The sequence below is a fragment of the Culicoides brevitarsis genome, chromosome 1 (genome assembly GCF_036172545.1).
Source record: "Culicoides brevitarsis isolate CSIRO-B50_1 chromosome 1, AGI_CSIRO_Cbre_v1, whole genome shotgun sequence".
NCBI lineage: Eukaryota > Metazoa > Arthropoda > Insecta > Diptera > Ceratopogonidae > Culicoides > Culicoides brevitarsis.
Genome location: NC_087085.1, coordinates 24,699,993 through 24,949,076, shown reverse-complemented (window position 1 = coordinate 24,949,076; position 249,084 = coordinate 24,699,993). Strand labels below are relative to the sequence as shown.

The 249,084-nt window shown below is 32.1% G+C and overlaps 33 protein-coding genes and 1 long non-coding RNA gene across 47 annotated transcripts; 18 read left to right on the top strand and 16 right to left on the bottom strand.

Annotated features, from left to right (window-relative positions):
• Positions 1-26,545: 26,545 nt before the first annotated feature.
• On the top strand, positions 26,546-28,126 carry LOC134836907 (uncharacterized). The gene is made up of 2 exons (XM_063852187.1): positions 26,546-26,695; positions 26,762-28,126. The coding sequence occupies exons 1-2, from the start codon at positions 26,674-26,676 to the stop codon at positions 28,060-28,062; spliced, it is 1,323 nt and encodes a 440-aa protein (XP_063708257.1). The 5' UTR covers positions 26,546-26,673; the 3' UTR covers positions 28,063-28,126.
• A 149-nt stretch (positions 28,127-28,275) lies between these two features.
• Positions 28,276-28,897, top strand: LOC134837159 (barrier-to-autointegration factor). The gene is made up of 2 exons (XM_063852503.1): positions 28,276-28,523; positions 28,587-28,897. The coding sequence occupies exons 1-2, from the start codon at positions 28,398-28,400 to the stop codon at positions 28,731-28,733; spliced, it is 273 nt and encodes a 90-aa protein (XP_063708573.1). The 5' UTR covers positions 28,276-28,397; the 3' UTR covers positions 28,734-28,897.
• A 1,613-nt stretch (positions 28,898-30,510) lies between these two features.
• Positions 30,511-66,748, top strand: LOC134836720 (uncharacterized). Its single transcript, XM_063851918.1, has 12 exons — positions 30,511-30,564; positions 48,176-48,461; positions 61,607-61,682; positions 61,838-61,921; positions 62,392-62,453; positions 62,550-62,738; positions 62,811-62,876; positions 62,939-63,528; positions 63,589-63,760; positions 63,820-64,032; positions 64,109-64,254; positions 65,088-66,748. Exons 2-12 carry the CDS (start codon positions 48,417-48,419, stop codon positions 66,382-66,384), a joined length of 2,940 nt encoding a protein of 979 aa, XP_063707988.1. The 5' UTR covers positions 30,511-30,564; positions 48,176-48,416; the 3' UTR covers positions 66,385-66,748.
• Positions 43,707-45,628, top strand: LOC134838429 (inactive hydroxysteroid dehydrogenase-like protein 1). The gene is made up of 3 exons (XM_063853959.1): positions 43,707-43,878; positions 43,932-44,249; positions 44,777-45,628. Exons 2-3 carry the CDS (start codon positions 44,063-44,065, stop codon positions 45,562-45,564), a joined length of 975 nt encoding a protein of 324 aa, XP_063710029.1. The 5' UTR covers positions 43,707-43,878; positions 43,932-44,062; the 3' UTR covers positions 45,565-45,628.
• On the bottom strand, positions 53,348-60,041 carry LOC134834748 (aminoacylase-1-like). 5 transcript variants are annotated; one of them, XM_063849530.1, is made up of 7 exons: positions 59,635-59,684; positions 58,885-59,000; positions 58,130-58,302; positions 57,472-58,074; positions 57,266-57,399; positions 57,176-57,207; positions 56,851-57,110 (listed from the first exon to the last, which is right to left on the bottom strand). In XM_063849530.1, the coding sequence occupies exons 2-7, from the start codon at positions 58,967-58,969 to the stop codon at positions 56,938-56,940; spliced, it is 1,200 nt and encodes a 399-aa protein (XP_063705600.1). In that variant the 5' UTR covers positions 58,970-59,000; positions 59,635-59,684; the 3' UTR covers positions 56,851-56,937. The 5 variants fall into 5 exon arrangements, with proteins under 5 accessions (XP_063705591.1, XP_063705582.1, XP_063705608.1 ...); XM_063849546.1 differs by lacking the exon at positions 59,635-59,684 and adding an exon at positions 59,549-59,614; XM_063849521.1 differs by lacking the exons at positions 56,851-57,110; positions 57,176-57,207; positions 57,266-57,399; ... (1 more) ...; positions 58,130-58,302; positions 59,635-59,684 and adding exons at positions 53,348-53,976; positions 54,033-54,450; positions 54,518-54,836; positions 54,887-55,059; positions 59,549-59,597.
• LOC134828064 (aminoacylase-1-like) lies at positions 60,082-61,417 on the bottom strand. Its single transcript, XM_063841015.1, has 3 exons — positions 61,333-61,417; positions 60,782-61,273; positions 60,082-60,728 (listed from the first exon to the last, which is right to left on the bottom strand). The coding sequence occupies exons 1-3, from the start codon at positions 61,415-61,417 to the stop codon at positions 60,103-60,105; spliced, it is 1,203 nt and encodes a 400-aa protein (XP_063697085.1). The 3' UTR covers positions 60,082-60,102.
• Positions 66,749-67,798: 1,050 nt separating the features above from the next.
• On the top strand, positions 67,799-68,407 carry LOC134837494 (histone H3-1-like). The gene has a single exon (XM_063852875.1). It carries the CDS (start codon positions 67,799-67,801, stop codon positions 68,405-68,407), a length of 609 nt encoding a protein of 202 aa, XP_063708945.1.
• Positions 68,408-69,001: 594 nt separating this feature from the next.
• Positions 69,002-72,444, bottom strand: LOC134835638 (ras association domain-containing protein 8). Its single transcript, XM_063850556.1, has 3 exons — positions 72,350-72,444; positions 69,936-71,605; positions 69,002-69,873 (listed from the first exon to the last, which is right to left on the bottom strand). Exons 2-3 carry the CDS (start codon positions 71,554-71,556, stop codon positions 69,773-69,775), a joined length of 1,722 nt encoding a protein of 573 aa, XP_063706626.1. The 5' UTR covers positions 71,557-71,605; positions 72,350-72,444; the 3' UTR covers positions 69,002-69,772.
• A 207-nt stretch (positions 72,445-72,651) lies between these two features.
• On the top strand, positions 72,652-73,474 carry LOC134837191 (D-aminoacyl-tRNA deacylase). The gene is made up of 4 exons (XM_063852556.1): positions 72,652-72,758; positions 72,817-72,907; positions 72,970-73,195; positions 73,259-73,474. Exons 1-4 carry the CDS (start codon positions 72,716-72,718, stop codon positions 73,364-73,366), a joined length of 468 nt encoding a protein of 155 aa, XP_063708626.1. The 5' UTR covers positions 72,652-72,715; the 3' UTR covers positions 73,367-73,474.
• Positions 73,475-73,634: 160 nt separating this feature from the next.
• On the bottom strand, positions 73,635-105,476 carry LOC134837190 (microtubule-associated protein Jupiter). Of its 4 annotated transcripts, none has more exons than XM_063852553.1 (7): positions 105,350-105,476; positions 77,160-77,287; positions 76,928-76,963; positions 76,020-76,322; positions 75,034-75,051; positions 74,610-74,870; positions 73,635-74,489 (listed from the first exon to the last, which is right to left on the bottom strand). In XM_063852553.1, the coding sequence occupies exons 1-7, from the start codon at positions 105,397-105,399 to the stop codon at positions 74,332-74,334; spliced, it is 954 nt and encodes a 317-aa protein (XP_063708623.1). In that variant the 5' UTR covers positions 105,400-105,476; the 3' UTR covers positions 73,635-74,331. The 4 variants fall into 4 exon arrangements, with proteins under 4 accessions (XP_063708623.1, XP_063708622.1, XP_063708625.1 ...); XM_063852552.1 differs by lacking the exon at positions 105,350-105,476 and adding an exon at positions 85,919-86,066; XM_063852555.1 differs by lacking the exons at positions 76,928-76,963; positions 105,350-105,476 and adding an exon at positions 85,919-86,059.
• Positions 105,477-106,273: 797 nt separating this feature from the next.
• LOC134835513 (general vesicular transport factor p115) lies at positions 106,274-108,865 on the bottom strand. The gene is made up of 3 exons (XM_063850395.1): positions 108,753-108,865; positions 106,470-108,689; positions 106,274-106,406 (listed from the first exon to the last, which is right to left on the bottom strand). The coding sequence occupies exons 1-3, from the start codon at positions 108,816-108,818 to the stop codon at positions 106,323-106,325; spliced, it is 2,370 nt and encodes a 789-aa protein (XP_063706465.1). The 5' UTR covers positions 108,819-108,865; the 3' UTR covers positions 106,274-106,322.
• A 66-nt stretch (positions 108,866-108,931) lies between these two features.
• Positions 108,932-110,333, top strand: LOC134834377 (inhibitor of growth protein 1). Its single transcript, XM_063849021.1, has 2 exons — positions 108,932-109,134; positions 109,188-110,333. Exons 1-2 carry the CDS (start codon positions 108,999-109,001, stop codon positions 110,210-110,212), a joined length of 1,161 nt encoding a protein of 386 aa, XP_063705091.1. The 5' UTR covers positions 108,932-108,998; the 3' UTR covers positions 110,213-110,333.
• Positions 110,334-111,747: 1,414 nt separating this feature from the next.
• Positions 111,748-113,709, top strand: LOC134837493 (serpin B4-like). The gene is made up of 6 exons (XM_063852874.1): positions 111,748-111,751; positions 111,828-112,860; positions 112,924-113,191; positions 113,252-113,296; positions 113,356-113,461; positions 113,522-113,709. The coding sequence occupies exons 1-6, from the start codon at positions 111,748-111,750 to the stop codon at positions 113,707-113,709; spliced, it is 1,644 nt and encodes a 547-aa protein (XP_063708944.1).
• A 293-nt stretch (positions 113,710-114,002) lies between these two features.
• On the bottom strand, positions 114,003-115,464 carry LOC134837492 (neuropeptide SIFamide receptor-like). The gene is made up of 7 exons (XM_063852873.1): positions 115,418-115,464; positions 115,297-115,354; positions 115,121-115,244; positions 114,917-115,064; positions 114,437-114,861; positions 114,258-114,373; positions 114,003-114,197 (listed from the first exon to the last, which is right to left on the bottom strand). Exons 1-7 carry the CDS (start codon positions 115,462-115,464, stop codon positions 114,003-114,005), a joined length of 1,113 nt encoding a protein of 370 aa, XP_063708943.1.
• A 3,120-nt stretch (positions 115,465-118,584) lies between these two features.
• LOC134827048 (uncharacterized) lies at positions 118,585-123,312 on the bottom strand. The gene is made up of 6 exons (XM_063839580.1): positions 122,720-123,312; positions 122,499-122,654; positions 119,759-122,440; positions 119,381-119,698; positions 118,788-119,324; positions 118,585-118,721 (listed from the first exon to the last, which is right to left on the bottom strand). The coding sequence occupies exons 1-6, from the start codon at positions 123,270-123,272 to the stop codon at positions 118,672-118,674; spliced, it is 4,296 nt and encodes a 1,431-aa protein (XP_063695650.1). The 5' UTR covers positions 123,273-123,312; the 3' UTR covers positions 118,585-118,671.
• A 183-nt stretch (positions 123,313-123,495) lies between these two features.
• On the top strand, positions 123,496-124,662 carry LOC134826938 (late histone H2A.2.2-like). The gene is made up of 3 exons (XM_063839449.1): positions 123,496-123,628; positions 123,885-124,250; positions 124,305-124,662. The coding sequence occupies exons 1-3, from the start codon at positions 123,601-123,603 to the stop codon at positions 124,370-124,372; spliced, it is 462 nt and encodes a 153-aa protein (XP_063695519.1). The 5' UTR covers positions 123,496-123,600; the 3' UTR covers positions 124,373-124,662.
• Positions 124,663-125,090: 428 nt separating this feature from the next.
• Positions 125,091-150,047, bottom strand: LOC134830250 (spectrin beta chain, non-erythrocytic 5). 6 transcript variants are annotated; one of them, XM_063843865.1, is made up of 15 exons: positions 149,746-150,047; positions 142,630-142,982; positions 141,425-141,541; positions 140,754-141,140; positions 136,202-140,689; positions 135,842-136,138; positions 135,500-135,645; positions 135,352-135,432; positions 133,232-133,346; positions 132,803-133,169; positions 127,100-132,654; positions 126,748-126,916; positions 126,448-126,588; positions 125,975-126,361; positions 125,091-125,642 (listed from the first exon to the last, which is right to left on the bottom strand). In XM_063843865.1, exons 2-15 carry the CDS (start codon positions 142,915-142,917, stop codon positions 125,437-125,439), a joined length of 12,744 nt encoding a protein of 4,247 aa, XP_063699935.1. In that variant the 5' UTR covers positions 142,918-142,982; positions 149,746-150,047; the 3' UTR covers positions 125,091-125,436. The 6 variants fall into 6 exon arrangements, with proteins under 6 accessions (XP_063699935.1, XP_063699775.1, XP_063700019.1 ...); XM_063843705.1 differs by lacking the exon at positions 149,746-150,047 and adding an exon at positions 143,906-144,097; XM_063843949.1 differs by lacking the exon at positions 149,746-150,047 and adding an exon at positions 143,532-143,578.
• LOC134830892 (serine/arginine-rich splicing factor 7) lies at positions 133,472-135,258 on the top strand. Its single transcript, XM_063844541.1, has 5 exons — positions 133,472-133,572; positions 133,743-134,035; positions 134,098-134,193; positions 134,682-134,804; positions 134,865-135,258. The coding sequence occupies exons 1-5, from the start codon at positions 133,570-133,572 to the stop codon at positions 135,025-135,027; spliced, it is 678 nt and encodes a 225-aa protein (XP_063700611.1). The 5' UTR covers positions 133,472-133,569; the 3' UTR covers positions 135,028-135,258.
• A 2,875-nt stretch (positions 150,048-152,922) lies between the features above and the next one.
• On the top strand, positions 152,923-153,711 carry LOC134829398 (neuropeptide-like 4). Its single transcript, XM_063842453.1, has 4 exons — positions 152,923-153,015; positions 153,133-153,238; positions 153,305-153,397; positions 153,468-153,711. Exons 1-4 carry the CDS (start codon positions 152,998-153,000, stop codon positions 153,491-153,493), a joined length of 243 nt encoding a protein of 80 aa, XP_063698523.1. The 5' UTR covers positions 152,923-152,997; the 3' UTR covers positions 153,494-153,711.
• Positions 153,695-155,684, bottom strand: LOC134829387 (putative Dol-P-Glc:Glc(2)Man(9)GlcNAc(2)-PP-Dol alpha-1,2-glucosyltransferase). Its single transcript, XM_063842441.1, has 3 exons — positions 155,139-155,684; positions 154,420-155,079; positions 153,695-154,357 (listed from the first exon to the last, which is right to left on the bottom strand). Exons 1-3 carry the CDS (start codon positions 155,292-155,294, stop codon positions 153,806-153,808), a joined length of 1,368 nt encoding a protein of 455 aa, XP_063698511.1. The 5' UTR covers positions 155,295-155,684; the 3' UTR covers positions 153,695-153,805.
• Positions 155,685-155,835: 151 nt separating this feature from the next.
• Positions 155,836-158,266, bottom strand: LOC134827117 (inactive ubiquitin carboxyl-terminal hydrolase MINDY-4B-like). The gene is made up of 11 exons (XM_063839667.1): positions 158,126-158,266; positions 157,578-157,603; positions 157,457-157,520; positions 157,236-157,395; positions 157,089-157,179; positions 156,924-157,032; positions 156,790-156,860; positions 156,702-156,730; positions 156,392-156,654; positions 156,086-156,330; positions 155,836-156,030 (listed from the first exon to the last, which is right to left on the bottom strand). The coding sequence occupies exons 1-11, from the start codon at positions 158,183-158,185 to the stop codon at positions 155,973-155,975; spliced, it is 1,176 nt and encodes a 391-aa protein (XP_063695737.1). The 5' UTR covers positions 158,186-158,266; the 3' UTR covers positions 155,836-155,972.
• Positions 158,267-159,805: 1,539 nt separating this feature from the next.
• Positions 159,806-163,538, bottom strand: LOC134827031 (eukaryotic translation initiation factor 2-alpha kinase). The gene is made up of 3 exons (XM_063839559.1): positions 163,187-163,538; positions 161,716-163,069; positions 159,806-161,654 (listed from the first exon to the last, which is right to left on the bottom strand). Exons 1-3 carry the CDS (start codon positions 163,366-163,368, stop codon positions 159,948-159,950), a joined length of 3,243 nt encoding a protein of 1,080 aa, XP_063695629.1. The 5' UTR covers positions 163,369-163,538; the 3' UTR covers positions 159,806-159,947.
• A 314-nt stretch (positions 163,539-163,852) lies between these two features.
• On the top strand, positions 163,853-170,988 carry LOC134830641 (dihydropyrimidinase). 2 transcript variants are annotated; one of them, XM_063844306.1, is made up of 9 exons: positions 163,853-163,886; positions 166,282-166,569; positions 168,119-168,404; positions 168,466-168,816; positions 168,872-168,942; positions 169,523-169,746; positions 169,897-170,233; positions 170,296-170,641; positions 170,702-170,988. In XM_063844306.1, exons 2-9 carry the CDS (start codon positions 166,519-166,521, stop codon positions 170,779-170,781), a joined length of 1,746 nt encoding a protein of 581 aa, XP_063700376.1. In that variant the 5' UTR covers positions 163,853-163,886; positions 166,282-166,518; the 3' UTR covers positions 170,782-170,988. The 2 variants fall into 2 exon arrangements, with proteins under 2 accessions (XP_063700376.1, XP_063700297.1); XM_063844227.1 differs by lacking the exon at positions 169,523-169,746 and adding an exon at positions 169,088-169,326.
• Positions 170,989-171,926: 938 nt separating this feature from the next.
• On the top strand, positions 171,927-172,691 carry LOC134831089 (uncharacterized). Its single transcript, XM_063844772.1, has 4 exons — positions 171,927-172,115; positions 172,181-172,285; positions 172,367-172,403; positions 172,483-172,691. Exons 1-4 carry the CDS (start codon positions 171,981-171,983, stop codon positions 172,539-172,541), a joined length of 336 nt encoding a protein of 111 aa, XP_063700842.1. The 5' UTR covers positions 171,927-171,980; the 3' UTR covers positions 172,542-172,691.
• On the bottom strand, positions 172,691-174,052 carry LOC134830991 (group XIIA secretory phospholipase A2). The gene is made up of 4 exons (XM_063844655.1): positions 173,616-174,052; positions 173,448-173,552; positions 173,235-173,367; positions 172,691-173,166 (listed from the first exon to the last, which is right to left on the bottom strand). Exons 1-4 carry the CDS (start codon positions 173,740-173,742, stop codon positions 172,860-172,862), a joined length of 672 nt encoding a protein of 223 aa, XP_063700725.1. The 5' UTR covers positions 173,743-174,052; the 3' UTR covers positions 172,691-172,859.
• A 339-nt stretch (positions 174,053-174,391) lies between these two features.
• Positions 174,392-176,942, top strand: LOC134830799 (RNA-binding protein lark). The gene is made up of 8 exons (XM_063844421.1): positions 174,392-174,530; positions 174,845-174,949; positions 175,089-175,345; positions 175,486-175,661; positions 176,018-176,036; positions 176,095-176,211; positions 176,371-176,585; positions 176,656-176,942. The coding sequence occupies exons 2-8, from the start codon at positions 174,859-174,861 to the stop codon at positions 176,747-176,749; spliced, it is 969 nt and encodes a 322-aa protein (XP_063700491.1). The 5' UTR covers positions 174,392-174,530; positions 174,845-174,858; the 3' UTR covers positions 176,750-176,942.
• A 5,221-nt stretch (positions 176,943-182,163) lies between these two features.
• LOC134828102 (A disintegrin and metalloproteinase with thrombospondin motifs 12) lies at positions 182,164-186,777 on the top strand. The gene is made up of 16 exons (XM_063841067.1): positions 182,164-182,295; positions 182,355-182,514; positions 183,344-183,472; positions 183,537-183,659; positions 183,718-184,025; positions 184,103-184,204; positions 184,293-184,406; positions 184,474-184,620; positions 184,677-184,744; positions 184,804-184,824; positions 184,888-185,278; positions 185,329-185,411; positions 185,469-185,596; positions 185,655-185,905; positions 185,968-186,085; positions 186,144-186,777. The coding sequence occupies exons 2-16, from the start codon at positions 182,383-182,385 to the stop codon at positions 186,699-186,701; spliced, it is 2,673 nt and encodes an 890-aa protein (XP_063697137.1). The 5' UTR covers positions 182,164-182,295; positions 182,355-182,382; the 3' UTR covers positions 186,702-186,777.
• A 76-nt stretch (positions 186,778-186,853) lies between these two features.
• Positions 186,854-193,768, bottom strand: LOC134828101 (myogenesis-regulating glycosidase). Its single transcript, XM_063841066.1, has 8 exons — positions 192,897-193,768; positions 191,250-191,425; positions 190,102-190,270; positions 189,434-189,529; positions 188,880-189,372; positions 188,538-188,766; positions 187,283-188,481; positions 186,854-187,225 (listed from the first exon to the last, which is right to left on the bottom strand). The coding sequence occupies exons 1-8, from the start codon at positions 193,179-193,181 to the stop codon at positions 187,089-187,091; spliced, it is 2,784 nt and encodes a 927-aa protein (XP_063697136.1). The 5' UTR covers positions 193,182-193,768; the 3' UTR covers positions 186,854-187,088.
• A 1,311-nt stretch (positions 193,769-195,079) lies between these two features.
• LOC134836997 (sorting nexin-27) lies at positions 195,080-198,692 on the bottom strand. Its single transcript, XM_063852305.1, has 6 exons — positions 198,518-198,692; positions 198,289-198,409; positions 197,495-197,597; positions 197,359-197,441; positions 196,287-197,301; positions 195,080-196,044 (listed from the first exon to the last, which is right to left on the bottom strand). The coding sequence occupies exons 1-6, from the start codon at positions 198,612-198,614 to the stop codon at positions 195,979-195,981; spliced, it is 1,485 nt and encodes a 494-aa protein (XP_063708375.1). The 5' UTR covers positions 198,615-198,692; the 3' UTR covers positions 195,080-195,978.
• Positions 198,693-198,802: 110 nt separating this feature from the next.
• LOC134838442 (dolichol-phosphate mannosyltransferase subunit 3) lies at positions 198,803-199,410 on the top strand. Its single transcript, XM_063853971.1, has 2 exons — positions 198,803-199,106; positions 199,162-199,410. The coding sequence occupies exons 1-2, from the start codon at positions 198,957-198,959 to the stop codon at positions 199,291-199,293; spliced, it is 282 nt and encodes a 93-aa protein (XP_063710041.1). The 5' UTR covers positions 198,803-198,956; the 3' UTR covers positions 199,294-199,410.
• A 337-nt stretch (positions 199,411-199,747) lies between these two features.
• On the top strand, positions 199,748-202,295 carry LOC134837055 (uncharacterized). The gene is made up of 2 exons (XM_063852368.1): positions 199,748-199,864; positions 200,918-202,295. Exon 2 carries the CDS (start codon positions 200,918-200,920, stop codon positions 202,265-202,267), a length of 1,350 nt encoding a protein of 449 aa, XP_063708438.1. The 5' UTR covers positions 199,748-199,864; the 3' UTR covers positions 202,268-202,295.
• Positions 202,296-202,310: 15 nt separating this feature from the next.
• Positions 202,311-203,259, bottom strand: LOC134837056 (uncharacterized). The gene is made up of 4 exons (XR_010162332.1): positions 203,131-203,259; positions 202,954-203,076; positions 202,520-202,892; positions 202,311-202,444 (listed from the first exon to the last, which is right to left on the bottom strand). It is a non-coding gene; the product is annotated as an uncharacterized LOC134837056 (long non-coding RNA).
• A 308-nt stretch (positions 203,260-203,567) lies between these two features.
• On the top strand, positions 203,568-206,269 carry LOC134837062 (DNA helicase MCM8). The gene is made up of 4 exons (XM_063852373.1): positions 203,568-203,758; positions 203,817-203,939; positions 203,999-205,239; positions 205,296-206,269. Exons 1-4 carry the CDS (start codon positions 203,611-203,613, stop codon positions 206,160-206,162), a joined length of 2,379 nt encoding a protein of 792 aa, XP_063708443.1. The 5' UTR covers positions 203,568-203,610; the 3' UTR covers positions 206,163-206,269.
• A 914-nt stretch (positions 206,270-207,183) lies between these two features.
• LOC134837491 (putative epidermal cell surface receptor) lies at positions 207,184-220,660 on the bottom strand. Its single transcript, XM_063852872.1, has 11 exons — positions 220,601-220,660; positions 216,398-217,491; positions 210,945-211,158; positions 210,159-210,869; positions 209,956-210,096; positions 209,042-209,659; positions 208,154-208,742; positions 207,804-208,094; positions 207,557-207,732; positions 207,258-207,482; positions 207,184-207,191 (listed from the first exon to the last, which is right to left on the bottom strand). The coding sequence occupies exons 1-11, from the start codon at positions 220,605-220,607 to the stop codon at positions 207,184-207,186; spliced, it is 4,074 nt and encodes a 1,357-aa protein (XP_063708942.1). The 5' UTR covers positions 220,608-220,660.
• Positions 220,661-249,084: the final 28,424 nt, after the last annotated feature.

The following is a 249,084-nucleotide window of genomic DNA, read 5'->3' as shown; positions in this document are numbered from 1 at the left end:
TAATGACTGTCAGAGGTCGATTGATTGAGTCCTCAATGACGGTTGATTTTTTTCCAGTCCCGTCCCATCATCAATAAATTTGTTAATAAAACAAACAAAAATTTTCAACCCTTTTCCGAATATTTGATTTCCATTCGAAAGCATTCACCAAATAATCATCGGTAATAACTGTCATCATATTTTAGACGATAATATTTAACGATCATCGATAATCTTTTTCATCCCGCTAGCGTTCGCTCCCAGATGAGACTCGCAGAATCTGTCACTGCATAAATTAAGGTACTTAGAGATGCAAATCATTTGCATAATCGCGTGAAATGGCACGTAATTAAATACGAAATACTCACGGTGAATCCTTTCGTTCATTCATCTCTCGAAAGTCATTCACTTGTACGCACATCCCTTTCAATGCTCGATTCAAACATGAAAGATAATAAATTTTTTTTATTACTCGGATTATGTGTAAGCGCGCTTCATGTTTGATGTTAAAAAAATTATTATTCCACCTCCCAAAAATTATGATTTTTTTTTCACGAATAATTTGTTGCATTGCTCGTGATTAGCATTTTTTGTGTGTTTTCGTATCCTTTAGCGGGATAATTGGTAATAAAAATTGTAATAAAGCCACCCCTTGCATTTATGTGCATCATTATTGCGAAAGAAATACTTCAATGAGTAAAGTCGTGACAATTAACTATTCATGAGTCACATTAAAAAAAAGCAAATTTGCGATCGGATCGATCAATAATTGCATGTTATGTTACGGGATTGCAATATTAATTGAATTACGGTTTAATTTTGCGAATATCCGGACCCCTGTGACTTCTTACATGAAGAAATGTGTAGTTAAGAAATTATTAAAAGGAACCGATAATTACATGGTTTGATTAAATTTTGATTATTATTATTGAATTTTTTTGCAATCTATTATATTATATTTTTTTTATTCATAATTCGAATAAAAGCATGCAAAACATAAATATCCAGCCTCTATGAGACAAAAAATAACGAACAAAAATTCTTCGCTTCATTAATAGAACAAAAAATTTTTTTTCTTACAAAAACACATATGCCTTTCCACTATTTTTTACAAAAAAAAAAAAAATCGAAAAGGGATGTGAATGTAAATATTAAACCAATTAAAATCATCATTTATTTTATTCAAATATTTGTCATATGTGATCATATCATAATATTCAATACCTTTCGTGAAATACAGGAAGAAAATATACATTAAGTGACATGACACGATGGCGTCGTCACCAAAGGTTACAAAAAAAATGTAACTGAATCATAGTAATTTATGAACTTCCCGAAGATCCGTTCGTCGTTGTAGGTAAATAAATTATTATTATTAAAATCATGTGTAAGTACATTCCTGAGTCTCAATTAAAAAAGATGATTTTGTGTAAAATGCATGTTTATTTATGTTTTCGATGATTTTTCATAAAAACATACATAACATAATAATTGTTGTGATTGACTCCCTGAGTACCGTTGTTGCGCTGAATATTCATGACAAAAATGCAACTCATCGAAAGTGAACACAAAAATGTTACAATAAATCACCGGGTGGTGGTGACGATGATGGTGTGATGGTGGCAAATCATTAATAATACTTTTAAACTAGAGCAGCAATTGACAGTTTTTTGAATTATTTTTAAACTTTTCATCATTCATTTATTTTTGTTTCGTGTTAATGCTATAAATAGATTTAAAAATGATAGAAATTTAAACGGCTAATACTCTCTCCATTATTTCCATGCAAAACAAAATACAAACAAACAAAAAAAATATAATAATAATGCGACAATCTATGAAAACAATGACAAAACATCATTTATTTATTTAGAAGCTAAATAAAGCTAAACAAAAACACACAAAACGCTAGATATCATCTTTTTTTCTTCTCCACACAAATATTTTAAAATGCGAGCGAGGTAAGGTAGGTAAGGGTGTATTCAAAACAGAAGCTTATTTAAATCGAGGGACGATATAATGATGATCATTTGCGAGGATCTACACCTTGTTGACTGCAATCGCATTGTGTGTGTGTGTGGAAACATATCAAAACAACAAAAAATATTCAAATCCTGTTGATATCGTAACTAATTATAAGCTTAAAAATTGCTATTCTATTATGGGACATATCATTTCGTTTGTCAAAAAAAAAAAAAATGCGAGGCGAATTTAAATTAATCATTAATAATATAATGATAGTATAATTATCATTAATATTAAAAATACTGGAGGACGGATACCCGTTAAACTTTAAGAGGATTAAAAACATGTAATAATTTTTGTTTTGATTACTTTTTTTTATAAATATATTTTTTTTTTGAATCAAATGATGATGATCCGAAAACCGCTAAAGTGCATTTTTCATCTCCCTCGATTTTTGATTTTCTGCATTATAAAATCGACTGTGGCGGTTGAACATTCTCTATGACGTTCAAATAAAATAAAAATATAAAGGAGATTAGGAAGCTGTAAAAATATCGGAACAATCGCCAGAGGCAGATCTCGGTCAAGCAGATTTTTTTTTATAATTCCTCTAATGTACTAATAAAAATTTATTTGCAAAATTTGTTGATTTTTTATATTTTCTTTCCATGTTGATGATGGCAAAAGTATGTTAAATGGCTGCTCTTTTGTGAAAAAAGTACTCGTAGTGAAGTACTTACTTTTTGAACATATTTTTTTTATTGTAAATATGAATTGTAAAAAGTACACACGACTCTTTCGCTCTTGAAAACCCATCGGAATTGCATTACATGTTACATGATAACAACAACAACAACAACACGAAGAGTTATACGACCACCATCATCATGTTTCGACTTAAATTTCTGTGTATGAATTGAATAATTACGAGTCTTTTGTGTAGGACTTACTTAACCGTAGGTAAGAACAGATGTTTTAGTTTTGTTTGTTCTATATATGTTTTTATTTCGCTTTTTACGTAAATTTTGAATGTTGATGTTTATTATTATGAATGAAATGGACATTGACTTTTAATAATTTTGTATCAGAAAAAAAAGAAAAATCAAATTTTCAACTTTTTTTTTTATTAAAAAAAAAATTATCATTTCAATTACATGTTCATCACACACCCTTGTTATGTTGGTTTTTGTGTATGTGCGAAAAATTGCATGATCGTAAAATATTATTGCCATTTTTTTCGCAAACATACGAAGAAGGCAAAAGAATGTTTTTTTTTCATGTTATTAATTAAGGAAGTAAATCAAAGAGGAATGAAAAAGTAATAAAAATTCAACACATTGTTGATATTGCATTACCGCTAGACTGACTTGTAATTATTATTAAAAAATTTCTTAATATACGTTTTGTTTACACTCCTGATGGTAGTAATTTTTTTCAAAAATATTTTCAAGAGGAAATGGAAGTGAATAAGAGTTTATAAGGGTACTAAAGGGTAGTTGACTTACCTTATAAGTTTTGTATCAACTGACTATTTATTTGTTGTTGTTGTTGTTATTTGCAAATTTTTATCCAAAGTATGTATTTTTTAAAGTTTTAATTTTTCATGAATTTATTTTATTTTAGTTTATTTATTATTTTATTTTTTTTAAATTTTTATAAATTTCACTAAATTTTCTTATGTAAAAAATCCTTGTGATAATTTTTGTTTGTAAATTTGACACTTATAATTTCACTAATATAATCCAGTTATTTGGTTGTATGTTGAAAAAAAAATTAATTTAAAAAAATCACGATCGAACAGAAAAACACGTCCGCTTTGATCGATTTCCTTTTCTCATATGAACTAACATTGCACATGTAAAATGTTAATCAACGACTAAAAAAGTTCGAATGCATTTCCACACATAGCTTAAGTTGTGTGTGTGAGCACGATCGAGTATATCTGTCCCTTTTTCGATCATACGCAACCAGCAGTGATCTTCCTGCCGAAAGAGAGGGAACGAAAATTACCACGTGTTACGATCCATGTGTGAGTGTTAAACTGCGAATGTGTGTGTGTAAAAATTTCAAGGTGTTTATTTTTTTCCTTCCGAATCGAAGAAGAAGACGAAGACAAAGAATAGTAAAAATGCCGGTAAATGTCTATCGTTTACTGTGTGTCGTGTGTGTTTGTGTATGCATGATTGGAGGAATAGATCACTGTATGTACGAGACCTTCTCTTTTCACCTTTTTCTTTTTTCTTCCTACATACCTCTATGGAGCGCTGCAATGTGTGTATTGCAATTTTTGAAGCGCACACACGATATTCTGGTGATTTATTTCTATTTTTACCCTATATTCATGTGAATTTAACACACAATGAGAGCACTTTTCGCCAAAAATTACAACGCACACAGACACACAATTAATGCAACGGCGACGCGATGAATGAACAATAAGAAGACGAAGTTCAGAACAAAAACTACAAGCAAGGATATTTTCCAAGCAATGATCCATAAAAATTATTAAATTTATATTCTTTGCATTTTCTTCTCTGTGAATACTGTTTTTCGGAACAATAGCATGCAATAATCACTTTTTGGTCAAAGCACAGCATGACTTTAACCTTTATTTTATGCAAATTGTCGACATACGTACACAGCAAAATTGTTTATAAAAATAAAATATATAACAAAAGGAGTAAAGGAACTCTTCCTATACACAATGACGAAGACGAGAGACGCGAGTTAATGATCTTCTATTCATCATGCGTTCACAAACTTGCGACACGAAGAAGAAAAAAGAAAAATAGTTTGAGAAATACATAGGAAAACAATATTGTTTAATTGTGCGTTGCAAGGCAAAATGTACGCCTTTAACTCGCTCGCTCAATAGTATAAATTTTTCATTATTAACGCTTGATTGACTTTATAAAAGCGAAGAAATCAACACGATTTGTTTTTGATTTCAATGGTTTTGAATTGAAGGCAAGGAACGTTTTAATTGTTTCTCCGGAAGTTTTTTTGGGAATTTTTTTGGAAACCAGCTTCAACGGATATTTTTATGTCTGAAGTAATTTTTATTAATTAGACTACTCCAAATGAAATAAAACAAAAAAAGTTCGATGCTCCATATAAAAATTCAAAATAACGAAATAAATTAAATAAAAAAGTACAAAAAAATTTCACTTTTGAAAAAATTTAATGTTTAAAAAAATGATTTTTTGGCTTCTTATAATATAAATTTCTTTAAGTATTTTATATTTTTTGAATTTTTTATTTTTAAAATATATTAAAAGTTATTTTTTAAATTTTAAAATTCTATTCCTAATATTTTTAGTATTAAAATTTACTATACATTTTTTTTATTAGAATTGAAATATACATTTTAGACATTTTCCTTTGGTATGTTTATATACTCAAACATTTTGTGCAAAACTATTGAGTTTCATTAAGAACGGTCTAATTTTCTTTTAAAACAAAAAAAAACATTTTTTTTTGTCTTTTTGAAAGACTGCTCCTGCATGTGAAATTATTACCATCTTTTAGAAAATGTTAATTTTTGCACCAATTAGTTCAAATTTCCATAAAATATCTTCAAGATTATTCACACTGTAGAGAAATAATCTAGAGTGACAATAATTTTACACTTCAATGGACCACAAAAAACTACTCTATATACTTGAGTAAAAGGATCACCTTTTCTTATTTCCTTAATTATCTTCTCCGGTGATAAACGTGAAAGTAGGTTCACATATTTCACTCTCATCATCATCTTTTACAAGGACAAACACGAAAAAAAAACAAGAAAATAATTTATGCGCGCAACAGGGTAAGTTGTATTGAAGTTCAAGAGGTGCAATACACGTCTTCTCTCATCAAATACAATTTTTACTTAATTCTCGTTAAAATTATGAATATCTTTAAAAAAAAACTAAGCAAAAAACGTGAATGAGTGAACATCGAATAATCATGGTTAATCTCTTTCAAGTGGCCCTCAGTCCTTTATTCGGTGTGAATAGAGTCCATTTTATTCACCGTAACGTAGAGCGACGTGAGAAATATGCAATCTGCATTTTTATTTGGTTGGCGTTCAAAATTTTACATGCATGACATTGACAAGCAAGCATTCATGCAACAAAAAAGGTGGAAAACCTGATTTTCAAAACATCTTAATCACACACTTATTGTTCGCGTCGCGATTCCTTCGATCCTTAAATTACATGCTCTTTTATTGCTTCCTCATTATTTATTTATTGAAGGAAGACGGGAGAGAAAAAAAAACTTTGAAAAAGAAATAAATTTGGAACACGTTTATCTTGATCTGCCATTCATCACACAATATTTACAGTTATAGTTTAATCTCATTAACAAACATTTAAAAATATATTTATGAAAAAGGACCATTGTCCGTCGTCGTTGTTGCGCCGCCGTATGTGAAAGATGGTGCGACATGATAGGAAAAATTGAATAGAAATCAAAAAAATTAACAAGGCAACTTTTTTTCGCTTCATCGTTGTCAGGAAGATAAATCTATGTAAATATCAAGAAGTCCCTTGTACAACGTCGTCGTCATCGTCGCACTGAATAAACAATTAATTTCTGAAGCAGATCAGGTTTGACGAACTGCCTGACATGCAAAAAGAATGACACATAATGCGAAAAAATGTGTTAATCAAAACCTTCTCACACTGGAAATAAAAATAAATTGATAATCAAAGCATGGCAAGCAAGCAACCAACGACCATCGCGCGTTGTCAGGTAAAGAAACGACGATGTCGTCTGGATTGCATTACATTACACACGCGGCGCGGAGACATTGGCCTTGAAAATTTTCGGGTAAATATTCGCGATCATGTCGCAGACCACGTTGTTTGCCTTGTCTGTTCTGCCAAACACACACACAAAATTTTTCTCCCCTTCCTTTCTTTTTCTTTTTTTTCAGCTTTTGTACGCAACGCAGCTAAGCGAGTGCAGAAGACAACGAGCGAGCACACCAAAACATAACAACAACAACATATATCTTTTCTTCTTATTAACAAGGTACGGTCACAGACAAAAATAATATACAAACACAAACAATAGAGATTAGGTACTATTGAGAGGAAACAGAAGCAAAGCATTTCGATACAAATACTTACAGACGAGGACCGGTTTCCAAAAATTTTGGCAGTGATTTTTTCTTTCCTTCTTTTATTTTTGCTGCGCTTCTAAAAATATTCCGTCATGTTGCACGATGCGATCCATACCTTTTACCAAACATGGCAAAGATGCTCAGCAAAAAACAAACGTATCACTGACTGACTTGTTTTTCGCCAGAAAAAAAATTCGCAAAGTTTCTTGACATTTCATGATGAAACATGCAAATGATGTCCCCTTTTTATTGCAGGAATTTTAATAATTTTTACGACAAAACCAGCACAATATGCGTTTCTAATACAATTTAACTGTATAATTATTGTTTATGTTCAAAAAAATACTTTTTTTATGAAGCTTAGATGATGCGCTCGTGGTGGTCGCGTCGTTGATCCATCGCGAAATTCGTTTTTTTTTCGTGTGACCTATCAATTCGATAATAAATGCATGGTAAAAAAGAGTCATTGCACCCGAACAATGGCAAGCATTTAATTCAGCTCTAAATACCCGTAAACTGTCATGAATTCATCATACGTCCCATCAGAAAAGTGTCAAAAAAGTGTCTATTAATGTGATTAGAATAAAAATGGAATTGAAATGAAAATAAATAAATATGCATTTCCACCCTATTACCTCTGACTCCGTGTCATGTATCGTTTTAGCGAGATGCGCACACGAATAACAATCGAAAAAAAAACGAAAACAAAGTACTTGACGATATTTGTGTAATTTTTATTTCATTTATCAACGAAACATTTAACATGCTATCCCTCGAGTATGTGTGGAGGAACAATAGAGCGAAACTCATTTGACACTTTTTTTTCTCGGTTTGATGTATTAAAAAATTGAAACATTATTGTTTTGTTATCCGGGTGTTAAATGGCAAAAATATTGATGTTTCGATGAATTTGAGGACAATGGAATTAATGGTAGGTATTTTCGTTCGAAGCAAGAGAAATTGCATGGAGTATGGTATTAAAATCATAGTTGCAGCATAAAAGGGTTACCAAAGGGGTTTAAATGACTTTTTGTTCGATTGAAGGATTTGAAATGTAAGCTTGACCCGCACAATTCGATTATGACATTTTGGAAAGGTAACTTTATTATTCTATTAGAAATGAGTGTAATGTGAGTATCGTGTGGACGGATTATTTTTTTTTCTACACTTGCAACAGCGTTGCATGTGCGATGTATTAAATCTTAATGTTTTCTTTTTTTTTATTTCTTATTTATTTCTTAAATATTTCATAAAACTTATAGGCAAAGTAAATACAAATTTTGTTTTGATTTTCGTTCAGATTTCGAAATCTCCAGGATTCTAAATTTTGCAGGAAATTTTTCAAACTTTTATTTCTTTTTTTTTCTTAGAAAAAATGTTCATAATTATTTTGTTAGAAACAGTCAACAGCTACTTCTCTTTTTTTGTGCTTCGTGTTGAAAACTTTTTAACAATATATCTCTTTAAGAACAAACAAAAATAGCTGAAAGCAAAATTCAATGCGCTAAAAAGAAAGATCGAATGGCCGAGAGAAAGATGACAATTGTTCGTCGTAATCTTCGGTGAAATCCGATTTAAGCAGTTTCACGTATTCTTTTCCTATTTTTTTTTTCAAATTTTGTCAAAGAAAAAAATATAACCAGGAAGATTATCAATCCCTTTTTGTGGTCTAGCCTTACAGTTGACAAATTTCTTCACATGTACGTTCAACATGCACTGCAAGGCAAAAAACACACGAACGAAAAAAAATTGAGTAATTGAAATCCATTCAAGTAGAAACAATTTGTAATGAGAATAATTGTCGCATCGTAATCAGCTTACCGTCGTACAAAAAAATTTTGCTCACAAGAAAAATATTTGTTTGATTTAAAATTAAGATGAAAAGAAGAAAAATATTTTGTTTGAAAAGGTGTTTTTGTTTATGCAAGAGAAGGGATACATTATCTAAGTAAATTAGATATTTTTTTGCTAATTTCGGCAACTTGCTAGACAACTTACTGCAAAGTTCGTCCTCAAAAAGAGATTTACGAGACAATACGACAGATAACCGTTAAATAAATTTGTTTGTCGGTCCTCAAGAGACAAACATCTCCTTAAACCACCTAATCCGGACAGTCTTTTTAGGAATCTCGAAACAGGTGTCTTGTCTCTTCTCAATTTTTAATTAATATTTATTTGTTTGTCTAGATTACGGTTTTTCGACTTAACTTTTGTGGAAAAAAAATTTACAGCGAAAAAAACTAATTATTATTTATTGCTTTCCAATTCCAATAAATCGAAGCATGTGCAAATGCAGGTGATACGATCGATGATTGCTGAAAAAATAAATTATGAAAATCGATTGATTATTTAATGGACTTGTTAAATTTATTGAATAACGGATGATTAGCAGCGATATCAAACATTTTATTGAGAGAGAAATATTTAAATTTTAATCATCCCCAGGGCACCTCCTTTGTCATAAAAATTTATCGAATGCAGTACGAGTGCTATTCTAAAGGGAAAAAGATTGTCAACAAATTTTGCATACAACACACATCAGGTAAATGAACGTCAGTAGTCAAAATACAAGAATCGAAAATCAGCTTGATGCATAAATTTTGTTCTGCTTTTGTAAATAAAATAATAAAAAAGATGTTTTTTCAACTTTACCTTTGTCATGGAGAAAAGGCAATACAACACAAAATATGGAAAAGGAAAGGGTTTCGAAAGGATATTTTCTAATTAAAATAGCCTCAGGATATTTTTTTCGTGTATGCATTTATTCAAATATTTTCTTACAACGGTGCGTTACTTACGAGAAATTAAAATTGAAAAAAGGTTATATTAAAATAACAATGTTGGATATCGTTATTGTCACGGAAATCGGAAAGAAAAGTAGCTTTTATTTGCGTCTTTACACAATTAAATCTTTTTATTGGCCGGAGACCGTTATTGCGCGAGTGTTAAATTTATTGGTTAATTTATCGCAGTTTGAATCAATGTCGTTTTTTGGCATTCGCTGTTTGTTGGTTTTAGAATGATTTAAATCGACATTAGTGCCTTGAAGAAAACTTGAGCGCTTTTTAAATAATTTACCTGAAAGTTTCATTTTTTATTTGATTTGATTTGGGTCACTTTTTAAAACAAACATGACCTCAGTCCAGAAATGTTTATTTTCTTTTGATTTTTTTACTTTAAATATTTTCCCATGTTTGAATATTGGACTTTGAAATGAGCAAATAGGGTCATATGGACGGTCAAAATGGCAATTTTTTAAAAAATATTAAAATCTTTTTCGTTAAATTTTATATTTATGGTCTTTATGTTTAATTTTTTAGTTTTAAGTTTATAGTTTTTAAGTCTTTCCAATAGACAGACCGACAACGCGACTTTTTTCTTAATCATGATTGCCACTCAAATACATTTCAAATTCAAAACAAACACAAAAATAATTATGTTCTTCATTCAGGCGTAACGTACTTCACGTACCTATAAACGGGAACACGTCAATTCCCGATTCTGACACTTTTAACGACTTTCTACCGTCGACATCGCGTCACGTGTCACAATATATTGATTGAGATTTTTCTGTTTCAACATTTGATTAAGAGACATCCGTTTGCTTCATCCTCTTTTTAGACAGACCGTAAATTCGGAGAAAGGTTGAATGACGGAAAACCAGTTAGACTTGATTGCAAAAGTTGACCGCACCGCTACCTATTGAAATAATCTCTCCTGCTAACCCTCGCAATATAATGAAAATTTTCATAGCGGTTTCATTATTATCTTGTCCATTTATTACTAAAAATGTCTAAAGTAGCCCGTATATCCATGTGATGAATGACTTTTATCGTATCTCGCAATGAAAGGGATAATAGACGCAAATGACACACACGTGCCCACATTTCTATTATTATTTTAATGCGCTGCAATTCACGTCAGAAATGTACTTTCACCGATTTTTTTTGGCATTGTGTGTGATTTCCTACTGTGAAACGATTTATAATTATAATTACAATGGTTTAGTGCGATCAAAGAAATTTTTGGTCGTGTTGTATTAAAATAATAATAATAAATAAATGTTTTTCATTCAATTTTTCAGGAAAATAGCTCCAGGGAACTTTAAAATGGTGGAACCATTAATTGCTTTCAAAAAATTTACATTCCAACTGATAATTTATTGCATCAGGTAAATATTTTTGGACTAAAATAACAATAAATTAGCCAATAATGAGGCAATTTGCGGACAAAACCCGCATTTCATATCATTTTTTGTTGAATTTTATCATAAATCGGGTCAAAGGCGCTAATAAATGTCCGAAAGACAGTCCGGTAAGTGCATAAATTTCCATCCAAGTGTGAAAATTTATTTTAATTGGATGAAGTTCTCTGCCATTATATTTATTTGCATTTATTTGTTCCCCGAATGTCATCATTTAATCTCTTTTAGTTAAATCTTTCATTCAACGTCGCTTCACATTATGCAATGATGATGATGGTACTCGATCTCATAATTATTTTCAATGTAAATCATTCCGCATCGTCCTCTTGTTTTTCCCTAATTTTGTATTTTTTGCACCAAAAAAAGCAAAAAAAAAGAGATCTAGAGAAATGTATCAATTTTACTTTACCTACAGTTGAATGAACACGGAATGAAATGATGCCAAAAAAAATGCTGCTGGTGCGAGAAAGGACTTAGGGATGTGTCAGGAATCGATTGCACTTAAAATAATAATATGGTTCGATTATAACATCGATCGAATTAATGATATTAATACGGGATAACGTTCACTTGATTGGACACAATGTTTCCCAGGATAGCTTCATTGGATTACCACGACCTCACCAGTTGAGTCACGCTCACGTCCGTTATCGTCGCACCATCGATGAAAAATAATTTATGGTCTCTAATTTAATCGAAAACGCCAAACAAAATTAATTAAACAACATTAATACTAAAAACTAGTAGACGTAGTATCACTTGTTCCGAATTCGACATTCAGTCGACAAAATTATTTGTTGGCACGTTTTCAATTAAAATCATTTATTTAACTGCTGCAGGCAAAATAATGTCAGTTTTTGAAACTGCTCAAATGATTCTCTTCTTTTGCCGCATTTTTGGTAGTGTCCCTTGTCGGATCTCTGGTGAGTTATTTTTTTGTTTTTTAATTCATTTTTAATGAAAATTTGTAGGCAATAAAAATGACTGGAAAATAATATCAAAACCAATCGATTATGTTGGATGTGTCGCAAATATTATTGGCCAATGTTTTACGCTGTATCTCACGACTGTCTACTACGTTCCACTGAGTAAGCCGAGATCGGTGGTGCTGGCTCAAGGAGTGCTTTTCATATATCGAATACAGACGGCCAATGGAATTTACTCAAGTTTATTAGCTATAAGACATGCAAAAAAGTTTGGTATTTTGCTGAAAAATCTGCTGTGGATCGATAAAGAGGTAAGTGAATTTCGATTTTTTTCATAATGAATTAGGCTGTTTCAAATAAATTTCAAAAATGTAGTCCGATGTCCTATTTTAGAATTCAATAAATTAAGTCAGTAGCTACTCAAGTAAAGCTACTCAATTTTCAAATAAAAAAAGTTTAAATTTTGTCCGGAAAACTTAAAATTTTTATCTTTGTTCTCGTCAAAAAAAAATATGAAATTTTCGTTTTTTCAGTTGCAACAATTAGGCGTTTTAGACTACACTCGTAAAGAATATAAATACTTTATTACATTTTGTCTTGTTGGTATCTTTCAATTCTGGTGTTTGTTTATCACGACAATGGCTTTTTTGCAAGGATATGTAGAAAATTATATGCACATAGTTATAGCCCAAGCTTATACTACGATGATTTTGGTGTTTCTAGGCATGTACATTGTTAATACATCCATGATACGAAATCGATTGCAGATTTGTAATGCCACTTTCAAGTAAGTTTGATTTCGTTTTGTCACTTTTTCTTTAGCAATGTTTCTTACAGGGAATATTTCCTCACCACACGTTGCAAAGACCTCCCAACAAAGCACTTCATAAGCAACTTTGAACACCAACGGACAATCCAGCAATTCTCTGATATTTATAGTCGCCTTGTCGATATGATTGTTATTTGTAACGACCGTTTCTCGTATCCGGTAAGCGCCTTATCAAACGTATGTTGTCAGATTTTGCTAATAAATTATATTCCTAGCTTGTCGTTGGAATTCTGTCCTTCGTTTGTTACTACGTTTTTACACCATTTATCATCTACAAAGTGTTTTTGGATACCACGGATGCCACGCAACGAGCTTACGCGAAAGTGAATATAATGTGGACCATTTATTACACCTATTATTTCCTGATAATGATCAGCATTGGCAGCTCTACGACAAACGAAGGACGCAGGACGCAATTTTTGATTTACGAAGCGATGGCACACACAACGGACGCAAATATTTTGGAAAAGTTGGACATGTTCTCATTAGAAATCGAACGACAGCAAGTCGTTGTGGAATGTGAATTCTTTCGCTTTGACTGGGGATTAGTTTTTAAGGTAAATTTATGAATAAGCTTCCAATCAAACATAATTTATGTGACATTCCTTATTGCAGATGGTCGCCACTTCAGTTACGTTCTTCATTGTTTTCATTCAATTTGAAATTGACTCGTAGGCATGCTCGTCATCGAATCAATTGAAATGACAAACATTTTTGCATGCTAAATAAATAATGCACGAAAAATCCGACATTGCTTAAGGGGATGGAATGCTCGTCTCTCATCTTGTCATGATTTGCACAAAATTTGCATTGCAAAAGTTGACAAATTGACGACCCTATCTAATTATTTGCATTTTTATTGAATGTTTTTGTGTGTTATTGAATGGGATGATGCAAAAATGTGTTATTTGAACAAAGTATTTAGGTGCTTTCGTTTGAAGTGTGCTTTTGACGATGAGATGATTCTCTTTTTTTTGTTATCTAAATATATTTATGATGAATAATAATTGAAAATAAACGATTTTTTGTTATTCGCTAATTAATGACAAGCCACTTTTGTGCGATTGTGAACACATTTAACTCAATGAGGAAAATTTCCTCAATTTTCTGAAAACTATTCTAAAGAGCAAGTCGGGAAAAATTGTTAGACGGTTTTTTCAACGGTTCAACCGTTGACTTTTTTCTCATGACTTTCAATAGATTTTCAAATATTTGCATTCGTTCCACCAGCTAATAAACATTACTTTTCATCACCATCACGTCACTCCCAAGACATGTCGCAATTTTTTTTTCTCACATCTTTAATTAACTTCCGATACATTTATTTGGAGCGATTATAATAAAGTTCAACATTTTATTATGATCCCGCAATTCGTTCCACTCAACAATGAGTGACAACATTGGATCAACAGCCTTCACAAATTCTTTCCCAAGATACGAATCAATAATAATAATCGGCAGAGATCAAGTACTTTCACCATAAGTTATCAAAACATATTATTATCAATCCCTTTCACACATATCTCGGCATATATCGTAACATTCACACATGACACCTCATTTCATTTACAATTATGATGCGTATCAAATTAAATGACAACTCTTTGATCTCTTTACGTTCTCGTTTCGATCCTTTTTTATTGTCTTCCAATATTTTCCAATATAGTTTGTGAATCAAAACATGTAATTTGAGTTGGCTGTCACACACATTTCAAAAAAAAAAAGTTCTGAGTGAATAATAATTGTCATTTATTTATTATTATTAACTTTCCAAATCAAAGTTGGATCAACCCTTTTCCTGTAAATGTAAAATTTTATTCTTCTTGCGCTTCTTCGGCATATTTTGACTTGTCACAAAGCGTCGTCAAATAGTTTTTTATTAGATCTAAATATAAGGAAATGCGTGTCTCATCACATTTCATGCATAATTTATAATAAACTAAGAATATTGTTTTCCAAAACGTTTTTTTTATCTATTACCTTGAAGCAAAATGCACCCCATTGACATTGACATGGAAGAAGGAAGAAGAAACAACACAACAACGAGAACAAGGAAGAGACATTGAACAAGATTCCACATCAAGGAAGATCCATCAATTTGACATGAAATTTTTCTTACTTTCGATTTTTTTCCTCTATTCTCGTCCGCATTGTTTGTTATTCATCTTCTATCCGAAAAACATGAGTTCGTCGGGTCTGCAATGCCTACGGAGATTTTTTTATAATAATTCAATCCGACTACGAGAATTACATTGTTCCGTGTTACAAGACGCATATTTTACAATATCATCTCCCTAATCTTATAAAATAACATGACACAAACTTGTAGTTAAAGTTTTGAGTTGTGACGGGAGAAAACAGAAGAGAAAAAGCTGATCAGACAAAAATCACCGATTAACTTCTTCTTTTCTTTTTATTATTTTTTGAAACATGAAAAATTGCACAGATGCATTTTTTTTATTTTGAATGAAGAAGGACAGCACATGTCCTTAGGAGATGAAATAAATGACTCAATTCAATCATGTTTTTGTTAAAGTTGATGCTAAACAATGTTGCATTATTACGTAGTGAAAATATGTTTGGACGAGTTCTTATAACCTTCACCTTGAAGATGTCTCGAGTCAGACGACTTTTGAGTACTGTTGATGGATTGTCAGATACGATTTGTAGAGAGTCTGTGACTTTTTGGCTCGCTCTACATTTATATTGAAATTTTATCCTAAAATTTTTTTCGGAATGAATCAAGCAAATTCACAAAAAAATAATAAGTCTAAAAAATCGACCGTTTAGTAATATTTTAGTTGTTTTTTTAAATTGAGTTTTGCTATTTTAAAATTAATTTCAGAACATCTATATAATATTTATATGGACTCAAAATTTTACAGAAGAAGATATTCTTAATATTTTCAGTGAATTCTGGTAAATTTTCTGTAAAAAATTGTAAATACATATTTATATTTTTTTTAAATATCATATTTTTTGAGCCAATTTCAGTATGAAAAAGCCGTTATTGGATCAAAAGTATTATAATCTATATTACTTTATTATCTTTATTCTAATCGCAGAAAAGCACGTAATTAAACTCTAAATTTATTATGAGAGAAATTTGAGCAACAGTTTTTTCCAATAAATTATCAAATTTTAACCTGTTTCCTCAAAATTTATCAGATCTCTAAAATTTTTATTAAATTAATTTACATGTGCCAGTGTGAATTATGTCCTTAATATGACGACTGTACCACACTATATGACTCTATGTACTTTATAAAAAAAACGGGGGAACGATATTGGTATTTTTCATATCCATTCACGACAATACGATAATGTTTAAGATATGTTTGTAACTAGAGCGGCGATATGTATCTAAAGTTGACAAATATAGTGTGGGAATTGAGTTAATTAGATTAATAAAAGGGTAAAAAAAAACTTTTAATAAACCGTTAGTTAGTCTATAACAATGAATTAGTGGAAATTCTATTCACTTTTGTCTAGCTTCAGTGTCCGATAACGTAACTTACACCAAATTTTACTTAATGAAAGTACAGTGACTAGCAATTTTTTTACGTTTTTGTTGTCTGATCCTGCAGATTTGTGTGACTTTCGAAAAATGAATAAAAAATAAAATTCTCTTTAGTCGAACATTAGTTCGTTTTATCGAATAAAATAGGAGAAAGTCCTGTGATGCAGCGTTTTTTTTAATTCTCATTTTTTAACCGTAACTAACGAAGCGTTGGACTTTTCTCAATTATTTCCAGTCCAGATTTTTTATTGTTTAATTTATTTTTATTTTATTTACCAATTTACATTCGTTGACGTCTCAATTGTCACAAAGTTTTAATTCATTTCAATTAGAGCAGCAACAAAAAGGACCTTTTCTCTCATTATTCATAGTAATACGATTAAAACATAACATTTTCATTGTTTGTTACCTGATGCTTGCTTGCTACTTATTCTCTCTCTCGGAGTGTTGATCATCCTAGATGAGTTGATTAATGACTCGCATATATGTTGGTCCTGTGTTTGTCCCTTTTTTTGTTGATAATGATGGTCACTTTTATTGTGTACGGTACAAAATTTTTAATCTTTAATGCCATTCGGGACACTTTTTGCGTTATTTGATGTGTTCATTTAGTTTTCGGATGAGAGGACAACGTTGACGATATAATGTTGTTGTTGATGTTGACCGAACAACGAACGAACGACGACGACAAGTAAGAAAAGTAATTAATCAATGTTATGGTCTGTACTTTATGGGAAATTTGTAAGGACAAAAGTGTGATTAGAACGATTAGGTAAATTTTTAGGTGTACGAAATTAATACAAATGTGTTCTCTTGATGAGAATTTAAATGATTTAAGGAACGTAAAGCCGAAGAAAAACGTTATTAAGGGAATTTAAATAGTAACAAATTTTTGGAGTATTTTCTCTGTATGTTAGTCTACAATTTAAATAAACAAAAATTCAGTTATTTATTGTTCATTAATACATATATCAATTTTCAAAATATTCACTGAAAAAGAGATAATTAATTAACTAAAATAAAACAAGAAGATAAGTTCATCACATTTATTTTTTTATCTAAGATTCTAATTTTTTATGTGACTTTTATTTTTTAGTTCACCCAAAGCGAAATTTGATGACCCTCATCGAAACGAAGACGATTTCATCACATATTGTCATAATTCTGATTATCTCTTTATCATCCATCCATTTAACGGACAACAATAAGAATCCCTTAACTTTTTCTGTATTATTTTTCTATTTTTTATGCTTCACTAACCACACTATTACCAAACAACGTCACTTTCACGTGTTCCGTCACACAAAAAAAAAAACTCAATCAAATAACTACTTCATTGAATTGACGTGCTTTCCATCATTTTTCTATTGTATTAATGCAGCATAACAAAGTACATTAAAAAAATGAAGACATTCAACACATTTTTCATCATAATTTTCGATGACAATGAGTTTCACTGCGCATAAAAAACATCTTTGACGGAAGAAATGTCTTATTAATACAAAAAAATAGGGAAAGATTGAATAAAAATCGTTATTATTTTTTGAAATATGATGATATTTAGTCAAACTTTCCCTCATAATCGGAAGAAATGCATCAATCGTGGAAGATTCTCCCATCGGTGCACAGACTTTTATTCATTCAACAACATCAACGAGCGAGAAGAATAACAAGACGATGACGAAATTTAATATGTTTTTCATCATTTTCATACTTTTTTCACATGATCGAGCATTAAGTGCCAATCCAATGAAATCTAATAATACTGCAACAGAAAAAAAGAGAGCAATCCACATTCTTCAATATTCATAGTTGCGTCTTTATTCCATTATTTTGCAGAAGAATCGAAGAGAAAAACCCTTTCTAAAATTGTCTAAAAATATTTTTTAACAAAGTTTTTGAGACAAACAAAGGAACAAATGCATCAGAAGTAATTTAATATATTTTTGCATCATCTTTTCAGCGAACTTAATTTTTCATCCCTGCTAATACTTTCATAAAAGCAAAGCAAATTAAGATAACAAATCTGTGAAACTTATAAATATGGATTTTATTGCTGTTAAATGCAAATCAATGCGAGAAATTGCATCTTCTGCATTATTGTTTAAAAAGGATTTTTGCGAAACCCTTTTCTTCCTCATCCTTATTCATAATCGTCTACCTACCTCTTTCATCATGCATGCATGCACACGCAAAAAAAAAATAAAATTTGCAAGGAAGATGATGCATGCAGTCAGTCGCAAAAGGAGTAATATCTGTCAACACCGCCCCTTAATAAATAACCTTGTAAAGTATTATTTTCCTGTTAGGAACGGCATCAAAAATCACTGAGATGTAGATGTTTTATGAGAATTGCATCTTTCTATTATTGACATGTTAACTTCTTGCTATTCAACGTTATTGAGAAAAAAGGTTTGCATGTCATGCAGAAGATATTTTATTTATTTGTATACGCAAAACTGATTAAATCGCAAGTAAGTCTTTCTCTTTGTTGAAATTGTCTCTCATGGATCATTCTCGAGACGAGTGAAAACGAAATCTGCTGTAGGGTCCATAGACACGTAAGGGATGCGGATAGATAAACCATAAACAACTACTTAAAAATATCCAAATCATTGCCAATGCTCCCTGCATGTGTGAAAAATCCATTGCAAATCTTAAGAGGGTCCCGTTCGATGCATCAGAATGTCAGTTGTGATGCAAGTCCATCATATGATTATTCATGTTATTTATTGTAATGACTTTTTTCTTTCCTTTGATTAAAATTTCTTTCTTTTGTCATGTAATGTTTGTCGCTTATGACGACGACGACAAGGGAACGACATCGATATTTCAATTAAATGACCACGTCGTCTTTCATCGAGACTTGTTGCTTGATTATTATCGTCTTACACGGTCACTTAAGTCTCTTTGTCTCAAAAGACTCGATCCAGCAAAAAAAAACGTTGTCGCTCATTGATGCGTACTCAAGGAAATAATTTGTTCATTTTTTTCATTTTGTTATTTTAACATAAAATAACAGTATGTCGCTTAAAAGTGCATTCAAATTATGTTTGGTTAATAAAATTGTGTCATTTGTTAGTAACTTTTTTTTGTTCTAGTTTTTTTTTAATGTTTCAAAATATGAATGACATCAAGTACGATGACGAGGACGACATTCGTGCGCATTGCATTGCAATTAACTGCATAACTTTGGGGTAAAAGTAGATCATACATACCACACACACGATCGTTATTGAACCCCTTTATTGTTTTTACACGTGATGAACATGTTCCATATGGAAATGAAATGATATAAAAAAAAGTATTTGATCTAAATGAAATATTTCAAATGAAAAAAAAACGTAAGAGAAACGATGCGACAGTAATACTAACATTAACGGAACGAACGCAAATATCTTCTGCATCGTTTATTTTGATGGACATAGAGTCGTGCTGTGACAGATATCAACATTTTGTGCGGACAAAATAACATAAAAAAGTGTCAGAAAAGGATTCGTTTTGACCAAAAAGGATGTAAGCGCATTTAGATAAATTTTAATAAAAAAAATAACTATTAGATTTAACTATTTTACAACCTAAAATGATATAAGAAAAATTTCAATATGTGTTTTTAACTTTTTATAAGATAAAAAAATATTTAAAAAAAATAGGATAAAAAAATATTTAATTTTAATTTTATGAAATTATTTGCAAACTTTAAAAAGAAAACTATTTATTATATTTTTATATAATTTTTATTAATTTTTTTTTTTTTTGTTAAATATATTTAAGTTAAGCATTATTAAATATTATTAATCAAGAATGAATCCATAATATGAACAAAGTGTGGAACTTTATGTGGACGGACACATGACTTCCATCGCAGCACCTATTTTTTTGTTTTGCAAAAAAAATGTCCATTAAAACCGTGAACAATGACTACAATAAATAGAAAGTCATGTTGACACAAGTAATGTACCAAATTTGTACTGAGCTGTATGCAAATATCTAATGCACTGACCCTTTCTCTCTTTTGTTAAAAAATATTTTATAAACTAACTGCACATTGCATGTCATTACTTACACCTTATGCCTCCGAATGTTACATGTTGTAAGTATTTATTTAAATATTTTTCTCTCTCTACCTCTGACTGACTGCATTCATATCTGTACAAATATCTATCCTCGAGCGAAAAAGGGTTGAACTCACTTACGGTACCATCGCGTCATTGCCAACGCATATGCAAAACAGTAGCGAGTACAGTCGCTATCAATATTTGGCGATCGCGCTCGTGTCCCATATTGTGTTTGCGGCATCATTCACAGAACAAAAAAAAACATTATTGACAACCAAACCGTGCATTATGCATAATTTTTACTTATTAAAGTATGATGCACATTAAAAAAAAAGAAAATTAGGGTCAAACTAGTTTTTTTGCTCGCTCGCTCGTTGTCGCTCGTACGCGATAAAAGGAGAAATTCCGTTTGTTTTATAACCCGTGGTTATTATTTATTTTGAATAAATAGAAGTTGTAATAACTAAACTATAATTATTGCCAAACAAGTTTTTTTAAACTTCTAAGCATGTCCTTTCGTATGCGTAGAGGATTATTACGATTAAAACTGTTTTAATGGACATCATTCCGTCATTCGTTAATGTCGGTCGTATGGCATAAATAAACAAATAATGCTCATTTTTAGCAATTATAAAGGTAACCCAAACTACGCGTGCCGTTTAATTTGTTTTTTTTTTAACAAAATGGAAACAAATGTCACTCGTTGCCTTTTTTTGTTGGTGTTTGACAATAATAATTAACGGAAATCACAATCAATCCTTGAAAATAAAAAAAAAACATAAACAGGAAGCAATTTTGCGAAAAATTACGGGACATGTGGCAAAAATTAGCTGTGATCACGCGAAATTCATGTTTTTGTCCGTTATCGCGATCGCATATTTGATTATTAAATTAAACAGTAAATGTGTTCTCAAGTGGTGGCATCGACGAGGGCAAACAAATGATTTTATTGCGTTTTGTGAATAGGAATATCCAGTTATGGGATCGTTATAACTTTTGAAAATCGTTGTAAAGTTATAAATATTTATCAATTCGTTCCGATTCACAATAAAAATAAAAATCCCCTCGAATGACGATGACCAACCGGACATTGGATATATTTCTTATATTTGTTTAGTGAACTTGAAAATCCTTTATTACTTATTTTTGGGTTCTGTCGTCTTGCATTGAAAATCCCATGGCATGGCGAATGCGTTGCAAATCTCGGGAATTGTCTTCACGATGCATCGGAAAATATAACAAGAGGTTATGAACCATGTAACCATGTCGTTGTTTGTTGCTTTTGGTTTCCTCCTGAATGGAGAAATGTTCAATAAATTTTACTTTCTTCTTTCCAAAGGATGCGGTCAAACAATGATCCACAGACATAGTTGTGAAAGAAATCTACATTCATGAATTTTTGGTGGAACTAATTTAAATGTCTTCTCTTCTTTTTTCTTTCATTCTATCGGCGAGCTTTCTGGACATCCATTGCGGAAGAACAAAAACTCGACAGCTGAGCGCCATAAAATTTACAACTGACAAAAATTTGGATGAGAATTTTTTTTTTAGAAATTTTTCAATATTTTTTGGTCCATTAACAGCACAGTTTCTCATCGCAGATAAAAGCCTTAATTACGCGATAAATCTCTCAGTTCGATCACCCAAAGGTGACTCAATGATCCGCGAACTCTATCTGCAAAATCTTAAATTTTCGTCTTAGAGGTCATCTCGTATCCCATGCTGTGCTTAATCATTAAAAAACCTAATAAAAAATCAACCACCGAAATACTATTAGGGAGATCTTTTATTAAAATCGCATTAGTGACGCAATCGCAATGCGTTGCATAATATTTGCTTAGATTTCGAATTAAACTAAGAAGAGGGAACTTTATAAATATTCATTTTCTTATGCATTTTTTGTACATTACCGCACTCGCACAGTAAGACCACAAATATTGAATTTTGCTGTTTAATGATCTATGACGATATTAAAAAATGTACAAAGAAAAGTTTCTTCACAACAAAGGTTTTAATCGCATTTAATAGCTTTATTATTAAATTATAAACACATTAATTTTTTATGAGTATCGGAAATATTTTTTTCTCGCTGCATGCTAATTTATTACCCAAAAATATTTATTGATCAAATATTTGTTTAGTTTTGCATAGAACCAAAAAATAAATAAATAAATTTTGCAAAGATTTTCATGCTTTAATTGTGATTTATTTGGATTTAAATCTAATAAAATTTTCTTAGAATTATTTTTTTATTAATTTTTTTTTTCAAATAATAAAAAACGAACCCTTAAAAAAAGTTTATTTATACAACAGAAGCAAATGTTTTATCCAAACAACATCTTAAGAAATCTTTTAAGAAACTTTTCTGACAACTCCAAACAAAGAAAATGAGGAGCAACGAAAAAAATATCATATAGACAATGCCCAAAAGGCACGTGCTTCTGTTGTGTTACTTTCTTCACAACTTTTTTTTCACGCTGTGATTCCTTTTTTATTCCAGAATCCGAGAGATGATGCGACAACGATTACACAATTGTGTAAGTAACGTTTTGTCATCAAATCACTTTTGAAAAGCAAGATGTTCGGATTTCATTTGAAGAGAAATGACGAAAAAAAAATAAGAAAATAAAGCCGTAACAATTATGATTCGTTTAAAATGCATTGGTCAGGCAGATGGTTTGAATTCTCGTATAAAAAAATCATAAATTTGGTTGTTTTTGACGTGTTAATGAATTTTTTTTACAAAAATACCTGAATTTCTGACGAAAGCGCATTTGTAATCATTTTATAGTTAAAAAATATCAAATCTAAATTTTTCTACAAATCGTTTGAAAACTTTCCTCTGATTTTAAATTGTATAGCATAAATAAATCTAAAATGTTTGATCAGAACAGACAGACGGTAAAATATTGTTAAATTTATTTTTTAATACGAATAGAAAAATCTTGTTAAAAAACTACAATCAAATGTCTTGATACATAAAAAGAAATTTATGTTTATTAGTTTTTTTTTGTAGTTCTCTTGTAAAAAAAATGTTCTAAAAATGATTGAAGAGTTTTTTGATCAATACTAAATAACTTTTTAAAGATACCGAATCGTCATAAATGTTGGTTTGTTAAATTTTGAATCGCCAAAGTCATCAAAATTGACTTCTCTATCCATTAAATCATTATAATGTGACAGATTTTGGCATTTGGGAATTTAAATTACGGTTTCTTGTTCCTTCACTAATTTAAATCTTTTGTTGCGACATCCTACACTCTTCAATTGTCACAAAAAACGTAATAAAAGCAAAAATTGCACAATGCGTCGCACTTTTGTAGACCATTTGTTGCATTATTACATCTTTCGTACAACAAAAGTAAAAGTTCTTACACACATAAAAGAGAAGAGGTTATATGCCAAAATTATAAAATGTAGTAATAATAATAAAAGTGTAACAGATGCTCCTCCACACAAAAGAAACGAACTCGAAACGAGAGGAGGAAGAAGAATTGTAACAAAAGTTGACCCAAGAGACCTCCGGAGAATCAAACTAAAATACGATGATAATTAGAAAGAGTAATTAATATTTTTTTCTTTATTCTTTCTCTGCTTGAAATCTTTTTATTTTTATTTGGTTCTCCACCCCTCTTCACGTAACGTGAGATGATTCCAGAAATGTGTGGGAAAACAAACAAAAAACAATGCGCCACTCACTCACGACGTCTCAAAATAGAAAATGTTCTTTGATTAGCTTTATTCAATCCCAATGCATCGATGGACGAAACAAAGAATTATTACAAGATATTTTTATAGAAAGAAAAAAATTCATAATAAACGTCCCCTTTCTCATTTTATTTTTTTACATTGGAAGATTTTTACAGAAATTTGGAATAAGTTTCGATAGAAATTTCGTGTCTCATAAGAGATAGTAAGAGAAGGGAATCATTACATGAAAGACAAACATAGAAACAAAACTAATTGTTGTAATTTTTCAATGTTAGATTCACTGAATTTGTCAACTTAGACAATAGCCGAATGTTTATTTAAGAAATCGGAGTCAAAATTTAGCTTTTTTAGGAAAAATTTTACAATCATATTAACTTTCAACAAATTGAATTTCGATTGAACGGGGTTTGAATGAAAAATGAGAAATTTCAAGGTACTTTCAACACAAAATATACATTCAGAAGATATACTTGAACAAAATTGCATTCAACAGATTGGAATTTAAATTCTATAAAATTTATGAAGTACTTTTAATATATGTAATAATATATCTATTATTATAGTTTTCCAGTAAACCAGTGTTGAGTTATAAATTTTTTTCTCTAGCTTCAAAAAAAGTTGAAAATAAAAAAAAAACTTTATTTACTGTTCATTCTCGCGATGTATGATATGCCGAGATTTTACTTTACTAAACTTAATATTTTTGCGGACGACACAAGTGGCAAGTACCGTTTTTCCTTCCGTGGCATTTTCTCGCGCCCAAAGACATCTTGATGCACTTTTCCAAAAAATTTTAAAATGGAAAATGTAAGTCAATGAGAATAAGACTATATATGCCCTATACACTCGCCGCAGAAACATTTCACAAAATCTCATATTGAAATACAACAACACTATCTTAGAGAAAACTGAGTCTCTGAAACTGCTTGGGGTTTATCTTAACAAGAAACTCATTGTCACTGAGAATACAACGAATTTTCTTAGACACTCAGGTAAAGTTTATCTATCTGAAACCATTGTTGAAACCGCGAAGTAAGTAAACCCGTATTGTCTCTCACAAATAAAGTTGCTCTTTTCAAAACTTATGTCAGATCCGTCATGACGTACGCCATTCCTGTGTGGAACGCGACAAGCAACGCAAACATCCAGAAATTGCAAGTTTTTCAAAATAAGCCTCTGCGTTACTTCCTGAATGCTGTTCAACACCCGACGAGCTTCAGACAAGTAAGAAATGTTGAACTACACAAGACATGTAAACTGGAGACCATTCAAGACTTCATGTTAAGGCTACTATTGAAGTGCTTTCATTGAATGCTGGGACACGAAAACCAACTGGTTAGACGATTGACGAACTTACCTCAACTCTTTCTTCATCAAATTGAGGAGCTATTGTGAAGAAATATTAATGTGTATCTTTTTTTTCTTCTTGTTTATTTAGTTTTTAGTTGTTTTTGGTAGTTGTAATCAAAAAAATTAAAATTGTTGGTAATCAAATTGGATATATTCAAGTACCTCTTTGACATACCCGATCTCACTAAAAATGCATAGAAACCATTTTGATTCGTTCTAGAATTTTAAATTTAGGTTTTTTTTTTGACTTCTTTAGGCCTAACTAATATAAAACCATCAAAAAATCTTATACCATTTTATTTTCGATGAAATGTTGATATCGGGTGATGTGTTAACTAGATAAAATTGATAAAAATTTGCGAGAAAACTCGGAAAATCGGGAAATATTGAAAAATTCAAAAATTTTATTCTTATTTTCTAAAATTTATTTTATAAATTTTGATCAATTTGACTTAATTTGTCAATAATTTTCTATTGTTAATCGAGGCCTTTTAATAGACTCACCCCCATATAGTCGGGAACCGTCGAAATTTAAAGCCCCCCTTAATTACGACGTACTATTTATTTAGTAATAAAATAACCCCCCTCCCCCTTTGTTAAGAAAAATTGTTAAAAGCTAGCTCACGTTTATATGGAAATTTGTGAAAAATTGTACATGTTTACTCAGTAAGTTAAAAAACAGATCAAAAAAGTTTGAAGCGCTTAAATATTACTGACAAATTGAAACAAAAAATCTTAACTATAGAGAATTTATACGACGTCGTATTTTCCTTTTATCCCCCTCCCCCTACGTCGAAATCCATCCCCCCTCAAACTTCCGACGCCGTAAATGGATGGCGCCTTTATACATATTTACTTCGTTTTCTCGCCAACAGATGTCTTAGGGCAAGGTTTTCAATGGCCGGCAACTACTTGTTTATCTCCAGTTTTTAATGATTTTTCGGTGTAAATAGCCAAATATTCAGCCATCCAACTAGTTAGTCATCAAGCTAAAGCCTCCAAGAGTCCTTAAAACATCATGTCATCGTGGTTTTGTGCAGGTAAGCTCGATTAATTGATGGAATTAATTCCTGCTATCCATTATTTTGTTTATTTGTTTTTTTTAGTGCCAGACTGCAAAAACAACTCCTCAAACTCCCATGTCTCGTTCAAACATGACTTTCCACGTGGTGGTTTGATGAAGCAAAAGTGGCTGGAAGCGTGTGGCATCAAAGAAGCGAAGAAAAACACCAAAGTCTGTCGCGACCACTTCCACGAAAGGGACTACACAATATTCTCGCATTCCCCGAATGGAGGTTGTCGATTGCGACCGAATGTGGTGCCGTCCAAAAATATGGGACGAGACCGAGCACTCCGATCATCTCGTGAGTTCACATCGACGCCGAATTCAATGATGACCGACTACAATTACATCAGTGAGGTTTCGTTGGAGGAATTGAAAGAAGCAGCCAGGAATACTTCGATCAAAGTGATGCTCGACAAACGCGAAGCTTTGAATGGAATTCGGAAAAATGGCAGTATCAATGGAGAAGGCGAACCTTGCAAAAAACTAAAGTTGTCCGAAGCGAAAGAGCCCCCAAAACTGCCAACAACATCACAAGCGATAATTTTACTCATGAACTCGGATCCGTACAAATATCTGGGACTGACTCCCGCATCAATTGACTTGGTGGAGACCCTTGCATCGAATATCAGCATTTCCGAAATGAATGTCATCCTCACGTTCCGCAAACTGAAACTGGACGAGGACCTGTCTGTGCTAGAAGACTACTTTAACTTGAAGGACGGCGAGGCAAAGGAACTTTTTTGCTATACGACAAAAACGATTGCGCGATTTATGCAGAGTTTAGTGCAACTTCCATCGAAGTACGTTGTCTTTGAGGACATTCCAGTGAGTGCGCGCCGAAAACTGTGCCAGACACGATTTTATCTCAGTTCCTTCCCCGTTGTCATCGAGAAAACACAAGATTTGTACATCAACGAAGTGACTTTCAATGGTACAAAGCACGTCATCAACTACTTTTTCTTGGTAACGCCCGACGGATGTATCGCCCATGTGTCTCCCGGCTATGGAGGACGATTAACGCCCGAGAAAACCTTACCGGCAATCAAGAGTATCAGGGAATTAATTGAAGATGGCTTCAATATTATCGATCTCGTGCCCGAATTTCAGGAGGACGAAGAGGATCCCGAGAAGAATCTTAATTTTGAGCAAAAATTGGCATTTGAGACCATTAAACGGATGCGCCAATTCACCTTGATCAACAACAAGAAAGCTTTGACTTCGGATTTTGTCAAATTGCTGGACGAAATCGTCATCATTATTGCAGCAATGGTCAATTTACAGTCAGTGAATTACGATGACGATGAACAACCATTTACAAAAGAAGAAAAAATAGAACCATAAGTCTTAATTCATCGATCAAATTCAATTATTTAGTGCGTAAAAATCAAAAGAAATATATAATACAGACGGATAACATTAAATTTAAAATGTAATTAAAGTCGCCCCCCTCTCCCACACCCCCTTAATTGCCGATGCCCCCCTTAATGAATGACGCCTTCATCGATTTCATCAATTTCATTCGTCTCAAAATCCATATGACTTGAATTAGCATGAGGGCAAATTTTGACGTCAACCGCCAATTTCACAACAATCGACCAAAAGTTTCCGAAAAAATCGAATTTTAGTGCATTTAAAGCCCTCTTGACTTCCCGAAAATACTATAAAACCATCCAACAATGTCTAGTACTTCGCAAAAGCATCGTAATTTCGTGGCCGAGCCCATGGGTGAGAAACCAGTCACAGATTTAGCTGGCGTTGGTGACGTTCTCGGCAAAAGACTCGAAGCGGCCGGTTTCGATAAGGTAATTTACATATTCGTACACATGTTTCTTCGGCATATGTAACGTTAATTTTCTATTTCGCAGGCATACACAGTTCTCGGTCAGTATTTGGTGCTGAAAAAAGATGCCGAGCTGTTCAAAGAGTGGATGAAGGACGTGTGTAACGCCAATTCCAAACAAGCTGCTGACTGTTACCAATGTTTGAATGACTGGTGTGAAGAGTTCTTGTAAAAAGTTCTTTCAGTGTTTCGTTTTTACATATAAAAAATACTCCCTTTTTCTGTATATTGGACAGCTTTTAATGTTTATGTCAATCAAAACATATTTAACGCTAAGTAACACACAAATTCATATATAAAAAAATAAAAGATGACTAATTTCATATAAAAATGCAACAGCTATTCGTTTTTTATTCTCTTGGAAAATTTCCTTTAAATCCATTTGTATTCTCAAACAGAAGATTTGTCCTTGAATTATTTTTTGAGGTGTTGACCGAATGTTTCATATCCGAAACACAAATCTTCGTTCTTGATGACTCATGGAATTCAAGCTAAAATCATACTCTGTAAAATTCAAGGTCATAGATTTATGTAAGATTCAAAGGTATAAGACTAGGGTTTTTAGTTGAATAATTATTTTTGTTCCTCAAATCAGCTCAATGCTTTTCATGCACTGAAACCCCAAAACATCCTTCCAAGTTCCTTTCAAGTCGGCATCAGGCTCAACGGTCGAAAAACTTTTCTGGTTTTTGAAAAAAAAATCCCAATGCAAAAGCACTTGTGGCTCTCCCAATGTGTAAAGTCACTCAAAGTCACTCAAAGTAACTCAAACCACTCACGGCACTCAGCCCCAATGCAGAGAAAATAATTTCCGACAAATCCCAGTGCAAAAAAAAGAAACATGCCCCAGGTGTCAAACAACGACTTCTGACCAGCCCTAGGTGACAATCAAATGTCGGTACGTGACCCAGCTCACAGAAAATGGTTTTGTACATTTCCCAGCTCACAGAAAAAAATTCTGTACAAACACTATGCTCACATACGGGTTTCTGTAGCGACGTACAGACATCATCGTACCGTGTATGCGTATAGAAACAGACATCCAGCCTGGAATAATGGAAGTGCTGTTGGAAATCATGGAAGTGCTGTTGGAAATCAGTGAATCGAAAACCGCCAAATGGCAAACGAAGATCAGTCTGTTTTTGCCGTTCACATAGACGTGTTGGTAGTTTTCCTTTTCTGGAGTTTTATTTGAAACTCTGTGTTATCCGACTAATCGTGTGTTAAAAGTTTTATCGAGTGGTAATTGACAAAACGTGAGCAAAAATATAATTGAAATTTTCGATATTTGCACTAAAAATTATTCGATGAGCACTGACAATTTTAGAATAGTGAACTAGTTAGCATCTATCATTCATTGCATGATAGAGAATATGAAGGCATGGTAAAATCATTTTTTGCCGCTTACCAAAAAAAATATCAAGAAAAAAAATCGAACTTAAGAAATACTTTGAAACAAATTCATGTCCAAGAAATAAAAAATCATATTTTTTTAAACCACATTTAATGCTAATGTAATGCTTAACTTTCTTAACTTAGGCCCCTCTGGCTACTAATAATTTCGGTTAACAAAAATCATAAGAAATAAATGCGAGAAGAAATAAATTGCGCACCGCTCTATTGAAGCCTTAAATTATTATTGCTAAATGTTGTTACATTTATTTTTTGTCTTACCTTGTCTTGGACAACATTTAGCACTTGTTCTCTTTAAAAACTGTTTTTTTTTTTTATTTAGGTGGATTACTTCAAAAATAAAGTGAGAGTGAAAGATCGTGATATTTATTAATGACACGTAACATTTGTTAACAATTTTTTACATTATTCAAAGAACTCTTAAAATATATTAAAAACTTAATTGAAAGTAAAAAAAAAATATTTTAAAAACTAAGTGAGAATATTAAAATATAAAAAGTGAAGAAAAACATTAAAGCAAAAATTTGTCAATTTTCAAGACCAACTTGGAAGCAAGGATAATATTGAATTGGATTTATCTACAAAAAAAGGTAAATTTTTAATAATAAAAAATAAGCTAATACTACTAACAAAGAGTGGGATGGGATGTGAATATTTATCAACACCATCATCGCGAAAAATCTGCATAAAAGATAAAATTTGTGCGAGATTTGAATACAAAAGTGAGGTAAAACGATCATCAGCATCTCTTTAATCGCTATAATTATTACACAGCTTCTTACCTATTGATACACAAAGAAACGAGTAAAATGTGTGGCAAAAAAAGATCAAAGATAGAAGGAATGTGTGTAGCTAATGTTTCAAATGAACGACACTTGTTTTTTTTTTGTGGGAGAGTTTTACAGTTATAGAAACCTGTCTTCTGCTTCAACAGCATCGTCTTTAAATAGTAAAAATATGCACACACACAATTGGAATGTAAATAAATTTGAAATGTAATATTTAAAGGTCATGCACCAATAATTTTTCCTCCAACGAATTTGTATCCAAAAAGCCATACAAATGATGAATGAAACCAAATCAATAAATAAAAGTCATGTCGAAAGAATTGATATATGCATTATCGCAAAAGTAAGCGTAATAAATTGTTAAGAAATGTCTCTTGCATGGGCGCCACACACATCCACTATTGACTTGCTTAGAGGCGATGTTTGAAGCTTAGGGGAGATGATTAGCATATGTTCCCCCAATTTATTTAGATTTGATTTAATCTCCGAAGAAAATTAAGTTTTATACATGTCATTTTATTTTTACTTTTCATCCATTCATTGTTATTTGCAGGATGGAATTTGAGTAGGATGGAATGCATCCCCCCAAAAAATGTCACATGTTTTTGAAAGTTCCAACAAAAAAAATGAGCAGTTGAATATTCTGCGGGACATCCAAAAGGCACGAACGACAATAAATGACAAATTTTAAGAGAAAATTTTGGGGTAAAAGTGGCAATTAAGTCGCTTTCGGCGTTTTCATCGTCGATGATTATTAGTCAGTCTTTTTTTTTAATGTTGTTTACTTACCAAGTGTGATGATCTTTTTTTATAAGTGTAACGTACCAAAGTGGCTGGATTAATTTTATACCAACGAAAAAAAAAAATAAAACACACGAAGAAAGATAAGACAAAATGACAAAAAGAATCAAAAAATAACTAATTTTTCCGTAAAGTTACACAATATTCTTTTTTAAAAGGTCAACCTCCGTTCCGGAATGTTGTGTAATTGAGAAAAAATTATTATTATTATTCAAGTTTTGCTACTTGCGTTGCCATTCTATCTCATTCGCTTGCGTCTAAATTCTTTTAAATAGTTGAACTGAAAGAAATTTTAATTGTACTTGCCATTTATCTTGCAAACAGCCTTTAGTACCAAGCGAAATTTCATCATCGAAAGAATGTAATTACGATATCATTGAATGTAAAAGGCATCAAATAACGAAACTTTGGAAAGTAAGCCGTATAAATGCCATTTCTCGCCTCCGACGTGGCTTGCAATGCTTGCGAGTATAAAGTGCGTCAACAAAAGACACGGAGATATCATTTGTCAAACTTTTTAGTAGGTAATAATGAAAATTACTCCATCTACTATTATTTTATGCCTCGTTATGTGTACCTAGTTAGTTAGTTGAAGAGAGAAAAATATGTGGCAAATCCAATTAAAATACCTTTTTAATTAAATTAGCAAGTTATTATTATATTATTATTATGTTACAGACAATTGCTGGAGTAAGCATCGACTTAAATAGAATAAAAAGCAACAAAATTGAAAAAATCATGATAATATGACACCTTGGGGATTTTTTTTTTTTTTTTTTTGCATAATAACTTTTTTAAAGAGGAATCTTTACGTAATATTAGAAACTACTAAGAAATAAATAGAAGGATGTGTAATCGATTATTGAACATGCGGTGATATCATCAGCAAGCCTAAAGCAAGTCGTCATCCAACTAACGATAAACAAATAACTTTTATTTAACTTCTTTTGTCTGAGTGTTGTCTCGAAAGTTCAAATGAAATATTATAAAAGATACAGAGAGAAAAAGTGGAATTCAAAATATTTATACACGAAGATAAAAAAAAATCATCTTCCGATTCGTTACATCATGTTATTCTTAAAAATTTTAACACCACAACTGCTTAGTGTCTTTTTTGTTATCGGATCAATATTTTTTAAACATTTATATTTATTAATGAAGAATAAATAATAAAAATGAAAAAAATCAGCTTGACGAATTGGAGTTCGTAATAAGCGTATTTCACTTTCCTTATGACTTGTTAATCGATTCCAAAACAAAGATTCCTTTCTTTCTCGTTTTGCACTTTAACTAAAATTAAACAATATTTCCATCAAAGAGATTTAAGGTCGGACAAGTTTGGAACAACAATTGTTTTTATCGGGAGCAAATTTTAATTACCTAAAAATTAAATAGAAAGGATTCAGAATTTTTGATGAATTTGAAACAAATTTTCGAGAAAAATTTAAGTGTTTCTCAAATTTTTTCATCTTATTTTTTTCTCCAGATTTTATGAAAATTCTAGGAATTATGGAATCCAGTATCCTGTGAGGGCCGTAAGAGTCCTACCTAAAAACAAAAAAAATTACAAAAATTGACAAAATATGTTTTGGAAAATTATTCACACAAAACTTCTTTGAGCTTAGGACAGACTTTAAATAGAAAAAAAAACTTCAGAAAAAAAATATTCTTTGTCATTCATGTTGACTCTTTTCTTTACACAAACTTGTTTGCTCAAAAATTAGTAAAGAGTCATTTCAAAAGTCACCTTGTAGTATATGTTATTCACATTTGACTCTCGCTCTCACTTTGTTGGGTGTGAGGTGATAAATATAAACAACTTTTAAGCGAGACACAAACCTTTCACATATGTGTATGAATGAATATGATGAATGATGCTCCGAGGCGTTTGAGTTACTAATTATTCACTTGCTCATAATTACATTTTGTGTACTTTTCAAGCAGATTTTGCCTCAAGCTGCAGTACACTTTTGATCATGAAAAAAAAAGTTAACACTTTAAAGCATTACTAAGTTACTCAACTTTTTTTAAATTTATTATCTCACTTTTTATTATAAATAAAGTTAGGTATTATTTTGAAATATAATTGTTAACGTTGTCACTTAATATAACACAATAAGTAGAGCAAAATGTGCATTTCGATTTTCTCCAACAATTATTGTCTAACGCTTTAATGTCTAGCAAATAAATTGTATGCACACAAAAGAAACCACAAAAATCTACGTTTTAGCCAGATTTCATAACGAAACAATGTACAGAAATATTATAAAAAGGTAGTTAATAAAATAAATGGTGATTGTTAGGGCGAGATTAAACACGAACAATTATTATTATTCGTTCGTTCGGTGCATGTTTGAGTACAAATGTATCTAAAATGCAAGTAAATGATTAAATAGTATTCAATTTTGGAAAGAAAACAGGAGAATTATGACAAAAAAAACGAGATAAATATTAAAATAGACAGAAAACTTTCATACGAAATAAAACTGGTTTAATTAAAAATCATAAAAACCGGTTTTTAGAAATATTTTTGTGATTTTTAAGAATTTTTAGTGATACGCAGTTTCATTTACTATTTTACATGTTTATAAACTTGAACATGTTATTTTATTCTATTATTATTTAGCCTAGAACTCAATTTTATCAAGTTTATAAAAGTCGAACACACCCAAGTGTGCCATCAAGGCTTCTGTATCTTTTTTTTCATATTTTATTCCCCGTTTATTGTTTTATGGAAGTCTTCATTCTTGCTTCATGACGGCATGCCGCGGCATAAAGTTCGATTTCATAGAAAAAAAAATACTAAGCAAAAACGAACAAAAGGTGACACAGAAAAAAAGGAAAAATACACATGTTTTTGACTGCCATCAAAAACAGAACCATGAAGATGTGAATTAGACATCAAGGACTCGTATCATCGCCGAGAAACAGCATAATAATAAAATTAATGGAAAAAAGTTGCGCTCCCCTTGCTTGGCTTTTATGTTTTTATTTTTGGCGTTATCTCTCATGGTAAAATTCGTGCGAATTCCTTTTACATTTTTATTTTCATTCCATTTTTATTCTCTCTAGAATTGTGGAAGAAGCAAAAAATTTGTCAACAACGAATGATGTTTGAAAATAAAAACACAACATTTTTATATCTCAGGTGCAAAACAACAACAATGTAACGGCGCGAAACTAAGGTGAACGAATTAAAACACGAGCCAAGTCGCATGTGAAAGTATGAATGAACCAATTTCGTCCATCCATCTCAGTGTTTTTAACATTTTAATTATTGACAAGTTCAAGCGAATAAAATTCAACTGACACACATTTTGATACACAACACACGATAAATAAATAAAAAAAATGAATTTTTATGAATGAAAGTGAATCGTGAAAGATTTTTCCATAAATTAAAACTAATTTGTTAAAAATGTTTGAAAATTAGTGATAAATTTGTGTTTGATTGGGTAAACAATAAAACGATTTCCTACAAATGAAACGAGCATAAAATTATGACTCGATGCGCCCACAAATAAATCCAGTGTCAGTGATAATGATACTTGATAAAATTTCTCTTTTAACGATTTTTACATTTTTTTTCCTTTCTATTTTTGACGCAAGCGTTTTTTTTTATTTTCTTGTTAATAAACGTCACACAGAACTTGTACCTTCGTTTAAGTTCATTCGCTTTGTTTTCTGCTCAGATATTTCCTTATTTTGCAATCGTTTGTTGTGATGTGAAAATGATGTGAATGAAGAGCCATGCGATAATAGCAACAACAACAACAAAGAAAAATATCGAATAATCAATGTTGAATCTGCAACGAAACAAAGCAATAAAATTATTATTGAACACTTGATGCAATAATAATGAATAAAAGAAAACCACGACCGACATGACATCAACAACGACAGCGCACTAAACATGTTTGGTTTGTGTTTATGTTAATAATAAATGAAAGGGAAAATAATTGAAAAGTCCATCAATTGATTGCGTTTGTAAACAAATGAGCAAAATGTATATAAGTTTTATTTTGAGTGAATGCGAATTTCCCAAGGGGGATTTTTTTTATCAAAAGAGCAACTAATAAACCAAAATCAAAATTATTTGCAAAATAAATTCCATTTAAGAGAATTTTCTGTTTATGTTGCAAAAACTTAATTACAACTTTGTCTGCTTCAGTGTCTTTTATGCAGTTAAAAAAGTAATATTCAAGTTCAGAGGCGTTAAATGTTTTTATAGCTTCCCAAATGCTGATTGAAGGTTTTCAATTTACATCCCTGTAACACTCGTTGAAGTCGTTTTAATGTTTTCCATTGTTCTATTCTTATGTTCAAAATTTCCTTCCTCAAATTAAAGTTTTTCATTTTTTCTCTTTTAATTTTTTCCTTGCAGATTATTAAAACAGTAAACAAAATTCCCGCTTGAACAATTTTATTACAAAATTGTTAATGTAAGTAAAAATTTTAATAATTTTCTTCCTTTTACAACTATTGCTTTTTTGTGTTAACTTACAAATTTTCTCACATTTTCCTCACACGACGTGATGAAAACAAGAAATCTACTTTTCACAAACTACTTCCTGTCAAAATTAATTAAATGTTACTTCATTTACGCGTTTTTCAATCGATTTTTGCTGCCGATCGCCGATAAATAGCCTCAAGCGGTATAGTTTTCATTGCACAACATTGTTTTTGCAGCAAATTTTAGTATCTGTGACCCTAAAAAGTCTGAAAATCCACACGGTCCTATCTGGAGGCATTCGCAAGCTTAAGATATCTTATGTTTAAATGAAATATTCAATCAAAAAGTTTTGAAAAATTATGTAAAAATACGATTGATTTGCTAATTCAGTGTGATTTTTCATATATTTTATTAAAGGCACACTTTTTAAATAACCAGCTCGCGATTTAGAGTTGGTACGTGTTTACTGCAACTGAATAACGGCACATGTGGTACATGAGAGGCTTTCGCTATTAATTTTGTCTATACTGCCTTGGGACTTAATTGATGTCTGTTTGTTTGGCAAATTGCACTTTTTTTTAGATGAGGAAATATTGTGGCACGTTGTTGTGGCTAAAAAGAAAATATTTGCTCGATTAACGGTTAAAAGAAACTTTAGCAGATCAATAAAATCCAATTTTATTGTAATTTAAAAAAAAGATAAAAACAAACAAGCTTTCAAAGAGCGAGCGCAAGTCAATGACTTCTTTATGTACCTACAATTTTATAACATTTTACTTTGATATCGTTTTGAGTTGCAATCAGAATGTATCCGACCACTTGTTTTCAAGCAGGTTTACCGCTTTTTTTTTTTGATACATTCGATTTTACCAACCAAGTTGAAGTAGCTAAACGGTAACAGCAACGCCCCGCAAGGTCCAAAGTCATTAATTAAGATAAATGATAAATTTTCTCAATATTAGATTCCGAAGTTAATGTAAATTTATTTAAGATAAATTACCTTTTTTTGATGTATTCCATTTCACTATCGGATACATTTTCAGATACGGAGCATGTAAAAAATGAAAGAAACGAGTCTTACTGCATTTTATCACGCAATAAATGTCCGGATCTAGTTTTTGACATTCATTATCGATTGCAACATGATTGCTGTGAGCGCAACGGTGACATCAGTCGATTTTTAGCGCAACGCGAATCACATATATGATGAAAATCAGGAAGGAGTTGATGATGATGAAATATATATAAAAAAAAATTAAAGCTTAATACGGTTAATATTTATCGTTATCATTATTTTATGACTTTTTTAAGCATGCATTGAACAAAAAAACTTGCAAACGACGACGATATTGATTGAAAATTGAAAGAGAAAGTGATCTTTGTATTTATTTAGTTGTTGTTTTGTTCACATGAGACACGACGACGATGAGGCGAGGTGAGGTAAATTATTGTGCCTTTTAGGTATTTCTTTATTATTTTTTATAAACATTTTTTTTTTAATATTCATAGTAACTTAAAAATAAAAGATGAAAGGAGAAATAAATTAAACAGGTTTGAGATGTATATAATGAGATTCTTCGTGTAATAATAATAATAATGATGATGATATAAAATGCTGCAATATCTAGGTAGTTCCTGTTTTAAAAAGGCTCTAATATTTTTTAAGCAGTACAACGTGCATCGCTTCAAACAGAATTCATCCACAGAATTATAAATTTTTAAATCCTCATTGACTCAGACTTTAAACTGTTTTTGGCATTAAACTCGTCTATAACAAAATCAATGTCGATTATCGTCAATATTTTATATCATTGTCCAGTTATTTTCCAAAAAGAATTACTTTTATTATTATTATTATTGTAACACGCACGCTTTCACTACACAAAAATACCGCGCTATTGCCTGAATAATAATATTATTGCCTGATTGGCATGGATTGTGTGTGGCATCAAAAAAACAACGACATAAAAATATTATCCCGTATTACACCCACAATAACTAGCAATCGTCAGCGGTACTACATATCGTATTCAAATCCACAAAATAACCTGATGCCTTGGATGAACGAGCAAAAATTTAATTTAAATCTTCCCATGTGTGAAAGTGAAAAGAATAAAATGATAAATAATAGCAAATTAGAATACGTGTCGTCGTTCCGCTTCTCTTCTCGTATGTTTTTGTTTCGTACTCCGCGAAAAAAAAAAACGATGTGCAAAAATAATCTGAAAAATTAAAGCTGGAAGGTAAACACACCTCCGGTAGTCAAGAAGGATTCCCTTCTGTTTGTGCTTTGTTTAACTGTTTTATTATTTATGACATTACGTCGTTCACCAACAAAAAAAGGGTATGGCGCATTTTTTTTGCATTACATGCGTGAATGTGGGAGTTAGTTATGCATACATATTATTTGTAAAAAAAATTCTCATAATTTTGTTTCGCTCTCATAAAATATTCTTATTGCCTCATAAAAATTTGATTTATTTCGTACAAATATGTTGGTTATCATCATTTATTTTCAAAAGACACAGAGAATCTGTTTTTGATGTAACATTAAGTGAAATTTAAAGGGATAATAATAATGTATCATGCCGGTGCATCCTTTAACGATCATGACAAATATTTTATTGAATTTCAATTTTGACATATTTTGTGTTAACATAGCTGCTCCAAATGAAAAGTATCAAAATAAAGTCGGATGCCCCATTTAAGAATCCAAACAGCGGTGCAAAATATGTAAGTTAAAAATTCAATCGAAATAAAAAGACTATTTTTTGTGAGTTTTTAAACTTTTTTCAATTTCTCCAACAAAAAGACATTTCAATTTTGCAAAATAAATGTATGACATGAAATCTCTTCTCTTTTGATTAATTTTTTAAAATTTTTTGACATTTATTTTTATGAATGTTTATTAATTTTTAAATGTTCTTTAATGAATTTTCAATTAAGGAACAAATTGCAATAAAAACTTTCCTTTTAAAACAATAAAAATATTAATCGACGATCAAAAAATTATTTTTTTTTTAATCTTTAATTTTATTTTGCTTACCTCACCCGTTTTTAAAAAATTTGGATCTTATTTTTGAGTTCCTTTTGATAAGTTCAAAGTTTTGATCTTTTTTTTTATTAAAAACAAACTAAAAGGAATTTTTATAATTAAAAGAAACAACATTAACACGTTGATATAAAAAATAAAAACATTCTCAGACAAGGAGCAGCAGTCTGGCCATTTAATTTTCTAACTTGACTCCTACTTCTTTCCCTTCTTTCTTCCACTCACAATCATTTATTTATAACTTATTTACGGCCATTTATCATGCACTTGCAAAAAGTAGGTGCGACGCGTTTGTCTGTAACTCTTCACTCCGTGCACCGCATGTTCTTTCCACTAGTTTTGTTCTTTTTCTCCCTTTGACTTCACCAAAAATCTGGCAGGCAGCAAGATAATGTCTATTTTAGCTGTTGTAGCGACGAAAACATTGCAGAGCAAAAAAAATCTTTCATCCTTCTTCGTTTTCTTCTTTGTATTTATTTAAGTTTATATTTAGAGACGCGCATTCTCGTTCAAAAAACCAAAAATAAAAAGCAGCGACAGACAACCATTCTTATGTTGTAATATTTATTTTTAGGGGTTTGTCATTACTTATCATCACAAGGAGGCAAATAAATTACCCAGTTATTTTTTGTGCCCCATGTACACACTTTCGCTTTTTCTGGCCTAATTTCATCTTATTTATGTTCTATTCAAGACACTCAAGGTACGCAGACGAAAAAGGAATGCGAATAATAACAAGCGCAAGAGTCATAAACTTCGTTACGGTTCGTTATAAAAATTTTCGTGCCATCGCCTTGTGCCTTCTTAGCATCGTTGCTAATCCAATTTTATCTCGTGTATTAAAAACTCATCGATATTAGATTCAAATTTATGTACATTTGATGAAAATCATCAAATATACTGCTACGTTGTTAAATAGAGTCGTTAAACGAATGTTTTCGCTTCTGTATGTGAAACACTGTTGGTCCAAATCGACAAAAACTCAGCGGCAAAGAGAGAAACAACTTTCGCCTGACTCGCAATCCAACAAAAACATAAACAAAATCGATGTTAGACTCACTATTACTGCTGTAACTTTGAACATTTTAATCAGTGAACATGCATCAAACTACAGTCTTCCTCGTTTTATTGCTTCTTACTAGTTGGCAAAAACACCAATATCATCATCATCGTGTAAAAACCTGCAAATTGGATAGTTTTGCCCCTTGTGTCTTGTTCAAGTGAACTGAAATCGTGAATGTTAACAGACTTTATTTACTTTTTTCTCTGAAGAAGGTGAAAGTATAAGAGCAATTTTTGCGGTTTTCTTACCATTGAGCCACAATTACCACGAAAAATTGGCTTTCCGCATATAATTCGGCCTAAAATTGCTCGCTTTGAACGAATTTTGTTACTTCGTCATCGTGAAATATCCAATAAATTACTGAGAAAACCGACATAGATCGAATCGACAAATTCTGTCAATGCTTGTTTGCATGACTGTTGTTAAATTGTGGTTCACCTTGACTCGATCAACACTTGAGCTTTTGAAAATGCAAATAAAAAATGCATAAATCTCGTCTAGAGTAGTGTCTCAACATGCATGTTACACGTAAAATAAAACATAAGGACATAAAAATCATTCTGCTAGTAATTGATTTGCCATGAGAGAGAAACAACTTGCTGGAATTCCAATATCTGTTTATTATTAGAGTGGATTTTGATGAATTGTAGAGCACAAAGCAAAGCAATAATAAAATGACGTAATGGAACGAGAATGCAACAAACGCAGAACAAAACAGGTAAACGTTCGTTATTGGTATTTTGAGCGATAATAACTTGAAACATCATTAAATTGCGAAAATGATTAATCACGAGTCTCACATATTTTTGGATAATTGTTTCATATTCGTTTTTTAAAGCATTTTGTTCAAAAGCGTTTATGGACGTGACATTTTTCATCATTCATCAGACACAAAAGAAGCCGCCAGTCGCTTCCATTTATAAAAAAAATGTAAAAAATAGTGTGAATACGAACCATTTTCACTTTTTAACATAACAATTATTAAGAACTTAAAAAGAGATCATTATGGTTGTTATGAGAGATAACGATCGCCGTCATTCATTGACGGTTTTTCATATTTGGAGTGTTCGTTAAATATTTAAAAACCAAAAAGAAAGTTTTTTTGTTTAAATATTTAGACGCGTAAATGCTATTCAAACAAGAACTAAAAGAAAAGATTATGACTGATACAAGTTACAAACTTTTTTTATGAAAACAATGCAACTTGCATGTAAACTTGGTAAAGTGAAAAAAAAATCATTTAAATTCAACAGACGAGAAAATACTTACAAATAGTTTACTTTGTTCGTTTTTTCATCGACTACGTCTTCTTCATCATTGTTGTTGTCTTGTAAATAATAACAAGAATATCATGAGGCATCAATAATACAGTAGAAATTGTGACATAATGCAAAATAGGAACGACGAATTGAGACGAGAAAAAAACACAAATGATTGAGAAACCGAATGTTACTCAATAAAGAAATTAATGTTATGATTGTTGTTGTCAATAAACACCTCCCAGATGATCATTTCAACCGTAAATTAAAAAAAAAACATTTAAATTGATTTTTTTCTCACATGTTGCCTCTTCACCTTCCTCCCCATATATGCGCGCCTTGTTCAATAATGAGCAAACAAACAAAAATAATAATAATAAATAATCGCACAAAAAAAATACGAAAAATATGAAAGTAAGTGTCGCTATTAAAGTGAGTTAAAATAACAATAAATCACATGTGGTAATTTTTTGTCTGTGATTTCGTTTTTTTTTTCAAAGAAGGAATTTAGCAGAAATTTACAAACATTGAAATAACAATCAATGATCATTATTGATGAGAAGTTGATTAATGCTGTAAATGAATGTATTGGATTCCAAACAAACTGAACAAGTTTTGAGCAGCAGAAAATATTTAGTAATGTCAATAAATAACAAAACACTTGTCTGACGGATTGCCATACGGGGGTCAAGTGTTAAGCAGATGAATTGCACAGTAAGTACGTTAAAATTGTGCAATGAAGATGTCTGCAAAGTAACAGAAAAAATTGCGTCATGAACAAAAAATCAATCGGATATCGAGATCTTTTTGTGTTTGAACTAATGAGCATAGGTCGCGCCTTGAAAACCGTGAAATATCTTCTTTCTTTTGTTTCTCAAAAAAAAAAATAGTTGCTTACATTTTAAAATTTCAAAAATTTTTATAACTATAATCCTCAAAGTTCGGTAACTCTCGATAAATATTCATGAATCTGCCAATTATTCTGATTTAAATAGCCTCAGAGTGCAAAAACTATCATTTTGCATCACTTTCATCCTCTTTAGGTGTTAACGAAACTTTCCATGCGTTGTAAATGGACCAAGATAATTTTCGATTAGATAATTGTCTCAATTTCTTAGTTCTGTTAAGACAAAATCTTTTGATAAATCCTTTCAATATTAAGATTTTTTCCTTCCATTACGAAAATTTTTGTTTTATTCCTTCAGGCTTTCAAAACCACACACGAGGACAAACAAATTCTTTGACATTTACACAAGATTTTCCATAAGTTTGCATGCAAGTAACAATTTACCTCACATTATCACGTCACTCAATGCACTCTGCTTCAAAAGTGCACATTCATGCCTTTAGGTTTCCTTCTTGCATACATTTTAATCATTACTTTCCTCACAAAGAGGCATCATGAATGAAGTAACAAAACGGTTTTGTCTTAAGTTACATTGATATTTTGCATATACACCATCATCATCATCATCACTTTTCTTGCATAATAGAGAGTCTCTTAAGAGATGCGAGCAATCGTTGTACATTCCTTACCTGTTTTAATGCAAAATAAACGAAATATTTGCTATGGAAAGTTTAAATAATAAAACATAATAAAATTATTACAAAGTGTTGCTTCATATTATGCATCGCCATTTGTCTCTCATGTATGCTTTATGGCTTCTTCTAGTAAAATTTACGCAAAATTGAGATAAATTGTTATGCGAACCATGCGTCTTTTTGTGGCATGCATATGAAACCTCATCAAAGCAACTCATCATAATGAATTAAATTTTATAACTGAAAAATAAGATGATGACTGTTTGAACGTTTCAACGTCTAATTGTGAGTTAATGTTTATATTTAACTTCATTTATGACAAATTATCACAACGACGTTGTGATTGCTGAACAGTTTGAGAGTAAAGTACCTACTTCTCTCGTTTTTTTCATTATTTTTGTTTGACGTCGCTCTTTTTTTTTACACAAAACAAAATATTTTTATTGCCTCCCGAAACTTCCCTTCGTTTTTGCCTTTGTAGTAGTTTCTCTCAAGTACTGTTCAATTTGATTTGTACATCACACTGAAAAGCTTTCGACTAGGGAGTCCCTACGACTGGTAAGAGAGAAACTACTAGACCTAGGTGATGTATTTTCTCTGTGTAAAATCCACTCATTCGGCTGTTCGTTCATTCATACACCGACTAGAGACTACTGACTGCAATACTCGTGTATTTGTGTAACTTTGCTATTATGTAACGGACGTCAGCATGTTTGGTGTCGATATATGAATTTTATTTACTACTCATTTTATACTTCGTAAGCGGCACGACCACTCTTTAATAAAAAATTGTCTTCATATTTTGTTGTTACATTAAAAATATTGGTGGGGCAATGTGCAACGTACGATGAAAACTCAATTCGTGCTCATTTGTGAAAAAGCTAGCGCAAAGCAAACAGCGGCAACGGAATTCATAGTATTTTCGGGTATCAATGGGGACTACAAAGTAATTATTTTTAATCTAAAAAGATAAGAAAACGTAATTAAGTGTTAATTTAGACAAATAAAGTAGAAAAAATTGATAAAACTACAAGGAAAACAACAAAAAACATTAAAAGTGAAAGGCATACCTGTGATTACATATTAAGCATCGATCAAAAGCATCACATAACAAACGGAGAGAGAGCGAAATGTTGTCCTATATTTTAAATTATGACTTAACAATCCACATCCTAACTGGACTTGGAGTCTATATCCTACTCATTTACCTGTACGAATGTTTCCGATCCCCAATTCAGATTTTTTGTAATCTGGTGAGGCCCCTTTTTCAACCAGAAACGAACAAAACTCTCGCCGAACGATATGGTGAATGGGCTGGTGAGTATCGATAAACACTTAATTGCCCACAATTTACAAGGTTCTAGATCTATACGCATTACACGTTATAGCAAATTAAAAAAAATAAGCACCACATTAGCCTCGAAAAAGGAAATCATACGTGTTTCAAGATCAATATCAAGTAAATTTTCATCAAATAAGTCGAGTTCGACACGTAAACCTAAAGGGGAAAGCTACCTTTGAACCGGTGTTCATTCACTGTACGCATAAAATTTTCATCTTGAGAGATAATTGGTTTTATTTTATTACCTGCTTGTCTTTCCGTGTCATTTTTAACGTTTTTACACATCGAATAATGACCAACCTTGGAAGCAAAATCGATTTCTTGCAAAGAGATCTTGAATGTGGTTCCGGTGTAGGTATGTTTAATAAGCCGTGCGTGCGTTTCAATTAAAAAAAAAAAAAAAAAAAAACGACGTTACACGATGACAGATTTCTTTAACAATGCTTGAGATCTAGAACGACAGAGTTGAATGGAAAATTACCTTTTTTATGTTTTTTTGCAGTCATCACCGGTTGCACAGACGGCATTGGACGTCAATATGCCTTTGAGTTTGCCAGTCGCGGCATTAATATTGTCCTCATTTCCAGAACTGAGAGTAAACTGGTAAAAGTTGCCAATGAGATCGAGGAGAAATACAAAGTCAAGACAAAGTGGATTCAAGCTGACTTGAGTCTGGGTCGTTCAGTGTTCCCGCATCTCAAACGCGAGTTGCAGGGGATACCGGTGGGCATTTTGGTAAACAATGCCGGACGCATGTACGACTATCCACAGCGCTTTGAAGAGGTGAACGAAGATCTGCTGTGGGAAATAATGAATTTGAACATGCTTTCGTTGACGATGCTCACACACTTTCTGCTGATTGACATGAAAAAACGCGGCAAAGGAATAATTGTGAACATTTCGTCGGGCAGTGAGGCACAACCATTGCCATACACGGCAATTTATGGTGCCAGCAAAATATTTGTGAAAAATTTCACGCTAGCGCTGCAACACGAGCTACGGAATCGCGGTATTGACGTGCAACTAATTACGCCGATGTTTGTACGCACAAAAATGAATGAGTACTCGACGACCGTAATGAGTGGCAATGTATTTTGCCCGGACGTCGAGACATACACTCGATCGGCAGTCTTTACGCTGGGCAAGAGTGATAGAACGACCGGATATTGGTCACATGGATTGCAATATGCTGTGAACAAAATGGTACCGGAGTGGGTGAGGACGTGGGGAGGCGCGAAAATGAATCTCCAAATGCGCCGGGAATATGATGCCCAACAAAAAACTCAATAAATGCTAATTTTGATTGCTGGGATTTTTCATTCTTTTGCTAAAAATAAAATAAAATAAATAAATATGTACTCAATTTATTTCAGTTGTATTTTTTTGACACATAAAAAATATTGATTTTTCCCATTTCAACAATTTCTACATTATTCAGACAATATAATTCGATTCATTTATAATATATTACCTTCTATTCATACAACTTTGCCGTTATATACGGAAGATTTTCGCAAGAAGTAGGTCTTCTATACATTCATGAATGACAAACAGGAGGCGCGCCTCAAAAACTTTACATATTTCGTTCAAAACTCAATTCCTGGCAAGGCACACCGAGTTCCTTTTCACACCATTTAATGTGAAAAATTGCAATCCAAACCGATCCTTTGTCAGAGAAATAAGTTTGAAATATGAGAAATTCACGACATGACACCCTCCTTAGTTGTACTAAGTTCTCACTGTCTAGATAAATGTGGAGCGAAATGGTTGAAAGTAAGTAGACACAAAACAAACAGGACAAAAAGTGACATATCATGTCGTATCATTTCCGACGAACTTAATGGAATTTAATGGTGAAACTGCGCCAATTTTGATTGTCGGCAGTAAAACTTTTAACATGACTGAACGTTTTTATCTTTCATTGAGTGAAGAATAACACGGTCCAACGAACTTTCCGACTTGCTTCTGAATTCTGAAACTATTTATTTTTTTCTATGAGTAAAAGAGCCCTTTTGCCCTGTTGAAATTTTTAACTTTGTTTTTAATTGTGATTTAAACATTTAAAAAAGACAATTTAGTCCGAAAAAATGTAAAATTTGACTAAAACCAAAAAAAGGCCCTTTTCACTAAATTTCAAAAATTCGTTGAAGAATATTGAATGTGCTGGAGCCACAAAAAAATTATTTCTACAGACATAGTTTTAGAATTGTTAAAGTTGTAAAATTTGTTGGACTGCATATAATGAGTTTTGCGCTATAAAGAAAAAAATAATCTCAAAATGGGAGTGTGATTGTTCCCAACATTTCTCCATAATCATCCATATTTTTTACACTTTTCGTGAATACTTTCGTTTTATTATGACCTATAAACCACCATTTATAGCATTTTCTCCATTTTTCGTGTATAAATTACGACTGAATTACGATTTCCTTATTAATTATAATATCATAGCTGTATTTTAGTCCTCTACGCTTAAAACGTACCTAAATATAATTTATGAATGGTTAATGGCATAGCACTAATCATGCTGAAAATGGTTTTTAGATGGCTAAAGTCTGGCGCGTGGTTCCTGAGATATTGAGGTTTGAAGTTTCTATGGATTTGTATGAATTTCAGTGCTAGTCAGATATGGAGGTTTGAAATTGACAAACGATACCTTTTTGGAAAGGTAAGAGAAATAGCAATCCTGTTAATAGCTCTATTTATACCGACACACGAACACATGAGAGAATCGCTTTACTTTAATTTATTTAATTAAATATAAAACCGATAAAAGTGTCATTATATTAATTGGATAACTTGTTCCTTGTTTGGAGCGTTTTATCGAAGCTTTAATATGAGCTTCCAAGCTACTCGAATTGTATAATCAATAAATAAACTCATCGCAGCATGAAACTGAAGTAAATAACATGATTCAAATGGGTTTTCTAGGATCATCATAATGTGACTCACGAACTCCGAGTGAACTATTTACACTAGAGTACGAAATTTCCGACAGAGCAAGACATTAAGCGAACAACAACGTTTATTGTTATTAAAGAGAGATGTTTCTGGGTGCGTTTATTGAATTTTTTGTGTCGACATGAAACAGTTACTACAGACAAAAAAACATCTTGCGAAAAAAATACAAAGAGAAGTAGTGGAAAAGTAGGTTATAAAAATATGGTAAAGTCCAGATGGGTCCTTAAAATCGATTTTTTCTCGTGTCTCTTCTGCAACAATAATAGAGAGACAAAACTTTTGTAAATTTACTTGAAATGTCTTCATCATCATGAGCTGCAACTTCCTCGCAAACTTTTTTTTTTACGACACTCAACACGAGGCGAGACAAAAAGAAATGAAAAAGACAATAATTTGTTATCTTTTTGTTCCGCTTAAATTGTATTCAAAACAATTTAATACACAGTTTATTGAAAATGTTTCGAGTTCTTGAATGCGAGAACTTTTTGAAGGGTGTATCGGAGGGAGGATAATGGACTAATGGAATGGATATTATTATATAATGAGACCTATGATCTCTTTTTTCTTTTTTTCATTCAATTTGAATTTTTTACTCGTCTATGAATGGCATTAACCACAAAAGTTTGAGAACTGCTTACTTTTTAAATTACTTTGATTTCAAAAGTTGGACGTCGGTCTTTGAAAATTGTGTAAAAAGATTTTTTTTTCACAAAAAAAAACGTAGAAAAGAATTTCATTTAAATGAATACAAAAATGAATGACTTGAAAGAAATAATATGAATGAAAAATGGGGGTAGCTCGCATTTTCTCAAAAAACAAAAATAATTTTTAACATTTTCCATTGAAAAAATAACAAGAATTTGTAAGTTAACATGCTTAGTATCTCACTATTTTTTTCATTCCTCTTTTATTAAAATTACTATTTTTTATTTTATTACAGATTTGGAAGGAAAAATCAAAAATGTTCTAAAGAAACGTTGTTCAAAAAGAAAAAAAAATAATAAAAACGAGTTTTTATACAAAAATCGATAACACCACAGACGTGAGCTATGATAAAGAAAAATCTTGCGTTTCTCATGCAAAAAGTGAAGAAAGTGATTGTATAACTAGTTCGAAGAAAAGTAATTAAAGTACCATAAGAAACTTGTTATTGTTAAATTAAAGAAATAAAATTGTTAAAAATGGAGCCAGAAGAGATAATAAAATTGGTCGATGGGATTTACAAGGTAAGATTTTATTTTATCACAATTAAAATTGAACAATATTTTAGACTTAAAAGAAATACAGTGGAGAAAACTAACAAGACAAAAATTTTTGTATTTGTCGTTAACGAACACTTTTTATAAATTTTACCAAAATTGAAGCACAAATAAAAGCAAGACGCTAGAATAGAAAGAAGAGCCCATTAGTGAAGATTAAAAGAAAATTATTTTTATCGTCTCTCAAGAGTTGCGTACCTAGAAAAGTGCAAAACATGGAGAAATGCCAAGAAATGTCACAATGAGGGCAAATAAACTTTTCGCAAATTGTGTCAAATTAAATTGCCGACTGCACGGATTTTATTTTCATAAAATGGATAAAAATGTCGATTGAGGCTGAGGCAAACACCGATAAAAAATAATAATTGTACATGCGAGAATAATTGACAGTTGAGCGCATCAACGAAAAAGACACACAAAAAAACGTGATCTTTTTTGTTCCGTTTTTTTTTAACTTTTCATTATTTTATTTATTATTATTTGATATGATCAAATACTGTCAAGACATAATTCAGCCTCTCAAAATGATTGACCTTGAATTAGTACAGAAATAGACATAAAAACGTTGACTTACCTTACTCTAATGAAACAATATTCCGCATGCGGATCAGGAAATTCAATACGATCTTTTTGTCTTAAAAATGCTCGCACGTTTTTTGTAAATATTATAATACATATATATATTTGTTCTGTTTTTATAAAACCTAAAGAAAAAAAAAAATTTTTAAAATCAAAATTTAAAATAAAAATAATTAAATAAATTCTGAAGAATATTTGAAAAAAAATTAATAAAAATAAAATTTAAAATCGTTAAACTCTTCTCATATGATTTTGAATTTTTTTTAAGTTTAAAATTATTTAATTTCTCTGCTCAAACAAGTCTTACAAAACACCACAAGACTTGACACTTTAAAAAATTGCATTCACCTCTCCACTCAACTCTCTTATAGCAATTTTATTTGCTTTAAGGTGCATTTCAAAATATTTTTTTACATGTTTATTGTTGTTGTCCATTACTTTTCCACACAGCCCGTACAGAGTAATAATAATAATAATAAAATAGTTGGTTTACCGCAACATCGAGATTAAATTACTACAAAAAAAAACTTGCTTCTCGTTCACTTGTGTTCCATGCATGGACTTACGTAAAAAACAGCATTCCAGTTAGTGCATTATTGCTTGTCTTATGTCCAGTTCAGCATTTTTCTCACTTGTCAAGCTAATGAAAATACTTTTTTTTTTTTGTATAAACCACATGAAATCTAATGAAATATAAAATTAAACGGCGCATTTAACGTGCATTTCCTAGCAAAAAATTAAACGTTTATGAAAGTCAAGTCAGTTTTATGGTGGAAAGGAATTTGTATCAACCACACCTGTTTAAATCTGGTTTTGAATTCTTGATTATTATTATTGATTAGTCAATAATTACGAGGAAATGCGAAGAAAACAAGAATCGCAGAGGATTACAGTGCAACATAATAACGATTACACACGAAAAAATTAAGTCATTGTCGATGTACGTTGCCTTGAACCGCATAATAGTGGATATCATGTTTATTTTACTTCACCTTGTTGTTGTTGCTGTTAAGATTTATGTCATAAATATTGAGTAGGATGCAAGTAGCAAGCACAAACAAACATGAGAGATAATAAAAATTTATCATTGAACAAGAGATGCGAGACTCAGACGACGATACACATACAAGAAAAGAGGATTTACATACATGAATGAAAATTATTTTTCGTATCATCATCATGATCAAGCTATTATTTCTCCGTCTTCGCTGTTGCCATCAAGGTCCTAGTCGCTCGTTTCACGTGCATTACCAATATTAAAACTTTTTGTACGAAAAAAAACATGCAAATCGGATTCATCGACCTGCTTCACCTCAAAGTTCATGTAAAGGTGTCGTAATTCTCACAAACAAACAAGCTTTAAAAAATTTTTCTCGCAACAGAACTTTTAACAAGGAAAACATACAACACATTTTGCATAATTTGATTAAAGTTTCAACAACTATTTTAAAAATTTTATGCATTGAATTTCTTGGCGAACAATTTTCTATGAAAATTCTGTAGGAAAAAGTTTTTTCTTTGCTAATTTTGCATAATTTGCTGCTCTGCTCGCTTCGACACCTAACATTCTAATCGAATCCAATGAGCACGAGCAGTTGAGATACGAAACATCAAAAACGTGTTAACGATAACATTTACAAGTGTTCTGTTCGTTATCAAGTGGAGCAAAAGTGTTTCTATTTGAGCAATCATGAATAAATTTTTCGGGGGAAAAATACCTTAAAATTTTCCGTCAAAATTCGTTTACAAAGTAAGAGAAAATCAATTTATCATTGAATTAAAGTCGTTTGACAAACTTTTGAGGAGCTTTCTTTGGGAGTATCAAATATCACGTTAATAACTGTGTGGCAGGCACGCAAAAAGGCAAGTGAGTGTATTAAATGTCTAGGCGACAGATATTTATAGAAGATTAGCCAGAGGGGAGTAATTTTTCTTTTTTTTTCTCTCTCTCTTTATGCAATGTAAAAATAGAATAATAAAATAACATGAAAAGCTGAAAAATAGATTCTATATCCGGATGGAACGTGATAAGAACGTTTCTTCTGAAGAGTTGAGAGGACGTGAGACTTATGAGACATGTCGAGAAATGAAGCAGATAACGAAATTGTTCTGTAATATTAATAGGCGATGTGTGAGGTCGAACAAAAAGACAAATATCCCTCACCTAGAGGAATAAAATATCACTCCGGAGGTTGACGAAGCAACATAAATTTTGATGGTTGTGGACAAAAGCGCTTCTTTCTCATAAAAAAATGTATGAAAGTTGACGTTCGATGAGCAACTAAGGATGTTACCACATTTTTAAATACGCTTTTATAACATGATCTGAAAAATTTAAAAACCACGTGACCTAAAAACTGTTTTATGTCCAAAAAACAATTTAAGTCCCAAAGTAAGAACATATTATTTCTTTGAAATGCAGTAAAAAATAAAAAATTTGCGCGGACAGACAAAATATTGTACAACAATAATTTTTTTACAAGAGATTTCTTTCGAAAAATTGCAAGTTGTGTGTTAAGGTGGACAAAAGTTGTTGATAATCCATTACGCAAGTTAGTAAATATTTGCTGAGACAGGCACTTGTTTCGCCAACCAAACAACAAACACAAAACAACTGCAGAAAATAATTCTTTTTATCTTTTCTTCTCTCTCTTGTCTTGCTGTTTATTTATGCAAATATTTATCTACTCTTTCAACCCTTTCAATCTAAACACATCTACCGTTACCACATTTTGCCATTCATTCGCATTCTCATATCCATACGTACTCGCATACAGTAAATACTTACTCAGGTTGTTATTCTTGGGCTTACAACAGATGTTTTGAATTAAATGCATTTGCCAAACACTTGAATCCACTGCCTAGACTTGTTTCGAAGAATGTTGTTGATAATACTCCACACTAGTACTTTTAATAGAAACATGTTTCGCATGAAGCCAAAAATGTTATAAATATACGGAAAAGATTTGTTGCTATTGCTACGAACATTCCATCTTATAAATGCGAAAAAGGAAATTCTGCTTCAAACGAGATAATTTTGCTAAAGAGAGAAATATTTTAAATTTAATTGCAGCTTGATTGCGTTGTTTATTGTTAGCTATTCATATCTTTTTCGAAGCAAGGCACCCATGCTGAGATCATTTTTGACAGATTGTGTGGTTAAAATAGATTATTATGATATGTCAAAAGATTCGTGATTTGCCTGACTTGACAGACACTCCCCTCGGTATGTGGATTGGAAACAAATGACCTGTCGTGTTATCCCCAAAATATTTTGGAATCCCGTTGATTACAATGAATTTCGAAAGGATTAAATTTTATTGGGGAGGATGAATGGAAAAACATGGATGGAAGAGACACGTACTAATCAACTTAATTGTCGACGTCGTCATTGTTGTTGTCTGGGGAGCCGTACAAAGAAGTGGCAATAAATCCAAATGAAAGACAATTTCAAATTTTAAGGTCAACAATTCCCCCGACAAGTACAAGGTTCAAATGTCAATGCTTTGTGGACCTCGCAATTGGTTTTTTTCCTGTTTCTCTCACACTTTTTTCTATATTTATTAAAACCACAAACGCTGTTCGTTGTTGCGACTGAAATTGAACGGGAATATCAAATTTATGGGACTATTTATTTTAAAAACGGTGACAATTTCAATTCCACATAATCTCCATTGAATTTGCCAAATATTTACATTTTATAATTTGACTTTAGCGTGCGTTGTGGTCGTTCTGCAGGTCCCTTTGCGAGTAATTTGTACGTATTTGTTGTTTTTTGTGCGAGTCACTGAGTTCATTTGAGTGTAAGTTTATGCATTTTTGCATTCATAATCATCACGGTGTGCAACACTCATGAGGAAAATAGCAGAAAAAACATTTTGGAAGTTCTTTGACGAAATTTGAGCGCATTTATATAAATTTTATCATTTATCTCAACTTTGAGGCCGAATTGATAAAACTTTATTTTTTCCCTGGATCAAAATTAATTTTATAAAATAAATTATTGATCTTTTCCTGAAATAATTTCCAAGTAATTTTACAAATTAAACGTAATAAAATTTTCTAGTTTGCAAAAACATTAAAATTTGCTCGAAATTTCCCCGGGAACGAAAATTTTAGATTTCTATACATTTTCCACCACGACTTTGAGGCATAACTTTAACCAGAATTTTCATTCGAAAAGAAAATTTAAAACCAAAACACTTCAGAAACAAAATAATAATTGCAACGTATTCATTTACCTCTGACCTATAGCGTTTCGACTTCAAACTAATCCAATTTGCCGTTTTATTTTTATTCATTTTTTTCAATATTTTTTCCTCCTAGGTTATTTTGCTATTTTTTTCAAATGCCAAGTTATTTAATTGATTCTCTCACGATTTGCGTTTATTTGAGTTTCTTTCTATATGAACGACACTCATACTACTTGCAGGCTTGTCCACCATTCATAGAGCAGTATCGTTTGGTTAACCCCTTTGTTAGTGCTCGTCGGTGTAGTTTATTTGAATATGTGAAAATAATTTATTTAAAAGGGATAAACGAAATCCAATTAACTAAAGTAAATACAGACTAAATCAAGCTAGTTTTTTTTTTAACATGACTATTCGAGAGATATGTGTTGAAAAAGTCTGCACTTTGGTTTATTTTTTTTTATTTGGCGTATTTTTGAGTAATTTCTGGTAGACTTATTATTCATTTCTAGGCTGAGGCCAACTTTGGAATGATTTTCTTGTAAATTTCAATGCCTTTTAAATAGGTTTCAGCTTTGATAAATTCATTGTGATCATGCAACAAAACGGGCGTATGATTCATCGGCGAGAATCCAATGGCAGGAACGGATTTTGCACGAATGAAACGACTATCGGTGCCACCAGGGAACACTTGAGTTTTGATAGAAAGACCCCTGTGGAAAGCAAAAATTTTATTTTCGTACAAACTTTTATAAAAATATTAACTTACAATTCATCGATTGCTGATTTAAAGGCATTCCAATAGACATTTGAGTTATCTAAGGAAGTTGGCTCAACAAAATCTTCCTTTTGTTCAAACTCAATGTCGATATTTCCGCCAGCTTCTTCGCACCATTTGTTCAACATGGCTTCAAATTGAGCATGATTGACATCGATGGCCAAACGAATGTCAAAAACGACCGTGAATTGTGGAGGAATGACGTTACTTTGAACCCCACCTTGGAGAATTGTGAGATTAACGGTAGTAACGTCAGCCGTTACAAGATGGCTGTTAGCCTTTAACTTCTCAACTTGCGTTTTGCGATAGTCATCCATGCGATCAATCAATTTACGAGCCTTTTCGCCAGCGGTATTTTCGAGCAACAGTGAGCCATGTCCAGGAGAACCATTAACTTTGAACCAAACGTCTGCAAAAACGACAAAAAAAAAATAAATTTTGTATTGTTCAAAAAGCAAATAAAGAAAAATACTTACGCCAAATCGCTCTTTCGGCATAAAACACTGGATATGTTTCATCAGGCGATGCAATTCCTTCATCTAAGGAAAATCCAATTTTCAATGACCGAAACTCTTCGGTGTCGACAAATTCTTTCATTCCACCAATTCCTCCGGTTTCTTCTTCAGGCACATAACTCAAATGGATCGTTCGTTTTGGAACAAATCCAGACGCTTTCAAAGCTTTTAAAGCACTCAAGTACTGCATACCAACGCATTTCATGTCTTGCGCTCCACGAGCATAAATATTTCCTTCTTCGTCCATTTCCGCACCGAACGGTGGGCGAGTCCAATGTTCCTAAAAAGTTATTTTAAGAAAAGTTTCAAATAAAAAAGTTGAAATTTTACCTCAAAAACTGGAACAACATCCGTGTGCGAGTTCAAGAGAATAGCTGGCAGTTCGGGTTGTGAACCTTGCCAAGTCATAACCAAAATCGGAAATTTTTCTGACACTGGATGGAATGTCTGTGTCGTCAATCCCAAGTCTTCTGCGATCTTTTTGAGGAATTTTATGCATGGTTCTATAAGATTTTTTACAAACATAAAAAAAAATTATCATAATAAGTCGAATAAATTTTATTATTTGACTTTTTCTTGCTTGAGGATTTTGATAAGGAAAGAGGTGAAATAAAAACCAAATGTGCCATTTTTTGACGTTTTTGATCATAAAATTTAATTTTTTACATTTAAAAAATATTAATTTACATTATTTTTAAAATTTATCAACACAAAATTACAAAGAAGTAAAAAATTGATTATTTTTAGTTTTAAAATTTTGAAGCAAGGTATAGCAAGCTCAGTAAATGTTTTATAGTTTTAATGTAAACCAAATTTACCAATCAAAAAATCTGTTTTTTTTTCGTCAAAATCCGAAAATTGTGACAAAAAATCAAATCATTAAATATTTTCGCATAGGTGATTAAGAAATAAATGAAAATGATAAAATGCTTATTTAGCTAATTAAGTGATGTTTTATTAGGATAAATCAACAGTTAGCAAGCTTTTGAATAACTTTTTCGTAAATTTCGATTCCTTTCAAATAGACGTCAGCTTTTATGTACTCATCGTGATCATGTAACAAAATTGGCGTATTTGGCATAGGAGAGAAACCAAAAGCTGGGATATTCTTCTCGCGAATGAAACGTGCGTCAGTTCCAGCCGGACACACCATCACCAACAAATTCAAGTTCCTACGGTATTTTTAAGTATTCAGAAAATATTCTGCCAGAAAGTTATGTAAATCACTTACAACTCGTCACACGCCTCTTTCAAATGTTTCCAAAAAATGTTTGAATCGTCAACGGGAGTTGGTGCCACATAAGGCTCTTTGATCTCGTATTCGATTGTTATGTCTCCACCTGCTTCCGCACACCATCTATTCAACATTTCTTCAAACTCCTCGTGATCAGTGTTAATCGAGAGACGACTATCGAAAACCAAAGTAGCTTGCGATGGAATGACATTGCTTTGAAGACCGCCTTCCATAAGTGTCAAATTAATCGATGTACAATCCGAATATCCAAGAAAAGGATTTTTTTCCAATAAAGTCATTTGAGAATTACGATAGTCATCCACACGATCGAGAAGTTTGCGAATTTTTTCACCAACTGTATTGGGAATCAATAAACTCCCATGTCCAGCAGAACCATTAATAACGAATTTCATGCCTGTTTTGGGTTAAACATGTCTTTATGTGAAATTTCGAACTATATTTATACAAGAAACTTACGCCAACTTGGTCTTTCGGCATAAAATAGCATAATTGCGTCACCCGGATAAGCAGCGCTCTCATCCAAAGCCACACCAACATTCATTTTTTCAAAATATTGTGATTTTACAAAGTCTTTCATTCCACCAGCACCGCCAATTTCCTCTTCCGGTACAAAAGTGACATAAACCGTTCTTTTAGGAACAAATCCAGACGACTTTAGTGCTTTTATTGCAGTCAAGTATTGCATGCCGATACATTTCATATCTTGCGCGCCACGAGCATAAATTTTTCCCTCGTTATCTATTTCGGCAGCAAACGGTGGATGGCTCCAATGCTCCTAAATAGCGATATATGTCAGAAAATTCATAGGAAAGTTTGTTGAAAAAACGTCCTTACTTCGAAAACTGGCACGACATCCGTGTGAGAGTTCAAAAAAATAGTCGGCAAATCGGAATTCGTGCCTTTCCAAGTCATGACAACAATTGGTTTCTTCGGAAAAATGCGAATAACTTCAAAATCGAGGCCGATTTTCGCAGCTAAGCGTTCTAAAAACGTTACACAAGGCTCTGGAAAGTGGGAGGGAACTTAATTGAGTTGCAGGCAAAACATGAATAATTTACCAGATAAAATCTTATATATTTATTAAAACCGACACAAATAGTACAACTGAAATTGTTAATACATTTTTTCAAGCATTTGCCACTTTTGTTATTATATTTTTATATATTTCAATTCCCTTCAAATAAATATCGGCTTTGATAAATTCATCGTGGTCATGCAACAACACGGGTGTGTGATTCATCGGAGAAAATCCGATTGCCGGAATATTTAAAGCTCGAATAAAGCGACTGTCGGTACCACCTGGGAGGGAAAAATAAGAAAATCGACTCAAAATTAGGACATTTTCATGCAGGAAAAGAGTTTACCAGGGAAGACCAAAGGCTTTATAACCAAATTCCTACAATAATAAATAAGTGTTAGTAAACCCCTTAAAGATTTCAAGCAAACATAATTACATTTCATCGGTAGCTTGTTTGAAAGCCATCCAAAAGACGTTGCTCTCGTCGAGTTTTGTGGGCTCAACTCTATTGAGTTTGTGACCGAATTCGATTTCAATATCTCCACCTGCCTCTTCGCACCATTTTCGTATCTATTTAAGATAACACAGACAAAACAATGAGTTTTTTTTCTGATGACATTAGAATCAAAGCGAGATAAAGACCTTATCTTCAAATTCCTTGTGGTCGACGTCAATGGCAATACGAACATCGAATCCAAGTGAAAATTCTGCAGGAATGACATTATTTTGCACACCACCTTTAATTTGCGTGAGATTTACTGTAGTAACATCTCCGACCGTTAAATTTGGATCATTAACCAATTTTTGACATTCCTGATCGCGAAAATCCATCATTTTATCCAGCAACACTCGCAGTTTTTCACCTGGAGTATTTTCTAATAACAAAGACCCGTGGCCCGTGTTACCGCGAATACGAAAAAAGAATCGCCAGACCGATCTCTCAGCATAAAAAACGGGAAAACTTTCGTCCGGCGACGCAATTCCTTCGTCCAGTGAAAATCCAATGTTTAATCTTCGAAAATCCTCAGATTTTACGAATTCTTTCATGCCATCGATGCCACCTAATTCTTCTTCTGCACCGAAACTCAAATGAATTGTTCGCTTAAATGTCACACCTGCACGTTTGAAAGCACGAATAGCTCCCAAATATTGCATTCCAACACATTTCATATCTTGCGCTCCACGTGCAAAGATTTTGCCTTCATTGTCTATCTCGGCAGCGAATGGTGGATGAGTCCATGATTCCTTTTATGAAAGAAATTTAGTATTTTTAAGATTCATGAAAAAATTAGCTTCGGACCTCAAACACTGGCACAACATCCATATGCGAATGCAGTAAAATTGCTGGCAACTCAGGCTCCCTGCCTTTCCATGTCATCACCAAAATTGGCTTTTTTGGATGTGCAGGTCGAAAAACATTCGTCTCGAGTGATAAATCTTTTGCTAATCCCTTTAAGAACTCTATGCATGGCTCTGGAGAACAAATAAAACAAACGTATCTCAGTAATTCTCAGGCTTAGTTGAATGTAAATCATCATGTTTGTTTTCGCAATTTTTTCTTTTTTTTTGCCTTGAATTCAAAACCTTATCGTGTGATGAACTCTCCTCTCCTCTAGCATTTTTTGTTTCGACACATAAACTCAACTCAAGCCCCTCATGCAATTTAGTGCGAAATTTAGAGACATACAGTGAATTAGCATAACATAAACAAACATAACATTCAATTAATTTGCGTGTAAACAATTTTTACTTTCATGCAGCTAAAAAGGGGTGAATATGCCTAAATATTTTAAATGAGCTTGCTTCCTGTTTTGTTTCTCATGAGATGTCAACTTTCGTAATAACATCGAATGAGCCATCTATAAAAATATTTAAATTTTGATCTATTGTTTTTTTTTCCTTTTTTAAACCATGGAAGATAACGAAATCATCTGTTAATGATTGTTAATTCAAGTTTTATATAAAGACGTCTTTTTATTGTCGAGTGTTGCAATGTATTGATAAGCAAACAATGAAAGTGAAAATTTTATGAATTGAAAAAAATTGGCTATTTACCATAATCGATGTTTGGATGCACAGTTGGAATTCGTAAATATTCACGGAAGATTTTGATTTCTTCATTGTTTTCATAATCCGTCATTTTAATTGATAATGATTTTTTTCGTGAATTTCTTTAAAATAATAAAATTTTTTTATTTATTTATTTTTTTTTTCAATTACAAAATTTCACCGAAATCTTTCGATAATGGAAAAAGTGAGAGATCCTGAAAATCTCGTAGATTTCGGACAAAGTCGAGAAAAATTATATTTTAAAAGTATTAGCAAATTAATTTAAATTTTTTTTATGTAATTTTAGATAACTCATAATTAATTTCATTTAGGAAAATGAATTTTTATCTCGGAAAAACCACACTTTTTCCATCTCTTAAAATATATGTTCTTTGAAAGTTATAATTTTAAATTTAATTTTTTTGAAGGACATTATTCTTTTGTTTTAATGATTAATTTTGATATTAATTTTTAAATATTCTAGCTCATTTTGTTCATAAATTTCTTTAAACACAGTCTCATGACACTAATTACGAAAAAATTATTGCACACTTGCAAGTAGTAATTTTCCGTGCTCTACTTGTAAATTAATATAAAAACCGTGTACTTTTACTTTTCTTTATATTGTGTGTGAGGAGAGATAAAAATAGAATGTAAACTTTTGACCCACCTCAACAAAGTATAAGAAACACTAAAGAAATTTAAAAAGAAATTCTGTCCCTCAATGAAAATTAAATAAAAAATTATATTTTACACTTGTAAAAAAGTTTTTTTTTAAGAGTAGATCACGACCCGGAATGTTTCACTGACAAAATGCGAATGATCAATCTCAGTTTATACAGTTTTAAATTGTTTAATCATTTGGACAGAGACTTTGTGTGTGTATTTACGAAAAAAAATTATATAAAATATTTATTCCATGATAGATAAAGGTACACGTATGTCGTTGCTTTATGGTGTTGTTTGATTACTACACAGCCACACCACCAAAGTGTGTCTGAGCTGAACTAAACTGACATCATTGTAAATATTGTTATCATAGTTTTTTTTTTGTTTTGTGTGTAGATTAGCAGCCACATCTGATAAGGTTGTTTTCTCTCTCCAACTCGCTCTCTATTGTTTATATGACATAAGAATATGCTACATCATAATAACAATAGAAGAATCTTGTTGAATTGCGAACTTATGGCTTGTTATGAAGGTGTTCGTGATTAGATAAGCGAATTACTCTACAGATGTTACTTTTTTAATCACGTTCTTCATAATTTGAATGCCTCTGAGGAACGTTTCGGCACCGAGATACTCATTATGGTCATGCAAGCGGATTGCCGTGTGATTAATTGGCGTAAATCCGAGTGCCGGAATGCCCAGAGCTCGAATGTAGCGACTATCTGTGCCGCCAGGAGCAATAACAGGAACAACGCGCAACTTCATCTCGTCAACTGCTGCTTTGAAAGCACACCAATAACGGTTGTCCTCATCGCATTTCGTTGGCGCGACATATTCTCGTTTTTCACCGAACACCAGTTCGACGCCTTCACCTGCTTCTTCGCACCATTTACGAAGTTGCCCTTCCAACTTTTGATGATCAACATCGATTGCGATACGCATGTCGAAAGTTACCGAAAGTTGTGACGGGACAACGTTGGCTTGGAGACCCCCAGAAACCATCGTGAGATTAACTGTAGTAACGTTACTAACCAACATCTCGGGATGCCGTTCCAGACGCTCGATCTCATGCGCACGGAAATTCATCATTTTCGAGATGATAAAGTTGAGTTTCTCGCCAGCCGTGTTTTTATGCAGCAAAGAACCGTGTCCAGGGGTGCCGTTACACTTGAAAGTGACATCTGAAATTAATAGCATTGCAAAAACAATATCAAAAATAATAAAATTTTCGTACACCAAGTACTGCGTTCCGCAAAAAATACAGGAAACCGTTCCTCTGGAGAACAACCTCCTTCGTCCATGGCAAAACCAACTTTTAATCGTTTAAATTCTTCCGTACGAACAAAATCCATCATGCCTTCTTCTCCGCCTTTCTCTTCTTCACAAGAAAACGATAAATAAACAGTTCGCAAGGGTTTAAAGCCTTCTTTTATCAACTCTTTAATTGCGAAGTAGTTTTGAATGCCCAAGCACTTCACATCTTGTGTCCCTCTGGCATAGATATTTCCTTCGTCGTCCATGTGTGCTGCAAATGGTGGATGATCCCATGCTGCTTCATCAACTGGCACAACATCCATGTGTGAATTCAAAAAGATACTTTCCAAATTAGGATCTGTGCCGGGCCAAGCCATCAATAAAATTGGCTTTTTAGGATTTTTTGGATAGCATACTTGAACCGGAAGACCAATATCAGCCGCCAATCGTTTTAAAAAAATGATTGCTGGTTCTAATAAGCAAAATTAGTAATGAAAAAAAATATTTGCTAATAAAATTGTAGAAAAATACCATAATCGATATCTGGATGAACAGTCGGGATCTGTAAATATTCTCGAAATACTTTAATCTCCTCGCGATTTTTTAACTCAGACATTTCAACAAAATCTCTTGTAAACGACAACTGACTAAAAAAATGTCTAAACCATCAAATATAGCCTTAAATTGCCAAATATTGGGTCGATAACAATCTAGATAAGATAAAATATTATTAGCTAACATCCGAACAATACTGGGAGTGACATCTGTGACTAATAGAGATTTCCTGTATTTTTTCCCATTACAGAACATTTTGGAGAAATTTAATCCGGGAGCTCGTCAACTTATTGGCGCTGGAAAAGCATACTTGAAAGCACTACATGGTAAATTTTTTCTTGGCTACTCATAAAACTTTAGCGATAATTACTATTCGCGACATGCAAATGAATTTTAATTTTAATTGATTTTTAATTTTAAATTGCGAACCGACCACGAAATTTCATTACAGTTATTTATATTTGTTATTGAAACTTTACAGGAACTGCCGATGCATCACGTTTATTTAATGAGGCGCTCGCAAAAATTGCAGTCAATGCCCAGCAAGGAGGAACTTCAGATATTGGTAAGTTTCCATTTCACGTATTTGTTCTCGTTTTCATTTCAACAGAAAAGTAAAAATAAATATTCAAGAAACCGCGAAACACGCATTTTGCTTTTATGATCTCTATACGTGACTCGTGTTTTGTTTTTTTGACGAAATGCTTTTTGTTTTGTCTTTATTTTCAAAACTAGTACATCTCGTAATTGACATGGCATTCCAACGTGTGTTTCTTACGATGATGCACGAGACGAATGAATAATGAAGGAAATGCCTTTAAAAAATTAATGTTGACATAATTTCCAGTTGCTAACATTTTTTGGCAATTTTTACAACGGGATCGAATTTTTGTTTTAAAAGGGGATTTTTTCCATCAAATATTTTCCAGACTGATTTATTGCTGTCACATGGCATTTTATTACTACTCACTTAACGAATAAAAAAAAATATTAAATAAAAAAGGTTTAAATTATATTTTTTAAAAATAATTTTAGGTGCCTCCTTGATGAATATTGTTGGTGTTTACAAAGAAATCCAGGATCAACACATGAACATTGTGAGTTTTCTATTTTGAAATTTGCAAATCAAGAAATACCGAAATATTTTTATTTTATTTTTTATTTATTTATTTTTTTTTTTTTTTGAACAATAGTTGAAGGCCTTTTATGTGGATTTATTGGTGCCATTGGAGACAAACTTGGAGAAAGACACAAAAGTTGTGCAATTTGAGCAGAAAAAGTTTTTGCAACAACATAAAGTTCGAGCAGACAGCTACAGCAAAGCGACGGCAACGATGAAGAAACATCGGAAAAAGAAAAATAATACGGAAAAGGAATTAAAAGTATGTTGTTTGTGTTTGGAAAACAATTTATATTTAGCAATTTATTTATTTATGAACGTTTTGTTCTCGTAGAGTATTCAAACAATGGAAGAAGAGAAGCAGAAACTTGATGCATTCTGTGAGCAAAGTTTGAAAAATGTAAACGATTAAAATTTTCAGTATTCTTCTTCTGTTTTCTAATAAACTTATTTTCTCGTTAGGCAATGACACAAGAACGTCGTCGTTACGGCTTCGTACTCGAACGTCAATGCAGCTTGGCCAAACACTGGATGGCCTATCACCAAGCGGGATATCAAGCGATCGAGACATCTGTGGAAAACTGGAATGAAGTAGCAGCAACGCGTGAATTTCTACCCCCAAATATCGATGGCATGTTTGCACGACGTATCCGCGACCAAAACCATCATGGCGGCATGGACGAGGATTCGGAACGTGGTTCAATCGTTTCGGCACTGCGAAAGACCCGCAGCATTGATGCTTCCTGCATGGACATGCGCTCCTTGGGAGATTGCGTGAGCAGTGTCTCGATGCAAATGCCACGTGCAAAATCCGAGTTCAATCTCACATCTTCTCCAAGTGAAGTCGGAAGTTCATGGGATCGGCAGATTGTGAGAGCTTTGTTCGCGTATTTGTCATCGGGCGAGAACCAATTGAGCTTTTTGGAAGGAGACAGAATCGCACTTGTTGGAGATCGTGCAAAAGGATGGCAATTTGGTGAAAATTTAAGAACGCAGAAATTTGGATGGTTCCCCATTGCATATACAACAGAAAATGAAATAGAAGAAAATGAGTAAGAAACAGTAATTTTTTTTAAACAAAACAAGTTCAAGAAAAAAAAACTTTATTACAGACAAAATTGGGGAAAACTAGTAGAAAGCGATTTGGAACAAAGACCAGACTCCAGTCTCGAAGGCACCTTGGTCGAAGAAACGCTCCCAACTAAAATGACAGGATCATATCACGATGAAGCATCTCCAACAAGAATGTTCGGAGACACCATTCAATATCGTCATGCCAAACCAGTATGAAATTCCTGATTATTTGACATGCTTTTATTTGACTTACATTTTGTTCTTTTCAGTTCCAACGTCTCTCACGAGGTGATGGTCATCCAAAACCAGGCAATCCTCCCAATCTTCCAGCACCTGTTCCCACGCCAACTGTGCCTCAAAATTATCAAAAACAGCAACAACAACAAAAACAGGGAGTTACTCAATCACACAGCTTTTCGTCATCTGGTGGTCCACCAGTGGTTGAACAACGTAAATCAACCACAATGAACTTTAGTAAACCAGTAAGTGACATGATATTTTTCTTATCACCTACACATATGACGTGTCATAAATTTATCTCTTTTTTTTATCTTACAGCCAACGAGCAAACCAAAAACTGCGAGAAATGGGATAACAAGCGCTTCGTTACACAGTAGCAATGACAGTGGTTTCTCGAATGAGCCTCCACCACAACCGGAAATCGACTATTCCGATGAAGAGCCAATGCATCGTGTTCCGATAAGGTACAATTTACGTAATTTCACAATCAATTCACAGTATATAGTAATTGTTGTTAATAATTTGTCTGTATTTAAAAAAGATGATTTTTATTTATTTGTTGCTAATTTGAAACCACCATTTAGTTTCGAAAATATTGACACCTCGTCCAATGTAGAAATTCGTTTGAATTATTCCTCGATTTGTCGGCAACGGTATGAAATTCGGGAAGGCTTTCGCATCAATGTAGTAATCCTTAAGGAAGTAGAATCCTTTTTGTATAGGACATCGATTTGGAAGCTTTCCAAACTTTTGAGCTGCTTCGTAAATGAATTGGAAAAGCATGTCGCTTCCATTTTTCCGCTTAAAGTAACGACACAGGTCCACTGTGTGATTAAAAACCGTAGTAGTTTGATTTTTAGTAAGATACAGAGTCATTGATGTCGTTAGCTGTAATTATTTTATCGATTTTAATGTAGAAATAAGGTCAAAAGTTATTACAAACCTTCAATCCCTTTATAACTTTGATAGCTGTGAGATTCATATTCACTGTTTTTCGTCCCAACTCTGCATTAAGACTTAAATTTGACTCAACGATAAGAAATTCAGAGTTTCCACGAAATTCAATTTTGTCCATTTGAAAAACGAGACCCGTGACAAAACACTTTAACACTAGAATTAAAAATAAAATTGAATTGGAACTCATCATGATGGTTTCTAAAAATCGACTGGTGTTCAATTTTTTCTTTTTTTTTTTTTGTGAAAACCAAATGTAATAAGGGAGATGGTGATGGTGATTACTGACCAATTATATTATTTTTTTAATTCATGTTTTTTTTGTTTTTTTTTATGTTATCAGATCTTCTCGTTCAGAAAAGAGCCTTAATATGTCACGTGATCATTTACACAAACGCATGAGTGTCACAGAAGACATTTATGGCTCTGTTCCAATGACCCCGAAAATTCGCCATCATCCTGGCAGTCCATTGCGTAATGGCAATAACGGTGGTTCAAATGCAGTACGCCAAGCTGCTAGCTACGGAAATTTAACGGACAACGACATGACACTGGATTTCAGACGTGCCACAATTAATTTGGACAAAAATGGAAAAGTAAAGCGAAACAAGTCCTTTTGGCGTTTCAGCAAATCTGAGGAGATATTGGAAGGTATGGCCATGTGGAAGCATCGCGACTTGATACCAACAGACCAGGAAAAACGAGAAGATGAGGAGGTGCGCGAAGTAATAACGACACTGAAACGTGCACCGAAAGCCAATAGCAAAGGAAGTCAGAGAAGCCATGGAAGCAAATTGTCGACCGAAAAACGTTTGACAACTCTCGAGAGGCCATTAACAAAACAGGAAATTGACGAAAGAGTTTCGAAGACGCAGAAGAGTAACGAAAAAATGTCGAAAAAGAATTCTAAAAATGAACGCGAGTCACGGGAAACAAGAAAATCAACAAATACTTCGTATAATAAGAAGCAACAACAACAGCAGCAGCAACATCATGAAATGGAACACGATGAAGAAATATACGGCGATAACAGTACCTTGCAACGTCACTCACGATCAAGAGCAGATGAAAATGAGCAAAAGTGGTGGGCCGATGGAAAACAAATGAAAGAATATTACGATCAGGATTTGCCTGATGACCCTTTCGATGATGTCCAAGTACGAGACGACATGAATTTCTACGATGACGATAGTTTGAAAGACATAATGATGAAGTCCATTAAACGACAAGACATTTTGAAGCAATATTATTCGAGTGGCACAGACACTGAACGTCTTTCTACGAGTTCCGATCCCTATGATTGCATCGTTGTTGAAGATCATCTCGTGAGTGCGGCAGATCTTGCCCGGAAAAACAAGAAAAATAAGAAGGGTGACAATAAAATGGAGTTTTCGACATTCCGCAGTAACAAGACAGACACAACAGAGATGAAATTGTTGCCACGCACAAAACTTAGTAAATCTGAGGGAAAATACGAGTCTGGACATGAGAGTACGCGCGAAAGCACACAAGGCACCAAAAAACGATCCAAAAACGGAACAAATCAGAATTCAAGTAAATCAAAACCTTCGAATAATTACAGTCAATGGGTCGATTTATGGGGAAATACTGGCGGAGCTCCTCCAACAAAGACTAAATAAACAAATAAAAGACAAAAGCTTTAAATACTTTGTACATAAACATCTTCCAGCAGTTTATAGGTGGCAGATTTTTAGTATTATCGAATAATGTATATTCTAAAGAGCCGTGTCGGTGCTATATTACATAGAATTTAATGGTGTCGGTATTAAAAATAAGTCCAAACTCCTTCCTTTGTTTTGAGCGATTTAAAACAAAATGAAAAAAGTGTCTCCTGCATGAGTCATGATCTTTAGTCCATTCCGCTAAAGTTCAAAAGGACATCCATTTTAGTAGCTAAATTAGTAGGTAGAGCCTCAGTAGAAATTGTTGCTTGTTGTATCTGTTACAATACTCAAAAAATTATTATTTTGTTTAAGTTTACCATTAGAGTTTATTTTATTTTGAATATTATTATTTGAATAAAGTTTTAATATTAAATTGCTTGCTTTAATTTATTTTCTCTTGAGAATGAATTTTTGACGGTAAGAAACAACCAATAAAAACATTTTTTTCTCAACTAACACTACTAACACAAACCTCCTCATCTATATTTCTATTTTCAGAGCTTCACAATTTGCAACGATCAAACTCCGAAACACCAAAACAAATGATCGATCTGCCCCATTGATTAGATAATGCCATTCTACCAATAACCCAATGTAATATGTACTAATAACTAATAATTGACTGTCTGATATTGTTGATATTAATCAACTTGATTTTAGGAGATTTTAAATAGAAATTTTAAATGGTTTTAGATGAAAAATATCATTGTTGATATGAATACAAAATCAAAAAAAAAAAGTGTTAATATAGAAAAGAATTAAAAAATTATAAAAAAAAAATGTTGAACCTGAAAACTTAATTTATTCATTTGCATGATAATAAATAAAATAATCATAAATGTCTTCGGTTTCATAGAGCTTTTGTCTGATGGTTGGTTTGACTGTATAAGTATCCTCTGATTGAGCAGGACCCCAAGTTTTACCTTTGTACCTATTTCTTTCCAAAAATTAAGGATGAGCGAGCCTTCAGTCAACTCAGAATACCTACTTATCCTAAATTTTTTTATGAAAAATTCGGTTATTTTTATATTTTAAAAAAATTGGGGGGGCTTCAAATATATTTTTCTAATTTGCATTGGCCTAATTTGTCCCAGTAGAAAACCATGATGCCATCACACACCGTAGAAATGTGTGAATAACACTACATGGAACATGCAACATACGGTACCCAGTGTACAGTCGTCTCACCTTGACAGAAAGGGCGGTTGGACTCTTGTGTTTTTTTAGAAAAACATTGCAATTTTCACTGAAATTTCGATAAATTAGATAAAAGCACGGAAATTAAACGTAAGTTGTTGCCGCCATCAATGAAGAATTGATATAATCTTGGTGTTTTTTAGTTGTTGCCGCCAAATAATCGCTGAACGCCATGCCTCGGATAATACACAAATCTCCGAGACGCGCAAACCGAAGACCTACCGAAAACCCTTTAGGCGAAGAGCTGAATTCCTCCTCGTATGAAGAGCCTGATACAGATTTGAATGAAACGCGGAACTCCAACTTGAACACAACAAAAAACAATGCTGCACACCAATTTCGCAATCGATCGTCTTACAGTGTAGCGGACATGGAACTGACTAGAGGAGCGGACAGAAGTTTACGTTCTAGTTACAGATTGAATCAATCGCGTGAATTGCCACGAGGAGCTGGTGTTCGCAAACAGACGAATCCGCGTCGATTTAAGCCAGGCACAAAGGTGTTAAGGGAGATTCGCAAGTATCAAAGTACCACGAAGCTACTCATTCCGAAACTGCCGTTTTCGCGACTTGTTCGTGAAGTATTACACGAATATGCACCAGCCGATACACGAATTACACCACAAGCGTTACTTGCTTTGCAGGAATCGAGCGAAATTTATCTCACTCAATTTTTTGAAGACTCATTACGGCTGGCTATTCATGCAAAACGTGTAACTGTAATGCCACGAGACATGGATCTCGTGAAATTTCTAAGAGGCCAATGGAATTATCTAAAATAGTTTAAATGTATGTTGAAGAATTATTATTAATTTCTCCGTAAATTGCGTGTATGTTGATTTTAAAAAATAGGTAATTTAAAACAGTAAATTTTCAAAGAGAAAAAATATAAATTTGTTAAAATAACTCGAAATATTACAAAAAATAAAATAAAGAAAAATTAATACATTTCCTATAAAAAAAATGGAGGTATTATCGGTAGGAAAGAAACAACGTAGATTTTAATTTTAATAAATTTTATTGTTTATATTTTAATCGTTTTATTTGCTCGTATGATTGATCAATTTAGTCATCAATACACAATACAGATGATAAATATTTTTTTTATTTTTGTAAGAGGACGTTATTTTGTTTTTTTTTATGTGCTGATATGGCAACAAATTTTCTATCTATTTCTCTTCTTTTTACTAATAATAAATTATTTTGATTATTTTTGTTTTTTTTTTATCAATATTCATATCACTAACTAAGTGTTCTTCCTTTATTTTCATTGAGTTTTCTGTTCTTATGTCCTATGTATTTATGAGAAGAGCAAAAATAGAGATTCAAAAATATTTTTTTAACATTTCATTATTTTATCTTCGTCTAACGTGTCTTTTAAAGTGTAAAATGTTTATTATATTAAAATATCATTAAAGAATTATTATTATCTAAATAAGCTCAGATCTTGTCTCCGTAAATAGAGATTTTACAGTATAGAGTAGTTTTGCAAATTATAAATAATAATAAAACTTGGAGAATTTGTACTTGATTCGATTCTATCGATTGTTTTGCAGAGTGTTAGGCCAGTGATGGATAGTGTTGTGATTGATATGTGAGGAGAAAATTTATAAGTTGGTGAGTGTTGGTGGTTGTTTGAAAGCATGTAACGACATTATCTGATAAAAATTTTCTATTCTAAGTACATTTTACATTTAGATCCTTTGTTTAGATACATAATATTTAGTAGTAGTATTATTTATTTAAAAATTCAACAATAGATTTTTAAAAAACTTTTCAATCTTTTTAAGTACAAACATTTCGTTCATATTATTGTTTTCGGTTACAAATTTTGGATTTTAGTTCGTTTTTTTTGTCTTTTGATTAATCATGCTCTAACTATTCATATGTTCTAACAAGAAAATTTATTTATAAAGTAAGTGCATAGGCAAGTGTTGGTCCATAAATTTAAACAAACTTAGTATATTCCTAATTGCTGGCTAATTTTTTTTTGTTTCGTGTGTAAATATTAGAAAGAATATTTTTGAGATCGTTTTTTTTCTTACGGAATGCTTAAAATGGATGGCATAAATGTCTTTTTTCAACAATAATACTCAAAATATAGTCTTAAGATTAAAAAAAAAAATTACTAAAATATCAAACTTTCTTTACACCCAAACCCCGTGAGGATTCTTACTAGTCGGCACCGCGTTTTCCAACTGTCGAGGCGATCCTATAATACGACGACTGCTGCCGGGTTTCATGGAAGCTTTAAAAAATAAAAATAAAATAAAATCTGTTTAAATTATAAGAAATTTTAAAAATTCTTACATTCTATCAAATTTTTAACTTCTTCCGCTGGTGCAGCTTGAGCAAGGCTTTGCAAATTTACTTCCTTCATTTGATGCACGAGTTGTTCAACTTGTTTTTTCTTCTCCGCTATTGCCATTTCGATTCCCGCAACATCTTTCTTCAAGTTTTCGGCTGCCTTATTGGACATTTCGGAAGTTTGTGCCGCGATTTCGATGTCAGATTGTATTCGTTCAACCTCGTGCATAAGATGGCGTTCCATTTGTTGTCTATTATTGAATTCCTGATTGATGCAGCGCTGCTCCAAGTGAATCTCATCCATGAGGAGACGAATTTTGTTCTTGCACTGCAGCAATTCTGTCTCACAATTCGCCAGCTTGCTCCGAAGTAACGTAATTTCAGACTTGAGAGTCTTCTCCTGCTGCTTCACTAATTCATTTTCCTCCTCGACATATGCCAGCGTTTGTAGCTGATCGTTCCCTTGACGATAAATAATATCGGTTTTGTTAATTTCTTGTACGATGGCTTCCAATTGCAACTGTTGTTCGCGCGACTTGTTCTCTAAAAAGACAATTTCCGCATCGTATTTCGTCAAATCGGATTGTTGCACAGTAATTTTATCACGTTGAAACTGAATGAGTTGCACGAGGTCGCGATACTGCGACCCATTTTGACCGTACTGCTGATCGTTGACACCGTTTGGCATTTCGTTGAAGTCTATTCGTCGACCGTTGACGATGTTCTGATCCAAAATGGGGTTGCTTTTGTTGTTAATCAGGGGACTTGAACGCGGCGCTGGCGGATCTCGGTACGGCGGCGGGACCAATGAGCCATTTGACGACACCGAAGGACTTTGTTGTCCATTCATGTTGTTGTTTTCAGCAAGGAGGTTTTCGTTGCTACTCATGCCGCCACGCATTGGCTTCATATTCACTTTTCGATCTAACGAGTTCCGGACGTCGGCAGCTGTCACTTCGCCATTCGATGTATTATGCCACTCGTTGTGGTTTATGGGACTGGATTCGTGATTGCTACCGGGACTGGAATGCGCATACTTATGCGGCGAAATGAGCGGATTAAATGGACGGTGTTGCATTTGCGGCGACATTAGATTCCGAACGACGGGCCTATCTTGTGTGGTCAAGCTCTTTCTGGTCTCGGCTTCGCGCACAAACGCCGGCATGCTCATGTTATCGCGTTTATTGTACAAACCCAGCGTTGGCGACGTTACGGGAGATGCAGGATTACTTCGGGCATTTGTATTGGAATTTGTCATTGTTGAAGGATTCGTCGATGGAAGGGATCTTTGTCTGACATGATTTCCCTCTTGCATCGCCTTTTCCTGCTGCCGCTGAAGCTGTTGTTTTGATTGCGGGTGTTGCTGTAACTGCTGTTTTTGCTCCGATCGTTGCAAAACAAACTGCACATCGCTCGAATATTGGCCCCATTTCATGAGAATCTTCAAAGGGTTCTCTTGGGGTGCGAGTGCTCGCTCATTATTTCTCCAACGTTCGATCAAGGTGAATCGTCCGGTCTTGCCAGTCGCATGTGCTAACGCAAAAACGATGTCTTGGCAGGTTGTCGCATCCGTAACTCCACACACAATCCTTTGGATGCCTTCTACCCATACTTTCAATTCCATCTCAATTCATCTGTATGTATGTATTCTTAAATTAATTATTTAAAGGGACCTGAAACGACAAACGAAAACGATGCAAGTTAACTGAGTTATGACTAAATGAGAAAAAATCTCCGTTAATACAGAGAGAAAGTTGATATAAAATTATTATAAATATTTTTGTTTTTGTCACGCTTAGAGAGACTTTTACGACAAGGTCGTCCAAATAAGGCATATCCTACACTTTTTTCGCCAAAATTTCATTCAAAACTGAGATGGTGTCGAGAGCAAACCAAATCAATTCCAACCAAAAGGGTAGAACAACAGAACAACATCATCCACTTGCTTCTTCGTTCATGTCTTCTTCGTCAACGAGAGTCACATATGTATGCTAATATACGTACGTCATAAAAAATGTAAAACATTTATGCAAATGCCCTGAATATTTGTAGCCTACTTTGCTTTCGTTTTCACAAATTTCTTTAAATACGGCAATTTCGTGGTTCTCGCACTGTGTTTGCATGGAACATTTCAAGACAAGTCCTTTGAATGCTTGGAATTTCATTTGCTTGACATTTATTGGGTCAATAAACTTTTTTTGTTTTGTTATTTTTTACGCATCTTGCGAACTGATTGCACCATTTTTTCTGGTTCATTGTTGAACATTCGTTGCTGTTCCATGTACAAAACAAGATTTTCTCTTGGATCTCAAGTGTGTTCTCAAGTGTTTCTCGGGAAGAATCCTTTGTATCAATTAAAGGAGCACAAATTCTTCGGAGTTGGCCTGATTTCTCGACACCTTTGCGGGGACACTTACGCTATTTTTACAGTTATTTGTCGGATTGCACAGATTTACTCGTTAACTAAAGCACACATTTTAAATAAAAAGCTACATTTTCTTCAAAAAATAACAAAACTCAAGCTCCAAATCCACTGTATAAATTGAGTCGGCTGGAAGTGATGTTATTTGACATGTCCATATCCTGTTTGGCGCCACCAAAGCGGAAGTGTGACGGGAAATGGAACTAATTTTGAGTCGTATGAAATTGATAAGCCACCAGATGGCGCTGTAGGCACCCTGTCAATATCCTGTTTGGAGCCACCAAAGCGGAAGTGTGACGGGAATGGAATTAAAAATATATAGGTTGTTTTTGGAGCCCAGCAGAACCAAAACAAGAGCACAATGAAGGCTGTAATTCAACGAGTATCTTCAGCAGGTGTCTCCGGTAAGAGAAGAACTTCAGTATCGAGGAAACCTCCTTCAATTCACAAATGTCTTGATAGTAAGCGGCGAACTGGTGTCCAGCATCGGCAAGGGTCTTTGTGTCTTGGTTGGAATATGCCAGAGTGACACCGAAAAAGACATGGAGTACATGTAATGTTCTTTTTTTTTATTTTGTCTCAATTCAAAAATTCTTATTCGGAATTACTTTTTAGTGCTCGTAAAATACTTTCCATTCGACTGTTCGACCACAATGACAAACGATGGCAGAAATCTGTAGTCGATGAGAAACTAGAAATTCTATGCATCTCCCAATTTACTCTTTATCACAGACTGAAAGGAAACAAACCGGATTTTCATCTTGCTATGAAAGGAGAGGAAGCCAAAGTGTTGTACGATAAACTTCTGACGAAACTTGGAGAGAGTTATGAACCATCAAAGGTGAATACTAAATTTATTCTGTCATTAAAATCTTCTTTATCTTTCGAATCATTTATTTAACAGATCAAAGACGGTGTTTTTGGAGCAATGATGGAAGTAAATATAGTCAACTCAGGCCCAGTTACGATAGAAATAGAGTCTCCAAGAGAAACTACAACAACAGAGTCATAGAAAAAAAATGAAACACTTTTTGATAGATTTATGCAAATGAATAATTTTACTGTTTTATTAATAATTAATATTTAGATTACAAAATAATATTTTTGTTATTTCAAACAATATCAAAAACTTTAAAAGAAAAAAAAATGAACAATCCCGTTTATCTTACCGCTTTTATTTACCTAATGTGTTTGTTTTTTACGAAAAATTTGCTTGTTCTCGAACAAGGCACTCTAGATTTTGAAAGACTACTTCAATGATTGTTGCCCTACTTTTTCTGTTTTTTTTTTTTTGTAACTTTTATTCGAAATCAAGAACTCTGTAATTTTTCAGGAAATAAACAGGACTTACATTAAACAAACAAAATAATAAAAGAATACATATTTATTTATTAAATAGAATAAATTTTGAAAGATTTTTCATTTTTATTTTTTTCATGTTTCTGTATGTATGATTAAATGATGTGGTTCTAAATTCTAAATATTTATCATTAACATTTCTATTCTAATTGGAGTTTAAAATAATATAAGAATCGATTTTTTTTTCTTTTGTGATCGAACTCGCGGTCTAATAAAAAAGTTTTCGTTAATAATTGCTTCAATATATTTCTAATATATTGTTATTATGACAGTTTATGTTAAATTTATAGATAGATATTTGTTAATTTCAAAAAAAACTGCTTATTATATCCATTTATATTGATTGGCAAAGTTTTTTTTAGGAAAATTGTAACCTGTTTTGATTTTAAAGTATAAAGAATGGAAAGAAACTCTAAGAGTTACCGTTAAAATAATAATTTAAAAAAGTATTGGATTAACATCAAATCGATATAGAACATTATATCATGTGTTGTTTGTTAGTTATGAAGGTAATCCGATAAATACATAGATTATAATTATTTTTTTTTATAATGGATGTCATTTCAAACATTTTTTTTTGTAGATCCTTAAGCTCGCTAAGCATGCGACTTGGCATTTTTACCAAAGTCCAGACGAGAATCCACCGGGTGGAATACGGTTTTTGTTGATGACGTGATCGCGAGACGATTCATTGTTGAGAGCTGGTACATGAGTGTTGATTTCAGCTGTGGCGGGCTTCATGTAACCTTCACCGGTAACTGGATTATAACCATTAGCTGTAAAATAAAATTACAAATTTTGTGTTATTTTAAGAACAAAAATTTATTTTAACGTTAATTTTAGGCAGATTTTAAACTCAAGTATTCATGGTTAAATGTTTTTAGTTATGTACAAACCTTTTCGAAAACTACCCTTGCGTGGCTTAAATGCCTCCCCATCGATTCCGGAACCCGTAACGGGATTCCGTTGAATGTAACGTGGAGACTTTGGCGACGAGGCAGTCATCACGGACGACGAACATGCCGACGTAGTGTTAGTAGAATTAGTTGTGGAAGCTGTATCATCTTGATGTTGACTAAATGTAAAGTGAATATTTGCATTTGAACCAGATGATTTTGTTCCGTAGGCCGAGTCAGGTGTCTTTGCGTCATTATTGCCTTTATTTTAGTGCAAGTTAGTGGTGGTGATGATGATGACGATAAATTATTTACACAAGTTAAAGTTGAATTAGTAACGGAAAGAAAAAGAAAGAAAAGGAAATGATGTTGTTAGTTATTATAAAAAAAAGCGTTTCATCATTAAAAAATGTCAAAGACTTACTAAATCTTCCCAAAAAGACTGAATGGAGGCAGCAAAAGGGAAAAAATGTAAAAAAAATCATGAATGAAACCGTAACAAGAGTTTCTCTCGGAAGCGAAGATTAAACAAACAAATAGACTATTGTTGTTGAATTAAACTGTGTTAGAAAATGAAAGCCAAGAATGCAACAATGACTTAATTCAAACACAATGTCATGGAACAAGTAGCAAGAAGGTAGGACTCGATAAAATTTTTCTATCGCTATCTCGAACCGTAATAACAATATTTTGCATTGAAATGCACTAGAAGGCCAACGTTATAGGTGTATGAAAAATTTTATAGCATGTCATTTATTTTGATTGATTTACTTCAATGGATTTTGCGTATTATATATTTGTGCAGATTGAATTTCCATTGTTTTCATACTTTTTAATAAGTGGAGCATTGCCATTATTGCTCCGAGGGCAGCTTTATTTAGCATCTCTTATCGCCCAAAAAGTAGAAAAAAAAGTTTTTGTGAGATTAAAGTCTTCAACTAAGCATTAACTGACGAGATAATTGAAGGTTCTGCTTGTTAGATGTTAAAAATTTTGCTTAAAAATTAGGTAATTGAACTCATTTGAAGGTGCAGTGAAAGTGAATATAAAAAATCCAAAAAACTTTCGTAATTTATCTTATTTTATCAATTGAAGTTCATGAACACTCTTTTTTCTCATTAATATTAAACAAAAACTGATTGCAAAAAAAGAGCGCCGTTATTGTAAGAAAATAATTTATTGTTTTTAATTACTAGTAATTAATTTTTATTTCAATTTCGCCAACACCCAACGTTCGTTTTAATATATACACCGCACGTGATAGCTCTAAATGTTGTTGAAAGATGCGAGAAGCAATGAACAATATTATTAATTTGTTAAAGAATTAGACCAGAAAGCATATAATTTTATACAAACACACATGTTTAAAGCATTTACATATTTAACATGTTACAAGAATGTTTTGCTTACTTTTGCTAATGCCGGTTTCCGAATGTCCGTTTGTGTGAGCGACTCCATTACCATTAGTGTAAGTTTTTCCATTTGTCTCGACATGTCCATTGCCATTGCTGTAACCATTTGAATTTCCATTTGTCTTGCCATTTGCGGCATGTCCATTGGTATCGACATGATCGACACCATTGGTACCATTAGTGCCATTGCCAATTGGGATGTTGCTCTTCATGTGGTTCTTTGCAGGAGTCTGCGGGCGACTGACATCTCCGAACAAACGATTATGCGAATCTACGGTTTGGACGCGACGTGATTTGTCTCCTGCACATAAAAAAAAGTTCGAATGTTAGAAAAGTTCCTTTTTGCACTTGTTAAAATTTTAGTTTCGTGTGTGAGAGAGTGTATTTGACGTGAACTTAACAATAAAATGTCAGTATTTCGTGCGAAGGCACATACTTTCTATTTGTTTGAATGTTTTTCTGACACATTTATCATGCAACTTCTAAAGAGCTACAAAATAAAATTTTTGTAACAAAAGAACATTCAATATATATGAAAATAATTTAATTATCGAATATTTGTTTAATTTCATCCATCCGTTAAATCATTAAAAAAAATTAAACATAATTGCAAGCAGGCAAAAACAATGAATGTGAATTATATTCGTGATGTTACTCAATATTTAGTCTAATTCGTACTGGAAACTCCAGTTTTATTTTTTTTTTCAGACCGTTTTAAAATTAAAATAAATTATATTTAAAATATAACGGAAATTAGCAGATTTGAGTGAACTTTCGAATCAAATCGAGTGATATTAGTCTTCTTTACTGCTAAATTAATAAATAATTGTGTCTAAAATATTTGAAATACGTGAATGTTACATTTACATTGAAAGACAGTAAAAGAGAGAATATTTTTAAATGTACCGATAAGAAAGAATCTGTGCAGTCCATTTCGGTATACTGCAAATATAAAAAGAGTAGAAAATTTGTCAATTGTTCAAGGCTCAAATCCTTGTTTCAAAAAAAGAAAAATGAAGAAACAATATGATGATGATTAGTAAAGCTTGGAAACAATGCTAATCATTCAGACTTGAAATAATTTTATAAATCATAAAAAAAAAATAAGAAAAATTTAAAAGAAAAAAAATATCCTTACCATTTTTGTTAGCTGGAGCTGGAGCCGCGAAAATATTTGATTGCATGCGATTTTTCACACCTTTAGGCGATTGTGGGTTTTCTCCACCAAAAATGTCGCTGCTTCCACCACCTGGAGGCTTGAGGACCCTTAAAAGAAAAGAACAAAAAAAAATAATTAGAAACATGTGATTTTTCTTATCGATTCGAGTTTTGGTAAGTTGGCGTCGCATGTTGTAATTATTATTCATGAGACGTCTATTTCACTTTGGTTTAATGCAAGAGAGAGAAATTAGAAATGAAAACGAAATGAAATGAAGGCAGGTCAAGGTGCTTGCGATTATTTAATAAATATGTTTGACTAGAGTAGTGAATGAAACCTGCAGCTGTTTAAAAGCTTATTATTGTTCCATTGACTCTTTTTTTTGTGTTACAGAAAAAAGCATATGATGTAAAAATAACTTTCAAAGACGAAAGCACATATTTTAACTATTTGCCTAATATATGAAAAATGCTAAACAGACAGACTACAATTATTTTTTAAAATTCACTTTTATTTTAGAAATATCTTCGCACCAATAATAACAAAGAAAATGATTGATATGTTTGAGAAAAAAAAAGACTTGGCAATCAGTGTCGATGCTAATCTTCTTTTGTATGCTTTAGGAAGAAAAGCAAAAAGAAAGAAAAGTGTGTGTTTAGCTGTATTGAATATAACGTTTGTTATGCAATTTCCTTATTGACGTTCAATCAATTAAATGATTTGAGGCGTTTTTTAAGGTATTTCAAATCCAAATCGTGTGAAGTGCTTCTACACATCTCTATTCATACACTTTTTTCATCTTTTTGTAATGGTCAATTATTATTATTATTATTATGAAATATAATTGGCTCAAACAGCTATACAAATGTGCTTGCGATAAATGAAAGTCTATTTTGAAAATATTCGTGATGATCCCTTTTATTTTTATTTCGTTTTCTATTACCATTCTGTTAATCGATGTTTCACAGATTGAATTGATCGATGAAAATAATACGAATAACAAACAAATTGCAGGTAGTTTGATAACTTTAGCAGTTATTTTAATACAATTATAATAATAAAACAATGAAATAATTGAATGAATTTCATAACGGAGATCAATAACTTGGCAAGAATGTTAAAAAAATGTAAATGTGTGGAAAATTGGGTCACAATCTGTCGACACAGTCACCAAATCTACAACAAAGGACAGCTTTACGTAATTTGCAGTTAATGATAGAGAATGGGGTTTTTAAGGTTCATTTGTAACTTTAATGAGCCACAACGTCAACATTGTTCAAGGAAACATTTCCATTAAAACTAAAATTCGTAGAACATAAAAAACTTTGAAAACAAAAGAAAAATCTATCAGCTGATTAGGTACCTGCCAGGTACGTGTATCACTCTAATTTACGAATGAACGATAACACGCAATTATTTGTCACGTGGTGCCCATTCTTTAGATGTCGTATGAAATGCTTATAATTGTAATGAATTGTCGTTTGTTTAATTACTTGAACTAAATCAGAGCTCTTTTCTGCGAAATCGATAACGTATAACCTTGATGTATGGTAAGAATTAGAAAATGGATTTTTGTACGAAATTTTTTGAAGTAGTTTAAAACATTTTTTTTTTTCATTCTCTTCTCAAAAAAGGTTTTTCGGGAAAAAAACTTGAAACAAATTAGGAATCATTTAGACATAAATTAGAAGCACCCAAATTTAACTGAAAACACGAACCAATAATTAAATAAAACAGACAAATTTTGAGTATATTTAACCCTTCCAAGCACAATTAAAACAACCAACCACCATAACAACTCACAAAATTGACGAGAAATTTCGACTTGACACGACTTCTTGTCATTTCTACTATTTTTGTAACCATTTTCAAGTGAAAGCACAATTCGGATTGAAACTTCGTAGGTACAAGTGTATAATGTCATGCAAGGACTCTTTTCCAAAACAATGTCTCAATGAGCATTTCCGTATAACGTTAAAATCATAAAAAATAAGATTGGAGCTTTACTTTGACTGGCACCAATGTCTCATTCATTTTTTTTTTTGTCAGAATATCAATAATAAATAATATTGAGCCGTGCTATTGAAGTTGAAGTAATGCTCGTGATACAAGCACATTACTATATAAGAAGTGATTTTAGCCAAGTTTGAGATTTATAGAGAAATTTCGTGGATTAGTTCATTTTTTTCTTGTCTTACACAGAAACTAAATTTTGGTTGTTTTCCAGTGATATCACCAAAATTTGCTGATGACTTTCCCAACTATTTAGAACTTTAACGAGCTGTTTCTAATGATAACTGGAATGACCCACTTTTAATAAATTGCTCAATATAATCTGATACTTTTTCCACAGAATGATCTGTCACTAATGGACAATCAGCTTAATTGCCCTTTCTCTTAACAAAAAAATTGTCATAACAAAGAACATTTTTTTAAACATGCACAATCCAATTTTAATGAGAACAGCAACAAATTTGTTTAGCATATGTATGTTAATTTTTTTTTGTGTGAAAAAAATGATGGATAGATACTTAAAAATATTTAAATAATGATCATTTGTAAATAGTAGCATTATTATTTTTTGTCAAATCTGGTATAATAATGACAATTACGGATCTCAAAAGTCATCTCTCTCGTACAGGTTATTTTATCGATGTGATAATCATGATATGCACTCACAATACCGTGACTAGCATAAATTGCAATAATTTTCAAGTACTTGCATCATTTGAATAATTTTTTGTTTAATTAATGAGGAAAAAAAATAAATCAGTAATTCGGATTACTGTCATTTTTGATTTATGATTTTACTTTGAAAAGTTGATAGGAAATGCGTTTCAATTCATGCTTAGTCAATAGTTACTAATGAACTTTTGCTATTGAAAAACGATATTTGGTCGTTTTTTTTGGTTTTGTTAGTGTAATAATTACTATAAATATTTAGATAAAGCGAAAGAAAATTACATTTTGCGGCTTTTTTGTTCAATTTTTAAAACATGATAATTATCTAGCTTCTTAAATATAAAATTTTCTAAATTTAGTATTGTAAAAAAATATATACATTATTTATATTTTCTATACAACACTGCAATAAAGTTAATTCGCTTCACTTGTAAATTTAAGAGCATAAATAGTTTATCACCTCGAGGTGATTTGGTTACTTGACGCTCGTTAATCGAATTCTGTAACTTTCATCACATTTACAAGATAATTGAATGAAACTGCACCTTAAGAAGCCTTTGAGCGAATTTTTACAACAAAGTGAAATTCGATTTTATTGATTATTGTTCGTATTGATTTCATAAAATAAAATAAAAGAAGTAAAAATAAATTAAATTAAATTCACAAGAAATACAAAACTCAGAAAATTAATGTTTATTTTTTAAAAAATAATTATTTTTTATTCTTTTTTTTTTAAATAAATAAAGTACCTTACATCTTTTAGTATACGAGAGAAATAAATTGTTTATTTACTAAAGATTTTATTATTAATATCATCATAATCACGTGAGCAAAGCCACAAACATAAAAATATGTTTATATGACATGTTCAACCGTTACATGTTGTCATTAAAATACTCAAAAGGAATGAAATGAAATAGATATCTAATTGAATTGAAATTAACACACAACATAAAAGAGCATGCATGTGGCATGATGTGGGTTTGTGGGAAATCTTAGCTGCTCAGACGTTTGTTTGGTATTTAGTTTAAAAAATCGCACTCTTTCATATGACTTTTTTTTATAATTGTAACAGTATCACGAATGATATGTGAATTATGTAACATAGTATTTATGAACTTTAGGTGCTTTCTTTCTAATTCGGTCATGAGTATATATTTATCTAAATAGTTAGATAACTCGCAAATTAGATTAATTAACTTAAAATAACACATTTATCGATTTTTCACTCGTTTTTAGTATTTTAGTGTTGAGAGCTATAAAGTTCAAGAAACTTTCATTCAAAGTGTATATTTATAACACAAATATGTAACATGCATGCTATTCGGTAAAAAGAAAAAGAACTGACAAGCATAGTTAGCGCGATAAATGTAAGAAAGAAGAAAAGAGACACCTTGTCAAATGACTCAAAATAATCAAGATAACGTTGATTGTCGATTACTTGTATTGTATTACTATCAAGGGAGTTGCATCTCTTGCATCTTTGAGTTGCGTGATGAAGAAACTTAGCAACTGCACGTTGATTTTTTTTCTGATGAAATTGATGCCGGAGACTGATCGTCGTCATGACATGACTTCAAGATTCTTTTTTAATTTGGTTTTTATCGCCACCATTGAGAAACGATTGGAAAGGTGCAATATTTCAATTATTAATGCATCGTTCATTAATAACTCACGGCAAGTATTCACTGCGAGTCATTTGTTCAATCACAAAAAAGAAATGATGTGATGTGTCATAAACCTTTTCATTAATTTAATTACCGGATATTCGTTATAAAAAGTGCAAAGAACGTAAATGCATCGGAAATGGCTTTATATATTTTTTTGGCAAACGCAATTTTTTTTGCTCGAGTGTTAACGGTTCAAAGCGTGATTTACTTGGGAATTGTGTTTATCTAGAACCATTTTCATGCACTTGTGCACATGCGACCATTATTATTGAAGTTAATTTTAGACGGGAAAATTGTCTTTTTTGTGCTTTGCTGTTGTCTTCGTCATCGTGTGTGTAAATATTTGTGAACGTATGTAAATTTGCTGTTGTTAGAATGGATGCACACGCAAAATTTTTGTTATTGTTAGTTGACGCAAGAATGCGTGAAATGCTTTATTTGCACAACGACGAACGTTGATTTGATAAGTGATCCATTATTACCTTCACTCTGCGCGAACAAACTAAAAAAAAGTTAAATTCACATAACACGACACAAGTGAGAAAGATCAGATACGCCAACATTCGTCTTGTAGCAAAAATAATTGAAAAATGATCATAAAAACGTCAAGAAAATTGCTACTTAATTGAAAACACACAAAACTTCAAAAACAGTTATTAAGAGTTAATGTATATGAAATCCAATCAACAGTGGGTCGCTATTCTACTCTCGTGTAGAGTCTCTGAAAATATGAAATAAACAAGTTAATCAAAGAGATTTGCATCGTTCCTATGTGGATTGGAGTAAGTGGTAGGTATGCGTAACATACACAACATTTTTCAAAATTATTATCTTTTTCTATCTTATTTCCCATCTATCTCTCGCACACAGTTGAAGCTTGGCCATAAGGAAAAAAAGTGCAAGAAAGATATATTGGAGATGTATGTTGAAAATATTTTATTGGAAACATTGTAAGCTGTTAATGATGTTGATGACGGTCATCAAACATAGCAACGGAAAGTAGGAAGTTTGATTTTCAATCATTTTGATTGCATTTCTGTCAATTTTTTTTCAGATTGAATGATCTTTTAACACGTGCTAGCAAGTATTTCTTTTTATTTTCTATCCCTATCAGCGACAAAAACAGCATAATGGGATAAATTACACAAATTATGAGCACTAAACTCGTCGTCATCATGATTATCAACACTTGCCATATAGACGAGACGAGAAGAGAAGTGCACTCATGCAAATAGAGCAAGAACCTTTGATTATAATTAAAATTGTTCTTCTTCGTCGTTTTTTTTTTGTGTAATCATCATGCAGTGTACGTTAATTCTCGTTCTATAAATATATGGTATGGTTCTAATGATTATTACAATTACTCTTCGTCTATTTCTGTGAGCGAGATAGAATTGCTAGAATTGTCACACTGTTGGGCATGTGTTCAGCAAACTTTTTCTTGGTACTTGCGCATGACTTTGCAAATGCACAAACTCTAAACATTCTATTCTGGTCTTCGCTATATCAACATTTGCCGGTTGTTGATGTCTATCTCAACCTTTTCATATTGCACACATGGAAACGACCTCACCTACATTACATTTCTCTTTTATGTTCCAGTCACCCACATCAAAAATTTTTTTATCAAAAACCATCGCAACGCGCATAATGCACCAAGCATCCGATACTCATTGAAGCACATATTGCATTGTCATTATCATATGCTTATTGAAATAAAGGGACAAAAGTACCTTTGCTACACATTAAAGCCCCATAATTACGCGTTTGATGTTTTCTGATGTAAGAGGGGATTAAATAAAAATATTCGAACACGGGCACGAGTTTCATTTAATGTTTAAATTACATGCGTTCAAAACATTTAGATTACACGCGTTTTTATGTAGTGCTTTTAATGAAGCATTTATGAGAGAAATTTCGCTTTCCAGAATCTAATTTAAAAAAATTATTTAAACAACGGCGAATATCAGTAGCTCAAAATCGTGAATGAAAATTTTGTCGGAATGACAAGCACGATTAATTGTTATTCTCTCGTTGTGCCAAGTTTAAGATTCAAGTCTACCATCAATTTTATTTTAATTTCAAAAAAAATATATGTATATATATAATTAAAATAATTTGAAGTGCAATAAGGTTTCGTAACTTGACTTGTACCAAGAGAGAGAGTTGTGTTTTGTTTCTTTTGTAATATATTTTTCTTTTTTTTTCGATTAAGCCGATTGTAGTGACTTACTAATGATTATCCATGCCGCCCTTTTTTATGGCGACCCAATTTCGTTAATCAATTGTAATCTATCGTAAGTTATGGACGACGATTTTCTACATTGCTGACATTTTCGGTCAAAGGTTTTTCCAAAATAATCGCGAAACACTTTTACAATAATAGAAAAGTACAATTAAAAAAACATTAACTAACAAGCAAAGAAAATTTCTTACAAAATTTTTCGTTAAACTTAAAGCAAATTGAACATAATTTGATGGAATTTTCCGTAATACCTTCAGTTACTGAAGTTATTTCGTTATGCTCGCTTGAGCTGAATCCAAATCACTCGTTACACTAAATATATTTTTTTTTATTTTTGAATAAAAACAATCAAAATATTTTTTTAAAAAAGCCATTGAACTATGAAAATGTACATGATAAATATTTGTTTTAGGGTCATAGAACAAGAATTTCTAAGCGTGCTTGGTACTGACTGATCGATAACGAATACGGTTTAGATGAGCAAAAGGAATTCAAAACCCATGGGTATTCAGAGTGGAATTCTCACCAATAATCAAAACTGCATTTAATTGGAGATCTCACGCACTTTGAAAAAAAAAAAGAAAGAAATATTTTTGGTTTAAAATTAACTCTCACGTCTCGCTGATTGTAAAAGTAAAAATTTTGTAATGGACAAGTAATGGATCATTATTAACGCGTTTTAGTATCGCACTGCAAGCAACTTTAAATCCCAGATGATTGATTACGAAAAAGAGTTTTACAGGCTGAAAGTTGGCCAGATAATGGTGCTTCATTAAACGAACATTACTTGATGTGTTGTTCGCAGGTAAGTCAGCAGGAGCTGTTTAATTCATCACACTCAATCTCTTTGATTCTTATTTTTAGTTTCACAAGAAATCGGAACTGACTGAAATTTAGCAAAGTTCATTGCCACGTTCAAATTACACAACTTAATAATAATAATAATGGCAGTGAACGTGTACACCGCCTACTCTGCCTCTAATTCACATATGTACATTACCTTTGGTTCTTCATATGTGAACTTTGTGTGTATGTGAAAAAATCAGTAGCTGGAATTATCATTATTATTATTACAAACAGACACAGCAGCGCCCGTCGTTGAAAAGTGAGTAGCAGAATATAATAATAAATATAGGTGTGCTGTTTGTTTGTTTGCATATAAATAATGCAACGTCCATTCTATGCTACTTTTAATATGTACGCGGAAAAAGTCGAATAAAATTTTCGAACAATGGGAAACGTAAAAATATTACAAGCATGCATTTTATATCAAAAAATGGCATGTAGCCTAATTCATGAATGAAATATTAAGTCGATAAATTAAGGATCTGCACTTGTAACAAATTGAAATCACAACCTTGATAAACATTTTGTGACTTCAATATTTTCTTTTTTTGGCAGTTTATTTATTATTAATATCATAAAAAAATACAAGTAAGCCAAATATGCGTGTGCCGAAAAAAAGTAAAGAAAGTTCTGCTATTATTAGTTTTATATTTTTATTGCAGCACGGTACAGCACAGCACGGCAAAGTTACAAAAAAATTCCAAGCGCAAAAACATAAGCAACCAACAGCAACTTTACCTTGGATTAACGTTAGTGATAAAAAAAAATGTTTATCGTCTGCTTTTCTTACTCGCTTTTTCAGAATAAGGTAGAAGAGTTGTGCATTGCCTTAGTAGTAAGTAAGCTACTCACAATCCATTCAACGAAGGAAAACTTACAAGGTAGCTGCTTATCTATTATTTTTTGTATATGAACAAAATAAATTGAGTTGTGAAAAACTGTTTGAACTAGGTCACCATTTCTCAACCATTTTTTTTTGTCTTTTAAATTTTATTTGAAAAAAATATCAGAAAAGGATTTTTTTTATATTAATGCTTATGATTGCCATATTTTGGCACGCACTCGATGCGAGCGAGCTTTACGAGTAACATTATCGATCGTTGCATATAACCAAACAACCATTATACAATATATTTACGTGGAAATTTGTGTCATGTCACCAAATATTTTTGGAAAGAAAAATTCAAAATAATTTCGCATTGAAGGACTTTTGGTATAATGCATGTATGTTCAACCTTGACCGTTGTTAACGATGAAAAATGCAATTTGGATTAAAATCAACCGGCATTCCTTACCTCTTTTTTGCATTTCCAACATTGTACAATTCAATGTGTTTAAAAGCTGCATAAGTTGCCATCTTTTTTAAAATATTTTTTTCTAATTTTATTTGTTTTTTCTGTTAAATACTCTCAATGGAGGAAGAACTTCTAAAAATATTGAAAAAACCAAAATTAATTCACTTCTTCACTTCACTTATTTTATTTTTTTTTTAATTTTGAATTAAAAATTAATTTTCAGAATATTCTCATCAGCTGCAATAAAAATGCAATTGCAAACGAGCCAAAAACTAGGTCTATGGGTAACTAAAAATTGATTAACGAATCAATGCGGAAAATGTAATGTAAGAGCAGAATCATCTGTGCCGCAAAGCAAAACATAACATGAGCAAGGATGCTGCGCTAATGTTCACGTATGTAAAAGGATCGATATTTTCTCTCTGTTTTCTCGTGAGAAAATAACGTACCTACGTCAATATATTTTGTTTTGACAATTTCGTTAAAAATTTAAATAAATATTCTAATTTATTTATTTTTTTGATAATTGAGAATAATAATGAAAATTAATTTTTATCTTTTTTTATGCGTTTTTCACTTTAATAAAATTTCCACCTTTTTTATTTTATTTAACTGAAGTGAGGTTTTTATTTAAAAAAAAAAAAATGAAAAGTTCTTTGCTATGTGATACCGAAATGAAAACTAAACCTTTTTCGAGCAAACACACTCGTTTATATAGTCTCTCATTGTTTACTACATAAATATATAATAGTACATACAGCGAACAGCTGTCGTAGTTGTGAATGAGAAAATGCACCGATTTTTCTCTCTCCGTCCGTACTTTCAGACCAACTTCAATTGTTATAAATGTACAGAAATAATCCATGGTTGGTGGTGCTTTCACACAAAGCCGGCAAACATTTTCATTCGATTAATACAAATCTACGTACAACCGTTGGCTGAAAAGAGAGGCGACTTTCATTGAAATCGGAGAGACATAACACTGATTTTGTGTTATGCTTTTTGTTTATGTTTTTGCCACTACAAGTATACATGCGGTAATGTCCGTAGAACGACGTGTAAGTATCATTTTTAATGCTTCATTGAGTTTTAATTCAAAAAAAATATATAGCTGTGTATCTTCGAGAGACTTGCTTTTTCAAAGTGTGATGCTTAAAATGATGAATTAGAAGATTAGACGCTATACTTAATATAATACTGTGTCAATATAAGGTGAAAAATTATCATCAAGTACATTTATCTTGTGTATTGATCAATACTTTTATAGATTGTATAAGAAAGTAACAGGTGATTTTTCTTTTATAATTGCGAAAAATGCAAAGTTCTGCTTAAAGCAACTCTCCCAAATTAGGTTTTACTTGGCTTTATCTCCAATATGCATGCAACAAAAGCTACAATTTTTGTTCATCCATTGGAAACAATTGCACTATTTTCCTTAAGGTGCAGCAACAAACACTTTGTCCAAATGATTTCGGAGAAAAGGCATTTATAATTGATGTGATATCGAGATTTTATGCATTTCCATTATAATAAAAATGTATGTTTATCAACAACAATCATAATTATTATTTATTAAATTGTAACACGGTGAAAATTATTACTTTAACAACTCTACAATGAACTCTTTGTACCTAGAGACTGGACTTTTACAAAAAATGTCGTTATCATACTGAAATCAAACTTTATTTATTATTTCTTATAAAAAATAGATTTCTTTTAAATTTTTATTGTTTTTGCGTCTTAACAGTATTAATTTAATTGTTGATTTATGTATGGTGTATTAAAATGTATATTATATGAGATTATATCGATCATTATTATAGCAACAACAACAAAACTCTCATACGCTGAGCCACATCTTTTTTTCATTGCATTTCAAACAAAGTGTAATAATCTTTTGTAACATATATTTTATTTTTTATTATTAAAAAAAATACACTACTTGTTAGAAAATACAACTCAATAAACTCTATTTATAATGAATATATAATACAATGGTAATGAAAATAATTAATTTCTTCGAAACTAATCAAACAGAACTCCAAAAACTCTCTTGTACGGTAACAAAAAAGCTAGAAAATAATAGACAGCCCTTATAACTTTTGTTTTGTAATTAGTATTATTTAACATTAATTATCTTTCACTCTCTTCAGTTTTTAAGAGATGTTAAGTTGAAAGTTAAAATATATATATATTATTAAATTAAATCGAAGCCCCAAGTAAAATGCAAGTTATATCAACAAACTGTCGGAAGCTTGTCTTGCTTCTTTTTTTAAAATATACAATCAAAAAATGTCGAAGTTGCCCTTTTGTAGTCTGAAAAGTTTTTTTTATTAAATTTTTATACATGAAAAATATATATTGGATTGCCACTCCAACATAACGTAACATAATAATAATAAATAGATAAACGAATAAATGATGAAAGTACTTAAAACATATTTTTTTTAAATTATTGATGATTGTTATTAACTTTGCATTAAATGCCCTTTCAAATTCCTTTAACGAATGTAGTTTTAGGTCATCAATTTTTTATTCATTAAATTATGTTTGAAAGCACTTCACTCGTAAACTTTTCGAGCGTTTTAGTTATGTTGACAAGAAAGAGACGCGCTTGCTAATCAATTTCTGATGCAATATGAATTTCAAAACTTTCATTTACAATAATTATAAAACGAACTGCCAAACCTTCTTTTCTTTATTTTTTAACATTTTTCTGAAATCATTTAAACGTTCGTCAAGTTTTCCCGTTTTTTTCATTATTTGAAAATAATATTAAATAAAACAAAATAATAATAATGCAATTACCGTCAATTTTAATCTTGATTCGTAAGACTTTTCTATTATTTTTCAATATTATAGGCAAAGGGAAAAAGCAGTAATTTAATAGTGAAGAAGAAGTGTAAGTCGCATGCAAGAAAAGAGGAAAAATAATCAAAAAATGCAAATTAACAAAATTTTAGCCTTTTATGAATAATGGCATTTTGATTTATATATAATAGTGCACCCTGCGGTTTTTTCAGTTGTTCATAACATAAATTTCACTTTCATATTTGGATTTTATGCGTGTACCTTTAAATCAGCCAGAGTTACGAGTGTTAAGAGTTCACAAGCAATGTCTGCTTAATGTTGATGAGGTGTTAATTTTTTTTTATTTATACCTATCTTGTTTTCTCTCACTCTTGTATGATCAACATTAGGTCTAATCAAAGCAAATTCAATTGAAAGTTTTTTGTTTCTTGAGCATTAATTGAAACCACAATTTATCATTGAAGATAAATTTTAACCTCACTCAATGTGGTGGCAATTATGACCATCATCATCATCATCATAACCATAAGTTTCATATGCTCTTCACACCACAAATCACTTTAAAGATAGAGAAAATCCTGATTCACAGTAAAACACCGTGAAATTTATTTATAGAAAAAAATTCTCTCATTTTTTTGTAATAACTCACTTATCATAAACTGATGATGATGATAAACAAGAAAAAAAGGAATGGTAAGCAAAAATTAACTCATCTATTTATTCTAGAGGCAATGGAAATGACATGGAAGCGTAAACAAAGCTCAACAAGCATAAAATAACTGTTAGAACGAAAAATAAAAATTTGCAGTGCAGTAATATCAGCTGAATTTCATCACTACACTAAATTAAATGTGTGTTTTTGTTTGTGTAGTTTTACACTCCAAACATAACGTGGATAATTGTGTAAAAACGGTATTCAAGTCTTTCGTCTCAGCAGAAAAACTATATTTACGAACAGAAGTTGTTTAAATTTGTGTATGATAATGATCATCAACACACATATTATTTGTACTTTTTTAATAAAATACAAGCCAGTAAGATTGTTTTTAATTGAAAGTACTATGAACTTTTACATGTTTTTATATCTACTTAACAACAAAGCATACTAATTGAAGTTAATTTTTTGCTATTAAGAGATTTTTGTTGCTTGTAGTGACTTGTGTATCGTAATTATTTAAAATATCACTTGAGGCTCAAATTTTATTATGATTTTTATGTTTCGCCAGTGCTGAAAAATTAGCGAAACGAGGAAACAATAAAAATGCTTTTTATTTATGTTAAGGGAGTGTGCCGAGAAACAGTTTAAAAATAATGATAAATTTAAATAAAAATTGAAATGCAACAGATTTCTTATTTGCTTGCTATTATATAGTAAAGGTAAGTTTTTTTTTGTTTGAATAAATTCACATTATTTTTATTTATCACAGAAATCTAAGTACAAACAAACATCATTTCATCTCTTTTGATATGCTCATCATGTACATAATCAAATATTAAAAAAAAAATAACTCGAAAATTATTTGTTAAATAGAAAATAGTTATTGTTTTGGTGGAATGTTGAATTTACAAGAGTTATCTTGCTTCTCCCATCATCATCATCAATTGCTTTATTGTACTATGAATTTTTTTTCAGTCATTTATATAAATTTAATTCGGTTTCAATTTCTTTATTTTAATGGAATATCAAGTGCATTAATATCCCTCCATAGACTAATAATCTTATGCGCTTGTACATTGATCGTATCAGGATTAAACTTCACTGTATTTTCTTTTATATTATTAAGTACATTGTAAACACATTGCGCACATACGTACTTATTTTTTTTTTTTTTTTGTAAAATACGAATGAAAGTAAAATCTTGTTAGTAAATGAATCGACATAATAATGATATTTTATGTTTTTATTAGAAATAAATGTAAAACATGATAGGGAGTGGAAAAAGAGCACTAACATTCGACAGTGTAATAAAAATTGTAATGAAAACAGCATAATAGCGAAGCAAAACTCGAAAACTGTCTTTTATTTTGCATTTATGTTGTTATATTACTAAATATAAGCATACAATTTTTATATTGTATTTATTATGTGCAATATTCCTAAACCACATGTTCAAAAATTTAGTTAGATTTAAAACTTTAATAATAAATTTCCAATACTTTAGTAACCCATGAAGAAAAGAAATATATTTTTGCAAATAGAATTGCAAATCAAAACGGTCGGATGATAATGAAAAAAAAATCATAACGCTTAACAAGTACAAAAAAATGAATAGTTTTATTGTTAAGAACTGATGCGTTAAACGGTTTAAATGTTGTGGTTATCAAGTGCTTTTTCTACTTCTTCCTCTGCAACCATATTGCTAGTTTCTTGTCTCAAGGCCTCAATAATAAAATATAATAATAAATTACACATTCTCTGCATCTTTTTTCATTGCATTTCATCTAACCCGTCTACGGAGCATTTATATGCTAAGCAGATGAAAACAAAAAGTAATTAATGTTATATGCATGGAATGTTGTAGATAGATAATGTGCTCTAATATTCTCTTTACCTACTTGAGGTTCGTTGTTGCTATATGATTTATTGTAAGTCATTTGTAAGAATTTACTTATCAGCATCGCACAAAAACGCAGTAAATTGAGACAAAATTAGTCAGCAGTGCGAGAAGAAAAAGTTGTTTTCGACCATGATTCATTCTATGGATGATTGACTTCACTTTTGAGTCATTTCCCTTTTTTTCCGCTTCCTACTCCGATGACAAAGTTGCGAATACAACTTCTTTTACTTTTCTGTGCGCACGTAACAAAGTGTAAAAGTGACAAAAGGCCGCTAAACAAATTTCGTTTGTCAAAACCTTCCTTTCCCTTCACTCGAAAAAAAAAAGTATTAACTTATCTCGCAGAAGAACATTTACTTTACCAATTTCCACAAGTCACGCCGAGTCGCTGCCGCATCATTCGACGTTTATCGTAAAGACATAAACCATAATTTCTATTGTGATTTAAATTTTTCTCTCTACTTTTTTCGTGTTGATGCAACTAAAGTCATAACACAAAAAAAAACGTTGGAGGTTGAACCAATCTTAATTACTGTTTGCATACAAAACGGTGGTGTCACGAATACTCCGACACTCGCAACCGAGCAAGCAATAAAAAATGTAAGAGAAATTATTAGAGGCAAAGTGCAAATATATTAATAAATAAATGTCTGGTGTTAATTTTTTACTGTTTATTTTTTTCCGTATTTTATGTTGAAAATTTTTCTCTTATTTTTTTTTCTTGAATAGATAAGCAATCAATTAAAAACAAATAAAAATAGGTGAATTTATATGTCATTCACGAAAGGCACGATCACGAATAAATTGTAGCGTTGCGCGAATCAAGAGAGAGTACAACCTTGATTTCAGTTACTTACAGGTTGATTTTTCATGTAAACCACACTTTTTATTTGATACTAGTAGCAAAAGTAACATTTTTAAGAACATAAAACGTCATTGATACAAAAAAAACAAACTTTTCTTTCTCTCACATCTCGGATCAATTGTAGTACGTATCATTATTAATAACATTAACGTTATATGGGAAAAAAATTGCAACAAAAATTTAATGTATTAAAATTTATGTTAACAATGTGAAAAACATCTCACTGAAAGAGCCGCATATGTGCCGATTTCTCAGTCATGGTTGTAATGGCAACAGCAAGAAGTAATAATAATAATGTTCATATGTTTGTTTGTCACTTACCTAAAAAGAAAAGAAATTTTTGAATTAGTTTAGCTTTTGGGTAAAACATATAATATATATATTATTAAAAGTAAAAGTTTTCTAATTTATGTTAAAAAGGCGCTTATTGCTGGTTGAATTGGCCGGCTATTATATTGCAAATTGTAATGTTGTAAGTATTAGGAAGTGAGTACAAAAGTGTCAAGGTACAATTTAGTTAATTTTAATTACAGGTCCTTCCTGGTTGTCTAAAGTGGATTTTTCATTCAACATTATTATCTCGCAATATTTGTATAATTTTATTGAATATTAAAATATTGAGCATTTTTCGGTTAAAATCGTGAAACCTGACAGTTCATTGGACATAAATAATTTGATACACACGAATCAATTTACTACTTCTTTCTATTGCTTTCTCGAAAAAATTTTCCTCCCATATATTTCGAATGTACTTCTTTTAATTAAAACGGTAAATAATGCAGTCATTCGTCGGTTCGATAGTTACTAGAGCTGAACTGTTAAAATTAATTTGATACAGATATACAAGAGTTTTTTCTATGTATATAAGTAATAAAATAAATTTATCGAGCACTTTTATATGCAATTAAAAAGTAAATGTTTCGATTAAATGGACAAGTATTGTATTAAAAGTATGTATTTTGTGTGGAGAAAAGTTCACAGAAAAATAAAGAAAAAGCGAGCAAATTTTTGTTAATTTTTTTTTTGTTTAAAATGATTGCGTGTAAGTACAAATTTACACTTAACTCTCAAGAAATTACAATATTTGGAACATTATTGTTACATTTTTTTTTTGTTTGTTCAACGTAATTTGGACCGGAAGCTGTGAAAGACTGCGGTAAAGTAATTAAATGTACAAAAAGTGCAAAATCAATTTTGTTTCAGCAATGAATTTCATGCAACGCAATGAAAAATGAACGAAAATGATGTGGAGCAAAAGTCAAGTCAAGTTAATGAGTTTTGACTTTTCATCAATAATGCATTAAATCGTTTCCAATTATTATTTATTATTTTTAACTATATTATGTTTTCTGTACTGAAAATACATATAAAAAGTAAAGAAAGGTAAAAAGGGTGTCTAATAGTCTTAAAATATAATTTGAAGTAAAGTAAAAGAGCGCGATGCAATTACTTTGTAGTTATTTTTTCCATCTACACTGAGGCAAACTATCAGAAGAAATTAATATAATAAGATGAGAATATTGCATTTTTCTTTTCGATGTTGATGTTTTAGTTATTGATGCTGTTGTAAATTGATTATAAAATCCTATTATTTTCTAGTTTTTCGATGTAATGAAGGTTGGTTAGATAGATGTTGAAAACATCATGCGATGATTTATTTATAAGACATGAAAATATAATAAATAATTATAAAACGATTATTGTCACTTTGATTTAAAGTTGAAACAATTTCCGACAAAACAATAATAATATTCCCTTACAACAATAAATAATAATTGCTTCAGACAAGAATATTTCGCGCTCAGTGAACGGACAGGCAGGCGGTAATGATCCGCAAAGAATATACAAAGAATGGAATCCTCTTTTGTGCGACACTAAAACAAACAACTATTGTAAAATTTTTAAATGCATGTGTAAAAAATTATATATAGTATATAAAAAGAAACCTTATTGATGGTCTACTTGATATTTTTTAACTGTATGACTCATCATTTTTGAAAGACACGGCGACAAATCTTTTTTTTAATTTGCGATATTTTGTAGACAAACAAAAGGAAAAATTACTAATCATTTGATAATTGATTCAAAATTTATCATTTGTTACTTATTATTTATAAATTAATAAAATCATTTATTTTTATTATAGAAAATTAAAATGATAAAAGAAACAATACAAAAATTTGATAAAATTTATTTTGTTTTAAATTAGTTTTCGTTTTTATTAAGTAATATAAATGTTGATTTGGATATTTATAACGTATATTAAACTTTCTTTACTTTTATTTTTTAAATACCTATGTTTAAAGAGGTGTGATACTTTTATGACTTCCATTACAAATACAATAGCAAAAACAGGCCATATGATGTATAAAATATTTGTACATAAAAAATGATAAACAATAAAAACATATAATTTCTAGTTCAAGAGATCAAATCCAGCAAATTAATGATATCACAAAAAGTAAAACATTTATACAGCTGTATTATTTTCATGGTTTCAATTAGATACAAGGAATTTAAAAGAAGATAAAGATTCTCAAAAAAAAATCTTAATTATAATTTCATTCAAAACCACTGCAACAGTTTAATGCCCTATCTCTTAAATTATGTTGGTAAATATTTATAGACAAAAGGTGTTTAAACATTCGTTACATAAAATAAAAATTTTTGAAACGCAATAATGTGCATCGTTGTGCATTACAAGTATCTCTCTATTTCTTGTTTGAGATAAAAGAAAGAAAAGCGTAAATTAAGTGATTAACAGCTAAATAGGTTGTTAAACAATGCACGAGGAAATAATTTTAAACAAATTTTCAAACAACAACATCATTTAACCTCATGAATTGCTGGTTCATAACCCCAGCATGCTTGTATGTTAATAATTATTAGATCCATGTATGATAGCAAAAAACCCACATATAACATAAGATAAATGCAAATCGAATCAATATCAAGATTAATTAATGGCAAACATGTGATTGAATAAAAGCATAGGAGGCGAGCGCGATATAAGGGCACGGCCATGAAAGGAAAGTTTTTCGTATCTTAAATTTTAATAATAATATAATGTGAAATGAAAGAGAGATATAGAATATAAGATAAGGCTCACTGTTACGGCAATTTATTATTTTGCAAATGTCTCTTATGCACATTTGAGCGTATTTATGCACTAATGAGAGTAGTAATATCACTAAAAATCTCTCGTTATTTTATCCGCGCACTGGCATACGCTTGAAATAAATATCAATGGACAGGCAATTCAGTAATAAAATGTGATAGATAGTCAATAAAATGCAACAAACATGCAATTGCCACCATCATTATCTCAAAAATTAATGTCCATAAATAACTGTTCACTGTTTTTCTCTTTTTTTCGTTTCTTTTCCAACAGGAGTTGAGTGGTGCTGGAGTTAATAATAGTAATAATATCGTAAAAAAGTTAGGTATATTGGTGACAGAAGATTTTTCGCAACTTTCATCATCATTATCATCATAAGGTTCCGTATATGTATATTCAATTTGCTCGAATTCACTTACAGGTATAATCTAACGTTGTTATTTATTGTAATAAATAACTTTGTCTACCATTATTATTATTATTTTCTTATAAATGTATTTACAGTTTGTATGAATAAAAGATCAGTCAAAAAGGAAATTTATTTGACTAATTTGAAAAGTGTTAAGCAAATACAAGAGAAAAAAGGCCTCAGTTGTAAAAACAACACATTATTCATTTTTCCATTTATTTTATTGGATTTTAACGTAAAACGTAGTTAAATAGCGAGAGAGAGAATGTGACTTTGATTAGAGCTGGGAGGTAAACTTGATTGAATGGACAGTAGACTAACTTTTTATACTAAACAATTACTTTATTATACTGACGTCGTCGTTGTCGTCGTCGCAATATTCGATCGCCGCGTCGGTCGAAAAAGAAGGAAAGTGCACAAGAATTCACTTTTACTTTAATAATTATTAGCAGCGACAATCGAAGGCAATTTATATTCATACAAAAGAAGTGAATAAATGTGCAACAATGCAAAAAAAAAGTAAATCGATTAGAGGGCCTCCTCCAGTGCAAACTAACGAGACTTTTTCTCATGTAAAACACACAACTTTCGAGTATTTCTTCCGTAACATAGTATCGCATCGCCACTCGTAATTAAAGTGACAAAAGGTGCAAAAATGAAACCTAATATTTTGATTGAGAACGCATGACTTTATTGTTAATTGCTACCAACTACCTCTGTTTTTCTCGCATCTTTTCCCGGCTATGCGATATGCGAGTTAAAAACGTGCATGAAAGATTAAGTTGAGAAAAAGTGGGCAGTTGGTTTTTAGTTACATTCATATATTAACATTATTAAATTTATAAATATTTTCTAACAGATAACATCAAATACGTGTCTCATTACTCACTCACACCACATAACGGTTGACCTTCGCAAAATGCACCAAAATCATTAAAATGGTCAGTTTATATGGCACGTCTTTGTCGACATTTTATATTAATTGCAATCCCTATTTGGCAACAATTCGACTTTTTAGACGATCAGATGTGGTGCTGCTGACCACAATGGAGGTCATTAATTGATCCAAATTGATTATCGTCAATTACTTAATTAGATCGGTCTTTCAAATGTCTAAAAATCTCTTTTTTATCATAAGTAATTACTTTACAAACTCAATAAATATTAGTTTCACGTCAAGTATGCGAGCGAGAGAGACTTGTGCTACGAGATAAATCATAAAATATATTTAATTTTACTCTACACACAAACTCTTAACCATAAGAATGTTAATATCACGAGCACTTTAAACATTTATTTGCATATCAATTACATGTTTACACAAATAGGCTCTATGTGACGCTAATGTCATAATTGCATCTCTATCATATAAATAATTCAATTATCTCTTTTGCGTTCAAAAACATTTATTACTATCATTTAAATCAATATTTACAGAGATACTTAAATGTTTCTTTAATGCGAACGAGGAACATAATATGCCAAGGAGTTTTTTTTTTCAATATTTTGCTCGTGTCGTGTTTGCACACTTATTTTTCTATTGTATGCAAAGTGAAAATTTATTACCATTTCTTTTACTGCTAAACGTTGTCGAAATATGACATAAATTCAGTTTGATATAAGACCACGTGCTTATGTTTTTATCGTCTCGCGATGTTAATATAAGCGAGATTTTTGAAAGTTCCTAATTATTTTCCATGGCATTTCATCTAATAAATACAACAAGCATTCATTTATATCTAACGAAGATTTCTTCCTTTAACTTCTCTTTAAACGTGAACATCGATAAATGGTGCTATTTAGCGAGTGTAATGTTTGCGTTTAGAAGACTCTTGGGGAACATGGGTGATATTCACTTGTTGAAGGGATGGAAATTCAATATTGCCGTTGATTTCATCATGCACAAAAGTTGAATTCCCTTCCGTTTTATCATTTTCAAAACTGAGTTAAATTTGTATTTGTCATAAATATTCAGATGGCTTTTTTACATCTTCATACTTTATGTGAGCGACAATGTAAAAGTTGTTAAAATCAAATAAAAAGTTTCAAAATCAAGGAAATGGAAATAGGATGCCACTGCGCAGAATAATCCGCATTGCGCAGAAAAATTTCCTGTGCGCAGAGGGGAAATGGTTGTGCGCAGTTGAGACGAATAAAAATGATTTCTTTTGAATTAGCATGAGGGAAAAAGTATAAACTGCTTTCAGTAAGCAATTTCAAATTGGACGTTATTGCTGCTTGAAAAAATGTAAAGAAAACTTCTAAAAGGTATTTTAGCCTCTGATGAGATTCTGTTGGATCGTGCATACCCTTCGCAAGGATCCCGAGGAAGTATGCAACAGGGCTCTTGTATAGAACCCACAAAAGAGTTCGCCCTAAAAACACCTGGCGACGCTCCCCAATCTCAGAAGCCAACATCATTAGAGAAGGTGAAGAGCAACTACCTAAGCTTTGGGATTTGAAAGATCTTGCGAACAAGGAACAGTGCGTAAAAAAAAGTAAGTAACGTAATGGGTTAATTTCCTCACTTTTCAATTTGTATTGCAATTTTTAACCTTGGATATTGAAAGAAGGGACAATTCATCCAGAATTTATGGAAAACTTCAAAGACAAAAACTTCCTCCGCAAATGACAATATTATTATGATTTAAAACCACAGTGCTATTGAATTAATTTATTCCAATTTTTTGTTAATAAATAAGTTTGTTCCAATTTTGGATCAGAGTTAAATATTCCTCTATCATCATTGATACCACAAAAAAAAATTATGCATATCAAAACTTTTTCTTGTTCATATCTTCATATAGAAAGTAAAAATGACCAAAAACACACTTTATCACACACAAATATAATGATCTAGAGATTCAAAATATTTAGCTGATAGAAAGTTGATTGACCATATTCGATGAATCTTAATTAACACCAAAAGTTAATTAAGTAGTGCAGAAATCTCAGTCATTGACAAAATAAATAAAAGAAAAATGAATGGCAAAGACGTGTTGAAACTTATATATTTATCACCAATGCTCCAAAAATAAATGTAACAAAAAGAACCCTCGCCTTTACTTCAAAAAACTACATTTTTAACGTGTGATGTATTTAGTTGATCACCATGACAATTATTATTTCGAACAAAAAACAAACAGGGGCATGTAGGTTTCTTCGTTGTATTCGGTTGCAGTTTTGAATGAAATAGCAAAAATAATAACAAAATTATTGTAACTAAGTATGTATCGACGAAAAAGGTTGGAAAACACACAAAAGAGTACGCATATAATGGAATTTTGAGGGAAACAATTTTTGGACGCACGATCTTCAACTCCCACATAAATTGCATGAATAATTCAGTGAAGGGTCCTGTGATGCAATTTCATATGCGAAATCAAATGCCCTCGGGACTGTTGAATAAATAAAAAGGGGGATTGATTGCCAAGATGTTGTTCTCTCACAAGTGCAACACGACATCACTTGAATAAAGGGCACGTTAACGATGTTTCGTCAGTTTGATCATCATCATTCGTCAAATTAATCACCAAATCGAAAAAGTTGAGCGATTTCATGCAAAGTTTTAATGAATATGTTAAGTAGAGGAACGCTTGAAGGATTTTTCAACATCCCTTCTTCTGCCATTTAATTAAAGAAATCAAATGGATTTACACAAATACTTAATCTAGATTTATGGTGGCGCGGCGGCATTTAAAAAGCAAACTGTTTTTCAATGTCAAATCATTTCACACCCTCATGAATTGCAATACCAAAAGCTGAGAGAGATTGAGATTTTCGTAGGGTGGTCGTTGAAGATGAAATTGGAGTTGTTAACGACTAGTCATACATTTTTATTCGAAAACAATCCAAAGATCCATGTAATAAATCACGTATATAACATAATAATAATTGTTGTCGCAAAGTCCCCTTTTTATTTATTTCTTTCCGTCATTACTAACTAACACACTCAAACTTAACTCAGGAGTTTACAAATATATGAACGAAACATGATTCAACATGCATTGTGCATTGTTAAAATCCTGTCTATTATTGTCCCTCTTCTGCATCGTTATCGTCGCATATTCAAACAAATAATGTTCCTGCACTTTTTTAATATTCCTGCTGGAAATAATAATAATATAATCAAGACATGAAACATATTAGTGACTCGTCCAACGCATTTATTACTATCACATTTCAATCAAATTAGGCACTCTTATGTAGAGTGAAGTGACAGGCAAAAGTTTTCGAACGTGGTAAGGTTCAAGAGCAACAAACATATTTTTTTACAATTTAAATAATATCTGTTTTGTATTCCTCTTCACCTCTCTCTTGTACTTTACTGCCTTGCATTGACTTTGGATTTGTAGCGGAATGAATGATTCATAACAAATTTTATTAATGTTAATACATATGTAGAAAGACTTTGTTAAGTAATGTTCCGAGAAATATGTTATTCATCCGATTAGAATTTCTGTCAAAGTTGGATGAACTTTGAAAATTTATGTATCACATATTTATTATAATTGTTACATTATCATCATGCAGTTTAGATTATTTTTATCATATTAAAAATGATTTATTTATTTTTTTTAATATCAATTTTAAACTCAATAGTTTTTGTTCTTTTTTTTTTAAATCAAAAAAATGCTTTACATATTATTTATGAAAAAATAAACATTCATTCTATGTCAATGTATAATTATCGCTCAATTACTTATACTTCATTTTCAATTTGCAGTAAATTGAAAACTGTTACTCAAAATACACAACTTAACACTAAAAGTGCGAAAAAGCAGCAATTTCATACAATTCCAGTACATTCACATCACACTTACTAGTTAGACGTAAGAATGCAAAGTCGTTTAGCATAATAAACATGCAAATACATCAAGTACTTATTTAACTTTTAATTTTACAGGATTGGCTTTGTGAATGCAAAATAAGAGAGTTGCAAAATAAACAATCAAGTGCAGCACAGCAAAACTAATAAAAAAAAATATATTGTTAATAAAGTGTTGATAAAGACTAAAAATAACTCGCGATGTGACTAGCGTTAGAAAATGTTTCATAAAAAATGAAAGTGAATGACATTTTTTATTATTGAGAACGTGGCGTCGAATATGTATTTAGAAAAATTAAATTAATTTCCCACAAGACCATCGGAAAAAATTGCAACTGCCTAATAAATAACCAAACGGTCCACGATATATTATTAGTTTACTTGATATGCAATATGGCAAGCCCATGTCTAATATCTGACAATTGATCTCTGTTTGCGTTATTTGAGTTGCATAAGTAACCATGGTAATGTTTATTGTTTACTTAAAATGATAGCTTTTGCATAGAATTAAGTTTAGTTTACTTTAATAAAAATAAAGATAAGTAATTTTGCATTGTGTTTGCATCTTCTTCTTCATTTTTCTCAAAACATTAGTTTAAAAAAAACAACAATTTAAAAAAGATGAGACAATTTAAAGGGATTGGCCCGTAATTGATCATTTCTTGAGTAGTAATCACATTCTAGATTAACGAAACAAATTAAACCGGAAATTGATATGATGTTCAATATGATATAGAATAATAAATTCATATTAATTTTTTTTATTTCACGAAAAATAAATCGGAATTATTTGAACTTCACATGACATTAACTTTGCCAGGCGAATGTCAATGATGTCGTTAATTCTTTTGTTCCAACAAATGTCGTCGTTCTCATTACTCTTCATGATTAAGTGAACCACAAAAATTGAAATTTAGGGTAAGAATAATTAAATGTTGCATGTTGGTTCTCGTGTTGCGACAACTTTAGCTCTAAAAAAGGCCAATAGCCGCTGTCGCTCCAGTACATTGCGTGAATATGCAATCGAAATCGACAGCAATTGACGTTGCTTTATATCAAATTAATTGAAATACTACACTACTGACATACAATCCTTCCATCAAGTAATTAAAATTATAATAAATTTGGTTGAAATTGATTGACGGAGTGAATGAACGCGACTTAAATCTTGTACTTTAATATTTTTTCTTGCAGTGAAAGTTATGTTAAGATCATCATTATTCTGTGCTCGAAATAAAGAGGTCAGTTTTTTGTTGTTATTTCATACATATGTTGTTGCGGTATGTCGCTTATCAAGTTTCTTCTCGTCTGGTCCGCATTTTGTAACGAAACATCATCTCAAATGAATATAAATTTAAAATTCATGACGATTGATTGATAAAATCACTTACTGATATGACAGGTCTACTCTAGATTTGCTCGGTTTTTATCATCATTAGAAACCCAATAAGTCGATGTTACTTCCAATCAAATTGAAGACCGCACACAAGTATGTACTTTGATATCTGCCATGCAGCGACTGAGCTGATTTGACACTTAATTGCAAATATTATGCAAATGAAGCCCACTTCATAATTGAATGAATAAATTATGATGAACACGAGTATTGAGCTACTTTTCACTTCATTTTATGTACAAATATAGACATTTGCACAAACGGAGCCTTGGTTGCTTGTCAAAAAAGCCTATCCTACAAATGTGCAACAACAACAACAACAAAAGGTACTCATGATCTTGCAATTAAAACATGCAATAAAATTTAGTTGGCTTATTGTTAGGTACATACACGCAAATTAGGTTGCAAAGCAATTTATGCAGGTTGTTAGTTATTGCTAAATTGACAAAAAGCAACATATAATAATTACCAAGTAAAGGTAAATGTTTGGTGTGCTAGAACAATGAGGAAGTGAAAGGAACGTGACTCTATGAGGAATGTGATGAATTTTTATAGTAATATTTATTTAATTTTGTTCCAAAACCTGTTTCGAGAGATTTTTTATGAGAGATGTTTAAAGATGTAGGTTAACATACGGCGCTGCGAACGTGTGTACTCCAAATGGAACACGTTACAAAAGCTTGAAGAAATTAAAAGAAATGTTCAAACATGTAAAATCAATGAACATTTTTGTTTATGAAATAACACGTTCCTCAGTAATTTGTCAAGTTGTCGTGCATTTTGTAGAGAGAACAAAGTTGCATAAAGTGATTTGTCCAAAAGATTCTTGGAATATTTTTTTTCGTCATTATTGTGTACCTACGAAGGTAAAAATGCAAAACAAACAATACAAATTGAACGCACATTTAATGAAGAAAACTATTCTACCTAAATTAGCATTTCATGCAGATTTTTACCTGTATCTGGTTTAAAGTAGTTTTTTTATCTCCTTTTTTTAAATTCACAAGAAGGTTCATTCAATGTTTTTTTTTAACTTGGGTGATTCATCGTGTTCGTATACATATCTTGCAATGTTTTGAAATTAAAAACGATGAACGCATAAATTTCGGAATATGCCGGTGCACTTGTAAGATTTTGCCGTAAAGGAAATGAGTCTTTTATTAATATTTTCCCTTTAATCTTCCCTCTCTTTTACTACATTTCATTATTTGCTTTTAGTCCTGTTTTTTGTGTTTACTTTCGAGTGGTTTATTTTTCTATATTGATGCCATTTTGCTTGAAAAAATAAATAAATCGGCGTTGAATCCCCTTTTTTAGTGCTCACATATTGAACTTTATCGTCATAAAGATCAAATTCTTTTCATTCAGAAGCATTTAGCTGTACTCATAAATGAATCGAAGTGTAATTTAATCGGAAGTCCTAGAAATTGTGCTCTTGTGTGCTTGCTTAATAATGCAAATGAATCGCATTTCGCTTTGGCATAAACAAAAAGGAACAACAATATGGTTCCATCTGGTTGAAAACTGCTTTTAAAACAACAGAACAACATTCGAGGGTGGCGTTCAATGAGTTCAAAAAGTAATTTCGATCGATCATTTTAAAGTTTGAATATCAAGTAACTGACACCTACTTAATATGTGTGTACTTGAGATTAACCAAAAATTTACCTGGCAATCCTCTCTTTTCATAAAATTTTATTTTTATTTAATTGCAAGAAAAGAAACACGCTACTTTTTCGAATTGCTTCAACTTTTATTCCTAAGATTCAATTGAATGTGAAACGAAAAGTGATGAAATGTTGATCGAGAGACAATTATTGTTTTCACTTTAGTCAGCAGCTCACATGCAGTTAATCACATGCAAATTAATGATTGAAATCTGGTTCTCGTGAGATTCAGATTTCACTTCTTCGATTCAACGAAAAAAAAAAACAAATCTACAGTGTTTATTTTTATGATCATTAAGCAAACAAACATTCAAATTTGTATAATAAAGTCAATAAATGACACAGATTTGCAGATTTTATACCATTATTTTTTTTTCTCAAATGAAACGCAAAAAAGGACCTGTGGTTAAAATCGAACGACAGTTAGTATAATAAATTCATTTAAAACTGGAATAACAGACATTTGACACGCTAAACAGCGGGTTCTAAAGTACGACACGTTCTTTATATTCACTTCCTTTTAATTTTAAAATGCATTCCTACGTAAAAGTACTGGTGAGTCTGTCGGACATCGAGCTAAAAAAGGACTTAGATTTTTAATCATATAAATTTTTAACAATAAAATGCACTTGCATCATTTTTTTGTAGCTATTTTATGTGTTGTAACAAGTTGAATTTGAATTTTTTATTATTACAATTAAACGGATACTACTGAACAACGTTAGAAATTGAATATTTAGAGCTTTAAATGTAAGAGAAAGATATGTAAAAAAATACATATAAATGCATTAGTTGCACTCTTTTGTAAATACAGTTGGGTTCGTAATAAAAGAACAGCATAAACTGGTTCTTTCATTACTTCGTGTTTCGTTCTACATCAATAGCCTCTATCATTTTTAGTCAGATATTTATTCAACCTGTTTATTTTCATCTCACAAACTTAGCGACCGTATTATAATAATAATAATCATATTGAAATATATGAAACATAAATAAAATACCGATACAACAAGAAAGGAATGCATTTAATTCGTGGCAGTGACTTATGTTTGTCAATCTTCTAAATTCTCTTCTATTGAAAAGCTTTGTGTCGATCGTGAATCATACATGATAAATCTCGTACATTCTTACCACTTATTTATATATATTACATTGCACCCACTTCTCTGAATAAATAGTTTTAATTTTTTTTTAAAATCAAGTACACAAACTAAGTACATAATAATAAGCCTTCTTTGTATACATTTTTCTCTATTTACAACAATCGAGTGAATCGATTTAAGCTGCATTTTGTTTACTTTCCTACGGCCAATGGATAAATTATATCAAGATATAGCTTAGTTTCCATATAAAGAAACCAGAACAAAAAATGATAAATGTCATATTCTTAAAAATAATAATTAGATTTATTCATAAAGTCGTCCAGATGGCTTGTCGTTCGACTTTCAATGAGATTAATCTTTTATGTCGACCTTGAACATGAATTTCTCAAAAACTCTATCACTTTCTGATAAAATAAAAATTATCTAATATCCGGTTTTAAAAATTTACTCCTGATAAAATTAAAAAGTAAACATGTAATCAATCATTGAGTCGTGACGAATAAAGTCCATATTGTCCCTTTCCTTATGAAAGAGAGCAAGAATGAAACAAGGAACCCCTTAATTTTTATTACAATATAATAACCGACAGCCGGCAAACTGTTAAAATGCGGTTCGTCTTGTCAAATTTGCTGTGTTTATGAATAAAAAATAAAATAAAGTTGTCTTAAATACTCACTTGCAACTACTTTTTCCTTGATAGCCGGATTGGAATTCAGTGCTCGACATGTTTATTTTTTATTTTTTTTAAATTTATTTTATAGAGAGAGAACTAAAAACACGTCCGAACTCAATGAAACTCAAACACAGACTGACCCGATTTACCGACAAATTTACCCGATTTACCGACAAAATACCCGATTTTTGAGAGGTTTGTTAATGAACAGAATGGTGTGTGCACTTTGAAAGCAAACATTACTTACCGTGTATTTAGGGATTTTTTGAATTTATGTTTTTCAGTTTAAAACAGATTCTCGAATATAACAGATCCTTGTAGCCCCGATGGTGTCTTTGGCTTGGCTTTTGTAAACATTATCGTTAGTTCCGGGTCAATGATGAGTTTGCCTTTTTTTGCTCCTTTCATGATGATTTTGACTCTGAGCATGATTTGTGTCATCAACGAAGCTTTAGCGTGCTTCCCATCCAATTTGAATCTAAAAGCCGTAGAAGACTGATTCCGCGACTTTTGGTGGTGTTTCATATCAACGGTCCCATTCATTAAAGCAATTTGCTTCGGAACACGGCAGACATGAACACGCATGAACAAGGCTCAATCAAGAAAGAAAATGTGCAAGCAGATTTGAATCTGCTTACATCCTATTTTTTTGACGAGGCACCTTCCTAACGGCTGTACTTTTCTAACCAGCTAAATTAATTCAAGGGACTCCAAGGGATCTGAACTGATTTTAAATAATTTAAATGAGAGAATTAGAAGCAAATGTCGACAGGAATCGTTTTTACTGAGAAAAAGACTTAAATCCACTTAACTCCTTAAAACTTTACTCAGACTTGCAGATCAGAACTAAAATAAATCTTATTTAGCTCCTACTACTGCCGTCTCAGCTCTTATCATGCCTAATTAAAATCACAAGTCTCACAAGTGGTTCATTTATCAATATAGCAATATTTTATTTATTATTTTTTTAACAAATTCAATTCAAGTTGTCTTCGTCGTCCTCTGACATGGAATGTCCCAATTCCTTCAATTTCATTTTATATTTTGCCAATTTAGAATCCTATTTTAAGTAAAAAATTACATATAGGTATTTGATAATTAGTAAAAAAATCAATTTTATTACCTGGTCTGCTAACAATTCCAATAGATCTTCTTGGTCCTTTTTGAGTTTTTCAATTTCTTCGAGGAGGAGAGAGTCATTGGCTACCGACTCTGGATTTACTGGAGGAAGAGAAAAAGTTTCACTTTCCTTTAAAGTACTATTCCCATTATTTGTGGCAGTGAGTTGGGCCTTTAACAAGGTATTTTGATCGGAGAGTTGTGCATTTAGAGTAGAAATATCTTCGAATTTCTTTGTCAATTCTTCGTGTTCTTTGGTTAAATGCTCAAAATCTTGCGTGAGACGTTGAATCTTCAAGTCTTGATCTCGAATGACGTCTTTGTATTGACTAACGATGCCCGTCGCTTCTTGACTCAACGTTAGCTCGGTAATACTTGTGGCTCCACTGCCCATGCCATGCACCGTCTTGATGATAATTGCCTCCAAGCTTTTGAAAAGTTTGCAGAACTCGTAGTCCAGGAATAGATCTGTGGAAGTTTTGACTCGTAACTGCGGATGTTTTGCTGCTTTGCTGTAACTCTCGTGTTTGGAAACTTCTCCGAGCTTGGCATTGTATGTTTCGAGTCCGATGCGTTTGAGGAGCAATTGACACAAATCCTCCTTTTTGTGATTTGCCTCGGTGTTGTCATTAAACTGGATGCAAATTCCCATGAGGAAAGCGCAAAGACCTTGTATCAAATACTCGTTTTCGTCATGTTCATTGGCACAAATTTGGGCAATCAGGAAGGCAATGCTGCCCTGGCTGTTGAGGAAACTTTTCACTACGACTTGTGTATTGCTCAGCCAGACACTCAGAAGCATCAGAAGTCCGATTTTGCTTTGTGGCTTGCACGTTGGCTGCTGCAAAAGTGTCGTACATTGCGTTAACAAGCTAACTGGAGCACTGTCGGGCGATGTCGCCAAAAGAACTCTCAAAAGTTGCTCCTTTTGCGTCTGGTTCTCCAACAGTCCGTGCATTAATCCAACGGCAGAGAACCAATTCGACACCGAATCGCTGCTGAAAAGTCCTCCGCATAGCAACTGACCAGCAGTGAGTGACGGAACTGTCTGCACATCCGAAGGCAACAACGTTTGAATGAGACCATTCTGTCCCGCATCATTGCGATACAAATAGCACTCAAAACAATACAACACGGCACATCTCAGCGATAAAGGCTGCTTATCGTTGACCATTGACATTAATAAGACAATTATCGCGGGACGCGGCGGTGTACTTGGAGCCATAACTGTTTCGAAATACGACTGACTGTCTGGCTCACTTCTAATACACTCACCCACGGTATTTAGTGTCTCTGTCAAGATGTCAGGCGGGATTCCACTCCCCATTAGAATGTTACACAGAGCTTCCAATAAGCCACAAACGCGCATCGTCTTTTGACACGCCGAGATAATTTGCAACGAATTACTAGGACTCACGAGAGTTCGAACAACCTGCAGCATGCAATGAAGATTCTCCACTTTTTCCGCTGTCATGCCTGTTTCCTCGATTTCGGGCGGCAAAAGGAACATTGGAGCCAGACGTTGGATATAAGAGCCCTCTTTGAAGAATTGCTGATTGCTGGAATTGTTCCGTAACAAGTTCAGCATTAAAAATAGACAATCTTTCACGACAATGCCTCCATCACTGGCACCTTCTTGGGAAATTATGTCAAAGAGTCGATCAAACGCATTTTCAAAGGCCACAATTTTCTGAATATTCGCATTGCCTTTCGTCAGTCGGATCATTAGCAACAATGCGTCGTTCCGGATGACTTCACGACTATCACTCAACAAATCCATCAACTTGCTAACAGCCATGGGACTCACAAGGACAACTTCCTGAATTTCCTTCACTTTGTTCTCCACTAAACCACTTAGTAGTTTTAACGCGGACCATCTCACACGAAAGTCGAATTCCTCCAAGTAATTCAGCACTAATGAGACATTTTCGCTCCGTTTTATGAACATTTCAGTAAATTGCTCGCCAATGTTGCACGTCACCGTCGGATTATCCAGCTCCTCCTCAAACTGATCCGGCGAAATGATGTTGCCCAACGTGTCGAGAGTCAAACCCAGGATTTCAGAGTCTGCACGATCATTTTGAAGCACTTCAATGAGCGAATTCATCCCTTGGGCGCCCACTTCAACGCGATATTTACGCGAAAGTGCCTTCAGAGCTCGCACTGCATCTCGTCTGTCCTCCAACTGTGTTGATGATTCCACTCGATCAACGAGCCGCTCGACCTAAAAACACAGAGAAATTTTATTCCTAACTGCTCAATGAGTTTTAGAAATTGTCTTAAGTACTGTGTCTGCTCCACTTGGCTCATTTTCGTTCTCGCTGCTTCCCAAAACACTTTTTAGGAAATTCATTTTTTTTTTATTTATTTACGTGGATTGATTATCACTTTCATGCGTCTCGACAATCACTCGATTTGACAAATTGGATTTGAGACGAATGAAAGTGATACAGCCGTCAGATTGGAAAACAAACAGCGTCCAAACAAAAACAAAATTTAAAAAAAGAAAAAACCTCAAAAATTCCTAGCTAAAATGCTAAATCAAATAGCTGTGGAGGCTCTGTATTCTGCCACGTATGTGGAAAACTATCTGGACGCGGTGGAAAACCTGCCGGACGAAATACAACGCTACATAACGCGGATCCGGGAAATCGATGTGAAACATCGAAGTAAGCAAAAATTCAAATATTTCACGAATTTCTCACAATTCTCCTTTTTCCAGGCTACTTGCGTGATGTGGACATCTTTTACGAGCAATGGGCAAACTGTTCGACCAACGAATTGGAGTCCACAAACGCCACTAAGCGAAATCGTGCAATGACACGCATTCAGCAAAGTTTGATTGCTGCCCAGGAGCTTGGTGACGAAAAGCTGCAAATTGTGCAACAATTAACAGACTTGATAGAGTCCAAGACACGTCAATTGGATCAGAATTTCAAAAACCTGGACTACGGGAAAGATGAGCCGATGAACATTGACTTTGCTACGATGAAAGAACGACGCTCCCAAAGTCCCTCGAGTCCAGTCCAGGGGAATGCGAGTGGTTCGTCGCAGCCATATATTGCCGTATCGAGTGTTTCGCAGGTGTCTCAAAGTAATAATGTAGTAAATAGTAGTGTCAGTACAGCCTCGTCTAGCAGTCAAGCTGGCTCGAGCAATGGGAATGCCGACCGAAGCAACAAGAGAGCCCGCCGGCAAGCGCGTCAAGACACAGGTAGTGGCATGGATGTAGATGGCAGTGACAGCAATACGAAACCAGAGCCAATTATCACGTCGTCGTCTTCGAAGGCCGTCTCGTCATCGCAATCAGGCAGCAGTTCGAGTCAGAAGAAGGCAGTCAATTCGAAAAATGCGAATAACAGTAGCAGCAGTAACAACAAGAAGAAACGCACGAGTAAAACGGGAACTGGAAACACAGGTTCCGCAAGTGGTCGACAGTCAGCAAGTGGTCACAATAGTTCCCGCGATGCACGCGAAGATACACCGCCGCAAGAAGAGACAATCGATCCGGACGAACCGACGTATTGCTTGTGCGATCAAATTTCCTTTGGCGAGATGATTTTGTGCGACAACGATCTGTGTCCCATTGAATGGTTTCACTTTTCGTGCGTTGGTCTGGCCACGAAACCTAAGGGGCGATGGTATTGTCCCAATTGCCGTGGCGACCGACCGAACGTCATGAAACCAAAAGCACAGTTTTTGAAGGAGTTGGAACGCTACAACAAAGAAAAAGAAGAAAAAACATAAACAATCACCTTGGTCGTCATCGCCGTTTTTTACTGTTTATGTAATAATAAATAATTTTACTCGTTTGCAACACATACAAGCAAATGTGTTTAATATAAGGTAATAATAAATGATATTTTGAGAAAACATAATATTTGGTTCTTTTCCACACCTTGTACTTTTACTAACAGCAAATTAAGCAACTCATCTTTTACATTTCGCAAGATCGCATTTTTAAAGTAATAGCCGCGCTATTAAAAATAATTCTCAATCAAATAAAAAAAAAACAAATTATTGAATTTTTTTGAAAATTTCTTGAAAAAATATTATGAAAGACTAAATTTTTCCGCCACTTTAAATTTTTGAGTTATTAAATTAGATTGTTTAGACAAAGAAGCTCAGTTTTATTTTTTTAGTCATATACTTAACGTGATCCAGTTGAAATTGGATTGAAATTTTGAAGCCTCGAAAAATCCTCATTTTGAAATACTGAATTCTTCCGTTTCCGTTTCGAAAGTCGTAACTTAGTTAAAAGATTTTAAACCTATGTGTAGATAAAGAGGATCTTAAAAAAAATGAAATTTCTAGCTCGATAAAAAATCTAATAATGAAAAGTCTCGTCTCTGTTCCCTACTTTCTTTAAGAAATTGAAACATTTTTCAAATTTTGTTTTTTTTTAGTTTTGAATTTTTCTTTTGTTCAAAATTGGTAATCTTGAAAAATTTCTTGCTTTTTAGGTATTAAAATATATAAAAAAAAAATAGAAACATAAACAGACAGACTTTAAGCGAAAAAAAATTTTATGAAACACCAATTTAATGCATACTGAGAACATCTTTCTGTCGATACCATGCTGAACATGCAGAATGAAATCCGATTCTAGTTTCATATAAAAGACGATTACAGTTAAAAATTAACAATCATTTTACCTTTCTTCGTCCAAGAGTTAACATCTCTCTGTATATTTTTTTTATTCTTCGCTTATTCCGATCGTTCATAAAAAATAAAGCAAACAAAATTCAATTAGTGAAACAAAGGTAGTTTAAATAAAACAAAAAAAAAATATATAAAGTGTGATAAAGGATCTAAGGACTATGATTAAATTTGGTCTGAGTAAGTATTTTACAAAATTAAAAAATCTAAAAAAAAATGTACACAAGATGACACATAACGGTAAAATCTCTTTTTAAGAGTTCCGTTTAGGTACACATTACTATAATCCATTGAAGTGTAACTTAAATCCGCACTTGTTCAATTGAACGAATTCACCTTAGAGTGAGATGTAGAACAAACATCGGTCAGCGACCTTTATAGATAATTTACTTCACAACATTATAAGTATATGCCGGTGTACATGAAGAAGACGACGACGACGATGCCATTCAACTGTTTTCGCATGTTATTGAATATTAAGCAGCATTTAGAAAGTCGTCATTTATTCTTTCTTTCTTTCTTTCTCCAGACTCGCAAAGAATGGACTAACGAGCGCTGCTTATTGCAGTTTTTTTTATTATTATTTACGGAAATGAAGTCAATAAACTTTTAAATTGCTTAATATGGGTCAACATCAACATTAAAATGCTTCTTACTTTTATTTGACTAACAAAATTTCTCAATATCTTTTGCTTTTACACAGTTTTGGCCATCAGCGTTTTTGCTGTTAACGGTCTTCCTCAAAAGCCAGCTCGAGAAGGTAATGCAAAAAGCATAGTAGGATTAGCATCACACATTGTCACGAACAGTTTGTTGCAAGGACACCAAGATGCTTCAAACTTCGTTTTCTCACCTCTCGGATTCTCATCTATTTTGGCCATCCTAAAGGAAGGCGCACGCGGCGAGACCCTAAAAGAAATTGAAAAAGTCTTAAATTTCGAAGATGCTTCCGTCGAGGACATTCGTAGGTCGTATGAAAGTGCCCTTAAGCACTTGGGAGACTCAAATGCGCAAATGTCACCGCAATTCAAGACTTGGTTCTACATTTACAAAAATAACACGGTCGAGGAAGAGTTCAAAAATGTCATTGAAAAGTTTTACAGTGTCGATGTCAAAGAAATTAAACGTTTTAGCTTTAGTGATTCCTCGGACTCGGATTCCGAAAATGAAGATGAATTCACTTATCCTTCAGAGGATTTGGAGTTCTCAGACGAGAAGTCGAGCAATAAAGAAGAAGAAGTGCCAGAGAAGAAGAAAAAAATTGACATGACAAACACCTTTAAAAAATTGAAATTGGCTATCGTTAATGCTGAGGTCAGTCATCAGAAAAATTCTGTAGCCGATAAAAGTGATAGCAAACCATCAAAGTTTGATAAAAACATCGATGATAAACAATATGAAGAAGTTGAAAAAATTAAGGAGCAAATTAAAGAAGAAAAGATCAAGGAGGAAAAGAAGGAAGTGGAAAAAACTGACGAAAAAGAGAAAAAAACTGAGGAAGAAAAGAAACCAGAAGTCGAAAAGCCTTCAAAAAAAGAACAAGAAACCGAAAAGAAAGAAACTATTGCCCAATTAGCTCAGATGCGATCTTTTGCTGAAGACGATGTCACCAGTGGACTTAGTGGTAATTCCATTGTTGGCAAGAAAAACGAAGACTCCGAGGAATTGGAATCCAAAATGTTGCTTTTCAACGGTTTATATTTCCGTGGAAACTGGCTGTCTCCATTCCAAGTACGGTTTTTGCCTATTTTCTCAAGTCACAAGTTCTTTAATTTTCATTTTTAGCAACTTCGTGCAAGCCCTGCCGATGTATTTTACAATTCCACTGCCCAAAAGACTCAAATTACAATGATGCGGACCCGCGGAATCTTCAAAACTGCCTTCGTCAAGTCAGTTGATGCACATGCCGTTGAAATCCCATATGAAAATGAGCGATATGCGTTGTTAGTTGTGATGCCAAAGAGTCACAGTGGCATTGCATCGTTCGTAAAGCAATATACGTTGAGTACATTGGAACAAATTGATCGTGAAATGAAGGAGGAACATGTACATCTTGCTTTGCCTAAGGTAATAATACGTTTTTTCCTACTAACTAAAGTGATTCTACATTCTTTCTCATTCCTGCAGTTCAAGGTTGAAACAACTGGACGTGCCGAGAAGCCATTTGCCAAGGTAATTTTTGATGTCACCTGTTAAAAATACACAAGTTTAACTCAGAAATTAACTTTCAGTCTGGAATTACTTCCCTTTTTACGAGGAAAGCTGATTTAAGTGGAATTACAAAAGAACAACATCTTCACGTTGATGAATTGGTTCAACATGTGGCTGTTCGAGTTGGTATGCGATGCACTTTATATCACTTAAAAAATTAATTTAAACACGAGTTTTCGTATATAGATGAAGGAGCAATCTCACAAAATGCCTTTAGCGCTACAAATGCCGTTCGATCATCGCCCATCGCCGATAAGGAACTCGTTATTGACCATCCATTCCTTTTCTTCGTGCGTGATATTGTCGACGATTTAATAGTCGTTGCTGGTGCCATTAACCATGTGCCAGCCAATAAACCAGTGTCATTTTTTTAAACACTAAAACTATTTACATATTGAACAACTAAGCAGGAACATGCACTTTGCATAATTTATTTTGTAATATTATTTATTTAATTTATATTTTTAGCCCCACGATAACTTTTGTTGGCTTTAGCAACGAAAAGCTGATTTAAGTGAAAAAACAAACAATAACGTTCACTTCAAAATGTGAAATTACAATTTTGAAGACGATCAAGATAACATTTTAAATTTTAATAAACAATTTAATTAAACTATTTTTATGATTCAGATATTTTATTAAATTGAAAAAACACACAAGATGTACTTTACAGAGCTTCAATTATCAACTTTTTCTTTAAAATATAAGAATAATCTTCAGTAATGGCTGTTCCAGCAATTTTTCCCTGTTTCTCATCATTAACACTCTGCTCATGTTTGATCATTCTCGTTCCACGACGCGGATTGATTTCCTTAATTTCGAGGTCTTGTATTGACAAAGCGTTATTTTTGCTTATTATGTTCTATAAAAAACCAAAAAATTAGGTCAAATAACTGACAAATGCAAATTGAAAAATAAATACCTTAAAACCTACACGAAACTTATGGTTCATAAATGCATATAGTATGGGATTTATGCAGGAATTAGTTGCTCCTAACAGTTGAAATATGGGCAGGAAAATGATAATTGTTTCAGATACTAAAAAAAAAAGAAAAAAAAATAAATTGAAATATTTATTAGAGTAGTTTAGAAATTTCTTACTGTGTTCATTGTCGTCCCTCGGTACCCAAAAGAACTTAATGAAGGAGCACAACGCATACAAAGGTAACCACGAGAAAGTAAATACTAATATCACTACCAAGAGCATCTTCAACACTTTCATTTTACTTTTTGTGTATATGTCATTTTTGCGATTCACCACAATTTCTCGCGGGAGTCTCCGGTTAGATACGCGATTCCAAATGATGACGTAACAAACTGATATGACCATTAATGGTCCCAAGTAGCAGATGAATAAATTGGCAATGAGGAAAAATATGTCGCCTGATTGCTGTGTTGGCCACAATTCAATACAAACTTTCGCCAAACTGCCAGGACTGAGAGGCTCGAGCTTGAAAACAAACAACCATGGTAGATTAATTGTCAATGCTACGAACCATATCACAATGACTGCGACTTTATATTTGCTAAAAATTAATAGTTTTTAAAAAGTTTCAAGCTTTATTTTTAATAAAAACCTACTTTTGTGTCATACTTCCCGACAAAAAGGGAAAATTTATAGCAGCCATACGTTCCAAGGAAATGGCAGTTAAGGTATTTACAGAGGCAGATACGGAAACGCCTTGTAAATATGATACGGTTTTACAAAAGAAGATTCCCAGAATCCAAGCTAAAATTAAAATTTTAAAAGTTTTTTCATGTAAAATTAAAAGAAAAAGTTCTTACCAGGGAAGAGATTTCCTATTAACGTAAACGGGAGACACAAAATATTGACAAGGATATCAGCTACAGCTAAATTTGCAATAAATAGGTTCGTTGGCGATCGCATTGTAGGACTTTGCGCCACAACCTACAAAAAATTTGGTCAAAAATCCAGCAAAATTTTCGTGAAACTAACTTACAACAACAACTGCTACATTTCCACATACACCAACAATGCAGATGATTCCGTATGCTATGCTGTGATAATTGAATTAATTAATAATATATTTTAATGAGAAACTTAATTAAAAAGTTTCTTACCTCAATAAAACAGATCCAAGAACACCGTACCGTAAAGTGTAAGCCATGTCATCGTCATCATCCAAATTAAAGTTTGTCTCATTTGAAGTGTTTAAAATACGAATGAAAAAATCTGGAGCCGTAAAATTATTGGATGAGAAAGGTCCGGAAATAGATGCGTCATTCCTCCAAGACATGATTCATTTGTTCTATTTTATTCAATATCTTTCAAATTATTACAAAATTTTCTGTGCAAAAGAAAATGAGAAAAGTAACATAAAAGAGTTCATTGACCTCCGCTAAACAGACACCCCGTCATACCAATTTTCATATCATAATCTTTTGAACATTTAACATTATTTAAAACACAATTTCACTTTGACTCACACAAACTTTGCAACCTCGGAAATAAACCCATGCCACGCAAATTTGATCTGACTTTAATAAATTCGATGTCAAGGACAAACTTTTCCTTTTTAAATCTCTCAAAAGCTCATAGAAAAACCATTTTAAAGAGAGCAAGGCAAAATAAAGGTTAACACTACATTGACACGATCGGAAACGAATATTACATACACATTGTTCCGTAATTGAATTTACAACATGAATTTTATAGAATCAAAAAGTCTTTTTTCACATACCTGCGTTAAAATGTCATATATGAGCATTAGCTTTTATTAGATTTCCTCTCAACAAATTTTGCACAGCTTAATAATTTTCGTTCAAAATAGGTACTACGTGTGTTACCTTCAATGAGCAAAATCGTCTTTGTCAAAATGATAATCAGTTAATATTTGGTACCACATCAAGTTCAATGTTAAATGTCTCGAAGAAAATGTGAAAAATAAAAACTTTTTGTAAGCAAACAATTCTGAAGGTGAAGCGAATGGAAACGAAGAAGGTTTGAATAAAAATGCAAAACAGTAGGATTTTTGTCGGAAAACATTAATAAATATTAAAAAAAAAACTTTTCATATTCAATTTTTTCCCACTTATTCTATTTTGTGCTTGTAATTTCATTTTTTTTTTTTGATTTGTCGTTTTTTGGTAAAACTAAATTAAAATACGTTGAGTAAGTAAGTAAGTACAGAACAACAATGATTGTCATAAAATTTATAAATTAAATTTTATCAAATAAACTTTTCTAAAAAAAAAACTTTTTTTCCTTTTTGGTTGTGGAATTTTTCGCTTTTCAAGGTAAACATAAATTAATGAAAATTTTAGAGATTTTAGGAGCGAATGAACACGAATAAAACAGTTGTTTAGCATGAGAAAGGCATCTCCACGCAATAATCAAAAGATTTTTTTTCCATTCATTCATTTTTTTCCATTAAATTTTCTGCTGTACATTTCAAGGTCTCGTATATGTTTTGCGTGTCTTTCGTTGATAAAATGTCTTGCCATCATGCCATAACAATAATAATTAAAAAATGAGTGTTCTCCTTAAAAATTAAACTCACTGCAAAACAGAAACGGATGTTTCGTTAAATAAAATGCTTCCTGTTTTCATGGATAGATCTTGATAGTGAAACTTTGTTTGTTTCGCGTTACTCATTTTTCTTCTTTGCTTTGTCCATTTTTTAAGAAATTACTCAAATTATATCTCTAAGATTATTATATCCTTTGCCTTTTAAGATTCATGTGAAACAGTTTTTACAACCAGAGCGTTTGGATAATTTTATTTTAAGTAAAGTTGTAAGTAAAAATCGTTTTCTTGAGTATTTATCAACTCAGTCACATTAATTTTTTTTTAATATTTGCAACTTCAAATAAAACTAGAAGACATAAAAAATAAAAATCCCATTTTAGATTTATAAAAATTGCCCAATTTTGACAAAAATGAATTATTAAATTTTAAAATTGTCTATTTTTGAATCATAATTTTTTCTTCAATCATTAAAAATCGTAAAAAAATGAAATAAAAAACTTAATCGGAATCAAAAGTTTTTTTTTTTAAATTTTTGAAAAACTTCTAAAATTTAAGTTTTTTAAAACTGTTTTAAAAAGATTTTTAATTCTTTTTTAACCTAACTCAATGTTTTCATAATGAGACACGTGCAAAAAGTGCTATGAAATCCATTATTTAAAATCAATATTAATTAATCAAGGTGAATGAAGATGTTGAGCAAAAAATAATTTTCTGCATGTCAATTGTTATTTATTTTGATTGTCTCCCCTTTTTCTAATAGGTGCCTACTATTTAATATCATCTTAAATAATTCATTTTTATTAAATACTAAGAATTTCTCCTTTTTCCGCCGGAAAACATGAAGAAGGTTGTCCTTCATAACATACAGTTGATACACTCGTCAATATTTAAATTTTACCTGTGATTTCACCTTGATTGATTTTCAAAGATTTTATGAATGTGTATTTAGGACTCGAAAAGGATTTGAATTAAAAATTTTCCTCACCATGCTTGTGATATCCACAAAAATATCCTTGAAGTCAAGTTATTTATCAAGATAGGAAATTATTTAAATTTGATTGTTTTCAGGCAGCAATTAAGCATTGTTCTTTTCTTCACAAAAAATTTCACCAATTAATGTAAATTTAATTTTTGTCTGCGTTTGATTTCATTTTTAGATAATTTTTGATTTATATTCATTCTGATTTTATTGCTGATTATCAGATTCTTTATCCTAGCACATTTCACAAAATTTAAGTTTTTTTTATTGGTTTAACAATTTTTAATATTTTTTTTAAATGTATTTTGTTTGTCTTTATTTCAATTTTCATCCTTTCGTTTAATAAATTTGATTGAGAAATAAATCAAGATTTTTTTCCCCATGTTCAGAAAATACGTCTTTTCCAACCGACGACAAAATGAAAAGTGAAAGGTGCTCGTTGTTAGATATTTGATTTTCATTGTGCGTTGTATTGTGTATTTACATGACCTTACGTTCATTCTTATCATTCATAAATGGAATTCTGTATGAATCAACGAATATTTATTGTCGAGTGAAACGTTCATCGATTTTACTCTGAGACAGGCTCGTTACAAGAAGACGACACTGAATGAATTTTAAGTTTTCACGCGTCATTTGGTAATTGTTTAACTTTTAATAAAACCTGGGCAGTGGTCGACTCTTTGTTTTCCCTCTTTGCAATGACCGATAATTCAGACCATTTGTTATTTGGAGCAAATGCAACTACATATAAGTATTTCATAAAAAAATAACACAATATTAAATAAGAAGAAAAAATATATTATTCAATATATTATAAAAGAAAAGAGTATTCAAAATATTATTTGAAAAAAGTAAACATCAGTTTTACTGCGGTAATGAGCGAGCGATACAGCGAATGCTTCGATAACGGCCACCTATTATGAAACAAATTCGGTGAATTTAAGACAAAGATATTTTATTGCAACAAAAATCAAACTCACCAAGTAAACTTTCCTGCTCTTGAAGTAGTACGGTAACAGATTTGTCCTTAACTTTCTGCGAGGTACTTGTCTTTTTGCTTTGACGATTCTTAATGTCTTTTTGAATGGCTTTTCCTGTTTCTCCGTTTCTATGTAATTCGCGGTAATTGTGTTGTATCTGGTTTTTGGATATACGACCACTTTTACGCACAGGTCCTACAATTTCCTTTGATTCTTTTGACGAATTTGATTTTGTTGCTTTTCTCTCCAAATTTTTCCAAATGACTTGAGACTCAGTCTCAGCCGATGAGTCAGTTTCAACTTCCTCATACACAGGTACCTCTTTTGTCATTAAACGTTGACTCTTGCGTGGTGGTTTTGCTGCGTCCTCTTTAGGGGCATTCGCTTCAATCTTTTCCGATTGCAATTTAGAAGGACGGCCTCTTTTTTGTTTAGTACATTTTGCATCTTGATTGATATTTTGAGAAGCTATTTTTTTGGGTTTGTCTACGTGGAATGTATAGGTGTCATCGGAAACTTCTGCAGTGGATGGGGTTTCTATAAATGATAGTATGCAGATAAAAAAAGGTTCGTAAAATAAAATAAAAACATACCAAGTGATTTTTCCTGCTCCTCACTTAATTCATGGACAATAGCTTCATTCGAGGCTGCGGTAAGTTGTGTGGATTTGAAACTACGGAGTCTTTTGGACATTGGTTGTCCATCGTCTTTCTGGATAATTTCAATATTTTTGGACTTTATCGGTAGAAGCTTTTTAGCTTGTTTGCTTTGCTCATGCTCTGTATTCAAAATTTTCACAGCATTTTGATCATGGTGCAATTTTTTTTCTGCAGTTTTCGATTCTCCCTTTAGAAGTTTCAAATCAGGTTTTTCTACAATGGTCTCTTTTTCCTCATGAGTCGATAAAGATTCTAAAAATTAGTTAATTAAATATTATTTAATTCAATAATTTTTTTATTAGAAAAACTTACTGTGTGGTTTCTCTTGTTCCATTTTAATATCTGTCTGTTTCTGTTCTTGAGGCAACGAGGTCATTTTGAAGTTGCGATTTATTTTACGTTTAGGTTTATCGTTCGTTACAATCGTTTCGATATTTTGATAACTTGGACGTATCAGTTTTCTTGCTAATCGATGGTTTGTTCGTTTGTGTGTGTGATCTTCAACAGGATCAGGTTTGTTGTCATAAATATCACTTTTAGTATTTTGGATAGACTTATCTCCGTTTCCTTCGTTATGTGTGTTTTCATTAATTGTCGATACCATTTCATTTTGATAATTGAATTTAAGCTGCACTTGCTCGTCAGTTTCTTCATTTACATCAATTTGAAGAGGATTTTCGTCATTATTTTCAGATAAAATCTCTTGAGGTTCAGTGCAGAAAAATTGAATTGTGTGATCTGCATTATCTGTTTGGGAGTTTTTCTCTGTTTGTACCAAGTATTCAGTAACAAATAAAGGTTGCGGACAATATTCTTCATCACGCAAATCATTTTCTGAGTCAATCGGATCTTCTGGTTTAACTACTTGAACATCATTTGACGAATATTCTTGATACATTTCAGTATTTAAATCATGATTCTTTGTCATATTATCGTTTTCGTCGCTGTACGTTTCAATAATATCTTCAATGGTTTCAATATAAACTTCTTCTGTTTGATTCATTTCATATTTTTCCTGGGACATTGACTCCACAAGTACATCTTCAAGTTGTAATTGGTCCTCCTCGTTCATTATCTCATATTTTACTGTCAATGCATCATTGGAAATTTCATTAGTTGTAGCAATTTCTTTTGTTATTTTACTCTCATCAACAAATTCTTGAAAAAATTTAGGTTTTTCTCCTGAGCAGTCTGCAGTTTGATTGATTTCATATTTTTCGTAAGACAGAGATTCCACAAGATAATTTTCTATCTTAATTAATTGGTCCTCCTCATTTTCCGTTGGTGATTTCATCTCAGGTATTTCATTAGGAATTTCAAAAAGTACTCGGCAAACAGGTAAGTTGTCTGTGAATGGAACCATTTCTTCCGATATGTTTTGAATCAATTTCGAGTCCATATTGAAAAGTGTATTTTGATAGGAATGAGTGATACTTTTATTCGGCATGTTATCTTCAACTGCTTTTTCAGGAATCAGCTCATGGGTTTGCTCAGTCATCACATTTTTAGAACTATCTTCATGTTCATTTGCAACATCAGTTTCAACAGTAGTTCCTTCAAAGTGATACGAATTTTCTAAAACCTCCGGTGTTGTTTGATCATGAACATTTATCAAAAATTCGTGAGATGGCATATAGTCTGATTGTGAAGTTTCTACATTCTCTAAATGTAAATCCATTTTGTTACTGTCTTCTAACGTGTCTGTGATGATTTCGTCAACTACTTCATCCAATCCGTCAACAGTTTGGCATTTTTTGTAATCAATGAAAGGGTCAACTTTGTTTTCATTATCATTATCTTCTACAAATTTTTGAATTTCATCCTTAGTATCGTTCTTTCCGAGCAAATCTGAATTGAGAATTGATAAATTCTCAGGAATATTTTCATCATTTACTGTCTCATTAGTTTGATTGATAGTTTCATTAGGATTTTCAACGGTATTACAATTTTCTTGAGTAATCAAAATCTGACTACATATTTCCTCTGTATTTACGAGAACTGTTTCATCCTCTGAATTTTGATCATTTTGAGTTTGTTCAACACGTTGAACTTCATTTTTCTCTAATGCATCGCAAAAAATAGTCTGATGATCTGCGTTACAAATATTTTCAACGTTTGGCATCTCATTGGGCGATTCAGGTAAAGTGTCGATAGTAGTTTCTTCTACGGTTGATTCAATTATCTCTTCTTCATGATGGGGTTGATAGTCACTGTTTGTTACATTTTCATGTTCTTCAATCACTGCAACATTAGATTCATTTGGTTTGATTTCTTGTTTTGAAATACTATCAGAAATTTTTACTGAAGATTTATCATTTTCATCTTCAGTTTTTTGTATTTCTGGCGATTTTAGAGTATCTTCGGTAATTTTCAATTCAGGTTTGGTAAAAGTCGTTTTGCATTTTTGAACAAGAGAATCTATCAATTTGCGTCTCTTAATAAATGTTCTTGTTCCAGGCGGTGTTATAGTATCATCAATGTTTATGTTGTTCAAACTCCGTGCATACAAATGTTCATCGCCTTCTTCGTCATATTCAGGCTTATTGATGTGGGTTGCATCAGATTTTAAGAAAGGTCGCTTAAAAAACTTGCGACGTTTTGGAGGGGGCTCATTGGTAGACTTTTGCTCAAGTACGATTGGATTGGTACTGTCAACAACATTTTCTTGTAACGATTTGTTGCTTTGACAAGCATCTTGAATGTCGGATTCAGTATTTGCATTCACTTCTAGAGAAACTTCAGGAGAAATTGATGCTTGAACAATATCTAAAACATACGATTTCAACGAGCTGTCTTCAAACGCCTCGGTTTTATCGCAGTTAGAGGAAACTTGTTCAGAAAAATTTATTGACGAGTCTGTCACCTCATCAGTTCTGATCGGACTAGCTGGTTTTTCACGATCAACGATATCCTTAATAGTATCAGGTGGGTACTTGTCGTTTATATCATCATCATTGTTGTTTGTATCCATTGGCTCGTCATTGTTTGTGGGATCTGTGAAATCGAAACGTTTTTAACAAATAATAGTTTTTAAGGCAGATTTTTTGTTTACCATCTTGCAAGGTAACAATTGTACCGTCAGTTGCTAATGCTTGATTAACCAATCCTCCGTTAGAACTCCACACCACATTTAATGATGCCAGTTCTTCTGGGCTCACATTATCCAGCGATGTCCAAAACTTGGCCAATTCCTCGTCACATTCATCATCTGAATCAAGTTGAACTCGTATTTTTTTTTTTTTTTTTGTGAAAAAGATAATTTGATTCACTTACCTTTATCCATCACCGAGGGCTTTGGTAACTTCGATACAGGTGATGTCCAAACAACCTTTGAATTTTCACCTCCGGTCTCATTTTTATCAATTTGCATTGCCTCATCACCTAATTCCGCGTCCAACTCTTTAAAAGTCCTCTGAATTTCCTCTTTTAGGGATCCCAGTTCTTTATCCATGCGGTCCATAGCAGTGTCCAAAATAAACGACTCATCGGATTGCACAGAAACATGCTTAACCTCCAGATTTGATTCGTTTTTCGGCTTTCCGTGTTCCAATTTTATGTACTCCACTGAAATTTCTTGGCAAAGCTCCTTCACCTCATTAAGATACTTGTTGGTGACCCAGTAATTGGCATCAATCTTGTCCTTGGCAGTTTTTACTTCCGAATCGTTTGCTAGTTCAGGGGAAAGGTTCTCGAAAACCTTTTCGCTCTCCATCTCATTTACCTTTTCTCCGACCTCAAAGGTGGATAGTTGACGTTGTACCATACGAATAGTCCGTAGATCGGTATCTTTGTCAGGGTTTGATGATGTTTCAGTAGTGTGAAACATCTTTTCTTTATTAATTTTTGGCTTTTATGTGTAAACAACGTGTGCTTTGTTTTATTGTTTGTACATTTGAGTTTTTGAGGTTATGTCAAAGGCCATACAAACTTTATATTTGACTTCCTGTTTTGAGGTTCGTATTCAAGTTTCTTGTACAAGTCCGCAAGATCAATGAGAAGAACAAAAATGAGCGAGATCTAATCCTTGAGAGTTCCCAAGCTCGCCATTACGAATTGAAAATCCGAAGAGGTTGGACGTGTCTTTTACGTGTCTGTGAATAATATCCGGAAAATTTTAATTTTTCTCGAGAAATACCACCGAACTAAATTTCAAAATGACTCCTCGTGCCAAGGGATCAAAAGGTAAGTAAAAATTTTAAATAAATTCGTGAAAAGTGATGAAATAATATTGTCCGAAAGAAAACATGGCGGAGCGTCACATGCATTTTTGGACTTTTTAGTTATAATTTTGCCAAATTTCCTTTTAAAACTACTTGAGATTGTTAATTTCAAGTAATTTCACTTGATTGTTGTAAAAACCTACAGAAATTCTAAAATTAATGACCGAGAATCTCATTTATAAGATAGCGTCACTTTCATTTGAACATTTTTTTCTCAGCTCAATCCGTGACCCCTCCGATGACGCCGATTGCGAAAACTCATAAGCCGAAGCCGGCATTGAAGAGCTTGACTAAAAACAGCGATCTGCATTTCAATGTTTATAAGATGTTGCGAAAATTGAAGAAGGATTTGCATGCCAAAGTGGTTCAAAGAGGCGCCGCTGTCTATTTCACTGCCGTCATTGAGTACTTGGTCGCAGAGGTGTTGGAGTTGGCAGCAGACATGGCAAAGCGCCATAACAAGTCTCGTCTTACGCCCCGTTTTATCATGATGGCAATTCGTACCGATGAGGAGCTCAACATGTTGTTCGGGAACATCGATATTTCTGAAGCTGGTATTATTCCGCACATTCATTCGGTCTTGCGTAAGTTTTCTAGAAATCTTTTCGGATCAAATTTTTAATGCACTTGTTTTACAGTTCCCAAGCCGAAAAAAGGTCGCGTCATAGCAGAAGACAAGGAAAAAAAGTTATCTAATGATTATTGATAATTTATCGTTTTATAGCCGATCTCGATTGATTTAGTTTTAAAATATGGACATTAACTTACTTATTTGATCTAAAAAGTCCCCCCAAATGTACTAAAATGTTGCATGAAAACTTTAAATGCAACCTAATTTTCTCTATTTTTTGTAAACTTATAATATGTAAGCTATTGGTGTACAATTGATTGTATTGAATTCGACCAAAGACTTTTAACTCTTAAAAAAGCAGTCGAACTACTTGTCGAAACTTATGTGTTGAACAAAACTATATTTAACAATGTAATAAAATTATCTACGTAACTCAAAAGATTTTGATTTTTAAATCCATTTTTCCACAATTATGTTTATAAAGGTATGTAAAGGGGCAAACAAAACATTAACCCAAAAACATGTAGGTATTAACATGAATAATTGGATTGAAATTATTTTTTTTTCTTATTGGAAATTCTTCTGAGATTCATTTAATGGGATCACGAGATCAATGTTTTCTCTTAAGTTTGTGTGCTGACGTCTAGTATCTTAAAAGACAAATTAAGCTCAAATTCCAAACATTTGATATTTTTTTAATATTTAAGACAAAGTTATTTTGTTAATTTGACATGGATTTGAAAACAGTTTAAATTAAGCCACAAAACTTACCTCTGATGATGTTTTTAAAAATAAAACTAGGTAATAATTTTTATTTTATTTATTATATTAACGATGTAATTTAATAGTCCCATTATATATTTTATTGATTTTTATCCTTTAACATGCAAAATACTTTTAATTTTATTAATATTTATTATGTAAATCATCAAGTTAAACTCGTTAAAAACTTTTAAGGCTACGTAATAACAATAATTTTCAGTAACATTCAAAAATGTTTTACAAAATTTTAAACTTTTAGAATATGTCGTATGAATATAGTAAATTTTTATAAAAATGCAAAAAGTTTTAAGTATTTTTTCGTAAATTTGTCTATTCTCAGCTAAGCTAAGAAGACCGTCTGTAAGTTTTTTTTTATCATAAAAATTGTAAAGTTGCTATTCTAACGCTCTCTCTATGTTTAAATTAATTTTCCTTGCTTATTGATTCGGCGACTTTGACTTTTTCTTTGAGAACATTCTGAACATGCCGCTCTTCTTTTCCTTATCCTTGCTACTGCCTTTGTTGACACTAGCCTCGCTTTCACTTGAGCTCTCTGCTGACATTCTTGTTGATACGGACAAGTTATCCGGTTGTGGTGGTAAGGAAACTGGTCGTCCACTATCGAAGCGAGATTGTCCCCAACCTATAAAAGAGAAAAATTCGGAAAATAATCATCTAGCTTTGATAAGTACGACTTAAGCATGCTAGTGTGCCATCACCAATTCTCGGAGAAAAAAAAATAATTAAATAAAATTCTGAAGATCCATCGATGTTGTTAACCACTTTCACCTGTCGTGAGTTATTTGTTTTTTTTTTTTATTGTATGTTAAAGCTAATATTTGCTATAAACCGTCAATGAATTGTTAGTAGTGTCATGTGTAGGTTTGTTAATGTTATTTTTTTTTATTTTTAAGTTGAACTATTTCCCAGAAATTGTAGAAGAAGCTACGCAAAAAAAACATTTTTTTTTCTAACCCGCTGATTCGTTATTAATGAATGCAATATTTGGATCATTGATTCCCGGGGAATATGTGGTTTTTGTCGTCGTATGTTGATGCCACGTGTTCACATTTTGCCGAGGCGGTGAAGGTCTTTGATGGCTCAAGTTGAAACTTTGTGCTTGAATGGGCGAGGGTTTTTCATAAAATTGCATCTGTTGCTGTTGTTGATGCAAAAGCTGCTGATTATTGTTAAATGACATCACGTTTGATCCATTGCCTGGTTGTTGAATCGGTTGGAAAGTAGTCATTTTTGTATAAGTTGACGTTGTTGCTACATTCCCATGTTGAGGATCGAAGTAATGTTGTTGACGTTGATGTTGGATTATTTGAGGGGGCATGGCTGTTGGTAGTGGTGGCTTTTCTACATTTTTTTAAGCGCAAGGGATTTAATCACGAAAATAGGACAAAACAAAAACGAACGGACATGGAAGAAAAATATTTAATTACCTGACAATCGAACTTCAGATGATCGTTTCCAGGAGTCTTCGTTCCCGTTTTGGTTTCCGTTGCGCGTTTGGATTGACTGATGCGGTTGAAGCGAATACGGTCGTTGTTGGTGGTGCACTTCGTTTCCGTTATCAATTTCGTCTTTAGATAGGGTTAATAACATAGTTTGGGTTAAAATGGATGTGTATTTACATTTTTTAAAAATTAAATTAATAAAATGGGTTCCCATCAAAGATGATTCGAGTGAGTTGGGGTTTAACAAGGTCATTTTTTAGAGCAAAAAATCTTGAAAAAACTTACCATTTCCATTTAAATTTTTCTGCCTTAGCTGCACATTTGCATTCACGGTTTCGTAGCTAGACTGTCTTTGAGGAACTTGAGGAGGAGCGCCACGTGGAGGAATTGGAGGCTTATCGGCCAAATTGGCGTTTCCTGGAGATGTTGTTTGATTCATTACAGCTGACATCATCTAAAATTAAAACAAACAAAATATATTAAAGTTGACGTTCACGAAAAAACCAACGAAAGTACCGCCTTTCGATTTCGTTAATTAGGCTTTATAAATTTATTGATAACGTGAACCGATTTTTTATTCTCCTTTAAATGCGGTAAAAATATTAAATGTAGCTCAAATAGTTAAAAAAATACATACCTGATTCTCTCGACGTTCACGTTCTCGAAGTTCTTTCTGTTTCATCAGATAATCCGTTTGAGGTGTGCTGCTGTTCGAATTTTGTGATTTCGCACTGCTAAATGAGTCATTTCTATTGTTGCTGCGATGTTGTGGTGGCACATCTGGCGTTGATGCCCTCGATGAATTACTGACAGACGACACTTCCAAATCCCCGCTGGAATTTTTCACATCCGTAACTAGCGACATGCTTTGCTGTTTCAACGACTCATCGTAACTCATAAGTTGCAAATTTGGTGGCAAACTGGCATGGAATGCAATTTTCGTAATCCAATCGTTCATTTCGTCAACTGAATGTGCCAAAAATAGGAATTCACTTCCATCGGGTAAGCTCAAGCGGAATACGTTCTTCTTTTTTGTGTAATTTCCGGCTTTTTCGCATTTCGAGTTGAGGATATTGACCGGAGCCGTAGCTGCCTTTTGAGCCATAAAATCATTTTCGTCCTTGAAGAAACACAATAACTGGCCACAAAGTACGGTGTGGAACGGTTTCCACGAACGAACAGGAGATCGTTTGCCACCCGAGAGTAACTCGTGTTTTCGTTCCAGCGTTCCCTGGATTTCAACAGGTGGCAAGTCTACACCTTCCGGCTTCTGTGTTTTGCGGAAACTTTGAGCTCGTCGTCGTGTCGTGAAGCTTGGAGTACGTTTTGGTAGTTTGGGTTGAATTTTCATACTTTCGGCACGCTTGACATTTGCATCACCGCTATTTCTTCGTAACTTGTCGCCGAACAAGTTCACAAACGAATTGGATTTTTGTACGCTAATTCCAGAGTTTTCTTGGACAGTTGCCATTTTCTTGTCCGAATATCCATTTTGATCCATCTTCTTTTCGTTCCGACGACGTTCTTCCGTAATTCTCTGTACTTCCTTCTGTTTGAGTGCTTCGATGCGTTCTTTTTCAATGCGTTCGAACTCTGAACGACGAGCATTCTCCTCGTCTTCACGTTGCTTCTTAAATAGCTGTTCGAGCATCGTAATTCGCTTGAGACCATTGATTTTGTCTTCTTGCGCTGCCAATGTCTTTTCGAAATCCTCATGTTTGCGAATCAAATCTTCAACCTGGGCAATGGAATCGCCTAATTTGGTGTCTTTTAGTTGCAACTGGCGATTAATGATCCATTTTTCGAGTAACTCAGCATCACGTAAGAAGATTTGAGTGTCCAAATTGAGCTCATACAGCTCTTGACGTTTGACAAGCGTAGAATCAAGCAGAGCTTTTCTCGATTGAAGAATACTTATTTTTTCCTGAACTTCATTCGAAAGGAAATGCTCTTCGGCGATCAAACGTTTACCCGTTGCATAGAACTTTTCGAAGGATTCATTGCGGGACTTTGCTTCCGTTTGGTGATCCTTGATGCGATTTATCAATTGTTCAGCTCCATCAACGTCTTTGGCTAGTTCTGGCGCTGTAATTTGTGCCAACATCTCGTTAATCCATGCCATAATGTCTCTGTATTCGTCGAAATAAGCTTGAAGTTGTTCCGCTTGCTCGAGTTTTAGTTTACGTAGCTTCGTTCTCTCAAGCAAATCCGCCCATGCCTCGATTGTTTCTTCTTTTTTCACCTCAATGTGCTCCGCAGCATCTGGGAATGTCTCGGAAAGCTTGTTTGCATCGTTTTGGACTGCTTCTATTTGGTCTTTGACAGCTTTGAGTTCTGTCTCGAATGCCTCATGCTGTCGTACGAGAGCTTGAATGACTTCCAATTCGGTGCCATAATCCTCGGAAATCAAAGCCGAGATTTTTTCGTGAATCCATGCTATGGTTTCATCAGCTGTACGATCGTAAACGTGAACCTGTCGAGCACCTGCCAAGGCTTCTTGTCGAGCAGTCACCAAATCCTTCAGCTCTTCCCATAGTTGTTTCGTCTCGTCCCGTTTCTGCTTTATTAGTTCGGTGTTTGGATTGTTTTCGTTGATCAAGACCTCGCCACGTCCAACGCAGGATATGACACGACTTTCATTAGAGCCTAAATTCGAAACGAACGCTTCGAAAGATGCGGTCAACAATTCGACATGCTCAACATCTGTTCCGTATTCCTCAGAAGCAGCAACTGCCATTTGTTCGTTGATCCACTCATGCAGTTCCTCTACTTCTCGCAAAAATTCAAACAATTTTTTGGCTTCAATTAGTTTTCGTTCTTTTTGCACGGCAAACTTTTTGAGTTCTTCAAATTGTTTTTGGATCTTATCATTTTTCGCTTGGATTTTCTCACTGTCAAAGTGATTTCTTTCCAGCAGATTCGTAGCAAGCTTCACCACTTTGTTCAAGGTGGAGCCCTCAAATGCAACAATTTCACGTTGAATAGACTCAAGTTTCTTCTGAAGCGACAAGACAGATCCTTCGTCCTTGCCACAGTCACCTGACGCAAGAATGGGACGTTTTTCACGAATCCACGACTCAGCTTCGTTCGCTTCCACATAGAAAAGCTGCGATTCAACGGCATCCAGTAATCTTAAACGGCGCACAGATGCAAGATCTCTTACTTGTACTAATTTTTTCTGTAAATTATTGCTGTGTTGTTCGATGTCTTCAGATGCAAAGTGGCCATCTCGAATCATTTGCTGACCACGATGGAGAATACCCGAAATGATCGGTTCACGTGATAATATTTCGGCTTCCAGTGCTTGATGTTTCTTCTGCAAGGATTGTACGGCAGTGAGACTCGTTCCGAGGTCTTTACTTGCGGCAATTGGCTCTTTTTCTGTCAACCAAGCAAGTTCGTCTTCAGTGTCGCGTAGGAATTGATGAAGCAATAACGAATCTTCCAAATTATCACGGCGAATGGATGTTGGTTCATGCAGTGAATGATAACGTTTGATACTCAGCATAGCTCTTTCATGCATTTCATCTTTCATAAAGTGATCGGATTTCAGGAATTTTTCGTCTGTCTCCTTAAGTTGCTCTGCCACCTCGGCGTGATGAGCGACATCGGCCTCAAGCATCTCGTGTTTCTTCAAAAGAGTATTTACTGAAGCCAGATCTCTGCCATAGTCTTCCGAACTCAAATGACTTTCGATTTCATCCATCCAAATGTTGAATTCGTCGAGACTTCTTCCGAAAACGAGCGCCTCGTACGCTTGTTGAAGTCTATCGCGTTTTTGCTGTGATGCTTCTTGCAGTTTCGCCCATTCGGTTTGCAAAAGTTCCAGTTGTTGTGCAATATCGTCACTTGCGTAATGCTCATTGTTGATCAATGTCTCGCCCTCATTCAGACAGTTCGTGATTCTTGCATTATTGGCATGCAATTCCAAGTCAAAGGCCGCATGCTTTTGAATTTTCGACTGAAGATTGCTCGGATCGCGATAATTTTCGTCACAAACTACTTGCATTTTTTGATTCAACCAACGTTCGACCTCGTACAAATTTCGCAAGAAGAGCTGGAGTTGCAAAGATTCTTCGAGTTTCTTTCCGCGCAAGGCCGACATCTCGAAAAGTTTATCCCGACGAACCTGTACAGCGTATAAACGTTGTTTCACCAAATCCGCTTCATACGGATCTTCAGCCAAAATTTCTTCGGCAAACTTTTCCAACTCCTCCGTTCGATTGACACCAAGGAGCTTGACGAAAGCCTCGTGCTTTTTGATGAGTGCTTCGACAGTTTTGAATGAATTACCAAGATCATCATTATTGAGGAATGCTTCTTTCGTTGCAAGCCACTCATCGATACGGTCAGCTTGCTCTTTGAAAAGTTGCAATTGGTGAGCTTCTTTCAAGCGCTTAGCTTTGTCTTTCCACGCGTATTGTACTTGGGACTTGAGTAGTTCCAACGTGTGTACGGATTTAAGTACATCTTTGTCTTTTGAGGAGAGTTGTTCACCTTGTTCTTTAAGTGTCTCAAGAATCGGTGATCGACCATCAATTTCCGCTTTCCGTTCGTTATGAAGCTGGATCTGCGTTTCGCATTCGGGAATGGTATTCGGCATGGGTGCAGAATCCATTTTTTTACAGATGTCGTTAACCCAAGCCTCCAGCTCTTTTACGTCGGCAATGAATTTGTGAATTGTATAGCCGTCAGAGAGGACCTTTTTACGTTTCAGTGAGAGGTTTTGCAAATGTTCCCAGTTGCGTTTCAACTCTCCGAGTTTCTCATCGATAGCTGGCACACGTTCCGGATGCTGCTTGCGAAGTTTGTTTGCTGCCTTTTCATGCTCGACAATCTTTTGTTCGACTGCGGTCATATCGCGTTCCAGAGCTTCTTGTTTTCGTTGCAAAGCTTCGACAGCCGCGAGATCCTTGCCCGTGTCCTCCACACTCATTGCCAGAGACTTTTCGGCAATGCGTTCCGATGTGTCATCAACGTCTTTGTGGAAAACATGAACTTCGTAGGCGCCATCCAACTGTTCGCGATATTTGTTGAGTGCTGCCTGAAGTTGCTTCCACTGATTATTGAACTCGGTACGTCGTTCCTCGACATTTTTCATCTCATTGGGACCCTTTTCTTGCGACAACAACTTGTCAGCGAGAATGTTGATACTTTCAATTCGTTGCTCATCAACACGCATATCGGAGTCGACATCGTCAAGCTTACGACGAAGCGCATTGCAATGTTCCAAATCTCTACCAGTGTCACCAGCTTGAATCATAAGCTCTTTATCACGTTTCCATGCCTCTATTTTTTCAAGTTGGTTATTGAATTCCAAAATGTCCTGCGCTTCTTCAAGTCCGCGACCGCGAGAGTCGACTTCTTTCATCAGCAAACCCCATGCTTCCACAAGCTTTTTGAGGGTTTCCTTTATTTCGGGAGAGTGTTCGTGCTTTTTGTCGATCAGTGTGTCTCCTTTTTGTTTCACTTCAGCAATTCTTCCCTCATTAGCCGAGATTTCTGCTTGGAAAGCTTGATGTTTCTGCAGTTTCTTGATTTTGTCCTCTAAACTTGTGACTTCTGCGAGATTTCCAACATCAGCTTCGAGTCTCTTTTGCTTCTCGTTAATCCAGGCGAGTGCTTCAGCAGTGTCTCGTATGAATTGTGCATACAAAAGTGCATTAGCGAGTTTTTGTCTTTGGATCGCACACAATTCCTTGACTTGTTGCCTTCTATGAATGACTTCTTGCAGGCGTTTTCGGATGTTGGCGCTATCATAATGATTTTGTTCAACGAGTTTTCTACCGTGATCTTGTAAAATGACTACTTTCTCGTCTTGGGTCTTGATTAATTTTTCGAAAGCATCGTGTCGACGCACTTGATCCTGAACAACTTCAACACTTTGACCAAAGTCTAGGTTTTTCAGTGCTGCTTCTTGACTCGAAGAAATGTTATCAATTTGTTTGGCATCACGCAAGAAACAGAACAAGTCGATTTTCTGTTCCAACAAAACTTTCTTCTTATTCCAAGCAGAGTGCAGTTTTTGACGCTCATCCAGGAGAGCTGTGCATTTTTCCTCAACTTCTGCGGCAGCATAATGACCAGTTTGAACCATCGAGTCCGACAATTCACTCAAATAACGGAACTTTTCTTCGCGAGCCTCAATTTCATTGTAGATGCCATCGTGTTGAATTTTCAATGCTGTTGCACCTGCAAAAAAAGAGTTCGAAATTAAAAATTGTTACAAAGAACAAAGAAAAATTGTCAAAAAGTATAAATTTTAATTTCTTTAATAATTTTTATATTTTTTAACAAAATATTATAAATTCCAAAAATTTAGGCATTGAACCCCACTAACCTGGAGCATCCGAGACATGTTCTTCTGTTTGGATGGCAGCACGTAAATTGGAAGCCCATGACATAAGATCCCGGACTTGCGTAAGGAAGTTTTGCAAGTCACAGCTTGCAGCAAGTTGATCACTGCGGTGTGCTGATTTTTCTTTGAGGTCATTCCAAGCTGCAACAACCATTTCTTGTTGTTTTTCGATGGTTTCTGCATTTTCTCCAGGATACTTGTTCTTCAAACGCACCGAGTCCTCAACGAGAACTTGCAACTGAGCTTCCGTTGCAACCAAATCGTTTTCAAATACTTCGTGCTTTCGGTCGAGGGCTAAGGCAGAGTTCAAATCCTTGCCAAGTTCATTCGATAACGCGGCATTTTTGTCCTGTAGAATAGAAAAAAACGAATGAAAAATAACGAAATATAGTAAATTAAAATAATTCTTACCTGAATTCTGAACAATGCCTCAGCAACATCACGATGGAAACGATGAATTTCACCAGCTGCATAAAGACGTTGCTCCCGTTGAGACAACAAGTCCAAGAGGTTTCGCCAGACGTTGCTGCAAAAAATTACAAATTTTATGTATTAGTTAAAATATTTATTAAAAAGAAAAATCAAATGATATGAAAGCTAAACGAAAAAAAAACCGTCAAAAATTTTTGAATGAAAAAGGTCCCAGGTCATAAAAAAATGGTTCGTAACTGCCCCAGCTCATAATTTAGTGCTGGATATTTGGCTTTTGGCGACGACAAATTGTAAAATAAGTGTTTATATCAGTTAAAATGGTAAATAAAAGCATTTTATCCTTTGCAATTACTACATAACATTTTACATTGTGTCGGAGAAATCAAAGATTTGTTGTAGAATTGTCTTGTAACTAAAAATATCCTTTTTAACAAACCCACGCTTTGTATCGATTTTTGATAAATGGCTCCTTTTTCTTTTTTTTTGTTAGTCGGCAAACAAGAAAATGTCCCGATACCCTCACGACGCCAAAGTATATATCGGAGACCTTGGCAGTAACGCTAGCAAACAGGAGATTGAAGATGCCTTCGGTTACTATGGAACACTTCGCAGTGTTTGGGTCGCTCGGAACCCGCCAGGATTTGCATTTGTTGAATTTGAGTCGGCACGCGATGCAGAAGACTCGGTTCGTGGTTTAGACGGCAGAACAGTTTGTGGCAGACGAGCTCGCGTTGAGCTTTCTACTGGAAGAACTGCGCGTTCGAAGGCATCAAGAAGCTCGAGGTAAGCTTTTCTTCTGAAAATACCTATTATTTATGTTAATTTATGGTCCGCATTCCTTTCAGAGGACGTCCCTTTAACTCGTCAGATCGCTGTTACGAATGCGGAGATCGAGGACATTATGCGCGAGATTGCAGAAACGGTCGTTCTCGTCGTCGCAGGTAAGAATAAACTCAAACTACAACTCAAATAAAAGCAACTATTAGTAGGGGAAGAATGAGCAACAAACAAGAATAACACAAAAAAAAAAGAAAATAATTTCCTGTATGTTATAGGTTGCTCCAATTCGGCTGAGAGTAAAACACACACGTCGAATTGCTGTGAAAATCTCTCTCTTCTATCGAAACAAGCACACAAGCACCTTTCAACAAGTCTCAACAAGATCATCGCTTGTCCAAATAGATTCAGAAAAAAACATACAAATTATAGAAAATATTTGTTTAGAAATGCACACACGCGTTCGCTCTCTTCTTGAACATCTGCTAGGGTTTCTGCAAGTCTAGCATGTGAGACAGTGAGTTCCATATTTTTCATAAACAATCCGTTCGATGACTTGTGCTTGAGGGTCTTTTAGTTACTGTCAAACAATTTTTTTTTGCAGCAATTAATAGCTAGAAACTGATCTTTCTTCTTTTATTTCACGATCTAGGTCCCGTTCTCGTGGCAGAAGCTACTCGAGATCTCGTTCCCGTTCACATTCCAGAGAATATCGCACGCGATCCAAGAGTTATTCACGCAGTAAAAGCGTTGAAAAGAAACGTGAGCGTAAAAGGTGAGATTTTTTCTTAGTTTTTATGACGTGAATTTAAAAATTTTATATTAATTTTTTTAGATCTCGCTCCCGTTCTGAAGATTATGATCGTCGTGCCGAAAAGCGTTCCGTCAGTCGTGCGAGATCCGATTCTCGTGGTGAAAGCAAGTCACCAAGACGTTCCGTGAGTCGTCACCGATCTCGTTCTGCATCCGTCTCAAAGGAAAACGGAGCGGATAAGTAAACGTTCATTCTTAATCAATTATGTTTTAAAAAGTATTTTTGTCTTCTCTGCTAAAACGAAGGTTTCTCTACACACGAAAAATTTTCATCAACACTTAATTAATTGTAAAACTTAACTTGATATCAGTATTCCATGACAGTTTTAGATATAATTTTAATTTGTTTAAGATTATAAGATGAAAAAATAAATAGGAAATAAAGAATCGACGTGAATAAACAAAAATAAACATTGTTTTACAAACGGAACAAAACATGGAAACATGAAAAAATACCCATCATCAAAATGAACCCAAGAACAAAGAAAATTAATTTAGAAAGTCTTTACCATACAGACTCATTCCGATCAATGACATCGTCGTTTGTAATCACATGTGTAGGAGACGTAGTGGTCTCTGAATTATCCGACCTTCGTAAGCGTGCAAAGATAGGTTTTTCAAATTTTATCAAAATGTGAACAAAAATAGTTAACTTACTTGAGCTGCTCTTGACATTTTTCGATTTCTGACACGTAAGAGTTCTCGCTACTGATGAGTTTCTTAGCTGATTCCTCGCATTGGTGGAAACGTTCAGCTCCGATTTCTATGCGATGTTTCAGATCGTCAAACTTGTTTTGAAGAAGCTGTGGAGATATTTTTAAAATTTTATTATTTTATACACTTGAATGGAATGAAATTTGAAATTTCATGTTTTGAAATACTTTTTTTTTTACAAAATGATAAAAAAAACATTTTTTTTTATTGTTGTTAATATATTTGTGAGCTTAGAGTCTTTTGTTATTTGGAGTGACTAAGTTTGGTAATGAAAAAAAAACTTACCAACAAATGTTCATAATCTTGACCGTAATCTTCTGATGCAGCAGCTTGCTCTTGTTCCTTGATCCATTGCTCTAACTCTGCTGCTTCCGCGAAATATTCATGACGATGAAGACTCTCAATCAGTCTTTGTTGTCGTTGGGCTGCAAGTTTCTGCAAAGATTTCAACATTTTTTCAATCAGCTGTTGCTTAGCAGCAATCACTTTGCTATCCGGATGTTTAGCAGCGATCATTGTGCTTGCAGTGTGTCCCATTTCCGACACGATTCCCGAATAGGTATCCAGCTCTAACTCAATTGCCTAAGAAATCATGGAAACAATATTTATTATTTTTGTTTAAAAAAATTAAATTGACAAATTTACCTTATGTTTGGTCAACAACTTCGTCGCTGAGTCCCTATCACGACCGTAGTCAGTAGATCGCAAAACATTATTTTTCTCTCCAAGCCAAGTTTCAATTTCACCTGCTTCCGACAAATATTGTTGCGCTTTTAAACTTTGATCGAGTTTCTTGCTGCGGATATCGGATTTATCTTGAAGGTCCTCCCAAGCTTCTTGCAAGTCGTTACAAAGCTTTTCAACTTGTTTCTTCTCCGGATGATTTTTTTCAATAAATTGTCTGCCAGAAGCGAGAGCTTTATCAATCATCGGTTGGTGCCCTTCAATTTCCGCTTCGAGTTTCTTGTGTTTCTTAAACAAACTTTGCGCTTGATGCAAATTCTGACCAAGTTGATCGGAACCGGCACCAGTGGCTCGTTCATTTATCCATTGTAACTCTGTGTCCAGCTCAAAAACGAATTTATGGAATTTAAGACTTTCTTCTAACGCAGCTCGACGATGTCTAATCGGTGAATGCAATGTTTTGAATTGATTTTGAAGCTTTTTTGTCTCTTTCTGAATGTTCGGTGCATCAAAATGCCCTTCATGTGCCATTTCCTCACCAAAAGCAACTAATTCTGTTATTTTCTGCTCCCACATTGTGATATCTTGCTCGACTATTTGATGTTTATTCAGTAGCTCTTTGCATGATCGTAAATCCTGTCCAACTTGTTTACTTTGCAACACAGTCTCGAAATCAACGAGTTTTGTTTTTGCATCTTCGATATTTCGGTTATGCTCACGTTGGAGTCCCGCCTGTTCGAGACGTCGACCTTTTTCGAGAGATAGTGCCATGAGGTTTTTCCACTTTTGGTTTGCATTCTCAAGAGCTTGTTGCACTTCGTTTGCCCGATTTCCTCGTTTAATGAGGGATTCACCATTTTTGTTGACACTTCTCAACTGACCTTCATTTGCGCGTAATTCGCGATCGAAAGCTTTGTGATTTTGTAATTTTCGAGGCAAATTGGACAGATCTTTGTAGCTCTGGTCACTTGCAATGCGAATTTTGTCGTCCAACCAGGTATTCAAGTCATCGACGTCTGACACGAATTGCTGATAATCCTTGGAATTTTGAAGAGCAGCTCGACGTTGGGCTGCCAAATCTTTGACTTTTTGCCGTTTCGCGAGTACTTGGCGTCGTCGCTCATTTATATACGCTGAATCGTAATGTTGTGCTTGAATGAGTTTATCAGCATGATCCGAAAAGCCCTTGCATACTTTATCTTGGGCTGCAAGGGTGTTTTCGAAATCATTGTGTCTCTTCAAAATCGCCTCAACGTCATCTAAAGAGGTACCAAGATCCATGTACTCCAAGAAGGCTTCGTGACTTTTTGTTGTGGCGTCAATTTTGTCAGCTTCTCGATTGAAAATTTGCAATTCGACGGATTGTTGGAGATATTGCTCTTTTTCTTTCCACGCGTCACGCACCTCTTTCTGTTCCTTTTGAAGTTTTTCCAATGCTGCAGGAATTTCTTTCAATGATGGATTTTTCTCGTAGATATTTTTTCCCAATGATAATACTTCGCGGAACTCATCGTCTTGCGAGTCAATTTCTTCTCCCAAATCATAGTGTTTCTTTCGCAGGTTTTCTGCGGTGGTGACATCTTTTGCAGTTTCCTCTTGAGCAATCTGATTTTTAATGTCATCGACCCAATTGAACAAACTTTTGGCACTATTTGTGAAAATTTGCTGTCCAACGGCATTTTCTAGTCGCGAGCGACGCTCAAGTGCTTTACTTTGGACCTTTTGGAGCATGTCTTGTATCTGTTTTTGACGCTCCGTAACATTTGCCTTTTCGGAAACGTAGGAATCTTTTACTGAATTTCCAAGCAAATTGACACGATTGACTTTTTCTTGCACCGGAGCTAGCTCACGTTCCAAGTTTTCGTGTCTTCGTTGAAGCGCCTTTACAGTTTTCAAGTCGGGACCCAGTTCAGCCGTATCTAGTTGCATCATTTTCTCGTGCATCCAATCGACAGCTTCTTCGCACGTGCGATTAAAAAGCTCGACACTCGATGCACCTTCGAGAGATTTTTCCTTTCGACTTTTGAGGTAGTTCAAGTGATCCCACAACTGATGAATTTGTCTTTGGCGTGCTTTGACTTTGTCCAACTGTGAATGTCCTTGGCGAACAAACTCATTCACAGCTCCGTCAAGCGAATCAATGCGCTTAGAAGAAGCTGAAAGGTCTGTGAGGAATTTTTCAAACTTTCGCTTGGCAACTTCGACATTGTCGTTGGGATCTTCGGTCTTCAGCAACTTTTCTTTATCTTTGATCCATTTTTCAAAGTCATCGCACTCTTTGTAAAATCCAAATAACCGAATAGAATCCTCGAGCAAGGCATGTCTTCGTTGTGCTAGGTCCTGCAACTGATCGTAAGTGCCATTGATACGTTTTTGACGTTTTTCGACACTGTCGTTGCTGTCGACAGGTGTCTCGCCTTCCGCACGTCTCTTTACTAATGGCCTAACTTGCGACGCTTTTGCTGGTTTGATACGTTTGACAGGAACAATTTCTTTTACCAAAATTGTCTTCTTCACTTTTTGTGTCGTTTTGACTTTTTCAGCTTTGCGAACCAAGCATGGCACTTGACGTGGTTCAATTTCTCGGACATAGGAAGCCGGTACGAAACCTTCCTGACCCTCGAGCTTACGAACGCTCCACCAATCGGGGTTTGTCTTGTTGTGTAATATGAGAATTTCGCCTTTTGCCATTTTCATTCCCTGTCCTTCGTAGGAATACATCGCCTTGACATGCGGGAACATTTTGTATTCCGTGACAGTTTTGTGTTCCAATCGTTCGACTGGCTCTTCATCCCACACTTCTTTCGGTACAAGGCGTGTTTCATTCACCCATTCTTCTTGTTCCACCTCCTCGGGAATTGTCTCTGGTTCATTTGACAACTCCAGTGTGCAGATTCCGGCTTTGATCAGTTTGTCTGCCTGCTGATTGAGATTTAAAATGTCGCCAGAGTACGCATTCAATTCCCCTTGCAGATCTCGATGACGTTGGAGCAAAGCTTGAGCTGAAGGTTCATCCACTCCAAAGTCATTTGAGGCCACCAGCGACATTTTCTCGTTCAACCAAGAATCAGCCTCATTGGCATCTGTATAGAATTGATATGCTTCGGCGGCATCATCAAGTTGTCGTTTGCGCAGTTCAACCAAGTCTTCGAGAGCTTTCCAGTGTTCTTGCAAGGAATCCATGCGCGATGTGACTTCTGTGGCTCGTGGATGTTTTTCTTGCATTAGTTTCTTTCCAATGTCCTTTAGCTGGATGGACTTTGGTTTGCGTGCTTTCATTTCATCCTCAAGCGTTTTGTGCTTTTGCTGCAACGACATGACAGCTCGTAGGTCTTTTGCTGTAATGCCTGCCTTGCAGATGCGTTGTTTGTCAATGAGCCATCCTTCTTCGTTTTCGTGATCTTCAAGGAAGTGATAAAAGTCACGAGCTTCTTCCAAACGTGCCTTCCGTTGAGCACTCAAATTCAATAAATCCAAATACAGCTGATTGAACTCGTTGAATTTCTCATTCAGCAGAGGTAGGTCTTTTGAATTTGACTTTTTAAAAGCGTCTCCTTGACGTGTAAAGCGCTTTTGCGTTTCGCCCAACGTTGTAACTTGCAGCTCTTGTAACGAATGAGCTTGAAGTAACTCCTCGACGCCCAACAAATGTGGACCCACATCTTCGGATGCGAATTGAACTTGAAGTCCTTTGATCGTAACGATTGTGGCATCAATTTCACGCATTAAATTCATCAAGCCACTCATTTGTAGCAGATTAGTTTTATGCTTTTCCAATAGATCTAGGAGTTCTTGCCATTTTTCGAGTACTTCTTCCTCGCGTTTCTTCACACGATCACTTCCGTGATAACGTTCCTTGATGAGTTCGTTTGCCATTGCCGTCAAATCCTTGAATCTCTCGACACGCGCAAGAATGTCGGCGGAAATCGCTTCGTGTTTCTTAACGGTCGCATCAACTTGCACCAAATTCGAGCCGTAACGCGGATCGGAAAGGACCTGGATCATTTCCTTCAAATAACCTTCACGCAAAACGGACTTTTTCTCGAATTTATAGTTCAGTTGCTCTAGTTTTTCTTGTCGCATTAATTCGTCGCGCAAAGCAACTTCTCGACTGTGCTCGGCGTTTTCGAGTTTTTGCCATGCTCGTTCGATATCGTTGATTAGTTGACCATCTTGGGGGGTGTAGTGCGGTTGATTGAGCGATTTCAAAAGGGTGTTAATGTGGAAATAAAGGGCTTCAATTTCACTTCGTTCCTTGTATTTGGGTGGTTTTTCTATCGTTCGATATTCTTTGAAAACTAAAAGCTCCTTTTGAATGCCTTCCAAAGAATTTGGGAAGTTACGTTTTTCCAGTTCTCGAGTTTTCGAACGAATCCAAGTCAAAAGGTCAGAGGTCAAACGCTCATAATGGATTTTCTTCTTATCGGCATCCATGAGCTTACCAACAATCTATAAATAGTAAAAATGTCATATAAAAAAAATGGAAAAGAACTGAAAATATAAAAATACTCACGTTAGCAATTCTCTTTCCGCTTTTTTGCTCATTTTTCATGCGGGCAAAGGTATGATAGTATGATGCTACATAGGTAAGAACTGATTTTTCATCCGGTCTCGTTGTGTCAATGTCTTCGGCATCCAACAATCGAGGAATACCCAACTCAGTACTTGCAACATCAAATGCATGATTCAAGTTTTCGATATTTCTGCCAGGTTGTAACTGCGAGTAGTCAAACAAATCGGGCCGATGTGAATGAATCAATGCATTGAATCCTAAACCGCTACGCCATGAATTCGTAAAGTCCTGAATATGGACACCCTGATAGCCATACGTCTTTCTTTGGCACCATAAGAGAAGAGCATCTTTAGCGGATTTCTTCTCGGATGATTCGTCTTCTTCATCCTATTGAAAAATAATTTAAAAACGAAATATTGGTCATTCATGAATGGACATGTGAAATATATCGAAGATAAACAAATTTGGCCAAAATATGTGATAATCATTGAGTCAAGACAAGCATGACACGAGGAAAGAAGTTATTTGTTCTTGATTCGAACGAAGAACTTGTTTGATGGTTTAAGGCACGAACGTCTCTCTTGTATTTTTCTTTTTTTTATTAGGTATTTTTAACGGATTAACATAACAAAGAGCTTTTGTCATCGCACGATTGACAAACAAATACTTACCACGTCAATTTCGATCTCTTGAATTTGGAAACGCAAGATGATAGTCCAGATGAGACCCAAAATCAATCGTGGATTGCCATCGACAATGTCTTCCGCCCCAATCGACTCCAATCGCACCTTTAAAAAAAAGGAAAAAATTGTTAGATTTTATTCTCACAATATTAACACTTGAATGACTTTTTGTTTAATTTCAATCATTTCGCGATTTTTTTTTGTTTGTATTTCAAAACATATAGATTTACCGCGTATTCTCGTTTCTCTGGTTTGGTTTTATTTCTCTTTCCTCATTTACGTTTTTTTAGTTAATATTATTTAAGAAAAAAAAAACAGGAAATAAAATACTATAAATTACTTTTTTGTGAAATTATGCAGATAACTGGCGATCTGTCTTCCTTTGTGACAAAAAAATAGAACACATCACTTGAGCTAACAGTGATCTCATAGTCACAACAAAAAAAAACTCAAAACTCGAGAGGAATTTTTTAAGAATTTGATAGGAATTCGGCAAAATTTGTATTTCTAACACGGAGCGACGGCATGACTCATCAATTAAAGTCATTTTGTGTTTTTTCAATTGTTTTGTGAAATATTTTTCGCAATACTCTACATTAGGTACTCTTTATTGATATTGTGTTGAATGAATTTGCTTCTTTTAGAACGATCAATGTACTGACGAAGTCAAGGTCATTCCGCAGAAACAGGTTTCTGAACTTTATAGATACATAGATAGTGAATGTAAACATTTTGTATTTCATTTTTAGTCATTTGTTTTTCCATCAAAAGTATTTTTATTTCTGTTGGAGACACGTGTTGCTGCAAAAAGTCCTTTTAAAAGAGTCTGAAATGTCCACAAATCATAATTTTTATAAGACTGTAGTACACTTGAGAGCATAGACGTTAAACCGGTTCCGTGACATTCTTGTGAATATTATCTAAATATATTTATTCTGTTCAAATATAACGTAAAACGTTGAGTGCAATTGACTGTACTTTTTTTTTCTCTCTCTCTGTTTTAAATTTTATTAACACGCACATATTATGTTAAACACATATTTAGCCATTGGAGAAACCAGAATAAACAGTTAAAGATTTTTCATTGATTAACCGCAAGGTAACCGTATGCAGAGTCAATAAACGTAACAAAAACAAAACTCTTCAATAAATAAAAATTGTGAAAAAAAAAATCGTAAACATTTCAAACTCACCTTTGTGTGCAGGAAGGCCAAACTTTTGTTGACATTTTCTATTTTGTGCACCCGCATCTTTCCACTATTTGGTTTTCCGAGTTTCTCGCCAGAAATGATCTCCAGCAGCTTCAGGAGCTTTATGCCATCGGCGAGGTCCGTGAAGAGATCTTCGACTTCCATTTTGGCCTTTATGAGAAATGAGTTCATCCATTTCGTGAATGTTTTCTTTTGTATGTGCAAACGTTCCTCTTGCAATGCCTTTATCCGGTCATTTTCAAATTTTTGGATACCCTCGCGCTGCGTCATATTTATACGTTCTTGTTGTACTGTGTAACTTCTTTGAGATGAATAGCGTCTTTCATACTGTATTTCTGTGGAAAAAAATAATAATATTTAACGCCATTAGCTCTGCACTTCACATTGATGTGAATTATGATCAAGAGAAAAATCCGATTAAACCAGATCAATTAAAGACAGCTAAAAAAATAAACCTTCCACTCTCGGTCTCGAAAACACTTGTGAAAATTTAATCGACAATTTCATTCATGGTTATTAACATAATAATAATAATAAGCTTTCAGTCTAAAATTATCTATATGAGATTAATTTTTAACTCAAGTACGTTAGTATTTGAGTGTTTCTAAGTCTCATATTTAGTATTAAAGTAATATTTTTTTTAAAAATTCATAAAAATAAATATTATACATTGAACTGCCTACATAATGATATAATCCAGAAATATATTAATTGAAAAAATAGCGACTTATTGAATGATTGATTAATTTTCCTTTTATTATTTTTATTTTATTTTAAGATTTAGATTATTTTTTAAGATTTTAGTTTTAAAAAATTTGAAACATATTACTACAACGCCATTTCCGTTTTCATATAAAAAAAAAAAGTAATTTATTGTTACTAACGTATACAAACACATTCTTCTAAAACAAACAGAAGTCACAAGTTTAGAGTTTCTTATCTGTTATCATTTTATTCCATACACTTTTAAAAAACATCATGGAAGTGATCATTTGCAAAAAAAAATAATTAATTAAAAATTTTCGGAAAAGGAAGTGACCACAAAAAAAAATATAAAAATTTTTAATTCGACAATTATGAAGTTGAGAATATTTTCAATCGATTTCCGAACATTGAGTTATTGAACAGGAATGTCTGATAATTCGATGATTGATTCAAAGTACCTATTTTGTAATTTATTACCTAATTTATATATCTTATCTTGTTTGTTCAATGAACGCTTATTTGTAGTAGAAATCGTTATTTTACAGAAGCTCACCGTATCTTTTGCCAGTGTATTTTCCTGAACGTGACATTTTAAATGTTTTCTTTGAATAGGTTTTATATTACAAGAATTTATCGTCGCGACGTCGATTGCTAATCGACTCGGTACGTAATTTTATAATTGTTTTTCCTTGTAAATATTGAAAAAATTCTTTAGTAAGTAAGGTAAGTGCAGTAGGAATCGATATTAACAGCGGAAACACGAAAACGATACTAAATGTGGTTCCAAAAAATCCACTATACAAATTATAGCTATCGTCTTATCGCTCTTATACATATAGAAAATTAAGGTGGACGATGATAAGATAACTTGAACGAAAATATCCGAACAAATTTTTGTAAAAATAATGTTAAGTAATGGGAAATGGGAAATGGGAAATGAATATAAAACCACTTTTTCTAATTGTCTTTAGAAAACAAGATTATTTGGCCACGAACTTTTTGATACAATTTTTTTGTATAAATTGAAAAAAAAAATTAAAATCAGGTTTTGAAATACTTTTTCATATATAATTAATAAATTTAAATACTTTTGAACCGCTTATCAATATTTTTATTTTTCTTTTATGTGAAAAAAATTATAAGAAAATGTACCTAAAAAATAATTGTCAAATAATTTAAACCATTTAAAAAATTGGACTTCTGATTAAAAAGCATATAAAAAACCGACAAAAAATGGATCGGCGAGTCAGATTTTAATAAAAGCTATTATTCGTTATTTGCATATTTCTTGTTTGATTATTGATAAGATAAAAAAAAGAGATAGTCGACACTTCCATCCAACTAAAGTTGTGATATTTGCTTCCCCTCCTTTAAAGATACACACAATTATGCACTGATAAAGTGATCATACACGGTCACTAGATGAATCATAAATGTTATTCAAATTCAAATGGAATCGTGATCGTCGTTCAACAAAATGAATGGAATTTGTTCTACTCTAATTAATCTGTACCTATGTAGTTATTATTACAATAAAAACGATGATAGACTAAAAATGTATGTTGAATACACGGAAGCGGCGATCGACTGTTTCATAAGTAGATAGTGAGTTTAGACAAGTGCAGAATAAAAACAAAACAACTGCTGACACATTTTCGATTCCATTGATAGACCGTTGTTGTTTGATTGGAATTCTGTTTGTGTACAGACGTCTCTGTATAAAATCATTGAGAAAACCTTTTTAAAAGGCCCTAAGGTATCGAGATTAAACCGATTGCAACCTACACTAATAAACCATCATTCACTTACGCTTTTTTTTCAAGAGAACGGTAAACGTGTCGGCTTTTTTGTTCAAATACGGTAAGTTGAATGCACAAAAAATGCATGTATGCAATTGCGCGAGGCTTGCGAGGTTGTGATTTTGTGCTGTCAATGAAAGTGAAAGTTTTGGCAACAAAAATATTTTTACACAAAACAATTAAAATGCATAAGCCTCGTTGAATTGAATACAAAAAAAAAATAAAGATGGTGCTTATGCTGTCGAGAAGGAGTTTTTTTTATCTAATATAATCAAAATCAGTTCCCATCAAACAATGATTAATATCTTACACCATCACTTTTCATACAGTGAACAATTTTTCAGTTAATACTCAGACAACAAGTTGAACGACCTTAAAAATAAAATTTGTAATTCAAAATTATTAACTCTAATCATACCTAAGCTATTAGCATGAAAGATCATGAAAACATTTCATTTATAAACATTTGAGGAATTTGCATTATTTGTACATATATGTAATATGTATTGATGATGAATACTGAATACTTTTTCGTAAAAACTACTACTTGATATTTGTTTTATGCCTGATTGAGCAATTATCAAGTGTTTCACTGTACGAGTGCAGACTTTATGATGATAGCACTAAAAGTGATATAAACACTCGATTTATTGATATTAAAAGCTTACATGTGTTTTATATTTCATTCTGCTTGAGAAATTCAAGTATCAAACAGATTGCCGTCAAAAAGCACAAACTTTAAAAAAGAATCCTCATAATAGAATAGAATCGTGTTTTTGCAATTGTTTACTATATTGATTGAATTATTTTAATCTCCAATCTAGTCAACTCATGTCGCAAAAATTTGTACGTTTCTTATGATGTCATTTGTTTTTCGCTTTTATTCACACTTATTATTATATATTATTAACTTTGATAATTCGAAAGAATCGACTAAAAATCCAAAAAAATTCTAATAAAACATTTTTTGGGTTATTTGTTTATTCTTCCTTCGTACGGTACCAACATTTTGTAAAAATCAGCACCAATAAGATGATATTGAGCTTCAAAGTTTTTGAGACTTTGTAGATCAAAAAATGAAATACTAATTTTGAACATTATAACAAGTCAAAAGAAAAAATGTCACAAAAAGAAAAAAAAATTAATTTAAAATTTAGAAAAGTTTTTCAAAGTTTATTGAAACCATTATCTGAAAATTATACAAATATTTGCTTTTAGAAAAAAAAATTAGTCGAATCTTACGAATTCTCATAGTTAAATGCAAAGTTGTTTCATTATCTGAACTTAATATTCTATACGACCGTTTTAAAGGTCACTTAGAATTACATTAGTAATCAAACAAAAAAAAAAGTCAATTAGTGGAAGTTTTCGATCGTAATTCGACACACCTTGCAAATACTGAAGAAAATCACGTTCAATCAGCATTAAATACTTGTTAAGGTGCAAGTTTACTTGTTTATTGAACTTGTAGTGCAAAAGTGGATTTTTTTAACCGTTTATTCATTGTCAATGTATTTATTTGCGTGATTTGGCTTTTTTCTTGTTAAAAATGGTCAAGTGCAGAAGAGGACGATGAAGCAACAAGCTTATTTTTGTGACGATGACACATTAAATATAATAAGCGAGCAATGATCAACTTTTTTTTATTGTCGTTGAACAATATGGACAGCGATTGAATGACCTACTACTAGAACACTTTAGTTTTGTTTAAACGCTAAATACAGCGGGGAATCAGTGTTGCGTTAGTTTGTTACACTTTGGTGATTTTTCCTGTGATACATGATTTGAATACCATTACAACAATGCTTGTCACACACAAATAAATAGAACAAGAGAGAAAGACATCTTTTGTTTCGATTATTATTTAAAGTTTTCTGTCACGTCGAACTACGAACAGTTATCAAAAGAAGTATTTACAATTGATAGCAGAAAAAAAAGTAAACTTTCTGCTCACACGCTTCACTACACATCATCACCATCAAGACGACGCTTTTGGTAGGTAGGCAGTCAATGTGAACTCTCTTGTTACTTGCAAATGAAAATAAATGGAATCCAGACAAAATAGCAGATTGATCGACAACGACGATGACCAAGTTGTAATATAATCTTTAACGTAGTGCATGTTTGTGTACAGATGTACAGAAATAAAGAAAGCGTTTTTTTAATACTCTGTTGTTTTATGACATCATACAACTAGTTTATTTTGTCGCGTCAACGGCTTTAAAAGACATTTGCATTAGGATATTTTTTTGTTGTTGTTACTTATATTGCCAACAAATGGATCGTATTTGTTCACGTTCATCTAAAAATAAATATCCGTTTTACTTTGTAGCTGTTGTTCTTGTTGATGCGTGCCCCAATAAGGAAAAATTGAAATATGTTGCACATATGAAGAGTTTCTTTCACATATGTAAAATAAAATTATTTTATTTGTTTAGTTCTGATGAATTTTAAACACACATTTAATATTTATTATTTGAGACACAAAAAATGTCTGGCCGGCCATATTGATCATTTTTATTATTGATCTTAGTTATATTTAATAACAATAAAATGTATGTTATCAAAATAATTAAATTTCTGTTTAATATTCGTACTGTCATTTTTCATGAATTATTAAAATTTTTACTCATTATGAAAATATATACATTTGTTTATTGATGGAAAACAATTACAAGATGAAATGCAACAGACCTGAAATTCTATCAACCGATACGAGTTCTGTAATGAAATACCAATGACTCGTTTGAAGAAAGGTATCTTGCAGGTCTTCCAGAAACATTATATTCGCGTTGATTTTTTTTTTCTTTTGAAATACTTTATAAACACTTGAGACTAATAACAATAATAATACAGTTAAGCCGTCTACTGTTCTTTTTCTTCTCTCGTTGATTCTTTTGTCTTGTGAATTTATTAATCTAGTAAATGAAATGATGGAATCACATGAAACGATGTGATAATTTGTAAAAAAAAGGTCATATTGATTAACCTTTCAATAAGAAGTTGAGTCACTATTTATATTAATACATGTTAAATATATTATTTTTGATAACAATTCTTGGTACAAATGTTATATAAATATTTTTTCACGAGAAGTTGAAGAAAAGAAATTCGAAACAACGAAACTGTGTCATGAATTCATAAGCAATTTTAAGCAATTTACGTTTTTTTTCACAAGTTGAAGTTAATTTGTTTGTTTTTCGTGGAATGAGTATAACGGCTACGTCACCGTTTAAGTGTGAAAAAATATATAAATTTTTTTTTTTTTGATTATTAAATCGAGATAATTTTTAACGGCGAAAGGCGCACTTGTGTTTCCTACGAATAAAAAAATAACCAGTATATCTTAAAAAAATACTATGTAGAAGAAAGAAAATATGTGGAATGTAACAAATAACCAGATATTTGATCATCATCATCATCGTCATCATGAACAACATTGGGTACCATCATCTTTATTATTATTATTTTTGTATTAGGTATGGGAGTAAGCCGGTTTTTGGAGTCTGTATGCGCGCTACCACGCTTATTATGTCTCATCTCCACCGCTCACAAACACACATTTCTTCGTTCGGCTGCTGTGAGTAATCATTATCATGAGAATAATCATCAATTTATGTACAATTTGGTACGGTGGTTTAAAAAATAGAGAAATAGAAAAGTAGACAGCAGATGAGAACAGGTAGTCATTAGCTTTGTTGTTCTTTTTTTATTATTGAAATTCTCATCGCCACTCGCCTCCAATGCATATAATCAATATGTATAACTATGGCAATATTCCGTGTGAACAATAAAGTTTGTAGGTAAGTACATAAAGTTATTGTTTAACATTTATTGGTCGGTCGTTTATTATTTTTTTTTTCTTTCCTCCATGATATACATAATACGTAACATTAAAAGTGCACTTGTATGCAGTTTGGAATTCCGATGCATCATCACTAGGTCATTCGTTTCGTATTATGTAGGTAGGTATTTTGTGACCTGATGAAAACGAAATCTTAGGATACACTGACCTTATTTTATTTTATATACTTATTTATTCAAAAAGACAATAGCTCTAAAACACCTTTTAATTTATTCCACAATTTTATAACTGAGATGAATATCTCTTTCACGTAATACTTAATTTTTTATTCAATATATTTTTTTTTTCTTGCCATTTTTTGGGTGGAAGTAAGAGATACTGGACGAATTTTCTCATATATTTTCATTCAATTTGGCGCAACATAACTAGAGCGCATCTATCATTTTTTTTTCATGCAACACTCTTGAATTAATCTTTCACTTAAATTATTATTTTTTTTTATTTGAACACCAATTCTTCCACGTATCAAAAACTTCTCAATGATCAATGACGATCATCACTTCTTCTTATTCTTCGTCATCATCTTCGTTTATTTTTTTTATCTCTTTTAACAAGAAGCACACCGCTTCAACACTGATTTTTTTCCTTCCTCATATTTCATACATATTTAATATGTACGGTTATTATTATTTCTTTTCAATATGGGCAAACTATCAGCACTATTCGGATTTTTCTCTATTTTTCAAGCAATTTTATAGTAAACTAATTTAATTATCCCTTGTTAAATACCTCACTCATGCAATTTTTTTGGACATTGCCAACGTCTTCTGTGTGTTTCTTACACAGCACAGCGGCAAAAATGCTTATTTCAGCACAATCAGGTATATATTTATTTTTTTATACTTTTTATTATTATACAGAACTAACAGATGCTTATTGTTTCTTTAATTTCGGTTAAATATTCAGCCAACTTTGCTAGTTTTGTTTTAATATTATTTTAATTTTTTTTAAGTTTACGTTGCATACATATAAAGGTCTGTTATGTATGTATATATTTTGTATTTTCAGAGTAAAAAATAAACACGTCTTAACTCAACGACTCCATTTGGCTGACTGATTTCTTTTTCACGCTGTTTCGATGATTTGTCTCATTTTCCATCATGGAACACTTTGGAAAGTGAAACAAAACAAGCCGGTGGTGAGTCGGCTGCAATTGATAAAGATGAATTTTCGCGCCATCTGGTGATTTATCACTTTCATTCGTCTCAGAGATGTTGACTACTGTATCACGGCGAACAACAAACTTCGTGTGGGTTGTAATCGCTGGACGAAAATTGAATTAGCGTGCTCACAAATGGATACCCCTGGCATTTGGCGATCACAACCCACGGCATCGGAGTTTGTTGTACGCCGTGATACAGTAGTCAACATCTCTGAGACGAATGAAATTGATAAAGTTGTTGCCCGTATGTTTCGTGCTGCCTGTGTGACGCGTATACCCGTGCAGCCATAGAATGTTCCAGCCCGTATACCCGTACAGCCATAGAATGTTCTACCGTACAGCGTACGGAATCACGTATGAATTCGCAGGTCTGGCGATTTGCATGGTGAGTTTGCGGTGGGAAAGACTGGTACTCTGAGGGTTTTCCTTGAATTTCCAAAAATTTCCAAGGATTTTTCCTAAAATTTTGTTTGGAAGATGCACCTTTATGACAGACAATTAATATTATTTAATCAGACACTTTGTGCAAAATTTTCTCATAATTTTAGTTTAAAATCAAATTTTTCCGATTTCTTAAGCCTCGCTTTCCAAATTTCTTAAGCAAAAAAAATTTTCTCGTCATAGTTTTTCAAGTTTTTGTATCTGTACTACAAATGACTTGATCTTTTTTTGATTCAAATCAATTTTTAGACCAGATCGTATCACAAAAAAATTTAATTCTGTGTTGAAAACTTTTGATTGAATTTGAAAATCAGTTCTTTTGAAAATACATCAGATCATGACTTTTGATTTGATTCTTAGATCATTGATCTAGACTATACAAGCTTACTCCATGCTACCTCACTGATAACATCTTATGTTAATAGTTTTGGGGTAATAACAAGGGGGTTTACGTTTGCTGTCATTTGGAGCAGACGGTTTCTTTAGTACAAAAAACTTTAAAAGCGTTTTTAAGCAGTTTTCGGAGGGTCCCTAAAGGTTGGTATATTCCCAATTCATAAGGAGATTATGGGGATCAGACTAACATCAAGTCAGTATCACCAAATTTGTACTTCCGTCTTTGGCGAGAATGGTTTGCTTGATGCTGAAATTACTTTATGGCATTGTTCATGCAATAAGGAAAAGTTGGTTGCAAAAGGAAAGAAATCTTGCTGAACTATTTCTTGGATCCACCTGAACTTGAAGGACATCGATTTAGAAAAATTTATGAGTTTTTGAATGAAATTTCAATGACTGATTAAGGTATAAGGACATTTTTTCATAGCGATCACAATAGGTCTTCGGACCGCGGTGATGCATCCTCAAACCTAACTAATAATTTTAAAGTGAGAAAAAATACAAGAGCTTCGAAAATGAAAATTAGAATTTTCTACGCGATATTCTATGTTCTAACATTTTTATATCAAACACGTGTGAATAATATTAAGATCCTGTTTTCTATGACATCAGATACATGTACAATGTACATATTTAATTTACTGCAATTAGAGTCATCCGACTGATCCCCTAGGAAATAATTGGACTTATTTGAATTTTAAATTTTGATTGACAACCGTGTTGAAAAATAAAAATATTATCTCATTCTTGCTCCAATTCTCGTGTACATATTGGGATCTTGCACGAGAATAAATAATGCAGTACAATCACTAATTAATTATGTGGGTCACGACGAGCGGAGACATTTACATATGGAAGGTAGAAGTTATATAATGTTTAATTATTCACATATTCGAAAAAGATAAGCAATTAAGAAGATCATGCTTCCTTAATCATGACACTCTGACTTTGATTGCTTTTTATCAGTTAATTGATTTATTGATCAAAAAGACTTCTTTGTATTTGAAAAAAAAATTGCAGAATTGTAGAAACGTCATTTGATCTCTTACATAGAATCACGAACTCTGCAAAATGGACGCCAATCTCGTGTCTAAGCCATTTTTGTCGTATTTCCATTGTATTTTCTTCAATACTAAATAAATACATCGTCATCATTAACATTCCAATTTAATATAACATTTATCAATAAATGTATGTACAATTGAATTCACGTTTATTATTAATTAGCTTCTTCCCTTTATTTTGATTAGCACAAACACCTCGACGGAGTCAAGAGTATTCTAGATAGATCTCTTTTTTTTCTGTAATTCTGCACGAGGATGACAAGAAGACAATTCAGCTGCAATTAGTAAATGTTTTAATAAAAACAATAGACATTGAGAAACCTTGACCCTCTGAAAGAATGTATTTTGTGTGCAAAAATTATTTATTACTTACAAGTAACACATCGCAGAGGAAGCATAACAACGCCACATGAACATAAACAAAAGGTAAGTTTATCATTATATTTAATAGGTAAAGGCTAGCACAGAATTACATAATTGGAAGTGAATATGTACGATATTCGAATAAATTAAAATATTATTTATTATTATTATCAATATATCACCTGACAGACATCGACAAAAAAAACGCATATTTAGGCGTCTTCCAAAATGTAGCGACAATTTTTGGAAGGCCGGTCATTGAAGAAGTTCATAACTTTTCTAAACTAAAAATTTTCATCTGTAGAATCCCAAACAGATAATTATTGTTAATTTGATCGTTCAAGTGTAACATATATGTAGGTACATTGAGTAAATATCAGCATGGAAGTAAGAATGGTTTTTAATGCTACATTGAAGGTACGGCTTTTTTCTTCGCGATTGTATATAAATGCGGATCAATTAAGTAAATAGACATCAGTCGCTAATCACCTGTAAAAAAGTGAGGAACAAAAAGCGTTTGTGATATATTTTTTCAAAGTAGCAAGTTATTCCAAAATGTCAAAGTTCGTTGCAGTAAGTGAATAAAAAAATATTTTTTAAAAATTACTTATAACGAGTTCTTGATAAATTCTTGTTATATTTTTAAAAAAAAGTGTTTCACGGTAAATTACTATAAAATTTTTATTACAGACCTTCTTCTTACTTGTCGCTTTTGTGGCCATCGTAATTGAATGTGCTCCATCTCCAGTGCCAGCACCAGTACCAGCGGCAGCACCAGCTCCATTGCCAAATCCAGGTTAGAGAGATTGAGTAGTAAATAATTTAAAAATTTGTTTAACGTCTTTTAAAAATCTCACTACAGATCCAAAAGCTAAACCTAGCATTTACAGTCCTTTCGGATGGCCATATTCTCCATATTACTATGGATATTCTCTTTCACCATATTATGCCTATGGTAACTTCTTTCTTTTTCTTTTATTTATTACAACGAATTTCTTAAATTTATCAATTATTTTTATTCACAGGATATGCTTACCCTTATTGGCTATAATTGCAGAACAAATCAAACATACGTACTAACATTATAATTTAGTTTTTTCAAACAAAATTATGAATTATAACAACCAAAAAAAAAGTTAATTTTTTGCCCTTTGTTTCGAAAAATTTTCTTGTGTATTATATATATTTTTCTATATGAAAATTTACTAAAAGTTTTTAATAAAGTTCAGAATTTTTATTAAAAAAAAAGTTTTTAAAAAAATGTCTTCAATTTGTAGAGAATTGCCAGAAAAAAAAATAAGCTTACATATTTTAGTTTGTTTTATTCCAGAAAATCAATTCATTAAATATAGCAATTTAAAATCTACCAGATAAGTCTTTGTGTCTCTTTGTAGTCAGTCCACACAATTTCCTTCGTGAAAAACAAATAAAAAGTGCAAATGTTCAATGCCAAGTATAAAAAGAACTCGAGCAACACGTAATTCGGCTTGACATTGTTAATGTGAACACGCAAATAAATGTATGGCAATATGAAGTAACGTATTTCAAAGAGACGTTGAAGTGCAATCGAAGCAAGTGTACAAACGATGTACAGAATTGTGAATCCGATTGATCTTTGGTTATCGTTGAGGTGATAAAAAACACAGCCGAGTGCAACTAAGTAAAAGGGAATGATTATGTAGCGTGCAAATTCGTATTTCCCATAAAAACGATTCCACAAGTAGAAGGTGTAATGTCGATTGTCAGCCAGTAAATAGGGATGTTCGATGGTGTTGTACCGAATTACAACGGCAAAGATGATCGCAAGCATGATAAAAGTGAACCAACGACGAATAACGAGCCGGAAGACTAGATGCAGCTTCGTTAAAATTAGTGATGGTGCGAAAATGGCGATAAATAACGAGAAATAAAAAATCTAAAACAAAAAAAAAATATTTTAAAAACCATTGAATTGAATGAATTTTCTTGAATTTTCACCTGTGGAATATGTATTGCTGCTTGATGAGCACACTTATCGCCTATGACAATAGATCCATTGTACCACAGAAACACGATAAATCCCAAAATGACAGACAGATATCCATAGAATTCCATTAAGATCCCCTTAAAGTGGCTCCATATTAGATCTGGTCGATGCAAATACACGTCAAAGCATGTCACCAAGTCCTTGAATGAATAGTTTATGTTAGCTCGTGACTTGAGTTTCAAAAATGGATGAGCTCGTGCAACGATGTAGTTCAGCGCACAAACACCCAACACCATGCCGACCCACACTATGTTTGTCTGTCGCATCGCCACACTCGCAATCGCTGCCATCGAGCCACAACAATGCCGATCCTTCAAGGCAAAGTAAAGCATCAGCAAAACAGTAGTCAGTGCGGGAACATCCGTGTAATACAAATGATTGAAGAAATACAATGGTGGCAAGAGTGACAACGTCAGAGCTTCTAGCGTATTTACTCGTTTTTGTTGCGTATCGGAAACTGTTCTGCGGATCTTGTAGAATAGCACAAAGTTAAAAATCGAACAGATGAAGCAAGTTAAGCGAAGGAAGTAGTCTTGACAGAGGCCAAAAGGTGCAAACAAAGCCGTGGAAAGAAAATATAGTCCAGGAAATGTTGTAATTTTGCGATCCCACTAAAAAAAATAAGAAAAATTATTAGGTATTTTTTTAAGAAACGAAGAAAAAACCTCACAATATGAAATCGTCCCTCGCAAAAGTGCAATCCTTGTCTCAAGTGAAACTCCTCATCAATTACCAGCTTCGATGTCTTGTACACTTGGTTAAATATCACAAATGAGATCGCCGTAAAGCAAATTAATGTCAAATATTCTGCAATATTTCGTGCCATCGTTTGCGCATCGAAAACTCTCAACAAATCAATCAAAGTATCAAGTACTTTTGTCTATGCAGCGCTTAGTAGGAAGTAAAGTTTTTTTTGTTTTTACTTTGTCATTTTGTGATGCGGAATGATGTAAGTAGGCGACTTTTTTGGATTTTTTTTCTGATTTATTTTGGTGACCCGGCACTTATTGCTTATCTGATGCTCGAACAGTAAGCTGTTGGCATCGATATTTCTTATTGACGCAATGTGTGAGAATAAAAAACTGTCTTGTTTTTATGAAATTACATTAACCACATCAATTTTTATGAATTAAGACTCAACATCATTACAATCCGTGAGTTTTATAATAACCATGAACAACAAAAATTAAGCCAAATGTGAGATTTAGTGACTAAAGTTCTGATAAGTATTACAAATTTGAAAAAGTTAATTCAAAATGATTGTTTTGCTGTATTTTCGAATATGCATTGAGCATTTTGAGACCTTTTCACATTTTGAAATTACTCGTTTCGACGTCGAGTTGTTGAATTTCAAATTAGAGCGCCACACGTGAATCTCTATTCTTCTATTTAGTTTTATTGAATAAATAACAGAGATAAAATTTCTATAATTATAACATTGCATGCTACTAAAATGCCCCTCTATGACACTTTCAATAGATAAATAGTAACTACGATTTGATTTTTAGTTGTTGAGATTTGCCGGAAGAGAGCCATGATAAATAACTTTTGCTTCCATCCATCTGGAAAAATTCATCAATTTTAGGTAATGTATTTTTTTTAAATTTTATAACGTACTTGCAATGGACGAGAGCCTCAATAAAGGCCACTGCCGAATCATTTTGTTTGCCATTCCCTTCGCCAGCTTCTCCGCCATCATCGTCATTACCTTGTCCCTTGTCTTCTTGTGGCTGGTTGTTTACCGTCATCGAGATATACGATCCAGCACATGTGTAATAATGCAACTCGAAACGCTTTTCCGCATGGTAGTTACGTAAAAGTTCTCTGTTTGAATTGAACATGACCCCATAATGACCACAAGACTGAAGTATAAAGAAAAATCGCCATATTTTCGAAAGAAATAAATTTGAAAAGAAAACTTACTGCAGTTACCCATACAGGAGTTGCTGGAGTCTTTAAACGACTGCCTGGTTGACGACTATTGCCTTTGAGATGTTCATTTTCGCCTTCATAAATCAGCAATCCAACTTGAGCTCGACCTAGAATGCCGTATTGAGGCATAGCGTAATGATCCTCGTCGCCTACGTAAACAACGCCGTTATGTAAATAAGGTGTTGCTCGGCCAGAAATTAGTAATGTAACAACGTTTAGTGCACCTTCCTCCGATGGACCAACGAGATTTGCACCTGCAAATGGAAATTCAATGAAAATGGTCAAAAATTGATAAAATTACCTTTTGGGGCATCCAAATCTGCAAGCATTCTGCGAAAAATTCAAGAAAAAAATACAGTTGTTAAAATTTAATAGAATAAAATTTTTACTTATCAATTCCTCGAGTAAATATAGCACAATACAAAAGAAGTAGTGTTCCCGGTCCGGGATCCTCAGTGAACTGTTAATAAGAAATTAATAGCTTACAGTCATTTTCTTTGATTTTAGAAAATAAGGAACCTACGTAATGCAAATAACGTTTGATGAAAATTTGTAAATCCTCTAATTTAGTAAATTCGAACATGTAAAGCTTTTCCGTTACAGAATCTTGAAAATATGTATGAGAATGTGGACTGAAAATGAAAAAAAACATTCATTATGTTCCACATTAGGTTTCAATTTAACATACATGTGTGGAGTATCTCCTGGCAAAACAACTTCAGCACGTTGTTTCTCACCAATGTTCCATAAAATGTTTGAAATCGACGTCCATAATGCCACTAACCAAGTATTAAAAATTTCATAAAAATACATACTGATATTGACTTGATTATACCTTGTTGATCATCTTCATTAGGTCGCAGCATAACATCTAAGGGAACAGATTTTTCTTTCGCTCGTTTGTCGAACAGCAAATATTTAATGACAAACGCTTGTACTACAGAAAGTAATCCACGCGTAGCATTCTTGACCGATGTTAAGCCAAAGGGATAATCCTAAAATTAAGGACAAAAATATAAGATAAAATCTTCAAAATTTTCTAAAATTAAATCTGACCGAGTCAACTGGTAAAAACGCCAAAGGAGTTCTTGTCCAATCACCTCTTGGAGGAGCTGTGCATCTAAATTATTTACAATTATTTGAATCAATATTATATTTCGTAAAAAAAAGAACTTACGTGCCAAAGACAGCTGATCGGATTTCCTATGAAAAAAGTTAGAAAACAAAATTATAGTAAATTATAATCAAGCAAAAAAAAAATAATAAATTGAACTTGTAGCGATAACGACCCCGCAGTTGTCAGTCGAGACTTTTTTAACACGTAAAACAATAGTACAAAAAAAAAACTTAAATCAATATTTTTGGACAGCTTGCTATTATTACCTATTATGCTTTAGCACTATGTATAACAATTTTTTGAGTTATAAGTTTTGCCATTATCGCACGTGCGCTAATCGAAAAACTTTTTATTTTAAACTTTATTGCCTTATAGCTGATTTCATCAAAACTTAGACTAACATGCAGTTAATTAGTTTCCTTGATTTTACAAGACAAACATTGTATGATAATTGTGTGCGTGCGTTTGGAGAATTTGAAGGTTAGCACTAAAACTTTTGATTGCAAGGCAAGGTTAAGGACAGCTTATGCAAGAAAAGGTGTAAAAAATGGGAATTTAAGCGATTTTCCCTCAAAATATGCTAAAATAATAAATTGACAATACGTTACCACTGCGATCTCTGCCGTTATTGGGCGTCCTCCCATGAGTTTTGCTTTGCCAGAGGCCATTTTACCAGAAATATTTTCTTTTAAACCCTAAACAAATTAGTACGCTTGCAAATTGTTTGTTTTATCTCCTTTTCAACACAGATCGACACTGAAAATGACGAGTTTTCACTAAAGGCATTTCCTTTTATAGTCAAACACCAGTCTTCTAACACATTTAAACAAATTTTGTGTGTAACTAACACCTTTTTATTGCACATTTTAATAACTCCTTGCTTATATGATATAAGAATGCACTAATAATGCACATCAATTCAGCGCATGTTAAACTAACACATCCTAATCATCATTGTTAGTTGCTATTCTGCACACAAAACAATTTTTATTTTCACGCATTCAAACAATTTTCGGGGGTAACATCGCTTGCTCGTCGACTCATCATTCAATCGTTGGCTGCCTGTTTGTTTGGTGTCAAAATAGTGAATAAAATTTATTTTTCATCTTGCGCATATTTTTATTGGTTGCACTATAGACATAAATAGTGATATAATATTAAAAACTATTCAAAAATTATTTTTTAAATGTATTTTCGGATTTGTTTCACGTTGTAAGTCAACGTATTTGGAAATATTTACATATGTTGCTTTTGAAAAAATATTTTTATTATCAAAATTATTTTGCACCGAGGTCCTACTTTCCAGCATGCACCACTTGAAACAAAACAATTCAAAGTTTTCCATAGCAGCAGCTTTCGTGTTTGCAAACCATAAAGAAAATTAAGGGTGTTGAAAAATGAATTCTCAAATAGCTATACTATTAATCAAACTTGAATGTTCGGTTAATAAAAATGAGTGTCGTTGTATATTGCCTTCATTTCTATGTTTGACACTCAAATTTTAAAACTTAAGGGAGGGCTACTTATTTGCAGTTTTATTTTTGTTGGCCAAATCTTTAAAAACTTTATATCTTGAGTAATTTCCATTAAAAAAATTTTTGTTTTGATTCATGAATTTTCCGAAATATCTAGTTAATAACTTAAAAAATCATTTCATAATTTTTTTTATCTAACTTAAATAGATAGTTTAAAAAGGTTTTTGTTTATAATTTTTCGATATTTACTTTGCGGTTTTTAATGCGATTCCTAAATTTTGAAAATCCGAACCCACATTAAGGGATTTACAGTTTTTTGGTGTAAACCTAAAAAATAAAATTTTCATTGGAGAAATATTAATATAGTATTTCAAATACTCAAAACAAATACTATATAAAACCGTGGAATACTTTCCAAATGACTTATCGATTTATATTCATCATCGTTTTTTTTTTATAAAAATGATGTTGAAGGGAACGCAACTTGTTTGACATAGTTAATTCTATTAAAATTAATACGTATTTTGGAACATCCGTTTTTTTTTTATAAAAATGATGTTGAAGGGAACGCAACTTTACTACGTTTTTGGAACATCCTTATAAATTTCAAATGATTTTTAGCACTTTTAACAAAATATACATAAAAAGGAAGAAAAACAAACTTTAAAGCATACAAAAGAAAGCAACTGTTGCATGCTTGTATATCATTTCATACTTTATTTGCTTTGATTTGATTTAGCGGCATATATCAGAACAGACAGAAGGGTTGGTCGTGTGTTAAATTGAATTTTAAATAAAATTAGAATATAAAATTGAACTCAGGAATAATATTTACCTAAGATTAAAAAAAAATACCTCTTTTGGCTACAAAGATCAATAAGTTTATAAATTAATGTATTTCTTAAATTTACATTTATTTTTAAAATTAATTATTTAAAACTGTAACAAGTTAAAACTAATTTTCCGATAGTTTTTCTGTATGATGGACGATCTCTTTCTGTAAATTTATCAAATTACCTTTTATCGATTCTGTCGTAAGGAATGTCGAATTCTGATTATTACTGTTGTGACTTTCTCTCCTTTGTCGTGGCGGTAGCTCAAAGTGATATTCATCACCATTGCTTACTTGATGCAAAAGTGGAGGTCTCGCTCGAATGCCAATTGTCGTTGGACGATCATCTGGATTCTCGCTAAGCATTAATTTCAACAACTCATATTCATTGTTAAAATTCTGTTTGAATTCTTCGGGAAATTTTTGGCTTCGTACCGCTTTAAGAGTGTTTATTCGTTCCATTTCCGTATTGAATGTGGCATACAGCTCAAACAGGATGAGACCAAGTGAGAAAATATCCACTTTATAGTCGTACGGCAGTCCAGATATTTGTTCTGGCGACATATAAAGGGTAGTTCCGACTGCTTGCGTGTGTTTTTTATTTGAGGTGTTTGGAAGACTCATTGAATTTTCGTTGATGGGCGTCGTTTGCTCCGCCATGTCGGTAACAAGACCAAAATCTCCTATTTTAATTTGGCCATCGAGACTGAAAAAAATATTACTGGGCTTGAGATCTCTGTGGATGAGACCTTTGAGATGAACGTATTCGACTGCACCGACAATCTGTTCGAAAATTGGCACAACTTGACTTTTCCTCTCGAGATAAGAGTTTTTACTGAGCCACTCTTTGAGGCTGTGCTTCTGGCATAATTGCATCTGAATGAAGAGATAAGTGCGACTACTTTGGACTGGTGGCAAACTGACGTTGCCTTCACTGGTGAGATCTAAAGAAAGATGACGACGGCGTTTGTGGTAAGGTACTAGTTTTCGATTATCAGTTGAAATACTGAAAGTTTGTGACTCTGTGGCATTGTCATCTCCGTTGATTGAGACAACAACTTTATCGCTTTTTGACTTGTCTTTCGTTTCATTTTTAAATACAACAAACGAGTCCTCAACATCCTCATCGCATCCGTTGTCTTTGTGGTGATTGTAATTTTTGTCATTAAAAGATACGCTGTTATCTTGAAATACAATTCCACCATCCGTCTCTTCTTCTTCGGCCTCTCTTCCATGTCCATTTGTGATATGACTGTTACCTACGGAGCTCAAGTCATCCATGTCAAATGGCTTTTTATTCAAATTTAACAGATATTTATTCTGATTTGTGTTCTTGGTGTCATTGTCAGTTGATTTTGGGAATGCTGGCAGAGATGAAATTTCTGTTGGTGTCTCACAAATGTCAATTGACGTTGATAAAACTTCTCTTTTTTGCATCAAAAGATCCTGCTGCTCCTGCCATCCGGGCGGCGGAGTTTCGTACCATGCATGAAAATACCTCACAATATTTTGGTGCTCACAGGTTGCTAAAGTGCGTACCTCACGCTTTACACGATCTTGTGATTCTTTTTTGGCTGGCAGTACAATTCGTTTGATGGCATAGTGACAATCATCAATTTTATGTTTGACTGCAAATACAACGCCGAAACCTCCTTTACCTAGTATCTGAACAACGTCGAAATCAGTTGCAAATCGAGATTGAAATACGCCCTCACTATGATTTGACTCGGATGTACTACGTTGAGAGCTGCGACTTCTCGAATAATCAATGCCTTCGATTGCTTCTCGGGCAAATGGGACTGGTATATGTTTTTCAACTACAACATATTCCTAAAAAAAAGGAAAAATTGAAATTCCTAATATTTGTTTGACAAAAGAAAAGATGACTTACCCTCTCGTTCGTGCGACTATTTTTAATGAAAAAATATACAAACACAGCTGTCGTCAGAATGATGATTACAACTTCATTCCAATAGAATGTCAGAGCATGAATTCTTTCCATCAGAGTAAAATCCAAGTCTGCCTCATCAAACTGTTGATCATCGGTTTGCGTTTTATTTTTCGAATCACAAATGTTATTTTGTGTCTTATTGGAGTCTTTTGAAGTGTAGAAAAAGAATCCGTTGCCATTCACGTACTCCGAGGCATATAACACGGACGTTGCTAAGGCATTCGTTGGAACATCAGGAGGACTCTCAGTTGTTCCAGGAACTACGACTTCAGACTCCTCTGAATGATCTTCAATTAATTGAATGCCATTTTTATTGGCTGGAAATGGTCGAAAAGGAACACGAAATTTAAAGTCGGATTGATCGTCCGTGATGATATGTGTTCCCTGTTGATATTGTTTCTCTTGACTAATTTGCAGTATTGCATTTGATTCTTGAATGTACGGCTGCTTCTCGTACATTCCTAGATAAATAGATGGTGACACTTGTTGCTCGTCGTCTTTTTTTGTTTGACTAAATATTCCACTTTGACCATTCCAAAGCCACTCGGCGGACGAAAAAAAGTCTATATTTTCTACATTTTCGTTAGTGTCAGATTTCCAGGCACTTACAATAGGATATGAGAATCTCTTCATCCACAACATCTTTGACGGATCCTTTTTACTAAATGCACAAATAATTCCTTCGGGAATAACTGCCCGTATTTCTAAATCAAGCAATAATGTATCAAGTTCTTCATTTTTATCGCCTCCTTGGCAATCTTTACTCTTCATGAGCTCTAACTCGTGCTGGCCGATACTAAAATTCCATCTTTCTACTCCGGATCTGGGATCGACCGCTCTCACAGTTTGTGTCTCCCTTCGGACAATCATTACATCATCTAATAACGCGTCATGATGCTCACTTTTATTAGCTTGATCATCATCGGCTGCGGTAAAGTTCGTGCAGCCTCTCATGGAACACTGATACAATATTTCACCAGTTCTTGTGGAGACTCCATAACTATTTTTCTCGATGCCACCCGATATGACGATGTCGTCAGAAAATTTGAACGATGATTTGAGCAAATCTTCAGCCTTGATTGGTATTGCTTCGATAGTTTCGCCATCGAATTTGTACAGTCCTCCACTGAGAGACGGGATCATGCGAACCCACTTTCCATTTGTAGATAACTCTAAGCGATGTATGCTCGACGAAAGTAGCGGCTCTCCTGTGTCGACAGACCACTTGGTTTCCCCATTTTTCGTGATATCGAGCGCGGAAAGTTTGCCATCCAAAGTAGAAACGTACAACAACCTGTTCAAATATACAAAAAGATTAAAACTTCCATCACAAATGTGACTCACTTGATGAATGTAAACAAAATATTTGATACACGTATTAACAATTTTAAGGTTGACCTTGTAAATTTACCTTTTGCTTATTTCATTGCGAGGCGCACTATCATCATCACAGAAAGGTAGCTGGCCTATTGTAAGAGGCTCATCGACTTCGTTTGTGCCAACGCAAGCAGGTGATAATAAAATTGTTCCAAATAGCAAAGTTGCCAGAACCCATCGTTGAGACCGTCGAATCGTCTGTTTCAAAAACATCATTTTCCAGACCTTGCTTTAAGCGTTTGACGACGAATTCAAACAACACTTTTACACATATTCCAAGGGCTTTGAGATATTCATTTGCCAGAGAAAACCCCGATGTTTCTCTACGAAATTATTCCAATAAATAGATATTATGAAATTCGCCTGTTGTTTTTCTACTACTACTGTTTTTTCCTCTGGGTTCTTCGGGTTTGTGAGTCGACGAAAAGCAGCATTTTAGCCTCTTTGGGACGTCTAAAAATGATAAACTTTCCAGTGGAACATCTTCCGGGGGTCCTTCATAAGCCCTACGAGTCTTCCTTTTGATAAGATTGATTTTTCAAAAATTTATTTCAATAAAATTTGAATTTCAAAAAAAATTATAATTTTTTTAATGAATTTCATGCTCGAGGTCCGCCTCTGCTGCATATACCACTCACCATTTAAATCACTCAATTTGCCGTAATTTCCAACCGTCAAATTCAGTTGAGTTTTCACCGTGGTTCAGATAGGTCGTATTTTCGTTGCGGGAAATTGTAAGTGTCTACACAATTCATCATAGAGAAAATATATGTAGGGAGAAAATTTCCACGCACGCCATTAACCAAAAGAAAATGAAAAAAAAACTATTAGAAAAACATAAAATCTCACGACAAAAACGTATGAACGAGAATGAAAAAAAGTGCAAAATATTTTAATTGATTAATTAAATAGTGAATAAAGTGTCGGAAAATTTTTCTGCGCCTTCCTGTGTATAGTTTTTATTATGTATTTATATTTCATAAAAATTATTATTATTGTTGTATAATACGTTCACGTAATAAAATAATAAACGATGAGATAAAGAGAGTGTTGTGCTGCATTCAAAGTTTTCTAATGCTATTAATAAATAATTCCAAGTTATATAGGAAGGAATTTTGAACGTCGCCGTGTGTAAAAATAAATTATCGATTTTCATTTGCAGAACCAATTGTTGCAAATTCAAATATGCGTCTACCGCATGTCCATTTTTGTTATGTCAAGTGTAAAATTGGTGAAACTTAATTATAACATTATTTTTATGAATTATAATAGCAAATGTTGCACACATAAAACTTCTAAGAATAGAACTTTTTATTTAGAAAAAAAAAATTGTGAATCAGAAATTTTTTAACCGTAATAAAAAAGGGTCATAAAACTATTTTTGAGCATCATCAGAAACTTTTTCATCTCCCCCTTACTATTTTTTTTAATCGCAATTCGTAGACTACCGAAACACTTTTGAAAAATTATGCGACTATATCATATTATTATCATTTATTTTTATTTATGAATGAAGTTTTTTTTCATACTCAAAATATGTATGTTGTTATTTATCCCTTCTATTATGGATCAAGTATATTCAAGGAACAAAAAATATTGTGTGCAAGTGTACAAGACACATAGGGGTGCGGTTCAACATTATGTAGATCATGTGCAATGAGTAGTTCCGTTTATTTTATATGCATACGTGAGATTATACGAGTCTTTTGGATTAAGAGAACAGTTGTATTGTATATATTTGATAAATTATGTATTCGACGCCGGTATTAGAATGAAACTGACAATTCAAATAAAATTTCGTGTTTAACACATTGTAAGATATTTATTTATAAGACGAATAATTCCTTCGGGAGCAATAATTACCAGATTGTTTTTAAGGGAGTGCAGGGGAGACTTGTTGCTACAAACCATATATATTATTAAAAAAAAAATAAATAAATTGATTAACAAATTTCAAATATTGTATAAATACTAAGATAACTTCCCACCAACAACATTTGGATTGCAATTTATTGGCTATTAAAATATACTATATGAAGAAATCTTCGGCGTTCTCTTTCTATAATCTAGTGTTTTCTTTGCAAACATGTTCGGGTATTTATTTTACGTAACACACGTAATAGAGTGATATAACAAGTTTTAAAAAATATTATTTAATAAACATATCATAAAAACTTGCATTTTCACCATGTGATGTTCTTGTCATAATACCTACTTGTTTATTATTTATAAATAGTGATTTTTAATAAATAAGTCAACAATATGGATTTTGAGATATAGATTTTTATTAAACAGAATGTGAATGTCATTGAATTAATAAAATATAACTATTACATGCTCAAACTGTAATTAAAAGATACAATGAAAAAAGTTTTTAAAAAATTTTTCAAAATGTATTCTACCTAATTCTTAAAAACAATAATTCCACATTAGTTTAGTAATTGATCGCATTTCCGCTAAGCCAAATTAGATTCTTGACAATCGAAAAATAGTGAATAACAAACGGATTGTTTCATTACTAACCGGATGGAGATACAAAAGTGAAGAATAAGAATGTGTGCAACATAAAAATTAATAATGGAAAATAGAGATGAAGTTTAAATGAAATGCGTTAAAAAATAACACATGCTGTCTAAAAAAATATGTGGTAAATTTCATACTTAATTTGTGGAAAAAATTCTGGAAAAAATTTGTTATCATTTTTTGATTATAAAAATATTAAAAATTCGTATTTTTCCGAAAATTTAAATATATTTTGGAAAATATTTTCTTTAAGTTTTGAGTTTTAAGTTTAAAGTTGATAAAATCTATTAACTATAATCAAACTGTTAACACAAAAATATAAAAATTGTATTGATGAATAAAAATCTTAGAGGCTTAGATTTGATACAAAATGAAAAATAAAATTTATTAAGTGAAAATCAAATGTGGAAGCAAACGAGTTTCTTTTTCGAGTGTAGAAGCGCCTTGAAAATTCTATTATGCGGTTCAAGTATAAGTTTCTTTTGGTTAATGTGTGTGGCTGAAAACGGATCCTAAACTATAAATGTTGTTTTTAAATCAATCATAAAATATGCTTCGTAATTATATTGAATTCTTCTGTTACTTTTCATACATTTATTCAATCAGTTTGTACCAACAGTACATTGAGTGAAAGAATAGAAACTACAACAGTATAACAGTACCTTTACAATTTTCAACGCTTACAGCCAACCAAGCAAGCAGTTAAAGCTAAACCACTATCCAACGGGAATATCATTTGAAGTAAAAAACACATAAAGTGTTACACCATTGTGCAAACAACCAAAGAAACATACAAAGAAGAGCAGTAATTTACAAAAAAAAAGCAACGACGTAACCAAAACGATGGCTGATCAACCTAAAGCACCAGTCAAAAAGGTCCCCATTCATTTACAGGTAATTAACCTCCACTTTTTATTGGACATTAATGATAGACTTTACCTATTTATGTGAAGCTACTTCAAGTGTCTATTATTAGCTACTGTTAATGTTGATAAATATGTACTTTATTAATTTATCGTTGATAATATTTTTTTCTGCAAATGGTTATTTTTCCGTTAAGTCACGTTTTTGATCCATTCAACGAATCGCTTGGAAATGCCTCATTGACTTTTATGGATTAGATCTTTATATTTCAACAAATTCAATTATACATATAGATATGTATTATTATTTTGTTCTTACAAAATAACAGTTATGTAAAAGTTGATGGTTCAAGTGCTTTTACGGTAAGGTTTGACGTTAAGCATCAAAATAAGTGGCACATTTTTTCTACAAAAAGAAAATAATTTAAATCATATCCCCATTGATTTATTCTGAATAAAAATGTTCCATGTTTTAGGAGTTAATAAAAAAAATTAAAGAAATTTTCGCCAGAAAAATATTTCTTTTTAAAGATTTATGGGATCAACTTTATACTTTATTCACCAAAGCATGAAAAAAATGGAAGTTAATCTACTTCATCAACGAATTGTTAAATGCCTTCAACATGTACAAAAATACTTTCATTTATCTCTTTAATGGGCGAAAATACATGCAAAAGTAGAATAGAACGGTTGAGCATGTTAAAAATATTTCAACATAAATTTTGTTTATTATTACCATTACGTAGAATATCAACAAACACGCAAATGCTTTCGAGTTTTTGTCACTGAGTCAAAGTTAGACATGAATCTGTTTTAGGAATTCGTACTTTATTAAAGAAAAAAAGTCAGTTCCTGGTATGAACCGGCATTTCATTGTAGACATGTATTGAACATTTGCCAAATTGAACAATAAAAGACAAAAATAAAATTTATGCATGATGATTTGAGGAAAATCAATGTTTCAGACATGTAACGATAAAGAAAAACGAAAGTGATTCTAAGTTCGTGGTAACGCAAAACAAATATTTTGTTGCTTATAAATAAATATGTACATACATTTTTCTCACAAACATTTATTGAGCAAGGGCAACAATGGGCAATGAACTCGCGATTAAGTATAGTTGTGTTTAGTTTCAATGCGTATAAGCCGAAATTGGTGTCATGAAATATTTTTATTGCAATTAATTAACCTAATTCGATAAAAAACAATTCCATATCCGTTTTAATAAATCACTTATAAACTTATGATTAATAAGTTTACAAGAAATGTATAAGTTGTGCGTAAAAAAATTCATAAAATAATGACCTAATGTTTGCATGCTTCAAAATGATAAGTATTTTTTTTTTTTTGCTAAAGTTATTACTTTCACGACGAATACTCACGCATACGGGTCATGTTTAAAGGTAGAAATAAGAGCAAACAAAGAATATTTAAAAAAACATGAAATTTTTGTAAAATCTAGAATTTAATGAAAACGACATATGTATTTGTACGTAAGCATCAAAGCGTAAAGTGACAAAAATAAGCACAATGAAAATTAATATAATTAAAACTACCGACAATATTATTTCATTTACAGAGTGCACAAAACCGCATTTACATCAAAAAAGGCAAAATTGTCAACCATGATAGCGTTCAAAACGGCGATGTCTACATTGAGGATGGCAAAGTCAAGTATGTGGGCAATGGTCAGGACTTTGTAGTTCCGGGAGGTGCTCGGATTATTGATGCTGCAGGAAAGTACGTGATTCCAGGTGGAATTGATCCTCACACCCATTTGGATTTCAAATTTGGTGGTACTACAACTGCTGATGATTTTTATCAGGGCACCAAAGCAGCAATCGCTGGAGGAACTACAAGTATAAGTGAGTAAAGATTGAACCTAACTGACACAAAAATCTTTCAATTATACCAACTCATTTTTAGTTGACTTTGTGATACCTGAAAAGGGACAGTCATTGTTGGAAGCTTACGATGAATGGCGTGCCAAGGCGGACGGCAAAGCCTGTTGTGACTATGGATTTCACGTTGCCATCACGTGGTGGTCAAAATCAGTAAGCGACGAGATGGGCATTCTCTGCAGAGAACGCGGAGTAAATTCGTTCAAAGTTTTTATGGCGTACAAAGGACTTTTCATGCTCAACGATTCCGAGTTGTACGAAGTTTTTGAAAGGTGCAAGGAATTGGGGGCAGTTGCTCAAGTGCATGCTGAAAATGGTGACATCATCGCTAAGAACGTCAAGAAATTGCTGGAACAGGGAATAACTGGACCTGAAGGTGAGAATATCATATTTTTAATTGAAACCCATTAATTAGCATGAACAAATTTTAGGTCATGAACTATCTCGGAGTGAAGAAGTCGAGGCCGAAGCAGTTAATCGTGCCTGTGTTATCGCGCATCAGGTAATTTTTTTAGAATCGCCATAAAAGAGACTTTACTTTTGTTTTTATACGTCTTATCAGTAAATTCAAACTGATTGAAAAAAATATATTCTGACACTCGCAAGCAAATTTATTAATTAAATAAATTCTTAATGGCCATTTTTAGGCCAAGTGTCCCCTATACGTAGTACATGTCATGTCCAAAAGTGCTGCAATTGAAGTTGCTCGAGCACGTAAGCGATACAATAATAAGGGTATTTATGGGGAGACTCTTGCTGCCGCTGTTGGCACAGATGGCACCCATTACTATGATAAATGCTGGCATCATGCCGCGGCACACGTACTATCCCCACCATTGAGACCCGATCCAGAAACTCCAGATTTCCTCGTAAAAGCCCTTGCTTCGTAAGTACATCTTAGTTGGGTGGTAATTGCTTTGTATTACTTAACCATTGCGGCGTCATGTTAACTCTAACAATATTTTGGGATCTAATAATACATTATCATATCGCTTTAATGCTTTGAGTATTTCACATACATAAAAACACATAAATTTAACTAACTTTAATCAAACCATTTCTAACATTGACATAACATAAAGGTCGAAGCACCCTTGTACGTTACACGGGTCTCTAGTAAATTATCATCGGAGACCATCATGCGTGCTCGTCGCCGTGGAGTGAATGTTTATGGTGAGACATTGGCTAGCTCGTTGGGATGCTCCTTGAAAGGTGTGAAGGACAAACATAAGTTGTATTTCATTACGAGCCCACCAATTAGAAATGATCCAGAAACGCCAAGAGCTTTACTTAAACATTTAGCAATGTAAGCGATTGTTGTTAACTAATTTTATCATAACATATTTTTTGGGATAATTTTTCTATTTTATTTGGCATGTGTTTAGTGATTGTGGGAAAAATATACCTAAATTTGTAAAATATCAAAATAATAAATAATTTTTGTATTCGCTCTTAGTGATGACTTGCAAACAACTGGTAGTGACAACTGCACGTTCAACAAAGAGCAAAAAGAATTGGGCAAAAACGATTTCTCAAAAATACCAAACGGTGTTAACGGTGTCGAAGACCGTATGTCTGTTGTATGGGAAAAAGGTGTTGTATCTGGACTTTTGGATCCACAGAGATTTGTAGCTGTTACCAGTACCAATGCAGCAAAAATTTTCGGCATTTACCCACAAAAGGGAAGAATCGCAGTTGGATCTGACGCTGACATCGTCGTATGGAATGGCCAAGCAACTCGAGTTATTTCAGCCAAGACTCATCATCAAGCGTGTGATTTCAACATTTTTGAAGTAATTTCAATTTTTATTTTAATTACCCGAAATTTTTATTTAAAAAAAAACATTTTTTATAGGGATTGCAATGCCATGGAGTTCCAGAGTTCGTTATTGTTCGTGGCAAAGTTAGTGTGGACGATCAAAATCTTCGAGTGGCTGAAGGACAGGGTGCTTTTCTACCAACTCCAGTGCACCCTCCATACGTTTATGAAAGTAACGGTGTCAAAAATAACGAGGTAGACGATCACAATGGATTGGAAAATTTGAAACTCGAGGAAGAATTGACTGAAGCCGAAGATCTTCATCCGAAATTCGTGGAGCCACCACAAAGTGTCTCTGGTGCATCTGTTGCCAGTTGTCACACTGCTCGTGGAATGGTTCCTGGATCACGTAACATGCAGGAATCATCTTTCTCCATTAGCGGTAAGTAATAGTATCAACACTGAGCTAAAAAAAATCTAAAATGTTATATTTACATTACAGAGGAACTCGATAAAGATGGACCAAGAAGGAGCATTCGTGTACGCGCTCCTCCAGGCGGAAAAAGTTCTGGCTTGTGGTAACCAATTGTCACTGCATACTTACATATAGCATTTACTATGTTGGACAAACACATATTACTAAGTCACTATATTCATAATGATTACATTTAAGAAGCCCTCACAATGTAAAGTTTACAATAACTATTTCCTAATTATCATAAACAAGATAATCCAAAGGTGCTTCATAAGATTTTTCGTACTATAGAATATGTTTAAAATAATGACAAATGTGCATTAACTTGTTTTCTATTTTTTTGCAATGCTTTAATCAAAATAGTAAGAAATATTATTAAGCAAGTTTTTTTTATAAATATTTAAATAATTTGAAAATTAAAGTGTTTTACTAAATTTGATATCTCTGTAAGTGTATTTATTTAGATCATAAATATAGTAATATAACAATAATCTTATAATGAAAAAAAGCTTGTAATCAAAGAAAAAAACATCAATAAAAGCATAAACACATTTTCACTGACGGATTTTTTTAATTTAGATCTATTCAATAAAATTTCTAAGAAAAAAAGGTGAGTAATGAATTTTGTTTAACGGTATTTATATTTACAAGGTTGGTTCTTTAGAACTTTATGTAGATATTATTTTGTTTGACCATAATCATTTCATTTTCTGAACTTGTATATTGATTCCCTGATTGAAAAATTGTTGAAGGTGTTTTAATAATTCAATTCATTGAAATGTTGAAAATTCGTTCTACTGATAATTTTTTCAAAAATTGTGAATTTTAAATCAATAATTAAGATCGTTATTATTAAACGGATGTAGTTTATATATTTTTACAAAATTTAGTTAGAAATATCAAGTTTTCAAATAATTAATGAAAAATGTAATCGAGTTTAACACATCCTATGTTAAAACAGACGTTAAACCATCAAACCTCTCCTCTAGCTCAAAAATCTTTTTCATATGGGTATCAGACTGTTTACAATAAAATTATACAAAAACAAAAGAAATTCTCTTTAATAAGACGTTTTCTATTGAAATGTAGAAGAAGATTTAAAAAAAACACGTGAGCAATATCATTTTTTTCCAAAAACTCTTATTTTAAGAGATTTTTTTATGATTAGATTTTATTTAAATATTTTAAAAGATTTGAAGAGCAACAAAGATTGGAAAGATATATGTAACTTTCACTGGCCTTATGTGACATTAGAAACATCAAAATCAGAACTGCATAGTGTTTACATTTGATTCATATTTTTTAAATGGGTATTGGTAGTTCTAGAGCAGCCGCAGACATGAGTGGACCTGTAGCAGAGTTTGTCAAAAAGACAATTGCCAGTGACAAAATCGTCATTTTCTCCAAATCTTATTGCCCTTACTGCAAGACCGCAAAAGAAGTATGACACATGGAATTTCTTATGAAAAATATAAATATTTTTAATAAAATGTTTTTATTTTGTAGCAATTTAAAAAGCTGAACAAAAGCTTCACTGCAGTAGAACTCGAAGATCGTGATGATTGTAGGGAAATTCAAGCTGTACTTGGAGAAATGACTGGAGCCACAAGTGTTTGTATTTTATATTATATCTTTCATTCTGGTCACTAATCTTTTTCGTGGTTTTCAAAATTATCGATTTTTTTTGTACAGGTTCCCCGTGTGTTCATTGACGGGAAGTTTGTTGGTGGTAAGATAATGTTGCTATCATTTTTTGTGTATATCAACTAAGTAGTAATGAATCATATTTCTATCGTTTTAATTTATAGGTGGCGATGACGTCAAACGTCTTTACAACAACGGAGAATTGCAAAAGCTAGTTGAATAATCTGAAGTCTTTCCGCAGACTGATTAATGACAATATCATGAAACTCTCTCGTTTTGAGTGAGGATTTTAAAGTGTTTGGTTAGAAAATATTATTTTAATTTATTTTATCTTATTTTTTTGAAAAATAAATATTTTTTTATATGAAATCCATTGGACATGTATGCAAATGTTGATAAAATAAAATTCTTTGAATTTCTTTAGAATTAACTCTCAAATTTTAATTCAAATTTCAAGATTCTTTAATATCATATCACACTATTCGTTATGAAATTAGAGGTACTTATATATAAAACTTATACGATACAAGCAAGAATCGTACTATAAGTCACTTCCAGTTTTCCATCCGTAATTTGCTGGTTTCTTTTGTTTGTTGTCTTTTTCTTTCTTCTTATCTTTCGGAAAATCTCCCTTTGGAGGAGGGCAATAACATGCACGTTGCTGGGAATCCAAGTAGCTTTTGCAACCGAAGGTCAGTGTTCCTGTAAAAAGCATCTTTGCTGCTGCTTTACATCCTTTGACCATAACACCTCCAGCCACAGATTTCTCGTACGCGTCACAATATTTGTAAAGACATCTTTTAAAATCTAAATCACAAAGCTCTTTATCGCTGTTGCACGTATCATAACTACAAACAACAAAAAAAAATGAATATTTATATTAAAAACAACAACAACATGGGCGGAAAGGACTTACCACACATCGTGTTCATTGCAACAATCTTCCATAGCCTTAGATGGCAAATATTCCGTGTCAATTTTCAATCCGAGTGAGCCACATCCATCAAAAGCAGGAGTATGCAACTTATTCTTCACCGGTAAAATCGAATCTACGTAGAAAAAAATTCAAGGTCGAATTTATCTGAATGAATTACACAATAAACAATGCACCAAACCACGTCTTATTTACCTTCTGGACATTTAAACACGCAATTTTCTTCCACTGCTTTGTCAAACACTTCATTCAAAAATGTAAACTTTTTCGAGGCTGCGATTAAATTATGGAAGACATCCCCTAGTAAACGAAAAATACAAATTGAAAACTAAAAATCAACATTAAAATGGTAAAATGTCTTACCAAAAACAGCTTCTGCGGCGATAATAGAATCTCTTAGTGTCGTTAAAAGTCCACTTCCTGCTCCTGAATAGCAGTATCCAAGGAAGGTCAACACGTAAATCGCTACTTTCATATACGGAATCTGCATGTTGAATCAGATTTTCATCAGATTTTTGGTCTCACTCAAATCACCCCAAGAAACTGCATGAAAAATTATGCGAAAAACTGAGAGTTTTCTCGGTGAATTTTCCTCTGACGTGTTATTTTGGCAACTATTTTCAGAGAATACTCTCAGAAAACATTATGTGACAATAATTAATATGAAAACTTTATGCTGAGATGCGAGTGAAAAATCTCGAACACAGTCGATGGATAAGCACGATATGAGAGTAAGAATGTAAATAAATATAGAGGAGTCATGACGTTTCACACCGGCGTAATTTTTGATACTTAAAATTAATTAAAATTAGTTACATTTGCTATAAAAGTATTTATTATTTAAAGAAGAAATTGGGCAAACTGTGAGCTAACACCACGATACAGTTTAAATTTTGAAAGAAAATTAAAAATTAAAATCCTTTTAAAATTTGTAACGAAATAACTTAAATTCTGCTTTGCAAATCTCTTTAGGGTTTTCTGTAGTTTGTCAAGTTTAGCTTTAGCTATGAGAAGGTTTTGAAAAAAAAAAATAAGAAAAATTCTTGGAAAATGTACGTGGAAAATTGAGAAAGTTTCCCAAATGTCCATTTTTATCGGACGCCGTAAATGGATGGCGCCCTAAGTAGTTTGGGTAGTGACATGTATTCGGTTAGAAAACAGTAGAAAGCTTGTTCGTTGAACAAATCAATTTCTCGGAGCGTTGTCGATTTGGAATTAATTGTGAAAAAGCAATAAAAAACGTGAAATAAATTAAAATAAATCATCCAAGGCACTAATGTAAGTACTACTGAGCATCAATTTGTTGGGGATTATGAAGAATTTACTTCAAATTACAAAAAAATCTGGATTGAAAAAATAGTGACGTCGTAATGTTTGTCCTCAATTTTTCTCGACCTTTTACCACAAATTATGTCCGCTTTGCAGTTCTGTGGCCCAAAATTTAGTTAAGAAATGTAGAAAAACGCTTGCGAGATGTGTTTTTTCAAGCCAGACAAAAAAACCATAAATCGAACAGGCGGCCCGCTAATTCAAGTAATGGCGGAAGATTTTGTCCCGAAATAATTAGGCACATTTTTGTTTTTTTCTCCTAGATATTCGTTCAAAAATGCCAGGAGCAGGAACATTCAAACTTTTCATTGGAAATGTGGATGAAAAGACACAACCATCTGACTTGAAAGCTCTCTTTGAAAAATACGGTAAGTACAACTACTTAGGTTTTTTATTTTTTTAATATTTTGACTGCCGTCGATTCGCGTTAATAGCGAGTTTTCGATTTCGTCGTATAATTATTTCGTTTTCTGCGAATTATATTTTTTTTACCACACAAACTAAAAGGCGAAGTTGTCGAGTGCTCAACGATTAAAAATTATGGGTTCGTACACATGAAGGACGAACAGCAGGGCCGAGACGCAATGCAAAATTTAAACGGATACATAATCAATAATCAGGCGATTAAAGTTGAAGCTGCGCGATCACGTCGCGCCCCAAACTCAAATACCACGAAAATATTTGTCGGCAATTTGACGGATCAGACTCGTGCGCCGCAAGTTCGGGAATTGTTCGGAAAGTTCGGAAATGTCATTGAATGTGATGTATGAAAATTCTTCCTCTAAACCTTCTTTTGTTTTTGTTCGAAAGTCACCCAAGACTGCAAATCGGTCTGCGGGTGACACGAGGACCCAAGCGAAACGTCATTCATCACATTACCCTCTCTTAACTTTTGCACATACAGATTGTTCGTAACTACGGATTCGTTCATCTTGAGCCTAATGGCGATGTTAACGATGTCATTCGTGAAGTTAATGGACAAATGGTCGACGGTCAACCGATCAAAGTTCAAGTTAGCACGAGCCGCGTACGACAAAAACCAGGAATGGGCGATCCAGAACAATGTTATCGTTGTGGAAGGTACTTTCGCGAATATACTACCGAATAGGACTATGTAGACTTTTTGTCCTCGTGGTTTTTTAAAAGACTCAGTTCACAAGAATTTTTCGGACTCGATAAGGATAAAAAGTCTACATAACACTGCCTTCCATTCGAAGTAATCGGTTTTGATCAAGAGTCACGCAAAGCGTTTGACGCGAAATTTATCAATTTATCGTGTTTTAAAGACGTATCTGAGACAGTTTTACGGTTATAGTGTACCCTCGACTCAGATTCGTCTCGAACAAAAATATGAATCTTCACTAACTCATGTTTCCTATTTATTTTACTTTATCTGGGCGCTCATTTCATTTAACGGCAATGACACGTGAATGCAGATCGGGTCACTGGAGCAAGGCGAGTTGAAAGAAATCTTGTATTACAATTCTGAATGTTAATGAAAATCGTATTTTAGGAATGTCCACGATTGGGTTTCTCAGACAGGGGTCGCGACGCCGGTTTTCCTCGAATGGGAGCGTATCCACCACCACCGCCGCCGCCATTCTTAGATCGGATGATGAGTGGATTCCGGGTAATAAAAACACATCGAGATTACCTTTATTTAACTCTTTTTCGGAAATTTTGTAAATTATTGTGTCAAAATTATAATTTGAGTAGATATTGGAATCTTAAAAACAAAAACATTTAAATATGTTTTGAAATACTAACAAATAATCTCAATTTATTTTAGGAATTTGATTACTACGATAGTCGGCGCTATGATGAAGCAGATTTATATGAACGTCGTTACTCTGGCATGAGAGGCGGTACCCGAGACTATCCAGGCGGCATGAGAGGTGGACGTGACATGGGACCAATGTCAATGCCAAGAAACGGTGGCGGATCTCGCATGGAAACAATGTTTAGTCGAAGAAGTCCGCCATCGAGAAGCATGCGTGGCTTTGGGTGAGTACAATAATATTAGGTTGTTCATACTTAGTATGTTATATGTAATTGTTAATTTAAATCATTTCAGAGTGTATGAGGACTTTAGTCGTGATTCATTTGAGGAAAGACGTGGTGGCATGCGTGGAATATCTCCGACACCTCACCGTTACGCACCTTATTGAATGTTTCAAAGTTAAATCTGTTTAAATTATGATTGACTATCCATTCAAAAGCGTTGCTTTGGTTTCAACATTTATAAACAGCTTACTGAAAATATTCGTAGAACTTAAGATATAGTGTTTAAAACAACTACATATAAGCACACATGAATTGTATCATGATTAAAAAGAAACGAAATTACTATTTTTTAAACAACTCAATAGATTTTAGGAATCAATTTATTGTGTCGCCTTTCCTTAAACGCGAACAGTCTGCTCAAAAAAAAAACAATTATGTCTTAATACATACATGTTATGTAAATTCAGTCTTTTATAAAAAATGCCAATAAGAAAAAACATTTGTCTATTTCATTCGAGGAATTTAATCATAAACCGGCAAATTTTTCATTCATTTCATAATAGAAATAAATTGTTAAAAATCATTAAACATACGCTAAATATAATGAATGTAGTATTTTTTTAGTTTATCATCACATAAAATGTCAGCTCTTGTAATTCATAAACATAAAATAAAGTAAAAATATATAACTTAACCACTCAATAATTAGTCTTTAGAAAAGCTACCAATCTTCGTACAAATGTAAGTAAGAATTTCAATTTAATTTGTGATTATTAAATACTTTTCTCTGACATTCTATTTGAATACTAAACGTATAAATTATTATTAACATTTATACGTCAATATAAATAAATAAAAAAAAATAACTTAATAACAACTATTTTTTGCGTTGTCTATAACATGGCGTGATGGCATGGAGACAGAAGGTCTGCCTTTTTACTATACATGTAAATATTGTGTATCAATCAAATTATTATTCATACCGGTTGATTCTAATAAATAATTTTTGCATGGCATGTCAATTTACTCGCACACGAAGATAAAAGTATAAGGTGAATAGTAAATTAGGTACATACGTATAAGTACAAATCATTGTACATTACATCATCATCTAAGAATGGACAATTTGAACTAGTTTTTTTTAATTCCTATGAATTTTAATATTTTTTTTTCTCTATAATGTTACAAATTGTTGATTTTTTACTTCTGGGAAATTTTGAAATAGATGTAAAAATCTAAATTTTTCTCTTTTGAAAAATTAATTAAAATACATTAATGAATTAAAGTTAAAAATTTGGTGTTTTTTTATCAGTGAGTCGCATAAATAATCTCTTCCGTAAAAGTACCGACCTACTCACCTTCACTCATGTCTTAACATATGTACAACACTTTCATTCATACGAAATATCTTAGTTTAAATAGTAACTCAACAAACACTATGTATAAATAAATGTATATATGTATGAATATTTCTTACGTCTCGTCTGTTACTAATTACTTTTATAAAAGTAACTCATTCAGTTGGAGTTGAGACGTTGAGTTGTTAAGACGTGTATTTGAAAAAAATATTGGATTTAAAATAAGATAAAATTGAAAAAAATAATTGAACAAATAATTTTTAAAATAGTACATTGTGTAAAAGTGCCTTAATTCGCAAACATAAGTGCCTTAATTAAAAAATAGTGTTTGAACAATTAAAAAAATAAATATATATATATTTTATACTAAAAAGGTTTAAAAAAATGAATAACAAAATCTTAAAGTTTAGATTATACATACCTACATATCTTATCATTCAATCAATATTTAAACATTTTAAAATCATAGAAAACAATTTTTGTGTGTAATGTTTTCTGTCGATATGATCTGAGTCATCACAATTATCGGATCAATGAATGAGTGAATGAAATATAATATTAAAGATAGATAAAAACATGTATTTTTACTTGCATTGTGTTAAATATATATATGTATATATATATGCAAATTGATTGCATAGAAATAATATGATTGAGAAAAGATCAACTATTATTACTTTCAGTTGAATAATTGACAGATACTTGCATGATAATATCTTTCAAAAAATATGTGATGTTATTTGGCGAATATTAAAATCACACGCGCTTGTTGCATAAAACAAGAACGAGATTCGGCAAAAAGGAAGAAAGAAGATTTTCTCATTGATAAACTAACGACATGACACATGATTAAAATCTGATATTATTAAAAATGTGCGAAACAAATTGAATTGAATTTTTAATGGCTGTGGCTAGGAATCTGGTAAACAGTGAAATAAAATTTATGTATAAAGTACATTTAGTACTTACTCTATATACTTATAAAATTATTGAATAATTTTTGAACCATGTGTTCAAACTTTTAAAGACACATGTTGAATAAAAAATAGTTTTTTTTTTATAATTAAATTCATGTTTTCTTTGATTTTTTCATGTTTTTTTTTTGAAGATATTTGTTTAAAAAAATGTAATCATTCGATTTATTAATATATAATGATATGAAATTGAAAGATTTTAATATCATTCACAATAAAAAAAAAATAATATTTAATTTAATTGCAAAAATAGTATTTGGCATTCGTTACATATACGCACTACTGATGAAAATAACCGCAAATATTGTGCACGTTATGCTTCTGCAAGCATATTTTACACTGAACATCAACACTTATTATGTCGTTGTTTCTTATGTTATGTGGATGCTGTTTGTGTGTTATTTTTTTCCTTCTTAAAATAATATTCATATATATATGTGTAGAAATACATACGTATGTATGATGATTTTTGTTCCGTGTAGAATTACTTGGCGCCTGTCGTCCGTCCCATTTTATGAGTTGAGTTTGTCTACGTTTTTTCATTCTTTTCCTTTGATCATTACATTTTTATGCTAATATTTTTTTAAAGTGCATAAACAACATTGTTGAATGTGTACTTATGATATTTATTTATAAATAGAAACATACATATTTTGTATGTCTCTGCATTTCTTCAAGTGAAATCTAAAATAAAAACAAATATTAATTATCACAAAAGTAAGAATTTTAATGAAAAAACATTTATTTTTGTTGTGACAGGATGTTAGTGCAAAAATAATAAACAATTTCAATTTATTATCGTTGTTTTGGTTAACAGAAACTGAAATTTATGCTGAAACTAAATTTATAATATTGTTAAATATATCGAATAACATTAATGAATTGCTGTATCATTTTTTAAAAATTATTATTATGATGTTTTGACTACAAAAAAATAATATTTACCTCGCAATACTGTTCATTTGTGTTAGATGCGTAAATTCTTTGACACCGCAAGTTCTTGTGAAAGTTAATATTTTCAGTGATATAACTAAATTAGTTCCTTTTAAAACATCTGAGAGGACTTAGTCGTATAATAAAATCAGAAGAACAGTAAAATCAAAAATGATACACTTTTAAAGTATAATAAAACACAAGTTATTCCGAAAATAAATAACGTCTATAATAAAAATCTGCATATTAGAGTCGGTCAAATTTCTTTAAAAGTTTACAGTAATTTTATAAGAATGTTTACTTAAAACTTGAAAACATTTACGCATTACTTTAGCATGTTGGAGCTTAGTGGAACAAAATGAAAAAAAAAACAAACAAGCAAAAAATAACTGAGCTGGCGCTAACAGTCACACACAAAAAAATAAACATTAATATCAAATGAATACAAAACCGTGTAAAACGATCAAGTTCAACAAAAAGGCGCCTAATAATTATGTCTTGTTCGATAGGAAATCTTTTTTCTCTACTTTTATATTTACATGTTTTATATTTCTCAAAAATTTCATAGTGTTTTATAGGTGGTGTTGAGTTGTTGGTGGTGATTAGGTAAATACATATGTGATGGAACCTGTTGATTTTATCATGCAAGTATTAATGTTTCATTTAAAATAAACGAACTGAACACGTTATTAGTCGATAAGCAAGTACATATGTTTATATTTTAATTTTTTATCATGAGCTTGATTTTGTGAGACATTTTTCTTGAAATTTAATTAAATATTGATTGATGATAAACTTTAACATTTAAATGAAATTTAATTATTTTATGTAAATATTTATACAATAGGTACATAAATATCATTTTCATAATGTAGTCGGTCAAATTAAAAGACTAATTAATATGTAAAGAAAAAAAATGACAGATTTCCTGTAAAATCTAAATCAAAAGAAAAGAAAAAAAATGAGAAGAATAATCACAACAAGTTCATCACAACTATTTTTAGTGTTAATATTATTATTAAATATATCTGTACAAATATGTCACAGCACTGAATCAACAGGACACGAAGGTAAGTCGTTTTAAATGTTTAACTAATCAATTTCAAATGTTTAGATATTTAATGTATTTATTTATAATATTAATCGAATATTAAATACAAAAACAACAATAATACGATGAAGGCTAGTATAACACATGTGGCGCCAATAAATTCTGCAGAAAAATTGAGAAATCACGATATAATTTCAACACAAAAAAAAACATCGCCGTTATTTATATATTTTTTTTTCAAAAGATGAATAAACATTAATTGATTAAAAATAATTAAAATAGATAAAATCACGAAATTTTTATTTTTTAATTTTAGTTTTTAGTAAATATTTAAGTTTATCTCAAAAATAAACATAAAAAGGTTAATAAAAATATTTTGAAAACCTTTTCTATTCTTTCGCGTTACATCTTTGAAATTCTTACCGTATTGACCAATTTTCAAAGAAAAACTTTAATTTGTTTAATTTAAAATCTTTTGAATGATTTTGTTATTTATCAAGTGTTTATTTAGGGTTTTTACTTTTCAAACTCAATTTTGAAAAAAATTACTTGGCAATATTTAGGGTATTAGTTGGCTTCCACCGCGGTCTCCAAAGAGTCCTATTGTGGATTCGCTATATTTATAAAATTGTTCACCAAAAAAAAAGTGATGCTCAATTGTCAACCTTTAAGAAGGCTTGAAATGTTAGTACATTTATAGATTAAAACATTAAAAGTAAAAAAAATAAATAAATGATAAATTCGAAAAAAATAAAAATCAGTAACTAATAAGTAATATTTTTGCTAAAATTGATGGGAAAGAAACCACAAAGTTTTTAGAACATCCTAAGAAATCTCGATCGCTTCCATAAAAATAACTTGCAGTACATCATTTTAATCACTGCATGCAGCATAAATTGTTGGCGCCTGTACTTATAAACAATTATTTTTTGTCCGCATTGATTTACATTCTAGAATGAACTTTTTATTTATTTCAAAACAACAAGAACAATAACAACAATAAAAAAAATAATAATAATAGTGACTGATATCGTCGCCGTCATCGTCTGTGCTATCGGCTCTAAGTAGTAAAAACACGAATCATCACCAACATCCTATTAACTTGTTTACAAAAGGCTGTATTTTTATTTATTAAGTCTGTCTCGTGGTCGTCGTGTCTTGACGTCTCACCGCAAATATTTTTTTTTATGATTTATTCATTAAGTAATGTTATTATTCTCAGGTATATACACCAATTTTGTGCGTGATGCGCATCTCATTATTCCTCGTAAAGTGAATTTCAAAGGCGAAACACTTTCACACAACTTAACGCATCATCATCATGACCTTACACCGGACAATAAGTTACACTATCATATTGATTTTAAAAATGAGACATTACATTTAGAGCTAAGGTATGTTTATGCTGGTGTTTATTGATTCCATAGTTTTATCCAAATATGGTTTTGTTCAGTCCATCTACCAGATTTTTAGCGCCGGGAATGGTAATTGAGAGACATAAGCGTGACTTGCGAACACGAAACAAACCAAAACATCATTCGACGTGTCATTACGAAGGACATGTAAAAGGGGATGAAGACAGCAAAGTTACCTTAAGCAGTTGCAATGGAATCGTAAGTAATATCTAAAAAGAACCAAATTTTTTAAAACTATTTTTATTGATCTACTTGTTAGTATTATTTTCATCAATGAAACATTTCTCGAAAAACAAGTGTTAATTTATTGCTGTTAAAATCTCGTCAATAATACAAGATACTGCTGGTTAGGCAAATAAATTTAATACTTTTGTTTTTTGCCCCATAAGGATTTTTATGAGGGGCGGGTATTTTCGTAACATATTTTCTGAACATTGAAAAATAATTGTTCATATTTTTTCCAAATTCGAACTCAAAATTAAAATTCCCATAATAGAAAATTTTAAAAAAGTATGGCCACGTGACCTATATTTTCGTAATTTTTTGTAAAATCAGTTTGTTGTGCTATGAAAATTGTAATTTTTTAGGTAATAAATGTCCAAAATTTTCATGTTTTCTTAACACATTTACGAAATTTGGCAGCAAAGCGATATGGGGGGAATCGACAAAAATTAAATTCAATAAATTTACTCGCCTCATTCATGTAAATATTGTGCGAACAAGGTGTAAATTTATGCCCACATTATTTAGTAAAATAAAATACGGTTATACATTTTCAACTATTTGAGTACGGTAAAATACAGAAAAGCATTTTATATCAAATCTTAATGCATATGAATGAATAAATGGCGGTAGTATTGTAATGTGATATTTTTTGTGTGTGGAATATTTTAATTCGGTACAAAACAAGAAAGGAGAAGAAAAAACATGATTGTTGTTTCCGTATTTCGTAGGAATTAAATAGGTTATTCACTTTTCATTGATAAATATATGACTTTACTACGATTTGTTTATATTTTTACGTTAGGTAGGGATGATAAAACACAAAAATGGTGAATATTACATTGAACCATCGAAGAAACATCATAAAGCAGCTCATCATTCTGGACATCATCATGTTTTGTTCGATAGAACAGCATCGTTAGTGAGTCCCAATGTAATTAAAAATGTGTAAAATAATGCAGCAATTGTGTTGACAATTTATAAATATTTTACTATAGGAACCTATACTGCAGAAGAAAAAGCGACACAGACGACGAAAACGTCGCATAAGTAATTGCGGCACAAAAGCTGATCCCAAAAGAATGTCCGAAACTCTCATTGAATATCAGCACCAAGGAAAGGTATGAATGTTAGAAATATGAATAAAATAAAAACCTATCGAAGGGACCTTAATTATAGGTCATTGTTCAAGGTGGTCGAAAGTTGCATGAGCATAGAAGAAAACACAGAGAAAGACGCTCAATTTCGAGCCCGCGTCATGTGGAAGCCTTAGTTGTGGCTGATACATCGATGTACGAATTCCACGAAGATGTAGAAACTTATGTTCTGACAATTATGAATCTAGTGTCGTCACTCTACAAGGACCCAACGATCGGTAATTCGATTCAGGTAGTCGTCGTTCGTTTAATTGTGCTTGAAGAGGATAAGTTGCATGAGGGATTAAACATATCAGTAGCTGCCGGGTCAACTCTCGATAGTTTTTGCAAGTGAGTTTATAAAAGGTTCCTCGCTTAATTTAGTTTTTGATTGAATTCTTTTGTTTTCGTTAATTTCTGGATCTAAGGTGGCAACGCACGATGAATAGCGAAGAAGATGATGATCCTTTACATCATGATGTAGCTATTTTGGTCACAAGACTTGATATTTGTGCGTCAGCTGGATGTTCGTAAGTTGCGATAGCGAGACTTAATTTTATTTATTAAACAAACATGATCTCTTATTTGATGTGTTTTTTTTATAAATGATAAAAATAGTACATTGGGCGTTGCAAATGTAGGTGGAATGTGTAAGCCAGATCGTTCATGTAGTGTGAATGAAGACAGTGGAATTACTTTAGCACACACAATTACGCATGAAATTGGACATAAGTAAGTTTTTAATCAATCTATTTTTTTTTCACACAGTTACGAGTTCTGTAACATAAAAATCTTATAGCTTTGGAATGGTGCATGATACTGTCAAGACTGGTTGTGAGAATCGAAACGGCAGGATTTTACACATAATGACACCCAGTTTTGAGGCAGACACGGTGCATGTTTCATGGTCTAATTGTAGTCGCAGAGATATAACGCGTTTCTTAGAGTATGTCACTTAAATTAATTAAAATTCACCAGATAAGTAAATTAGTTTTTCTGTAGTCAGGGTCTTGGACAATGTCTGGAAGACTCACCTATTGACAATGCGTACAATTATCCGGAGCTTCAAGGTATATTTATACGATTCTTTTAGTAAGAAAAAATAATTACATTATTTCCTTTGTTCTAGCTGGGGTTATGTACACAGCAGGTGATTAAAGTTAAAATTAAGCTTTTTTTTCTAACTAACATTAAAAATATTTTTTTTTAAAAGACCATCAGTGTCGACTGCAGTTCAACTCAACGGATGAATCTATTGTAGTTTGTTCAAAACCCGAAGAAATTTGCACAACCTTATGGTGCATGACCGACGAGGGTTGCATTACAAAGTTGAGACCAGCTGCTTCGGGCACAACATGCGGTCATCACAAGTGGTGTCAAGATCAGCAATGCGTTGAAATTGATGATCCACCGTTGAAAATCAATGGAGGTTGGGGAAATTGGTCGAAATGGAGTGAATGTTCGAGAACATGTGGCGCTGGAATTCAATCACAAATTCGATTCTGCGATCACCCTAGTCCAGCTAACGGCGGTGAGTACTGTGTTGGCGAACGAGCTCGTTACAAAGTATGCAATACTGAAGAATGTCCAGAAGATGAACCAAGGTGAGTTTATGTAAGATTTTGAATCAATTATTAAATGTAATTTCAATCAGTTTTCGAGCTCAACAATGTTCATCCCATGATAATGATACTGTGAAAGGACAACAATACACATGGTTGCCGTACTTTGATCATCGTAAGGTTCTTCAATTTTTGTTAAGTTCAGTTATCGTAATATTTTATATTTTTTTAGATGAGCCATGTGAATTATACTGCACTGATTTGGAAGACACCGTCATTGTTCCATTTGGACAATTCGCTGCTGATGGAACGCCTTGTCGTATTGGAACGAATGATATGTGCATTGGTGGAATATGCCGGGTAGGCAATTACATTGTATAATATTTTCTGGATAAATGTTTATTAATTGAAATTACAGAAAGTTGGGTGTGATTGGGTTGTCGATTCTAATACAACGGAGGACCAATGCGGTGTTTGTGGAGGAAATGGCGAAACTTGTGAATCAATCAAACAGGAATTCATGAAGAAAGTGAATATAACTGAGGGATATTACGAGGTTGCAACCATACCAGCTGGCTCTAGACATATTGTTATTGAAGAAATCAAACCAAAAAATTATATTGCTATCACTAACGCGCACACGAAAGAATTTTACTTGAATGGCAACAAGTATGTCATTTTACTTAAAAATTGACTTAACAGGAAATAATATTTGTAAACAATAATTTCAGCATTATTTTAATTAGTGGCGAATATGAGATAGCTGGCAGTTTAGGATTATACGAAAGAGAACATGAGTTGGAAAAATTGACTCTTCCTGGACCAATTAAAGAAGATATTACAATTCATGTGAGTTTTTTTGTTTGCATGTTTTCAGTCTAAAGTTGAACGTACTATAATCTTGCAGGTGGTTTTGCGTGGTAAACATAAAAATTTGGGACTACGTTATGAGTACACACTTCCGACAAAACTAAAGAAAGAGCCAAAGTACTACTGGAAACTTGGGGAATGGACAGTTTGTAGTAGCACATGCAATGGCGGAAAGCAGTATCGTCATCCAATTTGCTACGAAAAGGATGAAGGAGTAGTCAATGATGAAAAATGCAAAGAGTTTGCTGAAAACAAACGTCCCGATAAGCAAGTAAAATCGTGTAATGATATTCCTTGTCCATCACCTCGTTGGTGGGTCGGCCCTTGGCAGCTGTGTTCAGTTACATGCCACAAGTTTGGCGACCCGGATCCAATTAGACGTCGATCTATTATGTGCGTGATCCAGAATGAAAATGTGCGGCCAGATGAACAATGTGATCCAAAACTGAGACCAAATGAGACTGAAATTTGTCATGTGCCATTATGCAACACCACTGAAGACATCCCCAACGATATGCTAGAGACGGAAAGTGACATGTCCTTTGAAAATGAATCAATTGATAATAACAGCGAAATGAGCAATGTTATCGAATAAGTAAACTTGTATGTTAGCACATTCCTATTGAAAGCTATTGGAAAAGAAAACAAATAAGCTTTTTTCAAATCAAACATTTCTTAATTTATTGCATCGAAATTGTTATTATCTTTTATCTTGAGTTAATAACTTACAAAACTCGTAGAAACCATGACCTTTACTAACATCTTTTACTATTTTCATAGTATGTATTTTAAACGTGTCGTACTTAAAATATACACAACCATTTTATATGTTATCCTTACACTAATTTTTATTGTATTTATGCTTCACCAGCAGAAGCAACATCAATTTTTTACTTAAATAAATCATCAATAAAGAGTAAAATTTAAAATTAATAATACTTTCATTTGATTTATTAGGATATCACGTTCGAATTCAGATTTTCTAAAATCGAGTATTATCTGGCATTTTTACAAAATACGCAACTTTATCTAAAGGAACTTTATAATTGTGAATCCATCGGCTACCTTTACGTAAAGATCCATCAATGCCATCTTTCCAAATGCCTTGCGGAAGGTAAACTGAGGGAAAATCATGCAAATGTTTTATCAGGAAACTTTATAAATTAAAAAACTTACCCTCTCTTTGAAATGTCGATTCATTCAGTATGGGGGCTACAATTAGATCATCGCCAACAGAAAACTCATCATCTATTGTTAGGCAAGATGCATCTGTCGAATCCATCATCCACAAAGGTCTAATAAGAGCGAGACCTTCATTCATGGCATCATTTAAATATTTCTTCAAAACTGGGATAACGGTCTTTGCCCTGATGGTAGTTAGCTCTTTAGCGACACCTTCCACAACTTCACTTTTATAGTCAGATGGCAAGTGATTAAAGCGTATTACTGGCATAAATGTGCTCAATTGCAACCATCTGATGTACAATTCAGGATCAGGTAGTGGTGGTGCAGTTAGTGTGCTATACAGAATCGCCTTTGAATTGTTGGCTGGCATCAAAAAGTCTCCACCAATAGGGTTGGAAATAATAAATGGATAGCCAATGATGCCATAGGTGATCGCGGACACAACGACTGTCCTCATTCCCTCCCAACTGGCATTAACTGGAGGGAGACTCAAAAAAGTTGGTGGCTTTGGGACTGTAACTGAACTTGAAATGCCAATCATACTCAAAACGTTCTCGAGTTTACTCAAAAATAGCGTTTTATACTCATCTGGATTGTCAATAGGACGATTACATTTGTAATGTCGTGGCACATTGTATCCACTTCCAATGTCAAAATAAAATGAATCAATTGAATAGGCTTTCTTTAGCTTCTTAATGCGATCCATCATCCATGGCAACGTTGCGTTATTTGTGATATCCAGCATAGCAACACTTGGAGCGTTATGATATCGCGTCAAAGCAGGAACATAATATTCGGCATCTCGTTCCGAGATAACTAGTTGTTTAGCAACCACTTCGGCAAATTTAGCACTTTCAGTGCTGATGAATGGCTGGATCGTCAGAACAATCTTAAATCCTCGTCGGTGTAAAATGTTGATTGTGTTTTCTAGTGTTGGAAAACGTTCTTCATCCATTTTGAAATCGCCCACATTTCGCTGCCAAAATTCATTGATTAGAACGTGTCCAAGCCGAAGGAAACCCATTTCGATAATTGTTTCAGTGTAGTTGTAAATTGAGCTTTCTGTGAAATTTTTCAATGACAATGCTGGGATTTGCCAAATCGGCTCCTCTAGTAAGGAGTGAATGTTAATGTTACAATCTTTATACTTGGCATTAGGAAGTGCATACATCATAAAGTCTTTACCACAACTAAAAAAATATTTTCACATAATTCGGAATGTAAAGGAGAAAGAGACTAATGTTACCTTATATCCTCTTCTTTAAGACCATCCCAAAGACTTTTTTGTGTCATTGACTTGTGTAGTAATTTTAAATCTGGAGTTGTACAAATCTTGTATTTCATTTCGGGTAGTTTAGTCTGACGATTGAGGTAAGCAAAGTCATCGTGTTTCGATCGAAGACACATACGACTTTCATCATCAGCTCCCATGCTAATATGTAACGGTACTTTCTCGTCAATTTTGATAGCTGCACCTATATTTGAAAAAATTGTTCGTATTTATGACCAAAGTGAATAAAAAAATTGTAATTTTTTAAAGGAAAGGTAAATCCTGATGAGACAAATATATTGATTTAGTGATATTTACCTTTTGAATTTAAAAAGTATCGTTTCACAGCATTGCCAAATTGTTGATTATGATGATCTCCGGTAATCAAAGGAGCAAAATTAAAACTACTCTTTTCTAATGGCCATTCGAGTCCTTTAAGCAACCCGCCTCCGAACCAATGTCCACGTTCTGGTCCCGTAAAGAAACAATCCGTTGGAAACCAATTAGATACAAGTGATTTCCAATGCACAACGTAACACTTGATGTTGTCGTCATCCGTTTTCTCTTCGTTCAAATAAAGCCGGGCTCTCTCAACCCATTCCAGACAAACACTACCGTCATCGAACGTATCTTCGGGCAAACATCGAAAAGGTCTTCCAGCACTCAAATCCGCACCAAGTATACCTGTCAATATATCATCTCCCTTTTTATCCAATATACGGAACACTCGTGTACCTTTATTGAACTTAATCTTTTCAAAATATGATCTGGCCATCACTTGTTGTTGGTACATGATATACGCGTAACCGACCTACGTACATTTGTTGTATAGTTTTTGTAAACATTTTCTAGAAGTTTTTTGGAGATCTTACCAAGAACACAATCACCAAAAACAGAATTCCAACAAAAACCTTGATTTTGACATCCTTTCTGGGCTTTCTGCGTTTACGAATCATCAGTGGAAGGTTCTGTATCGAGAAAAAGAACGAACAAGATTATTTTATTTTAATAGATGCTAATTTGATTTTTACGTCAAGACAATGTGATATCACACGACCGAATATGATGTATAAGTGATGACTGAAATTGTCCTAACCGCTTTATGAAATACCAGGAAAAGTTCATTTTTACACATGGGGATCGTTGTCATCGAGCCTTTGAGTTTTTAGTTTTATAAAACAGTACGGTTTTTTGTAAATTTGCGTTTAAGAATAAAAATATTGTTGTCTATATTCTCGTTCCCCATGTTGGACAACGTTAATCGAGTCTCATATGTGGAAACGAAACACATATGACAATCTCTCTCGTTCTCTCACTTTATCCACACAAGCAAAAGATTTTGCTATCAATTTAAATTTGAGTAAATATATATAACTACTACTCGAGACTCTCATTTCATTCAAAACAATGCAGTGAAATGTATACAGAGGTAGGAGCATAAAAGTTCAAGCATTTTTTATATAGTAATTATTATTGGCATCCACGTGATACCAAAATTTTAAAAGACCGAGTCACTCTTAAAAAGCACTAAGGGTTTTACCTGCATTTTTTCCCGGAGCAAACTTGCTAGAGATGATGCTGAAGTAATGGATGCCTGATTGCTTATCACGCTGTGTGTGTCGAATTCGTTTGCCATTATTTCCTTATCGTTGATTCTCAGTGCTGGCAATGGAGCAATAGACAGTTTTCTTTTGTTCCGGAATAGATATCTGTATTGACAAAAAAAAATTTTTACGTACTCGCTAACAAGATGTAAATGTGTGGTCCGAAATGCAAATAAAAGATAAAAAAATATTTATTTGTTTGTTTTTTAATAAAAAATAAACAATTTTTTCGTCGAGTTTTACTCAAGAAAACATATTGCAACCTTTCATGAGCACAGAATATTAACAACTAAATTCGTTTAAATAATAAGTAAATTACTTTAAATTATATACTACTCCGCTTATCATATTCACTATCTGTACGTGTCTATAAAATAAGTTTGAAGAGTATAATTTATATGGGATAACATTTTTTTATGTCGTTGATTTTCACAGAAGTAAGGGGATTCTTTGATTCAATGAATCACTATTTGGGATTGCGCGCAAAAATCTAAATAAATTATATTAGCGTCACTCGTGAATTTCGTTTCACATTTAAATTCTTTAAATCCTAGAAATAATTTCATTAAATTTTAAAAATAAATAGATGTTTGAAAATTTGTGAAAATTATGTTTTGAAATATACATGCCATATTTGGTATTTTTTTTATTTGCCATGACATTTTTTTTACTCTAAAACCCTCTTTTAGCTAACAAAACATCATGAGAAAAGTTTTGATATGCGATCAGTTTGTCAAGTTTAGCTAACAGAATGTTTATAAACAGAAAACTTGCGTATCACAGAAAATTTCATAGAAAATCAATACAATTATCCAAATATGTCGTGTAACATACCTCATAAAAAATAATTTTTATGAGATCTTTATGATTTTAAATTTTTGAAAAACTTTAATCAGAAAAAATATAACGTGCAATATTTTCAAACTGACTGGATAAAAAAGAGAGCATCAATTTTAATATTGTCAAGAGAGCGATAAAATTAATTCAACTCTCATAAAATATTCATACTAAGTAGAATTTATAATATTACAAGAAAAATAACATATTTGTAGTTAGAAAATTAAAACTTAAATAAAAAACTTACTTTTTTGTACTGTAGCCCGGAGGTTCTTCATCATCATCGGATTCTAATACAACTTTGCTCGGGGTCTTATACTTAAGATTAAGCGGTAATCCAAAATCTTGTTCCCGATCAGCGAGACTGCATGCCATTGATTGATCTTCCGAATGATCATCAGGTATTGATTCTGGCACCTGCGTCTAAAAAGAAGATCAGGTTACTTAAAGTTGTGGTTGCCAATTTGTATTTTTTTTATCCATGCATTAAACTTTAGGCACTAATTAGAAAAACAAATTGAAACTAACGTCAACTGGAATTATTTCCTCCTCACTGGAAAAATGCACTGATAATGAGAGGGAAGCACTTCGTTGTATTGGACTATTTGGTCTAAAACTGGGAACCTGAAGATGGTTGGTATCAACTTCAAGAACCTTTGTCACTACAAAACGGGTCATTTGTATATTCTCAGACTCGGTCATTTTTTGTCAACTTTTAAATGGACTGCAGTAGAGCCGTTGATTAAAATCATTAACACATTAATGATCACTTTACGATATCGGAGACCAGATATTACTGAAAAAAAATATTTTTTTGGGCTATTCATAAGCGAGTTTAACAGCGAGCGAAATCGTAAACTCTCAATTTCACACCTCATTGCATTGAAAAAAAATATAATAATATTTTATTATCATATCTTTGATATGTATTATCATATAAAAACAAATAAGAATTGATTGCTGGCATATTCGTTTTTTTTTCTTCTTCATTAGTACAATTCAATTTTTCATAATGATGTGGAGACGCCTTGTCTTCTATGAATATTTGATTGATCGTGTTCTATTTTTTTATTTAAAATTTTAATAAAAAAAAATATTTTTGTAGAATATTCTTTTTGGTGAATAAATTAATGTTTTCGTTTTTTTATCATTTCAGTATTTTTTTTTTAACGTAAACAAAACATTGAATTAATTTTGAACTCAAACCGAAAATCAAATAATAATTAAACTTACATTTCCCTAAATAGATATTTTTGCAAAAATTTTAAATTTACGCGTGCCTTAATTTATTTATTTTTGTAGACATATTTTTTGTATTTTTTTAATAGTAGATGATAAATCGTAGACGAAATGTCCGGTTACCTTTTTTTCTTCATATAAATTTCAATTAAAGCAAGTTCGTTATTTTTGAAAGAATTATTCATAATTAATTATTAGAAAAGAATAATGAAAGATTATTCTTTATTTTTCTCCTTAAATTTTTTCGACAAAATCAGAGGGAAAAATATTTTTATTTTAAAGTTAAAAAATTGAATAACAAATGTTTCTAAATCGGCTCACGCACGTTTGAATGTATCATGATACAATCAAGATTCAAGAAAAGCACAATAATTGTGCAAGCTTTTTAATTAGCAAGTTGAAATGTGTCGCATCTGACATGTGGTTAATTGCAAAATTGGTTCCATATATTGAAAATACAAATTATTAGGAGGCAGACAAAAAGTAATTGTTATCAATGTGTCACATTTATTTACATTGAATTTACGAAGAGTCTGTGTAGCTGATACTTTTTAATGTAAACCTCTACTTTATATCAGCTTGGTGTTAATTAAGTCACCTGAGTGGCTTGTGTTCTACATTTAAAAATATTTGAATAATTTTTTTTAAATATTACCATTGTATTTTCTTCAGCATCATGGATGGATTTAAGAGCGTCCATTTGAATAGAATTAAGTTCTGGCAATGAAATAGAATTTCTACGTAATTCTTTTCGTCGCAGTTCTTTGGAGTTGGGCAATGGTCCTGCCTCATCTCTAGCTTCATCTCTGTTTAATGAAGTATCACTAATTTGATTGGCATGTTCCAACGATTTTGGAAGTAACGACTCTTGACGGGATCCAATTTCTGCTTCCTCATCCACAAACGGAATTTTATTAGTCTCTATATTTTTTTCAGACATTATTGAGCTTTTAGATTTATGTTGTCTAAACGCGTTTCACAAAAAAAAAACAATAACTACTGTTCTCGTATTATCAAATTATCTTTTTTTTTGTATAGACTCACGTCTAATTTAAATGTATTCATAAATAAATTAATCACTTAATTTGTGCATTTCATTAAGAGTTACAAACACTACACAAACACTTTATTATTTTTATTTTAAAAATATTTCATTATCTTATGTTTTAAAATATTTTTGTCTTTTAATTGAATTTTCCGGAGCTCATATTACACGATCTGTTCATAATAGATTTTTATTCCAAAACAAAATCATTGAATAATCAATTTAAAATTACTTAAATTATTCTGAAATCAAGGTGATTTCAATGTTATTTAACTTTTTATTTATTTTTTAAATTCAATTTTATGTGATTTACTTGATATTCACAATATTGTGAAGTTAATGTTTTGATCGAATTTTGACCTACATCAACTTTTAATTATTGCAAATGTGTTTTTATTATTTTACAGATCCAAAAGTCCTTAAATATATTATGAATTTTACACTTGCTCAATATTTCACTTGGTCCGATTACAGGTTGTTTATCAGCGACAAACACAAGACGACTGATTAGTTAAAACGGAATATAATTTTTAAATACAAGCCACTAGCAAACATATGAGCGAGTGTGGTACTTGAGTTTCAATCGTAGCGATACGACAGTTAATTACGTGTGTTTGTCATATTTTTTTATTTGATTTTATTTACTTTTGAGCATTTTGCATTTGCAACGAATTAAAAGCTCATTTTTAAGATGACTTTGTCAAATTCTTCATTCACTGAGTCGTATTCGTTAAAAAATTCCTGGAATATTTTAGTGTTTTATATTTAATTACTATTATTTGTTAGTGAGTGATATTTAGATACAAAGAAAAAAGTGTTAAAAAATAAAAATAATTCTACGAGTTTAATTTCGTTAAATTTATACGAAGACTCTGGATTAAAAATTCATTAATTACTTTCCATCTTATCAAAATACTATTTATCTTACGGTTTCGTAAGAAAAGATAAGATAACTTTACATGTGCTTGATTTTGAAGAAGTTTCATATACAAAATTTTGCACAAGTTTAAATTTTGCATATAATTCAGTTACAAGTTCACTACAACATTTATATATGAGACAATTTAAAAATAACAGCTTGGATGTGGCTTAGGTAAAATAAAATACTTACCAATAAAAAATCATTAAAAAACAATTTATTTTTTTTATAATAACGCCATTTTCATTTTATTTTAATAGTAATTTTTCCTACTTTACAATAGATTTTTGTATATATACTTTTACATTTTTGACATGCGATCAGGTCCATATTGATTCCTTCAATTTATATTTGTTTTTTTTCTCTATTTTAATCAGATATAGTGTTCTTTTTTAATTTTATTTATTCTTAAAGTTAAATGTGTATATGTATTTAATATAATTTTAATAATAATGAGTTTCTAAAATTTAATAACACATAAACATGGACACTTTTATATATATATTTTTTTTTTTGACTTATCACTAAAATAGTTGCAATTTAGTTGAATTTTATATAGTTCTTATGATCAGATGAATAGAGCATTATTTATTTTGCTCTGTCGTAATGGTCATCAATTATTTTTTTATAACAATGACATTATTTTATAGAGATATTTATTACATTGAGTAAAAAGTTGGAAAAATCTAAAAATTCAAATTAACGTGTATCTTACTTTTTGTCAGACTAGAAATTTTTCTGTGATTTTTAATCGTGTTTAATTTTTAAAAATATTTTTTATTTTATCAGAGATTTGTGTTTTCGGAAAATTAAAGACTAAATAATGTTTACTGTCTAACATTCAAAAGTTAAAATGTTTTATTATATTGCTTTTATCATATTTTATTTTTTTAAATGTCAATGTTTGTTTTTTGTTTAATTTATGAGGAAAGTATCTATCAGGATGAACTTAAGATGTAAAACGGAATGATTATCTACTAATGTAAAAGCTCAAAAGCATGAGGAATGTTAATGAAACAAGCTAAGCATATGTAATGTGTCTAAACACAAACGATTTCGGATCAATTTCAGACTTTTCTTTGTAAAAGGTTTTCGGTGCGAACATTTTGAGCTCAACATTCCTTGTGTGTGTGTTTTTTTTGTACAAAAACGTATTGATGATATATTTTATTAATTAATTATGTTCATGTACATTGATTATATTATTAAAATTCTATATAGAGCTGGATACTTTCGATTTGTGTTCTAAAATAGGTTTGATATTAGCTGTGTGATTGCCATTATCGATGAAATAGATATTATTTTATAAAGATTTTTCTTTTGTATATTTAAATTATATGTTTTCCGATTTCTACTCTGATCAGTAAGGTAAAGTGCTGGATATTTATAAAGATTGGTCATTATTTCTTGAAATGGCTATACTAAAGTAAATAAACTTGATGGCATGTTTCATACGTAATAATAACATTCTAAGTTCTAAATTGAAAACATAATGTGTAATGTTTCGAGTATCACCAATAAAATTATATGTATTTATATATGTTATACAATTCTGTTTATTCATCTAATTCTACTTACCCTCTTAAAGGATAAGTTACTATATCCACGCATGAATTGAGCCCTATATCACAGTAATATCTAATTGAGTGATACATTTTCATAGTCAGCTTCAGACTCAATCGTTTTCTTTTGTGGTTGCTTTTCGTTATTGTTGTTATTGTTGTTGTTATTTGTTGAACATTTTGTACATTGAGACAAAACATCGGTTGAACGCTATTCATCTGAATTCCATTTTCTCTCCTCCATTATTCTATCAAAGCAATCCGCCAAAAATGCGTGCTATAATTGAAAAAAGCTAAATTTTATTAAAGTTCAATTATGTGGTTAGGCCACTTCAAAATTTGTTTCAACTTTTTGTTCCTTGCTCCATTTTTGGATAAATGGTCAAAAATTGTTTGAATATTCAATGTTTTAAATTTTTTTTAAATTTCACCCAACCCATTTTTATAAACATTTTTTTAAAAAAATTAGAACAAAAAGCTCTAAATAAATTTGAAGCGGCATTAAATATAAAAACTTACATATGGTGTAAATACTTTAACCCATCTTGATGGTTTGTCGGGTCGAGAATATTGGAAACAGAAAGCCATGGACTCCTCGTCGCTTTCATATCGGTCAATGGTTTCCCATTTTAATTCAACTGTTTGTGCTTCTAATGTTCCATCTTCTCGGCATGCATGCAATCTAAAGCTCTGAATACCCACAGCGGGGACCACATGTCCTTCTTTTCGACTATCACAAGCGCAGTGCGGAAAAACCAGATCTGCATATCCTGGTAAAATTCGAGCTAACGCTAGATACTCTTCTGCCTTCTTTGAGTCCTGCAGTGCCTTTAATTCATACAGACGTCCGTCTGCCCTTATATTGCCCCGGTTTACTTCGTCAACTGCTTGATAAAATATAAATTTGGCGGCCTGCTCTCCAGGAGGGAGTGTCAGCTCACGTTCAATTGAAAAAAGCCAGCGTTTTACGCACAAACAAGTGCTCGATGCTGTACTGTAATTCTGCACATAAAGTTGGTGTGGTATTTCCTGCGGTTGCAGCTTTCGTTCGAAATTGTACTCGACTATTTCGAACAAGTAAAAGTATTGTTGCGTGTACGAAGTTAGATTTGCTCGTTGTACTACTTGATCCCAGACCGCTTGAGCATTGGCGGACTTTCGCACACTAACAGTCACCACCTCGTGATCGGGCAGCATAACTTTAATATCGACAGGCGTCGCAGACAAATCATCTTCTGAATCTGTGAGAAATTCCTGCATGGCATCACTTTCGGCAATCACACGTACGGCACACACTTTTTCGAGATACTGTTCGAGACCGCGGCGACGAGCATCTAATTGCTGCTCACTCAACTGGAACGGCCACTTGCCCGGCAGCTTGGGAAAATTAAAGCCAGTAAATTCTTTTTTCAATATTGAGTGCAAATTGGCAAATTCGCGATAACGTCTGGAGCACAACTGTCTTCCAGCCATGTGAATATTGAACACGACATATTTTTCTCCATTTCGTGTCAACACGTTGTAGTCGGGAATACTAAATAAAAAAATAATCACTCGTGGGAATTATTAACAATGAACAATTGTGTAATACCTTATAGGCAACGATCGTTTTTCAGAGTAATCAATATATGAATATCCAGTTTGATCTTCTGTTGGTTCTAATCTTTCTGCTTCCTAAAATAAACACGTTGTTTAGGTTTAATTAAGATAAATTAATCGTTACTTACTTGTGCACTGACTGAAATAACCGTGAGTGTCAAGCAGTCTCCTCCAGATTTGATCAAATCCACTACCTGTTTGTGTGTGGCTCCCTCAACATTCACATGATTTCTGTAAAAATGATGAAGAGAAAACACATAAAAGGTCATTCACATTATTTTGATAAGAATTTTTACTCATAAACTTCATCTTCAATAACGTCACACAAATCATCGAATAAATCAGGCTCACTTTCCGTCGTATAATATGAGGCAAAGAGACTTCGTTGCATTTTCACAAAAAAAAAGACAATGCAAAACAAAACCAAATCAAAAAGATTGAACACAGCCGACCGACTGACTGACTACTTGTGATTGAATAAAATAATATAATGAATGAAAAGTTTCCCAAGTTGTGCATCATGCGATTAAATGACATTATAATTTTATTCACTCAGAAGAGTCTGCTTTGAAATCGTTAATAAATAGTAATTACAACATTATATGATAAAAATCTATGTAGATATAGCACAAATTATAATTAGATGATTGTAAATAAAAAAAAATAATAATAATTATGATTACAGCAATTCAACTACAATGAAAATAATTTTTGACGAGAATCAGAATTCACGGTTTTTGGCATCGAAACAAAATATGTAGTGGCAACAATGACACCGACCGAATTTACAGAAAAAAATCGATAATCACCCATTTCAATGTAACTCGGTTAATTTTGTATTCTTTTCAATAATTTACACCAAAATATGTTAATTACTTCATCAGAATGAGAAATGCAATTTACTCAAGAGACAATTACTCACACTTCTAATATACGATCTCCTTTCTTGATACCAGCTTTTTCAGCTGCTCCTCTGTCCAGCACTGCGGAAACATGTTGAAGGGGGGCATAAAGTTCACCATTAATACTTCTTAATTGTCCACCTAAATGCGAGACAATCAAAATGAGTCATTTATGTCTGAGTTCATTTAAGTAACATGAAGAAACGGATTTCAAAATAATTGAGAACGAAATGAAAAAAAAAATGTTACCTTCAGAAACCTGTCCACGGACATTAAATCCGAAGCCCGTCTCGGTTTTATGAATTGTAACTACCCGTGGACCGCTTGCTTTGAGGCTGTTATCCATTTTACTTTTAATTACTCGAGTAATTCTTTAATTAAATTATGAAAAACAGTTCCACCATTATTTGCAGCGGTGAGACGAATGAGAATGATAACGCAAATCACTATCCAGCTAATTCAAGTTCTATGAACACATTTGAATTAGCAATAGCGATTCTCGTGTCGCGAAGGAGCGATGCAGAAGCACTTCGGATGCGATGCTTTATTAATCGTCAGTTGTTTTGATTGTCGAGCTGGAGATTTTTTATTCTTTTAGCCATCGTCTAGGACATATAAAAGGATTCGAGGCCTTTCGACATATCGTGAATTAGCATTAAACAGGAACATCACATAAAATCCGAATAAAATGACCAAATTAATGCAATGGTTGCTTGCCTTATCAGTGCTCGCCGGGGTTTATTTTGCTCTCGTTCTGAAGAAAATACAGAATCAATTTGTAGACGATAATGAGTTTCTCGTACAAATTTCGCCAATTATTCTTTTGGGATTATTCGGAGTAAGTTAAATCCTCTGAAAAATCATTCAATTTCTATAAATTTTTTTTATTATAGGTTTATTCCGTTGTCGTTGTGCTTTATCGAACATTAACGTTCAACGATTGTCAAGAAGCGGCAGATGAACTTCAGGAACAGATTAAAGAAGCTAAAGCTGATCTCAGGAGTAAGGGGTTCAAATTTGACTGAAAACATTTTACACCGTCCAACAATTGATTTATGTACATTGAAGAATTTGCAATAAAACCATTCCTAAAAAAGATCATTCGGACATATCAGCTTAAAATACTACAATCCAAATATCAACATAAGACTTTTAACTTCATCATTATCAAGCACCGTTTTTACAATTGCATCACAGTCACTTTAATTTTGATTTGCAGATAAGATAATGCAGTTGTGAACTTTCATTCATGTCATTGAGGAAGAACGAATCATTACTAAATACTGAGTCTGATGTCATGTTTGATGATGGGTCAAATTTGAAAAAAAAAATTTACAAGAAAGAATGAGAAAACAGAAAAAAGACTTTCATCCTCTAACAATCTCACCTAACAACTTATTTAGATAATTTAATGAAACACTCTTTGTATGTAAAGCAAGTGTGTGTATGTCAGGTTAGAGCTACTTAGTAATGAGCATGGAGATTTGATATCTATGCACAGCTAGACATAGACAAGGCTTTTGCATACATTCTTTATCAGTTACACTTATCACAAGTTTTCATATGTAGCTTAGTTTTTGTGAGACCATTAACGAGGTAAGTTCTCATCAAAAAAAATACTTTTTTTTCATAGTCAAAAATGTGCTTGAATCAGGAAAAAGATTCAAGAAGAAAATTCGGCAAGAACAAATTGAATACATTTTATAGTAAAGGAGTCAACAGATATAGCAGATTTTTTTGTTGAAGAAAATCCAACCAGTTGACGTATTCTGATAATTTTGGGATAATTTTGCCACTTTTTAAATAACTTTAAATAAAAATTATGTTTTTCTCACGTTTTCCAATAGAAATTAACTTAATTAACTTAAAGTCAATGATTTAAAAATTTTCATTAAGGGTCATAAGATCTGGAAGACAAAAAAAATATTCTGAAGAAGTGCGTTATCTTATCTTTATCCTTTACTGTGAAATTTCTAGTTGAGAAACAATACGCAAAATTTGTTATCGTACACGCAATAAAAAAGTGTTAGGAATGCGAAATTTTTGTTATCACATTTTAATTTAGATTATTTACTTAGTTTTATGAAAAACTGGGTGAGAGGACGATAAAACGCTATAATCGCAGAAAGTAGTCAAATTTATAGAGAATATCTTGAGTAACTTATGAAATATATTTTCTACATAAATTTATGTGATTGTAACTCAAAGATAATAAATAACGCAAAAAAGATTAATTATGTTCACAAGATAATCTTCCAAAGATTAAATATGAGTAAATTTGTTTAGTCAAGTGCGTGCGTTTTCGTCGAGTCACAATAATGTTGCAATGTTATTTGTCGGACGAAACAAAGAGAATATTTACAAGACAAAAGAAAATTTTTAGTGAGTGCATAGAATGCCTTTTATGATTCATAATTATTTATTACATCATTGTTAGCACATTTTCATTTGTAAATTTTTAGTTTTATTGATATCTTATCTTTTGTCTTTTGACAAAACACAAGTTACAAAGCATGATAATTTACTTTTGTTTTGGAATGTAAAAATATTTTATCAATCGATCAGTAAGTTTATCACTAAATCAAAATATATAAATATAATGTCAATAAAAAAATAAGTATATCATAAATATTTTCTGTATATCTTTAGATGGTGAATCTGTTTTGGCGCCGTACTACAGTCGTAGTAGTAATTTTACTTTTATTTGGTACTGTTGTGGTGGCTTCTGACGGAAGTAGCGATGATAAGACCAACGAAACAGATAGCTCATTGAATAAGACAAAACGACAAGCATCGGCTATTCCAGCCATAGAAACGTGCAAAAAGCTGCGAGAAGAGTGTCTGAGGTCGTGTCCAACTATTAAGAATTGCACTGAGCAATGTCCTATTTGTCCAACTTTGACAAAAGTCGATCCCGTTATCGAGAGTGAAGAAAATAATGTAATTAATCGTAATTTCATTGTGCAAAATGGAAATGGGACAGAAGATCGATTCTCAGTGAAACATTTAGCAGGTGCTAATTATACAACGATCATTCGTTTGTCAAACATCATTAATAACACAAACATCGTGAAAGTTCCCACGGTCGTTAATGCCACGAATATTAACAACATAAAAATATTTGCGAATTCTTCTGCGGAAAATGACGGTCCTTTTGGCTTAGGTTTCAACAATAAATCGGAGCCATGTTGTTTTGCCATTCATCCAAAGACGTGCCGACCTTCCCTCGATGGTGGTTACCGGTGCCATCATAGACGCCACAAGATGTGCAGCAACCAATGCAAGTCTCGCCAAATGCATGTACAAGCAAGAAATCGCTGTGTATCTGAGAAAGGGTGCCAACGGAAAGTTGCTTATGTACCAGAGCCACGTGTCACTTGCTCATACGTGAATTATTGGCCATATGTTAATTGTGGCGGCACTAAATCTCGTTATTCGTGTGCTGGATGCTACGATCATTATGGTTACGGATTCTCAGCTTATTACTCGAGAAATGACGATATCGATTGCAGTGGGTGTTATAATGATGCTTTTGATTACGGGCCATTGTACCGTCGGGGACCAGTGCTTCGTCCTTTTTATTATCACGAACCACCGTGCTACATTTCTGGTCGTTGTCCTTATTCTGGATATTATCAAAGTGAATTTGGTCACTTTGGGCATGAATTGGTTGATCCCGTTTTTGGTCCTGTATATGATGATGATAATTTGGAGTCCGACGATAACAATACTATTTCTGATTGGGGAGTCGTTCTCAGCAAATGTAAAGTGGTATCGGATAATGAGACTGTCAGCTTGGAAAATTGTACATTGGCTAAGGAAAATCCATTTGCTGCTGCACCAGAAATACTTCGTAGCTTTGTACCACCACAACTAATGGACTACGAGGAGATGTATTCTCAATATGAACCACCTAAAGTAAATTTTAACAAACGAAATCGAAATAGTAATAAACTAACAAGACGTCTAAAGCGAAAAACTAAGAAAAATCTAACATAGAATTAGATAAAAATGTATATTAACGAATCGAAAAAAAATCGTAGTGCACTAGCAATAATAACAAACTCTTGCAAATCCAATATCATTCACTGCCTTTTGCAAACACTCATGTAACTTCCATTGTTGCATTGATTTTTTGATGTTTTCACAGAATTTTGCGTTGCCACTGTTTTCGATCTAAATGTTTAAATATTTAAAGTAGGTAAATATAATAAAATAAATTTTAAATTTAAAAAAATGACTTATTTTTACCCCAAATACTCCCATTTGAGCGTGCTTATCATATGGATGTGCTATAGTTTTAAAGCCTTTACAATTTAGACCTTTTAATTCCATGTTTGTAGCTATTTCTTTCGTTTTCAAGTTTTGCGAAACCTGGTAAGCCAGATGAATTTGATCAAACGAGAAAACAAACACTGCATTTCCCTCGTAATTTTTAAAATTTAACAGCACATCATAGACAATACTGATATTGTGAAGAAATAACGGCGACTCAAGAGTACAAGATTGCTGATCAAACTTTTGAGTATGCATTGTAGTCTTTTCGGTAATTGCTTCTATTTTACTCACGAAACCGTCGTAAAGAATTATTGAACCTTCAGCGTTGAATCCTTGAACTGTTTCACTGAAAAAATCCTTATTTTGAACGAGATTTTAATTTTCCGAATAAAAAAGCATATACCTACTTTATATTAATGCTCTGATCAAGAATGTCCAAGTTTCCTCCAGATACATGTTTTTCCTCAAAAATTTTAATTGTGCGTTTTCCCAGTGTAGTCAAATATTTTGAATAATCAAGAACAGATTCACTAAATAAAATGAAGTAAAATTATTTATTTTTTTTAAATATATATATTTCTTACCCTCCTCTGTACTTGAACTCTTGCCAGTCCGGCTGATAATCAAAACAAAAAATTAAATTAATTTGAAAGAATAACAGACTTATTAGTAATATTTTCTGCTTTTGACTCATATTAGGACCGATCATTGCAAGAGACTGATCAAAAATTGTTCAAAATAATCTCAAAAGATTACCTCAATGTATGATAAGATTAGATAGAAACGCTTAATTAATTACCTATTAAAAGAAATGTATTTAATTGAAAATGTACATTTTTTGCAAACTTAAAAGAGTTTCATTTTTAATTTGAAAAATCTAAAAAGCAAGTAATTTTTATTAATTTTTGATCAATTCGAATAGTTTTTGTTGAACTTCGAAAAATGTTACAATGGTCACCATATAACTTGAGACAAACACAATTGATAAGCCATGTCGGTTTATTGTTTTCAAGTTGTTTATTTGAGTGGGAAACATCTTTGAGGATTTCAGCGGAAAATAGAAGATGTCAGAACGTAAAAAAGGTACAAAAAGGTCAGCCGCAGACGCGTCGTCAGAAGCAGCTGCTGAAAACAATGGAAATGAAGACAGACCTAAGAAGAAAATCAGAAAATTCTCTCATCGAAGAAACTTTCGAAACAAGAAAAAATCTGGTAAGATATTTAAAAATAGATATTCATTAAGTTTTTTAATCCTACTTTTGATACACAGCTCATTCAACTCCGGCAATTTCTATTCCCTTGTTGAACCCGCTCAAAACTAAAGATAGTACTGAGTTGCCCTGCATTAGCTCTGACATGCCTACTTACCTCAAGTTTTACCTCCCAAAGACAGGTAAGTTTCATAATATTAACAGTTTAGTTTTTTTTTGTAAATTTTGGTGTTTCCTACAGATTTGAAGCCAGAATCATCTGTTCTTTCACTAATTAAAATACTTGAGGATTATTTTGAACGTAACATCGAAAGCTACAAAGAACAAGCAGAAACAATTTTGGAGACACGTACTTTTGACTTAGATTACCAAAAATTACTGAAAGATACAAAACTCAAGGAGGACTTTAAAGATTTTTCTCGTCAAATCAGGACCAATCCAACAGGAACTCTGGCGATTTGTGGATTCGCGTTGCATCATACGCTGCGGAAGTACATACCCACTAAGGAAGTTGATGTGGAACCACTTAAGCCAAAGCTGCAAAATTACTTTCCCGTTGTGGAGATACAAGAGGCGGAAAGACACGTCAATTTATCGCAATTGATGAGTATTCGAGGAACTGTGATGCGTGCGAACGCGACAAAATTTCTTCTTTTGTGGTCGTGTTACGTATGCAAGAAATGCAAGGCAAAACAATTAGTTTATCAGATCGATGGAAAAATTCATTTACCGAGCACTTGCCATGTGAAAAAATGTCGCAGCAAGAAAAGGAATAAATTTCAAATTGACACCGAATCGCCTTATTGTATCATTGAACCTGTCCAAGAAATGCAAATTCAAAAGACAGACTATGATAAGAAAGAAGAATCTGAAGCAAAATTTTTGAGAGTAGTATTGAAGTACGACTTAGTTAATCAGTTGATGCCTGGAGATGATATCGTCGTTACGGGAATTTGTCGTAATGGTGCCGATGGAAATAAATTTTTTGATGCAATCTCTTTTACTCACCAAAACTCAGAATCTATGTTGCCGTCCATATCCCAGAATATTGAATTGATGCCAGAAGATGTGCAAGAAGCGGAAAAAATAAAGTCGTGTGCGTCTCCATTTCGGTTATTAGTGAATTCCTTGAGGCCAGACTTACATCAAGTTGAAATGGTGAAAGCTGGATTAATTTTAAGTCTCTTCAGTGGCAATATTGAGCGTAGAAAGTGCTTAAACGCACGCGAAAACATACACATTCTTATGGTTGGGGATCCCGGTAAGGGGAAGAGTGAGTTGCTGAATGCCTGTTGTACAGTTGCTACTAAAGGAGTGTATTGTATAACGACACACTTGTCTAAAACGGGCTTATTGGGACACGCTCAAAAGATTAAAGGACAAGTTGTAGTTTCCGGCGGAGCTCTAGTTTCAGCTCACGGAGGGGTTTGTTGCATTGACGAAATGGATAAACAAACAAAAATGCATACCGACTTGCTAGATGTAACAAATTTACATGAATTTTTACAACTGTAATTCTTTAATTTTTTTTCTTTTAGGGCATGGAACGACAAAAAATAAACATTGCCCGCAATGGAATAAACGTTACAATGAAGTGCCGTACTACTGTATTGGCTGCTGCAAATCCAGTTGACGGTATTTACAACCGATCTAAAAGCGTTGTTGAAAATATCAGAGTTCATCCGGCTTTAATAAGTCGATTTGATTTAGTGTATATTGTTGTCAGTCAGGAATCACTCCAAAAACTGTCTCGAAGCCGACAAGAAAAAACCGCAGAAATTGATGAAAATGCAAAATTGGTGTTCGGAGAAAAGAAATTTGCCGTCGAAGAGTTTCTTCGTCGAGGTAAGAACGAACAGATGGAACTACTTTCGGATGACCAAATCCGAAATTACATCAAATATGTCCGTAAACGAGTATTTCCGAAAATGAGTCCCGAAGCAATGGCGAAGCTTACGGAATTCTACATGGAGCTGCGACACAAACTATCGAAATTTGAAATATTCGATGTAACACCTCGTCAATTTTATGGCTTGTGTAGACTAGCGTTTGCTCGTGCACGAGTTGATTCGTCCGAAAAGGTGACATTGCAGCATGCTAATGATGTAATTGAGTTAACACGATACTGCATGATTGATATTTTCACGACAGAAGACGGAAAGTTGGAGGCACGTGGTGTACAAGGAAGTGGCATGAGTAAGGCGAATCAAAAACTATTCTTTTTAGAACAACTGCAAAAGTTTCGCACTGAAAAAGGACAACACACATTCAATATGGATCAATTGAAAAAAGTAAAGGAACACCTCAAACTCGATTTGGATGTTCATGAAATAGTGGACAGTTTGAACTTACAAGGACATTTGTTGATGGTGCAGCCAAATGTGTACAGAATTGTTTCTTCGTGAAAAACAAAAACAATTTTTTTCTGATGTATTTTTTTATTCAATACAAATTAATTTTTGCTGGTCGCTTGTATAATTATTTACAGTAATTAAATCAATGTTTAACACGATCTAATTTTACATTTTTAAGAGATTCATAATGTAATGGGCTTCAATCACTTCAATGGTACTTGAAGCGTAAGTACTTAAAACTAATATTATTATCCGTTTAATGGAGTCTTCTTGGTAGATGTAACCAAAAAGGTTAGCAAATTCAATGATTGCAAACAATGTTACAATGTGCTTCAAAGTAAAATTATTAAGTAGTAGTTGTAACTAAGTAATTCTAATTATTAATTTTTAGGACGGACTTTATGGGGGGTAATCATTTCACTAAAATATTCTAGACTAAAATTTTCATTTGTTACGTTTCCTATCTTACTTTTCCTAACGCTCTGCTTCTATTTTACAAATATGGCAATTAAAAATAGTTCTTATATCTAAAAAAAAATAATAATTTTATAATATTTAGGCAACGTTAATATTTTTTGTGATTATGTATGTATGAGAAGTATGTTAAAATTATTTTTATATACTAAAGCTATACAACGACTGTTGGTTGGCCGTTCATTCAAACTTTTAATTTACTCTATGGTGAGAGTTCACTGTTTCGCTAATTGTTTTAAATTGGAAAAGTTTGGCATACCCTTTAGTTTATTTAAAAATGTTCATATTTGATTTGAGGTTTATTTTAGCAGAAACAGTGCCAACATTTCATTAACTGAAAATGATGCCGTGCTTAGGTTACTTTTAATTAACAATATGAACGTGACTTTAATTATTAGGAATACATCTTATTGATAAAAATACTACCGATATTACAAATTTATATATATACATGGGGCACTTTATGATTTTTAAAAGAAAATTTCTTTTAGGTAGTGTAATTGATAAAAAAACTAAACATCTGTTTTGAAATATTTGAAGTTATGATTCTCATTGAGATGTCCTTTGGATACTTATGATGTTGATTTGTTTTGGATAACTATAGATCTAGAATAATTGAGAAAAACAAAGTTTTAAAGAAATTTAATTGAATTAAATTGAAGGTGCACTTACTCATTGTTTCTTGTTGAATTTCTACTTTATAACTAGGATTATCATAGGACACTTCGTTTTTTCGAGGAGGTGTAATTGCAGCACTCTGTACACGCCTTCGTGTAAATATCAACAAAAGTACAAGAGTTGTTCCGATTGCGAGAGCAGCAACGCAAGCTGCAACGACAAATGGACCATAATATTCACCGCTACCCGTATCAATTATGCCTGCGTTTTGCAGTTTTCCTAAAAACAGAAAATAATCACAAAAATTTTGTGATGTAATTAAAATCCCTCAAGTGTACACATCAAAAACTTACCTGCTTTTGCTGCAATTGGACCATTTCCCGGTTTAGTTTGTATATCAATTACGTTACTTTTCTTAATGCTGCCGTTCGTTAAATACATTTCAATCCATAGGCGGTATCTGGTACCTGGCTTTAAGTCAGCAATTAATGTGCCAGTAGTAGAATCACGTTTTGCAACTTTGAAAACGCTAAAACGAGGAAAGGAAAATGTGCATTTAAATTAGTTCATGTTTAAATAATTTTTTTTTTCGTGTAATACCTTGAATCTTCTTTGCCACTATCACTTTGGTAAATTACGCGATAAATATTCACATATTTGTCTTCAGGATATGGCACACCTGACCACGTAATTTCAATGTTGGTCTGTTTAATTTTAGTCGCGTTCACGACCACATCGAACTCGAATGGATTTGGCAGGCGATCTGTGGTGAAACGTAACATTTCTCCGCCACGAATCTCGTCACCGTGTCCAGGGAATGGGAAGAAAAATATGCCAACTTCGTAATTTGTTTGTGGTTTTAAATTTTCCAAAGTGTAACTTGTCAGTGTTCTACAAAAAAATATCGAATTGAGCTTTGTTATGTGAGTTATTGATAGTTTTTTCATTACCTATGAATCAAAGGAGTCGCGTCATAAACCATACCATCCCATTCCTTGTATCGTAATTGAATGCCATCAATCAATTCTAATTCATCGTCTAACAGCTTGCGCCACGTGAATTTCACCCATGTTGAGTTTATCTCAGCTGCTTTCAGATCGGGGTCATCGATTGCTTCGAGCATCGGCTTTGGCGAAACGTGTGTGGTGTCAATCGGCCTGAAGTCTGGCATACCCTTTAATTTAGGAGTTCGCACCGTGTAGATTTTACTTGATGGACGCGAATCCAAATGGAATAATTTGAGGTATATTTTTATTTGATATTCAGTATTAGGCTCCAGATTTGGTAGTTCAAACTCCAATTGAGTGGTTTCGATAATGTCGCCGGGTGGAGCAAATACTTGGGTATCCCAAGTTGAGGTGTTGGTGTCTTTGGTCTTTGTGTATCTTAGTTCGACTTGACCTTGCCATTTTTTATACACTTCGGGAACAACGAAAATGATACGGATTGTGCGAGGGTCCACTGGCTCAATGGAAGTAACTTCCAAGTCACTTTGTAAGAGGTTTTGTGTGTTGAATGGATTGAAGCCCTGACCTGAAACTGAAAAATGTTTTGTTAGACAGACATAATTTAAATTTTGAGATGAATTTAAGCAAAACAGAAAATATTTTATTTACAAAAGCAGAAATAAGCACTAAGAAGAATCCACAACCACATTTACTTTCTCTATTAAAATACTAAAAATCAATTAGATACTAATAAAATAAAAATATTTTATCCCTTAATACAACTGTTAGAAATTAATCTAATTAAAACATGTAATAATGAGTGTTACAAACATATAAATCATGAGAGAATGCGTAAACATAATTGTTTGATAAAAAAAAACAAGAGTGAACCTTGTGCAGTTTGATGAGGATGCTGTGGATGAGTGGCGGGTGGCACTTGACCAAATTGATTAAAATTAGGTGCTGGATGTCCCGTATGTATGTAAACTGTGGGATTTTGACTGCCAGGTCCTTGATTCTGATCTGCACCCTGGATGTGTTGAAGTAGTTGTTCAATACGGAATGGATGTTGTGGTGAAATTCCAAAAACGTTGTACAGCTCCGGCGGAATAGCCTTATCGAAGTTCTGTTGTTGTTCTTGCGAATTTTCATTTCCATATGGCATTTGTCCCTGGTACTGCGTCTTGCTAGTATCTGGATTAAAGTAACCAGGTCCAGGATGCCCGGGCACTGGGGCTCTTATGTCCTCATAATTGTGAATGCTGTATTTGTCTTCGTGATTGTTGTTTAAATATACGTTGTTAATGCCGTCTTTTTTCGTCTCATCTTTGGAGTCTTTTGGATATTTCTTGTGCGTGTTTTTGGGTGGTTTGCCATCAATTGTTGGGAAGAATCCTTCGCCTTTTTCTTCTTGCTTCTTCACTTCCTTGTTGTCAGTAAAATGAATTTTGGGTGACTTTGTTGGCAAGAAAATACCCGGTTCCGATGTAAATTCTTTTATGTCGTTTCCTGGAAAGGATTGTAATGATCGATGCAAAGGAAAATGTTGGGTAAAAAAATATGAAACTTTAGGTCATGAAATATCATAAAATATTAAGAAAAACGGAGGAGCACTTATGAAATACATATAAAATTATGAAGCGTACATCACAATAGGTGGAGCAAGTTGAGCTTGAAGAAGTAGAATAATTTTTCAAATAGAAAAAGCATGCTTTCATCACTACAATGGTTTTGGTAGCATTCGTTAGATTGGCCCAGACTAAGAAATATTTCCGTGCAAAAATTAAGAGAATTATAGAACTCACCATCGTTTTCACTACAAATCCAATATTTGCAGCAATCATCGTCTGGAAGGAAATCCAAACGAGCATCTCGGGGATCGCAAGGTAAACTGGCAGGAGGCAGAGCTGGTACTGGAGGACAAGCAGGACGACAGTCGACCTTGCCTTAAAATACATTAAAATTAAAATTGGAAAATATTTTCGACAAAAAAAAATCTAAAATTTACCCATTTCACAGAAACAATGTTCTTCGCAGCCTGTAATATTCTTCGGAATTTCTGTCCAGTTATCGAAAAATTCACCTTTGTATTCGCAAGTTCCGTTATCGACACATTTCATGCGTTCTGGACAACATTTAGGAGCTATTGCTCTAAATGTGGCTGGTTCCGGCTCCCATTTGAGACAATGTGGGTCTAATACGTCTAAACCAAATGTTGACGGACACTCAATTTTGGAGCAATGGACTCCATTGGCATCACAGAAGCAAAAAGACTCGCATTCATCATAGAATTGAGCACCAAGTTCATGTGTCTTTCCTTTGTACTCACAATTTGTTGCTCCGGTAATTTTCTCCGTTGTCGACAATGTATTGGACTTGCTTTCTCCCTCGCTTTGTTCATGGTCGTCATCGGAAGTGACATCGCAATATTCAATTTCGCAACACGCGTCATTGGGGTCTTTCACTTTTACGCAACGATCGGAGCTCTCGTGCATTTTTGTAGGTGGACATCGTGGGGTACAAAGCATTTCGGTGTTTGCTTGACAGACACACACTTTTTCACAGCCCTCCTCAATTCGCGTGTTCACCTCATACGTACGATTGTTGTAGTTGCATTTAACGAGCGGCAGAACGGATGGCGGGACATCGGTACTATTGTTGGTTTCGTTACCCAACATTTGTTGTACATCATCAATTGAGAATGCTCGAGATTTTTCCACTATGAAAAAAAATTATGGATATGGGAGAAAATGTTCACATCAATAAAATAATTATGATAATGTAGATAACATACCTATTTTTAAACCTTCCACGTTAGTAGTGTTATCACCACTGCATACCATCATGTCACAACATTCATCATCATAATCCTTTACTGAACAAGATGGATCGTCAATTTTTTGTCCACGTTTTATTAATGGTTTCTGACAGATATCTTCGCATTTCCATTTGCCACCGTATTCGCATTCACATTTTTGCTCACAATTGTTATCATAAACATCGCCGACCTGTTAATGTAACAAATAAAAAAAGTATATAAAACTTTTAGGTAAATATGCATGATCGAGTAATCGATTGGTATTTGTCGTAAAGAATGGAGATTCTGGATTTTTTTTCATTTTAGTTGAGAAACTATTAGATTACACTCATACAGAAGGACATATTTTGTATTTTTAAGGCGATTAAATTTAATTATTTAATTTTTTGTCGATACATGAATTTGATGGAAAACGAAAAAAAAATATTGATGGAAAAACGTTATTAACATTATTTTTGAATGCAATTATTAAAAGTACCTAATATATTTTCACACTTTGATTATGTGTTTCTCATTACGTTTCAACTCAATGACAAAAATAAATTTTTCGTTAAAAAAAACATTCTTATTAAACGACAAACTTTGACATTCTAACGAAAAGTAGTCTTTTTATAAAAAGCTCTTTAAAAAAAATATAAAATAATGTTTGAAAAATTATTCTACACGTTACAAATGTACTTTTTGGTATGCATAAACTGAGTAGGGGGTAACCGCTTAAAATTTCAGACAGTTTAAATTGTGGCGTAATGTTATAAAGGCTCAAAAGATGAATTTTAAAGTGTAAAAACGTACACACATTTTTCTATGAAACGTCGTTTAAGTAATACATCAATATAATCTAGTGCATTGCCATAGTTTGGTTATTCTGGCTTTTGAGATGTAAAATAAAGTGTGAATGTTCTTTTTTTTATGTACTTTTGAGCAATACGAAAAATACATGCTAAATATTACGAATCATTTTTATATGTAGAACTTATGCAGTGTTATGAAATAATTTTTTATATAGATAGCTTTTGATGTTTGTTCTAAGTGGTAGTTGCCTTGTAGTATTCGTGTCAGAAAAAAAGTTGCTTCAACCTCACCTGGTGATGTAAAAAATGACCATGTCATGACAGGAATAGCATTTTATCTTCATTTAAGATATTTTCCATAGTAATCTTTGCAACATTATCATGATAATGATAATATGGACCTACCAACATAGACGTTTTATGCGTATTAAGAATATTAAGTATTATTTTATTATGCTGCTTAAAGTTTTCGAGAGAAAACACCAGACAGCCTGAAAGAAAATGACAGCAACGGTAACAAACAACAATATTAAAATAAAAATAGCACCAACAAAGGCAGCATAAAGGTAACGCAATATATTTAAGAGGCTCTGAAGTAAATTAAGATAGCGCACAGTGGAGAAATGCCTCTCGCATCAACATTATAAATGCTGCATGCACACAAGCTCATCCATTTTAATAATATTCGTGCTACACATTAATCTATGAATACAAAGAGTATCATCATAGCAATGGGCTTTGAAGTACACATTGAATGTTCAGTGCGTTCAGCGTGCAAAATTAAAAAAAAAAAAAGAAAATAAAAATGGATAAAAAAGCATCTCGAAAAAAAAATAAAAGGGTCATGCACATAAACCTTGTGCAGCACTAAGTAGCCCTACCCATAAATTACTTCTTTTCCACAACGTTTGTGTCTTGCAATATATACGATTAGTTCCATTGTTATGTACAAGGCTATCTCTAGTTAAGTTGCTAGCTGTATGACAAGAAGATGTATTATATGCCAGACACGGACAACTAGATGAAGAAAAAAAAACTTTTTCACCTTTTGATATTAAGTTTACAACATCGCAGCGTGTCTGTTAGTCGTGAACTTTACATTATTTTGTTCTTTGATATATATTATGATATATATGTATAACTAGGGCTGAAAAATATTTTTCCAAAAAAAGAAAATTTCTTGTCTTCGAAAAAGTTTTTAGTTTTATTGCCAACAAAAAAAACCTTTTTTTTGGCTTTCCAACTTGGACCCTGCCTCAAAACTTTTTTTTTATTATAATCGGGAAATTTAGCGCCTAAAATTTAACTCTTATGAGTTTTTCTTGACATTCCAAATTTTTACAAAGTAGTAAGTATATGAAACATATATATTACTACAAAAAATATAATTCTCAGTAGGTACCCCTAACATTTCAAGTATTCTGATCTTCTCTTTGTACTACAGTGAATACTACACAAAAGATAAACGAAAGAAGTGGATTTCCAGATGCTCCAAAACTCTTGCACTATATTTGATCATTTAGAAAAAAGTAGCATAGATGACGTGTGAATGCAAATTAGTAGGAACAAGAGACGAATTTTAAAGATTTTCGCAAAATATGTACGATACGGCCATACGAAGGATTTGAAAAAAAAAATAAAATAAAAACTTAAGAATGATGTGAATCGAAGTGCTTTTTGAGTGGCATCAAGGTATTCTTTCGAGTTTTTTACATGAGTATTTTCTTTGTTTGTAACACTTGCAATGTAGGTACATATAAAAATTATTAAATATTCTCATATGTATGCAACCGGCGAGCTCCGAGAATCACTTGACTCAATTTTATATTACAATATTCCAGGGCAAAGTGGTAGTTGTAGTAATAATAAAGGTTGTCTAACTATTTGAATAAAAGACAGCTACACTCTATAAATTTTCACACTTATTGTTTCAGGCCGACTGGAATACATAATAACAATATAATTTTCAGCAGTAAGCCAGATTTTCCTAATGCCTTAAGAGTGTCGGTGTCCATGTCGAAAGTATAGCTAGTCAAGAACAGAATTTAAATGGATTAAAAAATATCCTAGGCATAATGGATGGGATTTTTCTTATTAAATTCTAATATTTCAAAGACATGTATTTACCATATTTTTACCTTTTAAAATCTCAGCATTTGTCTTATCTGTGTTTTACTTGTACGGATTATATTTGTATTCACATTCATTTCTCACTGTCCACTTTTTTTCGTTTGAATAGTAGCGTCAAAAAGTTATATTCTTTTTTTTTTTTTTTTTTTTTTGGCAAAATATTCACGCTTCACGGATCCTCGTATTTTTTTCTCTAGGTTTAAACACACCTTAAAATTTTTCTCACAGACATTTTTTATTAGACATCTGCTTAATTACACAAAGATTAAGTAATACAAATGATACACTTTTTCCTCTGGATTCGAATAATTAAGCGTGTGAAAATGATGAGAAAATTATTTTTTTATTCAAATACTGGTAATAAAGCGTTACGAACTAAGCGTGCATAAATGTTTGCTAAACAAAAGTAAATATAATGGTTTATTTTTTGTAATTAAATCAGTACTTCTTTCTTTGTAGTTTGTCATAAAAGAGGTTAGGGTCAAAAAATTTTTAGATTCATGTAACTTGATATTATGACATTGCTTGTTTTCAGTGGTAAAAATAGATAATTTTAGGTGTTTTGCATGTTTCTGTACAAATTAATGTAGATCCATCATTAAAGTAATTTTAAAAAACACTTGAAAAATTGAGAAAATATACGTTTTTTAAAAGTAACTTTAAACCCTAAAATAAATAAAAAAAAATTCTTACACACAAACACCACTTCTCTCTCATGAACTTTTCTGACAAATCAACTAAAATAAATTTAACTACTACCGGAAACTAAATAGTTTGTTGGCAGTTTCCTAACTCTTAAAAATTATGTGAATTTGAGTTTGCTTTGTTCATGTTGTAAAATGTTAACATTTTGCACGTTCCTGTATACATTTGAACAAGCATCACGACAGCTTTATATTTGCTATTTTATTCCAGAATTAAAGTATGACATGGTTGCGTGGGTAAAATGTTCAAACTTTGAACAATGTACGTTCGCCGAAGTGATTATATTATTGCTGAAAATGGAAGTACATATTAATGTACATCTTCTCATATATTATATAGATATAGATATGTATATTTAATGATTGCTATTGTGTTTATTACATTAAAAATATTATTATTATTATTATGATTTTTGGTGTACATAAAACCGCGATGAAAGGAACATCGCTGGAATTTTGATGTAGAAATAACACGGTTGCGGTGATATTAAATAGGAATATTTTGTTGGATTTTAATTATGCCAAAATTAAATTAAAGATGCTTTTGTTATTAAATTTTGGCATAGAATTTGTTAATAACAGGTAAATATTTGCGTGTTGTACAAGAAAATCATTTGAAACGCATAACATATTAAATGGAAGCTATTGTAGTTCATCTGCCACAATAATTACGTTCGCTAAATTCATTTGCGTTCCATTTTTATTTTTGGTAAACAAATGGCTTAGTTGTTCAGACAACCATAAATGGGTATATTTTAAAGAAGCAACAAAAATAATAAAAAAAAACAATAAAAAAATAGATATTGATTTGAAACAATGCATAAAAATGAACAGATTTAAGAGTTTTATTTTAGCTCGGTTGTTAGGTAGATTTGAAAATGCAAAATAATAAAATGGATCTTTTTTAAAAACGTCTTGCATAATGTGCAAACGAATTTGTGTGTATAAACAAAAAAAAATATATATTTTTTAGACGGTGTACAAACATTGGATTGAATGCTATTTTTTCCGTTGAGAATTGAAAGGAATTGCAAAGTAAATTGTAATATTTGCATATTATTCATACACAGTAGAGTACGGGGAAACATCATAGAGATGTAAGATAGATATATTTTTAATGTTATGGATTTTAAGTGGCAGTGGTGAATAAATCTGTTGTGTTTGAAGATGATGATTGTTTTATTTTTTTAAACAATGCTTTAATATTAAAAGTGCGGGCAATTGAGATCGAGTGAAAAATGTTATTTTTTGTTTTCTTGAAATATACAAAGGCGATACATTTTTTTAGACTTTTTTTTAAGGGGTAAGCCCTAAATTAAGGTTAAGTAAACTTTATAACTAAAATCAAATGAGAAAATTTTAGATAATTTTTATTTTGAAAAATTCAAGTTCGATTTTTCATCAATTTTAAGTTCAAACTTAAAAATAGTATTAATTAAAACTAATTAATTGTAAACAATTATATCCCGATGTTTAATATCCCGAAATCGTAAAAAAAAATAAATAACAAACCGTTTTCTCTCGCCATTTCATTTAAATTTTGATGAGACAAAAAAAAATATGGCTATATTGTATTTGAACTTGTCTAAGTGTAGCAAAGGCCTCTGACATTTTGAATTGAAAGAAATTTCTAACGAAAATCAATGAATTGCATTTCTTTGTAATGTAGGTATATCGATGATAGTTTATTTTATGTAAAATCAATCCATTTACTTTATAGATAGACGTATATATTTTGTCTCGCACATGCCTTTTATGTTAGAAAATATACAATGTAAAATAGTTTTTTCTTCATTTTTCTTACCTTATACAAAATTCCGCTTTTTGTACAAATATCATCTGATATGATATCCTGCTGTCTTTCGGTATCAAGATGCGACCGAGATGAGTGATCATCATCAAAATGCTCATTGTGGTGTGTTACAGAATCAACAGTCGATTCTTCACGCTGATTGTGCATGGTGGTAGTTTCGACGACATCGGACACAGGAATCTGAGTACTATCTGTAGCATTGCTATGTAATTTTTCTGTGACAGTGGACTGCTTGATTGCTTCCAGCATATTTTCTGTTGATTGTTCTTTTGTTGTGGAATTTGTGTTTGTCGTTTCATTACCGCTGTTGGAATCCATTTGGACCGTAGATAAATCAATGGCTCTACCTTCTTTAATATTCGGTGTTACATCGACAGGTGACTCAGTGGCATCACTTATTTTCATCGTAGTTGTTACTTTCAATTCGTTTTCATCTGGCACAAGTGTAGTTCCTCTTTCTTTATCGTCTTCATCTATTTTGGTATCTGGATTCTCAGAAATTGCTTTTGTTGTTGTTTGCATATCATTATTACCAAATTCAATCTTGCTACTTTTGTCTCCGCTTGTAGTAATATCAATATTTTGCATTTGCTGTAAGGGGGTGACATTGCTGCTACTGACAAATGTTGATTGTGTATTCGTTTCAGCTACCTTTGCCTCTGTCGTAGTTTGTACAATGGTACTATCATCATCACTACTGCTGCCTACGCTTTTACTTTCCATCTTATTTTCAATTTCTTCCAATTTCATAGTGGAGGAATTTGATTTTGATGTCGTTGTTTCTGTAGTTGCCTCCTCATTTTCTCCCAACACAACCGAGTCAGACGTAGACGACAACGTTGACTCTGTTGTTATTGATGTTGATGATGTTTCTTGTGAATTTGCTTCTATGGTAACATTGATGTCTCGAGGTGATTCGGTTTTTGAGTTATTTAAATGTTCTAGAGGCAGTACTTTTAATGGATCCATTGTGGTTGATATTGTATTTTCTATGTTGATCATGGTGGTAGGAACAGATGAAGTATTTTCATCTTCACTCGTTACTGTAGTTGGCAAAAATGGCTCTGATGTGGTTTCACTCATTGCTGCAAGAAAAACAAAAAATAAATGAGAAGATTGTAAAGGAGCAGGATGAGTTATAAGTATGTAGGTAGGTATGTAGAAGTGTTTACATAAAATGTGGTAAAAGAGAAAATCAAACACAAACGCCAATTTAAATATCAAATAAATTTTCTATTATTCTGAAAAACATGTCTTTCTGCCTTATTTAAATTGAGCGTCGACAGTACATTCTAAATGGGACTTTTAATTAATTTGAAGCTCGTTATTTATTTTCTATCATCTTTAATTTGAAGTTTGAGTGAATGAAATTATTGCTCTAATTTTAGAATAGACTCTACTGAAATCATTTGAAATCTACGAAAAAAAATCTAAAAGAATCTAGTAGTCATGCTTATTAGGTAAATGTAATTTGAACAAAAAAAAAATAACCGGTTGTTTGAAAATTGTTTTTTTTAACATCGAGCCACAAACTGCATTTAATATCATTAAAAAAGAAAAACGTTACTTTCAATTATTCTTATCTTATATGACTTATGTTATGTTCAGGAATGCGTAATAGCTAAGTCTTTTACAAAAATACAGTCTTGTGTGGTATACAGCCTCAGTAGAATAAATATATGAAATGTTTATTACCTGTTTATAAAAAATTAAACGGTTAAAATGTGTAAAATGATGTTTACCCATATATTATTCCATTCAATTTCATCTGATTTAACATTTTAATAAACAGGGACAAAAAATGTTTAAATGTGTACAAAAGCTTGTAAAATCCTCAAATTCTTCAATTTCAAACTCCAAATTTAAATCTTTCAAAAAATTCAATAACATTTAAAATTTCTTATTAAATATTATTTAATAACAGTTTAGAATTTTTTTAGCTTTTTATTCCAATAAAATAAAAATTTTTGTACGAGTTTGTAAATTTTGTTGAGATCTTTTTGTTAAATATTACCAAATATTTTATTAAAAACAAATAAATTAAGTAGCACATTTTTCGTACTTTTTTTTTTATCCCTGTTCTGTTAATAAATAAGTTTTAGGTTTAATATTATTATTTTTAGGATGTAAATTTAAAAACGGGTTTTTGCTCATATTTTGATAATATTGTTGATAAATTTTTCGGCCATCCTATTCGGATTAATTACTTTTGGTTTAAAGAGACTAATTTCATAATAGCCAATATTATGCATGTATGAATTCAATTAAAATGATTATTATATTATGATTTTTCCTTTCAATTTGATTTAAAATAAACGAAATGATTAATTTATGACATATTTCAGACACATTGCTGTTGCAAAACATTATAAAAATTTATGGGGGCTTGACGACAGGCACACCTAGACAAACTCATTTTATAGTATGAATGTTTTAAGATGTTTATTGAAAGATATTGGACAATATTTGATAATCTTAGATATTTTTTAACTAGGTCTAAGTAGCTTAAAGGAGAATTAAGGCAATGTCGTTTGTCTGCATGTCTCTTTTAATGGATTCAATATTTAATATCCAAATTAAAAAAATATCAAATATTAACGATATTTAGGTATACAATGAATTTCTGATGAAAATGGCAAAAAAAACGAAACGTGCAAATTTCGGCGAAATCGTTCCTTACATCATCGTTCAAATATTTCTTTAGCGAAAAAATAAAATGATGAGATGTTTACCTGTCTAATTAGGTGTTTGCGCTACTCAAGAAACATGCGTTTGGATGTTTTTACAGGTAACAAACCGATGCTTGGTATCAATCATTTATTTTTGTTTTGTTTTTGTTGCAGTCATGTATCCTTTTGGTTGTTTTGGAACCAATGACGATTCATTTATAAATAATTAGTTAAACTTGGCACGGCTACATTATCACGGAGAAAAAAGACTGATTCATCCGGCTACAAAACGAGTTTGAAACAGAACACTAACCATAAAAGAAGGAACAAGAGACATGGTACAAATGAAGAACATGATGTTAAACCAGTCATCATCATAAATTCATTATTTTGATAAACGTACATCGAGAGCACACGTGAGTTTACCCAAGAAATAACTTGGATTTTATTATTATTATTGTTGTTGTTACGACAATAGCATCAGCTCAGAGATCCTTCATTTACACGATAACATATTATGTGTGTGTGTAAGTTTATTAGGTAGAAAACGAGTTATAAACGGGAGAAAAGATTGATTGCTTTCCACAACATGCAATGTTATTAAGGTATTTTGTTTCGAAAGAATGTGTACTTAATGTAGCGCAGATTGTCTCTTTTCTTGTTGCTTCATATATGCTCACATAAGCCTATATATTTGTCATCTGCAAAGTGAAAAACTTTGTATCTGAGCAGAAGGGAGCGCACCTAATACAAATTTGCACATTTATATGTTAAGTACCTCAGAGATTCACCGAAATCTGTATTATAAAATTTTGTCGTGAGTTTTTTTTTTGTTGTTAATGCACGAAAAAAAGTTTTTTATGTATAATGTTAATATTTCTTACGATTTTTTAGAGAGACAAAAAAGAGTCGAACTTTTTTGTTTTGAAAATTTGACCTAATTTGCGGTTTGCTAGGTTTTTTATGTGATTAATTGAAAATATGAGGATTCTTATAAAATTAATTTGAAGTTATTCGACTGTTTTTTTTTGTAATGTAAAAATTTAGCCTTGCTAAACATTTTTTACATTAACGCTTCGAAAGAACATCTTGCAAAGCTACCTTAATCCTTTTTATGTTTCTTTAATATTATTCTTCGCGCCTCTTTTTCTTTTTCGCGTCTTTTTTTGTTACCAAAAGCTTTTGTGAGTCATCGTTTTGGTATTTTCTTATGAAATTGTTATTATTAAAGAAAAAATATATATCATTCGGTATGAATTTTATGCATTCTTGTGGGGTTAATTTTTTTATAATTCATTTGATGGTTTCTAATTCGCAAGCGATTAAAATCATTTATCTTTTTGGGACCAAACCGTTTCTGAGAATTCAGGTAGATTCATTAGAATTTCTGAATAATGTTATTTATTTGATTGGAATTGACGTTATTCGTTGAGAATTGTTTCTTGATCGTCAATATTTTTGTGCAAAAAAATTTTCTCAATAAATTACTTTCACTACACTTAAAATCGTAAATATTTTAACTTACCCATCATTTCCTGACTGGTAACATATCCAATAAGCAGTAAAAATAGGAACAATGTTCCGTGTAAAGATTTAAATTGCTTGACATTCATTATGGAAGTTTGATTTAATAATTATTTGTTGTAAATACTATTTTATACTTTTAATTTGCAATGTGTTGTTTTTTAAATATTATTTCACAGAAAACTTTTTCATATTAATTATTCGTACACGATTTTTATTCTTTTTTTGTTAATTAAAATTTTGATTTTAATTTTTGACCCAAAATAATCTTTATGTGGATTACAGGAACACAAAAATATATGCGAAATTCAGACTGTTGTTATTTTTTTGACGCACTTGTTGTACACGTAGACATTTTTCGCGACACAGGTTATGCATGAATTTTGAATATGCTAATTATTATATCAATTAATTATTCGGACACCTTTTAATTGTGTAAAGAACTATTGGTTTTTCGAAATATTATGCATGTAATATTTAATTTTAAATCATTTCACTTTTTTATTTGCCATTTTTGATGATGGTAAATTTTTAATAATGCATTTTGATATTGTTTAATTTTTGGCACTATTTGATTCTTATATAACGATAATAATTAATTTTTATACACTTTTATGTAGTTTAGATTTATTTTTTTTGATAAAAAAATACAATAAAAGTATTCAACAAACGTGCCTTTGCCGTTTGTTACGAATGACTAAACCATGATTCCACTTGTTGAATTTAAAACCGTATACTTTCCTTCATAACTGGTTTCTTTAATAAGTATTATAACACAAACACACTTACAAACATTTATATTCCTTTCTTGTACGGTTCTTCGGTGCTGTTCTTGTATTCACAGCTACATGAAACAACTATTATAATGATTATAAAAAAGTGTTGTATACGGCACAACGTTCTCTTTCTCTCTATTGGATACACGTATATTTATTATTATTTTATTTGCTTTTTGATTTATACACTATCACAACGGCTGCTTTTGTGTGAATTTTATTGCTCGATGGTGTATAAATGTATGGGTGTTAAAAACCGGTCTTATGGTGCTTGTCTGTCCCTGTAAAGAAATGAAGAGAAAAGAAAATATAATTCATTAATAACTAAAATAATAATAATAATAATGATGTTATTGTTATTTAAAATAATAATAAAAATGTAGCAACGAAAACATTTTTTCGTCGTGATTTCGATCCCAGATGTCTAACACACCAAATGATTGAGCAATTTCGGCATGAAGTACGCACGTTGTTCATAAATAAAAACCCCTTGACGTATGTCTTGCATCATTTTTGCATGTACCTAACTAACTAAATATACGTAAATCCCTGAGTGAATCATTTTAAAAGTGAAATGAATGTAAAGGTAAATATTTTCACATGCTATGTATGTTTATGAACTTAAACAAATAATGGCAAAGAAATACGTTCGACAAACACCCAGACAATGTTTGTCTGGCATACGAAAGTAATTTATCACGTCTTCGTCGGTCATCACTTGATTATTATTATACCTAAAGTATTTTTATTTTCTGCGAAAAAATCAAATGACTTGGTGTCTGGCTATTAGTAAATAATTAACGTTCATCAAGAGATTATTAAACAATGTGAATGTTAGACTGTCTTGTGATAATTAATATATTTTTTGTACAGAAAATATTGTACTTTTCTAGTTATTAGAAATAACTTGTCAAAATTAATTTGAATGTTTTTTGGGACAAAAAAAAAATATTATTATTAGTTGCAGATTTTCATCATAAATTAAAATTTAGGCTCAAAAGATAATAACATTATAATGCATGCATATCAAATAATAAAAAAGGATCATCCGCTATAATGGAATAACAAAGCGCACATTAAAACAAACAAAACAAATTTCAATGGAATTCCTCTGACGCACCATAAAGCAAAATTTATGTAACCGCTTTTTCTAAATTTGGCTTAAATCCGCGTGTGTTTATTATTGTGTGACACAGCAAGAGCGGCTCACACAGTCTTGCATTAGAGTATACTCAAAATAATTTATTACATTATTATTATTCATTGGATAATTGAAAACAATGAATGAATGAAATGGAACAAAATAAAACTTAATCAGGTATAATAATTGTAATTCTGAATCACAGTACCTTGCACAGCTTTATGTACATATTTTTTTTTAGTGTAACTAGCACTATAAAGCTATACTGTCTGTAAAGCACTGTGCAATAAATTTAACAAGTAGCGTCGTCGGTCTCGTAATAACAACGAGTAAGCGCTAAACTGATTATTCATATACTTGTTTTACGTGTCGGCACAGTCCAAGAGGAAAGAATGTTGAAACAACATTTTTGGTCACGTGGTTTCATCATTAGAATCCATTTTAATAATATGGCATGGCACCTTCTGCCGAAAGTTGTCTCGCAACCGGACATCAAATGGTTATGATTATCATAGTGGAGATTTAACCCGGACCTCATTGACGTGACTCACGTGCAAACACATCTACAAATTTGAATATGAATAATATAATAATAATTTTTGGAGTACAACATGTGTGTGTATGTATAATGGAAGACTAGCCGATAATATACAAAATACTATAATCATATTATTTTAATGTAGTCGACTGACTAGGAGCTGCATTTCCATTTGCCACGCAGTCAGACACAAAGTATACCTCACACATGCTTTGTACATGCATTAATTATTGTATAATAGTGCAATAATAACTCTAAATGTGAATTAAAGTATGTTGGTTAAAAATAAATCATCAAAATGCAGTTAATTTAATTTATTATTAGCATATTATTAGAGCAAGATTATGTAATTATATTTGTTGCAGGCATTCATAAATGCACTTTTGCACATTTTAACACTACGTTATAAGCAAATAACGCTTACATATGTGAGACTCTGCTCGCAATTTATCCAAAATTTATAAATTCACTTTGCCCCTTATCAATAATAATAAATGATTACAATAATAAGAGATATTTTAACAGATATTTGCCGATCTCCACGGTAAAATGTAATTAATTTTGAACATGCAATTTAAATAAATCTGAATACCTAGTTAGTTGTGTTTGTCTTGAGTAAATGTAGGCTTTAAAGCAGGTTTTCGAATTGGTGCTAGAAAATCTTGAATTTTTAAAAAGTATAAATTATCATTTTAATTGTTTGTTTTTTGAGGCAAACTTCGAAAGTTGAATTGATTTTAAATTGATGAAAGAAAAAAAGTTAACACAAAACTTTTTTCACAAATTGATAAAAAAAATATTGTGATTGTAGCACAATCTACGGTAATGATGTTGTATTGGCACAAGCTGAAGGTGGTCAAACCACGAATTCACTGTTTAGATTTAATCAAAACATTTACATTCCAACATTTCTCTCTTCTTGCCATTACCGTCATTAGTATTGTCATTATTATTTTTGAACAAATTTCGATCAATTATGTTCATCTCTTGAGCGTGTACTGTCCATTATTATTTTTTGACAAGTCATTAAACTTTTATTTTTGCGTGGATTTCGGTATGGCGACGTTAACGATGGTGAATGTACTTTCCAATGGAAATCACGAGGATGATAATAATTTATGAAGTCGATGAAAGTATAACTATGCGTTTTATCTGTATTGTACTTGAAACAAGAGGGTTATCTAAAATTTGGATAATTACGATAGAGAGTTGTGAACATCATCACTGTGTTAAAGGCATTACCTCAATCAATATATGAAGCGAAACGAGAGTTTGCATTTGCCGGAGATAAGTTGCTAGGTGGAAACTTTCTACTGTGTCTTAAATTGGTTTTATATTTATATGCAAAATTTTACTTTTTTTTTGTTTTGCTCACGAAAGACGAAATGAAATTGTATTGAAATTTATATATACAGTTATTTTGCATTGCACTGTAAATTTTGTAAGAGCCGACAACAAAAAAGACAGGTGTTGGAAGTAACAAAACCGCATCAGGTGTGGCATGTGCTACAATACTTCTTATTTATCACAGGACAGATCACGAAAAGCTCAAAATTTAAATCAGACATTTTAAAAAATGTTAGTTATTGAATTTATTTAAAAAAAGGAAATCCGATCGAGTTTCATGTCAATTAACGTTATTCGTCCATCCAAAATAATTCTGAAATTACTATCATCATAATTGTAACAATCATTTTTTTTTTGTTATGATTGAAGGCTTTCACTTTATAAATGTCATCGTGTTTCATACACATGCGAACAAAAAGCAACAAATCAAATATTTGTAGCGGAAAATTGGGTTGAATTTTGTGAAATAAATTCTAGCTTGCACTAAGTAGAGACAACCCTAATATATTATATAAAGCAAAATATTTGTAAATTTGCTGTAGTTGTTGGCAAGCTATTGTGGATCATCAAATCTGTCAATTTTTCGACGCAAGACTGATTCGTACTCGCAAAAGTTGTCATGATAATTACAATTCAATATTTCATCGGAATCGCTCTTTTTTATTCCATTAAAAGTACTCAGTGTTGCAAGGATACAACATTTGAGAGAAATGTACATATTACGTGAAGGTATCGAACGAAGTTCTACACATCAAAATGATGTGCATATAATGTGCTAATTGAAATGTCAATAATATGTTGGTCACATCACATGCTCCCTGCCGTTTCCTACGGTATTTTGTTGTTATAGCATATACATGCAAATCATGCAATATTGGAACACATAACTTTTTGAAATTATACGCAACAGGTACGTGAATACAAAAGTTATGCCGTATATATTGTAAACCACTTTATAATTTGGTCTAATGTGTTTGTCTGTAATGCCTTTCGTACCTACGACTTATAAAAGTTAAATGTTATCGAAAGGAGTAGAGTGTAGAGTAGATGCATTTAATAGAAATTGGCTTTATTATTACCGCAAATTGTGTTACAAATGAAGCAGAGAAAAATTAAAAAAAGGGAAAAACTATCAATAAACGACAGCATGCTAAATATGTTAATAGATTTTAGTTGATAAGCGATACATTTTACGTAATTGATACATCAAAACAATTAGATTTCACTTTGCCGTGCTATGTTAAATAAATATTTAAAAATATATATACATATATATATATTTATTATTATTTTTAATATATATATTTAAAACAATTTTGCTGACAAAATATAATTTTGCTAAAAATAATTTTTTTTTCGTACTATTTTTGATCATAGCCAAAAATAGTAGTTTTCGGATCAAAATTGAAAGTGTCAGAAATTTTACTTTGTTTTCAGTGATTTAATAAGTTTTTGCATTTGTAATGACAAAAAACATTAAAGCAGAAAATTTTATTAGAAAATTTAAACACTCTATCTCATTCAGGAATTCTTACTCCGTAGTGACTTAATGAAACGATTTATAAAAAGCTAAGAGCTTCATTTGAGTATTTCTGTTGTGAACAATAATTACTCTTTCAAACGCATCGCCGAGTCACTGCATTGTCCAGATTCTCGTGCTAAAATAAAAATTCTTTCACATGTGCACATAGTTATAGTTTTCATGGTTGTCTGTATGCTAAGCACAATGATGATGATGATGTGTACAACGAATTATGAATAGACTTTAGAAAATTCCACAAATGGAATTTTTCTGTTCTTTCTATTATAATTGAAGAGATAAATGTCATATAAGAACTTTAAAGCAATATGAGATAATTTCTACATAGAGGTGAGCTTGCTTTAATTTTCACTTTTTTCGTGTCTCTCTTATTTTTTCATTATTTCAAGCTAAAGTTGGAATCTGAGTTTAATTATTTACATTTGATAATTTTAAAATCTAGTTTTAAATATCTTTCAACGTAAAACCATTTCCTAAAATATTTTTAAATTGACATTTTCGAGACATTTAGAAAAAAACACAATTTTGCTGTACATATTTATAAAATAAACAATTAAATAAAAAAAGGATATTTTAAAGCAAAATTGTATTTTTTGTTTTGTCAAATAATAATGGTGGATGGCGTTTTTCTTCAAATTAATAATTGTATGAGTTGGCAATTGCTTGCACACATAGAACAGCAACAATTTTACATTCAAAATGTATGTTGGTAGCTGGTACAAAACAGGTTTTTGTTAGCGCATATTTTTAGTTGTTGGGTTTTGGAGTTATGAAATAATTCTTGAATTGCATTTTATTCCAACATGATTACAAAGGTTTTTGTGTTGACTTTCATTGTTTGCGAACAGTTATAAAAAATTAATGATTTAACTTTTAATGAAAATACCTTTTGTAATGCAATAAGTACACCATACACCAAAAATGCATTTAATTATGCACGTATACTTATGAGGAAAAACAATATTTCTACTCGACTTAACGTTTACTATATATTTTTGCGATAAAACAACTTAGAAATAACACAGCGGGCACACGTTAGGTATCCAACGCAACTTCACTTTAACTAAATCAGACAACGAAACTTAAAAAGCAAATAGCAGACAAGCACACAGACTGCAGACCAACATTCTCTTTGAATTTAAACGGAATACCACATCTTTTTTTTTTTTGTTATTTGGAGGCACACAGACAGACAACAACTCTACACTCACATTTAAGTTAATGGCTGACTTAAAATTTATTTTTTGTAGAGACAAAGCGTGAGTAGTACATTGCAAACATAACACGCACACAAATACAGCGAGTAACCAGCAAAACAAGCACCACAAAAATGAAAGAGATGAAGTGGAAAAGTACAACATACAACAAAATAAATGTTTATAAATATGTGCAGGCATAGCTTTGTAGTCAAAGAGAAATATAAATTTAGTAGTATAGGTTAAGTCAATTTAGAAAACACTCTGACAGCCACTTTTCGAAGTGCATGCAAGATGATGATGATGATGCGACACTGTCCATCAACGCGAAAGTTCTTCACACGTTTCTCTTAAACATTCGCACATTTGTTTGCAAGCAAATGTTAAAATAAAACGTTTTTACAAATACCTAAACTAAACGGCTATTGATTTATATTTTTTTTTTTGCTTTATTTTTCTAAACAGGAGCCTTGAACGCGAAAACTAACCAATGAAAAAGCGCATTATTAACATTTTATTGACAATGGCACATACATGATGCCGGGAAGATATGGGTTTAATAATGGGTTTAATATGGTTTTCTAAATTTTCTTAAAGTTATTCTAAATTTTATACATATCAACTTATGTTTTATTATTTTTTTTTAGTAGAAAAATAATAAGCCCTTGAAAAAAAAAATCGTCGAGAACTCAGGATAGAAGCAAAACTAACCGAAAAATAAGGAACAATTGTCACTTTTATACTTTAAATTCACCTCTACAATTTCATGTACACATTTTTGTAATTTATTTGTTTTGTTACACCTTCTTGGTGAAATTGACGGTGACAGTTGTTTTTTTTTTGTTCGTTGTAACTAATTGTGCATTCGTGACAAAACTAGTCGTACATAAATGCCAGTCATTTATAAAAGAAGACATCATCAAGCCTCCAACATATTTTTCATGTGTCTGATGTGTTTTCAGATATATTTCGGAGACTGTTATTGTAAAAGATACCTCTGCTTTGTCATTTTTTTTTGTTTTTGCATTTGTTTTATGCAGTTACTACACGTTTTATTTTAAAGTGTGAAACAGCAAATAATGAAGTGACATTCACTGAAACAAGATGGTTTATCGTTCTATCCTTTTGTTTTCCTTTTCTAAATACATGTTTTTTTTTTGTAAACATGGACTGGGATCTTGTATGTATGAAAAACATATGCTTGATACTACCTATATTAGTGTGGCGTTTATTTTTTGAAGAAAATAAAAAGAAAAAAGTATAAACAATTTTACATCATTTATGCGCAACAAAAGCTAATAAATAATGGAAAAAGATGAAACATAGAAAAAAGTATAGCGGCAGAAAGAATGATGCGGCCTAAACGGCTTCTTAAGCTTCAAACACATCTTTTTTACATTTTAAAAGTAATAATAATGATAAAAGAGTATCATATAAGAATGTTGCCTTTGCTGGAAAATGAACATGTTACGTTTGCCATGAGCACACAACCAGGGAAAAATATATTAGGTGGAAAATTTATAGTTTTTCAAAGCACGTACTTAATTTTAAACATTTTCCACATTTTTCATGTCGATACAATTTTTCCTTTTTATATTTTACGCTCTTTTTTACTTTGCATCCATTCTTATGTATATATCAAAAGTACCAAGCTGCCTTTCTCTATATCGGTTCTGCAATATTCACATATTTATAGTATATTTTCATGTTGGAAGCGAAACAATAATACTACTGACTGCACACACATTTCGCACAAGACGTTGTTATAACTTCCATGAAAATTGCTTTTTTATTATTTGATACTACGGACTCACATGTGTGAACATCAAACTAGATTTTTAATCCTTTCATTTATGACGTGCTTGCAAAATGATCTGAAACATTTTCAGAAGATCGATGACTTTGAACGGAAAATTATTATTATAAAATATTTAACATTAATCTAATCGGTTAGCTAGCAGTCGAAACAATAATAAAGCAACACCGAATCAGCTATCAGTAATACAACTGAATAGATAACAACCTGGTGAACCACAATCAATTTAAAAGCGGAGTAATTATATCGCGTATTGCCAAATTCTAAAGTGCATGTGGTTCAAGTTGCATGATTAAGTACAAACCAAATGTTTTTCAGTGATTTGCAGTTATGTGTCAGGAATACTTTTTGTTATGAAACGGGACATTTTCATCTAAATCGCAAAATGATTCACATTAAAAGTTAGATGCCAACAATAACTTTTTCAACATTTGATTATGTTGCATGTGTTGGAACACTTCAATCATCTCTGGTATTTTCGGTGTGCAATCGATTAAATACACTTAACATTGATTAAATGCAACAATAAAGGAATGTCATTTATTAAATTACATGGAAACCCAACTAATTTATATTTTAAGTAATTGTATCTACCATCTAATGATTGTATGTTATTTGATTGAGATACACGAAGTACCTATTTAATTGTTATATGATGAGCAAGTAGTAGAAAATCTATTATTTCCATAATATTCTAATTAATTAATTACACATAAATATTTTGATGATGTTTTACGGTAGAGGCATTCAATTAATGTCAATAGGAATTTCGTCGTTGATTCTTAATACACATATTTGTTTGGCTGTGGCTTTTGTTCATTAACAATTTCGACATAAACGGATTATTGTACTTATCAGGCTCAAAAGAGTAATGTTCAACAATAAATTTCAACCTGAATAAGCATTCTAAAAAATAGTATTGTCACTGCTCTTTTTGTATTTCAAAACAATATTTTTTTAAAAAGTAGTTTGGATAGTTCGTGCTATTTAGGAGAATTTTTGTAAGAAAAAATATCAAAGATTAAGTGTTGAGGACAAAAGATTGTTATAATTTTTACACCGTCATCTTCTTCTTTACATAATCACATTAGTGCAAATAATTGGTTTTTATGATGACATCATCCGACCCTTAACAAACAAAGTTTACTAGTGTCCAAAAGAATATCGTAATCGTGCATCTCCTTAAATATTTATGTTAAAGCGAAATAATAGGAAATATTGACTCGAGCACTTGTTTGTGCTGAAATATAGCATATCATTGCCATTCAATTTATTAATAAAATAATAATAAAAGCAAATATTTTGTTCGGTTGAAATACGTCAGATGAAAAAAAAAATACTTTTTAACTTCTTCGGATGTAATCATCATTATTTGAAATGTACAAAAATTAATGTTTTCGTGTATAAAGTTTCGATACGCGCCATAAGTTTCAATAATAACCATGGTGTTCAATATTTCTCTGTGTATCGCTCAATGTCGAGTAACTAAAGAAACAACAATAGCTTTAATCAAGCAATGTATTTATTTATACAATAAGCAAACAAAGAAAAAAAAAGAAGAAGAATATCACTATTTTCGTTATGTGTGATTTGTGTGTAAAATATTGCATATAGCATAAGTTATGTGTGTACAATTTTTATTATTATTACGTTATTCCGTTTCATATAAATATAAAAAGGAACATATAAGGAGAATTAAAGTCATGCTGAGTCACAATCATCCAAGGTTACTTGAAAAGTCAAGAAATATTATTATAAATGTGCGAGACTCTTTATACATTTTTTTTCGTAATATGTACAAAAGAGAGAGGGAGAGACGCAAAGAAAATGCTCATGGCTAAAAATGTAGAATTTTATTTCTTTTGCTTATTTTTTTAAAATGTTTTTAGCACTTTATACAAATACGGAGTTTCTATAGGAATATTTAATGTGTACCTTAAGTAACTGAAGATTCGCCATAGGCTTTTAAAACAATTTTTCTTTCTTTTGTTTTATTTATTTTTTGTTGTTGTTGTAGTATTTTTTCTCGCTCTTTCTGCAAAGAACAAACAACATTACGTACGTTATCTGTAGAAACCACAGCGTTTATAGTGGAGGAATTAGTTACATCCGTATTTTCTTGGAATAAAAATTTTCCTTTCCAATTTAGGTAAATATTTCTTTTATAAAGTTTTCAACTAAGAGATGAGCGTAATTAAATGTAAAATAAAAAACAACACAAAAAGTCAACAATGCCTTGAAGAATTGAACTTTTGTGACTCATTGTCTTTACACTAAATTTACCTTCGTAAATGTAAAAGAAAAGTCGAGCATAAGTTAAATAAGTAATTTGTCGAAAGGACAAAGTTATAGGTTTGTTCAGAAAGAGAGTAAAAATTGTGTGTTTTTTTTTTGTTCATGCCAAATTACATTCTTATCTCAATTTTCCGTTATTTTATTCTTTTCAACTTTTCACAAGTAATTTAAATTATATGTGATGATTTTAACAATAAATATTTATTTTCATGATTTGGAGCATCAATCTCGTTAAATTCGCATCAAACATCAGAAAGTGAATGTTTTCGGAATGTTTGATTCGGAACTAGAGCATATCTAAACTGTGCCAAATGCCTTATTTGTTTTATATTATTTGTGTATGTTTTATGTTGTTGACATGGATTACATTATAGAAATTTCGAATTGGTTTAAGAACAGGTGCCATTTTCAATGCATGAATGACTTTAAAGTTATTTGTTCGTAATGTACCTATTTGAATTCCAAAAAAAAATAAACGAATAGTTAACTTCTGCTTTACTTTGATTTTTCATAAGATAAATTTAATATTGATTATTTTTTTAAATAAATTATACTAAGAAAAAATATTTTAACCTTCAAGCAAAAAAACACCAAATGTTATAATGTGACCATGTTACATCACACTAAAAAAACATTTGGTTAAAAATATAAACAGTTTCACGGTAATGACATTTTTCTCATTTCTTTACTTTAAACAAATGTAACATTAACTTAGACAAATTTAACTTTTTCAATAACTAAAATATGGCGAAAAAAATCCAAAGTTTTAATAAATCTATGAACCAAACTTGAAGTTGATTTCCTCAGGGCTTTCTAAAAGAGTTAAAGAACTATAAAATACGGGTTTTAATTTGTTGGAAGCTAATTCGTGAAATTTCAATGTCACTTTTAATTTGTCCCTCAACTTTATGCTTCTTTTATTTACATTTATGGTTGTATCCGTAGAGGGTGAGAATGAGGCCGAGTCACAAACAATTATCCACATCTATCGGAATCCAAATAGCAAAAAAACATTCGGTAATTGTTAGTATTTCTGTATTTACATTATTAAACTTATTGACTGATGTCAAAAGGCATTTAAATTGTCTCATTTCCACAAAGATCCTTCAAAATTACGTTTTCAAGACAGGTCATTGTCTAGACAAATCCAATTGTTTTTAATAAAACCTCATATTATACACACCACAAAATGTGCATCGTTAGTAGAGCATATAATGCACAGGCCCTTACAATTTATCTAAATATTTTAAAATGGTATGAATAAACTTACCCAAAATGTAATTACATTTCCACACTATAGCCGAATGAATCTACTCTCGTGCAATTGCATTTTGCATAGCCACAGCATAATGAAATACACAATACAATTTGTCTTACTTCTTGTGTGTGTCTCACCAATTCAACAAGGTAACTTGCCTGGCCATGTGCTAGCTTATTGTCTATTCAACATTCATAAAGCCCAGTGCAATTAGAATCATGTATCTGGTGTGTTGTCTGATGCAATGTATACGGAGTTCACCATAATTTAAATGTATTATTATTACGGTACAGATAATGTCACTTGTTAATCATGCTAATAATTGTACTAATTGAATTGACATTATAATATGACTCTCGTTTTGCTCATTTGTGGATCTATTGTCTGTCATAACATGATTTACTATTGTAAACGGTAGAAAGGATACGGAAATGTTTAGATCGTTTACATGTATTTGTTGCATTCATATATGTTCTGTATCATCCAGATTATAAGGACTTTTAATGTTTTTGTGCAAGTGCAAGTTCATATCATCAGAGTCAGACAGGAAATGACAAATAAGCTTTATAAGATTATTGAATTACATCTTTTAAAAAAGTGGCATGTTCGTGATGATAACGATATATTTTTTTCAATATTACTAAACACTTTCACTTCATGTCATCAAGATCAAGTTTAGCTAATACTTGTTTATTACCAAATAAGCCATTACTGGTTATATTTTGTTTTCCTTATGTTTGCGAGAAAACTTGCTTGAAAACTGTTAATCGATAAAAACTGAAATTTTCCAAATTTTCAAGAAAGTTTCTCTCTTAAGAAAATTTAATACTGCGTCAAATTTAGTATCTCAAAGTGTCATATTCAAAATAATTAATATTAATGCAGCTGAATGTGCTGACATTGAACGAGTGCCCTTGATAATTCAATTCTGTCCCAATCAAACTAAACTATAAACTCGAAAGCTAATCAATTAGAAAATAGTCTATTATCATAATAATCTATAAAATATATACACAATACACTTGATGCAAATGTGAAAATGAATAGTCAATAGAAAACGTTAGAATTTTCATAAATTTTATGCACCGTGTGCGTCTATGGAATACACTTCAAGTGTGTCGAGCACGTTGAAAATCAAATTTCAATAGCAGCTAAAAGAATAATATAATAATAAAAATCGCGCAGCTTTTGTTATCATTGCACAAATGCAGTGTAGTAGCGGATTCAGATCGACTCTACATAAAGAGCATAAATAAATTGAATAGTGTTTTATAAAATATTCATTCAAAACGTTAAATAAAATCTGCATTTCATTCAATTTTTATGTTGCGCTTTATGCATATACAACAACGAGTCACACTCAGGTGCAGACATTAAATAGGCGGATTTGTATAAATAAAATAAAACAATTGAATATTGGATCTCAATTTGATCTTTTTTTTAATTTTTCACTTTTTTCAGCATATGCATACTTTATCTCTAAGCCCCTTATCTCGATTCGCTTTCCGTATATCGTATATATTTTTCTCTCACTTTTTTTGTGACGAATATAATGAAAATGAAGTATTCAGGAGATCGGAATATGGTTTCAAGCATAAAGCGAAAGTGAATACTATTGTATATATGAGAATCAATGATTTTTACTGCGAAAGACTTGCAGTTATTTGAATTGGTTTAGATGCGTATGCTACAAATCCACTGCATATCAAAAGATGACTAAAATATTTAAATATTGAGTGGGGACTGCCAGATGATTTTTTTGATATAGTTAATTGAATCAGTTATGTTTGTTTTTTAGTTATGTCAAATATGATAAGGAATCTCCGCGATCCATTGAATTTTTTTTTATAGGAGTCTAATAAAAAATTTGTAATTCCTTGAATGTTTTGTATTGTTTCATCCAATAAGAAATATTCCAAAAAAATTAGTTTAACGTATGTGCAATTCTGTCAGTAAGCTTGCAGTCTTTTCATGCCCCTAAATCAACTAAATAATTCATTTTATTTTCATGTGTTTCGGTTTGTAAAGCTCTAGTTGACACAAAATTACGCGCGTGTATCAAGGCAAAATCGACAAACCTATTTATCACTTTTTCATCCTATTCCTTGCAGACAAAATAGGATTTGGTTATGTAATCTATCTAATTTTTTGTCGTTTCATTTTATTGCAAATTCCATATAAACATTTACAATCCTTTTACAGAATTTTTTTACTCCCAAGTGACGGCGTGCTTGGTTAAATTTTTTTGGTATAAACCTCTCTTTTATTGTTTTTTTTTTTTGTGTAAATTGATGGTCAATCGAGATTTTAGATAAAAATGATTAGATTTTTTACAATCATTTAAAATTATTTTAAACCACAATCGAGTCCGTCTGTAATATGAGGGACCGACAAAAATGAGTCATTTATTCTTGTAACTTGAATACACAGAGGAATGACTTCAAATGACAATATAACATTTCGGATTGCCAGAAAAGCCACGTTGTATGCAATTTAACTAAAACACTTTGTGTGGGTGTTTTTCGGAAACATGTCAAGGCAAACGCTGTCTCTTTTTCCATTTATTTCTTATTCGTCAGGGATTTGTAAAAATAACTAATAGATCCTGTTTCTCAATCATTTGAGAAACATATTTTGTCTTGCAGGAGTAAATTTTACAAGATCATTGAAATCATAAATCAACTGACAGCTTCGAGAAAACGTCGAAAATGTTGATGTTACGTTAATAAACTTTATCCTTCATCTTACTTTGACTGCGTTCAAGAAAATCCTTGAGCCAAAATAACATACATACCTTTAGGGGACCAGACAGAAATATTTTCATCTCTGTACACACACACACACCAACTAAAACAAGTGAAATTTATTGAAATCTTCTTTTTTCTCTATCGCATTTCGAAAGAAAATGCGACACGAAAATTTTGTGTGCAAAAATTTAAATCAATTCACATCTTAAAAATAAAATTTTCTAAAATCGATTAAATTTTGTTCATTTTTTTGTTCTTTGGATTTATTATCTATTATATTTTATAAATACATTTTAGATAGAGTACTATAAAACAACAATTTTAAATTTATGTGGATTTGGTCAAGAAAATATCATAAGATTTTCAGAAACTAAGAACGATTGATTTATTCTGGGAAGCAAAAGAAGGAAGAAAAAAGTCGACACTAATCTTAATTGATGCAGGTTCCGAAAACCCTGAAGAAATTAAATTGATTGTTATAATAATGACACAGGAATAAACAGGCCGGACATAAGCCGTATTTGATTTAGATATGTGTACAAAAAAAAAATAGAATCAGAAAAAAATTTCATCAGCAACAAGTAATTTTGTTGATTTGTATAAAAATATCTGATAAAAACATTAATATTTTTAATTATGTCTTTTGATATTTAATACTATTATTTTTTGCAAAATTTAAAAAACTGCACCTACTTGAATAACAAGTTCCATTGATAAAAAGAGACAAACAAAAAAAAGACAACTGTCTACATTTATACGCGAATGAGGAAAAATTGAAACCTGCATTTCGTCGGAAGATGTTGTTTAAAAAATTTTGTTTTTTTTTCTCTTTTCAGTTCGTCGCCGTGTCTCGTGTAGGTAGAAATTTTGCATTTTATATCTTCCCTCTTTCACTTTCTTTCATATACAATTTGTGTACCAGCTTGTTTTTTCACAATTTCACAACGTTCGTATGCACAGTATTGTTTCGTAAGTCGTTGCTTTCTTTCAGCAAGTGCTTCATGCCACGATCTTTGCCACATTTTAATGACTTTAATTAAATTATCAATGTGCGATGCTAATTAATTTCTTTTATTTTAATTACAAATAAATATTTTTTGAAATTATGCAACGTGGCAACACTTTGTTTATTATAAATTTACATTCAAAGCACAGGAATTGCGTTTTTTAAAAAATAGTTTTTTTTAAGAAGAAAGAATTTTGTTGTATTTAGTAGACTTTGATTTAATTTTATAACAAATTGGAAATTTTTTCAGATCCCACACAAAAAGCTGTTGACTCATTAGGCAAAAAAATGTAGGCGTGAAATAACAATTTTTGCAACGAATGAGTAAGAAAAATTATTAAATATTACAAGTATTGATTGAAAAAACAAAAAAAAAAAAATAATAATAATAAAAATTAGCCAAAAACTTACTTGAAAAATTTGCCTAATTGTATTTCAAACATCCAATTCTTTAGAGTTATTCGACTATATCGAAATTGTAGTCATTAAATATTTTTTGTCCACACTGCACTGTTATTAATTTTTTCATACAATTCTTTTCTCAGTTACTATAAATGATTGTTTTTGATCAAATGTATCATAATCATATGACCACACTGGAAAATCCATTCACTTTATTCTGTGCCACAAACAATTTTTTCAAGTAACCTTAACTGCTGAAGTGTTAAACAGCAACTGATTTTGATTTCAGTCAAAGTAGTGAATGAAAGCCGTGAATCATTCATACGATTTTAAACCATGTTGTATAATTGTGTAATAGAACAAAATAAATTAAAAAAAAAACGTCAAAGTTTTCGAGAATAAATGTACTTTTTTTTTTGCACAAATTTTACATTCGAATTTTTCAAAGAATTAAATATAAATAATATAAAAATATTAAAACACATAAATTTTGATATTCAATACACAAATACTACTTTATTATATATGCATGTGTATTTGTGTTAAAAGCACAAAGTCATGTGTTTATGTCACACATAACCGGTGGCCGATTACCGGCAGCGGATGTGCAAGCCTTGAGGTCTTTTGAGCATTTTTTTAGAGTAAAAACCTTTAAAAAAATGGTTTCAAATCGGTCTCAAATATTTCCAAAAATAGTATTTACAACATTGAATACTTTACCATTTAAGATACCTGCTTACTTAAGTCTAGAAAGCAGTTTTAACGGACTTAAATTCATAGTAACTCATTGTCACTCATACCACTCACGGCGCTCAGTCCCACTTGCAAAAAAAAATTTCCGACAAATCCCAGTGCAAAAAAAAGAAACATGCCCCAGGTGTCAAACAACGACTTCTGACCAGCCCTAGGTGACAATCAAATGTCGGTACGTGACCCAGCTCACAGAAAATGGTTTTGTACATTTCCCAGCTCACAGAAAAAAATTCTGTACAAACACTATGCTCACATACGGGTTTCTGTAGCGACGTACAGACATCATCGTACCGTGTACGTGTATAGAAACAGGCATCCAGCGTGGAATAATGGAAGGATCACTGGAAATCGTGGAAGTAAAACTGGAAATTGACCGGTAAATTTTTTTTTATTTTAATTTATTTTGTCGAATCAATTTAGCGCAACATTTGGTAAGATTTTCATATGATTTTACTGAAATGTGATTTTCAGATGAGGTTTTTTAATTTAATGATTTTGAGCTGCAGATTCTAAAAAATAAAAAAAATACCACTTCAGGAGGCTATTTATTGTTTCTGAAACAAGGCACGTTCCTGGCTCAAAAACGGAAGTTTCTGCTCCATCAGAATCATACTTTTTGGGTATTAGCTGCAAAAAAGTAATTTTATGAATTACAAACATTCAAAAATTTTAATTTGATAACCTTTTAGCCTTTTTCAGGCTCGGGAGGTAAAACCATGGTATTATATTTGTGACTTATGTACAACTTGTGGCTCGTTGAAATAAGTTCAACAACGTTTAAACATCTGATAGACGAGTTAATTTATTTTCCGAAATTGCGCTTTAATTTATGAAACTTTGGCTGTAATCATAATCAGGTATATTTTCAGGTATATTTATTCAGAGGTATATTTATATAAGTCTTATTCTCTCTTTAAGCCCTTAAACGTGAGACTCATATAAAAAAGATCAATCAAACATTATTTTGAGCCATTCATTAAAAAAAAAACAGAAAAATAGTTCAATATGTAAAAAATGCTTTGCAATCTACACAAAAAAATCACATAATGCTAATATTTTTAAAATTTGTTGCCGTTCCATCCAATTTTTAAAGAGAAGGGAAAGATGATGAATTGGTTTTACATGTTAGCATATGGTTCCATATGTTGACTTTTTTTTGGAACCTACAAGAAAAGATAAAAGAAAGCATGCTTTAACGACGACTCTGTTAATTTTTTCAACATTGTGTAGAAAGAAAATTTACAAGTAAATGTAAGAATAATGATATTACTGAAAAAAAAGTAGGATACATAATAGAACGACGAGAATGTTTCGGGCAATGTTGTTGTTGATGGAAATAAAAAAGCGAGAATAGTGGCACCTCAAATTAACTATATATACATACATCCCGATTCTGCTAGCATTGCACAGCTTGTGGAAAATATTTATGAACTGTCCTTGTTATTATAATTCTTTTTACTAAAAAATATAACATTATGCTACAGACATATAAGGATTTATTAGCTCATTTGACTAAATTATTCAAATTTCATTCTTTTCCTTCCCATAAAACAGACAACATACAGACCAGCAGATACTAGATGAAAAGAACATTATTTTACATTCATATCACAACAGTAGAGATTTTATGAAAAATTGTACACTGTTCGCACGGAAGAAATGCTTTTTATTCTCGTTTTTAAGGTTATTGTATGCGGTACTAGTGCCACTGCTTCTGCGACATTTTCTTGTCTACTAGGTATTGTTTATCATTTTTTGTTCGTCGTCTTCGTCTTATTTCTTACTCCATCAAGCGTAATCTTTGTATATCTAAAAATTAGGTTTTTTGTGTCTTTATGTGTTTTTGTGTACTATATCAAGAAAGAAAGAGGAAGAAAAAATTATTATTATTATACGCATAAAAATGACATAAAAATATGCAGGATCGCAAATATCTATCACTCTTTCTTAATCTTCAAGGGATTCTGTAAAAGTCATGTAAAAACCATTATGGTGTCATACAAATAAAATAAAACATTTATCATTTCTGCCTAATTCGTATCATTGCTTTTGTTTTCAAAAGTCTTAGTTTTTATTTATGAATTCGCAAAGATTTAGTTCTCTTAGAGACACAAGTTAGTTGTGGATAAACATGAATAATTGCATCGCTTAAATTCTTAGATCATAAGTGAATCTCAACTAAATGTAATTTTTCATCAAAATTTAGGTATGTAACATGATTGAGCAACGAATCCATCCGAATGTCAGAAAAAAGAACAAAATAATTTGTTATCCTCATGCAATTTCATAAATAAATTCTTCGAAAAGTTATTTAAATAAAATTAATTGTGCTTTTCATCCTACGAAATTGAAAAATCTATCCAACTAATTTATTCTATTTTTATAAACATTATACAAAAAAAAATGTACTAATTAAACTTTCTCATTTCACCTCCTTCTCGCTTCTTTTCCAATGTCTCTTAAACATTATTTTTTGATTTTTCTTCTTTTCCACACATACAACATGAATGGTCTTCATTTATCGTCTGAACTGAAATTCCAATGAAGACAACTCATTGGTGGTGTCATCTTGTTTTCCTCTTTGCATTCGAACCCTAAGTAGTTTGAATATACGGTAAGTATATTTTATATATAGGTACAAGAAGAGAAAAAAAAGAGGAGAAAGCCAGAAAAAAATTATTATCTATTAATCATGAGATGGAGAAAAACTGCGGAAAACTAAAAGGCAAGAGCGATAATAAAAATGTCGAGCAAGAAAAAACACATAATAAAGAGATAAAAAACTGTGATTTAAATTAAATGACTTTGTGAAAACAGAAAATACCTACATTTAAAATAAAAATGGAGAAAAGTGGCGTCCTGTACAAAGCATGACAAGATGCTTGTAAGAATCTGATGTAAAATGATTTGATGTCATTAATGATGAATGTTGATTCGTTTGTTTCTGTAAAATGAAAATATAATATAAACAACAAAAAAAAAATACGCTTATATTAAAATGCACAAAAAATCGTCAGTATTCTTTTATTATTATTTTATCTGTCCTTCAATGGGCGCTCTTCTTGGAAAATCAATTAAGTTGAAATATTTATCAACATCAGTTGCAGCAGGCATAGAGAAGAAAAAATGTATTAAATCTAAGCAATGAGATTTCTTTTTTTCATGATTGTTATATACAAATATATACTTTCTGAGTTATGAGAAAATATGCTTAAAGACGAGTACTTTCAGATACATTAAGAAAATTTTATAAAATTTTTTTAGTTTTTTGTGTTCTTTAAAAAACATATTTTTATAAATTCTACATATTAAATATGTAAAAAAAAAAAGTTGGCAAATATGGTGATGATTGATACAAAAGATTTAAAAAAATTGTAAGATTTAAGCCCTTCATATATACTTTCTAATATTTTTTATAAAATAAAAACATATTTTTATAAATTCTACATATTAAATATGTAAAAAAAAAAGTTGGCAAATATGGTGATGATTGATACAAAAGATTTGAAAAATTGTAAGAATAAGGTTCTGTATGTAAATTTTTTTTTCTACCTTTATATTTATTCTTTCATTTGCTGATATGTTTGACCTTTTTAACCATATATTACAATATAAATAAACACATAAAAAACATTATTTAAGGTTAGAAACATTCTTTTTATGATTTTTCTTTTGTATTTTGAATGAAACAAAACCACAAAATAAGAAAACAGTATTTATTTTGATTTATACCCCTCTAAAAGTTGTAAAGCATAAAAAATCTTATTTTTTATTATCGCCGACATCACATAGCACTCTGTTAGCACGGGTTGTTTAAGGTTGAGTCATAAATGTTTCGAGCTCCATATTACCAATGTTTATACATATATTTTACACACATACGGTGAAATATTTTAGATTTCCCGCATCATAAAAATAGCAATCTTATTAACATGGGGCTTCGTAAACATAACGTGTTAGACTTTTAGACATGTGATGTGATTCCTCATGTGATTTTATTCATTTTCTGGTAAATTGGAATTAATTTTCGACTATTTACATTAACACAAACAAGTATGTGTGAACTAAAACCGTTGAAAATTGTTCTTTTTAAATTTAAAATTTATGTTTAAAACAGCAACGACTAAAAAATAGAAAAAATCTGATAATTTATTGAAGAAATATAATCTAGTATTTAGTTTTAAGAGGTCACAATTTTTCCTAGCGTTGATTGAAACAATAATGAAGTGCTAAATGTAAATCGGAAGCAGATACACTATGCGAAGTACTTTAAAAATAAAAATGAACTGTAAATTCGCTACAATTATTTTTTATTCCATATGGATGCTCTTTCATGTAAACCTAGAACAACGCTGAACAATTATTTCAGTTAAAAAACGTAAAATATTGCATTTTTTGTAAAGTTTTTCGTTATTATAGTATTCTCTATTGTCTGGTGCGTGTTTTGAGATAAATAGACAAAGTTAATGTTCTTATAGGAAAACTGACAGAAGATAAATGCAAGAAAAATATGGTTTACCATAGTTGCCGCTGTTGAAAGGAATCAACCGCTGTAAAGTAAAAAAGTAATTAAATATATAAAAAGTAAAAATTAAAGATCTTTTCATGAAAAATTTTTTTAGTGTCGTTTTCGGTTTATATGGAATATGGATGCAGTGACAGACCAAATAGGAAATTTATGTGCAAGTAGGTATAAATTTAAAATAATGCTCGCAAAACTTCCTAATTGGAAAAATGGTAAGAATTAAATATGAAGATATGAACTTGGAAAGGTTTTTTTTTTTGTTTATTTTTTTTTTAATTTTACTGTTCAATTCATAAGTATGAGAAAAAATATTAAAATCATATTTTCATAGATCGTAAAAAAATATATATGAAATATTTAATACGTTTAACCGATCTTTTCATAGTAATTTATTAAATTGTTTCATTATTTAATACAATCATTGAACTGAAAAAAGAAAAAAAAACAATGTTAAATAGTCAAATGGTGGGTTTCATAAATCTTAAATTTATGTTTAAAAAAAGCTTGAAATGGTTTCACATCTGGTCCGTTTCCTAAATGAACAAATCGTTGGTGAAAAAAAAACGTTAAAATTAAAGCAAAAATTTGCATATAATTGCTTGAGCTGCGAGCCAGAAGAAATACATTATTCAATTAGACTGTCTCCATAACGACCGACGACAGACAATTTAAATGATTTTATATTTTTATTTTGCATCTTGGCATTAATTAACTGACATACCATTGCGATAAATGCGAACGGTAAAAATTAATTTAAAAACGAGCATTGGCATTAAATAGTTTGGTTTGTGATGTAGTATATCCTTGTTGGACACACTCTAACGATGATGATAAAAATAATGCATTTAAAAACCACAAAATTTTTCGCAAAAGCAATTTTACGATATATACGGATGCATACAACATACATATATACATAATGTTACACATTTCCATTATAATGTACATTTGCACGAGTGAGGACAACAATGAGAATATTTGAACTAAAATCCATTATCTTTCTATTCAAATTTAATTAAACTTTTTCAATTTGGTTAAACTGTATAATTCTGAAAAATAACTAACCTCATCGTTTTTTTTGTTGTTTTTCTTTTTATAATAAACGACGACTTGCAATAAATATGCTATTTTTATGCCGATATTTCTGTGTGACGTTATATAATGAAAATGCAAAATAATACTGATTTTACTAATTAGTTTTTTTTTTTGTTTTTTTTTAAAGCTATTCATGGTAAAAAAAAGAGAATCACAAAATAACTTCTGATGACGATTTTTTTTTTTGATAGTTTTGCATAAAAATACCCGTTCCGGAAACATTTTTTTACTAAATATATATTTTAGCCCTACATATAAACTTTTAGGCTGTGGATGGTGTTAGAATAAACCGAACTGTTCATAAAATTTTGTGTTGACAACTTTAACCCATATTGACATATTCTTTCGTTTTATGTATTTTTCCATGCTGTGGAGCAAAAAAAAATTAATGGCGATATAATCAAGTACCTGCTATTTCGTTGGTTCATTGTTGGTGTTAGAACGTGTCACTGTTTGTGATGTGAATAAGAGAAAAAGGAGGTACATGGTACATTATTTGCGTACCTACTGCATTACACGGGTAAACGAATGTAATATGGTGTGAAAAGTTCCTCTGTTGCTGCATGTGTATTTTTGTGTGTGTATAAATTAATGTTAAAATTTTTATCTCGACCTCTGTTGTTTTACTGTTCATTTTTTACAACCTAAGTTGTACCTACGTTGTAACGTTGTATGCCTTTAATTTTTCTTTTCCCTTTTTTATGTGTGTACGGTAATAATAATAATAACAATATCAAGGCAGACGTTGTTGTGTCACAAGAATAACAAACAAGGTGTAAAAATCCCAATTTTTAGCATGAACAAACTTAGAAACGGGCCGCATATATTGTGGCGCTGGAGTAACGAAAATCACATCAGGGAATTTCAGTTTGAATATATAATTTGTAGCTACGATCCCTTTGTTATTACGTACAAAAGGTGTTGGATACATTTTTTTTAGCTTTTTTGTAATTTTTTATTTTAAGAGAAAAATGAGGTGAGTAGGAAAATGAAGTCATCCTTAAAAATATCTTCATTTTTATTGTGGTTTTTTTTTTATCCAGCTAGGGTTTTTAAGGTGAGATTGTACTTTTTCTATTTCGATTGAAATAGTTATCGTGTTTTAAATTTTCTGTTTATTTTCAGGTGTTGCATCTTGTGTGAAAAATCTGAAAATAATTAGTGAACACGAAAAGAGTCAAATGACCACATTTTTAAATACAAAAAAAAAAAAAATCGTAGAAGCTACTGCAAATTTTCCGGCAATGCTAAATTCACTCAAAAAAGTACATAAATGTTGGTAGCATGATGATGATGCTGTAAAAAAAGGAATTGAGACAAATATAATATTGTTGCGTATAACAAAACTCAAAATAACAACCGCACAGCACAGAGTGTCAAAGGACAACATTTCCGTATGTATGTTATGCGGACAATAGTGAGTTTTATGTGATGGTCGAACACAATATTTCCGAGCACTTTTCTGTGTACAGTCATTCAGTTAATGGTGTTTCATCCACAACACACTCACTCCCATATACATACATCAATTACTTGTGGGAAAACTTGATATAATGCAGAGTGAGAGAGAGAAAAAGCAAATTTTCATTTTTAGTATTTTAGGAATTCACGTTGCTCTCTGTTAATGTGTAGCATACTTACACGGATAAAAGCTAATTTATAGTCTGTCAACCAAATGAACTCATTAAAGTTTTACATATTGTGTGCGTTTTGTACTTTGTGAATTTTTATTTTGATTTGGGGTTGGCCGAGATAAAAGGTTGCGAGATATTCGAAACAAGAGTCCCTAAACTCGTTGATTTTTTTTTTCATTTTTGATGTCAAAGATAAAATAGAAATGTTAAAAAGCAAACAAACAAAAAAAAAATAAAAAAAGGTTTCAAATTGTCATTTATATTTTCTACGTAGCGCATAATCCTCAAGCGACTTGCATTTATTCCATTAGTTTTACTATCATTATTATTGTTCTTGTGTGTATACGTTAGTGCATTAAAAGTTAAACAAATATCCATTCTTTACTTATCATCATCTAACTTTTTTTTTGTTCTCACATTTATTATTATTGCATTATTGTTTTATCCTATCGTTGGTCGTCACATGCTTTCGCCACAAAGAAGACTTGTGTTCAAACACACACACACACTTTCAAAGCCGTGTTTGAGTTTAAGTGAGTTATGTATTGCTCGAAATATCTAAAAGACGACACTGTAATATCCTTTTTTGTCAGTCGACTGTTGTCGTTTCTATTTGCTGCTATAAATTGATTTTACTCTTGACATAGAATTGCTTTTTCGATTCTTATCAAAAAGGATCTTCTTTTCTTTGGTTTTTTGAAATTATGTATGTCCTTGTTGTGTTTTTGCTACGCGTTGCTAGCAGCTGCACTCAAAATCATCGTCATGATAGGCTTGTAATAGATAAAAAACAAGTAAAATAAAAAAAAAACAGAAAAGTATGGAAAAAAGAAAATGGAAAAAGGCTTTCGAGGAAATGAGAATTTGATGATACAAACAACTTATTCTTTTCTGTGGTGAAAATGATAATAGATAATTTCTTTTTGCTATCTATTTTCTTCTGTTTTATAGTTTTAAACTTTTTTTTTTATTCAAATTTGATAAAAACAGCTTCAGATAAAATGTGAATGATGATCTCAAATTTGTTGCTGTTTTATTTTAAATTGCTGCCAATTCATATACAGCGTCAGGCAATGTCATCACAAAGTCTAAAATATGTACTGCATTTTGTTTGGCTCTTCTCGAGAGAATTGAACTTTTGAACAAAAAGTAACCAGAATAAATATTAAAGAATTAGGTTACTGTTACATTATTAAAATTTATCTATTAATTAGGGCAGAGGTTGCTTTTTTCATTTTTTTTATTGACATACCTTTGTGGTGACCCTTTACCTGAACTAAATGTGGTTTCATACAAAAACAAAATGTATTATCGTATCAGTACTAGTTTTTTTAGCATTCTTTTTTCTTATTTTGTGTTCCATTTTTTTTAAACAAAAAATAAGGTCAAATTACTTAATAATTAATCCGAAAATCCTTGTCGACCGTTAGATAAAACCATAAATTTTTGACCATTTTTCTATAAGCAAGTAGCCACCGCACACATAAATAGTTAAATTGGGTACCAAATGGTAGCAAAATGGGATTGACAACTTAATATAAATAAATAATCAGTTTATTTTACTGACCGTGCGACTCTTGGTCGACTATAACGAGCACATCGATTTTCATATAAATATGCGTCGTTGGTTCATCATAGATTACCAGTGTTCTTTTAGTCGAGAATCTGCGTTTATGTGTTGTTGATTTTTTTTTCTCGTTATTTGTCCGTACGCTATGCCATTGTCAATACTATGTGAAATTTGCTTGAAATAAGCAAGCGAAAATTTCTCATGGATTCTGGGTGCGACTGGAAACATTCCACAACAGAAATTTCAAGTGCCAACTTTTTTTGTTTTGACAAAAATGCGCATGTCCTTCTATTTGTTCTCCTGCATTCCAGATTCCAGTACTTCTTTTTTCTAGTCATAAATTTACATTCAGTAGCTCACAGTAAATTGTCTTACGCAAAATATTTCATTTTTGTATAAATCATAAACAAGTAGACACACAAACACACCTGTATGAATGGAAAGATAAAATATGTGATGTATAAGTGTGTTGCTTATTTATACCTTGAGCATATACGAGCTAGTCTCTGTCGACAACATAACTAGGAAAATTGTATAGTTCATTCATAAAAAATGGAGCAAAAACCTTGTTTCATATACAAAAGAAAAAAAATACGTCTGTGTCACAGAGAGACGCTACGATGAGTGGGAGACGCTACAGATCAACAGATAATATGGTACTGAAGTAAACAGACGTTTATTATCACCTTTTGTTAATATTTTTCTAATTTCAAATAATGCGCATTAAATTTTATTCAATTTAACATTTACTCTAGCAAAAAAATATAATTTTTTAAAATTTACTTAATTTAGACAGCTAAAAATTTAATTTCAAGAAAGTCAAAGAAAATAGTTCTTTTTTATTATTCTTTTTTTAAATTTTTCGTCAAAATCAAAAGGGATGTCCAAAAGTCAAATAATTCAATTAAGTCGTTTAATTCGTATTGTAGGTAATTTTACAAAATAAAGAGCAAGGCGTCTCCACTCTTAATATTACCTAATTTATAGTACTACTAAATAGCAATAGTAGGTAATTAATTTAATAAACTACTCCGGAAAAATAAGGGAAAATTTAAGACAAAATTTATATCTATCGAACGTAATTTACATAAAATTTATTATCACACGGAATTAAAGTATTAATACGGGTCACACTTCTTTTCGTTTTTGGTGTTAAATTGAATTTGTTAAACAACAAAATAAGAGTAATCTCTGTTATTTTGAATAAAATATTTTTTACTCTAAGTGTCTCTATGGACCTTTTCTTCTATAAAATTTTATTTGTTTTCCATTTTTCTGTCATTACTAAACAATTCTCTTGTCCCTTTCATATATTTTCTACGTAACATAGGTCCACAGGTGATTTTATTGTGCTTATTTTATTTTCATTTTAAATTAGTTCAATTTATTTATCTTATGGAAAAGGGTGTATGAATAAAAAACTTAGCAGGACATAATTATGAAAAGCACAAATTAATCAGTATGAATAGAAGTACTTTTATTTGATACTTTTCTTTCGTTTCCCTTTTTATCTAATTTTGCTTTTTCTTCGACCATTTGAATTTATGTTAATTTTTTCAATTTTTTACATGGCTTCAAACCGTTTCCTTAAATTAGAATTTCAATTCACGTTGTTTCAGCTGCCTCTGGATACATAAAGTAAAAACAAAAACAACAGTTAGAGCAGAATACGTGGAAAATTTTACAGGTAATTTTGATTTTTTGCCCCTTTTACTTCCTGTACTTATTGATAACAGATTTTTTTTTAAATTGGTTATTGATCATTATCGTCTTCACCTTCGTCTTGATTGTGCACGAAACATAGTACGGTACCGAAAAAAAAAATGCGAATTCATTAAGAGGTTTCACTTCGATATCATCTGATGAATGTTTCAGATTTTGAGAGGTTTTTTTTATAATATTGATTTTTTTTCGAACGATGAAATACAAAAACTACATTTTATGTAAAAGAAACGACGTAATGCAATGCAAAATAAAGTCTTGTGGTTTACACTAGATACTGAACAAATTTTTATATTTAGACTTATAGAGATAAACATAAACGTGATCTAGCGCACAAAATTAAAAATGTACTATCGATGCTGATACAATGAAAATGGTTGATTACAAACGACGTAAATTTAATCAATTGCAGTGACAACGACGGACGACAACGATGATGATGGTCCTTTTTTAATTTACTTTTTTCCTACTGAATATTTTTACATTTTAAATTAATGTATTCTGTTTCAATAGATTTTCTCTTTTTTATGACTTTACAAATATTTTCTTCTGCGTTTTGACAAAACTTTACGGAGTTTTGACTGAAATACACTATAGTTATATGATTGAGATTAAATATACAAAGAAAAAAAATAAAGCTTTAACTTTTTTACTATTTTCAATAATACTATAATTCAATAAAATATTGCAATAGAGCTCAAAAATTTTTAAATATGAATTTATGTCATACATATATGAAAACGTGCTCATACAAATAAAGCTCATTTACATTTCAGATCAATTTAGGTTTTTTTTTTGTTATTACAACAAGATATACAACATAGTCTCGTTGCCTACACCATATCATTATTATCATTATATTATTCTAAATATTGTGGGATGTGTGCTTCATAAAATATGTGATGCTAATATTACGCGTAAAATATATTCAAATATAGGTGCATATATATGCGAGCGTTCTCTTTTCGCACAAAAAAGGAGTCGTCGTGTTTGAAGCTCCAAACTTGTTACATTCATATCAATTTGTAAAACATCTCAAATATATTCAAAAACATACATTTGAAAATATGTTTTATGGGTAACATGCTGGCTGTTTTTCGTACCACAAACTCGCGTAAGGTTCT

What these genes read in the sequence shown, in the direction of transcription:
- LOC134836907 (XM_063852187.1), top strand. Translation starts at nt 26,674, where the DNA reads ATGTCATCGTGGTTTTGTGCAG. An exon ending in GTCATCGTGGTTTTGTGCAG is followed by an intron (nt 26,696 to 26,761) that starts GTAAGCTCGATT and finishes TGTTTTTTTTAG; the next exon opens with TGCCAGACTGCAAAAACAAC.
- LOC134837159 (XM_063852503.1), top strand. Translation starts at nt 28,398, where the DNA reads ATGTCTAGTACTTCGCAAAAGCATCGTAATTTCGTGGCCGAGCCCATG. An exon ending in AAGCGGCCGGTTTCGATAAG is followed by an intron (nt 28,524 to 28,586) that starts GTAATTTACATA and finishes TCTATTTCGCAG; the next exon opens with GCATACACAGTTCTCGGTCA.
- LOC134838429 (XM_063853959.1), top strand. Translation starts at nt 44,063, where the DNA reads ATGTTGTCCTATATTTTAAATTATGACTTAACAATCCACATCCTAACT. An exon ending in ACGATATGGTGAATGGGCTG is followed by an intron (nt 44,250 to 44,776) that starts GTGAGTATCGAT and finishes GTTTTTTTGCAG; the next exon opens with TCATCACCGGTTGCACAGAC.
- LOC134836720 (XM_063851918.1), top strand. Translation starts at nt 48,417, where the DNA reads ATGGAGCCAGAAGAGATAATAAAATTGGTCGATGGGATTTACAAG. An exon ending in GTGAGCAAAGTTTGAAAAAT is followed by an intron (nt 62,877 to 62,938) that starts GTAAACGATTAA and finishes TTTTCTCGTTAG; the next exon opens with GCAATGACACAAGAACGTCG. An exon ending in AATATCGTCATGCCAAACCA is followed by an intron (nt 63,761 to 63,819) that starts GTATGAAATTCC and finishes TGTTCTTTTCAG; the next exon opens with TTCCAACGTCTCTCACGAGG.
- LOC134834748 (XM_063849512.1), bottom strand. Translation starts at nt 58,969, where the DNA reads ATGACGGATTATGAAAACAATGAAGAAATCAAAATCTTCCGTGAATAT. An exon ending in TGCCGAAAGAGCGATTTGGC is followed by an intron (nt 54,451 to 54,517) that starts GTAAGTATTTTT and finishes TCGTTTTTGCAG; the next exon opens with ACGTTTGGTTCAAAGTTAAT. An exon ending in AAATCAGCAATCGATGAATT is followed by an intron (nt 53,977 to 54,032) that starts GTAAGTTAATAT and finishes TGCTTTCCACAG; the next exon opens with GGGTCTTTCTATCAAAACTC.
- LOC134828064 (XM_063841015.1), bottom strand. Translation starts at nt 61,417, where the DNA reads ATGTCTGAGTTAAAAAATCGCGAGGAGATTAAAGTATTTCGAGAATAT. An exon ending in TCATCCAGATATCGATTATG is followed by an intron (nt 61,274 to 61,332) that starts GTATTTTTCTAC and finishes TTTGCTTATTAG; the next exon opens with AACCAGCAATCATTTTTTTA. An exon ending in TGCGGAACGCAGTACTTGGT is followed by an intron (nt 60,729 to 60,781) that starts GTACGAAAATTT and finishes TATTAATTTCAG; the next exon opens with ATGTCACTTTCAAGTGTAAC.
- LOC134837494 (XM_063852875.1), top strand. Translation starts at nt 67,799, where the DNA reads ATGCCTCGGATAATACACAAATCTCCGAGACGCGCAAACCGAAGACCT.
- LOC134835638 (XM_063850556.1), bottom strand. Translation starts at nt 71,556, where the DNA reads ATGGAATTGAAAGTATGGGTAGAAGGCATCCAAAGGATTGTGTGTGGA. An exon ending in AGTTAAAAATTTGATAGAAT is followed by an intron (nt 69,874 to 69,935) that starts GTAAGAATTTTT and finishes TATTTTTTAAAG; the next exon opens with CTTCCATGAAACCCGGCAGC.
- LOC134837191 (XM_063852556.1), top strand. Translation starts at nt 72,716, where the DNA reads ATGAAGGCTGTAATTCAACGAGTATCTTCAGCAGGTGTCTCCG. An exon ending in GAAAAAGACATGGAGTACAT is followed by an intron (nt 72,908 to 72,969) that starts GTAATGTTCTTT and finishes ATTACTTTTTAG; the next exon opens with TGCTCGTAAAATACTTTCCA. An exon ending in AGAGTTATGAACCATCAAAG is followed by an intron (nt 73,196 to 73,258) that starts GTGAATACTAAA and finishes TTTATTTAACAG; the next exon opens with ATCAAAGACGGTGTTTTTGG.
- LOC134837190 (XM_063852552.1), bottom strand. Translation starts at nt 85,980, where the DNA reads ATGGCAACTTATGCAGCTTTTAAACACATTGAATTGTACAATGTTGGA. An exon ending in AGCTCCAGCTAACAAAAATG is followed by an intron (nt 76,964 to 77,159) that starts GTAAGGATATTT and finishes TTATATTTGCAG; the next exon opens with TATACCGAAATGGACTGCAC. An exon ending in GCACAGATTCTTTCTTATCG is followed by an intron (nt 76,323 to 76,927) that starts GTACATTTAAAA and finishes TTTTATGTGCAG; the next exon opens with GAGACAAATCACGTCGCGTC.
- LOC134835513 (XM_063850395.1), bottom strand. Translation starts at nt 108,818, where the DNA reads ATGAATTTCCTAAAAAGTGTTTTGGGAAGCAGCGAGAACGAAAATGAG. An exon ending in AGCCAAGTGGAGCAGACACA is followed by an intron (nt 108,690 to 108,752) that starts GTACTTAAGACA and finishes CTGTGTTTTTAG; the next exon opens with GTCGAGCGGCTCGTTGATCG. An exon ending in TGGAATTGTTAGCAGACCAG is followed by an intron (nt 106,407 to 106,469) that starts GTAATAAAATTG and finishes TACTTAAAATAG; the next exon opens with GATTCTAAATTGGCAAAATA.
- LOC134834377 (XM_063849021.1), top strand. Translation starts at nt 108,999, where the DNA reads ATGCTAAATCAAATAGCTGTGGAGGCTCTGTATTCTGCCACGTATGTG. An exon ending in AATCGATGTGAAACATCGAA is followed by an intron (nt 109,135 to 109,187) that starts GTAAGCAAAAAT and finishes TCCTTTTTCCAG; the next exon opens with GCTACTTGCGTGATGTGGAC.
- LOC134837493 (XM_063852874.1), top strand. An exon ending in CTGTCTCCATTCCAAGTACG is followed by an intron (nt 112,861 to 112,923) that starts GTTTTTGCCTAT and finishes ACTTCGTGCAAG; the next exon opens with CCCTGCCGATGTATTTTACA. An exon ending in CCGAGAAGCCATTTGCCAAG is followed by an intron (nt 113,297 to 113,355) that starts GTAATTTTTGAT and finishes ATTAACTTTCAG; the next exon opens with TCTGGAATTACTTCCCTTTT.
- LOC134837492 (XM_063852873.1), bottom strand. Translation starts at nt 115,464, where the DNA reads ATGGCTTACACTTTACGGTACGGTGTTCTTGGATCTGTTTTATTGAG. An exon ending in GAAATGTAGCAGTTGTTGTT is followed by an intron (nt 115,245 to 115,296) that starts GTAAGTTAGTTT and finishes AATTTTTTGTAG; the next exon opens with GTTGTGGCGCAAAGTCCTAC. An exon ending in AATAGGAAATCTCTTCCCTG is followed by an intron (nt 115,065 to 115,120) that starts GTAAGAACTTTT and finishes TTTTAATTTTAG; the next exon opens with CTTGGATTCTGGGAATCTTC.
- LOC134827048 (XM_063839580.1), bottom strand. Translation starts at nt 123,272, where the DNA reads ATGTTTCACACTACTGAAACATCATCAAACCCTGACAAAGATACCGAT. An exon ending in GCCCTCGGTGATGGATAAAG is followed by an intron (nt 122,655 to 122,719) that starts GTAAGTGAATCA and finishes AACTTGATTCAG; the next exon opens with ATGATGAATGTGACGAGGAA. An exon ending in GGAGCAGGAAAAATCACTTG is followed by an intron (nt 119,325 to 119,380) that starts GTATGTTTTTAT and finishes TATCATTTATAG; the next exon opens with AAACCCCATCCACTGCAGAA.
- LOC134826938 (XM_063839449.1), top strand. Translation starts at nt 123,601, where the DNA reads ATGACTCCTCGTGCCAAGGGATCAAAAG. An exon ending in TCGTGCCAAGGGATCAAAAG is followed by an intron (nt 123,629 to 123,884) that starts GTAAGTAAAAAT and finishes TTTTTTTCTCAG; the next exon opens with CTCAATCCGTGACCCCTCCG. An exon ending in GCACATTCATTCGGTCTTGC is followed by an intron (nt 124,251 to 124,304) that starts GTAAGTTTTCTA and finishes CTTGTTTTACAG; the next exon opens with TTCCCAAGCCGAAAAAAGGT.
- LOC134830892 (XM_063844541.1), top strand. An exon ending in AAGGCATCAAGAAGCTCGAG is followed by an intron (nt 134,036 to 134,097) that starts GTAAGCTTTTCT and finishes CATTCCTTTCAG; the next exon opens with AGGACGTCCCTTTAACTCGT. An exon ending in AAGAAACGTGAGCGTAAAAG is followed by an intron (nt 134,805 to 134,864) that starts GTGAGATTTTTT and finishes TAATTTTTTTAG; the next exon opens with ATCTCGCTCCCGTTCTGAAG.
- LOC134830250 (XM_063843705.1), bottom strand. Translation starts at nt 143,942, where the DNA reads ATGTCACGTTCAGGAAAATACACTGGCAAAAGATACG. An exon ending in AGTTGTTGACCAAACATAAG is followed by an intron (nt 136,139 to 136,201) that starts GTAAATTTGTCA and finishes ATGATTTCTTAG; the next exon opens with GCAATTGAGTTAGAGCTGGA. An exon ending in AAGATTATGAACATTTGTTG is followed by an intron (nt 135,646 to 135,841) that starts GTAAGTTTTTTT and finishes ATATCTCCACAG; the next exon opens with CTTCTTCAAAACAAGTTTGA.
- LOC134829398 (XM_063842453.1), top strand. An exon ending in AGCTCCATTGCCAAATCCAG is followed by an intron (nt 153,239 to 153,304) that starts GTTAGAGAGATT and finishes ATCTCACTACAG; the next exon opens with ATCCAAAAGCTAAACCTAGC. An exon ending in TTCACCATATTATGCCTATG is followed by an intron (nt 153,398 to 153,467) that starts GTAACTTCTTTC and finishes TTTTATTCACAG; the next exon opens with GATATGCTTACCCTTATTGG.
- LOC134829387 (XM_063842441.1), bottom strand. Translation starts at nt 155,294, where the DNA reads ATGGCACGAAATATTGCAGAATATTTGACATTAATTTGCTTTACGGCG. An exon ending in GCGAGGGACGATTTCATATT is followed by an intron (nt 155,080 to 155,138) that starts GTGAGGTTTTTT and finishes TATTTTTTTTAG; the next exon opens with TGGGATCGCAAAATTACAAC. An exon ending in CAGCAATACATATTCCACAG is followed by an intron (nt 154,358 to 154,419) that starts GTGAAAATTCAA and finishes TTTTTGTTTTAG; the next exon opens with ATTTTTTATTTCTCGTTATT.
- LOC134827117 (XM_063839667.1), bottom strand. Translation starts at nt 158,185, where the DNA reads ATGGCCTCTGGCAAAGCAAAACTCATGGGAGGACGCCCAATAACGGCA. An exon ending in TAATGAAGATGATCAACAAG is followed by an intron (nt 157,180 to 157,235) that starts GTATAATCAAGT and finishes ATACTTGGTTAG; the next exon opens with TGGCATTATGGACGTCGATT. An exon ending in CCAGGAGATACTCCACACAT is followed by an intron (nt 157,033 to 157,088) that starts GTATGTTAAATT and finishes TTTCATTTTCAG; the next exon opens with TCCACATTCTCATACATATT.
- LOC134827031 (XM_063839559.1), bottom strand. Translation starts at nt 163,368, where the DNA reads ATGATGTTTTTGAAACAGACGATTCGACGGTCTCAACGATGGGTTCTG. An exon ending in CGCAATGAAATAAGCAAAAG is followed by an intron (nt 163,070 to 163,186) that starts GTAAATTTACAA and finishes ATATTTGAACAG; the next exon opens with GTTGTTGTACGTTTCTACTT. An exon ending in ATAGTCGCACGAACGAGAGG is followed by an intron (nt 161,655 to 161,715) that starts GTAAGTCATCTT and finishes CCTTTTTTTTAG; the next exon opens with GAATATGTTGTAGTTGAAAA.
- LOC134830641 (XM_063844227.1), top strand. Translation starts at nt 166,519, where the DNA reads ATGGCTGATCAACCTAAAGCACCAGTCAAAAAGGTCCCCATTCATTTA. An exon ending in GGGAATAACTGGACCTGAAG is followed by an intron (nt 168,817 to 168,871) that starts GTGAGAATATCA and finishes AACAAATTTTAG; the next exon opens with GTCATGAACTATCTCGGAGT. An exon ending in ATCATCTTTCTCCATTAGCG is followed by an intron (nt 170,642 to 170,701) that starts GTAAGTAATAGT and finishes TTTACATTACAG; the next exon opens with AGGAACTCGATAAAGATGGA.
- LOC134831089 (XM_063844772.1), top strand. Translation starts at nt 171,981, where the DNA reads ATGGGTATTGGTAGTTCTAGAGCAGCCGCAGACATGAGTGGACCTGTA. An exon ending in ACTGCAAGACCGCAAAAGAA is followed by an intron (nt 172,116 to 172,180) that starts GTATGACACATG and finishes TTTATTTTGTAG; the next exon opens with CAATTTAAAAAGCTGAACAA. An exon ending in TGACGGGAAGTTTGTTGGTG is followed by an intron (nt 172,404 to 172,482) that starts GTAAGATAATGT and finishes TTTAATTTATAG; the next exon opens with GTGGCGATGACGTCAAACGT.
- LOC134830991 (XM_063844655.1), bottom strand. Translation starts at nt 173,742, where the DNA reads ATGCAGATTCCGTATATGAAAGTAGCGATTTACGTGTTGACCTTCCTT. An exon ending in CGCCGCAGAAGCTGTTTTTG is followed by an intron (nt 173,553 to 173,615) that starts GTAAGACATTTT and finishes TTCGTTTACTAG; the next exon opens with GGGATGTCTTCCATAATTTA. An exon ending in CGTGTTTAAATGTCCAGAAG is followed by an intron (nt 173,368 to 173,447) that starts GTAAATAAGACG and finishes TTTTCTACGTAG; the next exon opens with ATTCGATTTTACCGGTGAAG.
- LOC134830799 (XM_063844421.1), top strand. Translation starts at nt 174,859, where the DNA reads ATGCCAGGAGCAGGAACATTCAAACTTTTCATTGGAAATGTGGATGAA. An exon ending in AGCTCTCTTTGAAAAATACG is followed by an intron (nt 174,950 to 175,088) that starts GTAAGTACAACT and finishes ACAAACTAAAAG; the next exon opens with GCGAAGTTGTCGAGTGCTCA. An exon ending in AGAAGCATGCGTGGCTTTGG is followed by an intron (nt 176,586 to 176,655) that starts GTGAGTACAATA and finishes AAATCATTTCAG; the next exon opens with AGTGTATGAGGACTTTAGTC.
- LOC134828102 (XM_063841067.1), top strand. Translation starts at nt 182,383, where the DNA reads ATGGTAATTGAGAGACATAAGCGTGACTTGCGAACACGAAACAAACCA. An exon ending in AATATCAGCACCAAGGAAAG is followed by an intron (nt 183,660 to 183,717) that starts GTATGAATGTTA and finishes CCTTAATTATAG; the next exon opens with GTCATTGTTCAAGGTGGTCG. An exon ending in GTTGCCGTACTTTGATCATC is followed by an intron (nt 185,412 to 185,468) that starts GTAAGGTTCTTC and finishes ATATTTTTTTAG; the next exon opens with ATGAGCCATGTGAATTATAC.
- LOC134828101 (XM_063841066.1), bottom strand. Translation starts at nt 193,181, where the DNA reads ATGTCTGAAAAAAATATAGAGACTAATAAAATTCCGTTTGTGGATGAG. An exon ending in ATGCTGAAGAAAATACAATG is followed by an intron (nt 191,426 to 192,896) that starts GTAATATTTAAA and finishes TCTTCTTTTTAG; the next exon opens with ACGCAGGTGCCAGAATCAAT. An exon ending in TTTTGGTGATTGTGTTCTTG is followed by an intron (nt 189,373 to 189,433) that starts GTAAGATCTCCA and finishes AAATGTACGTAG; the next exon opens with GTCGGTTACGCGTATATCAT.
- LOC134836997 (XM_063852305.1), bottom strand. Translation starts at nt 198,614, where the DNA reads ATGGATAACAGCCTCAAAGCAAGCGGTCCACGGGTAGTTACAATTCAT. An exon ending in CCGTGGACAGGTTTCTGAAG is followed by an intron (nt 198,410 to 198,517) that starts GTAACATTTTTT and finishes TCTCGCATTTAG; the next exon opens with GTGGACAATTAAGAAGTATT. An exon ending in AAACGATCGTTGCCTATAAG is followed by an intron (nt 197,302 to 197,358) that starts GTATTACACAAT and finishes TTTTTTATTTAG; the next exon opens with TATTCCCGACTACAACGTGT.
- LOC134838442 (XM_063853971.1), top strand. Translation starts at nt 198,957, where the DNA reads ATGACCAAATTAATGCAATGGTTGCTTGCCTTATCAGTGCTCGCCGGG. An exon ending in TTCTTTTGGGATTATTCGGA is followed by an intron (nt 199,107 to 199,161) that starts GTAAGTTAAATC and finishes TTTTTATTATAG; the next exon opens with GTTTATTCCGTTGTCGTTGT.
- LOC134837055 (XM_063852368.1), top strand. Translation starts at nt 200,918, where the DNA reads ATGGTGAATCTGTTTTGGCGCCGTACTACAGTCGTAGTAGTAATTTTA.
- LOC134837062 (XM_063852373.1), top strand. Translation starts at nt 203,611, where the DNA reads ATGTCAGAACGTAAAAAAGGTACAAAAAGGTCAGCCGCAGACGCGTCG. An exon ending in TCGAAACAAGAAAAAATCTG is followed by an intron (nt 203,759 to 203,816) that starts GTAAGATATTTA and finishes TTTGATACACAG; the next exon opens with CTCATTCAACTCCGGCAATT. An exon ending in GTTTTACCTCCCAAAGACAG is followed by an intron (nt 203,940 to 203,998) that starts GTAAGTTTCATA and finishes TGTTTCCTACAG; the next exon opens with ATTTGAAGCCAGAATCATCT.
- LOC134837491 (XM_063852872.1), bottom strand. An exon ending in GATTTGTAGTGAAAACGATG is followed by an intron (nt 209,660 to 209,955) that starts GTGAGTTCTATA and finishes AATCCTTTCCAG; the next exon opens with GAAACGACATAAAAGAATTT. An exon ending in TCCTCATCAAACTGCACAAG is followed by an intron (nt 208,743 to 209,041) that starts GTTCACTCTTGT and finishes AACATTTTTCAG; the next exon opens with TTTCAGGTCAGGGCTTCAAT.